The following is a 246673-nucleotide window of genomic DNA, read 5'->3' on the forward strand; positions in this document are numbered from 1 at the left end:
CCAAGAAGTGCCTGCATTTGTCCAGAGGGCATCCACTCTCTGGAGGTCCTTGTGGACAGGGGACATCAAATATGGTCTCTTCCTGTCACCTAGCAACTGCTCCAGGTACAAACTGGCCCAGCAGGGACAGAGGCTGTGTGTGACTGACGGCCAGTGCCGGCTTCCCTGGCTCTTGGCATGGCCTCAAGCCTCACCCATTCACAGCAAAGCCCAAAGTGGCCCCATCGGTGAGACCGGAGGGTGGGGATGTGTGGGTAAGCTGGTGGCCACCAGAGAAGGAGACGGTGACGGAGCCTCATGGGGAAGGAGACAGATGCAGCTTTGCCGTTCAGCCAAGACTGATGCCAGCACCGTGGGGCCTCAGAACCCCCTGCTGACACCACCTTGCCTCCAGAGGGTCTGTCCTACCACCCTGGTGGCCAGGCTTACACCAGGAATCCCAGCTGAGGGGGACACTTGGAGTATATGTGACTATTTTTGCCAAAAGCCACAACACCCAGGTCCAGGAGTGAGGGGAGGGTCCCTTGTGGGGTCTCTGTCCCACCCCAGCACCTTGGAGGCCCACTTTGGTTGGGGCAGGCAGTGGACATGGGCTTTGGGAGGTGCAGTGAAGCCAGCGGGCTCACCCCCCACCCCCACCAGAGCCCCTGACAGCCTCCAGCGAAACCTGTGGTGTCCCTGTGCCCCAGCCCTCTGGCTGAGCGCAGCTAAGGGTGGCCCTGGGAGGATGCTGGAGGGAGGGAAGAGACACTGGGGACTTGATTCCTGGGCTCCTACGCACAGCTCCCACAGGCTGGCCACACCCCTGGGCAGAAGGTCCCTGCTCCTTACCAGGACGCCCAGCCCTGCCTGGACTGGTGAGTACCCTGGGGGCTCCCCTGTGGCTTCCTGGCACCCTGCCTCCATCTCTGTAAACAGTCATCAAATTGTCCTCATCTGGCCCTCCCATGTCTCAAAGCTGGAGCCAAGACAATCTGTGGTGAGAAGACACAGGGCCTGGTGGATGCTACTGTTTTCTTCTGCTGGCCACAGCCTGGGTCGCACAGGTGTGCCCCCATCCCACCCTCCACCATGCTGGGGTACAGGAGTCTTCCCTCATGCAGCCTCAGCTCCCCACTCTGCAGAACAAGTAAGAGAGCAAGAGACCGGCACGCCGCCTCACCAGGGGTGATCCTGGAAAACCCTGGGTAGGCAGGGCTGAGCTGGCTCCCCAGCCTGGCCCAGGGGCTCAACATGCTTCCGGTCCCGGCTTGGGGGTGGTCTAAGTGGGAGTGAGGGGGAAAGCGGCCTCGCTCCAGTTGGGTCCCCAGCAGCCGCCGGGGTTTACCCTTGGAGGCTGCCCCAGAATGTGCCCAGGGCCAAGCCACAGAGCCTGGGCCCGAGACTGACGTGTGCAAAGCCACTTTAAAGGGGGTGTTGGTACCAAGACATAAAAGAAAATAATAAAATATAAAAATATATTGCAAAAGGGGTGATGGGAGGGCAGCGTGGGCGCGGTGCAACCCCAGCTCGCTGACTGCCAGTGGAGGTGCAGCCCAGTGGGGTCAGCACAGGCTCATGGATTTCCAGGGGGTGGGGGCCCTCTTGGCACAGGGACCTCCAGATATGGCACAGGGTTGGAGAAGGGGCCTGGTCGGGCCCAGTAGTCCAGGGCTCGAACTCGATAGGAGCCGGAGACAGCACCTGTATCTGGAGACACGGGGACACGTGTGCCAACCTGAACCTGCCCCTGCCCAAAAGCCTCCTGACCCCAGGCTTCTCAAGGGCCCCACCCAACACTGCCCTGAGGTCGAAGAATGGGGTGGCTGAGACCAGGGCAGCGGGTGGTGGGCGCACCTGGGCTGAACACAAAGAGATTGAAGGTCGATGGCTTCCTGCTGACTGGGGTGTACACCTTACCATCCTGAGAGAACTGGATCTCGTATGTCCACAGGCACCTGGGGAGGTCAGGCCAAGACCAAGGCTAGGGTCAAGACGGTCCTCAAAAGCCGGGGCAGGCAGGGCAGGTGGCCCAGAGCACCATTCCCTCAAGCCCCTCCGCGGCACCTCCCCAGCCCCTGGGCACTCTTCCTGCCCAGACAGGAGAGGGCTGGAGCCTAACTGTCCACTTCATGTCCCATAGGAGAACGCACATCCCACTAGCAGGGCCTGGTGCAGTGGCCCACAGCGTGTGGGGTGAAGGGCAGGGACGCGGGGCTTCGAGGGAAGGAGCTGGTGGGCCATGGCGAGTGGCCCGAGTGACCGCATGGGTGAAGGGGTCGGGACCCAGGGGCGTGCCTAGGACTAGGCAGGGGGAGGGGCGGCCCCACTCACGCACTTGGAGCCCACGTGTTCATCCGACCAGACCAGAACCAGCTGCCCTTGGGTCAAGGGCAGGGCACGGAGCCGCGTGACCTGGGGGAGGGAGGGGCTGTGATGGGGTCGGGGAGGAGGAGTCCGGGCGGGCCACAGCGCGGGTTGGGGGATTGCCACTTGCCTGGCCGGGCGGCTTCTCAGGGCGCGCGCACACGTGCACCAGCAGAAGCGACGGCAGCCGCAGCGCGGGGCGCAGGGTCAGGCGGCCGCTGGCGGGGAAGGGGCGCGGCATCGCGGCCACCGGGTCCTGGGCGCAGTGGCGGGTCCTCAGGGTTCTCCAGGGGGGCTGGGGACGCTCGGCCCGACCTCAGGGCGAACGCCCCCGGCCCACAGCTCTGCCTCCTACCCATACCACCTCGGGGACCCCGCCCCGGGTCCCCACCCCCCGTCCACCCTCCTGGGACCCCGGCCCAGCCCCTCGCCCCTCCGCGGCCCACCCACCTCGGCCGCGCGCATGCGCCGGAACTGCTCAGCAGAGGGGAAGACAGGCCGGCCCAGGCGCCGCCACTCGCCGTCGGGGCTGCAGAGCCGGTTGTCCAGGTAGCGCGTGACGTAGACCAGGCCTGCGGGGCCCGACGCTCAGGCCTCGGCTCCCCGGGCCGCCCCCTCCAGAGCCCTGGCGGGGCCAGAGACCTCCCTGGGACCCCAGCTCACCCGGGCCGGGGGGCACCCCGCGCAGCTGCAGCGTCACCGCGACGCTGCGGTTGGGGTGGGCGCGGGTGTCGTCGCTCGCGTAGATCAGCACGGCGGCACGCCAGGCGTCGGCTGGGCCCTCGGGGCGGTGGACGCTGGCCAGGACGCCCACCGTGTGGTTGCTGTCCAGGACCGTCCCGGCCCGAGACACCTCGGCCCAGAGCTGCTCCTCGTCTGCGGGACGCGGGGACCGTCGCCGCGTGGGGTCGTTGCCCCGCCGCCCCCCGACCCAGGACCGGGCCTCCCACCACTCGCTCCCCTTCCCCTTCATGAAGGAGTCCCCAGGCCCTGCCACGCGGAGGCCGACCCCGGGAAGCGTGCGGCTGGAAGAGGCGTGCTCCCCGCAGCGGGGCCTTCGCAGGAGCCGCTCCTCAGCCGGGAGGGCCCTGGCCGGCCCACCCCAGCGGCCCGGGCTCACCCAGCAGCGCCAGCAGCCCCATGGCTGTGAGCACCGGCTTGCGAACCAGCTGCACGTGCGGCGGGCGGGTGTTGTTGACCTGGAAGCGCGCGGTGAGCGTGCGCTGCGCGAAGGGGTGCGGGTGGTAGCTCAGGAAGGCATTGTCGTTGCTCAGGAGCGCGTAGGGGATGGTGGAACTGGTGTTGGCCAGTAGCAGGTTCTGATGCTGGGCGATGACCTGCGGATGTCCAGGGCGGCTGGGACCGCGAGGCACGGCCACAGCTCGCCTGTCCTGTCCCAGGAGGAAGGTGGCTGGGGGGCGCGCAGGGCGTTGGGCCGACCCACCTTCACCACCATGGCCGCATAGGTCACGTCAGCCCTCCACGGCTGGGGCAGGGACCAGCCCACCAGCGGGTCCGCCTCGTCGTTGTAAATGGGGGTGTCCGCAAACTTGGGGAAGAGCTGCCGGATCTGCTGCGCGACGGCCTTCTCCTGCTCCAGGATGGAGATGGAGCTGCGCGCACCCTGCGGGTGTGGCCGCCTCAGTACCACCAGGGTCAGCGCCTCCCCGGGCACCGCCGCTGAGGGCGCAGAACCCTGGGACGGGCGGAGGAGTAGGGCGCACCTTCCTGTGGAGGGAGATGTAGTCCAGCCGCACGCCCACCTCCCCGGTGAAGAAGTTGGTACCGTCGTGGCAGTGGCGCAGGAGGCCCCAGCTCAGCGGGGATCGCGGTGGGGTGTGGAAGGAGTCGCCAGGGCCTCCCAGCCGCAGGGTCGGGCTGGCCGCGCGCAGACCCTCCGAGCAGGCATCGTAGTAGTTCAGGAAGCCTGGACCGGGGGAGCGCTGCGTCTACACCTGCCCTGGGGACCAGCGGCTTAGCCTCTGCTCCTGCCTTCCTCTGCCCGCTTTCAGCCGGGCAGGATCCCAGGAAGTGGTGCACACCTTGCATGGTCATGGAGACGTTGTCAAAGTCGTGGTGGTCCGGCTCGTTCCACGTCTCGAAGTTCCATTTGGAAACATGCGCCAGTCCGTACCTACCTGCAGTGGAGCCCTGCTGTCCCCCCAGCACAGGTGAATCTCGCCTCAGTGACTCCCACGGAGGGAGGGTGCAAAGTGATGAAGGGCATCTGGCTTAAGATGAACCCCACCTCCACACAGGCCAACCTCCTGCCCCACATCAGGAAGCCCTGGCTCAAAGGGATCTAAGACCTGGGTGGTGGCCTAGGTGACAGGGGTGCAGCCTGCCCAGGAGGACCCCCGAGCCTGGGGCCCAAGGGCCTGCACCGATCAAGGTGCAGGTATCCCTTGTCCCCACCCCATCCCCCCCCACCCCGCTCCCACCAGGGGCCTGTGCTTGCCCACCGATGTATCTCCTGGCCAGGCTGGAGACCAAGTCCTTCCACTCAAACACCTGCTGCTTGTCCTCAAAGTCGGTGAAGTGGCCCGAGGCGCTGCCCATCAGCTCAAACCCTGGAACACAGGAGGGCTGCCCCACTGCCCACCACACACGACACCCATGCTCTGCCAGGTTGTGCTCTGGCACCAAGGCCAGCCCTGAATGGACATCCAAGGACCCGGAGGGGCTGGGTGAGGGAGAGGGTAGGCAGGGCAAGAGGGTGCAGGAGGGCTGGGAGGGCAGAGCCCACAGCTCACCTGGGAGGAGCTGGTTCTCCCTGAGAAGGTCCAGGTACCCATCCAGGTGGGTGAAGTTGTAGCTTGGGCCCCATCCAGTGGACCCCCTGCAGAAGGACGGTCATCGTCAGGACGCAGGGTGCCCACACAGCTCCATGCTCCAGGCTGGAACCGTGGCCACAACAGAGCATGTGAGACCCTGCAAGGTGCCACCCGGGACTCAGATCCCGGCTTCCCGACGGGCCCTTCCCCTTGGAAAATCATCAACCCTATGAAAGCCGAGTGTGAACTACAGTATCTGTACATGGAGACCCCCCAACCTGACACCATCAAGAGATGGAAGACTTCGGGTGGGGGTTCGTAATAGCCCTGAGGCTCAGTGGGACGAGGCAGGCAGGTCCTGAGGGGCAGGGGCCAGGGGTCAGGAGCTAGGCAGGACCTGGTAGGCAACCCAGTCTCGTTCTCTGTACCTCCTGGAGGCCCAGGAGTGCCCCATTTTCCCTCCCACACCCTAAGAGGCAACATGGGCGGGCAGGAAAGGGAGAAGGCGGCTGCCCTGCCACTGCACTTGCAGACAGGGCTGAATTTCCACAGGGCCTATGTTCCAAGGGGACAGGCATCATCGGGGAATGGGAATCTTTGGTGAAGGGGATATGATAGGGAGTGAGGAGCCTGATGGCCAGCGAGGGACCTCTCTGAGGAGACACCTAAGGCTACTACACAATGGGACCGGCCAGCAGGAAGACGTCCAGGCAGCAGATGCCATCGCCAGTGCAAAGGCTCTGGGACAGGAATGTGCACATGATAATCAGGGAGTAGGGAGGCAGCTGGTGGGCCTGGGACAGAATCAGGGTGGATATCACAGGAGATGAGGCTCCACGGCGTCTGGAAGTGACTGCTTTGAGCATGGGACCCTGACCAGGAAAAAAACAGGGATGCCTTTCAGCGTTCTGAGTGAGCAGTGCCAGGGCATTTTTCAAGGATCCCTCTGGCAGCCCACTGGAGTCAGGGTGGGAGCTGAAGACTGGCTGGGGACCATGGTGGTGGCCCAGAGAGGTATGGTGCCCAGACTGGGTGGTGGCTGTGCAGGTTGTGAGCAGAGGCTGGAGCAGATGGACTGATGAGGTTTGAGGTGAGCTAGTGCGGGGGTAGGGGAAGTGGTCCAGGGCAACTGTGGATTTCAGCTTGAGCAGCTGGGCGGGTGGATGAGCTTGCAGTGAGACTGGTCTCGGTTTTGGCCATGTGGAGTTGAACATCTGAGGGTGAACTGGGTGAGGAGGCTGGTGTGCAGGGGTCTGGGGCTGTGGGTGATGCTTCTGGCCTGAGGGAAGGGGGATGGGGTGAATGGAATAGCAGCCAGCCTTGAGCCTGGAGAAGCAGAGACCAGGCTGGCCAGGCTGGCCAGGCTGGCATTCCTGCGGATGCCACACAGAAGGTGAGCACCTCCTATGACAGCTGGGTTTGTGCCCCATCTGCAGTGGTGGGGGACGGGGTTACCACCATGGATTGGAATCTGGCCCTATACAGGTCCCTGTCAATCTCCCCATGCCACAGCACCCCCAGCTCCACAGCAAAGGTCTGGATACCTCAACGCCTCCCTTCTGGTCCTCCCACGGTGTAGAAGATCAACGCAGAGCCTCAGCTGGAGTCTACAGCCTTCAGGTGTGGGCTCCTGCTCTGCCCCGCCTCTGCTGGTCCCCACCTGCTCCTGTACCCAGGGCTGCAGGAGCAGCAGGAGTCCCTGGTGTCCACCCCACCCAGCCCCTACCACCTCCCGTCCCCTCTATCCAAAAGAACACAGTGGTAGCAAAGAAGTGACTTGAGAAGCACTTGGATACAAATTAAATGCCCAAAAGGCGCATTCCAAAGTCCCACGGAGTTGGAGTAGCAGGACAAGGTGACCTGGAGGAAAGTGAAGGCCCAGCTGGGCTTCAGGTTTTCTCTGCAGAACCCCAAGGCGATAGCCCGGCGGCCCCTGACACGGGCTAGCGGGGGGAGCCCCAGCGTCAGAGATGTCCCTAGCCTGACACTCAAGGTGCCCGAGTGTCATCTGGCAGGGCCAGCTTCGCAGCGAGGGGAGCCCGGGACAGGGACCCCCGCCCCCAGGAACCCCGGGGTCGGTCTACAGACCCCAGGCCCCACCCTCCGCCTGGCCCCCACTGGGAAGTACTGGGCGGGCGAGATGGAGCGCGCAGCCCACCCCCAGGGCCGGAGCTCTGCATCAGCTCTGCCAGACCCCGCTCCGGGTGTCGCTGGGGCCGCGGCGGCCGCACAACGCGCTCATTCACCGCGCGGTCGCGGCTGGGCGGCCGCTTGGGGCCCCGCGTCCCCGCCCCTGGGCCTGAGCGCGTGCGCCGGGAGGACCGCGCGGCTGCCGGGCCTGGTGAGTGCGTGGGGCGCGCGTGCTCAGCGGTGGGGGCGCGGGGCGGGGCCGCGCGTGCATGGGGGTTCGCAGGTGGTCGGGGGGGCACACCGCGCGGGGTGGGGAGCAGGGCCCAGCGCTCCTGAGGGTGAAGGAGATTGCGGGTCAGGGGCAGAGGCCGGGATCGCTGGGCTGGGGGCGCAGGGCGGGCACTGGAGAAGTGCCTCTCGGGAGAAGCTGCAGTTGTGGCCAGGACGAAGGGGACTCAGGTGCTAGAGGGTGAGGGCCGGGGCCTCCTCTTCTCCAGACCTCGGAGCACGCCCACCCGCGGGAGGGTCACTGGGAATAAACTTGGGTCCGGTCCCAAAGCCCTGTCAGCCGGGCTTCTTTCCACGGGTGGGAGGCAAGGATACCAAGTCTCCTTTCCCAGTAAATGGACTCCAATGTAAAAGGGCTGATTTAAAGACAAAACTGAGGAAGTAAGCGTGTGGCACAAAACTGGCCACGGGATCAGGCCGGAGGGCGGTTCAGGTAGGTCCCAGTTGCTGGGGCCAAGCAGGGAAGGAAGGTGTCGGCAGCCCTGTGCGCGCACTGGCTTGGGGTAGAATATGCTACCCACTCTCTCTGGATCTCTGGGCACTCAGCCTTTGGGCCTGACCACAGGGCAGCACCAGCCACTGCCTCAGTGCTCAGAGAAACTGAGGCAGACACGTGGGAGAGGGGCCGGTCAGACCCCAAGGATCCTATAATGATGACCTCACCTGCTTTCGACACCCAGCCTAGGTGGGGACTAAAAGGGCCTGAGGCCCAATGCCTACAGAAGACCCCTGAGGCCAGGCCCCTGCGGTGTGGCTGAGGCTGTTCCTGAACTATGCTTGCCTGCCTAAAATCTCACCATGGGTCCCCACAAGCCAACCTCTGGACACCTCCACCACCCTTCCTGAGGGGGAAGGGACACCTCCCACTCGAGGTTTTTCTGTGGCCCCACACTGCCCACCCTACCCTGCATGCAGGCGTCTGCACCAGGCGCCCACCCCTGCTCCAGCACCCAGGTCCTCCCTGGCTCCTTTAGGGAGACATTGAGGGGGCAATCCCAGCCCCCTGGGTCTCCCCAGTTCTCCAACCACCCTTCCGGTGGCTGCACCCAGAGAGGTCCTTATCTGTCCCAGCGAGGGGCCTGAGGCCCTGCGTGACTGCCTTATCCCACCCACTGGCCAACTGCTTCTTAGAGCACAGCTCCCAACTGCTGGGCAAACAGCTGCTTCCCAGGGACCACTGGGGCCCAGGTTAGGCAGGGGTGGGAGCGAGGGCTTAGACTCTGGAGGACAGGGCAGGGGCTCTGAGGAGAAACGAGACTTGGAGAGGGCATCCCAGGTGGAGGCTACGGGGGTACGAGACCCTGGAGCCTGTTCAGCCCTGTCCACATCTCACACTTTCAGTGTCTCCTACTCTGTGGCCACCCCAACTACATTCCACTCCCATTTCACCTCCAAATGGGGGGGACTGCAGCCCGGTCTTCCCTGGGCCGACCCAGGGCTGTGGGGAACTAGCAGGGCTTGGCAGATGGCTTCCACGAGGAGGTACCTTTGGTGGAGTGAGTGTCCAGGGACTCCTCCCTCTGGGGCTCTGCCCCATCAATGTCTGGTCCATGTCCTGGGGGGAATGAAGCCCCAGCACATCAGCTGGTTCTGCGAGACCCTTGGCTTCAATCCCACGCAGACAGGAGAAATAGACCTTGTGACTTCTGTTCCCAGGACCAAGTCAGGCTGCCCAAGGTGCCAGGGCCAGCTTGGCCTTCCAGCTCCACCTGAGGGACCCACCACAGCCTCCTGGCCTCCCTTGGGATGGGAGAGCACTGAGGCCTGCAGCCCCTTGTTACACTCACCCTCTGGCCACAGGTGCCCGGTGCAGGCTCCCAAGCAATACTCACTGTCAAAGTGGCGGGGGGCGGGGGGGGACCTGAGGCTCCCAAGGAATTTTTTTTTTTTCGAGACAGAACCGGCCGGGCATGGTGACTCACACCTGTAATCCCAGCACTTTTGGAGCCCGAGGCGAGTGTATCATGAGGCCAGGAGTTCAAGACTAGCCTGACCAACATAGTGAAACCCTGCCTCTACTAAAAATACAAAAATTATCCGGGCGTGGTGGTGCACGCCTGTAGTCCCAGCTACTCAGGAGGCTGAGGCAGGAGAATCGCTTGAACCTGGGAGGCGGAGGCTGCAGTGAGCCGAGATCGTGCCACTGCACTCTAGCCTGGGCGACAGAGCAAGACTCCGTCTCAAAAAAAAAAAAAAAGAAAAAAGAATAAAAGAAAAAGAAAAACAGACAGACTTTCAGGCTGGAGTGAAGGTAGAATCATACCTCACTGCAGCCTGGACCTCCCGGGCTCAAGCGATCCTCCTACCTTAGCTTCCCAAAGTGCTGGGCCAGTGATACCATTTGTTTTTGAGACAGGTTCTTGCTCTGTGGCCTAGATTAGGGTGTAGTGGCACAATCGTACCTCATGGCAGCCTCAAACCCCTGCACTCAAGTCATGCTCCCACCTCAGTCGCTTGAGTATCTGGGATACAGGCACACACCACTACACCCAGCTAATTCTTTACTTGTGAGTTTTGTAAAGGTTGGAGGGCAGGGGTTGGCCGGGCGCGGTGGCTCATGCCTGTAATCCCAGCACTTTGGGAGGCCAAGGCGGGCGGATCACGAGGTCAGGAGATCGAGACCATCCTGGCTAACACAGTGAAACCCCGTCTCTACTAAAAATACAAAAAAATTAGCTGGGCGTGGTGGCAGGTGCCCACAGTTCCAGCTACTCGGGGGGCTGAGGCAGGAGAATGGTGTGAACCTGGGAGGCGGAGCTTGCAGTGAGCAGAGATCACGCCACTGCACTCCAGCCCGGGCAACAGAGCAAGATTCTGCCTTGAAAAGAAAAGAAAAAAGAAAAGGTGAGGAGCATCTCACTATGTTGACCAGGCTGGTCTTGAACTCCTGGCCTGAAGCAGTCCTCCTGTCTAGGCCTCCCAAAGTGTTGGGATTACAAGAGTGAACCACCGTGCCTGGCCAATAATTCCTTTTTAAAAAGCAGCTCACCCTTATTGTCATGTGTGGGCTTAATTGAAGTTCACTTTCAGAAATCATTTATCTTCACACCAGCCGTATAAAGCAGGCACTGCCGGTCCCAGTCTATGGTAGAGGGGAGGGCAGAGGAGCCGTGAGGGTGACCAGGCACTGCGGGTCGGCGCTGGGTCTGGGCAGACCAGGACTCCTGCCCCTGGCCAGTCATGGCATCTTGACCCCCGGCAGCCCTTGCCGTTGGCAGTGAGCACATACACATCTGCACACACCAGCAGCCTTGTGTTGAGCTGGCTGTCAGCCTCCACCCTGCTCCAGCTTGAACCAGGCTGGCTCCTTGCAGGACCAGGAGGGTGTCCACCAACTGGACACGGAGACCAACCCTCCCTCAGCCCTGCCTGGGTTTGAAGGCTGCTGCAGTCAACCCCAGACCCCAGAGCTGAAGGGTTGCCTGTGCTCAGCCCCTGAGCCCCTGCCTCCCGCTGGTCCCTAAGCCCTCCAGACAGGGCTGCAGAGCCACAGCTGCAGCCGCTCCTGGGAGGCTGGGAGCTCATCAGAGGCCCACACAGCTCTAACTACCACGAGCCTGATTACAGTTCAACTCCCGGATTTGCCGATCAGGTAACATGGCTGGATAAACCCGTGACTCAGCAATCTGTAAGTAAATAATTCAACTGCAGAGCCCAGTGCACAGACCACTGCCTGCAGGTCGGCGCCAGAGCCACCACCTCCACTCTCCCAGCCGCTCACGGGAGCCAGAGGGCCCTGCGGTCCTCAGTGGTCTTGCCAGCCCCTCGCCATCCCAGGGCCCTCTGCACCTGTGAGGACTCCCTCAGGTAAGAACCATCCTGGGCCCAGATCTCAGTCGTAGCAGAGGGGGGCGTGGGAGCCGAGGCCAGAAATGCCCTGGACTCGTGATTTCTTAGGGGCACCCTCAGGCTCAAGGCAGGTGGCCCTACTGTACACACCTGGACCCCAGGGGCTTGGGGTGGGCTTCAGGGCATCCAAGGACCCAGTGTGGTGGGGTCTTCCACGGACGGGGACACAACTCTTGCAATGTTGCCTGAGGTCCAGGACCCCTGCTCTGGGCCCCGGGGATGCAGTGCCCAGCCTGCGTGTGTCAACCTACCAGGCTTGACCCACTCCTCCAACACACCCCCCAGGAGACTGCAGCTCCCACACCCTGGGCCAGCGTGCAAATAGCAGGCTTAGCCCAGGCTGCAGGGTGTCCTGGGCACCTGGTGTCCTGGGAGCAAAGTCTTTGCCTAACATTGCTGAGAAGTTTTTAAAGCGAAAGTACATTGGAGCCGGCAAACAGGACAGACCCAGGGCCTCACATGGGACCGGTCAGGCCTCTAAGCACCACCTCCCTAACGCCACGGTGCTTTCCGAGGGCAAAGGAAAGGTCAGGTGCCCTTCCGGCTCTGCCAGCCCAGGGTGGCTGTGTGCAGCGGGCTAGGTCCTCTCCGTGCTGCCTCGGGACAGTGTATCATGGCCGTTCCACAGTGAGCTGGTGCAGCCTGGGAAGGGGCACCTCACGTCCCAGAACTGTCTGGGCAGGGGAAACATGCCAGTCACCCTCCTCCCCTCCCAGCTGGCCCTTATGGGGCCCCTGTCTAGGCATACTCTCAGATTCTGTTCCAAGGCCAAGCGGATGGGCTGGGCTGGTGTCTGAACGCTGCTCCCCCGGCAGACTTGGGGTCCCAGCACCCACAAGGCTTGGCAGAGACGTAGGAGGCCTCTTCCTGAGACTTCCGCCAGCCCCAGGACCCACAGGGCAGGTTGCGGAGGGGTGGGGAGGGTGTCTCCGAGAGAGGAGGCGATGGTTTGGATGGGGAATGGAGGGTTCTGGTGTGGACATGGGGGGGACAGCAGGACTGTTCGCCGGCCTGGGGAGCGGGAGGTGGACGCAGAGCAGCCGGACTCAGGCTTGCCTGCACCTGTGTCCACTGACTGTGACATTCTGACCCCAGGCACACGTGTGTGCGGTGGCAGCCCAGCCTGTTCCCTCCCCATTGGGCGGGTGAGCTTCAGGAGGCTACAGGGTGGGTTTCAGGCAGGAAATGCAGAGCCAGTGGGCCACAGCTGAGCCTGGACAGGGTCCTGCCACTCCGCCCCTCAGCGCTGCTGGCCTCAGCACAGCCCGTGGTATGGGCTTGGTGTCGTAATCCCATCTCACCCCACGATGGGTTCTGGAGCCGCCAGGGCCTGGCGTCCATCCATACCGGGCAGGGGGCTGGGGCCCGCACTGCCCGGAGAAGGCCCAGCACCAATCCCCAGCCCTGGGTGGGTGAGGGGTCCGCCCCAAGGGGCCCGCTGCTGCCCGGGACCTTGTCGTTTGGCCCTGGATCCAGGGGCTCCTGTGACCATGCCCTCTTCTCGGCTGCAGGTTGGCCACAGGACCTGACGCTGCAGGATGGACGAGTCCCCTGAGCCTCTGCAGCAGGACAGAGGGCCGGTGCTGGTCCGACGGCAGCGCCCAGCACCCCAGGGTCTGTGTGAGATGCTGAAGGCCAGGCTGTGGCGGAGCTGCTCGTGCAGCGTGCTGTGCGCCCGGGCGCTGGTGCAGGACCTGCTCCCCGCCACGCGCTGGTTGCGTCAGTACCGCCCGCGGGAGTACCTGGCAGGTGACGTCATGTCCGGGCTGGTCATCGGCATCATCTTGGTGCCTCAGGCCATCGCCTACTCATTGCTGGCCGGGCTGCAGCCCATCTACAGCCTCTATACGTCCTTCTTCGCCAACCTCATCTACTTCCTCATGGGCACTTCTCGGCACGTCTCCGTGGGCATCTTCAGCCTGCTTTGCCTCATGGTGGGGCAGGTGGTGGACCGGGAGCTCCAGCTGGCCGGCTTCGACCCCTCCCAGGACGGCCTGCAGCCTGGGGCCAACAGCAGCATCCTCAACAGCTCAGCTGTCATGCTGGACTGCGGGCGTGACTGCTACGCCATCCGCATTGCCACCGCCCTCACGCTGATGACCGGGCTTTACCAGGTGAGGAGCTCCGCTTGGGCACAGGGAGGGGCCCAGGGCACCCCCCCTTAGGTGCTGGCCATCCACAAGGGCAAGGCTGGGGGCAAGCACAGAGTTGGCAGAGGAGGTGCTGGCCCAAGACAGCAAGGCTTGGGCAGACCTGAGGCGTGCCGGGGCATCCCAGAGTGAGGCACTGATGCAGAGGGGCTGTGGGTGCAGGAGGGGAGGGGCACAGGGAGCCGGCCTACTGGGCCACGGCCTGGGTGGGGGCCAGCAGGCCAGGTGTGGCTGTGGCTCAGTGGTGCCAGACTGAGGCCATGTGGCCTCCCAGGCCTTCTGTCCTAGGTGGGGTGGGGGATGGCCTCCCCATCCCTGAATGTCTCCTGCCTTGGCCTGTCCACCTTGGCCCCCATTGGCTCCACATCTGCATGGGGGGTAGTGGGCGCCACGTGTGGGAAGCAGGAGGAAGGGGCTACCTTCTGATGCCAGAGATCTTAATTCTGAAATAAAACGGGCTTCTGCACGTGAGAAGGTTACATGTGTCTGTGGCCAACTGCGTGCACGTGTGACGCCCGTGTGGATGTCCCAAGTGTCTGCAGGCATGAGCACGCGTGGAGCCAGAACACAGGCCCGTGTGAGGAGTCTGATTTGGAACATATGGTGCCGCAACAGAATTGTCAGGCCCTGTGCCGTGACCACCACCCCTCGGGCCACGCCAGGTGCTGGTGAGGGGCACGTGGCTCCCGCCAGGCGCCTGCTGGCCTGACTGCACTCCGTCCACAGGTCCTCATGGGCGTCCTCCGGCTGGGCTTCGTGTCTGCCTACCTCTCACAGCCACTGCTCGACGGCTTTGCTATGGGGGCCTCCGTGACCATCCTGACCTCACAGCTCAAGCACCTGCTGGGTGTGCGGATCCCACGGCACCAGGGGCCTGGCATGGTGGTCCTCACATGGCTAAGCCTGCTGCGCAGTGCTGGGCAGGCCAACGTGTGCGACGTGGTCACCAGCACGGTGTGCCTGGTGGTGCTGCTAGCTGCGAAGGAGCTCTCAGACCGCTACCGACGCCGCCTGCGGGTGCCCCTGCCCACGGAGCTGCTGGTCATCGTGGTGGCTACACTCGTGTCCCACTTCGGGCAGCTCCACAGGCGCTTTGGCTCCAGCGTGGCCGGCGACATCCCCACGGGTTTCATGCCCCCTCAGGTCCCGGAGCCCAGGCTGATGCAGCGTGTGGCCCTGGATGCCGTGGCCCTGGCCCTCGTGGGCGCGGCCTTCTCCATCTCGCTGGCGGAGATGTTCGCCCGCAACCATGGCTACTCTGTGTGCGCCAACCAGGAGCTGCTGGCTGTGGGCTGCTGCAACGTGCTACCCGCCTTCCTCCACTGCTTTGCCACCAGCGCCGCTCTGGCCAAGAGTCTGGTGAAGACAGCCACTGGCTGCCGGACACAGCTGTCCAGTGTGGTCAGCGCCACTGTGGTGCTGCTGGTGCTGCTGGCGCTGGCACCGCTGTTCCACGACCTCCAGCGAAGCGTGCTGGCCTGTGTCATCGTGGTCAGCCTGCGGGGGGCCCTGCGCAAGGTGTGGGACCTCCCACGGCTGTGGCAGATGAGCCCGGCCGACGCGCTGGTCTGGGCGGGCACCGCGGCCACCTGCATGCTGGTCAGCACAGAGGCCGGGCTGCTGGCCGGCGTCATCCTCTCGCTGCTCAGCCTGGCCGGCCGCACCCAACGCCCACGCGCCACCCTGCTGGCCCGCATCGGGAACTCAGCCTTCTACGAGGATGCCACAGAGTTCGAGGGCCTCGTCCCCGAGCCCGGCGTGCGGGTGTTCCGCTTCGGGGGGCCGCTGTACTATGCCAACAAGGACTTCTTCCTGCGGTCACTCTACAGCCTCACGGGGCTGGACGCGGGGTGCGTGGCTGCCAGGAGGAAGGAGCGGGGCTCAGAGTGGGAGGTCGGCGATGGAAGCCCTGCCCAGGGCAAGGACCTGGGTGCGGTTAGCAGCAGGGCTGCGCTGGCGCCTGCGGCGGCCGGCTTCCACACAGTGGTCATCGACTGCGCCCCGCTGCTGTTCCTGGACGCAGCCGGCGTGACCACACTGCAGGACCTGCGCCGAGACTACGGGGCCCTGGGCATCAGCCTGCTGCTAGCCTGCTGCAGCCCCACTGTGAGAGATGTTCTGAGCAGAGGAGGCTTCCTCGGGGAGGGCCCTGGGGACGTGGCTGAGGAGGAGCAGCTGTTTCTCAGTGTGCACGATGCTGTGCAGACAGCACGAGCCCGCCACAGGGAGCTGGAGGCCACTGATGCCCACCCATAGCAGGGCCAGGTCTGTCCAGCAGCCTCTGCTCCCTCCAGGGGCGCCCACAGCAGACGTCTGCAAGCCACTGCTGAGACCCTTCCCAGGGAGGAGCCGCCCAAGAGCTGCACTCTTGTGCCACAGCTGCCCTGGGGAAACCGGGGAACCCCGACTGGGGAAGGAGGCCCTCTGATCACACGCAGGACCCAAACACTCAGAAATCAAGAACTTCTGCCTCCAAGACAGGCTGGCCCATAGTGCTGGCTGGGTCTCAATGCTCCACACCCTTGCTGTCCCTCGGCTCAGAAGGGATGGGCCTGGCCTGACGCTCGGGGTTGACATCTTATTTGAACAAGGGCCCCCCAACATTATGCAGCCTCCAAGGTGCCAAGAGGACCCCCTATGCCCTGGCCTGCCTAGTGCCCATCCTGCTGTTAGGAGCCAGCGGCTCCGGCCAAGAGCATGAGGGTCTCTGTGTTTCCAGAAGGCCCCACACACCCAAGTGCCCCTCGCACCTTGTGCTTCCCTGTCACAGGGTGGCCACCTGCACCAGCATCAGGGCCCAGGGTGCTGTGACCAGTTAAGACCTCCCCTCAGTTCTCAGGTGCTGGCCCTGCCCAGCCCAGTCAGCAAACACACACAGGGATGCTCATGGGTGCACGAGGAGACAGGTGCGGCACAGCCCACCCTGAGCTTCCAGGGAGACCTGCAGGAAGCCCACCGTGCCCCATGCAGGGGCTCCCTCCAGCACACAGCCCTCACCCCAGCACAGCCAGCAAGGACACGGTGCTTCGGCGGAAAGTGGGGAACAAGGGGTCTTCTGAGCAGCCCCCAGCCCTGCCCCTACCGTCTGTGCCTCTGTAAGGGGCTCTGGGACACCCAGGCCCCACCCGTAGCCCACCTGGTGGTGACAAGCTCCAGCAGCCAGTGGGTCCGGACCTGCTCGATGCCACGGTGAGGGACGGCGCCCACATAGGCGAGGTTGAGTTGCTGGTCCCAGCTGAGGACGTACTGGTCAGCCTGGCTGTGTGGCAGCGGGGGGCTGGGGACAGCAAAGGGGCGGCTCAGTCCCGAGCCTCAGCATGGCTGGCAGCGCGGCCCACACACATGTTCAAGCCCAGGACTGCCCGGGCGCGGGATTCAGGCGCTGCGCGTGCGCTCAGTGACTAATAAAATGACCCTTAGGACCAACGATGTTGGGAGGTCCCATCTTCCTGCGGAACGGGAGTGGCCGTAAGATGAGGGGCCAACGCCAGCCCTGGCCCCGGCCCTACCAGGCAGGCGGGCCCTCAGCTCTAGGTGGAGGGAATGGGACAGGCAGGCCAGGTCCTGCTGCAGGGGCGTCCCACTCCCGGGAGACTCCTGGTTTACCTCAAAGAGCAGGATCCTGGGCATCGGTCTGGGCTACAGGGGGCGGCCACTGGGCAAGCTCAGGGCCCAGCCCCAGGCTCACGCCCTGGCACCCACTCAGCTGGAGAGCCCACCCCCAAACACGGCGCGGGGCGGGCCCGGGACAGCCAGGGCCCCAGAGGAGGGAGCTCCGGTCTCTGAAGCTCTCACAGTGCGCAGTCAGGGGGGGCCCGAGCTCTCCCCGTGCGACCACAGGGTCCCGGAGGCCGCGGGCGGGCGCGCGGAGCGCTCACCAGAAGCCTGTGCTCCTCCAGAAGCGCCGCAGGGGCCACAGCGCGCGTGCCGCGTCCACTTGCACCAGGTGCGGGGCCTCGGCCGGGACCACCGGGGGAGCGGCCAGGAGCGAGGCCAGGACCGCGAGCAGCGTCGCGCGGGGGCGCAGGGGACGCATGGCCGGGCGCGCTCGGTGACTGTGGGCCTTCGGGCCGCACTGCCGGTTCCGCCTCCGGATAGGAGTCTGGGCGCGCACCCCACGTGACCGCCGCGGCGGGGCGGGGCCTTGGTGGGCGGGGCGATGGCCGGGTGGGCGGGGCTGGGGAGCCTCCGGGAGCCGGGATCCCGGCGGGGTTGGAGTTCCGCTTCCTGGCAGGCCTCAGGGGTTGCTCTGAGGACCGATGACTCCGAAAGCGCTCAGAAGAACGCTTGGTCCATTGGTGCTATGTGAGTTGAGCCATTACTGTCATGTTTTTCTCTGTTTTTGTGTGTTTTTGAGACAAAGTCTTGCTCTGTCGCCCAGGCTGGGGTGCGGTGGCGCGGTCTCGGCCCACTGCAACCTCCATCTCCGGGGCTGCGGCGATCTTCCCGCCCCAGCCTCCCGAGTAAAGCGTGCGCTTTAGCAAGAAGGAGAATTATCCCAGAAGAGCACACTGGGCCCTCCTTACACTTGGCTTCACATCCATGGATTCAACCAAGCAGACTGAAAATACTGTTTTTAAGCTAAAGCAATACAGAGTCTCGCTGTGTGGTCCAGGCTGGAGTGCGGTGGCGCGATCTCGGCTCGCTGCACGCTCCGCCTCCACAGGGTTGATGCCATTCTCCTGCCTCAGCCTCCCGAGTAACTGGGACTACAGGCGCCCGCCGCCACACCCGGGTAATTTTTTTGCATTTTTAGTAGAGACGGGGTTTCACCGTGTTAGCCAGGGTGGTCTCGATCTCCTGACCTCGCGATTCGCCCGCCTCGGCCTCCCAAAGTGCTAGGATTACAGGCGTGAGCCACTGCGGGCGGCCAAAATAATACACATTTTAAAACAATACAGTGTAACAGCTATTTACAGAGCATTTACATTGTTTTAGGGGTCATAAGTAATCTAAAGTACACAGTGGGATGTGCGTAGGTAATGTGCAAATACTACGCCATTTTATATGAAGTACTTGAGCACCTGCAAATTTTGGTATCTTTGAGGGTCCTGGAACCAATACCCCGAGGATACCACAGGACAACCATAGTACAGTATGCCTGTGTGAATCCAAGCAAAGTAACAGGCTGGGTGCGGTGGCTCACACCTGCAACGCCAGCACTTTGGGATTGCAGGCCAACGCGGGAGGATCACTTGAGGCCTGGAACTTGAAATCGGCCTGGGCAACGTACCAAGACACCATCTGTACAAAAAAAAATGTAGCCAGATGTGATGGCATATGCCTGTGAGCCCCAGCTACCCACGAAGTTGAGGTGGGAGATTGCTTGAGCTGAGGAGTTCAAGGCTGAGGCGAGCTGTGATCACACCGCTGCATTCCAGCCTGGTTGACAAAATGAGACCCCATCTCTAAAAAAGTACCAAAAAAAAGAAAGGAAAAAAGAACAGTCTACTAACAAAATGAAAATACTGGACAATAATCCTCTGTAAGTTGGGGGAAGGATCATTAGAGTTACAGTGTTCTGAGTCTTTATTTTGGGGATGGGGTTAAAATATTCTTAACATTAGGACTTCTTATGTTGAAATTGCAAGGTAAAATGTCATGATTAGCCATTTAAAAGAGAAATAGTGTGTATATATTCCAAATTAGCAGGGAGGAAAAATGTAATACAAAAAAAAAGTAATAAAATTCAATGAAAAACTAAAAGGTAAGAAAGGAAGGGAAAGGTGAGAAAAACATGCCAGGACAGAACTGTCTCCAGGAACAGCGGGTAAGACCCTCCGTCCAACAACCCCAGAGAAAACAACTAAAATGGTAGATAAACTGCTTTAAAAACAATTCCTCAAAGCGTCAGAGAACTGAAAAAAACTAAGAAACCACCAGTCCCACACTGTGGCGCTGGACACAGCAATAGAAACTGAATTATTTCAGACCAGCCGCCTCCTGAGAGCAACCATCAGAGCTGGAGAGCGCGGCACGGAACCGTCCAAGGCGCTGGGAGCTCTGAGGCCGAGGAGCTCTGCAGGGCCAAGCCGGGAGGGGGTGGGGCCAGCTTTGAGGCCGCGACCTAACACCCCTACAGCGTATCCCAGCCACACAAGACATGGTGACACACTGATGCGTTCCCCACGCTATGGCCACACGACAAAAGTCGAGGCTCAGGCAGTGGTGCCTGGTAAAGACTTTGGGCTTTTCTTGGGACACCAAAGGGCTATCCCCTAAAAGCAAAGGTGAACCAGAAACAGAATTGTCTTTGCAGGGACTGAAGCCAGCCTTAAATCACCTCAAGCCCTGAGAGAATTAAGGTGAGCCACTCACCTGGACACTTGCGGACAGAAAAGTAAACCTTCCTTGGAGGAAGGTAAAACAAACAAAAACAGAAGTCCTCACTGCATGGTGCTGGAATGGATCCGGGTCAGGAAAAATCATTATAAAGTGCACAATGGGGACATTCACAGTTTGGAATATGCCTTGTATATTGTATAACAAAAGTCTACTGGCCGGGCATGGTGGCTCACGCCTGTAATTCCAGCACTTTGGGAGGCCGAGGCGGGCGGATCACGAGGTGAGGAGATGGAGACCATCCTGGCTAACACGGTGAAACCCCATCTCTACTAAAAATACAAAAAATTAGCCAGGCATGGTGGTGGGCGCCTGTAGTCCCAGCAACTCGGGAGAATCCCTTGAACCCAAGAGGTGAAGGTTGCAGTGAGCCAAGATCACGCCACTGCACTCCAGCCTGAGTGACAGAGCGAGACTCCATCTCAAAAAAAAAAAAAAAGAAAGAAAGAAAAGACGGAAGGAGGGAGGAAAGAAGGAAGGAAGGAAGGAAATATTGGGCCAGGTGCAGTGGCTAATGCCTGTAATCCCAGCACTTTGGGAGGCTGAGGCGGGCAGATCAGGAGATCAAGACCATCCTGGCTAACACGGTGAAACCCCGTCTCTACAAAAATACAAAAAATTAGCTGCGCATGGTCGCACATGCCTGTAGTCCCAGCTACGAGGGAGGCTGAGGCAGGAGAATCGCTTAAACCCAAGAGGTGGAGGTTGCAGTGAGCCGAGATTGCGCCACTGCACTCCAGCCTGAGTGACAGAGCGAGACTCCATCTCAAAAAAAAAAAAAAGAAAGAAAGAAAAGACGGAAGGAGGGAGGAAAGAAGGAAGGAAGGAAGGAAATATTGGGCCAGGCGCAGTGGCTAATGCCTGTAATCCCAGCACTTTGGGAGGCTGAGGCGGGCAGATCAGGAGATCAAGACCATCCTGGCTAACACGGTGAAACCCCGTCTCTACAAAAATACAAAAAATTAGCTGCGCATGGTCGCACATGCCTGTAGTCCCAGCTAGGAGGGAGGCTGAGGCAGGAGAATCGCTTGAACCCAAGAGGTGGAGGTTGCAGTGAGCCGAGATTGCGCCACTGCACTCCAGCCTGGGTGACAGAGTGAGATTCTGTCTAAAAAAAAAAAAAAGAAAAAGAACAAAGAAAGAAAGAAAGAAAATATTGGGCTGGGCGCGGTGGCTCATGCCTGTAATCCCAGCACTTTGGGAGGCCGAGGCAGGTGGATCACCTGAGGTCAGGAGTTTGAGACCAGCCTGACCAACATAGTGAAACCCCATTTCCACAAAACAAAAAATTAGCTGGCTGTGGTGGTGCATCCCTGTAATCCCAGCTACTTGATTGAGAGGCTGAGGCAGGAGAATTGCTTGAACCCTGGAGGCAGAGGCTGCAGTGAGCCGAGATCGCGTCATTGCACTCCAGCCTGCGCAACAGAGCAAGACCCTGTTTCAAAGAGAAAAGACAATATTAAATGGTGTTCTTCAAGTAGAAGGAAGGAAGTCCCAAATCCCAGCTCAGAGGTGCAGGAAGAAGTGAAGAGTGCAGGGGTGATGGGAAAACTTCCCCTCCCTGTCTGAAGTTTCACCAAAAAGGTACACAGATTTCTTGGATTGTAGTTTTATGTGACACAGGAGTTTTCAGAGCAAAGACCTAAAGGCGCAGGGGAAACTGCATTTTTATACTCAGGTTCTGTGAAGTCTGGAAATAGGATTGGACGAAAGGTTAAGACCTGACAGGCTAACAGACTCCTGGGGGGCCCAGTGAGGCCCGTGTGCTTTGGTTCCTGGCAGCCTCTCTCTGCAGCTCTCCTTCTTGCTGGGTGGAGGCACAACCCCCCGGAATAGGGGTCTGACCACCTGCAGTCAAACAAGGCAGGCCAGAGAATTCCTTTATGGCCAGTTTTTACACAGAAAGACAGGAAAGTTATTAGAGTCATACTTTTAGGTTTATGGCTGGCTTTGGGGAAAAGGGGTTCAGGTTTCTACGACCTGCCTCGGAGAATAAGGGGCCAGAGACAGGGGGCAGGAGAAGGCCTGGCTTCCAAGGCCTTCACTCCGGGTGTCATTTCCTGAGCCCCAACAAAAGCAACAGAAAGGGTATATTGTGTACAAACCTAATGACTCGTAACCACATAAAACAATCATGTTACAGGGTTTCACATATTTCTGGGGAATTAGGATTTACAGCAACAGCAGCGCAGGTGCCCTGAGGGAAAAGTGGAGAGGGGAGGAAAGCCTTCAGAAGATGCCCTCCGTCCTGTCCAGGCCTGTGCCTGTCGCCTCACGTGGCGAGCGCCTGCAAGCGTCATTCCTTGAAGTGTCTAAGACGCAGAGATAATCCCGGGTGTCCAGGCGGGCCCTGAGTGTAATCTCGGTGTTCCTGTACAGGGGAGACGCAGGGGGATTTGACACGGGGGAGGCTGTAATGGCCTCAGGAGAGATTGAAAGATTGTTCTAAAATGTGTCCCTAGGATTTGTTTCAGTGAGGTGTGGGGAGACACACAGACCCGGCCATGATGGGCCAGGAGGAAGGCCTTGCTGTGTGTAGAGACGTGTGCGATTCTGATTTAGATTCTGGGGCTCTGTGAGGCAAGAGATTCACACAGGTCTCTGCCCTGCAGGGGACACCTTTTGGGTGATGGTCCAGTGGCTTATAATAAACTTGGGGAGGCCGGGCGTGGTGGTTCACGCCTGTAATCCCAGCACTTTGGGAGGCTGAGACGGGCAGATCACGAGGTCAGGAGAGCGAGACCATCCTGGCTAACACGGTGAAACCCCGTCTCTACTAAAAAATACAAAAAAAAAAACTAGCCGGGTGAGGCGGCAGGCGTCTGTAGTCCCAGCTACTCGGGAGGCTGAGGCAGGAGAATGGCGTAAACCCGGGAGGCAGAGCTTGCAGTGAGCTGAGATCCGGCCACTGCACTCCAGCCTGGGCGACAGAGCGAGACTCCGTCTGAAAAAAAAAATAAAAATAAAAATAAATAAATAAATAAATAAATAAACTTGGGGAAAAGGCCGCTGGTCGGCAGAGTCACTGAGGGCTGAGACCACGCCTGGCACGTTGCTTCCGGGTCCATCTTTCACCCGGGGCATCCGGGCAGGGGTGGAGCAGCAGCCATCGCCGGGCTCCCCAGGCAGCGTGGCCAGCAGCATCGTGCCCTCAGGCATGCGCCCATTTCTCTTTGCTCAGAGAGTCCAACGGGGCTTGCCAGGCAGTCCAGGGGTCTATGGGAGGTGACCTCCTCCCACACTTGGCATCCAGCAAGCCACTGAAGACAGGGGAAGCCGCCCCCTCCCACAGGTGGAAGACAGCAAGGGACAGCTTTGCCTCCATCCTGCCCAGAGAGTCCTCGGCAGCCGAGCTGAGCTTGTGGGGCGCTGGTCCTATGCCCCAGCGCATACGGGCAGCTGGGGATGGGGCCAGAAGCTCAGGGTCTGTGACAGCCTCTGTCCCGGGAGACCCTGGGGTCAGCCAGTCACTTGTGGTTTTAAGAGTGGACGGCACTGGCCCGGCGTGGTGGCTCACGCCTGTAATCCCAGCTCTTTGGGAGGCCGAGGCGGGCGGATCACGAGGTCAGGAGATCGAGACCATCCTGGCTAATGCGGTGAAACCTCATCTCTACTAAAAATACAAAAAACTAGCCGGGCGAGGTGGCGGGCGCCTGTAGTCCCAGCTACTTGGGAGGCTGAGGCAGGAGAATGGCGTGAGCCCGGGAGGCGGAGCTTGCGGTGAGCTGAGATCGTGCCACTGTACTCCAGCCTGGGTGACAGAGCGAGACTCGGTCTCAAAAAAAAAGTGTATGGCACAAGGCCAAGTTTTTGCTGGTTCTTGCATCAGAAGCTGCTGGGCAGCTTATGGCTGTCGGGGTGGCTGAGAAATGCCAGCTGGCCAAGAAGAGGCTGCCAACGCCTCTACAGTAGAGTCTCTGAGGGCACTAACGAGAGTGCCTGCAGATTTTAATTTGTTTTGTTTTTAGACAGGGTCTTGCTCTGTGCCCAGGCTGGAGTATAGTGGCGCAATCACGGCTTACTGCAGCCTTGACCTCCCAGTCTCAAGCAGGCCTCCCACCTCAGTCTCCTGAGTACTTGGGACTGCAGGCATGTGCACGCCTGGCTAATTTTTTTTTTATATATTTTTTGTAGATAGGGTCCCTCTGTGTTGCCCGGGCTGGTTTCGAACTCTTGCGCTCAAGTGATCCTCCCACCTCAGCCTCCCAAAGTGCTGAGACTACAGGCGTGAGCCACCACCCTGGCTGGTTTTTATTTGGACATAAAATTTGGAAATGAGGAATATGTTGCCACCAGAACCCAAAAAGAACTAAAAGATATTGTACTGTGACAGTAGGAGGGCGTTTTCCATGCATGTGGGCCCGCACCTCTGAAGGAGGTCTGGTCTGCGGAGGTCCCGGCGCAGCCTGGAAAAGGTGGGCTGTGTCCTTGGAGGTGGCGGTGAACTGCAGCTTCGGCTTTGAGGTGGCTGAAATGGGCCCTGAGTGGAGCAGAGGCCACGTCTGCGCAATGCATGCTGGCCGGTTGCTGACTGGGGAGTCACTGGTTGAGACCCTGCTGGGTGCAGGGTGTGGGGCCTAAGGGGCGACTGCAGCCTCAAGATTGTGAAAACCCACCATGAGGCACCCGTTATTTTTTCCTGGTGAAAGAACAGGCAAAATTGGGCCTTTGTTTTCTCTGCTTGTATCTAGGTAGTTACTGTTTTTTTCCTTTCTCCCCACCACCATCCCTTCTTTCTGCTTAGGCTTTGATCCACCCTAAACCCTGATTTTTAGTTTCTGTCTCTGGCTGATAAAAGGGAAGGAGGGGAGGGAAGCTGCCCCCCTAGGATGGCCCCTGTCTGCTGCATCTTTTTCCCTCCTTTTTTTCCTCTTAAACAAAAATCTTGGTTTTTGTCTTAAAAATCTGGCTTATATCTCCAGGTACGTAGAATTTTTTTCTCTTTTCTTCCTGTCCATCCTGATCGTATTACCTGCATTTTTTTTTCTTTTGAGACGGAGTTTTGCTCTTGTTGCCCGGGCTGGAGTGCAGTGGCGCAATCCTGGCTTACTGCAGCCTCCGCCTCCCGGGTTCAAGCGATTCTCCTGCCTCAGCCTCCCAAGTAGCTGGGACTACAGGTGCCCGCCAACATACCTGGCTAATTTTTATATTTTTAGTAGAGAGAGGGTTTCACCATGTTGGCCAGGATTGTCTCGATCTCCTGACCTCAGGTGATCTGCCCACCTTGGCCTCCCAAAGTGCTGGGATTCTAGGCGTGAGCCACCGCACCTGGCCTATTTTCTGTATTCTTAATGCACTGGCCTTGGGGGTCTTGATCCTGGAGAGACCACAGCTCCCAGAGCTCACAGGTGCCTCCTTGTCACACTCACACCAAGCCAGTGTCCCTGTCCTCAGTCACCCCAGGGCGAGGTATTGACTGACCAGGGGCTGCCGAGCCCAGGACCCAGGGAAGTCGCTCCAACTCCAACCCTGTCCTGATCTCACCTGGCAACGTCCACCCTGCCTCATTTGCCCTTCCTGTAGCGCCCCCATGAACTGGGGCTCCCCACCACTCCGTGGCCCTGTGTGCTGTGCCCCCTTCTCTTGGGAAATGTAATATATCATCTTTGCAGGAAGTCGTCTCCACATCTGCCACCTTACCGCACCTGATTAAAACTAAGCCCAGGTACAAATTTTAGAACAAAGGTGTGTGGCCTCTGGAAATCAGCTCTGGAAGCTAGAAGGGGCCAGTAGCTTTGCCTTGGGAGGGAGTGTGGTGCTGCCGACATGTGGACCTGCAGCGGGTTTGTGCTGGCCTGGGCCACATCACAGCACCAGCACAGCAGGTCCACACAGTGGGACGGATTGACAGGAAGCTGGGAGATCCCCTTCCAAGGGCAGCACACAGTTTTGTTAAATTTGCTAAGCCAAAATTCCTTAACCACAAGCGCTCCTACCCCGTCTCCGCTTTCCCTCTTGCTGGGCTGACACTGGAGAAGCAGTGGGCACTCTGTGGCCTGGCAGGGGGACGTTCAGTTGTGGAGACATCAGCAGGTCAGCAGCCTCCACCATGCCCTTCCCAGCCACTTCCTTCCAGACGTCCTATGGGAGAAACAGCTTCCAGCAACACCCATGGCAATTAACACAGAGGAGTGACTCACAGGAACTTCTGGAAGAGGAGGAAAGATCTTGCTGATTTAACAGGAAATGCCAACATCAATGAGAAAATGAGGGACCCTCACACTAGCCTCACGAGAACCCGGTGGATACGGCTCATCCCAGAGGGTGCCTTGGATCAGCACCTGGGGAAAAAAAGCAGCACCTGAAACTGGTCAGCCTGCAGAGGAGAGAAGACTGAGCAAGTTTTCTCCAAATTTCACAACAGGCTTTACCATGTGGATGATATAACCAGTCGTCAGTACATTTCTGTAAAGAAATGTACTGGTTTAAGAAAACCAGCCATGCCAGTGGGCCTGAGGATTACCTTTCATTTTCCTCTTTTCTCTCTGGAAAATGATATTGCAAAATTGTAAAAAGAGACAATTAAAAAGTGGATGAAAGGGTATCACAGTGAGCCATTATGAATAAAAAATCTCAGTATTTTCTGGATTTTGTGGTGCTATTAGTCAAGTTTTAAGAAATGCTTAATTTGTGATTTCTTCTTGCATCTAATTTTATTTTATTCTTTTTTTTGAGACGGAGGTGTTGCTCTGTTACCCGGGCTGGAGTTCCGTGGCGCAATCTTAGCTCACTGCATCTTCCGCCTCCTGGGTTCAAGTGATTCTTCTGTCTCAGCCTCCTGAGTAGCTGGACTTACAGGCACATACCACCACGCCCGGCTAATTTTTATATTTTTAGTAGAGACAGGGTTTTACCATGTTGGCCAGGCTGGTCTCAAACTCCTGACCTCAGACAATCCGCCCGCCTTGGCCTCCCAAAGGGTTGGGATTACAGGCGTGAGCCACCGCACCCGGCCTGCATCTAATTTTGTAATAGTTATTTTGCATTTCTTCTTCTTCTTCTTTTTTTTTTTTTGAGACAGAGTCTTGCTCTTGTTGCCCAGGCAAGAGTGCAGTGGCGTGATCTCGGCTCACTGCAACCTCCGCCTCCCGGGTTCAAGCGATTCTCCTGCCTCAGCCTCCCGAGTAGCTGGGATTACAGGCATGTGCCACCACACCCAGCTAATTTTGTATTTTTAGTAGAAATGGGGTTTCTCCATGTTGGTCAGGCGGGTCTCGAACTCCCGACCTCGTGTTCGCCCGCCTCGGCCTTCCAAAGTGCTGGGATTACAGGCGTGAGCCACCATGCCCAGTCTGCATTTCTTAAATAGATCCCCATCAGCAGTTGAGAGCTCTGGCTCTCTAACTGGATGCCTTCCCGCTGCCCACAGGCAGCCCTTCCTGGTCACTCACATTCTTCAGGGTGCTGTCTGTCCCAGAGCACAGCTCCTGGAGGGTGGAGGTCCCCTGAAGCTTTGGCTACATTCCCTTTACCCTGGGGTCCACCCAGGGTCCTGCCCCAGCAGCTCAACCAACAGCTTCTGGACAAACAGAATCCTCCCCGGTTGAGGACGGAGTCTCCCCCCTCAGCATATCAGGGGCCTGCTCCTCCCTCCTCAGACTGGGTCTCCAGCTCACCCTCCACTCCTGGAATCCCCCTGTGGCCTGGGTGCCCCCACCAGCATAGCCCCCAGGGCAGGTCTCCCGGCTCCTTCCCTCCACAGTCCACAGCCCCCAATCCCTTTCTGGCGTCTCCCCGACAGGCCCCCCTCTGCTCTCCCCTCCCCCTGGGACCGCCTGCGGCGATGGCCCTGGAGCCCCGCCCTCTGCAGGTCCCTGCTCGGTGGTCTGGGGTGAGGTCCCTGGCTGCGAAGACTCCTGTCCACAGGCCCACGGGGGCAGGGACCCAGAGTGCTGCCAACGGCGGGGAGGGGTGACCCACGTGGACGCGGCTCTCAAAGGCCACCAACGCCAGCTGAACAAGACCCGCGGCGCGCACCGGGCAGAAGAGCTGGGCGCTCGGCGTGAGGCCCGGGCGCGGGTCGCGAGGCGACAGCCTCGGGCCGCAGGCGGGTTCCCCGTTGCAGTGAGGGCACCAGTCGGGCGCAGGGGGTCCTGGGCCTCGGGCAGGACCAGGTCTGCGCGTGCGAAGACCGCGAAGACCCCACGGACGGAGCCGCCCAAGCACCGCAAACCCCGTTTCCCGGGACCCACTGTGGGAGGCCCGCGGCGCTGCCCTTCGCCTGGGGCGCCCTGCCCGGCCGGGGGCCTAGGACAGCATCTGCATCTCGCTTGGGAGGCGCCTGTCTGTGCAGCCGCGGGCCGCGGCCCCGCAGGTACAACGCCGCGCGTGCGGCGTCCGGAGTCCGCGTGCAGGGAAGTCTGGGCCGGTTGTGGTCAAACCGAGCCCACGCGGACCAGTTCCCCACGGCGGGTTCGCGAGGGGCCCCCATGCGCAGGTCCCGCCCCGCCCCATCACAAGGCCCGCCCCCCAGTACCGCCCATCGACGGGGCACGGCTGCTTTCCGTAGCAGGCCCCGCCCCACCCGCCCCCAGATCCGCCCACCAGCAGCGCACGGCCCCGCCCCGCGGCCCGCGTCTGCGCAGTGGGGCGGGCGCAGTCGGAAGCCGGGCTGCGCGGCGCGGCGGTGGAGCTGGGGCTGTTGGACCCCCAGCGCGGACCAAAAGGGGCTCGGGCCGCTCGGGCCGGGAATGGCGGCGGCGGCCGAGCCCGGGGCCCGTGCCTGGCTGGGCGGCGGCTCCCCGCGCCCCGGCAGCCCGGCCTGCAGCCCCGTGCTGGGCGCAGGAGGCCGCGCGCGCCTGGGGCCGGGACCCGGGCCGGGGCCGGAGCGGGCGGGCGCCAGAGCCCCGGGCTCCGTTGCCGGGCCGGGACACAGCTTCCGGAAGGTGACGCTCACCAAGCCCACCTTCTGCCACCTCTGCTCCGACTTCATCTGGGGGCTGGCCGGCTTCCTGTGCGACGGTGAGCGCCTGGGCCCGATGCCCACCCGGCTGCAGCCCTGCCTCTGCCCCGCGGGCGGAAGCCTGAGCGGAGGTGGCACCGGCGCTTTCGGGGTGGGGGGCGGGGTCCCAGCCCTGTTCTTGGGACCTGCCTTCGTGGGGCGGCCGGGGCCTGTGGGCCATGGGGCCGTTCCAGGCTGCGGGTCTCCGGGCTTCCTCACCTGGGAGGTACGGGCAGTGTCTCCATAGTGCCGCGCGATGGCTGCGACGGGGGCTGTGCCTGATGCGAGCGGGACCTCCGCTGGGGTCCCCATGGCCGGCTTCCTCTCCCACTGGCTGGGGCAGCAGGTGTGGCCGAGCAGTGCTGGCCTGGGCCCCTGGCCCTGGCCCTTCTCATGCTGTGGCCCAGAGTCCCAGCCACCTGGAGACCAGGCCGGGCCCTGCCGCCCGGTGCGCGTGCCCCAGCCCTGCTCCACCCAGCTGCCCAGCCCCGTCTGGGGTGAGGACAGCCCTTCCTTGCTCTGGGCCCGGGTGCTCCCAGGGCTGGCTCTCATCTTCCCCCGCGGCAAGCAGGCGGGCGCTGGGGAGCACAGCCCAGCCTCTGGAGGGAGCGAGGGTCAGGACCGGAGTCGTTTGACACTTACTGTGTCCTGGCCAGGGACGCCGAGGTGGCAGGAGCTAAGGAGCCTCTGCCCTGCTCAGGGATTCAGGCCTTTGCCCTGGGGATAGGGGTCCACTCAGGCCAGGGCCCGCAGAGGAGACTGTCCCCTCACACAGGGATGTTGCCTGTGGTGGAAATGGCATGGTTGTTCCGACCCCCAGGGCGCACAAGTGGCCTGGCCTGCCAGCTTCTTTGTCACATCAGAGCATGGCACAGCCATGCCTGCTGCCTGGGGACGCCAGGGGCTTCCCCCGAGGTGGGGAGTGTGCATGTGTGGCTGAGGCGGCTCCCTGCTTGAGGCCAGACTCCGGGTCCCCTCCCCCTTGGGAGGGGGCACAAGGACCCTCCTGGGCAGCACCCAAGGAAGAGGGGCCAGCAGAGCTATGGGAAGAAGGGCACCCTCCCCCACCCCTGGAGACCCAAGCATGGGGCATGGGGTGAGCAGGCCCTGTCTCCACGGCAGAGGAGGGACACGGGCGCTGCCTGTCTCCCCTCCTTCTCTCGTGGACCCTGGCCTGCTTCCAGAGCCTTTCTGTTAAGCTGCCAGAAGGAACTTCTCCTAGTCCCATCTGGAGACTGGGGTAGCCAGGGCTGCAGCAGGTGAAGGGCGCTGTGTTGTGGCACCAGCTGGGCCTTCTGGAAGAGCTCCCTGTCCCAGCTGGGCAGCCTGGAGCTCCCTGGCACAACCTTCACCCGGGGCTGTCTTGGCAGGTGTGTCCCTGGGTGCCTTGCCCACTCCCAGCCCCCAGCAGCCTTTGCCCCAGCCCAGGGCTCCTGCCCTCCCTTCTGCCCTGGCCCCACCCTCCTGTCTGTTTCACTGCTGGGGTGTGGTGCTTGCTGCTCTTATGTCCTCCCGAGCACCCTGCTGGCTGAGGTGCTCCCTGGGTCCTGTGCACATGGCCAGAGCTCCTTGGGAGGCTCAGGGCTGTCTACTCCCCAGCAGCTCCTGCCTCCCAGAGCCCTCACCTGCCCTGGGTGGCTCTAGGTCTCAGGCATGGTGCACAGCACGTAGCAGGGACAATTAGGGGTGTGCGCAGTTTCGGGGGAGCGAGACACAGGTGTCCCTGGCAAAGCCAATCTGCAGAAGCCCGAGATGCCCCTGTCACTTAGCAAGCCTGGTGAGCCTAGGGCTGGCCCTTGAGAGGCCCAGCTGCAGAGGCAGGAGGAGCGCTGGGCCCATGGGCGAAGGGGAGGGGCTGCTCTCTGGATGAGAGGACATACTCATTGTCCTCCAGGATGGTCAGGACCACCCAGGTTCTTGCTCCTGGGCTGCAGGCTGTCTCCAATGAGTGGGGCTGGGTGGAGGGGGTGCGGGGGGAACTCGGAGAACCACAGGGTGGGTATGGCAGTAGTTGCCCTGGGGCCTCTAACTTCCTGGGTAGGACAGCCATTGGGTGGGACAGGGGCCAACTCACACAGCGCTCATTCCCACAGTCTGCAATTTCATGTCCCACGAGAAGTGCCTGAAGCTCGTGAGGATCCCGTGCACGAGTGTGGCGCCCAGCCTGGTCCGGGTGAGTGTGGGGCTGGGTGTTGCACCTGCAAGAGGCTGGGGGATGTGTCAGCTCTCGTGGGGCTGAGGTACTGAGACCTTTCATGTCAGATGTTAGTGATACCTGCAGTTGAAAGGCAAAGGTCAGACACTGCTCGGGATTAAAAGGCTCAGCACCCTGCATGGATCTGTAGGGAATGATGATGATAAAAGCCGGTCCCAAAGGTCACAGTTAGCAAGATCCTGTCCACAGAACGTGCTCAAAATGACGAAACTAAACATCTACACAGATGTAGAGAGGTCTCCAGGCGGGGAAGTGGGTGTGGCTGTGACATGCAGCGTGAGGGCTCCTGGGGGGATGATTTCCACGTCTGGGGTGTCAGCATCTCAGCTGTGATGTGACCTTAGTTTGCAAGATGACACACTTAGGGGAGCTGACAAAGGCTTCAGGGGGTCTATGCCATTCCTCATAGCTGCGTGTGAACCCACAGGCACCTCAAGGAAGCTTGAATAAAAAGCAAAGGCAGGAAGCCTGGGTGCCTGAGGGTGTCTTGGCCACCAGCCTCCCTCTAAGGGCTCTGAGTGGGGCAGGGAGGTGACTGGCCCAAGGCACTGCAGGGCACTGCAGGAGCCCTGGGCTGGGGCAGAGGTTGCTGGGGGTTGGGAGTGGGCAAGGCACCCAGTGACACACCTGCCAAGACAGCCCCAGGTGAAGGTTGTGCCATGGAGCTGTTCTCTGGTGACAGTGGTGACAGCAGGGACATGTAGGAAGGGCCAGGCTTACTCCTCCCTCAGCTGTCAGCCCTGCTGTCTGCAGACTGAGGCCCCCCATGTCCGCATTCCCTGAAGTGCTCAGGCCGCAGGTGGGGTGCAGGCTGTGAGGCAGGCCCAGGTGTGCAGCAGGACGGGAAGCCAGGCCAGCAGGCGCACCTGCCACTGGTGGGCATCCGGCTGCGCCGTCCCCTCTAATGTCTGATGCCCTGTTCCTAATGATGCAGTTCCCGGGGTGTGAGCAGGAAGCCTGAGGACGCTGGCCCTGGTGGTGGCTGGGATCCTGGGGATGCCACATTGGCTTGGGCAGCCCCTCATGTGGACGGCCTGAGGCTGCAGCTTTTTAAAATTGATTTTAATGTACTTTTTTATGCTTTGCTAAATTGGGAAAATATATGTTTCAACTATATGCATAATAGGAAGTTTAAAAGATATATTTGACAAAATAAAAGTCACCCACTATTCTGGTATGCTCACAGTTGAAATTGTGGAACACGGTCTTTCTGTGTATGCTTTTATCGGGTGTGGTTTAAGTTTGGGGATAAGAGAAAGAGTCGGGAGTGAAGACTTGGTCCTTGTCCTTCCCTTCTCGTGGAAAAGCAGTAGCCCAGCCCTCCCCAACACAGAAACATTGATCCACACTTGTTATGGCCTGAGTGTCTCCCAGAGGGCAGTCCCTGTGTGCTGGGATCTTCCTGGCTCCGAGGAGACAGACGCCAGGCGGTTGACAGAGCCTCGCCTGCCCCAAGGAGGGAAGGGGTGGCGGGGGGCCTCGCTCCCCTGCGCTAGGCAGGGCTGCTGGGGAAGACCACAGCCTGCTCCCTGCTTTTGACCAGCCAGGCTGTCCCCAGAACCGGGGTTGTGGTTGCTCCTGGGGCCTCCAGGTGGCACCAGGAGCGTGAGTTGCAGAGTTGTGCAAATGAAGAGGAGGAGGGGCGGCAGGCAGCCTGTGGCGCTTACCAAGAGCGCTGAGGTGAGGCTGCATCTTCCCTGGCCAGGTTCCCGTGGCCCACTGCTTCGGCCCCCGGGGGCTCCACAAGCGCAAGTTCTGTGCTGTCTGCCGCAAAGTCCTGGAGGCGCCTGCGCTGCACTGCGAAGGTACCTGGAGCCTGCCTGGCTCCCCTTGCCCCACTCAGCGTCCTGGTCTCTGATGCCCAGGGTGGCCCAGCCCACCCCCTGCTGCAGCTTGTCAGGGGTGATCGGGGGAAGCCGAGGACTGGCCGCCAGGCGGGCCACAAGACAGTTAAAGGATGCGGGGTGCTAGGTGGTAGGGATGGGGCCAGACCCAAGCGCCAGCAGAGGCAGGGGTCCTCCGGGCACGGCAGACACCTCTAACCCTGCCTGCCCCCAACCCTGCCTGCCCCGCAGTGTGTGAGCTGCACCTCCACCCAGACTGTGTGCCCTTCGCCTGCAGTGACTGCCGCCAGTGCCACCAGGACGGGCACCAGGATCACGTGAGTGCACCAGCCCCAGGGAGCCCTGGGGGGTGGGGCGGGCCCAGCTGCTGACTGCCCCGCTCTGCAGGACACCCATCACCACCACTGGCGGGAGGGGAACCTGCCCTCAGGAGCGCGCTGCGAGGTCTGCAGGAAGACGTGCGGCTCCTCTGACGTGCTGGCCGGAGTGCGCTGCGAGTGGTGCGGGGTCCAGGTGGGCGCTGGGAGGTGGTGGGGGTGGGGCAGGAGAGGTGCGGGGTCGGGCGGGTGCTGGGAGGCGGAGGAGTTGGGGGAGCGGGGCAGGAGAGGCACGGGGTCCAGGGGGGCGCTGGATGGAGGGGGCGGGGCAGGAAAAGCACGGGGTCCAGGGGGGCGCTGGAGGATGGAGGGGGCGGGGCAGGAAAAGCACGGGGTCCAGGTGGGCGCTCGGGGGCTGCAGGCAGGAAAGACACGGGGTCCAGGCTAGGTCTGCGACATGTGGGGTCTTTCCCTGGACCCAGCGCACCTGGTGCCCCCGTCCCCGGCTCCGAGCCCCCAGCTCAGGCCCTTGTCCCCCCAGGCGCACTCCGTCTGCTCCGCCCTGCTGGCTCCCGAGTGCGGTTTCGGGCGTCTGCGCTCCCTGGTCCTGCCGCCGGCGTGCGTGCGCCTCCTGCCCGGTGGCTTCAGCAAGACGCAGAGCTTCCGCATCGCGGAGGCGGTGGAGCCGGGTGAGGTGCGGGCCGGCCGGGGCGCCCTGGGCTGGGGGCTGCGCACTGAGTGAGGGGTCCGTGTCCTCGACCCGCAGGCGAGGGAGGCGATGGCGCCGACGGGAGCGCTGCCGTGGGTCCAGGCAGAGAGACACCGGCGACTCCGGAGTCCGGTAAGTGCCCTCCTCCTTCCCCACAACTCTCCTGACATCCCCGGGCGCCCTGGACTCATGGAACTTCCCCGGCCCAGGGAAGCAAACGCTGAAAATCTTTGATGGTGACGACGCGGTGAGGAGAAGCCAGTTCCGCCTCATCACGGTGTCCCGCCTGGCCAGTGCCGAGGAGGTGCTGGTAAGGGGGAGCTCGGGGCAGGTGTCTAAGCCCCACCTCCCACTACATGTCCCCGCACCTGGCGCCCCAACCTGGCTCCCCCAACCTGGTGCCCCTCACCCACCTGCCCCCGCCCCGCGACCTGCCCCCCACTGAACCGTGCCTGACCCCCCACAACTTGGCCTCCAACCTGGTGCCCTGCAGGAGGCCGCACTTCGGGTCCACCACATCCCCGAGGACCCTGGCCACCTGGAGCTGTGCCCGCTGCCCCCTTCCTTGAAGGCCTGTGACACCTGGGCTGGGGGCAAGGCTGGGAGTGCTGTGATCTCGGAGGAGGGCAGAAGCCCTGGGTCCGGCGAGGCCACACCAGAGGCCTGGGTCATCCGGGCTCTGCCGCGGGCCCAGGAGGTCCTGAAGATCTACCCTGGCTGGCTCAAGTGAGATTGGGCCCGAGGCTCAGGGTCTGCTGGGCGGGGTGGGGGGAGCTCCAGCTCAGGCTGCGTCCTCACAGGGTGGGCGTGGCCTATGTATCCGTGCGAGTGACCCCGAAGAGCACGGCCCGCTCCGTGGTGCTGGAGGTCCTGCCGCTGCTCGGCCGCCAGGTGTGTACCCTGGGCCTGCTCCCCATCCTGGCCAGACTTGGTTGGGGGTCACTGTCCCAAGGAGGCCAGGTCACCATCCCAGCCCAGGTGTGGCTGTCCCCGTGGGTGTCCTGAGGTGGTGGGGGCCTGCCCAGACCTGATGCCAAGCTCTGCCCCAACAGGCCGAGGGTCCTGAGAGCTTCCAGCTGGTGGAGGTGGCGATGGGCTGCAGGCAGGGTGAGTAGACGGCCCGTGCTGGGTGTGGTGGTCCCTGCACCTTTTGGGTTTGGGCCTGCTGCCCAGGCTCTCCTGCAGGGTGGTGCTGGACATCAAGACCCAGCCCTGTCCTCCTGACCAGTTCCACCCTGCATCCCCATGGGCCCTGGGGGCTCAGGGCAGCTGTTTCCAAGGTGGGCAGGGAGCCTGGTGCTGACGGCCTGTGTTCTCTCACCTCTGCAGTCCAGCGGACAGCGCTGATGGACGAACAGTCGTTGCTGGACCGGCTACAGGACATCCGGCAGGTCAGTGGGTGTGGACGCTGGCCCCCAGGGAACCGGCAGCTCTCAGCCACAGCCTCTGCCCCACAGGGTGGGTGTGCCCCAGACGCCAAGTTTTTCTTGGCTAGGCAGCGGCTGTCCTGGCTGGCAGGGCAGTGCCCTCTGTCATAAGTTACTTGGTCCCTGCAGGGATGTCTTGAGCTGCAGATCTCTCCGAGTTTCTTGAGGGGAATGGACAGGGGTTGTCCACAGCAAGGAAGCCTCTGTGGCCACCTTCCTCGTTTTCATGTTGACTTAGTTCCTGGGAGGGTTCCTGACACCCTGTTTTGCTGTTTCGCGGGCGAGGAGGCAGAGGGCCTGGTGCGGTGGTGCCGTTCTCCCTGGCCCAGCGTCCCCGCCCCTCTCCCTGCAGATGTCCGTGCGACAGGTGAGCCAGACGCGGTTCTACGTGGCAGAGAGCAGGGATGTAGCCCCGCACGTCTCCCTGTTTGTTGGCAGCCTGCCTCCCGGCCTGTCCCCCGAGGAGTACAGCAGCCTGCTGCATGAGGCCGTGGCTACCAAAGGTGTGACCACCGTGGCTGGCCGTGGGCTGCTGGCTGGGGGCAGGGTCCGGCGGCAGGCAGTGGGGCTGCAGTGCTGAGGCCAGCTCCTGCCTCTCCTTGAGCCACCGAGGCCCAAGCTCCGGGTCCAGCCCACGTCCCTTCCTCCAAGAGGCTCTGTAACCTCCCGCCCTCTGTGGCCCTTCCCTGTGGTGCTCAGCCTCTGACTCTCCCTCTCCTTCTGGGGGGCCCTGGACCTCCGGGGAGCTGGGAGTCCTGCTCTTAGAGTGGGGCAGGGGTGCTTCCTGGGGAGGCTGCCCTTGGGGTGAGACGTCACCCCTGAACAGGCGGAGGGGCTGTCCCTGGCCCCCGTGCGGTGCGTCCTTCACCTCCCACCGCCCTGACCACAGCCTGCCTTTGCAGCCACCGTGGTATCTGTGAGTCACGTCTACTCCTCCCAAGGTGAGCCGCCCTGATGGACGTGGTCACATGGGGCCCAGGGGTGTTCCTGGGGTGAAGTGGGACAGCTCTGGCCCTCATGTAGCACCTGACCTTTCCCTTGGGCGGCCCTGGTCTGGGGAAACCCTGGTTTGCTTCCTGCCCTGGCACTGTGGGGGCTATGGGACAGGCTCCCCCTGAGTCCCGGGCCCCTACCACAGGCGCAGTAGTGCTGGATGTCACCTGCTTTTCGGAGGCCGAGCGGCTGTACGTGCTGCTCAAGGACGTGGCTGTGCGGGGCCGACTGCTCACTGCACTGGTGCTCCCCGACCTGCTGGTGAGTGAGCAGTGGAGCTGGCTCTTCACACACCCTAGGGGTGGCGAGAGGGAGGTCCGGGTCTTCAGGTGCACAGGCCCCACAGCCAGACTCGCTCTTTTCATCTGGCATCTCTTCGTCGAATTCACTGGGGGCTCGCAGGTGCCACCTTGTTTGTGCCTCACAACAGCAGGAAGGACGCTGTTGCCCGTTTTACAGCAAAGGGCCTGAGGTCAGAGGGTCAGCGCTCATCCGAGGCTGCCCAGTGGGTGATACCAGCTCCGTGGGGCACCCGTGGGGCCAGGCCCAGCTTCCATGCTGCACCTGAGGCCTCCACCCAGTAGGGAGGCAGCTCCTGGATGCGCTGGGTCCCACTGCGGCTGCCTCACCAAGGGCCAGAGCGTGTTTGTGACCAGCTGTCAGCATCCCAGGCACGGCCCTCCCGGTACAGCCTCAGCCCCACACCCCCTGCCCAGGAGGACGTAGGGCCTCTGCTCTCTGCCTGGAGCTCCCCAGGCCAGTCAGTGCAGCTCCCAAACTTTGGACGCTGTCCTTAAGACCCACAGTGCCCAGAAGAGGGGGCACCTGGCAACAGGGTAGGGCTGGGAGAAAGGGGAATCCAGCCCATGGAGACAGGGCAAGGCCGAGGGAAATGGGGGTCTGGCCCATGGAGACGGGGCAGGGCCGGGGGAAAGGGGGGTCTGGCCCATGGAGAAGGGCAGGGCCGGGGAAATGGGGGTCTGGCCCATGGAGAAGGGCAGGGCTGGGGAAATGGGGGTCTGACCCATGGAGACAGGGCAGGGCCGGGGGAAAGGGGACTCTGGCCCATGGATGGACTCCACGCTGCACACCGTGCCTTCATAGTGGCCTCTCGTTCTCCGCCCATCCAGCCCCCAAAGGGTCCCACGAGGACCCCCCCAGGTGTCTATGGCTGCTCTGCCCCTGAACCCTGACCCTTGACCCTGACCCCAGTCCAGGCGAAGCAGAACTTGATCTGAATGAGTTGTCTGTGGCTGGGACGGGTGATGCCTGTGGGTCCCTCCTATGTCCCTACACCTGGCCTTGCCTGGCTCAGGACAGGGTGGCCATCCCCACGGTCCCGAAGATGCAGCCCCTGCCCCAGCCCCACTCGCTCTGTGGGCAGAGCCAGGTGTGGGGCCGACACGCGCTTTCTCTCTCCCGTCAGCTGCCTGCCCTGGGGTGAGTGGTAAGTGGTGACCGCAGGCGGCTCTGCCTGCCAAGTGGGTCACGAAGCCCCGAGTGTGTCCTTGCCCCCAGCCACGGCTGGCCCCTGTGCCGCCGCCCACCCTGTGTCTGCACCTGGCCTGTGTGTCTCCTGTTGCCCAGCCGTCCCCGCTGTGGGGGCTCCAGCCTCCTGTTATAGGGACCCCAGCCCTGAGCCCGCTGTGTCTAGATCCCTGGGTACTGTTTCTTGGGGTTGTGTGTGGGGAGAGGGGCTCTGTCCTGTGGCTGAAGGACTCTGCGTGCCACCCTGTGAGTTAAGAGCTTTTCTCGGCTGCTGTGTAGGTGGGTGGGGGCCTGGGAGCCGCCATCCTCCAGAGGTGTGCACAGCAGGCCCCCCAGGAGACAAGCCTTGGTCTCGCAGGCAAGGAGTGCCCGGCAGAGTCCCATGTGGATTTCTAGCCTGGACTCACAGGCTGCATGGCCCAGGCGGGTTTGGTCTGTTCACACTCAGCTCAGTGGGCATGTCCGAGGCTTTTGTGCTGGGAGCACCAGGCAGCCAGCCGGCTGGCCTCAGTGCCGCCCTGCTGGCCAGAAGCGAGATGGGGTGACCACGCAGCTGATGTGTGATGCCTCTTATGTGAGGCCAGCTACAGCTGGCCACACCTTCCTGGGGAGGGGGCTGGTCCAGACCAGGTGGGCTCAGGGTTGGGGACTGGAAACTGCCTGGCAGCCCCAGCAGTGGGGACACCCTACCTTGGGTCCCCATCCTAACCCAGCCCCCTGTCTGTCAGCATACGAAGCTGCCCCCAGACAGCTCTCCCCTCCTTGTGTTCGTGAACCCCAAGAGTGGAGGCCTCAAGGGCCGAGACCTGCTCTGCAGCTTCCGGAAGCTACTGAACCCTCACCAGGTCTTCGACCTGACCAACGGGGGTCCCCTTCCTGGGTGAGTCCAGCAGGACCCCTGGTCCAGGGCAGCAGTAGGGGCAGGAGGGGTGGGAGGGGCCCCAGGAGGCTGCCACAGCTGTCTCGGCTGGCAGGAGCTCCACTGGGATCCCGTGCTGGGACCTTGAAGTCCTCTACATGGCCAGGACGGGCATTTGAAAAGGAAGGGGCAGCCTGGGTGGGGGATGGGCTGCGCCCACAGCTGCTGGAGAACACTTCCTGTCTCCTGCTAGGCTCCACCTGTTCTCCCAGGTGCCCTGCTTCCGGGTGCTGGTGTGCGGTGGTGACGGCACTGTGGGCTGGGTGCTCGGCGCCCTGGAGGAGACACGGTACCGACTGGCCTGCCCGGAGCCTTCTGTGGCCATCCTGCCCCTGGGCACAGGTGGGGTCAGCCATGCAGCCCAGGAGGGGCCTCAGGGTCTACCCCTTCCTGCGCAGCTTTTGCTGAGGCCTGGGCTGGCGTCTGTCCCTGTGGTGGGGTCTGCACTTGGCTGATGGGCGGGTGGGTGTGGACAGATGCTCTGTGTCTGCCTGTGTTCCAGGGAATGACCTTGGCCGAGTCCTCCGCTGGGGGGCAGGCTACAGCGGCGAGGACCCGCTCTCCGTGCTGCTGTCCGTGGACGAGGCCGACGCCGTGCTCATGGACCGCTGGACCATCCTGCTGGACGCCCATGATACTGGCGGTGCAGAGAATGGCACCGCAGACGCAGAGCCCCCCAAGGTACAGGGTGGCCCGGTGTGGGGTGCCCTTCAGGCTTCTGCATATGATCTGGTCACACGTCTCACAGTGGGCATCCTCCTCCCAGCCACACTCAGATGTATGCACCCACATCATCCCCTTTGCAAAGTAGGCAGTTGAGGGAGGCACAGAGAGTGGCCGCTGCTGGGAATTGTGCTGAGCCAGCTGGCGACAGAGCCTGGCCAGGACCTGCCCACGCTGCCCTCTCCTGGGTGGTGGGCTTGTTGCCGGGGTGGCCCTTGCTCTTGTCTCTTCCTGCCAGCAGGAGGCAAAAAACTAGACCTGCTGTTGGGGAGCTCAGGGGGCCTGGTGAGGGCGGCCGGGTCCTGAGAGATGAACGCCCTGTCCCCAGATCGTGCAGATGAGTAACTACTGTGGCATTGGCATTGATGCGGAGCTGAGCCTGGACTTCCACCAGGCACGGGAAGAGGAGCCTGGCAAGTTCACAAGCAGGTACCGGAGCCGCAGGGACCGCCACCTGGTGATGGCATACCTTCCTCGGGTCCCCCAGCAGGGATAGGCAGAGGGGCCGCCACCTGGTGATGGCATACCTTCTTTGGGTCCCCCAGCAGGGAGGGGCCGCCACCTGGTGATGGCATACCTTCCTCGGGTCCCCCAGCAGGGAGGGGCCGCCACCTGGTGACGGCATACCCTCCTCGGGTCCCCCAGCAGGGACAGGCAGAGGGGCCGGAATGCGGAGGCTGCCTAAGGCGGGGTAGCGCTCCCCCAGTGATGGGCGGCCCGCCCTGTCCCGCAGGCTGCACAACAAGGGTGTGTACGTGCGGGTGGGGCTGCAGAAGATCAGTCACTCTCGGAGCCTGCACAAGCAGATCCGGCTGCAGGTGGAGCGGCAGGAGGTGGAGCTGCCCAGTATCGAAGGCCTGATCTTCATCAACATTCCCAGGTGCTCACGGGCTCCCCAGAGGCTCTGCCAGGCGGGGCCACCGGCAGGCTCAGCCCTCGTCCCGCCTGCACCTACACCTCTGTGTCCGCTTTCTTATGCCGCAGCTGGGGTTCCGGGGCCGACCTGTGGGGCTCAGACAGCGACGCCAGGTTTGAGAAGCCGCGCATGGATGATGGGCTGCTGGAGGTGGTGGGCGTGACGGGCGTCGTGCACATGGTGAGCCGCTGCCCGGGTGTGTGGGCAAGCCCAGGGTGGTGTCCCTGGTCCCCACTGAGCCCAGCTGGCCTCTCCTGCCCCAGGGCCAGGTCCAGGGTGGGCTGCGCTCCGGGATCCGGATTGCCCAGGGTTCCTACTTCCGGGTCACACTCCTCAAGGCCACCCCGGTGCAGGTGGACGGGGAGCCCTGGGTCCAGGCCCCGGGGCACATGATCATCTCAGCTGCTGGCCCTAAGGTACGTGGGGTGAGGCTGGAGAACCAGGAGAGGTGGGCCAGGCTGGGCCGGTTGTGGGAGTGGCCGGTGGTACCTGGGTGATGCTGGCATGGCCTGCTGCGGCCCTGGTCTTCCTTGACTCTGGGGAGGGTGCCTGCCTCAGAGGAAGGCTGTGCCAGCGGTCAGGCAGGCCACAGGTGGCACAGGGAGCAGCCAGGCAGGTCCCTCCCCTTCCATGAAATGGGCTGAGATGGCGTCAGCTGCCCGGGGCCCAAGGACTTGGGGCTGCCCGTGCACTGTTCTTTCATCGGCCGTGTCACCCTGGCCCTCTGCCCCCTGCCCTGGGACAGGTCCACATGCTGAGGAAGGCCAAGCAGAAGCCGAAGAGAGCCGGGACCACCAGGGATGCCCGGGCGGACGCGCCTGCCCCTGAGGGCGATCCTAGGTAGGGGTGGCTGAGGCAGCCCAGGGGCTTGAGCCATCTCTGCCTCCGCCAGCCTTGTTTTCAGGTGGTCTAGAGGCAGCTCCACATCCACACGGTGGCTGGCCTTGTGGTTGGGCTTGGCTACAGCCCTGACCGCATCATCTTCCTGGGGCCAGAGCAGGACCAGCCCTCATCCCACTGGAGACTGCTGTGTGGGTGGCAGTGTTTCCTCATGTCCCGGGTGGGCACAGGGCTCTGGCTGTGGGGGCCTGGTCCTCTCTTCAGGGGTGGGCACTCATCCCTCCATACCTCTCCCTGCCAAGCCCCTTGAGCTGGAGAGTGCTGGATGCCGGCCGTCCAGGTGGGTCGGACCTCGCTTTGTGTCCCTCAGGCCTTCCCCCTGGCCAGTCTTTCAGAGCAGTAGGCTCCCTGGTGTGTCCTTACCCCCAGCAGACACAGGCTGCCAGCCCCTCCAGCCTCCCCTCCCCGCCCCGGGCAGCAGGTGTAGGCAGTCCCTGGTGGGCAGCGTCGGGCTGCTGGGTGGTTGTGACTGGTGACTTCCTTGTGTTGGGGGAAGAGAGAAGGTACCTTCCCTTGTTTTCTGGCCTTGTTATATACAGATGGCAGCTTGGACCCCAGGTACAGCTGCAGGGGTACAGTGCCCAGCTGGGCCTGGTGGCCCTTTCCTAGTGCCTGTGCTGGGAGAGGAGAACCTCTGTGGTGTGGAGGCCAGGAGGTCTCAGGTGCTGCCCTGGCAGCACCAGAATGTGGGCTGGGCCCAAGTGTCTGCCCCTCGGCCCTCAGGGTGGGGCATTTAGCACCTAGAAGAGACCAAAAGCAGGGCATGGTGGTGCAGAGGAGTTTGTGGAGGCGGAGACAGCTCCACGCATGTGGTGGAGGAGCTGGCTTTCAGCCCCAGACTCCACGCTAGCACTTTCCATGCTGCTTGCTCCCTGCTGACATGCAGTTCCCAGTGTCTGTGTGAGCCGACATCTGCTCAGTCCTATCCCTCGTCAGCATGTGGAGACCCAGCTCCTGCATCGCCCCTGCTCCCACATCCCCCAGACAGCTCGGTGGAGGGTCCTGCATCTGGGCCAGGCTGGGGTGCACCCAGTCAAAAGACAAAGCTGCCTCCACATGCCCAAGGATTCAGACAGTGCACTGGCCCCAGGAGGAGTCTGACCAAAACTGGAGCCAGCCCTGTGGGAAGCCCTGACTCCCCCGACGAGAAACAGGCCCACAGTGCGGATATCCCCCTTCCCCTTGTGGGGCACAGCTGGCCTGGGCCTCCGATTCTGCGGAGCTTTCGGGGTGTGGCCTTGACCTCAGAAGTGGCTCTGGTTTGGCCTCAGGAGTGTATGGCCTGGCCCAGCCTGCTGCAGCCTCCTGGGGGACCCTTGGTGCCACTAATCCTGACCCCCCCGCTTCTGCCAAAACTGCACAGACACATGCATTGTAAGGCCTGCTCACGGCCTCAAGTGTGCACTCTTGTTTACGTCATCGTCAAGACCAGTCCTTCATTTGTGATTAGTTTTGCTTTGCGAGCCCTGGTGTGGACTGTGGTGTGTATGAATCGTGTGTAACTGTGGTGAGGGGTTTGTCCTGTATGTGAATGAGTCTGTACCCAGGTGAGCTCTGTGCCCTGTACAGCAACTGGGCCCCTCTGTATTTATCACTGCCTGAATGCAACAGTAATTTATATCTGGGACAAATACAGTTTGGGCGTCACTGTCCTGCCATCTCTTCCTCATCTTTGTGTCAACAACCTGGCATGGCACCCCCTGCCCCCGCCGCCAGCTCTGTATAGGCCTCGAAGGGGCTGGGAGTGGGCAGTCCCTCGGGTGGGTGGGCTTGGTAACATGTCTTCAGGTTGGAGAGAGTGGATAGGCAAATGCCATAAAGCACATTTCAAGTTCCCGTGAAACTCCTCTCCCCGCAAAAAGTGGAGAACAATTTGAGGACTGAAATAGAGCATATTTCACAATGAAAATAAAACCCGGCCATGCAAGAACCACTGTGGCCTGCCCGCGACTCGGCTTCCCCTCCCGGCGTCCTGTCCTCCCTGGTCCATCTCCGGTGGGGACGGCAGGGAGTGCGCTCTGTGGCCGCTAGCAGGGGGCAGGGAGGAGCTGGGACTGTGGGTCGTCCTGGCCCGCAGGGGCCGGCGGGGGGTGTTCAGGCCGGGCGATGCCGCGCAGGACCCGCAGGCTGGCCAGGGCCAGGCCCACGAGCAGGCGCAGCAACAGGAAGGCGCAGGGCACGGCGATCTGCATGAGGTGGAAGATGCCCACGCTGAACCTGCTCAGCAGGCAGGTGGAGGCGAAGGCCAGCAGGCTGGCGCAGGGGTACAGGGCCAGCTTCGCGAACATGAGCGCGTGCTCCCGGCCGCCAAACCACACCGAGGGCCGCAGCGTCTCCGCCTGGTGCAGCAGCGCCGTGGTCCAGATGGCAAACTGGAAGATGCTGGCTAGGAAGATGATGGCGCAGCTGACGCGCACACGCTCCAGCTCGTCACGGGGCTGCTGGGCGAAGGCCGAGGTCTGCTGGTAGGCCAGCGGGAGGCCACCCACGAAGGCCAGCGAGAGCGTGTTCAGCAGCCCCATGGCCCGCGTGGCCTTGCGCACGTGCAGGAAGAGGGAGTGGTGGGCGAACCACAGCAGCCCCACCGTGGCGAAGGAGCCAAAGTACGCCAGGAAGCGCGGCCCGGTCGCGCTCAGGGCAGCCACGAGGCTGCCGCCGAACCTCTCCTTCACGTCCTTGGGGTCCGGGACGTTGTCTTCGCTGAGAACAGTGAACAGAGGCATTTGTGCCGGCCTCACCGTGGCCCCCACAGGCCCCCGCAGGGTGGGCTGAGCGCCTGTCAGGGCTGCCTGGACCCGGCACATGGTGCAGATGAACCATGTGGACTTCCCAGTGGGCGAAATTTCAGAACGCCGTATTCATGTATATTTGGCACACTGACCATTATGTGCTGTCCATCTGCAATTCCACAGAAACTGGCACCCTTCTGCTCTGTGCTAATGGGAGCCCAGTCCTGCTGGCCCGGAGTGCTGCTGGGGGCCCTGGGCTGCAGCCTTCTCTGGCCGAGGCTCTCCTGCGTCTGCTGTGCAGGACCAGCCTGCCATGGGGCAGCGAGGTCTGTTCCCTCCCAGCTTCCAGCCCTCGGAGCCACCCACACCACACCCTGGCTGAAGATCCGTGGAGAGCTTGCCTCCATGGTTCTCAGATGCACACAGGGTCTCAAGAGGCCGACTCCCAGGCCGGACTCTGCAGCCCCAAGGAGGCTGTGGGAACCACCCCGGTCAGGGCTGCTGCCTTCTGACGGCACCACCCAGAAAGCCGGGAACAGTGTCATCTTTCAACATCAGGACATGGAGGACAGTGGTCCTCAAGCAGCCCTGACCAGACTTCTGTCCTCCAGAACGACAGGCAGAGGTCAAGGGGGTGAGGGACAGGGGGTGGGAAAGGAGACAGACCAGGGGCAGCAAGGGAATGAAGTTGCTGGGAGGGGGCAGCTCCCCTGGCTGTGGCTCCAGGTGGAGGAGAGGTCACTGTCCCAGCCCTACACTGCAGCCTCTCCTTGGCAGGTCCCTCCCAAGGGGGCCTGAGCTGGCCTGGCACAAGCAGGCAGGTCACCCTGCAGTGTCCCTGGCACCTGGGCCTTAGAGATCAGGTGCCAACGAATGCTTCCCATTCTTAAAAATGCACACGACAGCAGAGAAGAGCATCAGGAGGCTTGAACTCAAGAATATCAAGTACAGAATATAAAACCATAGCGTCTGACCCCAAGGAGATCAAAGTGCTGAACTATAACGGGAGAACAAGACACTCCAAAAGAATGTTAAAAAGCAAATTCAAACATTACGATAGCCAGGCGCGATGGCTCACGCCTGTCATCCCAGCACTTTGGGAGGCTGAGATGGGTGGATCACCTGAGGTCAGGAGTTCAAGACCAGCCTGGCCAACATGGTGAAACCCCATCTCTACTAAAAACACAAAAAGTTAACTGGGCGTGGTGGTAGGCGCCTGTAATTCCAGCTACTTGGGAGGCTGAGGCGGGAGAACCGCTTGAAGCTGGGAGGCAGAGGTTGCAGTGAGCTGAGGTTGAGCCACTACCCTCCAGCCTGGGTGACAGAGCAAGACTGTAAAAACAAAAAACAAAACAAAACAAAAAACCCACAAAAAACAACAACGTGACGACTAAGATAAGCACTCTAACAGATGAAGTGGTGGTGAGGCAGTGGAGGACAGACACTGGAAGGAAGCAACAGCAGGCCAAGGGGAGCGGGAGGGGCTGGGAGGCGATGTGGGGGACTGGGAGGCGATGGCGGGGACTGGGAGGGAGCAGGAGGGAATAGGAGGGACTAGGGACCAGGAGGGGCTGGTGCTGGGGCAGGGGTGAGGCCTGGGGTAGGGTGACACCCATGGATATGAGCCCCTCTGGAAAGAGTGAGGAGAGCAGTTGGCGGCTGGTGCTGACCTCGCCCTGGCACCCATCCCCGGCCCGCACTTGGGGTGGGAGCCACTGGGAAGGGAGGGACCACTGTGAGGGTTGTCCTCCCTGAAGTGGGGGCTGCCCTGACCTCACACAAAACTCCAGGCATCCAGGGGAGGGTGAAGCCGAGACCCCTGTGCCTTTCTGGGGTTTCCAGGACTCACACACACTGGCCACCTGATAGCTGGGGCACATGACGCGGGGTCCTCACCAGATGTCCAGGATGAGAAGGGTGGCCACGATGGCATAGACGCCGTCACTGAAGGCTTCCACCCGCTCCTTGCTGAGTGGCTCGTGGAGGTCAAATGTGAAGACTTCCACTGGGTGAGCCGAGGGCTCCCTATGGCCTGTGGACACGCCAGGAGGGGGGAGCTGGCCAAGCCCCCCAAGTGGAGCCAGAGCCCGCATGGCTGTCACTGCCCTCATCTCTGAAGAGGCCTGGAACGTGCAGGCCAGGAGAGGAGACAGGACAGGGATGCTCCGAGAGGCACAGTGTGGGAGCCCCAGCCACCACCACGCACGGGCCTCGGCCCACGGACAGCCCTTGGTGTGGAGCAGCCACACGGAGCAGGGCACACTGTGGGCCTCGCAGGCCCGCCCACCCAGCCATCACCCAGCCACACGGAGGGGGGCGCTGTGGGCCTCGCAGGCCCGCCCACGCAGCCATCACCTACCCAGGAGCCTGTCTCTGCACCAGCCGGTGACCTTGCTGACGTAAGGGAGGAGGATGACAGTCACCATCAGCAGGTAAGACTGCAGGGAGACAAACCACAGGTCAGTGCCCTCCACAGGGGGCCGAGGCCAGGCCTCATCCACACATAGCTGTGCGCCAAAGCAGGGCAGTGCCCTCCACAGGGGGCCGAGGCCAGGCCTCATCCACACATAGCTGTGCGCCAAAGCAGGGCAGTGCCCTCCACAGGGGGCCGAGGCCAGGCCTCATCCACACATAGCTGTGCGCCAAAGCAGGGCAGTGGCAGAAGGCAGGGTCTTTGCAGATCATGTGTCTGATAAGGCCTAGTACCCAATAAGTGTAAAGAATTCTTAAGCCAGCAGGGGCTCATGCCTGGAATCCCAGCACTTTAGGAGGTTGAGGCAGGTGGATCGCTTGAGCTCAATCGATCGAGACCAGCCTGGGCAACACAGTAAGACTGTATCTCTATGAAACATAAAAAATTATCCAGGCGTGACTGTGCGCCTGTTGAACCTGGGAGGTAGGGTTGCAGTGAGTGGTGATCCAGCTCACTGTATTCCAGCCTGGGTAACAGAGCAAGACCGTGTCTTAAAAATTTATCGTCTATCTACCTATCTGAAATTCTCACAACAATAAAAAGATGACCCAATTAAAAATAGGCAAAGGATGAGAACAGACATTTCTCCAAACAAAACATGCAAATGGTCAATCTGTCGCAGATCAAAACCACAATGAGATTCCTTCATATCCACTAGGATGGAGAGAAATGAAAAACAGCAGGTGTTGATGAGGATGTGGAGAAACTGGAAGCGCCGTGTGCTGCTGGTGGGAATGCAAAACGCTGCAGTTACTGCATTTTGTTTGGTGGTTCCTTTGGTGGTTCCTCAAAAAATTAAACTTAAAAAACTAAACAGAGAATCACCAAATGACCCAGAAACTCGCTGCTGGGCACACGCACCAACAGCCTGAGAAGACAGATCTGAAGAGACACGTGTCCAACTCAAAGAGGCATCACTCCATCAGTGCCCACAGTGGCACCACTCATGACAATGCGCACAGCGGCACCACTCACGACAGTGCTCACAGCGGTGTCACAGCAGCTACACGTGTCCCGCAATGGTCACAGCAGCATCACTCACAACAGCTGGAGGTGCACTTGCCCAGATCCCCGTCCACGGATGAGTGGGCCCACATGACGTGGCACGAGACTCACAATGGACTATTTTTGGGCCACAGAGAAGGAACGCGGTTCTGACACGGGTGACAACATGGGTGAATCTTGACAACAGTATGTTAAGTTTAAGAAGCCAGACACAAAAAGGCCGCACACTGTGTGAGTCTCTGCATACGAAGAATCGAGAACACACAAGTTCACGGACACAGAAAGTGCATCTGGCTCCCAGGGACTAGGGTGGGGCAGGGGATGCGGAATGGGGAGCAACGGCTCCTGGGTGCTGGCTTTGCACTGCAGGTGATGACAGGTTCAGAACAGGAGAGAAGGGGTGCCTGCATACAATGCGAATGCACTCCGTGCCCCTCAAGTGAGCACTTCGTATGGTTAGGATGGTAAATGTGTGTATTTTACCAAATGTAATTTAAAAAGGGAGCACAGAGGACCAGACCATGTGAGTGTCCTGGTCCTGAGAGGCCTGTGTCTTTGCACTCAGCCCTGCGGAAGTGCTCAGGCTAGTGCAGCCAACACACGCGTGACAGCCCCAGGCCTTACTCCCACCCTGGGCGTGGCACTTCCACAACTCCTCGCAGGCAGCTCCTGGCCTGGGCCATGCTGTCCGCCCTCCCCATCACATGGCCCCAGTTGGCAAGATGGACCCCTCCAGTTCACCACAAGGGTGAGAACAACACAGACATCAAGGCCAATTCCAGACACATTCATGATCCAGTTTGCAGGCTTCAAGTACCCAACACACGATGAGGGAAGTGCCTCCAGGTGCCAGGTGGGAGTGAGCAGGACGTCCTAGCAGGAGGCAGCCAGCACCCTGGGGTCAGCAGGTCGGGGGAAGTGCTGTGGAAAAGCAGGGAAAGAAACTAGGGAGGAGGTAGCCCATGTTGGGGGTAGGCAGGGGGGTCTGGGGACTTGCAGTGTAGGGTCAGGGAGGGCCTGGGGATGGGGACCATGCAGAGTGCGGGAGGGAAGGTGGAGGCAGCTGCTGCTACAGGATGCAGGGCACGAATGTCAGAGGCCCAGGGCAGAGCCCAGGACCCATGTGGTATGTGCTACAACAGGAGGGCTCAGTGGCCAAGGTCATCCAGGGGAGGTGGGGACGGCATGGCCCATGGCAGTGAGAGGCTGGGCCTGGAGAACAGAGCCCAGCGTCTGAGTGGAGGCTGGGGGGGTGCACAAGGACACCTGCGGGTCTGTCCCAATGACATGTAAGGGTGGAGGGCTGCAGGGCTGCAGCCAGGGAGGCCTGACAGTGTGGACAGAAGGAGGCCAGTGTGGGGTGAAAGCCCCAAGGTGCGGGGGCCGAGCAGAGGGACCAGCAGAGATGGAGGAGCAGATGCAGAGGGGCCTCGCGAAGACCCTGCAGCTGTGGAGGATGAAGCTGGGATGCGGCACCGAAGGCTGAGGATGGACCGTTGCCCTGCCAGTGCCACAGAGAGCAAGGTGGCTGCTGTGGCCTGGTCCCTCCCTCTGGAGTCCTGGAACTGCTGACAGCTTGGGCCTCCCAGCCCCACCCCTGGAACCCTCCTTCCTAGAGTCTGCTGGTTTCCCTTTCGCCTCCCATCCAGGCTTCCCTGGGCCAGCTGCGGGAGGTGAGGGCACGGTCACCGCAGGCTGCTCACCCTCCCCAACACCGCACCTGTTCGTGGGCAGCTGGGCCGGGCTGTCCTGTGCTTCTTACCTCCAGGCCTGGCCCCAGGTCAGCCTCAGGCCCTCAGGCTTGCTGGCCACTCGCCTGCCCTCAGCCCCTCCAGGCCCACGTCTGGGCCCTGTGGCAGGTGTGGCCGCCCTGCCCAATCCCAGCCATGGGTGCTGTGCCTTGGCTGTGTCCTCCACATGATGGCTATCCCCTAGCCTGGGTCCTGATCTCCTCAGCCTGCCTGTCTCCTGTCACTCGGCCACTACCAGAAGCGGCTGTCCCACCTCTGAAACCAGGACTGCCCCAGACCTGCTGCCCCTTACCCTTGCCCACTGTGCTGGCCACCCACCCGCCTGCCTCTGCCCAGGGCTCAGCCCACCTGCCTTCTGCCCAGAGCCCCTGCCCCTGCTCTGACCTCACAGAGGCTGCAGTTGAGGACGCCCGCCTCTCCTGCCGGTGCCTGTGGGTGGCCCACCCTCCCTGAGGAAGTCCCTGGCCTCCAGCCTGCCCCATACGCCGACCCCCACATCTCCCTGACATCTCCTCCTCCCTATTTCACAAGCATCAAACGCATCCAGTCTAAGAGCCAAGCAGTGCAGCAGCCACAGCCCCTGGGACTCACAGGCCACCCCCCAATTCTGGCCCGGTGCTCCCGAGGCCACCCCCCAATTCTGGCCTGGTGCTCCCGCTGGGCTTAGCTATGCCCGGCCTGTGGGCCTCCGACACTCTGGAGCCAGCCCTGCTCAGCTCCCCAGCTCGAGCCCCTCTGGGTGAAGGAGACGGCCTGCCCAGGCCTCTAGTGAGTGAGGCAGCAGCACCAGGCCCTCACTGGACATCTGTTATTTTGTTTCTTTAGAGACCGGGTCTTTGCTGTGTTGCCCAGGCTGGAGTACGGTGGCTATTTGCAGGCACAATCCCTCTATTGATCAGTACGGGAGTTTCGACCTGCTCCACTTCCACCCTGGGCTGGCTCCACACTCCTTGTGCAACCTAGTGGTTCTCTGCTCCCAGAATCACCATACTGGTGCCAAACTTAGTGTGGACATCCGACTGGCATAGCCGAGAACTACAGCCAGAACTCCCCGGTGCCCGCGGTCCCCCTGCGTCAGCCTCCCAAGTAGCTGGGACTATAGGTGCGTCACTGCCATCTGGCTGCCGTTTGTTTTAAACTTGGGATTCTTCTGAAATATTTACTAAACATTTAAAATAACAACCATTCATTTCTCCACAATTCTTATGATGCTTTGAGTTTAAAAATTCAATTTACTTCAAAGGTGCTCAAGCTGGTCCAGCTGTCACAAATAAAAGCTGCTACTGAAAGCAACTCTGAAACGGCTGCCTTTTAGAGTTTTCTCTCTGTTCCTGGATGATGGTGGCATTACTAGAATGATGGTCTTATCCTATTAAAATCAGCCATTGGCTTAAAAAACCCAAGTGAGCAGACCTCAGTCTTTGAGCTAAGAGGCTCCCAGTTGTCTTTTACCTGAGTGAGGGCTGCTAGGAGGCCCTGCTCTCTGCCGGCCCTGCCCCCGCACTGCTGCCCAGATGCACTGGCCCCACAGACCTGGCTCCTGCTGCCAACAGCTGGGTTCTCAGCGCTGTTTTCTCTACTTTCCCAGGCTCCATTCTGGGTTCTGGAACTTCCTTTCGTTGCCTTCTCCCTGGTGGCTCACATTCTCCAAGTACCAACAGCTGACATCTCCATGAGCAGATGCTAGTCTTATCCTCAGGGGCTCCTCCTCCAAACACTGTTAGGTGTTTACTGTCTTGACACAGTTTTGTATAGATTCCTTATCCAAAAGAAAATAGGCTGGGCACACTGGCTCATGCCTGTAATCCCAAGGAGGATGCCTGGGAGGCCGAGGCAGGTGGATCACAAGGTCAGGAGTTCGAAACCAGCCTGGCCAACATGGTGAAACCCTGTGTCTACTAAAAATACAAAACTTAGCCGGGTGTGGTGGCGGGCGCCTGTAATCCCAGCTACTCAGGAGGCTGAGGCAGGAGAATGACTTGAACCTGGGAGGCGAAGGTTGCAATGAGCCGAGATCGCACCACTGCGCTCCAGCCTGGGAGCAAAACTCCGTCTCAAGAAAAAAAAGAAAAAAAGAAAATAAAGGCCAGCATGGTGGCTCACACTGTAATCCAACACTTTGGGAGGCTAAGGTGGGAGGATCACTTCAGTCCAGGCATTCCAGATTAACCTGGGCAACATAGCAAGACCCTGTCTCCACCAAAAATACCAAAATTATCCAGGTGTGCTGGTGCACACCTGTAGTCCCAGCTACCTGGGAGGCTGAGGTGAGAGAATCGCTTGAGCCCGGAAGGTTGAGGCCGCGATGAGCTAAGGTCACACCACTGCCCTCCAGCCTGGGTGACAAAGCGAGATCTTGCCTCAATAAATAGAAAATAAAACAAGAAAATGAGGACATCCCCGGACTCCGGGTGTCTCTGTTTCTCGTCATCGTCGTTGTGAAGCTTCACTGAGGACACTCAGCTGCCCCTTCCTTTGATGAGTATCCGTCTCTGTCCTTGACAGGCTGGGTCTCGGGGCCTCAGATGGAGCAGGACTCCCTCCCTGGTGCCACTCACTGCAGCCCTGGGCCTCACACACAAGACCCTTGGAGGGACCCCTGCCTGCCTACGGCTCTGCCCCCACCCGCATGTTTGTTGCTCAGTGGGGACATCGCTCCTACGGTGGCCCCCGTTCCTGCCCGGGCCCCAGGGGGCTGTCCCAGCACTCACCAAGGGGACAAAGAAGAGGGAGAAGATGGCCGCTGCAAAGCACAGGGCTGGGCCTTGGAGGACGATGCCCAGGACGTGTTGTCGGTACTGAGCCCTGTGGGCGGAGCACTGGATCTGTGGGCTCAGCAGGTGCGGGAAGTGAAATGCGTACCCCACAATCAGTGCCTGTGGAAAAAGCAAGCTGCAGGATGCTGGCCCCGAAAGCAGAGGGCCCCCACACCAGTCAACCCCTGGGCTGCACAGCACGCACACATGCAGGGGTCTCGGGGTGGGGGAGGACCTGGCCGGTAGAGGTGGGCTTGTACCCGGGACACTTCGGGCACAGGGGCTGAGGTGGAGTGAGAACAGGAGCCCCTGCTGGCTCCTGGGGCCGCATGTGGGGGGTCTCAGGGCCCACTCTTCCCAGTCTCTGGTCAGAAAGCAGGGGAGCTCTGGGCATGCCACATCGTATGCGTCTAGGTGGCCCCGGGCACCCTACTTGTGTGACCCAACAGCGATCGATCACACACACACACACACACACACACACACAGCACAGGCCCCCCTGACCCCTACCTGCACGACCCTGATGGCGATCTCACACACACATACACACACACACACACACACACACACACACAGACAGTGCAGGCCCCCCAGGCCCCCTACCTGCACGACCCCGATGGTGATCACACACACACAGAACAAGAAGATGCCCAGGGGCACATCAGGGAAGGTCACCATTAAGGAAAACTGTTAAAATAAAAACAAAACCAACCCCCCCCCCCCAACAAATCCTAGGTTACCAGGCTCCAGGGCCCCAGGGCCTGGAACTGGGCCATGGTGAGCCTCCCCACTCCACGGGAGATGCGACGGGGCCATCACAGGATGCGGCCAGCTGGGTGCTGGGGGAGATGTGTCCAAACTGCCCCCACCCCAACCAACTCCACCAAATGCCTCAGGCCTTTAAAGCCAAAATGTCATCCGATTCATATAGAATTCCGCAAACCCCAGTTCCTTGTGGCACGCAGCCCCGCACACTCGGACCAGCGGCCACACAGCCCCGCACACTCGGACCAGCGGCCACGCAGCCCCGCACGCTCGGACCAGCGGCCACGCAGCCCCGCACGCTCGGACCAGCGGCCACGCAGCCCCGCACGGCAGCGGCCACGCAGCCCCGCACGCTCGGACCAGCGGCCACTGCCAGAATTTGGAGGCACCTTCACAGCCTGAGCAGTACAGGGTGGGTGGCCAGAGGCTGTAGGGGCTGCATGCCAGGGACAGGCCTGAGATGGGCAGGCGGCTGTGGACTCAGGGCCAGGTGGGAGCTGGGAGCGCCAGTGAGTCCCTCATCAGGGCCACTGCCTCCCCTCCCCTCCAGCCTGAAAGAAGCCCCCAGCAGCCCAACAGCTGGCTCTCCCCAGAACCTTCTCTCCCCAGAATGTTCTCGCCCCAGAATTTGCTCTCCCCAGAACCTTCTCTCTTCTCTGCAACTGTGTGGCCTGGGCCCTGAGTCATCCAGCTGGTCTGCTTTTGAGGACAGGTCAAATCCAGTGGTGCCCAGGAAAGCCTCAGGGTGTCAGGGGCCTGGCGGTGCTCACCGTGTAAGGCAGGAAGGTGATGGTCATCATGCAGGCCTGGAGGGAGGGAGGGCATCATGGCCATGATGTGGCCTGGGGAGGAGGGCAGGGGGATGGACACAGCCCACTCCAGGAAGGCGCAGGCCTGCGCCCTCCCCAAGAAGGGTGGGCCAGCGAGTATGAGTCCAGCTCCCAGACCCTGCAGGGCCAGATGGGGGCACTCATCCTCTGTCCCCCACACCTGTGCCCAGCCCAGTGCCCCCTGGTCCCCCACACCCTGGCTCTGTCTGGGAGGAGATACAGGCTGGCGACCCATGGGGAGGGAAAGATCATTCGAGGAGCTCCCAGGTGTGGGCAGATTCCAGGCTTCGAGGCGGCCTGGAGGTCACGAGAGAGGCCGGCTGCTTCCTTCCATTCTTCCCTGAGGGCCAGATTACAAACCAAAGTCACTCCCCAGAAAAGGACAGGAAAATACTCACCAGGTTGAGCAGGGCAAGTGTGTCGTCTGTTTTCCCAACAACTTGGAACAACCTAAACCATTTAAGAAAAAGACAAAAAGACAGTAAAATGCGGTTCCAGTACCATTAAGTGCACACACACTCTCTCCAGCATCTTCTGGTTAAAACATCATTAAGAGATGTCACTTTAACCAAACATAAGCTACTACCTAGTGTACAGAGTTTGGAAAACACGAAGAAGGAAATGAAGTTCCCTAGAAAGCACCCTGCCCCGTCCAGGCGATCGCCACTTCCTCCTGATTCACATCCTGCCCCCATCCACACGATCTCCACCACTTCCTCCTGATTCACACCCTGCCCCGTCCAGGCGATCGCCACTTCCTCCTGATTCACATCCTGCCCCCGTCCACACGATCTCCACCACTTCCTCCTGATTCACACCCTGCCCCCGTCCAGGCGATCTCCACCGCTTCCTCCTGATTCACACCCTGCCCCCGTCCAGGCGATCTCCACCGCTTCCTCCTGATTCACACCCTGCCCCCGTCCAGGCGATCTCCACCGCTTCCTCCTGATTCACACCCTGCCCCCGTCCAGGCGATCTTCACCGCTTCCTCCTGATTCACACCCTGCCCCCGTCCAGGCGATCTTCACCGCTTCCTCCTGATTCACACCCTGCCCCCGTCCAGGCGATATCCACCGCTTCCTCCTGATTCACACCCTGCCCCCGTCCAGGCGATATCCACTGCTTCCTCCTGATTCACACCCTGCTCCCGTCCAGGCGATATCCGCCGCTTCCTCCTGATTCACACCCTGCTGCCGTGCAGGTGATTTCCCCACCACTTCCTCCTGATTCACACCCTGCCCCTGTACAGGTGATCTTCACCACTTCCTCCTGATTCATACCCTGCCCCTGTACAGGCGATCTTCACCGCTTCTTCCTGATTTACACCCTGCCCCTGTACAGGCGATCTCCGCCGCTTCTTCCTGATTCACACCCTGCTACCGTGCAGGCGATCGCCACTTCCTCCTGATTCCCACCCTGCCCCCGTCCAGGCGATCTCCGCCACTTCCTCCTGATTCACAGCCTGCTCTCAACAGTTGGTGTTAGAGAGCACTGCGTGCCCTGGTAGCTTTGGTGGCTTTCTCAGCATTACCTTGGGAGCAGTCCCCCTGCCCCCCACCCCGCTCCCGCCACCGCGGAGCTTGTGGGCTGTGCCTGCTGCCTCTGCATTGTGCAGGCGAGGGGCTGGGGACACAGTAGCTCTTTTTTTTTTTTTTTCTTTTTTGAGACGGAGTCTTGCTCTGTAGCCTGGGCTGGACTGCAGTGGCTGGATCTCAGCTCACTGCAAGCTCCGCCTCCCGGGTTTATGCCATTCTCCTGCCTCAGCCTCCGGAGTAGCTGGGACTACAGGCGCCCGCCACCTTGCCCGGCTAGTTTTTTGTATTTTTAGTAGAGACGGGGTTTCACCGTGTTAGCCAGGATGGTCTCGATCTCCTGACCTCGTGATCCGCCCGTCTCGGCCTCCCAAAGTGCTGGGATTACAGGCTTGAGCCACCGCGCCCGGCCACAGTAGCTCTTTCAGGATCTTCAGGTGCTCAGTTGTCAGGGGAGGCCTCTGGGGCTCCATGGGAGAGGCGTCCTCAAGGGGTTGTGAGCTGCCTGTTCCCAGGCACAGGAAACACCCTCTGTGGAGGTAGAGCTCCTCCTCCCGAGGAATGGGACCCTCAGACCTCATGACCAAAAACCATTCTGAAAAAAGGAAACCCCGTTTTTCCATTCAGGGATTCCATGCTTATTCAGGGATTGCATACACTACACCTGTGGAAACGCCTACGGAACACCCACGCAGTAAGAAACAGAATAAACATGGACCACTGTCTGTCACCAGGTAAATGAGCACAGCCCACACGGTCCCACTCCTGAAGCAGGAAAGGCGCACCTCCATGCCTCATCCACTCTGAAGTTAGGGCCTCTTTCTGGGCTGGGCCTGACTGAGCCGAAGTCCCCCAACCCAGGGCTCTGTGACCCCATCAGGGGCCCAAGGGTGGCCTCAGGCTACTGGACACAGGGGCTCACTCTGGGGCTGCACATTTCACTAAAAAGTAGAAAGGAAAGGACCCCATTTCCCTGGAGACAGCAGCACTGGTGACTGCTGAGCGTCGGGACGCTGCACACAGGCCTACGTGACCCTAGCAGATGCACAGAGCAGATCTGTGAAGCATCCCCCCCAGGCCTCCGGGGGTCCTCCGCCCTGCCCTGCCCATGGATTCCACAGTGGGTGTGGCCTCGGGTGGACGAGGGCAGGCAGGGTTCACACCGCTGAGCTGATGGGGAGCCTGGCACAGTCAGGCTCTGGGTCTCCCAGGCGCTCTATGAGCAAGGAGCTGAAGAGAAAGCCCTCCCCTAAGTAAGAGGACCATCTGTCACCACCAGAGACAGTCACCTTGCTGAAAGCAAGTCTGTCATGTAAAACGTTCAGCCATGCTTTCAAGGCAGGCGCCCATGCACCCGTCGCCCTGCAGCCCCAGCTCCACCTCTGGTGTCCTCCTGCTCCTCTCTGCCTGGGGCAGGTGGTCAGGGGCCCCCACAGCACTGGGCCCTGCTCTCCTTGGATCCCTTTTTTTTTTTCTTCTGAGATAGAGTCTCGCTCTGTCACCTAGGCTGGAGTGCAGTGGTGCGATCTCCACTCTGCAGCCTCCACCTTCTGGGTTCGAGCAATTCTCCTGCCTCTGCCTCCTTAGTAGCTGGGATTATAGGCAGGTGCCACCACACCCGGATAATTTTTGTATTTTTCATACAGACGGGGTGTCACCATGTTGGCCAGGCTGGACTCAAACTCCTGACCTCAGGTGATCCACCCTCCTTGGCCTCCTAAAGTGCTGGGATTATAGGCGTGAGCCACCTTGCCTGGCCTCTCCTTGGATCTTAAGGAACCTTTTCCTCTGGAAGGTGACGCTCCAGCCCTGGAGCACATGTCCCGCAGACACAGCCTCCTTGCCAGGGAGAAGGCAGTGCGGTGAGTCCCCAGGGCACAGAACCAGGAGGACAGGGCTGTGTACCGCCCCAGCCAGTGTTAATGGGGCACATCATATGTGCCTCTCCTGCCTCTCTCCTGCCCGGCTGCAGCCTGGTCTTGAGGCAGCTCTCGCAGGCAGCAGGAAGGTCCCGTGTGGCCAAGAAGCAGTGGCAGCACTGAGTGTCTGTGTGGCCAAGAAGCAGTGGCAGCACTGAGTGAACCATCCACACCTCCACCTACTGAACTGTTCACACCTCCGCCTACTGCACCGTCCACACTTCCGCCTACTGCACCATCCACAACTCTGCCTACACTGTCTCCAACAGCCGCACCTCTGCCTACCGCACCGTCCGCATACCGCACCAGCTGCACTTCCACCTATTGCACCGTCCACACCTCCGCCTACACCATCTCCACCATCCACACCTCCTCCTACCGCACCGTCCGCACCTCCGCCTACCGTACCGTCCACACCTCTGCCTACTGCACCACCCACACCTCTGCTTACACCTTCTCCACCATCCACACCTTCTCCTACGGCACCATCCGCACCTCCTCCTACCGCACCGTCCGCACCTCCGCCTACCGCACCGTCCGCACCTCCGCCTACCGCACCGTCCGCACCTCCGCCTACCGCACCGTCCGCACCTCCGCCTACCGCACCGTCTGCCCCTCCGCCTACCGCACCGTCCGCACCTCTGCTTACACCTTCTCCACCATCCACACCTCTGCCTACGGCACCATCCATACCTCCGCCTACCGCACCGTCCGCACCTCCGCCTACCGCACCGTCCGCACCTCCGCCTACTGCACCGTCCGCACCTCTGCTTACACCTTCTCCACCATCCACATCTCCTCCTACGGCACCATCCACACCTCCGCCTACCGCACCGTCGGCACCTCCGCCTACCGCACCGTCGGCACCTCCGCCTACCGCACCGTCCGCACGTCCGCCTACGGCACCGTCCGCACCTCCGCCTACCGCACCGTCCGCCCCCCGACCTACTGCACCGTCTGCACCATCCGCACCTCCGCCTACTGCACCATCTGCATCATCCACACCTCCGCCTACTGCACCGTCCACACCATCTACACCTATGCCTACTGCACGGTCTGCACCATCCACACCTCCACCTACTGCACCGTCCGCACTGTCCCAGGCCCTGGGGCTAGGGTAAGTAACGCCATCCCCACGCGCATGAGGGTGGGAGGGGCAACCTGCTGTCCCCCACCCCTGGGGACTCGTGCATGATGTGGTGCAGGGTACGGGAACCCTGAGAGCAGCCGTGGACCCGCTGGAAGCTCCCACCTTGTGTGTGCCGCCCAGGCCACCGTCACGATGAGGAAGGTCATCAGGTAGACTGCGATCCGTGTTGCCAGAAGCCTCTGTACACTTCTGTCGAACTGCTGGAATACAAGAGCACTGCTGTCAGAGCCCAGGTGACATGAGTGTCCCTGAATGGCCATCGAGACAGCACCATGCGGGGGGGGGGGGAGCAGGGGGGCTGGCCTTGGCCCAGGGCAGGGCGAGACCCTCAGGTGGGCCGTGTGAGGCACCTTGGAAGGTCCTGGCCTCCCCAGCAGACCCTGGGTGCCCTGTTCTGGGTCCAGCCTCCGTCTCCAGCTGGTCTGTCTCCCCTGGCGCCTGCAGACCCCATCCCCCCCAGCTCCCACCCCTTCTCCAGGGCACTGATCCACGCCCACACCCACAGGTGCACTCCAGAGAGTTCTATGGGCTGTGTTCCCACTGGGGGGTCAGCTCTTAAGGGGCTCGGTGTCTGCTGAGGACCCCGCCATGGGGATGGTGCCCTCTGGGTGTCTGCATGTGGGAAGGGACAGGAGGGCAAAAGCACCAGGTCACAAATGTCATCCATGAGGCTCTGCCATCATAACCGGGTCACCTCCAAAAGGCTCTGCCCCACAACGTCATCCCTGTGTGGTGTCTGGCGTGTGGACTTCGGAGGGACACACAGGTTGACAGCACAGAAGGGTCACACCTGGCACTGCCTAGGTAGCAATTCCAAAGCAGCCACGGGAAAGGGTCTCTGGAAACTGCAAGGGATCCCACAGGTGGCCCGTCCTGGGAGCTGTGGTCAGCATGGAGGCACTGGGGGCTGCGCCGCGCTCGACACAAGGCCCTCACCCTCCAGCCCTGACAAGGTTTTCATGCTCTCCCCACGAATGCTCCAAACAGAACACACAGCGCTTTACTGTTTCCCTTGGCTCTTCACTTGCAGGCAGGTCTCTGGGTCAGTAACTTGGTATTTCAGCCACTTCTTTATTGAGTTCCATCTAGCTTTTCGAATCATGGGTTTTCAAAGTTACAACTGTCTTTTATTTTTCATCAGAGTGAGCACAGCCCTAGGAGCTCCCGTCTCCTCACAAGGAGGGAGGTGTCTGCTTTTCTAGCACCTTCCCCGGGACACATGTCAGGCCTTTCCCTCATCCCATAAATGTGTTCTCTGAATGAGCTTTTGACTCTCCAGGACTTTCTGAGGCTCAGACCCTCCCTGTGATCCGGTTAGGACGACAGAGGAAAGATAGGGCAGTAAACGTCACAGTCCCAGAAAGGTGCCCTGGCTGCAGAGAGGTCAGGGCAGGTTCAGGCTCATGGGTGTTTATTTTCAACCACCTGGGCCCTTCACTGTCATGTGCCCTCGGGCATGGGCATCACAAGTGGGTATGGCTGTACCTCAGCAACCCCATTCTGAAAGGGGCAGCCAAGGCCAGTACCTCACGACTGCATTTGGCCAAGCCCACCCCATGGGCCTTGGTGGGGACACAGCTTTTCTGAGCCGCTGCCCCCTAGGGAGGGCAGGAGCGGCCCCAGGGTCCCAGTGCCTGTGCTGCTTGCTGTCTGCTGGTGCCTGCAGACTGGGCCAGGCTCCACCTGCGTTTCTACTTCTCGTGAAAACCCTATGAAGAGTCTCGTCATCCCCTTCACATGGCTAAGAAAGCCGAACTCTGAGCAGCTCCCATGACTTCCTAGCGTTCCCCAGGCTCAGCTCACGAGTCAGGACTGGAGCCCCAACCTCAGTACTGGCCCAGGAAGGGCTACGTGGTCACTGCTGTGCCTCGCGCACCCATGAGGCTTGGGCCGCACGAGCCTGTCATGAGGACACCGAGCCAGGCAGGTGTGCGCCCCAGATGCCCTCCAGTCATTCCCCTTCTAAGATGCTGTGTTGCTCTTTAGCTCAGAAACAGTCCAGGCAGCTGTAAGCGGAAACTCTGCTTGTAAACCCTTCCTGCTCACCTCCAGGCCTGCAGGAGCAGCCAGGGTGGGAGTGTCCCTGCTGAGGCGGGACATCGGCCCTGTTTACTCATAGCAGCTACGTAAGGGGCCTGCTGGGGCAGCCCGGAACCTTCCTCTTCCAACCTATCCTCTGGCTCACTTCCAGGGCGCTGCCTTTGTCCACTGAGCTCAGAAACAGAGCCCCAGGAGCCCAGTCTCCTGCCCTCCCAGGAAGCCAGGACCTCTGCCGGGGTGGGCACGGGCTGAGCAGGACTTGCTGACCCCCTCCCTTTTTAAGGAGGCCCCTGCCTCCCGCCTCTGCCTCCTAAGCCTCAGAAGCTTCGAGGGGTGCAGGGTCAGCTCCTTGTGCCAGGTCGGGCCTCAGGGACCCTGGGTCTTCTCAGGGCCACACCACGCAGAGCACAGCCTGCCCTGTTACCTGTTCCGGGGAGATCTCCGTGTGGGTCACAGGCAGGATCTGAGGAGGCAGAGAGACAGAAGGAAGCGAGAGACGCTGGTTGGGCTGGGTGTGGCGGTACTGGGGACTCCAAGGCAGCGCTGGGCCCCCCAAGCTGCCCGAGGAGATGGGGGACCCAAGGCTGCTGGCAAGACCTGGACAGGTCTGAGGTGGGCTGGGCAGTGCCTCGAGGGGCTTGGGGTGGGGCAGGCCTGAGCAGGGGCCCCATACAGACCATGACGGTGGCGATGATGGACAGCAGGGCGTCACTGAAGTTGAGCATGCGTTGGGAGCACTGGATCCCCTCCCCAGCGTCCTCGTCTCTTCTGCCCCGTGGGCAGTCCCCCAGCATGTCCAGTGCCTGCTCTGGGGTCTGGGGCTGGGACATGGTGGAGACGCTGCCTGGCGGTCACAGGAGCCTGGGAGGAAAGGCAGGTCTGAGTGTGCCTGTGGGTGCTCCTGGGGATCGGCCATGCAGCCTCAGCCCTGGTGCAGGGACAGGGACTGGTATGGGGGGGCTTGGCCACTGCTGAGCAGGGGAAGGGTCCATGCTACTCTGTCCTCTCCCAGGTGCCCCTCAAATTTCCAGCCTCCAGGCTGAGAGGCCAACAACAGATGCCATGCCCAGCCCTGTTACTGGTGAACACTGATCTGGGTGAACCAGGCCTCAGTTTCTCCTCAGGGAACGGGAGACACAAGGAAAGGCACTGAGATCACCGACCCCATGGCTGACCTAAACGTGGAAGAGGAACACAGCGCCTTGCAGGGCCCTTGCCCGTGCATGCGTGCCTGGGGCTGTTTCCTACAGGGGCCGCGCTCTCCCTTGGTCTCCGCAGCGCTCTCCCTTGGTCTCCGCAGCGCTCTCCCTTGGTCTCCACGCAAGCCGTGCACACGTGCCTGGGACTGTCTGTTTCCCACAGGGGCTGCGCTCTCCCAAGAGCTCTCCCTTGGTCTTGGTGCCCATGCACATGTGCCTGGGGCTGTTTCCTACAGGGGCTGCACTCTCCCTTGGTGACCTTTGGGGAAACCAAGGCCCTTCGTCTGTAGCCATACGAAGCCAAACTTAGCACCAGGGCAGGCACTCCAGTCCGCCTGTGGGAGCCTGGGTTGGGCGCACACTTGGCACATGCCACAGCTGTGGTCCAGCACAGCACTCCCCAGGCATTTTTAACATCAGAGATGCGTCTGGGAAGATGAACGCGATGCCAGGCGGAGAGTGCTCTGGACAGAAGAGATCCCAGCACCTCACGGAGACAGAACTTGAGTTGTGGCTGCAGGCGCCATGGTGCACAGTGCTGGGCAGCCTTGTGCCAACCGGGCACTGTGGATTTCACCCTGCACCCGAGGTGGAGACTGGGCACACTGAGATGAGTTCCCCAAACAGAGGATGGGGCCAGAGGGCTCCATGTTGGCTGAGCCCCACCTGAGGCGCCCCTGGAGCAGGGAAGAGGGCAGAGTGTGCCAAGGACACCAGTCAGAAGGGCTGCTATGACCCGGGAGAGGGGTGACAGAGGTCTGGCATCCCAGGAGACACACAGCGTGTGGGAAAGCAGCTCCTAAGAGTATCGGGGGCTGCGGTGGGGGGTGACGGAGAAGGGAGAGCCCACCCGGTCCTTCCTCTGGTGAAGAAGGTGGGTCAGAGCACATTCCTGAGGAACAGTGAGTGCTTGCTTCAGGCTGGTTTCCCAGGACACAGCAGAGGCACTGAGGCTGTCTCAGGGCAGGGGAGCTCTGGGGATGGAAGGAGTCAGGCTGGAGATGCAGTCTTCACAGGTTCCTCTGATCAAGCAGTGTTAGCAGCAGAAGTAATTTCTGTACTACTTGGAAATGTGGGGGTGGTCCAAGGGAGTGGCACCCGGGAAGGAGGAGAGGAACAGCAGGGGGCAGGACAGGCCTGGCTCTCCACCATTTAAGGGGAGGAGGCCTCTTCAGGAAGGGTGCTGGGGAGAGCCCTTCAGCGCCAGCGGGAGGTGACAAGGCAGGGCCCCCAGGTTTTACTCTGAAGAGGTGCTGTTTACTTGGCAAAGGGCATCAGGGGGCTGAGATGCGTGGTCAGCTAGAGGGTCCTTGGGAAAAGGGATGTGCTGCTTACACCAAGGCGAGATGCACAAAAACAAAGAAGACCCACCCCAGAGAATGGACGGAGGAGGCTCACCGCAGTTTCCAGCCAGGCAAAACAAACACACAAGACAATCCACTTCACCAGCAATCAGGGAGATCCAGGAGGTGCAAATGAAATGGTGAGAGGCCAGGCATGGGGGGTTGGGGGGGGGCGCCGGCAGGAGTGAGGCAATGGGGAGGGCGGGGACCTGGGGAAAACAGAAACCGAGGCTGGAACAAACAGTGGGGAGAGAGAAGGCGGGGACCTGGGGAAATGGAAACCGAGGCAGGACGGTGGGGAGTGAGGAGAGTGAGGAGACAGAGAAGGCGGGGACCTGGGGAAACAGAAACCGAGGCCGGCATGTAAACGGACATGTGTGCTTCAGTGACAGTTTAGCAACGGTTAGTAAGGTGCAGTGCCACGTCCTCCAAGGGTCCATTCCTGGAAGTCTCACTGCCATGAGAGGCTGCCTAGGGTCTGCACTGAGGCAACACGTAGTTTTTCTTTTTTTCTTTTTGAGACAGGGTCTCAGTCTGTTGCCCAGGCTGGAGGGTAGTGGCATAATCAAGGCTCACTACAGCCTCGACCTCCTAGGCTCAAGTGATCCTCCCACCTCAGCCTCCTGTGTTGCTGGGACCACAGGCGTGCACCACCACGCCTGGCTAATTTTTGTATTTTTCGTAGAGACGGGGGTTTCATCATGTTGCCCAGGCTGATCTTGAACTCCTGGGCTCAAGCAATCTCCTTGCCTCAGCCTCCCAAAGTGCTTGGATTACAGGCGAGAGCCACCGAGCCAGCCTGGTGTGTTTTAACAATAAAACTAAAACACATTCTGACTAGTAAGGGAGAAATCATCAAACCATGACATAAACTATCAGAACGTTAAAACAGACCTACAAGTATAAAACTATAAAACAAAATATTAAAACAAAAAAATCAAGTTGCAAAAACATACTATTACACCATTTATGGAAACAATGGACACATACAACAACCATCTATCTTCTTAATTATACACACATACACGGTAAGAAATGAAAACCACAAATAAGAACAATGTTCGCCAACTTCCAGGCAGCACTGCATGGACCCAGGCAGGGAGGCGCAGGGAGCAGGTGGGGGCTTTTGCTCTATGCCCAGGAGATTTCTCACCTAGAACGCACACAGGCACGTAACCACAGCTATCCACAATCCAGCAAACTGTTCTATCCTCAAACAGCATCTTTGTGTTCAAGCTTCCCCAACCCCAAGCCCTGCAATCACTGATCTGCTTTCTGTTACTGTAATTTTGCTTCATTTATTTATTTATTTATTTAATTTTTTTGAAACAGAGTCTCGCTTTGTCGCCCAGGCTGGAGTGCACTGGCACGATTGCAGCTCGCTGCAACCTCCACCTCCTGGGTTCGAGCGATTCCTGTGCCTCAGCCTCCCAAGCAGCTGGGATTACAGGCACCCGCCACCACGCATGGCTAATATTTGCATTCTTAGTACAGACAGGGTTGCACCATGATTCCCAGGCTGGTCTCGAACTCCTGACCTCAAGTGATCCACCGACCTTGGCCTCCCCAAATGCTGGGATTACAGGTGTGAGCCACTGTGCCTGACCAATTTTGCCTTTTTTAGAATGTTGTATAAACAGAATCGCACCCTACAGAGATTTTGAGTCTAGCTTCTTTCGAGACCCCTTTGTGGTGCTGGGAGTATCAGTAACACACTTCTTTGGTTGCTGTGTGGTAATTTCACTGCATGGACACACCTCAGTTTGTGGATCCACTCACCAGCTGAAAAACGTGTATTGTTTCATTTTGCACAATTATGAATAAAGCCACTGTATATAAACATTTGCACACAGGCGTTTGTGTAAACATGTTTTCATGACTTTTGGGTAAATGCCTTGGAGCAGTTTTGCAGGACCACATCATAAGGCCACGTTTACTTCATGAGAAACCGCCAGATGATCTGCCGAGGCGGCTGCACCACCTGCATCCCACCAGCGGGGCATGAGACCTGCACTTGCTCATCTCCTCTGGTACTCGGTTTGGCATGGCTTAGAAAAACAATTCACTGGGCATGGTGGCTCACGCCTATAATCTCGGCACTTTGGGAGGCCGAGGTGGGCAGATCACCTGAGGTCAGGAGTTTGAGATCAGCCTGACCATGATGAAACCCCATCTCTACTAAAAATACAAAAATTAGCCAGGCGCAGTGGATCACGCCTGTAATCCCAGCATTTTGGGAGGCCGAGGCAGGCGGATCACTTGAGGTCAGGAGTTTGAGACCAGCCTGACCAACATGGTGAAACCCCATCTCTACTAATACAAAAATTAGCTGGGCATGGAGGCGAGTGCCTTTAGTCTCAGCTACTCGGGAGGCTGAGGCAGGAGAATTGCTTAAACCCAGGAGGCGGAGGTTGCAGTGAGCTGGGATCGTGCCACTGCACTCCAGCCTGGGCAACAGAGTGAGACTCCACAGATCACAAGGTCAGGAGTTCGAGACCAGCCTGGCCAACATGGTGAAACCTGATCTCTACTAAAAACACACCAAAAAAATAGCCAGGCATGGTGGTGGGCGCTTTTAATCCCAGCTACTTGGGAAGCTGAGGCAGGAGAATTGCTTGATCCCAGAAAGTGGAGGTTGCAGTGAGCTGAGATCGTGCCACTGCACTCCAGCCTGGGCGACAGAGTAAGACTCCATCTAGGAAAAAAAAATAATAGCAGTAAAAATCAATAATTCAATTAATTTATTTTAGTCATTCTAATAACTTGTGTAGGGGTGTCTCATTGTGGTTTTAATTTGCTATTTCTCTACTGACTCTAGAGACTAGTCAGTCTCTACTGACTAATTTCTCTACTAACTTTCATCTGTACAGCTTTCACAGTGAAGTGTCTTAGAATCTTTGCTCGTTTACTGAGTTGTTTGTGATGTCATTGAGTTTTGAGAGTTCTTTATATTCTAGTTAAAAATCCTGTAAGATATATAATTTGGAAATATTTTCTTGCAGTCTGTGGCTTGTCTTTTCACTCTCTTACCAGTCTTTAGGAGAACAGAAGTTCTGAATTTTGGCTGGGTGCAGTGGCTCACACCTGTAATCCCAGCATTTTGGGAGGCAGAGGCAGGTGGATCACCTGAGGTGAGCAGGGTTTGAGACCAGCCTGGCCAAAATGGCAAAACCCCATCTCTACTAAAAATACAAAAATTAGCTGGACGTGGTGGTGTGTGCCTGTAGTCCCAGCAACTCAGGAGGCTGAAGCAAGAGAATCGCTTGAATTTGGGAAGGTTGCGGTGAGCTGAGATCGCACCACTGTACTCCATCCTGGGGGACAGAGTGAGACTCTGTCTCAAAAAGAAAAAAAAAAAAAAAAACCAGAAAATTCAAGGAACCTATAATGGCCAAAATAATCTTGAAAAAGAAAAAAATTGGGAGCACTCACACTTCCTGATTTCAAAACTTAGTACAAAGTTACAGCAGTCAAGACAGCATAAAGACACAGACCAATGGAATATAGTTCAGAAATAAACCCCCACGTTTATGGTTAACGGATTTTGACAAGGATGCCAAGACCACTCAATGGGAAAAGAAAAGTATTTTTCACAAATGGTGTTGGGACAACTGAATATCCACATGCAAATGAATGAATTCGGACTCAACCTAATACACATACAAAAATTAACTTGAAATGGATCAATGACATAAATGTAAGAGTTAAAATTACAAAACTCTTACAAGATAATGCTGGAGAAAATCATTTCATGACATTGAGCTTGACAAAATATTTTTTTTTCCCCCCACTTTTTTATAAAAACGTGGGGTCTATGTGGTCCAGGCTGGGCTCAAGCAATTCTCCTGCCTCGGCCTCCCAAGTAGCTGGGATTATAGACATGAGCCACCACGCCTGGCCAAAATTGACTTTTTCTTTAAGCCATTTTAGGTTTATAGAAAAACTGAGCAGAGGCCAGGCATGGTGGCTCACCTCTGTAATCCCAGTACTTTGGGAGGCCAAGGTGGGCAGATCACCTGATGTCAAGAGTTCAAGGCCAGCCTGGCCAGCATGAAACCCCACCTCTACTAAAAATACAAAACTTAGCTGGGTGTGGTGGTATGCATCTGTAATCCCAGCTACTTGGGAGGTTTGAGGCAGGAGTACTGCTTGAACCAGGGAGGCAGACGCTGCAGTGAGCCAAGATTACACCACTGCACTCCAGCCTGAGTGATAGAGTGAGACTCCGTCTCAAGAAAAAAAAGAAAAATTGAGCAGCAAGTACAGAGTTTCACTCTTGTTGCCCAGGCTGGAGTGCAATGGCACGATCTTGGCTCACTGCAACCTCCGCCTCCTGGGTTCAAATGATTCTCCTGCATCAGCCTCCCGAGTAGCTGGGATTACAGGTGACTGTGCCATAATGCCCAGCTAATTTTTGTATGTTTAGTAGAGATGGGGTTTCACCATGTTGGTCAGGCTGGTCTCTAACTCCTGACCTCGTGATCTGCCCACCTTGGCCTCCCAAAATGCTGGGATTACAGGTGTGAGCCACTGTCACCAGCCTCCCTTTCTCCTATTATTAACATCTTACATTACTGTGGCACATTCGACACAATTGACAAGCGAATATTCACACATTACAATTAACCTAAGTCCATAGTTTACATTAGGCTTCACTCTGTGCTGTATTCTATGGGTTTTGACAAATGGAAAATGACTTGTTTTCACCAAAACAGTATCACACAGAATAGTTTAAACACCCTAAAAATCTCTGGTGCTCCACCCTCCCTCTTTCTTCCTGAACCCCTAGCAACTATTTTTTTTTTTTTTTTTTGGGATCGAGTTTCACTCTTGTTGCCCAGGCTGGAGTGCAATGGTGTGATCTCGGCTCACTGCAACCTCCACCTCCCAGGTTCAAGTGATTCTCCTGTCTCAGCCTCCTGAGTAGCTGGGATTACAGGCATGTGCCACCATGCCCGGCTAATTTTGTATTTTTAGTAAAGGTGGGGCTTCAACATGTTGGCCAGGCTGGTCTCGAACTCCAGACCTCAGTTGATCCGTCTGCCTTGGCCTCTGAAAGTGCTGGGATTACAGGTGTGAGCCACTGCGCCCGGCCTACTGCTCTTTTTACTGTCATCACAATTTCGCCTTTTCCAGAATGTTCTATAGTTAGAATCATACAGTATGGAACCTTTTCAGATTGGCTTCTTTCATTGAGCAATATGCATTTAAGTTTCCTTCAAGTCTTGTTGTTGCTTGATAGCTTATCTTTTTATTATTGAATGACAGCCTATATTATGGATTTATCAGTTTATTTATTCACTGATTGCTCGCATGGACCATTTTCAACAGTGTATTATATAGTTCTTCATGTTGATGAAATCCAGTTTATCTGTTTCCTTTATGGATCATGCTTTTGGGGTCATGGCTAAAAATCTCACAGAACATTTCATAGATTTTCTTCCGTAAGCTTTACAGTTGTAGATCTCACATTTAGATTTACGATTTTGAGTTAACTTTTATGTATAATGCTAGGTATGGATTAAGTTTCCTTTTTTTTTTTTTTTTTTTGAGGTGGAGTCTCATTCTACTGCTCAGGCTGGAGTGCAGTGACACCATCCCAGCTCACTGCAACCTCCGCCTCCTGGGTTTAAGCAATTCTGCTGCCTCAGCCTCCTGAGTAGCTGGGATTACAGGCACTCACCCCCACGCCCAGCTAATTTTTGTATTTTTAGTAGAGATGGGGTTTCAGCATGTTAGTCAGGCTGGTCTTGAACTCCTGACCTCAAATGACCTGCCCATCTCGGCCTCCCAAAGTGCTAGGATTACAGGCGTGAGCCACTGCACCTGGCCCAAGGTTTCTTTTTCTCAACACATGAATATCCAATTTTTCTACCATAATTTGTTGAAACAATTATTCTTTCTCCAATGAATTACTTTTGCACCTTTATAAAAAATCAATTCACCACAGACACCTGTGGGCCAATTTCTGGACTCTTCTATTTACCTACTTAGCTATCTTTATATCAACTCCACACTGTTACCCAGGCTAGATTCAAACTCCCAGGCTCAAGGGTCCTCCCGCCTCAACCTACTGAGTTGCTGCGACTACAGGCACATACCTCTACACCCAGCCACCACAGTTTTGATTACTGTGGCTTCAAGGGTTTAAATTAGGTAATGCAAATCATACAATTTTGTCTTGTCCTTGTTCAAACTTGTATTGGCTATTCTAGCTCCTTTGCAGACAGCCAAGTAAATTTTAGAATCTATGTGTCAAATTCTCATAGTCTGCTGGGAATTTGACTGGTTTACATTGAATCTACAGGTCAATTCGAGAACTGCACTGTTGAATCTCCCAGTTTATGAATATGGCATATCTCTCCATTGATTATGGGCTTTAATTTCTCTCAGCAATTTTTTGTAGTTTTCAGCATATAAGTCTTGCACATATTTTTTCACATTTATCCCAAGTATTTCACAGTTTTTGATGCTATTGTAAATGTTTCTAATTTCAACTTCCAATATTTATTGCTAGTATGTAGAAATACAGTTGATTTTTGTATATTTATCTTGTATCCTGCAACCCTGCTAAACTCACGAGTGGCTCTTTTTATAGATTCTATCTGATTTTTTTTTTTTTTTTTTTTTGGAGACCGAGTCTCACTCTGTTGTCTAGGATGGAGTGCAGTGGCACGATCTCAGCTCACTGCAACCTCCACCTCCAAGGTTCAAGTGATTCTCCTGCCTCAGCCTCCAGAGTAGCTGGGATTACAGGCATGTGCCACCACGCCCAGCTAATTTTTGTATTTTTAGTAGAGACAGGGTTTCACCGTGTTGGCCAAGCTGATCTCAAACTCCTGACCTCAGGTGACCCACCTGCCTCGGCCTCCCAAAGTGCTAGGATTATAGATGTGAGCCACTGTGCCTGGCCCCGGCCCTCTTTTTCTTGCCTCATCACACTGGCTAGAATTTCTAGTACAATGTTGAACAGAAGTGGTGAGATCAGACAGCCAGCCTTGGCTTGTTCCTGGTCTTAGGGGGAAAACATTCAGTCTTTTATTATTTTGTATGATGCTAGCTACAGGTTTGTCACAGACGCCCTTACTGTGTTGAGGAATTTTCATTTTACTCCCAGTTTGCTGAGTTTTGATTTTTTTTTTAATCAGTAATGGATGTTGGGTTCTGTCAAATGCTTCTCTGTATCTATTGAGATGATCCATGATCCATTTTATTTTTTCATTCTCAGAGTGTGAATTACATTGATACACTTTCAAATGCTAAGCCAACTTTGCCCTCTTGGGATATCCCACTTGGTCATGGTATATTATCCTTTCTGTATATAGTGTTGGATTCAATTTGCTAATCAACATTTTAAATGCATCTTCGTGTCTATGTTCACAAGAGATATTATCCTGTAGCTTTCTAGTAATGTCTTTGTGGAGTTCTGGTATCAGAATAATGCTGTTAGGAAACATGAGTTGGGAAATAATTCCTTCCTTCAACTTTCTGAGTTTGTATAGAACTGGTATTATTTTTTCCTTCAGTGTTCAGTAGAATTCCCAGTAAAGCTCTCTAAGTCTGGAGTCTTTTTTTGAGATCGAGTTTTGCTCTTGTTGTCCAGGTTGGAATGCAATGGCACAGTCTCTGCTTACTGCAACCTCTACGTCCTGGGTCCAAGTGGTTCTCCTCACTCAGCCTCCCAAGTAGTGGGAATTACAGGCACCTACCACCATGCCGGGTAATTTTTGTATTTTTAGTAGAAATGAGGTTTCACCATGTTGGCCAGGCTGGTCTTGAACTCCTGACCTCAGGTGATCCACCTGCCTCGGCCTCCCAAAGTGCTGGGATTACAGGCATGAGCTACTGTGCCCAGCCAAATCTGGAGTCTTCTTTAAGGGAAGATTTGTCAACTATAAATTCAATACTTTAATAGACATACAGCTATTTAGGTTGTCTATTTCCTTCTTTTTAAAAAGCATTTAAATTTTTAATTTTTGTAAGTATACAGTAGGTGTATATATTCATGGGGTACATGTTCGGATACAAGCACGCAATGTGTAATAATCACATCATGAAGAATGGGGTACTCATCCCCTCAAAAAAAAAAAATAAAGATGGTTAGATACCACAAAGTATGTTGCAATGCCTTAACTGTATGCATGTCAGGGCCTCTTTTATCCTTTCATATAATACGTTTTCTTTTGAGACAAAGTCCCACTCTGTCGCCAGATTGGAGTGTAGTGGCTCAATCTCGGCCCACTGCAACCTCCGACTCCCTGGTTCAAGTGATTCTCCTGCCTCAGCCTCCCAAGTAGTTGGAATTTCAGGCAGATGCCACCATGCATAGCTAATTTTTGTGTGTTTTTTTTTTAGTAGAGACGGGGTTTCACCATCTTGGCCAGGATGGTCTCAATCTCCTGACCTTGTGATCCACCTGCCTTGGCCTCCCAAAGTGCTGGGATTACAGGTATGAGCCACTGTGCCTGGCCCAACACAATTTCTTCTTAAATGAGCTTAAGTGGTTTATGCTTTCCAGGAATTTGTTCGTTTAGTGTAAGCTGCTGAATTTGTTGGCCTAAAGTTCTTAATAATAGTCCCTGATTATCCTTTCAGTAGTGATGTCATCTCTCATTCCTCATATTGGTAATTTGTGTCTTGTCTTTTTCTTGTTCAATCTGGCCAAATATTTTTCAATTTTACTAATCTCAAAGAATCAGCTTTTGGTTTCCCTGATTTTCTTTATTGCTTTTGTTATCTATTTTTTTGAATTCCACTCTGATACTTATTATCTGCCTTCTTATATTCACTTTGGGTTTCACTTCGTCTTACTTTTCTATTTTGTGTGTGTGTGTGTGACAGAGTCTCAGCTTGCTGCAATCTCAACCTCCCGGGTTCAAGTGATTCTCCTGCCTCAGGCTTCCAAGTAACCGGAACTACAGGCGTGCACTGCCACACCCAGCTAATTTTTGTATTTTTAGTACAGATGGGGTTTCACCATGTTGGCCAGGCTGGTCTCAGACTTCCGACCTCAAGTGATCGGCCCGTCTTGGCCTGCCAAAGTGAGCCACCATGCCCGGCCTACTTTTCTAGTTTCTTAGGTGACTGCTGAGGTCACTGATTTGAGATCTATCTTTTAATACTGTTTTAGCTGCATCCCACCAGTTTTAAATGCTGCATTTTCATTTTCATCCTGTTCAAAATACTTTCTAATTTCCTTTTTGATTTCTTCTTTGAACCATGAGTTATTTATTTATCTATTTATTTATTTTTATTTATCTTTTTTTTTTCTGAGACGGAGTCTCGCTCTGTCGCCCAGGCTGGGGTGCAGTGGCAGGATCTCAGCTCACTGCAAGCTCCGCCTCCCGGGTTTACGCCATTCTCCTGCCTCAGCCTCCCGAGTAGCTGGGACTACAGGCGACCGCCACCTCGCCCGGCTAGTTTTTTTTTGTATTTTTTTTAGTAGAGACGGGGTTTCACTGTGTTAGCCAGGATGGTCTCGACCTCCTGACCTCATGATCCAGCAGTCTCGGCCTCCCAAAGTGCTGGGATTACAGGCTTGCGCCACCGCGCCCGGCCTATTTATTTATTTGAGACAGAGTCTCGCTCTGTCGCCCAGGCTGGAGTGCAGTAGGGCGATCTCAGCTCACTACAAGCTCCGCCTCCAGGGTTCACGCCATTCTCCTGCCTCAGCCTCCCAAGTAGCTGGGACTACAGGCGCCCACCGCCACGCCAGGCTAATTTTTTGCATTTTTAGTAGAGATGGGGTTTCACCGTGTTAGCCAGGATGGTCTCGATCTCCTGACCTTGTGATCCACCTGCCTCGGCCTCCCAAAGTGCTGGGATTATAGGCGTGAGCCACCGCGCCCGGCTACCATGAGTTATTTAAAAATGAGTTTAAAAAATATATAAAAAACAAAAGTGAGTTATTCAGTTTCCAAATATTGAAAGGATTTTCCAATCCGTTACTAATTTCTACTTTAATATTCAATATCATTCTGGTCAGCTAACATACTTGTTTCATAGACCAGAATATGATCAGGCTCAGTTAATGTTTTTTTTTTTTTTTTTTTTTTTTTTGAGACGGAGTCTCGCTCTGTCGCCCAGGCTGGAGTGCAGTGGCCAGATCTCGGCTCACTGCAAGCTCCGCCTCCCGGGTTTACGCCATTCTCCTGCCTCAGCCTCCCGAGTAGCTGGGACTACAAATGCTCGCCACCTCGCCCGGCTATTTTTTTGTATTTTTTACTAGAGATGGGGTTTCACCGGGTTAGCCAGGATGGTCTTGATCTCCTGACCTCGTGATCCGCCCGTCTCGGCCTCCCAAAGCGCTGGGATTACAGGCTTGAGCCACCGCGCCCGGCCAGGCTCAGTTAATGTTTTAATGCACTTGAAAAATTGTGTATTCTGCTGTTATTGTGGGGATAGTTCCATAAACATTCATTAGGTCAAGTTGACTGACAGTCATGTTCAAGTGTCCTATATCCTTAGTGATTTTCTGGGTATCTATCCATTTATTCTCTATTTATTGAGAAAGAATATTCTCCAACTACAATTGTGATATTTCTCTCTCCTTGGAGCTATTAGTTTATGCTTTGTGTATTTTAGAGCTTTGTTATTAGGTGCATAAATGTTTAAGATCATCAAGTCTTTTTGATGAATTCATCCCTTCATCATTATAAAATGATCCTCTTAATCTCTTGTAATCCTCTTTGCTATGAAATTTTGGAAATCAGGTATGGGGATTAAGACTATAAATTCAGTTTTGGATATATACATGTTTATATACGTTAGCGGTATCTCAGAACAAACATCCGAGAGTTCACATGAGATACGGAGATAGATATTCGGGTTAAAATGGTATTACTACAGCATCTACTTCAACGCCGATAAATAAAGGTGCTCCAGAAATATTTGTAAGATAAGGAGTCCGACTCTGGTTTCCAAAGTGATGACAAGGTTTAGAAATGTCCAGCCAATCCCAGGTCATGCCCGTGTAAGTTCATGGCCTCCAAATGAGTGCTTGAACGCTATCATGCTTTCCAGTTATTTGCTAGGTTTTTCATAATAGCTATTTTAGATCTTTTTGACACTGCTTAAATCTTGGGATTCCTACTTCCCCTCTCACTTTCAGTTGAAGCTTTTCTTTCCTCATTCCCAATGAAAACAGAAGCCATTAGAGAATTCCTTCACCTTCACTCCAATAAATATATAAGGTCACCTGAAACTGCAGCCCATTTTTCTTCCTAAGTGTTTTTCCTATGTCCAAAGCAAGTATCTCTACCTATGTTTTGGATGTCATTCCCCTCCTATGTTGTAAGAGATAGAAGATATCTCATTAAGATAGAATTATCTTATTATTTCTCTTTTTTCTGTACCAGCAAACCTTCTCTCCCTTCCATCAGCTTTAGGCTGCTCAAGAATCTCTCCTCTTAAAACATCTCATCATCCTTCTAGCTCTCTAAGCTAAGGATGCTGAATTTGTTGGCCTAAAGTTGTTCATATTCTCCTCCACAGACAAATGTCTTATCTCCACTTGCCATCTCTACCTCATCATCTCTTCATTCCTCTACTCTGGTGATATGTAGCTGCCACCTCATTACTCCAGTGAAGCTATTCTTGGTGAGATCACCAGTGATCCGTTGTGAATAAATCAACATGTATCTTCCATTTCTTTTTCTACTTGACTTTTAAGCAGCATTTGACACTTAGCTGCATTCTCTGCCCTGCACATCCTCGTTCCTTGGCTCTGTGACAACACTCTCTTGGTTTTCTTCCTCCTTCACTGGCTGCCCTTTCTCCACAAGCTGTCTATTCTCCGAAGATTCTAACCTCTTTGTGTCTAGTACACCATCTCTGTTGGTCCTCTCTTCAGCTCCTACAGCCAACTGCCACCTCTATGCTGAGGATACCCAGATGTCTGTCTCCAGCAGGGATTCTTTCCTGATCTCTGTCCTTCTATTCCACAGTCCACCAGACAAATGCACTGGCTGGAAAAGCCAGAACTTGTATTGAATTTTAACCGTATCACTTGTTGACCCTGGCCAAGTAATGGCATTGTTGAGCATATTTTCTCATCCCAAAAATAAAGGGGGTTAATGATACTGCGCTTTCTTCACAAAGATGTTTTAGGACCACTACAATGAACCGTTACAGAAAAGGATGTTGCAAGCAATGAATCAGTGCATAAGCTAAGCTATTGCTACTGTTATTTTTGTTATATGTATTTTTAAAGATCTCATTTGGCTACATGTAACACTTCATTCCATAAAATAGGTAAGTGTTCCAGTGAGCTCAGTCTATTATCTTTTAATGATAAAGATAATAGATGTTAGCTTCTGGGACGGCTAAGAGGCTGATTTGAGTTTTAGAATCCATTTTTGAGTTTGAGAACAAATAACTCTATGGAAAGGGTTGCAACCTCAAATGACTACAGGAACCAGGCAGGTAACATACATGAGCCAATCTGGTCAGGTAAATGACTGTGTCTTACCTGAAGGGACCACTCTAGGTAATTGGTAACACACATCATTTGGGGTCCAATATTGACAGGTTTGATTTTTCCACAGAAGCTGGAAAACTAGGTTTTTAACGTTCAGGCCTTTCAATGATTATTATTATTATTATTTATTTTTTGAGGTGGAGTCTCAGGCTGGAGTGCAGTGGCACCGGCCTCCCGGGTTCAAGCGATTCTCCTGCCTCAGTCTCCCCAGTAGCTGGGATTACAGGCATCCGCCACCACGCTCAGCTAATTTTTGTATTTTTAGTAGAGACGGGCTTTCACCATGTTGACCAGGCTGGTCTGAAACTCCTGACCTCAGGTGATCCGCCGGCCTCGGCCTCCCAAAGTACCGGGATTACAGGCGTGAGCCACAGCGCCTGGCACCAGTCTTTAAATGACAGAAACTAATTCACCTCCTGCTACCCACTCCCAACCCCCAAATACTGTGTAGGCCAAAAACTAAAAATGCACTGTCTGTGAGCCATTTCCTCATTATCCTAGAAGGAACGGCACCTTTTCATCTCCAAATGGTTGGGCATTATGAACCCTTCCAAGTGGTTCATGAGGACTTGCTTTTGCCTTGGAAAATGTCAGGGTGCGAACGAACCTTGAGGGTCACAGGGCAGTCTCTGCAGTGTTGTGGTTGCCCAGGACGAAGGTTTTCTAGCCCACAGCTCCCACTATTGGTCACTCCCCCGCCCAGACCCTGGCCCTCTGCTCAGAAGACAAGGCATTGCAGCAGCGTTTCCCTTGCAAACTGCCTGCCTGGCTGCTGGGAGGGGGCTGCCAAGCTTAGTCGCTAAGCGTCACAGGAAACTCCGACCTCCATGAGACAAAAAGCAAGTATTTATTGATAGCTTAACGCACGCTAACTCCTTGCTCCTTAGCCAACTGAGAGAAAAATTCGCGAACCCATTCGCAAACGCGGCGCTAACAGCAAACGGGAGGCTGACTCCACCCAGAGGTAGGCGAAGCGGTTAAATCGAAGACACCTGAGAAGGAGCCTCCCACAAAACAGACCATGTGGGGAACGGTACCGGGAGTTGGGCTGGGGCGCTGAACTACCTGGGCGGGAATCGCCGCGGCGACCGCTCCGCGCGCCTTCGCTGGAGTCAGCCCGGCCGGGAGCCTGATAACCGGAAGTTCGTCACAAGCCCGGCGACGCCGCGCACGCGCTGTCTCCGTCAGACCTCCGCGCCGGAGCGCGCAGTCAGGAAGCGAGGCCGCGGCGAAGGGGACGGGGCTGGGCCCCGACGCCGCCTGACGCGACGCGTCCTCACGCGCGAGTACGTCACGGCGTCGGGGCGGAAGATGGTGCAGCTCGGGGCCGGCGGTTACTGAGCTGACCCGGACGGCGAGGGAGCGGGAGCCCGATCCCGACCACTCCGGCTGCCGCGGGGTGCGGCGCAGCCACCGCCATGTCGCTGCTGCAGTCGGCGCTCGACTTCTTGGCGGGTCCAGGCTCCCTGGGCGGTGCTTCCGGCCGCGACCAGAGTGATTTCGTGGGGCAGACGGTGGAACTGGGCGAGCTGCGGCTGCGGGTGCGGCGGGTCCTGGCCGAAGGTGAGGCCCCGGGTCGGCAGCGCGGGCGCGGGCGCAGCCGCGGAGTGTTGTCTCCGGGACGCTGGGGGCAGCGTCAGCTTGGAGTGGAAGGGCGTGGGTTAGGGGTCCCAGCGTGGGTTGTGGGTCAGGGTCGGCCAGGGGAGGGTCTCTGCCGAGGGCATGGGTCAGGGCCAGGCGAGGGTCACAGTGGGGGGCCCCGTAGGTCAGTGCCTGCTGGCGGTGATTGCGGAGGGCGAGGCTGGGGCCGGGGTACTTTCTTGTGATAGGAGTAGGGTCAAGTTGGAGCAAGGCCTGGGGCTTGGGGAACCCCCCAGGGTGGGTGGGCGAAGATGTTAGGGTGAGGTGGGGGATGGTGGCAGGCAGGGAGCTTGGGTGGGAGCCTACAGCGGAGGCTGAGGGAGGGTGCTGGAAGGCCGACAGCTGGAGTCAGGAGGTGAGCGGTGCAGGAGGGAGTTTAAGCCTTGGTCTTTTGCCGGACATCTAGGGTTATTGAGCAGGCAGGGACAGGACTGGACTTTGGAGGTTAGGGCTGATTCTTCTACAGTCCAGGGAAGTTGACAGTAGGTGGATGCACACGTGTTGCAGGTAGTTGCGGTCGTAGCCTGGGGGGTGGGGGGTTGGCTGAGGGTAGACAGGGCTCTGTCTAGTGATCCCCGTTCCTCTTCTTAACAGCTCAGTGTTTCTCTTCCCGGTGAACATCTACTCGTGTGATTCTGTGTGTGGTACAGGAAACAGAGCCAGTAGTTGCGACCTATATAGAATTTGCAGAGTGGACAGGTCATTTGGCTTAAGTTCTCTTGAGTCAGTCTTGTCTCTGCCAGCCATTTCTAGCTGCCTGAACGTCCTCTCCGTTCACACAGAATCGATCTCCAGTGTCAGTGAGTCCCCTTCTCTCGTGGATTTTCCTTCCATTTTTTGTCCAGTGGTGCCTGGAGGTGTGTCACGTTTCACTGGCTGTGAAGTTTGTTGGCTAAACATGGTTGACTTCAGTGCCGAAGCGTGACTATTCTGCTGTATTGGCACAGGGCAAGGGAGTGAAGTGACACAAAAGCCCTCACCCTCACCAGCTCCGTGGTACCTCTCAGGGCTGGAGGGTTAGCCTGTCCAGGTGCCTGCCCTGTGACCAGATGGGAAACTATCCCAGACTTCTGATTATCACAGAAGGTCTGCGGAGACATTTTGACTGCAGCGTTGTCACACACTTTGTGTCCGTTGTGGTCAAAACCAAACAGATTTTGGGTACAATTTGGTCAGCTCCAAGCTCTTCTTTCAGAGGTGGGGGCTGAAGTGTGATACTCTTTCACATCTTCTGTTAGAAACAGATTTCTCTCAGATCAGCTCATTTATTCTGAAAATACTAGGTGGTTATCTTCATTCTTTAAGAAATTCATAGTGGACAGGACTTGGTTTCTGGAACCTCAGACCAGTGCTCAAGCGGTGGGGAGACAGAGGCAGCATAGGAACAGATCCTTGGCGGTGGGATCCTTGGGGTGGTACACACAGTATGAGCTCTGGGAAGGAGTCAAGCAGAAGATGGCACGGATCAGGGTTTGAGGGATGGAGAATGCACCCTCACTGGAGCCCAGAGAGGAAGATTCGTGTAAAGAAAGAAGCCTGTGGGTCACTTAGCACCCAGGAAGAAGAACAAGGAAATGTGGGCGGCCGCTGAGGTTGTGCAAAGGAACTTGTTTCCCTTTGCTATCTAGGCGAGTCAGGAGATAAAAATAACCAATGCAATTAGGAGCTGTAGATTTCCTCCTTGTGAGCTTAATAGGTGGCCTGTAGCCTCCTAAGTTCTTTGAAGTCTCTTTGAAGTGAAACAGGGTGTGAAAGCTGAATTAAGTCTTTTGTATAAATATACTTAAATAAGTTTTGTCTGGACAGCAACCTTAGAACATAGGCTTTGGGAGTTCAGGCTGTCTTGTGTAAACATGGTGATGGCCCGTGATCCGAACCCTTGAGTACAGATGTTTATGATTCCAGAATTTTTCAGGTTTCAGAATGATCATTGCGGCATATAACCTGTATATCATGGGATATTCCCAGAGAACTTGGGAAAGTATTCTGTAATTGAATACATTAATGTTTCTGTAATTAAATGACTAAATATTCTCACTGTGCGATAAAGTCTGCGATTAGCTCCGTATCAGTTCATGTCAGGTTTTGTCCCAAATGAGGTTATGATAGACTAGGATTTGCTGTCAAGTGAGTTAGGAAAAAACGGTTTTCTTAGCTTTTTGGAATTTGGACTTGTGGTGTGAATGGGTTTTTAGGTAGAACTGTGGAACCAGATAGCTTTCAAATTTCTTCAAATTTGTTCTGTCATCTTCCTTTTTTTTTTTTAAGAGACGAGGTCTTGCTATTACTCAGGATGGATTTGAACTGGGCTCTGGATCTTCCTGCCTCGGCCTCCCGAGTGGCTGGGATTACAGGCATGTGCCGTTTCCCACCTGGCTAGTCTTCACTTTTTTAAAAGGCAGATTATCAGGAGCACCAACCGTGTCAGAGATGCCCAGGGCAGGTGTATGCTGTGTGCTCTTTGTTTTGGGTTCTGCGTGCCGTTGCTTTTGAAATGGAGCCTGCCGTGCCCTAACTGCAGGGAAATCCACCTTCCCTGTGTGGCTGGCTTGAACTCAGTGTTACTGCTAGTGAGGTAAACTGAGGCAGAAAACGAAAACGCTGCTGCACAGCTATCATGTGGTTTAAGCGTGACTCGCCTCGTGCGTTTGGTTGGGTGTTGCATGTAATTTCTGCCAGCCAGCAGCCCTTGTGTGCCATGCTTAGTATTAGCTGAGTGGCTGGGCCCGCTCAGGAGCCTTGGGGGTCCAGCTCTGGCCTAAGGAATGGGGAGGGCACAGCCTACTCGCACCCCCAGGGCCACTTGTTTGTGATCCTGGCTTTCCACCCTTCTTCCTCTTTGACATGGCTTTTGGAGGCTTCCTCCCTTCACTTACGTAGAATTCTGGACTGGGTGAGGGCACTGGGAATATTTAGTACTGACAGTTGCAGAATTGTGTGGTACAGGCAAGACTCTTGGCCGCAAGTTTCAGAAACCCTCCCAGGTGGGCTCAGTGGCAGGGAGTCCCCATGTTTCCAAGGTGGGCTCGGTGGTTGGGGGAGGCCACATGCTGGCCCTGCGTGTCCTCTGCAGGGTACACTTGAGATCATTTTCTTTTATTGGAAAGAGTCTGGCTCTGTTGCCCAGGCTGAGTGCAGTGGGACGATCACGACTCACTGCGGCCTTGAACTCCTGGGCCCACGTGATCCCCCGGCCTTGGCCTCCCAGAGTGCTGGTATGACAGGCGTGAGCTAATGTGTCCAGTCTTAGACAGATCTTAAAAGTAGATAGACCCGGCCGGGCACAATGGCTCATGCCTGTAATCCCAGCACTTTGGAGGCAGAGGTGGGCAGATCACCTGAAGTCAGGAGTTCGAAACCAGCCTGGCCAACATTCCAAAACCCCATATCTACTAAAAATACAAAAATTAACTGGGCGTGGTGGCGTGTGCCTATAGTCCTGCTACTCAAGAGGCTGAAGCAGGAGAATCACTTGAACCCGGGAGGCGGAGGCTGCAGTGAGCCGAGATCGCGCCATTGGACTCCAAGCCTGGGCGACAGAGCGAGACTCTATTTCAAAAAAAAAATAGACCCTTAGGTTGCTGTGGCGAGCCAGCCTTGTAGCACACCCTCTTCTCACATAGGACTTGGAACTGAGGGCACCAGCCTCTGAAGCTCTGTGCTGTTCTCTTGGCCACCAAGGTTCTGTCATCCTTGCTTCTTTGTACCTCTGCTGGACCCAGAGCCTGAAGTGCGGGGGCTGCACTCACCCAGGCAACCAGGGACGGGTGCGGGGCAGTGCAGAGCGCAGGTAACCAGGGAGGGGTGCGGGGCAGTGCAGAGCGCAGGCAACCAGGGACGGTTGCGGGAGGGTGCAGAGCACAGGTAACTAGGGAGGGGTGCGGGGCGGTGCAGAGTTCAGGTAACCAGGGATGGGTGTGGGGCAGTGCAGAGCGCAGGTGAGCAGGGAGGGGTGCGGGGCAGTGCGGAGCGCAGGTAACCAGGGTCTCTGGGGCTTGGGTAGTTGGTTCTAGGTCATCAGGCCTGTGAGGCTTATATTCTGCCACGTGAGTAGCTGCCCTCTCATGGCCCTCCCCATCACAGAGTGGCTGCCCTCTCATGGCTCTCCTCATACCCCCTTCACTTCCAGGTTGACGGCTTGATCATGAACCTTTGTCCACTTTGACTAATTCCCAGTGTGAAATAGTAATGGTCAGAACCACCATGGCAACATTTAGGGGCTGTTAGTATTTGCCGAGCTCAGTCTGTAGTGCTTTTTGTGGATTTTGTGTGCGGAGACCAGCTCTGTCGGGGAGACCCTAACCCAGCGGTGCTAGAGGAATTAAAGACACACACACAGAAATATAGAGGTGTGAAGTGGGAAATCAGGGGTCTCACAGCCTTCAGAGCTGAGAGCCCCGAACAGAGATTTACCCAAGAGATTTATTAACAGCAAGCCAGTCATTAGCATTGTTTCTATAGATACTACATTAATTAAAAGTATCCCTTATGGGAAATGAAGGGATGGGCTGAATTAAAGGAATAGGTTGGGCTAGTGAACTCCAGCAGGAGCATGTCCTTAAGGCACAGATTGATCATGGTATTGTTTGTGGCTTAAGAATGTCTTTAAACGGTTTTCCGTCCTGGGTGGGCCAGGTGTTCCTTGACCTCATTCTGGTAAACCCACAACCTTCCAGCGTGGGCGTCATGTCTATCATGAACATGTCACAGTGCTGCAAGAGATTTTGTTTATGGCCAGTTTTGGGGCCAGTTTGTGGCCAGATTTTGGGGGGCTTGTTCCCAACAATATGGTCCATACAGTAGCCCTGGAAAGTGGGTACTGTAATTACTCCCATCTCTCAGAAGAGAAAAGTGAGATTACTTTTCTCTTTTGCAAAAAGTGAGATTAGCAAGTGACTAATTTGTGGAGATTAGTCACTTGCCAGAGGTGGAGTTGTGAAGTGGGGGCTTGGAGCCCGAGGGAGGTGTCCTTAGGGCCCTGCCCGCCCCCCTCTGGTCTGCGCTTTGTGCCCTGCAGGAGATGTCTGAGCAGCCAAGGTAGCAGAGGCTGCTGGGGCGGAGTGTGACAGGCTGCGGCCAACCTAACCCTTGGCAGGAACAAGCCTGTGTTACTTCCGTGGTTTCTGTCTGTGACATACGGGGACATCACTGTCTGGGGAGGACACCCTCAGCTGAATTAGCCGTTCTGGGAGGTCACTGTCTGGGAGGACCCCATGGGGTGAGTTAGCCGTTCCGGGAGGTCACTGGGAGGGGGAACCCCTGGGGTGAATTCGCCCTTTGGGGAGGTCACTGTCAGGGAGGACCCCCTGGTAATTCAGTCACCTCCTGAGTTAACCATTCAGGGAGGTCACTGTCGGGGGGGGTGGGTGGGGAGGAACCCCTGGGGTGAATTAGCTGTTCGGGGAGGACCCCGTCCGGGAGGACCCCCTGGGGTGAATTCGCCCTTTGGGGAGGTCACTGTCGGGGAGGACCCCCTGAGATGAGTTAGACGTTCAGGGAGATCACTGTTGGGGAGGACCCCCTGGGATGAGTTAGCCGTTCAGTGAGGTCACTGTGGGGAGAAGACCCCCTGGGGTGAATTCGCCCTTTGGGGAGGTCACTGTTGGGGAGGACCCCCGAGATGAGTTAGCCGTTCAGGGAGGTCACTGTTGGGGAGGACCCCCTGGGGTGAGTTAGCCGTTCAGGGAGGTCACTATCGGAAAGGACCCCCTGGGGTGGGCTCACCACCGGGGGAGGTGATGTGGGCTGGGCCGCTCCCCATTCCTCCTGCTGCGCTCTGTGGACTCCTGGTGAATCGCTCGTGGTTGTGTCTGCGTGGGCGCGGATCCCTGTGTCCCAGTCCATCCATGCTCCTGTAACAGTATCGTACGCTGGGGGCCTGTGAACCACAGACGTCGATTCCTCACGGCTCTGCAGGCTGGAAGTCCAGGTGCAAGGCGCCGGCAGATCTGGCGTCTGGTGAGGGTCCAGCACCTTCTTGCTGTGTCCTCACAGGGCGAAAGCGGTGAGGGAGTGCTCTCTGGGGCTTCCTTTGTTAGGGCAGTAATCCCAGTCCTGAGGGCTCCACCTTCATGGCCTAATCACCCCCAAGGAGGCCCCGCCTCCTAACACCATCACGTTGGGCATTAGGATTTCACACAGGAATTTTGGAGGGACACAGATTCACTCTGTAGTGTGGTGAATTATGTGTGTATTGAAAGTGTTGGTGTATCGTATTTTATGTTAGAAAAGTGTCTTTCTTAAAAGCAGCCAAGTTGATTAAAAAAGATACTCAGATCTGCCTGTAGTGGTCGTGTGCTGACCTCACTGTCCCCCGGCACTCTGTACTGTCCCCAGCGTGCCTCGTGCATCCTACACCCATCCTGGTGAGAGGTGTCCTCAGCCCCTTGCATGGACACTGGTGGCTGTGTGGGGCAAGGTTGCCCAGCTCTGCTCATGGGGCCTGCAGGCGGCTCAGGGGCAGCAGACTCTAGTGTCCCGAGTCCTTGGAGTGTCCCCTGGGTGATGGTTTTATTTGGAAATTTTGATGGGATTAGAAAGTATCAAGCTTTGATTTGTGCCTTTCTGAGTAGTGAGTTTGATAACGCTTATTTGCTGCTCAACCTCCCCTTCTGGCTTTGCACATTCATATCCTGTGCCTGTTATTTTTTTATTTTTATTTTTTTTGACATGGAGTCTTGCTCTGTTGCCCAGGCTGGAGTGCAGTGGTGTAATCTCAGCTCACAGCAACCTCCTCCTCCTAGGTTCAAGAGATTCTTGTGTCTTAACCTCCCAAGTAGCTGGGATTATAGGCGCGTGTCACTACACCAGGCTAATTTTTTTTTTTTTTTTTTTTTTTTTGAGACGAAGTCTCGCTCTGTCGCCCAGGCTGGAGTGCAGTGGCGCGATCTCGGCTCACTGCAAGCTCCGCCTCCCAGGTTCACGCCATTCTCCTGCCTCAGCCTCCTGTAATTTTTGTATTTTTAGTAGAGACAGGGTTTCGCCATACTGGCCAGGCTGGCCTCGAACTCCTGACTTCAGGTGATCTGCCTACCTTGGCCCCCCAAAGTGCTGGGATTGCAGGCAGGAGCCACTGCCCCCGGCCTGTTTTTCTTTCAGTTAAAGAAATTTAAATTATTATGGACATAACACTAAAATATGTTGAATTTAAGTGCTTTGACAAGTGCTTTTCCCTGTGTAGCTAAAACACCTGTTGCAATGGAGGACAGTCAAGTTACTCCAGAAACTTCTTGTGCCCCGTTCCAGTCATCCTTCCCTCGCCTGGCCAGGTGAGCCTTTGCTCCTGGCTTCGGCTCACCATGACTGGTTTTGCTGTCATGACCGTTGTGAATGTCGAATCCTACCCTGTGTGCTTTTCTGGCTGGCTGCTTTTCTTGACGTTTGTAGTTTTGAAGTTTCCTTGTGATGTTTGTATCAGAAATGTGTTCCGTTTATTGCTGAGTTGGATTCAGTTTGTGTGGATGTACCACAGCTTTTAAATCCACTCACTTGTTGATAGATGTTTGGGTTGTTTCCATTTTGGGCTATTGTGATAGTCCGTTCTCACACTGCATAAAGAAATACCTGAGATTGGGTGATTTGTGAGGAAAAGAGGTGTAATTGGGTCACTGTTCCTCAGGCTGTACGGGAAGCATGGCTGGGGAGGCCTCAGGAGACTCTCAGTCCTGGTGGAAGGCAAAGGGGAGTCAGGGAAGAGAGTGAGGGGGAGGTGCTGCACTTTCAGGCAACCAGATCTCACAGGAGAGCACCCACTATCCTGAGAGCAGCCCCCGGGGTGGGGGGGGAACGCCACCCACATGACCCAGTCAGATCTCACTATCCCGAGGCAGCCCCCCCTCAACTCCGTCCTCATGACCCAGTCAGATCTCACTATCCCGAGGCAGCCCCCCACAACTCCGTCCTCATGACCCAGTCAGATCTCACTATCCCGAGGCAGCCCCCCCCAACTCCGTCCTCATGACCCAATCAGATCTCACTATCCCGAGGCAGCCCCCCCCAACTCCGTCCTCATGACCCAGTCAGATCTCACTATCCCGAGGCAGCCCCCCCCCAACTCCGTCCTCATGACCCAATCAGATCTCACTATCCCGAGGCAGCCCCCCCCAACTCCGTCCTCATGACCCAGTCAGATCTCACTATCCCGAGGCAGCCCCCCCTCAACTCCGTCCTCATGACCCAATCAGATCTCACTATCCCGAGGCAGCCCCCCCCAACTCCGCCCTCATGACCCAATCAGATCTCACTATCCCGAGGCAGCCCCCCCAAACTCCGCCCTCATGACCCAATCAGATCTCACTATCCCGAGGCAGCCCCCCCCAAACTCCGCCCTCATGACCCAGTCAGATCTCACTATCCCAAGGCAGCCCCCCCCAACTCCGTCCTCATGACCCAACCAGATCTCACTATCCTGAGAGCAGCCCCCCGGGGGGTGTTGGGGGAGGACTCCCTCCCCAGTGTCTAACCAGATCTCATAGGAGAGCACTCACTATCCTGAGAGCAGCCCCCCGGGTGGAACTCCGTCCCCATGATCCAGTCACCTCCCACCAGGCCTCTCCTCCAACATTGGGGGTCACAAGTAAACGTGAGATTTGCGTGGAGACACAGATCCAAACCGTATCTGCTGTTACGAATAAAGATCCAAATCATATCCGCTGTTACGAATAAAGTCGCTGAGAACATTTTTTTCCAAGTCTTTTTGTGCACATGTGTTTTCCTTTGCCTTGGGTAAAAAACACCAAGGAGTGGGATTGCCGATTTAGAGACTGGATTTAGGTTGAACTTCACATGAAACAACCAAATCTCTTTCCACAGCAGCAGCACCATTTTGCATTTCCATCAGCTGCGCTGGAGAGTTCCTGGCGCTCCACTTCCTCACCAGTGTTTCTTGTGGTCTTTCAGTTTGATGGCATCCATTCTTGTGGATGTGCAGTGGTGTCGATCTCATTGTGATTTCATTGGAATTTCCCTGATGATAATGATGTTCAGCAATGGTTTTTTTTCTTTTTTGAGACGGAGTCTTGCCCAGGCTGGAGTGCAGTGGTGCCATCTTGGCTCACTGCAAGCTCCACCTCCCAGGTTCAAGCAATTCTCCTGCCTCAGCCTCCCAGCTAGCTGGGATTACAGGCGTGCACCACCAGGTGTGTGTTTTGTGTATTGTAGTAGAGATGGGGTTTCACTGTGTTGGTCAGGCTGGTCTCAAACTCCTGCCTTGGCCTCCCAGAATGCTGGGATTACTGGCATGAGCCACCGCGCCTGACCTTTTTGTCCGTTTTTTATTGGGCAGGAGTTGGGAGAGTCTCTGCTTATTTTGGATACAGGTCTTATGTTTACATATTTATATAATCTATGTGAGAAAGAGAAAGCAAGCCTTAGCTGTGGTCACTCTGCTCTCTCAGGCCAGGCTGCCTCAGGGAACCTGGGCCTTGAGATCTGGCCTGGCCTGAGCATTTGATGTCTTTGTGCCTCCACTCCCCACCCCTCCACTCCCTGTGCTTGAGCTGAGGTCTTGCTCTGTTGCCCAGGCTGGAGTGCAGTGGCACGATCATGGCTCACTGCAGTCTTGAACTCCTGGGCTCAAGCAGTCCTCCCACCTCAGCCTCCCAGGTAGCTGGGACTACAGGCACTCACCACCATGCCTGGCTAATTTTTAATTTATTTCTGGTAGAGATGGAGTCTTGTTAGGCTGCCTGTAGGCTGTTCTCAGAACTCCTGGGCTCAAGTGATTCTCCCACCTCAGCCTCCCAAAGTGCTGGGATTGCAGGTGTGAGCCACTGTGCCTGGCCTGTGCCTGTTTCTTAATTGGCAGAGTATGTGCAGTAAAAGGTGTACGACAGGGTCTTGGAGGTGCCTGGCGTGCCCTTCTTTAATGTTTTATACATTACTGTTTTTTAAAATAAACTGTATTGTTTTGAGTTCATTGTCGGTTCCCACGCAGCTGTGAGAAAAGATGGAGATCTTTTATATTTCAGACCCGTGCCCGGTTTCCCCATTGGTGACGGTTGGGATGCCGACTCTGGTGCAGGTGAAGCTGTGGAAGGCTCCATCCCTGCAGGGAGCCCTCGTGCCACCTCTCACAGCCTCGCCATTTCCTTAGCCCCTGGAAACCTCTAGTCTTTGCTCTGTGTGTGATTTTGTCATCCGAAGGATGCTGTGTAAGGGGAAGTGCAGAATTCTTCAGGCGGTTGTGTGTGTCATTAGCTCGTTTCCTGTGGCGAGACTCCTCTGTGTGAATGTGCTCGGCTTGCCCAGCCAGCCACCCGTGGAAGCACATCTGGCTGTTTCCGGTTTTGGCTATTACAAATAAAGCTGCTGTGACACTCGCATATGAGTTTTTGTGTGAATATACATTTTCATTTCTGGGATAAATGTCTAAGAGTGCAGTTGCTGGTTCATGTGTGGTAATTATGTGTTTAGTTTGTTAGAAAACTGCCAGATTGTTTCTTGAGTACCCATACATTCCCACCAGCAATGTAGGAGCGTATCAGCCTGGTGAGACTGCCGTAACAAAATACTCCAGACTGAGTGGGGGAGCAGTAGAAATTCAGTCTCGCAGTTCTGGAGGCTCGAAGGCCAAGAGCAAGATGCTGTCAGTGCTGATTCCTGGAGAGGCCTCTCTTGCTGGTTTGCAGATGCTGCCTTTTTTTGTTGTTGTTCTTTGAGATGGAGTCTCGCTCTGTCACCCAGGCTGGAGTGCAGTGGCGCGATCTCGGCTCACTGCAACCTCCACCTCCCGGGTTCAAGCAGTTCTCTGCCTCAGCCTCCCGAGCAGCTGGGATTGCAGGCGCCTGCCACCATGCTCTGCTGATTTTTGTGTTTTTAGTAGAGACAGGGTTTCACCATGTTGCTCAGGTTGGTCTCAAACTCCTGACCTCAAGTGATCCACCCGCCTTGGCCTCCGAAAGTGCTGGGATTACAGGCCTGAGCCACCGCGCACGGCCAGTGCTGCCTTTTTGCTGAGGGGATGCTGACATCTCTGGTGTGTCTTCATCTTACAAGAATGGCAGTCCTATTGGATTAGGGCCCCACTCATAGGACCTTATTTATCTTTAATGACTTCAGGTCCGTCTCCACGTAGGATCATCTGGGGCTTCCGCAGACACATTTTGGGGGCACACAGTTCAGTCCGTAACAGTGAGTTTCTCTTTATACTCCCCAGCATTTGGCGTCGTCATTTTTATTGTGATCCTCGTGATACATGTGTAGTGATACCTCCTTGTGGCTTTGATTTGCATTTTCCCAATAGCTTGGGAGTGCTTCTTTGCCATCTGCGTATCTTCAGTGGTGAAATGTCGGTTCATGTCTTTTGCGCACTTTCTAATTATGTTTTTTTGACCAAGTTTTCAGTGTTCTTTATTGTAGATACAAGTCCTTTGTAGACACAGGGTTTTCAAGTATCTTTTCCTAGTCTGCAGCTTGTCTCTTCATCCCCTAAACAGGGTCTTTTTGGACGCAAACTCAGACCAGTTAATTAAAAACCAAAACTGGGTCTTTTGCAGATCCAAAGTTTTTCATTGTGAAGTCTGATTTATTGTTTTTTCCTTTTATGAATCACGCCTTGTCACAGCTAAGGATTCTTAGCTCTTTATCTTAAAGATTTGTCTCCTTTGTTTTTCTGAAAGTTTTAAACCTTCACAGTTGTGCATTTATGTCTGTGTTTATTTTGATGAATTACTGTATGTGGCTGATATTTACATGAAGCTCATTGTCCGGCACCATTTGTGGATCTTCCCTGGGGTTGCTTCTGTGCCTCTGTCAGAAATCATCTGGATGGGCCCGGCGTGGTGGCTCAAGCCTGTAATCCCAGCACTTCGGGAGGCCAAGGCACCTGAAGCCAGGAGTTCGAGACCAACCTGGGCAACACGGTGAAACCCCATCTCTACTAAAAATACAAAAATTAGCTGGGTGTAGTGACGCATGTCTGCAGTCCCAGCTACTGGGGAGGCTGAGGCAAGAGGATCGCTTGAGCCTGGGAGGCGGAGACTGCAGTCAACTGAGATTGTGCCACTGCACTCCAGCCTGGGTGACAGAGTGAGACTCCGTCTCAAAAAAACAAAAAACAAAAACAACAACAGGCCGGGCGTGGTGGCTCACACCTATAATCCCAGCACTTTGGGCGGCCAAGGCAGGTGGGTCATTTGAGGTCAGGAGATCAAGACCAGCCTGACCAACATGGAGAAACCCCGTGTCTACTAAAAATACAAAAAATTAGCCAGGTGTGCTGGTGGGCATCTGTAATCTCAGCTACTCGGGAGGCTGAGACAGGAGAATCGCTTGAACTTGGGAGGCAGAGGTTGCAGTGAGCTGAGATCACACCACTGCACTCCAGTGTGGGTGGCAGAGCAAGACTCTGTCTGAAAAAAAAAAAGACAAAAAACCAACAACAAAAAAGCACAGCATCACTGATGTTACTTTTAACATCTCTAATGCAGTATCACTCATAGTGCAGGGAAAGCGTAAGGAAGATGAGCAGGAAGGACGTGCTTCATGTGGTGGATTGGAACCAAGCAGCGGGTGTGGCTGGAGAGGAGGAGGCTGGCGAGGCACCCAGACCTGTGGCCCTGCTAAGGCCGTGCGGTGCTGAGGCCTCCTTCTGCCCTGCTAAGGCCGTATGCGGTGCTGAGGCCTCCTTCTGCCCTGCTAAGGTCATGTGGTGCTGAGGCCTCCTTCTGTCCTGCTAAGGCCGTGCGGTGCCGAGGCCTCCTTCTGCCCTGCTAAGGTCATGCGGTGCCGAGGCCTCCTTCTGCCCTGCTAAGGCCATGCGGTGCCGAGGCCTCCTCCTGCCCTGCTAAGGCCATGCGGTGCCGAGGCCTCCTTCTGCCCTGCTAAGGTCATGCAGCACTGAGGCCTTTTGAGCCTTCTGCCTTTCCAGTCATGGCATCCGAAAATGAGGGGAGTTTTAGTTCCTCCTTTTTTTTCATGTTTAATCTGTTTTTTAATTGACAGATAAAATTGATGTCTTTGTCATGTACACGACGATGTTTTGAAGTATATCTGCATCGTGGAATGACCACATCTAGCTAGTTAACACATGTACTGCGTCATAGTCATCAGTTTGGGGGCATTTTTCAAGAACGTAATCTCTCATTACTAACTGTATAGTCACCATGTCGTACAGTGGTCTCGAGCTTATTCTTCCTAGCTAACTGAAGTTTTGTATCTTTTATTAGTTTTTCCTTTTTGATCTTTATGCCTTTTATTAATTTTTCTAGTTTTCTTGCGTTAACTAGGATTTCCAGTAAATTGTTGTCTGCCAGTGCTGAGAGCAGACATCTTGCCTTGTTCCTGGTCTTAGCAAGGAAGCACGATTAAGTCTTACGTTAGATGTCAGTTTTTTGTAGTTGTCATTTCTCAATTTTGTTGGTGATCCAGTGTTCCCCATTCTGCTAATGTCGTTTACTACAGTGATTTATTTTTTTAATGTTACACCAACCTTGCATTCCTGGGATGAATCCCACCTGGTCATGACGTATTATCCTTATTATGTTTTGCCAGAATCAATTCGTTAGTATTTTCTTGAGGATTTTTTGTATCTGTGCTCATGAGTGATCTCTTTCCTTAATTTGATCTTTATACCCTTCTTTGGTTAGTGTTACGCTAACCTCAAGAAATGGGCTGGGAACTCTTCTCCTCTCTCTAATGAAAGACTGTTTATAAGCTTGTTGTGATTTCTTCCTTAAGTGTTTGATGTAATTTAGCAGCGGAGCCATCTGTTTTCTATTTTCTATTTCATGGATTTCCGTTTACTTCCTTTCATCTGTGTTTTTCCTCACAGATTGATTTATTATTTAAATATTTTAACAGTTGCATTGAGATAAAAATGAGATATACAGGCTGCATACTTTGAATGTTTCGGCTTGTGTCATGCAGGTTTGTGTGTGTCACACACTGTGTCTGCCGTGCTCATCAAGGCAGCGGGCATGCACGTCGGCGCCGTGTCTCCCTCCTCCCCGTGGTGACCCTTCGCCCTGCTTTCCTGTTTCCATCCCAGGAAACCACTGATTGACTTTCTGTTACTATAGGTTTGTCTGCATTTTCTAGACTTTTCTGTACACAAAGCTGTAGGTATGTACTCTTTTTGGCCTGGCTTCTTTTACTCGGCATACTGCATTTTAGTGTGTCATTCATGTTGTTGCGTGTAACAGCAGTTTCATCCTTTTTATTGCCAGGTAGTGTTACAGCTGTGAATAATTTGTTCACTCACCTGTTGATGGACATTTGGGTTGTTTCCGTTTTTAGGCTGTTGCGCATAAAGCTGCTGGGTACAAGTCTTTGTACACACGTGTGCTCTCGTTTTTCTTGGGTAAATACACAACAGCGTAATGTCAGGGCTGGATTGTTGGTTTATGTTAACCTTTTTAAGAAATTGCCAATGATCATGAGGTCCGGAGATCGAGACCATCTTGGCTAACACAGTGAAACCCCGTCTCTACTAAAAAATACAAAAAAAAATTAGCCAGACGTGGTGGCCGGTTCCTGTAGTCCCAGCTACTTGGGAGGCAGAGGCAGGAGAATGGCGTGAACCCGGGAGGCGGAGCTTGCAGTGAGCTGAGATGGCGCCACCGCACTCCAGCCTGGGCGACAGAGTGAGACTCCGTCTCAAAAAAAAAAAAAAAAAAAAAGAAAAGAAATCGCCAGAATGTTTTCCAGAATGATTGTACCATTTTTCATTTCCAAAAGCTGTGCGTACGCATTCCAGTCGCTCCACATCCTCAGCAGCACTTGATCTGGGCGGTTTTTAAATGTTGGATGTTCTGTTAGGTGTGGAGTCCTATCTTAGCGGCTTCAGTTTGCATGTCTCTCATGGGCAGCGGTGCGACACGTTGTGTGCTTGTCACAAGTATGTCTTTGGTGATGTGTCTGTTCATATCTTTTGCACATTAAAAATTCTGTTGTTTTCTGGACGTGGCGGCTCACACCTGTAGTCCCAGCACTTCGGGAGGCTTCAGCCCTGGAGTTTAAGACCCACCTGGGCAACTTGGCAAGACCTCGTCTCTACAAAAAATAAAGCAATTATCCGGATGTGGTGGCACATGCCCGTAGCCCAGCTTCTGGGGAGACTGAGGTGGGAGGGTCACTTGAGCCCAGAGGTCGAGGCACTTGGGAGACTGAGGTGGGAGGGTCACTTGAGCCCAGAGGTCGAGGCAGTGGGTTGTGAGAGCTCCTCTACCGTCCATCCCAGTGACAGAGTAGGGCCCGTCTCAGAAGAAAAAAACTGTTGTTGTTACTTGGATTTTTAAAGTATTTTCTCGATAGAAGTCCTTTATTAGGTATATGATTTGCAAAACCTAGTAGTGATTTACCTTTTCATTCTCTGACAGTGTATTTCAGAAAGCAGAAATTCCTGAAGTCCATTTGTGATTATTTTTCTTTTATGGGTCATGCTTTTGTGCTCTATCTAAAAAAATCTCTGCCTAACCGCTGGCATGTGAAAGCGCAGGTGGTTTTTGTACCTTGCTCTTACATCCGACAACCCGACAACCGTCCGGAATGCGTTTATTAGTTACAGTTTGTAGATTTCACCAGATTTTCTTTTTTTTTTTTTTTTTTTTTTTTTTTTTTTTTTTTTTTTTTTTGCGACGGAGTCTCTCGCTCTGTTGCCCAGGCTGGAGTGCAGTGGCCGGATCTCAGCTCACTGCAAGCTCCACCTCCCAGGTTCACACTATTCTCCTGCCTCAGCCTCCCGAGTAGCTGGGACTACAGGCGCCCACCACCTCGCCCGGCTAGTTTTTTGTACTTTTTTAGTAGAGACGGGGTTTCACCGTGTTAGCCAGGATGGTCTCAATCTCCTGACCTCGTGATCCACCCATCACGGCCTCCCAAAGTGCTGGGATTACAGGCGTGAGCCACCGCGCCCGGCCTGATTTCACCAGATTTTCTACAGATAAAAATATTTTTACTTCTTTCTTCATCTGGATGCCTTTTATTTCTTTTTCTTGACTGATGGCGCTGGCGAGAACTTCCTCACAGTGTTGACCCTCAGTGGTGAGAACGTGGATCCCTGCCTTCTTCCTGATCTTCGAGGGGAGGATCTGACTTTGCACCATCAAATGCAGCGTTCCTGTTGGTCTCTCACGATGCCGTCTATCAGGCTGCGGAGGTTTCTTTCTGTTCCTCGTTTGCTGAGAGTTTTAAATTTCATGGTGTGGTTTTTCCACTGTGGAAAGCTAAAAGAAAGCTAAGCAAATCAGACCCCAAAACAATAGAATTAAATTGATTTTCAAATTTTAAACCGGCCGGGCGCGGTGGCTCAAGCCTGTAATCCCAGCACTTTGGGAGGCCGAGACGGCCGGATCACGAGGTCAGGAGATCGAGACCATCCTGGCTAACACGGTGAAACCCCGTCTCTACTAAAAAATACAAAAAACTAGCCGGGCGAGGTGGTGGGCGCCTGTAGTCCCAGCTACTCGGGAGGCTGAGGCAGGAGAATGGCGTGAACCCGGGAGGCGGAGCTTGCAGTGAGCCTAGATCCGGCCACTGCACTCCAGCCTGGGCTACAGAGCGAGACTCCGTCTCAAAAAAAAAAAATAAATAAATAAATAAAAAAAATAAAAAATGTTAAATCAAGTCTGCTCTTGATGTCTTGTTGGGCTTGGTTTGCTGTTTTATGAAGAATTCTTGGGTCCACGTTTGTGAATGATGTTGGTGCGTATTCTTTTTTATATCTTTTCCTCTTTTGGGCGTCGGAGAAGGAGGTCCCCTCTCTTGTTCTGGGTATTGGTGATCTGTCCTCTCTCTCTCTCTCTCTCTCTCTCTGGATCAGTCTGTCTAGAATTTATCAGTTTCCTTTGTCTTTGGAGAACTGCTTGTGGTTTTGTTTTTCCCTTCTGTTGACCTGTGTTCTTAGGTTACTCGTTTCTGTCTCTGGAGTAGAGCAAGTGAAAGGCAGTGGTGTATGCACTGGGGCCGTGCATGCTGGGGCTGTGTGTGTGGGGCTGTGCACGCTGGAGCCGTGTACGCTGGGGGGCTGTGTGTGTGGGGCCGTGTACGCTGGGGCTATGCGTGTGGGGCCATGCACGCTGGGGTTGTGTATGTGGGGCTGTGCACGCTGGGGTTGTGTGTGTGGGGCTGTGTGTGTGGGGCTGTGTGTGTGGGGCTGTGTGTGTGGGGCTGTGTTTGCTGGGGTTGTGTGTGTGTGGGGCTGTGCATGCTGGGGTTGTGTGTGTGGGGCTGTGCACGCTGGGGCTGTGTGTGTGAGGCTGTGTGTGTGGAGCCGTGTACACTGGGGTTGTGTGTGTGGAGCCGTGTATGCTGGGGTTGTGTGTGTGGAGCTGTGTACGCTGGGGTTGTGTGTGTGGGGCTGTGCACGCTGGGGCTGTGTGTGTGAGGCTGTGTGTGTGGAGCCGTGTACACTGGGGTTGTGTGTGTGGAGCCGTGTATGCTGGGGTTGTGTGTGTGGAGCTGTGTACGCTGGGGTTGTGTGTGTGGGGCTGTGCACGCTGGGGCTGTGTGTGTGAGGCTGTGTGTGTGGAGCCGTGTACACTGGGGTTGTGTGTGTGGAGCCGTGTATGCTGGGGTTGTGTGTGTGGAGCTGTGTACGCTGGGGTTGTGTGTGTGGGGCTGTGCACGCTGGGGCTGTGTGTGTGAGGCTGTGTGTGTGGAGCCGTGTACGCTGGGGTTGTGTGTGTGGAGCCGTGTATGCTGGGGTTGTGTGTGTGGAGCTGTGTACGCTGGGGTTGTGTGTGTGGGGCTGTGCACGCTGGGGCTGTGTGTGTGAGGCTGTGTGTGTGGAGCCGTGTACGCTGGGGTTGTGTGTGTGGAGCCGTGTATGCTGGGGTTGTGTGTGTGGAGCTGTGTACGCTGGGGTTGTGTGTGTGGGGCTGTGCACGCTGGGGCTGTGTGTGTGAGGCTGTGTGTGTGGAGCCGTGTACGCTGGGGTTGTGTGTGTGGAGCCGTGTATGCTGGGGTTGTGTGTGTGGAGCTGTGTACGCTGGGGTTGTGTGTGTGGGGCTGTGCACGCTGGGGCTGTGTGTGTGAAGCTGTGTGTGTGGAGCCGTGTACGCTGGGGTTGTGTGTGTGGAGCCGTGTATGCTGGGGTTGTGTGTGTGGAGCTGTGCACGCTGGGGCTGTGTGTGTGGGGCTGTGCACGCTGGGGCTGTGTGTGTGAGGCTGTGTGTGTGGAGCCGTGTACGCTGGGGTTGTGTGTGTGGGGCTGTGCATGCTGGGGCTGTGTGTGTGAGGCTGTGTGTGTGGAGCCGTGTACGCTGGGGTTGTGTGTGTGGAGCCGTGTACGCTGGGGTTGTGTGTGTGGAGCTGTGTACGCTGGGGTTGTGTGTGTGGGGCTGTGCACGCTGGGGCTGTGTGTGTGAAGCTGTGTGTGTGGAGCCGTGTACGCTGGGGTTGTGTGTGTGGAGCCGTGTATGCTGGGGTTGTGTGTGTGGAGCTGTGCACGCTGGGGCTGTGTGTGTGGGGCTGTGCACGCTGGGGCTGTGTGTGTGAGGCTGTGTGTGTGGAGCCGTGTACGCTGGGGTTGTGTGTGTGGGGCTGTGCATGCTGGGGCTGTGTGTGTGAGGCTGTGTGTGTGGAGCCGTGTACGCTGGGGTTGTGTGTGTGGAGCCGTGTACGCTGGGGTTGTGTGTGTGGAGCCGTGTACGCTGGGGTTGTGTGTGTGGAGCTGTGCACGCTGGGGCTGTGTGTGTGAGGCTGTGTGTGTGGAGCCGTGTACGCTGGGGTTGTGTGTGTGGAGCTGTGCACGCTGGGGCTGTATATGTCAGGGGTGTGTATGTTGGGGCCGTGTTGAGGAGGGCGTGTATGCTGTATTTTTTAAGCCTAGTATGTTAAATAAAATCCTAGCGTTAAACTGACAAGTCTTTTTAATTTTCAGGAGGGTTTGCATTTGTGTATGAAGCTCAAGATGTGGGGAGTGGCAGAGAGTACGCATTAAAGGTAATGGACCATTTAACACCTTCTCTGGATGTCTGGCGTATGTAAGGGAACTCTCTGGTGACAGTGTTTTCAAGGATGTGTCCCTGTTACTTACTTTGTTTCCTTTCACAGCCCGGACATACTTGTCCCTTTTACTTCTGCTGCAGCTCAGCAGTCTTGGGTGCTACAGGAGCCTTGGTCTCCGGCTTTGGGTTTCGCACTCCTGTGGGCCCTGCCTGCCCTGTGGAGGGGGCTGTGCTGGGGGTGACCTCACGGTGAGGTCTGGGCCTCCATGTGCCAAAATAAGGGCTCTATGAATACAAGGAGTTTAAAAGCTGCTTGTAAGAAATATGTGTTGACAGCATGTCTGTAAATAGGGGTCACTGTGGGAGGGTCTGTACCGTGTGGTTTTGGCCTGAGAGGTAAGAAGGTCCCATGTGCTGTCACCATGCTGGGCACCAGGGTGGCCCCCCCTTTGAGAGTGGGCACAAGTGGGCCTGTTCTGGTGGTCTGCACGCGTGCCGCCCCCATGTCTGCAGCGTCTCCGCTCTGCCTTCTTGTCTGTCTCATTTTACTCCGGCCTGTTTGGAGGAAAGGCTCCTGTTTTTGCCTTTTCTTGTGTCCTTGGATCACAAAGATCTTTCGAGGGTCTTGATCCCCTATCACGTTTTTACTTGGGTCAAAGGTGGAAATGCATGAAACAGGGGGAGCTGTATTGGACACATTGCATTGCTCTCTCGCCTGCTTATGTCTGAGATGACGCATCGGGTGAAGTGGGAAGGTAACTTTCTTTCATCTTTTGTGTGTGCTGTTTCCTGATACAGAGGCTATTATCCAATGAAGAGGAAAAGAACAGAGCCATCATTCAAGAAGTTTGCTTCATGGTATCCTTTTCCTGGAACCAGGAGCCAGCACAGTGGCTTTGGCAGGCACAGGCCTGTGTCAAGCTGTGGCCGCCAGTGACCAAGAGGCTACTCTGTGACATTGTCTTTCATGTGTTAAAATTGGCTTTTTGCTTTTACCAAACTTATCTGTAGGCGACTTCTAGTAAGAAGCAGTTTTTTTCTGTTTCTTACTGCCAGGGTAGTAGTCAAAAGTTTCAGAAGTGTTGGGAATGGAGTTGTTCCTACCCAAGAGGTCTCCCTGCCCAGGGATGGGCCGGTCACTGCAGGGGATGGGCCGGTCACCGTAGGGGAGGGGCCGGTCACCGCAGGGGGGCGGCCGGTGACTGCCCTCAGACTGCTTGTGTTTCCGCTCCTGGCTCTGTTCACTCAGAGAGCCCGCTGACTGCCTGAGTGTGGGTTCAGGTGGACACGGCCACTCCACAGCCTCCCTGCGCACAGCCCCTGAAGGCCCTGCCTCCTCCTGTCGGGCGTGGGATGGGCTTTGGTGTCGCTGTGGTCAGGTGTGTGTGGCTGGCGTGCCTGCCTTTGTCCCTGCCCTCTCCTGCGGCTTCTCCTGTCTCCATCTGCCTTTCTTGTGCTTGTTCTTATGCTTGATGACCTTTCTTGGTCATCCACTGCTCTCTCCCTCGTCTTCCGCCCTGACGTCTAAAATTGTAAGGGGGTTCGATTCAACTATTCTGACTTCAGTGTCTTAATATTGTATACATTTATTTTTAAGCACACGGAACTGTGTACATGGTTCTGCACATTCTCCTTTAACAAGACAACTGCAGAAAAAGCTTTCCGGCCACCCGAACATCGTACAGTTTTGTTCTGCAGCATCCATAGGAAAAGAGGAGTCGGACACAGGGCAGGCTGAGTTCCTCCTGCTCACAGAGCTCTGTAAAGGTAACGTCCTGTGAAGGCTGCCTTGGTGCTTCTAACCCAGCGGAGGCCGGCCTGGTGCCTCCTGACCCAGCCACACGGCTGTGAGACATGCCCAGCACCTTCTCTCAAGTTGTGTTGGTCTTAGCGGGAAGCGCGGGCAGCTGTCTGACAGGAGTTCTGTGAGAGGCCCACGCTGACGCCCTGTGAGCTCCCACCATCTGGGTGGGCCCCCTGTGTTGTCTCCTCGCAGAGCTGCTGGCAGCCAGAGAACCGGGCTCCCATCCTGCCCGTCTCCAGTGGCAGCACGGGGTGGAGCTTGGTGGCCTTCTGTGAGCAGCGTTGAGCAGGGTGGAGGAGTGCTGCTGTCTGTCCTCGTCAGGGGCTCTGGGGTCCTGGAGAGGAGAGGAGAGGAGAGGCTGCAGAGGTGGACAACTCCATGTCCCTCTGTGGGTGCCCGACCTCATGAGGGTTGAGCCCAGGAAGATGGCAGAACGACTTCGTGGTCCGTTGGGCAGGACAGGAAGAGGGGCCAGCGAACTGGGGTGGTGCTTTTGGAGAGTTCTAGGGGCAGAATGGGCTGTGTGAGTGACTGCGGGGGATGTTGTGTTGGTGTCACTGGAGCCCACGCTGACTGGCCTGAGACCCGGCCTAGCCTTGCTGAGCTTCAGGCTGTGTCTGCAAAGGGGAATCAAGACCTGTGCCTGGGAGGGCGGCTCCACCCCCAACCCCTGCCTTGTGCCGGTGCCCTCCAGAGCTCCTGGGCCAGATGGCGAGGGGAAGTTGGGCACTCTGGGAGGCCTCAGAGCTGCGGCCTGGCCGCTGAGGGGTAGTAACACCAGTGGCTCCCCTGCGTCTGTCACCCAGGCAGGGAGAGTGGGGACAGGAGAGGCCGGGAGCAGCAGGAGAGAGAGAGGCAGGGAACCCCACAGAAGGAAGCCTGTGGAGAGGGCACCTGTAGTCGCCTGAGAGCTGTTGTCCAAAGCCAGCCCCTGCTCAGCCGCCAGGAGGCGCTGTTCCTGCATGCTGACTGGCGCAGGCCTGAGGGGACAGGTAGGGATGAGGCAGCAGGTTAGCGGAGGGGGCGGCAGGAGGGGCGTGTGTCCAGAAATGGAGGGCGAGCAGGGGGGTTCTGAGCTGAGGGGGGACCCCCGCACTGAGCAGGGCCCTGAGCTTCATGGAAGGGGCCCTGTGCTTAGTGGAGGGGGGACTGCACTTAGTGGGGTGGGGGGACCCTTTGTGGGGAGCTTGCATTTAGTCAGGGGGCCCTGAGCTTAATGGAGGGGGGACTGCGCTTAGCGGGGTGGGGGACCCTTGCTTTGTGGGGGTCCTGCATTTAGTTGGGGGGCCCTGAGCTTGAGAGAGGACTGCGCGTAGCCGGGGGGGCTCTGTACTGCCGAGGGAAGGTGTCCCCGTGCTGCATTGGGAGAGCCCTGCGCTGAGTGAGGGAGGGTGGACTGTGGGGTGTGAGCTGCTCCCTGCGCTGAGTGAGGGAGGGTGGACTGTGGGGTGTGAGCTGCTTGGACGTATCGACTGCACCTGTGAGTGCCCTGTCGGGCAGGGTCTCCTCTCTGCAGCTGTGCCTGGGCGGAGCTGGGTGAGACCTGACTGCCTGGGGGCCCCTGGCTCTGCCCATGCTCCTCTGCCTGGGGGCCCCACCTGGCCTTGCCTTGGTGCCACGCCTGGCAGCTGGCCCAGGCCCCTCTGTGGCCCTCCAGCGCCCGTTGCCAGGATTGTCCTGATGTGGGTGGCGGATGGGTGCTTGACGTGGCCGAGAAGTCCTGGGGGTGGGGGGCGGTCAGAGCCGCCTGAGGGCTGAGGAGATGCTGCCAGGTAGCCTCAGTTCCTCAGCTGACACTGTGGGGCTGTGCCGCTCATGTTTCTCAACATTGTGTTCTGCAACGTCAAACCTGGGGAAAACTTGAAGGCAGCACAGGGGGCATCCACTGTCCATTTCCTGCTCGTGGGGTTCCCCAGACTTGAGCGTGTCCCACAGTGGCTTTCCCTCTCTCCATTCTAACCATTTAAAAAAAAGTCCCAGACATCAAGACCAGAAAGTCTCATAACCCTATACAGCCTGAGAGAAATTCCATGACAGCCACCGCTGTTTGTGCCCCTGAGAAGATCCTCGCGATGTGGTGAGGCTGTGCTGTGTTGTCTGTGCTGGGTCCTTCCCATCCCTGTTTCCCCCATCCCTGTCTCCCTGGTCCCTGACACGCCACTCCCAGCCCCTCCAGTGCATCCAGGCAGTCCATGCTGGGCTGTGTCCCCCGTCCCTGACACGTTGCTCCCAGCCCGTCCCGTGCGTCCATGCAGTCTGTGCTGGGCTATCTCCCCCGTCCCTGACACGCCGCTCCCAGCCCTTCCTGTGTGCACACCAAGGCCTCGTCAAGGCTCCTGTGTGTGGTCGGTTGAGGTGTCTGTCTGTCAGTCTCTGTTGTCCATGGCACTTTTTTCTCTGGATGTCCCTGGGCTTGGACACCAGCTCCTGGGCTGCGCTTCCAGGGCCTCCCACAGAGCTGGGAGGTGCTGAAACCGGCGGGATGCAGATTCCTCCAGCGCACGCGTCACACCATAGGGCCTCCCGCTTGTGGTGTTACTCGTTGTCAGTTTTCATTATAAAAGAATACATGCTGACTGACAAAATACAAATAACACAGAATTAGGCCGGGCGTGGTGGCTCACGCCTGTAATCCCAGCACTTTGGGAGGCCGCGGTGGGTGGATCACTTGAGGTCAGGAGTTCGAGACCAGCCTGACCAGCATGGCGAAACCCTGTCTCTTTTGTATTGTAAAAATACAAAAATTAGCCAGGCATGGTAGTGGGTGCCTATAATCCCAGCTACTCAGGAGGCTGAGGCAGGAGAGTCGCTTGAACCCGGGAGGCAGAGGTTGCAGTGAGCCAATATCATGGCACTGCACTCCAGCCTGAGTGACAGAGCAAGACTCCATCTCAAAAAAAAAAAAAACCCAACAACAACCCAGAGTTGTATGGGTGCTTATAAAAATGGGATTTTACTTTATATAATTTTCCTTTTTAAAAATTTACCATTATCAGGCATGTTTTTTTTGGAGACAGGGTCTTGCTCTGTTGCCCAAGCTGGAGTGCAATGGTTCATAGCTCTCTGTAGCTTCAAACTCCTGGGCTCAAGCGATCCTCCCGCCTTAGCCTCTGGAGTAGCTGGCACTATAGGCATGCACCACCATGCCCAGCTAATTTTAAAGAGTAAATTTTTCTTAGAAACAGAGTCTCACCATGTTGCCAGGCTGGTCTTGAGCATGTGAGCTCAAGCAATCCGCCCATCTTGACCTCCTGTAGCACTGGGATTACAGGTGTTGGCCACTGTGCCTGGCTAAGTTTTGTATTTTCGTAGAGATGATGTCTCACTGTGTTGCCCAGGCTGGTCTTGAACTCCTGGGCTCAAGTGATCCTCCCGCTGAGGCCTCGTGAGGTGCTAAGATTGCTGGCGAGAGCGCCCTGCTCAGGTGTCTCTCCACACAGCGCAGTCTCTTCGTGCCATCCAGAAGGCTGCTTGGTTTTCCTGGTGTGGATGCATCACTGCGTCTTCTGTTCAAGGCCCGTGGGCTTCTTCCTGGGGCTGCAGCCTGCCTGCTGTATGAGCCTTGCCCCACCCTCTGCCCAGCACACTTGGGGCAACTTGAATAAAGGCCAGTTGGGGCTTCCTGTTGGTCTAGTGATGGATGTTTGCTGTTTATATCCCTTGCTCATCATTTGGGAGATCAGAAAGCCTTTGCAAGGGGTAAATATTGGCTGTAGACATCCGGCTTTGGAAAGCTTGAGCAGGACATGTGTGAGAACTGAAGCTGCTTGGTATCCAGTGTGTTCCCAGGATAGTGTGCATAAGGGAGTGGCGGGGGTGGGGCCGGAGCCAGCGGCTCAGCGCTGCATCTGCATGGGGTAGTGTGGGAAGGAGGGGTCGGGCCCAGCCCCCTCGAGTCATAAATACATGAGGCAAACTAACACCTGCGCACTCTGCCGGCACACTCCCAAGGACTGCCTGTCTGGAGCAGCGTGTGCGGCTGGAGAGCTGAGCCGCAGGGCTCTGTGGATGGCACAGCTGTGCCAGGGGAGAGCCGCGGCATATCTGAGAAGCGGGAGGGACGTGGGCTCCCCCGTGCAGCTGCAGGTACAGGGCTCGCTGGAGGCCTGGAGGTCGGACTCCGGGGATGTGCCCGGCCCCTCCCATGAGGCAACCCCTCCAACACCCTCTTTGGGAAGAGCCACGTAGCCGTTCCCCACTCGGCCACGTACAGAATTTTTAGTTTTGAAAACCCCATTTATTCTCACTGAGAATGAGGCACTGAACAGGGAGGCCAGTTACCGCGGACACAGACTCGCCCATCCATGGTGTTGGAGTCAGCGTAGAGGGCAACCCACCCCGTTCTGACTCCCCGGCCTGGCCTCGCCTCTCCCGGGTCTGTTCCTCTCTTTCTAAGCAGCCTGTTCCTCCTGTGAGTGCCCCTCATTTTTCCTGAGAGCCCCCCCGTTTCTCTGAGTGTCGGCACAAAGGGCTGGGAGGGCTTTCACCTGGGGTTGAGGGCCGGGGCTAGCAGAGCTGGGGGAGTGGGAGGGCCCTTCAGCTGGGTGCCTGGAGACTCCGCGGCAGGCGGGGGCAGTGCTGGGCTGTGCTTTGGGCACGCAGGCGGGTCCGGTGTGTGAGTCGATTCCAGCGTGGCCTAGCCCGAGCTGTGGCGGGTCCCAGCCGGCTCTCATGCCATGTCTTTGTTGTCAGTGGGATTGAGTCAGCTGTATGCTCTGCTGTGTGCAGGCACCAGGGGCTCAGTGACTTGCCAGACACAGCTGATCCATGCCTACGCCAGATCGCTGGGTGGCTCAAAGAGCCAGGGGGAGAATGAGACCCAGGAGAAGGGTGCACGTTTCGGTGGTTTGGGCAGAGTTGGTTCCCTGGGAGGTGAGTAGAAGGGGCTGTCTGGGAGGCATCCTGGCCGCAGAAGCAGCGTGCGAGGGGTCCTGAGGCTGGGAGGAAGGGAGGCCGGTGTGGCTGGGGACACAAGCTCTGGCAGCGTCGGGGAGACCCTGGGTGCGGGTTCCGTGGGTGGTGGTGCTGGCCTTGGCTCTGGGGCTGCGTGGGTGGTGGCCTTCGGGGCGTGGAGTGGGATGAGCAGAGGGTAGAGAGCAGAGGCAGGAGCTTGGGGCTGAAGAGATGGAGCACAGGATGCAGAGGTTCCAGGGTGATGCCACACGTGGGCTGTGGCCAACTGAAATGGGCAAGACCCAGGGTAAGATCGGGGAGGAGCAGGATGGTTTGGGTGTGTGCGTCTGTGGGGGCCACGTGGGGTGCTGGGGTGACTGGTAGTGTGAATGCTTTGGTCCCCAGCAGGTCCTCAGCCCTGCATGCGTCCCGGCTCCACACCCCTGGTTTGCTGGTTGGGCCAGGGCAGGGGTACCTGGAAGGTGCCAGCCACGGTAGGACAGGCTCCCTGGGGTGTGGGCCACGTGCAGGCATTGAGACTGTGTGAATGTGAGAATGGTCATTTGTCATCTGAGGACACTGAGTGTTCACTTAGAGGTTTGAGCACTTGTGTATTTGTACTCCTCTCTCTCTGTGTCCATGTTAATGACACGCCTGGCTCGGTTGCCAGGACGCAGATGTAGTTCTCATGTTAACGGCTCACAGACTCGGCTGCCGGGACACCCATGTGGTTCTCACGTTCACGGCTCGCGGACTCGGCTGCCGGGACGCCCATGTGGTTCTCACGTTCACGGCTCGCAGGCTCAGCTGCTGGGACGCCGATGTGGTTCTCACGTTCACGGCTCGAAGACTCGGCTGCTGGGACGCCAATGTGGTTGTTGCTTCGGTGGTGCTTGGGCGTCTTGCCCCCTGGCCTCTGCTCTGTGACTTGACTGTGGGGCTGCTCCGGGCCCACCCCTGCTGCTGGGTGGTGGTCCCACACGGGGCTGTGGTGGGCATCCTCATACCCGCAGCCCTTTCTACAGCAGCTGAAGGAAAGGTGGGAGCGGCACTCAGGGCGAGCTCGACTGGGGCTGTGGCTGGAAAAGGCTATGTGGCCCAGCGTGGCGCAGTCTGTAACATGGCCCAGCGTGGCAGTCTCTAATGTGGCCTGGGGTGTGGCGGAGCCTGAAGCGTAGCCCGGCATGGCACAGTCCGCAACGTGGGCTGGGGGGTGGCAGAGTCTGTAACGTGACCTGGGGGTGGTGGAGTCCGTAGCATGGCCTGGGGCATGGTGGAGTCTAGTGTGGCCCAGCATGGCAGAGTCCGTAGCGTAGCGTGGCCTGGCGTGGCGGAGTCCGTAGCGTGGCCTGGGGCCAGGGAGGGCAGAGCACTGATAGCTCCATGGTGATGTTAACAGGAGAGGGTGGTGACTGCAAGTTGTCCAGGTTTTTGGCGTTTTTAACAAATTGGGCAAAACGTCCAGCCAAACAAAGAATGAAGCAACAAAAGAATGGAAGCAGGGATTTATTGAAAATGAAAGTACACTCAACAGCGTGGGGGTGGCCCGGGCAGCGGCTCAAGGGCCTAGATGCAGAATTTTCTCGGGTCCAAATACCCCCCGAGGTTTCCCACTGGCCACTTCGTGCTCACCTCATGTAAAGGAAGCGGTGACCTGCCATCAGCCTGATTGCTGCAGAGAGCAGCCAACCAGAAGGTCACACTCCTGTGCAAACATCTGATTGATTAGGAATCAGATTGGAGGCAAGGTTGAAGTTACAGAGTTGCAAACAAAGACGAGACCTGCAGTCAGGCAATTTCCCATCTGCCAGGCAGAAAAGGTCAAAGGGAGTCACCTCTGGTCCTTTTGTTACTCAGGCGTGAAAAGTTAAGAGTTTTCCTTTCCATTTAGTTTTGGGAAGTCCAAGTGAAACAGCGTTAGGTTCCCTGCTTCCAGACCCTGTTCTCCTGCCTCCATGTGAGTTTCATTCTCTTTTAGGGCAGCTGGTGGAATTTTTGAAGAAAATGGAGTCTCGAGGTCCCCTGTCGTGCGACACGGTTCTGAAGATCTTCTACCAGACGTGCCGTGCCGTGCAGCACATGCACCGGCAGAAGCCGCCCATCATCCACAGGGACCTCAAGGTAACGACTCCCTCCACACGCGGCTCACAGACTCTGCGGGGGGTCCCGCTTGGTTAGGATGCGAGGGTGAGAGCAGGTGAGGCTGCACCATCTCACCTAGAAGATGTGCGTGAGCCTCTCAATGGTGGAAGCGGATCTTCCAGAAACGTCGCCTTTCCAGCCCTGAAGAAAATTACCATCTGTCTCACAGGCCTTTGCCAACAGAGGGGATGGCCCCACCTCTGTGCTGGGGGCCTTCACTCGCAGCCGGGGGTGCTCACAGCCTGTAGCTTCTGTATGGAATTCCAGGTCCCCATGCTGGGCGCTTGCTCACTCCGTTCTCCGTGGGGAGCTGCGGACAAGGGTGCTCGCCAGTGGTGTCTGTCAGTTCAGGCCTCCCATTCCTGCTCACCCCACGCTCCTTCCTCAGCCCCCTGGAGGTATTGGCCCAGGCCTCCAACTCCTGCTCACCCCGTGCGCCTTCCTTGGCCCCTGGGCAGTCCTGCAGTCCGCAGTCCCTCCCTGGTTTGGCCTCTTGGAGCCAGGAGGAAGCCCAGCGCTCCTCTGTTTGGCCCTGTCACAGGCGCTGGGATGGGGGGCTGGACCCCTTACCTGCTCAGCTTGAGGGGAGCTCTCTGCATTTCCTGACTCCCCCCACTGCACCTCCCATTCCGTTCATGGGCAGACTCCCCTGCCCATCTCTGCTGTCATCACAGGTTTCTCTGAGGCGTGGCATTGGGGGGTTGCTGTGATGTGGCGTCTTCTTGTTTGTGACCCAGTTTTCACTCCCGCAGTGTTTTCTAAAAAACGCAGGACTTTGTGAGGCTTCTCCCGTATCCATGAAGCTTGTGTGCGGCCTGCCCGTGGTGGCGCTCGTCTTCCTTGCTGAAGCAGTTGCTTTTGCTGAACAGGTCGTTTGGGGTATTTTTTTTTTGAGTCAGAGTCTGGCTCTACAGCCCAGGCTGGAGTGCAGCGGCACTGACAGGGCTCACTGTTGCCTTGACTGGCTGGGCCCGGGTGATCTCCCACCTCAGCCTCCTGAGTAGCTGGGACCACAGGCGCACACCACGCCTGCCTAGTTTTTGTATTTTCAGTAGAGATGGCGTTTCGCCATGTTGTCCAAGCTGGTCTGGAACTCCTGAGCTCAAGTGATCCACCTGCCTCAGCCTCTGAAAGTGCTGGGATTCCAGGCGTGAGCCACTGCGCCCAGCCTGCTAAAGAGTTTTAAAGCTTCATCACTCCCAGATGCTTTTGTCCATGTCTCTGGGGACGTGAGGACATTTCTGTTTTGTTTTTTTAGGCGGAGTCTTGCTCTGTCGCCCAGGCTGGTGTGCAGTGGCACGATCTCGGTTCACTGCAGCCTCTGCCTCCCGGGTTCCAGCGATTCTCCTACCTCAGCCTCCTGGGTAGCTGGGATTACAGGCACCTGCCACCATGCCTGGCTAATTTTGTATTTTTAGTAAAGACAGGGTTTCACTATGTTTCCCAGGCTGGTATTGAACTCCTGACTTCAGATGATCCTCCCGTGGTGCTGGGATTACAGGCGTGAGCCGCTGCACCCGGCCAGGACATTTTCTATGTGGTTTCGACACCATTATCTGCAGTGAGGTGGGAGGAACCGAGCCTTGTTTCTTGCCCTCCTATTCTCAGCCTTCCCTGGTTTTCCCAAAGTGTGGCTTCTCTCAGACCTCCCTAATCTGGAGCGGTGCCTCTGGCCATGGCTTGTGGAGGACGCCCTTGCTGACCCTGGCTCCCCACCACTGCTCCGGCCGAGGGGACGGGGAGGCCAGTGAGGCCCCAGCCCCGTGGCGTCTCTTGTGGGGCACGGTGCTGTTTCAGGTCCTGCTCCCAGCACCCACCCCAGCTGCTCCTCCAGGGGCTAAAATCCACCTGGCATGTGTCTGGAGGTTTCGTCCACCTGGAATTGACCTTGTGTGACCTGAGGTGAGAGCTGTGTCCTTGTGTCTACCTGGCCCTGCACCCAGTGCATTGGCTCGTGTCTGCCCATGCGGCCACCTGGGCCCACCTCCTCTCCAGCATCTGCTCGTGGGTACCTAGGAGGCCCTGGAGCCCACCAGCTTTCCCCGTGTGCCCTGGGCGGGAGGCCCAAGCCGCAGCTCTCCGTGTGCCCTGGGTGGGGGTGCCCAAGCTGCGGGCACCCAGACCGAGCTGTTCTTCCTACACAGGCTCATTCTGCCTCAGCCCACCTGGGGCCAAGGCTGTGGCAGGCAGCTTCCCTCTGCATTTCTCTGGTTAGGGCCGCCTTTTCTCTACTTGGCTGTACGCCCATACCTTGTAACACAGGTATCTTCACATAGATTTTGAATATGGGTAAGGGTGGCCTTTGTCGTTTATCCCCTGAACTCAGAGGGCCTAGAATGCCAGGATGTAAGGTGGCCGGCTGGGCAGATGCCTGTGGGCGCTGCCGTGGAGCCTTCTCCTGAGCCCCAGGCCCTTTTGCTCCTGCTCCTTCCTTTCCTTCCTCCCTCTCTTCCTTCTGTTTCGTCTTTCCTTGTATTTTCCTTTTCTGGAAGTACATTCTGCCCAGCACACAGGGTTGCTTTCCAGGGAAGCTTCTTCAAGGTTGCAAGCAAGACCCCTGGTTTCCAGAAACCCGTGTGCCTGAGGCCCCGTTGTGACGGACCGGGCTGCAGGGCTCCAGGAGGGGCCGGTCCTGCCCGTGGAAGGTGCCGTTCGCTGTCTGGTTCTTCCTGAGGAGGCTCTGAGTGGCGGGTTTTCTCACGGCACCGAGACCCTCCTGGTTTGCGTTGTTGAAGTGCAGTGGGTCGTATAGCAGGGCTTGAGTATGTATTCTAAGGAAAACAGTAACAGAAGGGTTGAAGTTTGTGAAGAATCAGGGCTTGTGAGCCAGGCCTGCACTTCACAGCCCTGGTCTTTGCCGCTGCTCCACGGTGACGTGGCAGGAGCCCAGGCCAGCACTGCAGCCCGCGGGTGTGCACCTGTGGACTCCGCTGCAGGAGTCTGGACGGCTGTTCGCGGAGGGGCAGGCAGCACGTGCGGCCCCACTCGCCTGACCCGTGCCTTGTCCTGCTGTGCACACAACTTCTTCTCTGTTGGCTGTAGAATGGGAACGGGCACACGCGAGGGGTGGGGCGCTCCTGGGCCTTCAGTGGCCGCGTGCCGGCGCGTCTCCCCGCTGTCAGCATCCGAGCCAGGGTCACTGATCTTTTCTCCTCTGGACGTCCTGTGAGTGGTGCCTGGCCCCACGCTCTGCATCGGGTTCTCTTGCTCAGCCCTGTGCTTCAGAGGCCTCTGTCCAAGTGTGGCCCGCACCTCCTCGAGGACCAGTGGTGGCCTTCGGCTTCGCTGGGTTTCTCTGGTCGGCCATGGGTGGCGTGCCTGTCCGTTTCTTTCCCTTGTTTATGATGAACCATCCTGTCTGCACCGTGTGGACAGCCTGTCCAGCTTGCTGGTCCGCAGAGCAGGCGTCCTCTCTAGGACTGGGGTCTGCAGGCCACTGTGGTCAGAGAACGTCAGCATCTAACCCTGGGTGTCCCCTTGCACTCTTGGATGCCACGGCTCTGCCCTTTGCCAGCTCAAGGCATGGTGGGTGCTGCTCCCTCAGTCTGTCCTGGGTGCCCGTGACCTTGGTTTGCATTTTTCTCCTGTCGACGAGGCTGGCTTGTCAGAACTTGGGCTTCCTCTGGGGAGGTGCCTACCTTTTCCCTGACTTGCCTTCTCCTTGATGCCTGTGGGAGCCCGGACTGGCCGCGTGCGTGCCGAGCACCTTCCGTCTGTGGCTGGCACGCTGCCCTCCCGGAGCTCTGTGCTGGCATTGTTCTTACCCTCCAGAGGGGATGCCCGTACTGGCCGTGCCGCCACGTCTGTGCTGTCTGTCTTGTTGAAGAAGCCGCCCGTTCCCTGTCTCAGAAGGAGCTCTTTTGGGCTGTCTCCAGAAAGATCTGTGGTTTGCCCTGATGTTGGGGCTGAGGCTTCTTTGGTTATGTGAGCTGTGGGATGAGGCTTTCTCCTCTTGTTCTACGTGGGTGCCTGGTGCTGGCAGCTGTTTGCCATGGCTGTGCCGTGAAGACGGGTGTGTGCCGTGTGGGGCTGAGTCACTGCATTGCCGCCTTGTTGCACGTGCAGCTTCTGGCGTCCGTGGCTTCTCAGTGGCACTCGCTGGACTCCCTGTTGGGCCCGAGCTCCTGGGCCCTGTTATCAGAGCCGCACCAGGAGGTGTAATGTGGCTTCACAACTGTGTGGCCCTTTCTGGTTCTGTGTGTCTCTGTATACTTTTTTTTGAGATGGAGTCTCGTTCTGTCGCCCAGGCTGGAGTGCAGTGGCGCGATCTTGGTTCACTGCAGCCTCTGCCTCCCAGGTTCAAGCGATTCTCCTGCCTCAGCCTCCCAAGTAGCTGGGACTACAGGCGGCCACCACCACGCCTGGCTAATTTTTGTATTTTTAATAGAGACAGGGTTTCATCATGTTAGCCAGGCTGGTCTTGAACTCCTGACCTCAGGTGATCCGCCTGCCTCAGCCTCCCAAAGTGCTGGGATTACAGGCGTGAGCCCCTGCACCCAGCCCTCGTTTATTAATACATTATTAATTGAGTTATCTTTCTTTGATTTATGGGTCGTTCTTAATTTTCTGCTTTTTATTTTTCTGAATTACACATATTACATTTGATCAGAAGTTATTTAAGACATCTTTGAGGAAGGCTTCTTTGCTGACCTCTGTGAAATCCCTCAACCCCTCGGGGCCTGCTTCTCAGGCCGGACACCCCGCCAGAGCCCCTCTGCCTAGGCCTGAAGCAGCCCCTGCACCCTGTGCTGGCCGGTGCGGAGCTGGCTGTGTCCGCAGGTGTGAGGTGCTGCAGCCGCGGCCCTGGGCGAGCGCTGTCTGCAAAGGGCCCTGGCTGTGTCTCATACCCGTGCATTTTCCCTGAAGTCCCGTCTCTGTCTACGCCAAGTTCATGGGGCTGTCTTCTGGAATTTTACAGGTTGAGAACTTGTTGCTTAGTAATCAAGGGACCATTAAGCTGTGTGACTTTGGCAGTGCCACGACCATCTCGCACTACCCCGACTACAGCTGGAGCGCCCAGAGGCGAGCCCTGGTGGAGGAAGAGGTGAGCTGAGCGCGGCCTATGCTGGGGGAAGCTGGCCCTTCCCGCGTTCCGCGCCCTGAGTGCTGAGTGCTGTTTCCCGCCGGGGTGCTTTGAGTGCGGACGTGCAGCCGTCCTGGAGCCAGAACCTGAGCAGCATCACCCAGGCCGGCCTCCGTGGCCGGGTCAGCGGCCGCGCCCTCGAGATGTGGAATGTGGCACTTCCCCTCCGTCGTCCTCCCAGTCCTGCCCCGAGTGTTGTAGGGCTGTTTTTTTCTTGGATTTTTGGTCACGGTAAGATGTGCGTAACAGTACTTTGTCATTGTGGCCACTGTAAGTGGGCGGCTCGGCGGCCGAAACCCCTGCAGAGTTGTTCCAGCATCCATCGCCAGAACTCTGTTACCCTTTAAAACACAAATGCCTAATTTAAAAAAATCACTTAGAAATACATGTGCCTGGGAGACTGGACGGCTCCATCCCCGAGACCCCTGCGGGGGAGTGAGTGGCGCGTCCTCTGAGTGTGAGCAGCTGGCATCCTGTGGCAGTCTGGGTGGGTCCACATGCCCCTGAGGGAGACTCAGACCGAAAAGAGATGGGAACCCGCAGAGCTGCCCTCGGCATTGGTGACTGGGAAGGGGTGTCCTGGGATGGGCAGAGGGCAGGGACCGCAGGGGCACAGGCTCTGGGACCAGGATGCTGGTGGGGCCCCTGGGGCATCCATTCCAAAGGCTCCCCAAGCTGCTCATTTGCAGTTTCTGCATTTTCCTACAGCTAGCTTACTCTGCATAAAAAGTGTATGTAATGTGTACAAACAACACAGAACAGAAAATAGGAATGGTGGGGGCAGGGAACATCTGAGCATGGCGGCCAGGCAGCCCCCCAGGCCCTCTGAGCTCACGTGCCATGCACAGTACACGTGGGTGCTCACGCCCCACACGGACACACCCGTCTCCATGGCAGAGCCACTGGCACCTGCAGCTCTAGCATGTCCATGGGGCCACGGTTCCTCCTCAGTGAGGGCCTGGCCGGCATCTGCACAGCCCACAGTCTCAGGGCGACCTTCCCTGGCACCGAGGAAGCAGACCCTGCAAGGCCCAGGGCTTGCTATAGCCCTTCCCTCCGCACTTGCAGTTGAGACCCAGGATGGGTTGTTGAGGGCTCCCCGTAGAAGTGCTGGGGTGCATTTCCTCCTCCGGAGTGGTTCTGTCAACTCACTTGAAATGCGTTTGGGCTTATCTGCCTATTTGTATGAACAGACTTTTTTTTTTTACTTTTTAATTTTTTTTGAGATGGAGTCTCACTCTGTCGCCAAGCTGGAGTGCAGTGGCACAATCTCCGCTCACTGCAACCTCCGCCTCCCGGGTTCAAGTGATTCCCCTGCCTCTGCCTCCGGAGTAGCTGGGACTACAGGCACCTGCCACCATGCCTGGCTAATTTTTTGTATTTTTAGTAGAGATGGGGTTTCACCGTGTTGGCCATGGCTGGTCTCAAACTCCTGACCTCGCGATCCACCCGCCTCGGCCTCCCAAAGTGCTGGAGTTACAGGCGTGAGCCACTGTGCCCGGCCTGAACAGACTTTATTTTTTAGAGCAGTTGAAGGTAACAAAAAGTGGAGCTGAAAACACAGGGTGCCTTCTCACAGCCCCTCCTTCCTCTAAGCCCCTCACATCCTTGGCTCTCCTCCCAAGCTGCTTTTTCTAGAGATGGGCAGATAGATGCCGTCTCCTGCCACGCGTAGCCTGCTCTCGCCCTGTGTCTTGGAACTGTAGGAGTTATTTGCGCTTTCTGGACTCGGGCCTTCTTGCTCTTGTGTCTTGCATTTGTAGCTGACTGTTCGGCCTGAGGGAGGTCATTCCTGAAAAGCAGGTCTTCCAGTGGAGGGCGCTTTATCCTGCTTTCCATCAGCTCTCATTTTCCCGTTCCCTTTAAGAAACTGTGGCCTGCCCAAGGCCATGGGCTGTCCTGCTGTATAACTGCAGAGCCCACTTGCCCACTGCTCTCCTGCGAATCTGCAGCTGAGGGTGGAGTTTGTGTGTCTGCCGTGCACAGAGATTCATTCTCTCCTCACAGCTCTGCGGCCCAGCCTCTGCCTCTCACAAGTGCCTCCGTATGTTTGTGAGGCTCTCCCTTGTTAACCTTGAACCAGTGGGGTGAACTTGGTGGGCAGCTTCCTCCTTCCACAGCCTTTCGTGTACCCTGGGGCTCTGGGCGTCACAGAAGCTGCTCTGGGTGCAGCCACTCTGGAGCGGGACCCTTGTGCCAGGTGAGACACCCTTCTCAGCAAGCGGATTCGGTGCGCAACAGGTCAGTGCATTGGTTCCGACGTGCCGTGAAGCACGGGAGGCCGTAGGAGATTGCAGGAGGTGAATGACTCAGTCCTCATCGTAAGGAGCGCGCTGAGGCTGAAGATGACAGAGGAGCTGGTACATGGGGCTGACTGGCCTGCGGTCATCCCGGAGCACAGTGTGCGGGGCAGGCTGCTCCTCAGTCTGCTGTGCATTTGGAAAGCTGCACGAAAGTGATGCAACAGAAAAAATACTGTTTGTGGGGTGCAACTTTTCCTTTGAAATGTTTGTGTTTTTTCAGATCACGAGGAATACGACACCAATGTATAGAACGCCAGAAATCATAGACTTGTATTCCAACTTCCCGATCGGCGAGAAGCAGGATATCTGGGTGAGGTCCGGCGCCTCTCAGTGGCAGTGCCTGACTCTGTGCGCCCTACTCAACCCCAGGCAGCATGGGCTGGGCACCTGCCACTCCGAACCGGCCTGCCTCCTCAGCCCTCTCTTCTCCTCCACTCCCCTTTTCTTTTTCCTTTCCTTAAGGATCACCATGACTACTACTATTTTTGTTTTTGGAGACGGTCTTTCTCTGTCGCCCAGGCTGGAGTGCGGTGGTGCGACCTCTGCTCAGGCTCACTGCAACCTCCGGCCCCTGGGCTCAAGGGATCCTCCCACCTTAGCCTCCTGAGTAGCTGGGACCACAGGTGCACACCATGCCCGGCTATTATTTCGTGGTTTTGGTAGAAGGTGTGGTCTCACCATGTTGCCCAGGCTGGTCTCGAACTCCTGAGCTCAAGCAATCCACCTGCCTCAGCCTCCCAAAGTGCTGGGATTACAGGCGTGAGCCATCGCGACCGGCCCAACCTTGACTTCTTCTAATGGGGATGAATCGAGTAGCAGTCGGGGGCGTCCTGTGCAGCTGGGTTGGCCCAGAGCCTGCGTGGCTGGGTCCGCCTGAGGCTTCCCTCAGCCCCATTTGTGCGTCTGGTCCTGAGTGCCTTGACCCAGGAGCATCCCTGCCACACCCCAGCCTTGGTGTGCTCAGCTCCCCTGCTCAGAACCAGGCCAGAGTGAGGGCTGAGCCTGAAGGCTGTGGTGTCTCCTGCGTGTCTCCTGTGGTGTCTCCTTCCTCTTCCCTGCACCTCTCCAAGGCCATGTCCCCGTTGACTGAGGGTGACCGTGTGTGGAAGGCGTCCTGCCTTGTGGTTCCTTTGACATCCCCTCACCCTGTCATTCAGCCGCCAGATGCGGCAGTTGGCCCTCCATGGTGTATCTGCCTAAGGACCGGGACAGCCATGCCATCAGCCGCAGCACATGGGCTGCACACAGACAGCCCGTGGGGCCGCAGACTGAGTCCCTATGTCCCTTGAGGAGTGTGGAAGGATGGGGCTGTGTACGTGGTCCTTGCCTGTGTTCTCGGCCCGCCCCAGTGACTGGCCGTCTGCACATCCCGCACGAGGACACTCCTGGCTGGCTCTTGCCCAGCCTGGGGACTCGGTGTGAGCTCTTATTCTTGACTGGATAAGATCCTGATGCCGAAGTCATCCCCAATCCCTCCTCTGGGCTCACATAACTGGGTGACTGATGAGAAGTCGCAGATTATTCGAGGCCAGTTCTGGGAAAATCCTGAGCGGACTGAGGAGGCTGCTTCCTGCAGCTTCTGCCCTGTGCCTTACACTCTGTGTGGGGTCAGATCTGAAAAGTGGGGCTCTGCTGTTGCCAAGGACAGGACAGGCACCTGCCCCTCGCGTAGCACACAGCAGGGTCTGTGCTGGTCCCACCAGCCCATAGATCCTCAGGGAGTGTGGGAACCCCTGAATTTTGAAAGGAACCTTTTTGTTGGTTTGTTTGTTTGAGACAGAGTCTCGTTCTGTTGCTAGGCTGGAGTGCAGTGGCACAATCTTGGCTCACTGCAACCTCCGCCTCCCGGGTTCAAACGATTCTCTGCCTTAGCCTCCTGAGTAGCTGGGATTACAGGCACCCACCACCACGGCTGGCTAATTTTGTATTTTTAGTAAAGACAGGATTTCACCATGTTGGCCAGGCTGGTCTTTAACTCCTGACCTTGTCATCCACCCGCCTCGGCCTCCCAAAGTGCTGGGATTACAGGCGTGAGCCACTGCGCCCAGCCTGAACGGAACCTTTTAATCTTGAAAACCTGGAGTCCGTTTAACACTGCCACCTGGACGGTTCTTTGTGCTGAATAAAGGTGGAGCATCCAGGCCTCCCCATGCCGTGGGAAGCGCTGCCAGCTCCACACAGTCACGTGATGTTTGTGTCGCCATGGACTATACTCCCAGGATCCCAAGGAAGGGGCCACCCTCAGCCAGTCTCCATGGCTGCGGTGCTCTTCCCACACCCTTGTCCCCGTGGGCCCGGGCGTCACCCCTGCTCTCCCCGCAGACCCAGGCATCAGCCGGCACTCCCCACGGCCCCGACGTCACCCCTGCGTTCCCCGCCGGCCCCAGTGTCACCCCTGCAACTCCCCAAGTTCCCAGGCATCACCCCTGCACTCCCCATGGGCCCCGGTGTCACCCCTGTACTCCCCAAGTTCCCAGGCATTAGCCCTGTGCTCCCTGTGGACCCCAGTGTCACCCCTGCACTCCCTGAGTTCCCGGGCGTCACCCCTGCTCTCCCCATGGGCCCAGGCGTCACCCCTGCACTCCCTGAGTTCCCAGGTGTCACCCGTGCTCTCCCCATGGCCCCAACGTCACCCCTGCACTCCCCGAGTTCCCAGGTGTCACCCCTGCTCTCCCCATGGCCCCAACGTCCCCCCTGCACTCCCTGCAGGCCCAGGTGTCACCCCTGCGCTCCCTATAGCCCCAATGTCACCCTTGCGTTCCCTGCGGGCCCAGGCATCACCCCTGCACTCCCCACAGGCCCAGGTGTCACCGCTGCACTCCCCATGGGCGTGGGCGTCACCCCTGCACTCCCCTCAGGCCGGGGCGTCACCCCTGCACTTCCCACAGGCCCGGGCGTCACCCGTGCTCTCCCCACAGGCCCTGGGCTGCATCTTGTACCTGCTGTGCTTCCGGCAGCACCCTTTTGAGGATGGAGCGAAACTTCGAATAGTCAATGGGAAGTACTCGATTCCCCCGCAGGACACGCAGTACACGGTCTTCCACAGCCTCATCCGTAAGTCCCGCTGGGGTGCGTGCGTGGGGCGGGACCCTGGAGCACAGACCCCGCGTGCTTCTGGAGACCCCGCGCAGCCTGGGGCACTGCTCCCCCAGCCCCACTCCCGCCCGTCACCGTGGTTTTGACAATGTCCCTGCGGGTGGTTTCCCCACAGCTCCCCTGCCGCCCACCCCACTGGTGAAATTGCGGTGCTCTGAGTGGTGGTTTTTGATCATTTTGTTTGGTTTTTGCTCTTCCCTTTGCCGCTCCCTCCTTGCTTCTGATGTCCCTGATGTGTATAGAGGGAGTGGCCTCTGGTGGTCTGTGACCTCTGCCAGGGCAGGGGGTGCCGACCCGTCTGGGGAACCGTGGGGCCGAGCGCGCTGTGCTTCTGCCGCAGGCGCCATGCTGCAGGTGAACCCGGAGGAGCGGCTGTCCATCGCCGAGGTGGTGCACCAGCTGCAGGAGATCGCGGCCGCCCGCAACGTGAACCCCAAGTCTCCCATCACAGAGGTGAGGGAGGCAAACGTGAGCCCCAAATCCCCCGCAGAGGGGAGGGAGGCACACGTGAGCCCCAAATCCCCCGCAGAGGGGAGGGAGGCACACGTGAGTCCCAAATCCCCCCACAGGGGAGGGAGGCACACGTGAACCCCAAATCCCCCACAGAGGGGAGGGAGGCACACGTGAGCCCCAAATCCCCCACAGAGGGGAGGGAGGCACACGTGAGTCCCAAATCCCCCCACAGATGGGAGGGAGGCACACGTGAACCCCAAGTCTCCTATCACAGAGGGGAGGGAGGCACACCTGAGCCCCCAATCCCCCTACAGAAGGGAGGGAGGCACACGTGAACCCCAAGTCTCCTATCACAGAGGGGAGGGTGGCACGTGGCTATGCTGCTTCATCCAGACCCTGCATCCTGGGGGTCCCTGCCCTCCTCAGTGTGGAGCCACAGGCTCTTGAGGGCCCTCCTGCATGGGCAGGGGCACCACCTTAGTCCAGGGCCGAGACCCTGGGGGCACGCTGGGGCCATTGCCAAGGTCTTCACACTCTGCACATGCTCTTCTGGCCTCCTTGAGTTCTGTGGGCGCCTTTCTGGATTCTTCCCCTGACAGGGTGGCATGAATTGCTCCTGTGTCTCTGTTTCTCGGGTTTAGTGTCTAGGCCAGCTCAGCTGGCCCTCAGCTCTGGGCGTCCTGGAGTGGCGTGAGTTGCTCCTGCGTCTGTGTCTCTGGCCCTCAGCTCTGGGCGTCCTGGAGTGGCGTGAGTTGCTCCTGCATCTATGTTTCTGGCCCTCAGCTCAGCTCTGGGCGTCCTGGTTGCAGTGGTGTCAAGGCTGTGCCTGGCCAGGGACCGCTCCCAGGTACCGGTGGCTGCCGGCAGCATCAGGGCCTGGGGGCTGGGAGACTGAGGCCCACGGGGCTGCGTGCTTTGTGGAAGTGTGAGGCCTGGGAGGCAGCAGCACGTGTTAGCTGGAAGATGCTTTCATGAAAGTCTTTTTTGACCCAGCCATGGACAGGGTGTACCATCTCCATCACCAGATCCTTGAGGCAGAGCAGACACGCGGCCCGGCCCCCATGCACGGGGAGCAGGCAGGCCACTGGGTATCCCAGCTCAGGGTCCAGTCAGGACACGCAGGGACCCTCGGCGGCCCTTGCAGGGGTCCGCGTCCAAGGACCTAGCACTATTGGCTCCTGCTTTTTGTCCCCTTTTCAGCCCTTGGGTCGTTTCCACTCCCTGGTAGCTGGAGCCAGAACCTCCAAGGCCACTGCGGTGGAGCTGACCTCGGCGGTGGGTGTGGAGCGTGGGGAGGGAAGGTCAGAGCTGCTGCCTGGAGTCTCTGGCTGAGGACAGGACCCTGTGGGAGGAGGAAGATTTGGGCTGAGTGGAGGGTTTGCAGTTCCTTGGGGGCCACTTGGGTATGGAGACCTGGGAGCAGGGGAGTGCTGGGAAGCCCAGTGCAGACGGGGAGGCTGTGGTCCCCTCCCTGGCGGCCACTGTGGTGGGCGCACCGGCGGAGGGAGCCCTGATGTCGGGTGCGGGAAGCGTTTTGAGGTGTGGGGCACTCTGAGGCGGGAGAGTTGATGTCACTGGTGGCCTCTCAGCAAGCTTCCCTGGGGGTGTCAGAGAGCAGCGGGAAGGGATCACTCTTGGGGGTCCCGCTCTTCAGCAGCCTGGGCCTCTCATCCCCTGGCTCGGTGGCTCTTCCCAGAAAACACCTGGCCACGCCCCCGGAGGTCACAGAGGACAGTGGCTCACAGGGAGGTGTGGCCTCTTGCACCCTCGAGTGCGCTGGAGGGATTCCTGAGGGGGCGGGAGGAGGTGCCGCTGGGCAGATGGGTAGACTCGGGCCGCTAGTGATGGGGCGGGGCCCTCAGTGCTTCTGATCTGAGTGCTTCTAGGACGGGACCCCACGGGGACAAATGTTAGACCCCTGCTTAGGCCAACCGACTACCCCAGAAAACACAGTCCACGATGGAGCTGAGCTCACAGTGAGATAAAATACTGCCCCCAAGAGGTAGTGAGCCTCACGGGGTGGCCCCCAGAACCCAGGACCTGAAGCGATAGAACGTTTGGGCATGGGAGGCGGAGGCTGCAGTGAGCCGAGATCATACCACTGCACTCCAACCTGGGTGACAGAGTGAGACTCCGTTTCAAAAAAAAAAAAAAGCTTGGTGCGGTGGCTCACCCCTGTAATCCTAGCACTTTGGGAAGCCAAGGCAGGCAGATTGCCTGAGCTCAGGAGTTCGAGACCAGCCTGGGCAACATGGTGAAACCCCATGTCTACTAAAATACAAAACAAATTAGCTGGGCGTGGTTGTGCATGCCGGTAGTCTCAGCTACTCGGGAGAATGAGGCAGGAGAATTGCTTGAACTCATGAAGTGGAGGTTGCAGTGAGCCGAGATAGCGCCCACAGCTCTCCAGCCTGGGTCACAGAGCGAGACTCCGTCTCTACCAAAAAAAAAAAGATGGTTGAACAGACTGAGAAGAGAGAGAAAAGGAAAAGGAACAGAATCTGCAGCCCAAGAGTCTGAAAAGCTGGGCTAGAGCGCTGAGCACCCAAGACAGGCCGCGGGGTGAGGGGATGAGGGCTGCATGCGTGGTTTTGTTTGTTGAGTTCCAGCTGATGCTTTAGCCTGTGGGAAGTTCCTCCCTTGCACTGTGTCGTAGATCAGGGAGCAGAAGGATGAGCTCTGAGGGCACCCGTGCCATGCCTCTCCCCGACGTGGGAGTTCAGAGAACTGACCTCTGCACTTTCATCGTCACAGCTTCTGGAGCAGAATGGAGGTTATGGGAGCACCGTGCTGTCCCGAGGGCCACCCCCTCTTGTGGGCCCCGCTGGCAGTGGCTACAGTGGAGGTGAGTGTCCCGTCCTGCGCCCACCACCCATCCCTCGCTCCTGCTGTGCCCCAGGCACCCACGGCACATTGGGACGGAGTCTGGGGTCCTTCTCTCCCGGGCCTCTCCTCCCACCGGAGACAACTGTGAGGTCGGGGTCCCTCAGCGCGCCCTCGGGTTCGGCAGTTCGCTGGGGCTCACAGGGCTCAGCAGAGCTGGTGTCTTGGTGCAGTTCAGAAGGGGGACGGGATTCAGACTAAAGCCAACCAAGGGAAGAGGCTCCAGGGCAGAGCCCAGGAGACGGGGCCCAAGCTTCCAGGCGGCCTCGCTCAGGGGTTCTGTGGGAGGCAGCCTACACATGGCCAAGACCCCAGCATAGATCACGTTGTAGTGTCTGGCACAGCCCAAGGCCCCAAGGAAACAGACACCCCTTTTGGGGATGGAGGGGGCATCCCTGGTTCCTTCCCAGGCACTGGGGATGAAGGGCCAGGCCTGCTGTGGGCAAGGTGAACCCTTCACTGCAGCAGCGACCCTGAGGCTGGAGTGCAGGGGCAGACATTGGACGGCGGAGGGCGGTGGGGAGATAGTTCTGCCACTAATGTGAGGTGGTCCCTTCTGCCACGTGAGGAGTGGGCACCTGTGATGGGCCTGGGTGTCCCTGGAGGGCCCTCAGCTGGTGAGGAGAGGAGAGGGCCCTGGAGACAGATGGTGCATGCTCTTGGGACTCTGTGCTGTGAGCACTCCGGAAGGTTCTGGGCCATTGAGGACGTGGCCCTGACAGGCAGCAGCTGGTTATGCAGCTCTGCTTGGCCCTGACCCCTTCCGACCTTGCCCCCCATCCCCACTGGGGTGTGGGAGGTTTCGCCTGGGTCCTTCAGCTCTGCTTCCTAGGGAGGAGCTCAGCTCCATGTCTGGGGCACCCCGGTCCATGCAGTGTGGGTCCTACACATGCAGGTGTGGTGGCCGGCTATGTCTCTGCTGGCCAGAGGAAGGGTGAGTCCTCGAGCTACTGGGTTCTGCAGTGCCCCGTCTGCTCAGTGCTGCCAGGGTCCACCACTCTACCTTCATGTCTAGGGTTATGGTGGCCTGAAGCTGTGGCCGTGAGGCTGGCCTATCCCTGCAGACAGAGTCCCAGCCCCAGCTGTGCTCAGGCGGCCGCATAGCCCTTCCACACCCAGATTGGCCACTTTCTGGGTCTCTGGAAAGGCTGAGGACAGGGTCAGACCTGCCAGTGCTGAGGCCTGGCTTGCTGCTGGGTACGTGTGGGTTGGGGGCCTGGCCATACCACCTGCTCCCTGCTCCCGCTGCCTGGGCCCAGCCAGCAACCCGCGCCTGGGGAGGTGGGACCGAGCGCCTGTGGGCTGCTGAGACTGTGTCTCCCTGCAGGCCTGGCCCTGGCGGAGTACGACCAGCCCTACAGCGGCTTCCTGGACATTCTGCGGGGTGGGACGGAGCGGCTCTTCACCAACCTCAAGGACACCTCCTCCAAGGTCATACAGTCCGTCGCTAAGTGAGTGTGAGGCTCCAGAGCCCTGGACCAGCCGTGTGCTCGTTCCAGGCTGCAGCCCCGGCGCTTGCTCCCTGGCCGCGGTGGAACAGCTGGTCATCAGGCCCCACAGGCGCCCCTGAGGCAGTGGGACAGCGTCACCCGCTTCTCCCAGGGAGTCGGAATGAGCCCAGCACCCCACAGAGCCGGGCAGATCCCTTTCTATTGACTGCCCGGGGGGCAAGGCCCTGCTGGGGAGACGCCTGTGCCCGCCCCTCCCTTGCTGTGATGACGCCCCTCACTCTGGGGCCTTCCTGGGTTGTTCCCGGGACTCTTTGGTGTAAACTGGATGAAACAGCTGTGGTGGCGCCTCACTGAGCCAGTCCCCTGAGTTAAAGCCCTAGTTACTCAGACTTAGGCCAGGTGGGTCCCAGCCTGTGGTGGGAGAAAGTCTCCCTCTGGGTGGGCTGTCCAAGGGCGCGTCTGTGCGGGAGTGGCCCCTGACATCGTCCCACAGGCCCGGCAGCCTCTGCTCACAGAGCACTGGGAATGTTCCAGAGTGCGGCCCCTCTGCGTTGCGGGGTCCACGTGCTGGCTCTTCTGGAGGAGCTGGGTGCCCGGGAGCATGCTGCACTGCTCATCTGGCCCGGTGGTCGCACCAGCTCAAAGGCATCATGAGTGTGTGTGAGCCACCTGTACGTGTACGCATGTGTGCGAGTGCCTGTGAGTGTGTGAGCTGCGTGCACGTGTACGCATGTGTGCGAGTGCCTGTGTGAGCCGCCTGCACGTGTACGCATGTGCGCGAGTGCCTGTGAGTGTGTGAGCCGCCTGCACGTGTACGCATGTGTGCGAGTGCCTGTGAGTGTGTGAGCCACCTGCATGTGTACGCATGTGTGCGAGTGCCTGTGTGAGCCGCGTGCACGTGTACGCATGTGTGCAAGTGCCTGTGAGTGTGTGAGCCGCGTGCACGTGTACGCATGTGCGCGAGTGCCTGTGTGAGCCGCCTGCACGTGTACGCATATGCGCGAGTGCCTGTGAGTGTGTGAGCCGCCTGCACGTGTACGCATGTGTGCGAGTGCCTGTGAGTGTGTGAGCCACCTGCATGTGTACGCATGTGTGCGAGTGCCTGTGTGAGCCGCGTGCACGTGTACGCATGTGTGCGAGTGCCTGTGAGTGTGTGAGCCGCGTGCACGTGTACGCATGTGCGCGAGTGCCTGTGTGAGCCGCCTGCACGTGTACGCATATGCGCGAGTGCCTGTGAGTGTGTGAGCCGCCTGCACGTGTACGCATGTGTGCGAGTGCCTGTGTGAGCCGCCTGCACGTGTACGCATGTGTGCGAGTGCCTGTGTGAGCCGCGTGCACGTGTACGCATGTGCGCGAGTGCCTGTGAGCGCGTGAGCCGCCTGCACGTGTACGCATGTGTGCGAGTGCCTGTGAGTGTGTGAGCCACCTGCATGTGTACGCATGTGTGCGAGTGCCTGTGTGAGCCGCGTGCACGTGTACGCATGTGTGCGAGTGCCTGTGAGTGTGTGAGCCGCGTGCACGTGTACGCATGTGCGCGAGTGCCTGTGTGAGCCGCCTGCACGTGTACGCATATGCGCGAGTGCCTGTGAGTGTGTGAGCCGCCTGCACGTGTACGCATGTGTGCGAGTGCCTGTGTGAGCCGCCTGCACGTGTACGCATGTGTGCGAGTGCCTGTGTGAGCCGCGTGCACGTGTACGCATGTGCGCGAGTGCCTGTGAGCGCGTGAGCCGCCTGCACGTGTACGCATGTGCGCGAGTGCCTGTGAGTGTGTGAGCCACCTGCACGTGTACGCATGTGCGCGAGTGCCTGTGAGTGAGCCACCTGCACGTGTACGCATGTGCACGAGTGCCTGTGAGTGAGCCGCGTGCACGTGTATGCATGTGCGCGAGTGCCTGTGAGTGAGCCGCGTGCACGTGTACGCATGTGCGCGAGTGCCTGTGAGCGCGTGAGCCGCGTGCACGTGTACACATGTGCGCGAGTGCCTGTGAGCGCGTGAGCCGCGTGCACGTGTACGCATGTGCGCGAGTGCCTGTGAGCGCGAGCCGCCTGCACGTGTACGCATGTGCGCGAGTGCCTGTGAGCGCGCGAGCCGCCTGCACGTGTACGCATGTGCGCGAGTGCCTGTGAGCGCGTGAGCCGCCTGCACGTGTACGCATGTGCGCGAGTGCCTGTGAGCGCGTGAGCCGCCTGCACGTGTACGCATGTGCGCGAGTGCCTGTGAGCGCGTGAGCCGCCTGCACGTGTACGCATGTGCGCGAGTGCCTGTGAGCGCGTGAGCCGCCTGCACGTGTACGCATGTGCGCGAGTGCCTGTGAGCGCGTGAGCCGCCTGCACGTGTACGCATGTGCGCGAGTGCCTGTGAGCGCGTGAGCCGCCTGCACGTGTACGCATGTGCGCGAGTGCCTGTGAGCGCGTGAGCCGCCTGCACGTGTACGCATGTGTGCGAGTGCCTGTGAGCGCGAGCCGCCTGCACGTGTACGCATGTGTGCGAGTGCCTGTGTGAGCCACCTGCACGTGTACGAATGTGTGCGAGTGCCTGTGAGCGCGTGAGCCACCTGCACGTGTACGCATGTGCGCGAGTGCCTGTGTGAGCCACCTGCACGTGTACGCATGTGTGCGAGTGCCTGTGAGCGCGTGAGCCACCTGCACGTGTACGCATGTGTGCGAGTGCCTGTGAACGCGTGAGCCACCTGCACGTGTACGCATGTGTGCGAGTGCCTGTGAGTGTGTGAGCCACCTGCACGTGTACGCATGTGTGCGAGTGCCTGTGTGAGCCACCTGCACGTGTACGCATGTGTGTGAGTGCCTGTGAGTGAGCCACCTGCACGTGTACGCATGTGTGCGAGTGCCTGTGTGTGAGCCACCTGCACGTGTACGCATGTGTGCGAGTGCCTGTGAGCGTGTGAGCCACGTGCACGTGTACGCATGTGTGCGAGTGCCTGTGAGCGTGTGAGCCGCGTGCACGTGTACGCATGTGTGCGAGTGCCTGTGATTGAGCCACCTGCACGTGTACGCATGTGTGCGAGTGCCTGTGAGCGCGTGAGCCACCTGCACGTGTACGCATGTGTGCGAGTGCCTGTGTGAGCCACCTGCACGTGTACGCATGTGCGCGAGTGCCTGTGAGTGAGCCACCTGCACGTGTACGCATGTGTGCGAGTGCCTGTGAGCACGTGAGCCACCTGCACATGTACGCATGTGTGCGAGTGCCTGTGTGAGCCACCTGCACGTGTACGCATGTGTGCGAGTGCCTGTTTGAGCCACCTGCACGTGTACGCATGTGCGCGAGTGCCTGTGAGTGAGCCACCTGCACGTGTACGCATGTGTGAGTGCCTGTGAGCGCGTGAGCCACCTGCACGTGTACGCATGTGTGCGAGTGCCTGTGTGAGCCACCTGCACGTGTACGCATGTGCGCGAGTGCCTGTGAGTGAGCCACCTGCACGTGTACGCATGTGTGCGAGTGCCTGTGAGCGCGTGAGCCACCTGCACGTGTACGCATGTGTGCGAGTGCCTGTGTGAGCCACCTGCACGTGTACGCATGTGCGCGAGTGCCTGTGAGTGAGCCACCTGCACGTGTACACATGTGTGCGAGTGCCTGTGAGCCGCCTGCACGTGTACGCATGTGTGCGAGTACCTGTGTGAGCCGCATGCACGTGTACGCATGTGTGCGAGTGCCTGTGAGTGAGCCGCCTGCACGTGTACGCATGTGTGCGAGTACCTGTGTGAGCCGCATGCACGTGTACGCATGTGCGCGAGTGCCTGTGAGTGAGCCACCTGCACGTGTACGCATGTGTGCGAGTGCCTGTGAGTGAGCCGCCTACACGTGTACGCATGTGTGCGAGTACCTGTGTGAGCCGCATGCACATGTACGCATGTGTGCGAGTGCCTGTGAGTGAGCCGCCTGCACGTGTAAGCATGTGCGCGAGTGCCTGTGAGTGAGCCGCCTGCACGTGTACGCATGTGCGCGAGTGCCTGTGAGTGAGCCGCCTGCACGTGTACGCATGTGCACGAGTGCCTGTGTGTGAGCCGCCTGCACGTGTAAGCATGTGCGCGAGTGCCTGTGAGTGAGCCGCCTGCATGTGTACGCATGTGCGCGAGTGCCTGTGAGTGAGCCGCCTGCACGTGTACGCATGTGTGCGAGTGCCTGTGAGTGAGCCGCCTGCACGTGTACGCATGTGTGCGAGTACCTGTGTGAGCCGCATGCACGTGTACGCATGTGTGCGAGTGCCTGTGAGTGAGCCGCCTGCACGTGTACGCATGTGCGCGAGTGCCTGTGAGTGAGCCGCCTGCACGTGTAAGCATGTGCGCGAGTGCCTGTGTGAGCCGCATGCACGTGTACGCGTGTGCGCGAGTGCCTGTGAGTGTGTGAGCCGCCTGCACGTGTATGCATGTGTGCGAGTACCTGTGTGAGCCGCATGCACGTGTATGCATGTGCGCGAGTACCTGTGTGAGCCACATGCACGTGTACGCATGTGTGCGAGTACCTGTGTGATCCGCCTGCACGTGTACGCATGTGCGCGAGTGCCTGTGAGTGAGCCGCCTGCACGTGTATGCATGTGTGCGAGTACCTGTGTGAGCCGCATGCACATGTATGCATGTGTGCGAGTACCTGTGTGAGCCGCATGCACGTGTATGCATGTGTGCGAGTACCTGTGTGAGCCGCATGCACGTGTACGCATGTGTGCGAGTACCTGTGTGAGCCGCATGCACGTGTATGCATGTGCGCGAGTGCCTGTGAGCTACATGCATGTGTACACGTGTGTGCAGGTGCCTGTGTGAGCTGCGTGCATGTGTAAGCATGTGTAGGAGTGCTGTGTGAGGGCCTGTGTGTGTGAGCTGTGTGCCTCTGTGTGTGCTGCATGTTTGGGTGTGTGGTTCCATTACCTGTGTGCCTTGTCCCTGTGCAGCTTTTTACGGAGAGAAACTTGTTCTTAGTGGGCCGTCCCCAGAGCAGGGCATGAGCTCGCTCACACCTCTGGGCGCCTCCTCTGTGACGTCTCCTGCCTGAGTTGTGACTGATGGAAGATCAGAGGCAGCTCTGTCTGGTCCCAGCGCACTGCCCACTGGGCCCAGGACTGTGGCTCCTGCAGGGTCCTGACGGGTGGCACTGCGTGTGGAGTGCCCGCGGGGCCAGCCACGGACCCACGGGGATGAGCGATTCTCCAGCATCATCTTGGTGATAGTGATGTTGGGATCAGAGTGGAAACGGACAGAGAGGATGTAGCAGCAAAGCCATATGCGAAAGTCACCAGGAACATTCACTTTCAGTGTCAGTAGAAAGGGATGGATGTCGGGCCCCAAAGCACCCCAGACTGGCTGGTTCCCCAGAAGACTCATGGTCTCCTTGGCCACAGTGCATTGTGGGGACAGGCAGAGCGGAGTCAGCAGAGGGAGGAAGCATGTGGGGTGTCCAGGGCACCGGGCACAGCTCCAGGGTCCTCCTTGGGGGACTCCAGGCCACGCTCCCTCCCCAGCAGCTGTGGGGATGGTGGGAGCTGCTGTCTGCCAGAAGCCTAAGGCTGCAGGGGCTGGTCCTAGACATGGCTCTGCTGGGACCCGTGGGTTCCAGGCCCTAGGAGGACGCAGTTTGGCTTGAGTGGGTGCTGCTTTCACGGCACTCAGGCACAGCCAGCTGCTGCTTATTAGGGGATGGTGGGAACTCTCCCCACACCCCCAGGTGCTAGCTGAGGGCAGCTCTGCTGTTTTGATCTGCCTTCTGTTCACGCCACGTGCTTGAGGCAGATGAAGCTGCATAAACTTGTGTTTGTAAAGTTGACTTAGAAGCCACAGTGTGTTCTGGCTGGGCCTGGAGGCTCAAAAGATGGCTTGGCACGGTGGCCCATGTAATCCCAGCACTTTGGGAGGCCGAGGAGGGAGGATCACTTGAAGATAGGAGTTTGAGACCAGCCTGGACAACATAGCAAGACCCTGTCTCTACAAAAATAAAAAAACTAGCTGGGCAAGGTGGCGTGCCACTGTGGTCCCACCTACACTGCGGGCTGAGGTGGGAGGATGGCTTGAGCCCAGGAGGTTGAGGCTGCAGTGAGCTGTGGTTGTGCCAGTGCACTCCAGCCTGGAGTGAGCAAGACCCTGCCTCAATTTAAAAAAAAAAAAAAAAAAAAAAAGGACAGTGAGTTAATTTGTGTGTCTGGCTCTCCCCAAGGAGAAGCCCGGGAGTCAGGACCTGGATGGCCGCGAACCCCTGGCTGCCCTAGTGCTTGGTGTGCTGGAAGCTGGGGCGTCGGGGCCTGGGCCCTGGTTTCTGTCCTGTTTCTGTCCTGTCAGCGTCCAGGGGAGCCCTAACACACACACACCCCGGTACACATGCCTGAGGCCAACACAGCCAGGTGCATGGGCCCCCCGCAGGGCTGCTGGGGTGGGTGAGATGTGCGTGGATCCTGTGGCACTGAATGCCCACCTTTGCTTAAGGCGTGTCAGCTCGCTCTGGTTGCCGCTGCCACCCGTGGTACAGGATCTGTGCGGATTTCACCATGTTGGCCAGGCTAGTCTCAAACTCCCGACAGGTGATCTCCCCGCTTCGGCCTCCCGAAGTGTTGGGATTACAGGCGTGAGCCACCGCACCTGGCCCTTATTTTTGTTTTCCTGCTGGTGATTAGATTATGGGTCTAGTAGCCATGCTTCGTGTGGCCTGTTTGTCTCTTGCCCAGTGTCCTGTGCTGCAAAAGTGGCCGAGCGTCAGGCTCACCGTGCCTCCCGGTCTTCCCGTGTTGCTTTGGAAGACCCACATCCTAAGTCAGCACCTGCTTTGTGGGTTTAGACAGCTTTTAAAATGTTTGAATGCATGGAAGACCCACGTCCTAAGTCAGGCCCTGCTCTGTGGGTTTGGACAGTTTTTAAAATATTTGAATGCACAGTCACTTTCAGGTAATGGTTTGGTCGTGTGTATTTGGGTCATTCATCTCTCTGGACCTTTTTCCAAGCTTTCCTCTGATGAGGACGGCCCCTCTGCGGTGTGCCTAGCTGAGGTTGCTCCTAGCCCAGCCTTTCTGGTCCCCGCAGCTTCCGACCCACTCTGCCCTGGGAGGGAGGCTGCCTTCTGCTCCTTCCCTCACAGGATTGGCTTGGCTGTTCTTGCACAGCTGCTTCTTCCAGTGAATTGTGGGATAAACCTGTCAGGGTCCTTACAGAGTTATTGAGGGTTTTGATCTCTGTGTTACCGGTTCCATGGACCTAGTGTGGGGGACAGTTGGTCTGTAGAGAGTTGCCTGTGGCCACAGCAGGGGGCTTCTAGGCACTCAGGGTAGGGGGGCCTCTCTGCCTCCAGTAGCGTCTGTTGGCGTCCCACTGCTGCAACCACCAGGCCTGGGCAGTGCCTAGAGCCTGGCATGACCCGTGACCATCGTGCAAGGGACCCCTGCTCTCCGTCCTTCACCTTCTACTGGTGTTGCCATCCCTCCCTGGAGAGCGCAGGGGAAGGGGCAGTTAGACAGCGGACGTCTCTCCTGGCTCGTCCACACCTCCACCACCTGCAGGCTGTCGTTTCCATCCTCTTCTGATGTAGGGGTCAGCTCCACGGCTCACACACACCCGGGAACCTGCCCGCATGCCTGTGCACACGCACGTTCCTCATGGGATGCAGCCTCCACAGTGAGAGCCCCATCGCTTCTTCAGGCCTCGGGCTCTGGCTTCAGCCCTGTGACTTAACTGTGGAGTGTTTCTTGTCATAATCAAGTTTTCTTTTTAATTCCAGTTATGCAAAGGGTGACCTGGACATATCTTACATCACGTCCAGAATTGCAGGTACGTGTGCACGTGAGGCTGTGGGACGCGCCCTGTGTGCCCAGTGAGTCCCTGCTGTGTGTCAGGGCACAGGTGCCTCTGCTCCAGCACAGGGACGGCCTGTGCCCAGCGCCTCCAGGCGCAGCAGTGGACAGGGTCAGCCCCAGCCTGGTGCCTCCTATGGCTCCCTGAGGTCATGCTAGGAACAACATAAGGCCGTGTCCATGGAAAACCAGGGCCTCTGTGCACCAGGCACCCCAGTCACTCATCCCAGCTCCTGGAGACCGGGCACGTGTCAGAAAGCTGTCTCAGGAAGTCCCAGCCACCGGCTGGCGGGCGTGTGGCTGGGTCCGTGCTCCTGGGTCCACCCAGGCCGGGAGTCTGCGGAGGGTGAGGGGGCCAGGTGTGTGGGCAGTGGCTGGTGGAACTGCTGGAGGCTGTGCTTGCCTGGGAGCGTGAGGAGCAGTGAGGCCTCAGCGGCAGCCTGGCCACAAGGTGCACGTCTCCCGGGGATGGCGGCTGACGCAGGCCTGCTTGTTTCAGTGATGTCGTTCCCGGCAGAAGGTGTGGAGTCAGCACTCAAAAACAACATCGAAGACGTGCGGTTGTTCCTGGACTCCAAGCACCCGGGGCACTATGCCGTCTACAACCTGTCCCCCAGGACCTACCGGCCTTCCAGGTTCCACAACCGGGTGTGTGGCCACAGGCTTTGTCTTGGTGCCGCTGTGGCAGCTTCCTCCTGTTCCAGTGCAGGGGCGTAGCTGAGGGCTTTGGCCAGGGTGCGGCCGTGATGGGGGCAGCCGGAGGTCTCCTGAGGGACTGCAGAGTGTGGAGCAGGAGGAAGCAAGGTGGGGTCTCTGTTGCTCTGAGGACGCCGCTTGACGGGAATCCTGGAGGCCCCAGCTCCTCACTGCTTCCCGCCTGCCAGAGGGCGCTCGAGGCCGCAGCATTCCTTCCAGACATGACCCCTGTCAGTATGCAAGGGGACCCAAAGCCAGGAACAGCTGACCAAGCTCCGCCTGCAAGGCCAGTGGCAGCCCTGGTGCTCAGGTGCCGCAGAGGCGCTCGTGCAGATGGATGCCTGTTTTATGACGCCAGCTGGCGGAGGCCCCTGCGCTGCAGGCAGGCTGTCCCTCCGATCCGACCAAGGCTGGGGCGGGGCTCCTCTGCCGTCCGTGCCACCGTGCCCTGTCCCCACAGGTCTCCGAGTGTGGCTGGGCAGCGCGGCGGGCCCCGCACCTGCACACCCTGTACAACATCTGCAGGAACATGCACGCCTGGCTGCGGCAGGACCACAAGAACGTCTGCGTCGTGCACTGCATGGTGAGCTCCGGGGCCACGCCCTGGCGCCGTCTTTTATCAAAGTTCATTATTTCACGCATAGTTCAACGGCATCTGAGCGCCAGTCATGAGCTGGGGCCTGTTCTTCACCCTGGGACACGGAAGAAAGTCCCTGTGCTTTGGTGTCTTTGGGTGTGGAGGGGACAGATGCCAGATGGCCCTGCCCTGCCCTCCCCTCCCCATGTGGCCCTGCCTGGCCTTGGCCTGCACGCCTGTGTGGAGGCCACTCCGCCGTGTAGGGAGCCCGCCTCCCCTCCTGCACAGTGGCCACCTAAGAGTCACCTCCAGTTTCCCCATCTGCAGTGCAAAGCTTAGTGGTGCTTGAGCCTCCCAGGGTGTGGCAGCTGCCACTATGGTTGATGGAGTTGAGGTTTCCATGAGGGGTCTCTCGCGGGGGTACCGGGCACCAGCAGAGCCTGTCAGAGCGGCCCCAGCCCTGCTCTTTGTTAGGGAACCTTGGGTCTTTGTTGGGCTCCTTTCTCGCCTTGGCAGGCATGTTATGTGGCTTCCTAAACGTGTCCCAGCCTCAGAGAGGAACAACCCTGCGTCCCTGTGGCCATGGGGCAGGTAGAATGGCTGAGGACCCTGCCAGCCATTGTCCTGCGTGAGTGCGAGGCATGTGCGAGACGTGTCTGTCTGTCCTAGGACGGGAGAGCCGCGTCTGCTGTGGCTGTCTGCTCCTTCCTGTGCTTCTGCCGTCTCTTCAGCACCGCGGAGGCCGCCGTGTACATGTTCAGCATGAAGCGCTGCCCACCAGGCATCTGGCCGTCCCACAAAAGGTGCTGCGTGGCCCCCCGGGGACAGGGGACAGCTCTGTGGGCCCGTGTGGCACAGCCGCCATTGCTGCGGTGTCTCCTGGAGGGCCAGTCGGTGCCGCTGCAGGCGCTGGTGGGAAAGGCAGGCCCGGCCTCGCTGAGCCACGGCTGGGCCCCGGGTTTATGCCCACCCACAGAGGGTGGGCCCTCAGCCGCGGTGGTCCTGACTGCTGTGGGGCAGCACCTGCCTAGTTTCTGGGTGGACGCGAGGTTCTCTGGCAAATGCCACATGTAGCCTGGTGGGGCCCATGCTCGCTGGGCTGGGCTGGGCAGGGGCGGCTCCTCTCGGGACCCAGCTCTGTCCCTCCTGCGGGAGTCCTCTGTGGTGGGCTCTGGTGGATAATGCATGTGAAAATGCCGTGTGGACCACCTGAGACAGGTGCTGTGTGGAGCACCTGACGCTGCTCAGACCCGAGTGAGGCTGCGGCATGTTTAGGGCCCTGCCAAATGCAGGCTTCCGTGCCAGTCCGCCTCAGCACGCAGCAGACTCTCCCTGGCCGCGTGGAGGAGACTGTCTCTCAAACGGGAGTGCGGCCACAGCGTGTTTAGGGCTCTGTTTTTCGAGGCTGCAGGTGTCTACGCCAAGGAGTCCTCCCCAGCATAAAGCCTCCCTTGGCCTTGGTCTCACTGAGGACCTGGTGAGGCTGGAGCAGCCTCCCAGCCTCTGAAAGAGCAGGCCTTGACCTGGACCACAGAGGCCCCAAGAGTAGACGGCCCAGGAGCAAAGGCCGGCCCCGTGGCCCCACCATGGCGGGAGGGAAGGAGATACCCAAGCTTCGAGGGACTCCCCATTCTTCATCCCGTCTGGACGGAGCGCACAGCCTATGGACGGGGCGAGGGTCGGGAGGCCGATCCTGCTGCTGTGGATCCCCAGGAGGGCCCCACCTCGTTTGCTCACAGCCTTGTGGGGAGGAGATCGTGGCTGCCCCATCCAGCTGTGTCTTCTCTGTGACCCCAGCAAAGTCGGGAACCCCTCCACACATTGAGCTGAAAGCTGTTGGCACCCCCAGGCCAGGTGCGGTGGGGCCTGCTCAGCAGGGGGCATCTGAGAACCAGGGGGTCTCTTTCCCTGTGAAGTGTGGCTGGGCTTCCGTGACCCCACCAAATCCCGCAGCTCCTTCCTTGGAGGAGCAGGAGCAGTGCCACTCCCACCGGGCAGGTGGCCGGACCAGCGTCAAGTTCATGGCCTTTCCACATCTCTGGCCCAGAATCTAAGGAGAGGTGTGTGTGTACACTGTCTGGGGTGGACGTAACTAGACCCCAGAAGAGAAGGAGGCCAGAAAGAGTACAACCGGTGGAGGCCAAGTGTCTCAGTGGGCGAGTGAAGCCTCCAGGGTTACAGGACTGGAAGGATCCTTGCCCTCTGGAAGGCACAGTCTCCATGGGCACCCACAGGACAGATGGGAGAGTGAGGGCTGGGCAAGGGGACACAGCTACTGTGAGGGAGGCTCAGACCTGGCCGAGACCCTTTTTTCTGCCTTCAGATGGAGGAGATGAAAGAGCTGCACCCTGTGACTCTTGGGGAAATTGAAGTAACTGTGATGTGCTGAGGACCCTCATGCAGGGTGCGCGGGCCAGTGGGCCACTCGTCAGAGTCATGGAAAGAGGGCCCTCATGCAGGGTGCACAGGCCAGTGGATCACTCATCAGAGCCGTGGAAAGAGGACCTTCATGCAGGGTGCGCGGGCCAGTGTACCACTCATCACAGCTGTGGAAAGAGGACACTCATGCAGGGTGCGTGGATCCAGTGGACCACTCATCACAGCTGTGGAAAGAGGACCCTCATGCAGGGTGCGTGGATCCAGTGGATCACTCTTCAGAGCCGTGGAAAGAGGACCCTCATGCAGGGTGCGTGGTCCGGTGTATCACTCGTCACAGCTGTGGAAAGAGGACCCTCACGCAGGGTGTGCGGGCCAGTGGATCACTCATCAGAGCCGTGGAAAGAGGACCCTCATGCAGAAGGCAGGCAGGTGCATGGTCCAGTGGGCCACTCATCAGAGCCATGGAAAAACCAGGAAATAAACAAATGGAAATCCCTGAAATGAGAACGCCTTCGACATCGCCAAGGCTGAGTCAGTGGCCTTTGGAGCCAGGGCAAGAGACACTGAAACTGAATCACAGAGAGAAAGCAGGGGTGGGGGTAGAACAAGCATCCAAGAGCTGCCTCCACCTCAGGCAGGGCCACACACACGTGGAGTCCAGAAAGGGAAGAGGGAAGCGGGAACAGTGAAGAAATCATGGCTGGGAATTTCCCAGAATGAGTAACAGATACCAGTCCCCAGGTTCAAGAAGCTCAGAGGTGACCAAGCAGGATGAAAGCAAGACAAACACATAAAAACTCACTCAGGTACATCCCGGTCAGAACTCCTACAAACCGAGCACAGAGGAAGTGTTGGAGGCGGCCAGAAGAAGATGCGTCAGGTACAAAAAGAAAGATGTCAGCCACAAGGTTCTTGTCAGAAAGCCTGGAACAACCAGTAAGGGCTTTTCTTGGGTGTTGTATTTAAGAAGTCAACAAGAAGTAAAACGAAGACATAAACCTTGCCAAGAGAAGGCAAAAAGAAGAAGAAAAAAAATGAGAACAGATCAAACAAATAGGAAACAGCCAGCAAGATGGTAGATTTTAATCCAGCCACATCAGTGTTCAGGCTGAACGTGAGTGGTTTTGTTTAAAAGACAGGCTTGTCACATGGGACAGAAATGCACGGCTCAGCCATACACTGCAGGGGGTCCCCTTTCAACACGGAGGCAGAGGTGAGTTCAGAACAGGATGGTGGGGGAAGAGCATACTAGTCATTGCTACATGACCCGCCACAACACACTCGGGCTTAGAACCACACACGTCCGTTCTCTCATGGTCTCCCTGGACCTTGAGGCTTAGCTGGGACCTCTCCTCCGGTCAGGGTGTTGGCTGCATTGACTCTGAGAAAGCCGATTTCTCTTTCATTGCTGAATCTGCTTCCTTGGCCACTCGGGCTATTAGCAGGATTTATTTGTTGTGGCTGAAGGACCGGCTGTCCTGGCTCCGTGCTGACTGAGCTGGACCACAGTGGCCTATGGCTGGGAAGATGGGGTCTGCACCGTCACCACAGAAGTGACGTCACCTGCCTGCCACGCACAAGCTCCAGGAGAGGGCCTGCTGCAGGGCATGGGTGCCACGAGGTGGGAGGCAGACACCGGGGGACGTGTGCACCACAGAGGCACCAGGGGAACGCCAGCCGTGGGAAAGCCAGAGCTATGCCACCAAGCTCAGAGAAAACAGATTCCATTCAACATCCATAAGGCAAAAACTGATCAAATTGAAAGGAGAACTAGACAACTCAGTTGTAGGGTAGACCTCAACATTTTCCTCTCAGTAATCCGCAGAACAAGTAGACAGACCACCAGCAGGGGTGTAGAAGAACTGAACAGCCATGAAGGCTGACACAGCTGTAGAGCGTTCTAGGACACTCCACCCAACAACAGAAAAACACACATTTCTTTCTAATCCACGTGGAATATGCAAGAAGAAAGATCAGATTTTGGGCTATAAAGACACCTCAACAAATTTTTAAAATTTGAAATCAGACAAACTATGCTCTCAGGCCACGGTGGAATAAAACTAGAAATCAGTACCAGAAGGATATCTGGAAGACTCTAAATCTCCACCACCCAGGTTCAAGCAATTCTCCTGCCTTAGGCCTCCTGAGTAGCTGGGATTATAGGTGCACACCACCATGCCCGGATAATTTTTGTATTTTTATTAGAAATGGGGTTTCACCATGTTGCCCAGGCTAGTCTCAAACTCCTGACCTCAGGCAACCCACCTGCCTTGTCCTCCCAAAGTGCTAGGATTACAGGCATGAGCCACCGCGCCCGGCCTCAAAATTAAACAACTTCTAAATAACCCATGAATATCAAACTGGGAGTATCATGAGAAATTTAAAAACATTAAGACGCTGTCTTAAAAATACATGTATGTATACACACACATGTAATTAAATGAAAATTATAACATCAGATTTATTAGGAGCAAGTAAAACATTGCTGCAAGGGAAATTTCTAGCATGAAAGACTCCTAAAGACACAATCAGCTGTGTGGTCCTCTCAGGCCACACCACATGGTGACGCGGCACATCTACCCCCAGGTACATCGAGTACATGTGCGACATGGTGGCAGAGGAGCCCATCACGCCCCACAGCAAGCCCATCCTGGTGAGGGCCGTGGTCATGACGCCCGTTCCGCTGTTCAGCAAGCAGAGGAGCGGCTGCAGGCCCTTCTGCGAGGTCTACGTGGGGGATGAGCGCGTGGCCAGCACCTCCCAGGAGTACGACAAGATGCGGTGAGTGCAGCTGTGGCCCCGTGCCGTGCTCCCTTACCCTCACCCCTCTGGAACACCATTAAAGAGGAACCTTGGCCTTGCCGGGGACAAACGCTTGCTGAGGCGGACATGTTTGGAGCTGTAGTGTCTGTGGCGGGTAACTTGGGGTCCTGGTCAGCATCAGGAGATCACAATCTAAGTGTCTGGGAGACTTCAGAATTTCTGTGGGGCTCTTTGTGGGCGTCATTCTTTATTGGGTATTACACGTTTTACCTAAGCGACAATTTCTCATTCTGTTTTTTGTTGTTGTTTTTGTTTGGTTGGTTTTGGGGGTCTTTCTGTTTAATTTTTCTCTTGTCATTCTGTCCTTAGGGATTTTAAGATTGAGGATGGTAAAGCCGTCATTCCCCTGGGCGTCACGGTGCAAGGAGATGTGCTCATCGTCATCTATCACGCCCGGTCCACCCTGGGCGGCCGGCTGCAGGCCAAGGTGAGAGAGCCTGTGGCTTGCCCGGTGCTCCCCACTCACCCCCAGGCTCTTGGGAGGGCTGGGGGCCACTGTGCACTCACTTCTCGCGGAAGGTCGGGGTGCTCGCTGTTTGGTGAGTGCTGTGGGCTCTCACGTGGCGACTGCCCCCCAGTGCCCCCTGCTGGCCCGGTGCACTCGACGTGGCGGGATCTCAGCCTGAAAAGCCTGGCGTTTCCATCTTGAGTTTGAGGGTCCAGGGGCAGCCCCCACGGCAGTCCCTTGAAGCAGCTTGTGGGCCCGTGCGTTCTCCTTGGGGCTACCTGCCACACACAGACCCTCTCCCACTTCCCCCGCAACATGTGGCATGGGGGCACGGTCCACGGCTCCAGCTCCGTGAGTGGCTCTCAGAGCTCGCCCATTGGGAAGAATTCACCTGTAGCCCCAGGATCTGGACTCACCCTCGGCGCGGGGTGTCATGTTTGCTCTCTCTGCAGATGGCATCCATGAAGATGTTCCAGATTCAGTTCCACACGGGGTTTGTGCCTCGGAACGCCACCACTGTGAAATTTGCCAAGTATGTTGGTGCGGCGTGGGCTCGGTGGGGAGGGACAGGTGCCCCGCGCTGCCACAGCACCTGCATGTGGGCTGGCCGTGGGAGCCCCCAGGGAGTGGCGGGCTGTGTGACTGACGCTTGGTGGCGCTGGGCCTATTCCTAGACCATCCTGGAGCTGCATGTGTGCAGGCTGCTGGGGTGGACCTGGTGGCTGCTGCTCTGGCCCCCGATGGTGTGTGTGTCTGTTAGACTTTAGCCCTCACACCCAGGCGTGGCGTGGGCAGGTGAGCAGGTGGCGGCTGCATCTTCGCAGACGTTCCTGAGCCTGCCGTGTGCAGAGGGCCCTGCTGGGCGGAGGTTGGAGGAGATGTGGGGCAGTCATGTCTGGAAGCTCACGCTCCGGTGTTAGCTCCCTCTGTAAACAAGCTCAACCACAGGATGTCCCCCGCCCCCATCGTGCCCAGAACCTGTTAGCTCCCTGTCCTCTTGACGTCGGCGTCCAACAGCGCATAGCCTGCCCTCTGCAGGCTCAGGTGCAGATGCGGTGAGCAGCAGAGCAGGCTCTGACGCCAGGCGTTCTGATTCTGACTGGAGGTTTTTTGTTTTTTTTGTTTTTTGTTTTTTTGTTTTTGAGACAGAGTCTTGCTCTAATGCCCAGGTGGGAGTGCAATGGCACAGTCTCGGCTCACTGCAACTCCACCCACCAGGCTCAAGTGATTCTCTCGCCTTAGCCTCCTGAGTAGCTGGGATTACAGACCTGCACCACCATGCACGGCTAATTTTTGTATTTTTAGTAGAGATGGGTTTCACTCTGTTGGCCAGGCTGGTCTTGAACTCCTAACCTCAAGTGATCCGCCTGTCTCGGCCTCCCATTTAACTGGAGATCTTAATCCATTTAACTGGAGATCTCAATCACAGACAGGCTTATCTGCCAAGACACAGTGGAACAAACATTGTTTCAGGAGCCAGAGGGGGCACCCACGGGGGCTCCCGAGACAGAGGCTGTGGCTGCAGAGCCTGCTGTGTTCCAGGCCCCGTCCTCTACCCAGTAAACAAAGGGAAGCCTTGGGGCCAGCCCCGCGGGGATGCTGGGGGACTCTGCACCTCGGGAGGGGTGCTGGCCTGGCCTGGGCGAGCCCAGGAAGAGCTGGTGCCTGCTGCTGTCGTGGAAGGCCTGCACTGGGAGGCCGGGGGGTCTTCTTGTGTTTTTCTGTCTCTGTGATTCTTTTTTAACATTTCTTTTTTTACATCTCTTGTCTTTGTTGTGTCTTACGCTTTTCTTTTTTTAACTCACATATTCACAACTTCAACAATTTCGTTTCTTTTTTCCTCCTTTGGAGGAAGAAAAACACCCAGAGCTCGGGAGGCGGTGCTTAAAATAGTTTTTTTAAAGACCAAGGTACTGATGATGAAGAGGAAAATGTCGGTGACGGACCTGTCGGGGATTCAGATGATGGAGGCAGGAGGCAGAGACTTTGGTAACTGATTATTCACCAAAGTCGGGGGAATGATGGGAATTTCACGAGAGATCTGGAACATAAAAAGGAGACAGATGTGAATTCTAGAACTGAAAAATATTATAGCCGAAATGAAGGCTTCAGTACACGCTTAACAGTGGAATAGGCACAGCAGAACAGACGGTGAATTGGTGGAAAAGATCTTCCAATGGCAGCACAGAGAAGAAACGACGGAAGAAGACACGTATAGAGGGGGTCACGAGAGAGACTGTGGCACCGCAGGGGCCTGGTGTGCTTTTACTTGAAGTTCTAGGAGAAGAGAGAGAATGGAACAGAAATAATGCTTGAGAAATCATTGGCCAAAAATTTTCCTAAACTGATGGAGGACGTCAAAACCATGGAATGAGAAGCTTTGCAGACACCAAAGAGAATACTTTTTTTTTTTTTTTTAACAAAAAGAAGAAAAGAGGTTCAGTACCTCAGAGCATCCTGGTTGAATTGCTGGAACCCAAAGAGAACAATCTCCAGCCCCTGGGGACGGGACAAGTGGGAATGCAGGACCTGCCGAGTGACACCCAAAGGCAACGTGGCATGCTCTCTCTAAAGTGCTGGGAGAAAAATACGGGAATTCTATATCCGGTGAAATTATCCTTGAAATATGAAAGCCAGTTAAAGATGTCTTCAGCCGACCATCCTGGCTAACCTGGTGAAACCCCGTCTCTACTAAAAAAATACAAAAAACTAGCTGGGCGAGGTGGCGGGCGTCTGTAGTCCCAGCTGCTCGGGAGGCTGAGGCAGGAGAATGGTGTAAACCCGGGAGGCGGAGCTTGCAGTGAGCTGAGATCCGGCCACTGCACTCCAGCCTGGGCGACAGCGAGACTCCGTCTCACAAAAAAAAAAGAAAAGGAAAAGATGTCGGCCGGGCGCGGTGGCTCAAGCCTGTAATCCCAGCACTTTGGGAGGCCGAGATGGGTGGATCACGAGGTCAGGAGATCGAGACCATCCTGGCTAACACGGTGAAACCCCGTCTCTAGTGAAAAATACAAAAAATTAGCCGGGCGAAGTGGCGGGTGCCTGTAGTCCCAGCTACTCGGGAGGCTGAGGCAGGAGAATGGCGTGAACCCGGGAGGCGGAGCTTGCAGTGAGCTGAGATCCGGCCACTGCACTCCAGCCTGGGCGACAGCGAGACTCCGTCTCACAAAAAAAAAAAAAAAAAGAAAAGGAAAAGATGTCTTCAGCCAAGCAAAGGATGAGAGAGCTGATTGTTGGCAGAACTGCTCCATTTCAGCAAATATCCAAGGGCAAGCCTGCAAAGCCTGCAGCCTAGAGAAGTAAGGGCAGGGAGGCTGGAACGCATGACTATGGTGAAATGACACTAGCACCAGCTGCTTAAAACACCAGTACGTCCTGTGGGTTTTAAAACCTGTGTGGTAGTAACATATCTGACAGCAGGAGCACCAGCATGCATGCACACACACATCCCCGGAAACACCAGTGCGTATGTGCGTGCGCGCGCACACACCCCCAGGAGCACCAGCGTGCATGTACACACATCCCCGGGAGCACCAGTGCGTATGTGTGCACGCGTACACACCCCCAGGAGCACCAGCGTGCATGTACACACATCCCCGGGAGCACCAGTGCGTATGTGTGCACGCGTACACACCCCCAGGAGCACCAGCGTGCATGTACACACATCCCCGGGAGCACCAGTGCGTATGTGTGCACGCGTACACACCCCCAGGAGCACCAGCGTGCATGCACACACACATCCCCGGAAACACCAGTGCGTATGTGCGTGCGCGCGCACACACCCCCAGGAGCACCAGCGTGCATGTACACACATCCCCGGGAGCACCAGTGCGTATGTGTGCACGCGTACACACCCCCAGGAGCACCAGCGTGCATGTACACACACATCCCCGGGAGCACCAGTGCGTATGTGTGCACGCGTACACACCCCCAGGAGCACCAGCGTGCATGTACACACATCCCCGGGAGCACCAGTGCGTATGTGTGCACGCGTACACACCCCCAGGAGCACCAGCGTGCATGTACACACACATCCCCGGGAGCACCAGTGCGTATGTGTGCACGCGTACACACCCCCAGGAGCACCAGCGTGCATGTACACACACATCCCCGGGAGCACCAGTGCGTATGTGTGCACGCGCGCACACACCCCCAGGAGCACCAGCGTGCATGTACACACACATCCCCAGGAGCACCAGTGCGTATGTGTGCACGCGTACACACCCCCAGGAGCACCAGCGTGCATGTACACACATCCCCGGGAGCACCAGTGCGTATGTGTGCACGCGCGCACACACCCCCAGGAGCACCAGCGTGCATGTACACACACATCCCCGGGAGCACCAGTGCGTATGTGTGCACGCACACACACATCCCCGGGAGCACCAGCATGCTTGTACACACATCCCCGGGAGCACCAGCAGGCGCGTGCACACATCCCCAGGAGCACCAGTGTGCACACACACACAGCCAAGGAGGGGATTAACTGAGTGAATGTGTTTCAGGAGCCCTGTCACCCGGAAGCAGGGAATGTACCAATTCCTAGGGCAGATTAAAGATACAATCAAGAAGAAAAATGGAACAAAAGCTATGTGATTAATTCGCAAGAACAACGTAGAGATAAAGAAACAAACCCAGATAGGATATAGATAGAAGACAACCAGCTGGTAGACCTATGCCCCGCTGTGCCTGTCAGTCATCCCATGGAAGGTGAGGAGAAGACACACTCCAGTTAATCGGGCTGGATTAAAAACCAAGCACACACAAAGCTCAAGTCTATACTGCTTACAGGAGCCATACTTCAAAACCCATGCACACGAAGACCCAGCAAGTCTGAAGTGGAATAATTGGAAATTGCTTACCATGCAGACCGTAACAGGAAGAGGGCTGGGGTCACAGTGTCAGTGTCAGGTGGGACAGACCAAGGCAGGAGGTGAAGGGCGACATCGCGGGGCGAGGGCGATGACATGGCTTCAGTACAGGCAGCACAAAGGGGCAGAACGAGGGGTGAAGTGGACAGGCCCACGCTGATGGCTGTCTCTCTCCCCAGGCAGCGGAACAGGTAGACACAAACATCAGGATATAGATTTTTTTACAAGGTTTAACCAACCTGACCTGAGTTTTGCAAACTTCAGCAAATACTTGAAGAAATGGCATCTGTTCAAGTGGGTGTTTGTCAAAGTCTCACGACATCTCAACAGTGGATGAAGGTGGAAGTCAGTGACAGGAAACCCCCAAGACTGTGTGCTCGTGAGTAATCCACGCGCCAAAAAGGAAATCACCAGTGGAATGAGAAAATATTTTAAACACGGTGATAATCAAAATACCCCTTATCAGATGTTTTGGGATGCATCTACAGCAGGCTTTAGAGGAAATTTGTAACTTGAAACACATACATTTAAAGGAAGAAAGGTTGGCTGGGCACAGCGGCTCACAGCTGCAATTCCAGCACTTTGGGAGGCTGGAGCATTGCTTGAGCCTGGGAGATCAAGGCTGCAAGGGTGCAGTGAGCTGTGAGCAAAACCCTGTCTCGGGGAAAAAAAGAAAGAAATGTTGGAAGTCGGTGACCTAAACTCGTATCTCAGGGAGTTAGAGACAGAACAGCAAATTAAACTCAAAAAAGTAGGTGGGAAAAAATCAAGGGTAGAAACAGAATTCAGTTAAAAACAAGCATACTGTCCAGGCATGGTGGCTCATGCCTGTAATCCCAGCACTTTGGGACCCCGAGGCAGGTGGATCACCTGAGGTCAGGAGTTCAAGACCAGCATGGCCAACGTGGTGATACTCCATCTCTACTAAAAATACAAAATTAAATGGGTATGGTGGCAGATGCCTGTAGTCCCAGCTACTTGGGAGGCTGAGGCAGGAGAATCTCTTGAACCCGGGAGGTGGAGGTTGGAGTGAGCAGAGATCACATCATCACGCTCTAGCCTGAGCAACAGGCGAAACTCCATTTCAAAAAAAAAAAAGCAAGCGTACTATAGGAAAAGTCAGTAAAGCCAAAAGGTGTTTCTTTTGATTATCTGAAAATATTGATTGCTTAACAAGTCTAGTCAAGAAAGGGAGACAGAACACGGGAACACGGGCTCCCAGGGTGGGAAACCAAAGGAGACAGGTCCCGTAGACATTCAGACGGCATGTGCGGTGCTGGGAGGAACGCCATTCTCAGTGGAATGGGCAAATTATCTGAAAAACGCCTCTCAAAATACACCTATGAAGAAATACGGCGTTGGAGTGTCTGTTAAAGAAATATATTCTGTAATTTAAAATCTTCCTACAGGCCGGGCAGTGCAGCTCACGCCTGTAATCCCAGCCCTTTGGGAGGCTGAGATGGGAGGATTGCTTGAGCCAGAAGTTCGAGACCAGCCTAATTAACGTAGTGAGACTCCGTCTCTACGAAAAAAAATTTTTTAAATCAGCCGAATGTGGTGGCACATGCCTGTGGTGCCAGCTAGTCAGGAGGCTGAGATGGGAGGATTGCTTGAGCCAGAAGTTTGAGACCAGCCTAGTTAACGTAGTGAGACTCCGTCTCTACGAAAAAAAACTTTTTAAATCAGCCGAATGTGGTGGCACATGCCTGTGGTGCCAGCTAGTCAGGAGGCTGAGGTGGGAGAATAGCTTGAGCCTGGGACGCCTAAGCTGTGGTGAGCCATGATTGCACACACACACATAAGAACCTCGTAGGAAAGGAAAATTGCAAGCCAGATCTCATGAATATAGATAGAAAAATTCTAAACAAAATATTAGCTGAAAGAACCCAGTGTTATGTAACAAGGATAACATGTCTTGACATCTGGTTTATTTCAGGAATGTGAAGTGGTTTTAACATTTGAAAATTGGTGAGCCACCATACTTCACCACGTTAGCCGAGCAAAGGCGAAAACCAGGCGAAGTTTCCGTAGATAAAGCATGATAAGAATGAGCGCTCCTTTCTCATCACAATGCTCCGCAAAGAGCAGAAGGAACCTTTCTGAGGCTGATAAAGAGCAGCCACAGAACCCTGAAGCACCACAGCTAATCATGATGTACCCTCCTGAGTTTGCAGACAGAGCAGGGGTTTCACTCTCACTATCCAGGATTTTATGGTCAGTCTTGCCAGTGCAGTAAGGCAAGAAAAAGAAAGGGCAGAAGAAATGGAAGTTTCAGCTGTTGCTTTTCACAGGTAGCATGATTGCTTTCAGCAAGAAACCTAAGGAACCTGTATACCATCAGAATGAGCAAGTAGATTTCATGAAATGGCTGAATGTGAAGTTAGACACGGGGCAGCAGGAGAGGAGCACGTGGAGTGTGCGTGGGCTCTGCACGGGTGAGCCTGCGCTGTGCCTGGGGGAGAGGCGTGTTCCCTGCGCGCGGGCCTGCGCTGTGCCTGGGGGAGAGGCGTGTTCCCTGGCCGCGGGCCTGCACTATGCCTGGGGGAGAGGGACACAGGATTGCAGCCGTGGCACAAGTGTAACAGCCGAGCCTGTCGGGAGCCCCTTCTGCCCTGTTGGAGCTGGTCTGGCGGGAGCCTGCGGGCCGTGTCCTCTGCAGTCCAGGGCTCTTGGGAGTGGCCAGCCCTGCTCACAGACCTCATTGTGCCCTCAGCGCCAGGCTGGGTGAGAGCCGGGCCTGCAGACCCAGTGCCCAGGGGTGTCTCAAGGGGCAGCTGGGGCAGGGAGGCTGGGCATGAGCGGCGCTCCCTCTGGGGCTGCCCAAGTTTGGTCTGCCCCAGGACCCGAGCCTGCCTAACCGACCTGGCTCCCTGCGCACATCATCCCTCCGTGCCCCTCCCGCTGTGCCCCTCCAGCCTCGGCGGTGGCCGGTCTGAGCCTCCGCTGCGGTGGCCGTTGGATTTTCTGCTGGTGCCTGCTGGCTGCTCTGCAGACGTTGCTGCCTTCGCATCTCCATGCCAGCTGTGCCACCGCTTTGCAGTCGCTGCTGCCCCCGACAACGGATAGCGGCACCTAAGAGGCTCGGGCGCAGAGGGAAGCTCGTGTTGGCCCCGGCTGGAGTGCACGTCAGTCCTGGCTTCGGCCGTGGCCACCTTCACCCAGAGCCCTGAGAGGGCATCCAGGGGGTGCTGCTCCGCGTGAGGTTGGCCACCCGTCAGGGCAGGCACGGGGTGCTCTCCCCTCACGCAGCAAGAGGATGTTTTAGGGGGTGAGCAGGAAGGGATAAACTAGAGGCCGTCACACATCCCAGGCATGTGTGGAGCTCAGAGAAGTGACAGTTGAAACCAGCCGTGGCTCTGACCCACACAGGCTGCCAGGCCCGTCTCCCTGCTCCCTCGGCGTGTCCCACTCTGCTCTGGGCGTTCCTGGCCCTGCAGACACTGGCACCCTGGGTTTCCCAGGAACTGGCCACCACTTTCTTGTGTTTCTGCTTTATTTTTTTAGATGTATAAAATTTAACATGTAGAGATTTTAGGTGGCTTAAAATAAGACAGGCATGGAAGGCCTGCTGCCTGCTGGAGATCCCGGGCTTATCAGTGCAGTTTATGACAGTGGGATCAGAGATGATCATAGGAAATGCGTGAAATAGCCTGGAATTCCTTAGGGAATTTCTGAGGGGCCAGGAAGTGGTCACAGTATCAGGTCACACAGCTGTCTCCCCGTGCGGCCAGCACCCCAAGGCGGGCCCCACTGACCCTAGCCCCTGCTCCCCACAGCCCGGCCAGTGCTGCCTCCCCAGCCCCACGGTGGACACGGCTTTGTTTCTGCTGGAATCATGTTCCTAATTCCCTGGCAACCGGATTCTAGAGGTCTTGGTTTTATGGGCATCTGTTGACAGTTGTGGGTTTTTGTCAGGGTGGATGTCATTTTTACGGAAAACACAATTAGTATCCCAGAGTGTGTGCTCTGAGCTGCCAGGTGGCCACAGTCTGTGTGTGCTGGGGAGTGAGGGCCAGCACCTGCCCTGGAACCCTGGGGTCCCACCTCAGAGCTGCCTGCCTGGGTGCCGGAGTCGCCGGCTGTGGGATGTTGTCCCGTCTGTTCTGAGCACGCGGCCTCCCCTGGACTTGCGGGAAACGTGGCGGCCCCGCCCAGTGCCCCTCTGCCTGGAACGCAGTTGCGGGCATCCCCACTGTGACGTCCGAAGAGCAAGTGAAAAGATGCTCTTCTGGGCCCTGACCGGGGGTGCTGGTGCCCTGTGGGTTCCTGGGACAGCGCTGGGTCCGCTCACACGGCTCCAGCTTCGGCAGGCGGGGGTGACCGGCTGCCCTTTTGTTCTCGCACCGCTGCCTGCAGCTGCAGTCTGTTTCCGTGCACATTTCTTTAGTGAATGTCCGAGGGACTTACAGACTACTTGGGGGACCTTCCTAAGTGGCATCTACTCGTAACACTGCAGGTATGACCTGGACGCCTGTGACATTCAAGAGAAATACCCGGATTTATTTCAAGTGAACCTAGAAGTGGAGGTGGAGCCCAGGGACAGGCTGAGCCGGGAAGCCCCACCGTGGGAGAACTCGAGCATGAGGGGGCTGAACCCCAAAATCCTGTTTTCCAGCCGGGAGGAGCAGCAAGACATTCTGTCTAAGTTTGGTAAGATCCCGCAGGTGAATTGAGGGAATCCTGTTCTGGTGAGTGTCTCTGTGGAGGGAGACCTCTTCGGCTGAGCTCTGGCAGGGCTGGGCCACTGCGCCTGCTGCTGCATCCAGGCCCTGAGCAGCTTGGGCTGCAGGAGGTTTTGGAAATTCTGTCTTGGATGCTGGGACCACCACCAGCTACACCAGAGAAGGAGGACTCGCAGGCTGCAATTTTGGAGGCCCGTGGGCAGGGACGGAGGCAGAGGGAGGAAAGCCCCAGCTGCTGGGGCGAAGCGGGGTTTTGTCCCGGGCGTGTGTCTGGGTCAGATTTTTGTCACGTGTGCGGGACACACATCCACTCTCACTGTGACCCTCGGGCCTGCTCAGCAGCACATGGACAACACAGCAGAGCCCTCGCTCCTGTTGCTCTTCTCACTTCCGAGCAGCTTCGAAAAGGCAGCCCAGGAAGCGCTGGCAGGTGGGCCCAGGGCCACCCACTGCCCATGCCACGCTTGTCCTGGGCTCTTGATTTGCGGTGTTTGCATTTTCTTTCTGAGCATCTTCAGCGTCCCTGAAAGAGGCTGCATGTGTGGCATGTGTGTGGTGTGTGTGTGTCCGTGGGTGGCGTGTGCCCATGTGTGCCGTGTATGTGTGCACGACTTTACTGTGCATCTGTGTGTGTGCTGTGTGCACATGAGTGTACTGTGCCTGTGTGTGTGCTGTGTGTGCATTCGTATGTACCATGCACCTGTGTGTGTGCTGTGTGTGCATTCATGTGTACCATGCACCTGTGTGTGTGCTGTGTGTGCATTCGTATGTACCATGCACCTGTGTGTGTGCTGTGTGTGCATTCATGTGTACCATGCACCTGTGTGTGTGCTGTGTGCGCATTCATGGTACCCTGCATCTGTGTGTATGCTGTGTGTGCATTCATGTGCACTGTGCATTTGTGTGTGTGCTGTGTGCATTCGTGTGTACCATGCATCTGTGTGTGCTATGTGTGCCATGCATCTGTGTGTGGTCTGTGTGCATTCGTGTGTACCGTGCATCTGTGTGTGTGCTGTGTGTGCATTTGTGTGTACCGTGCATGTGTGTGTGTGCTGTGTGTGCATTCATGTGTACCGTGCATCTGTGTGTGTGCTGTGTGTGCATTCATGGTACCCTGCATCTGTGTGTGTGCTGTATGTGCATTCATGTGTACCGTGCATCTGTGTGTGTGCTCTGTGTGTACTCGTGTGTACCGTGCATGTGTGTGTGCTGTGTATGCATTGTGTACCGTGCATCTGTGTGTGCGCATTCATGTGTACTGTGCATCTGTGTGTGTGCTGTGTGTGCATTCGTGTGTACCATGCATCTGTGTGTGTATTCATGTGTAATGTGCATCTGTGTGTGTGCTGTGTGTGCATTCATGCCTACTGTGCATCTGTGTGTGTGCTGTGTGTGCATTCATGCCTACCGTGCATCTGTGTGTGTGCTGTGTGTGCATTCATGCGTACCGTGCATCTGTGTGTGTGCTGTGTGCGTATTCGTGTGTACCATGCCTCTATGTGCTGTGTGCATTCATGTGTACTCTGCATCTCTGTGTGTGCTGTGTGTGCATTCATGTGTACTGTGCATCTGTGTGTGTGCATTCGTGTGTACCGTGCATCTGTGTGCTGTGTGTGCATTCATGTGTACCATGCATCTGTGTGTGTGCTGTGTGCATTCGTGTGTGTCATACATCTGTGTGTGTGCTGTGTGTGCATTCGTGTGTACCATGCATCTGTGTGTGTATTCATGTGTACTGTGCATCTGTGTGTGTGCTGTGTGTGCATTCATGTGTACCGTGTATCTGTGTGTGTGCTGTGTGCATTCATGTGTACTGTGCATCTGTGCGTGTTGTGTGCATTCATGTGTACCGTGCATCTGTGTGCTGTGTGCATTCGTGTGTACTGTGCATCTGTGTGTGTGTGCTGTGTGTGCATTTGTGTACCGTACATCTGTGCGTGTGCTGTCTGTGCATTCGTGTGTACCGTGCATCTGTGTGCTGTGTTTGCATTCATGCGTACCATGCATCTGTGTATGTGCTGTGTGTGTATTTGTGTGTACCATGCCTCTGTGTGCTGTGTGCATTCATGTGTACTCTGCATCTGTGTGTGTGCTGTGTGTGCATTCATGTGTACCGTGCATCTGTGTGTGTGCTGTGTGTGCATTCATGTGTACCGTGCATCTGTGTGTGCATTCGTGTGTACTGTGCATCTATGTGTGTGCTGTGTGTGCATTCATGTGTACTGTGCATCTGTGTGTGTGCTGTGTGCATTCGTGTATATCGTGCATCTGTGTGTGTGCTGTGTGCACAGTCATGCGTACCGTGCATCTGTGTGTGCTTTCATGTGTACCCTGCGTCTTTGTGGCATTTGATGCCTCAGTGGTGTATTCCTTGTGCATGTTCATATGTGCGTGTGTTGTGCCCCAGTGCACACCCATGGCCCAGAGCGGCATCCAAGTGGATAGCAGGCATCTGTTCACAGAGATCCCCTCCCGTCATGTCACTGGCCTGCTTTACCGACAGCCTGGCCTGCCACTGTGGTGGCGCCCGACTGGCTGCACTTCCCAGCTCTGGGGTCAGTGCTGCCCTGAGGCTGCTGGCCAGTGCCGGTGCCCTGACGCCCTCCCTCTCCTGGCAGGGAAGCCGGAGCTCCCCCGGCAGCCCGGCTCCACGGCTCAGTATGATGCTGGGGCAGGTTCCCCGGAAGCCGAGCCCACGGACTCCGACTCACCGCCAAGTAGCAGCGCGGACGCCAGCCGCTTCCTGCACACACTGGACTGGCAGGGTAGGCAGCGTCCCTGGACCCGGCCTCTTGCAGAGGGCAGGCCCCTGGTCTGAAAGTGCCCCTGGGGCAGGGCAAGCGTCTTGGGAGACGGGCCTTGGGCAGAGCTGGGCTGCATCACAGTGGGCTGTGCGCCCGGCACGTCAGCCTGTTCTTTAACGGCTCACGAGCTAAGAATGATTTCATGTTTTTTTAAAGGTGAATAAAAACAGAACGTGTCCACAAAGTCTGAAATACCGACCCTAGCTCTTCATCCCAGTCTGTGGGCCTGGGGAGACTGGCAGCACGGGCCATGCTGGCAGGGCCCCTGGGTACAGGGAAAGGGCTTGGGAAGAGGGACAGTCTGTCCCCACCCGGGGATCCCACACCTCTCTGCCCAAACCCCCCAGTGGGCTCCTAGCCCCTCCCCAGGCTTTTCAGGAAAACGCCGGGCGCCGTCCCTGGACCTTGCCCCAGACACACCGCAAGGGATGCCCCTGCCACTTCCTGTCCCAGCACCCTTGGCCGTCCCAGCAGGGTCGTCCCTTCTGCTGCCTGTTCCCAGAGCACCTCGATTGGTGTTCCTCCCCCCCAGTGCTGCCGTGTGGTCCCCACTTGACTCAGCCTTAGGCACCACAGAGGCCCAGGTGGAGAGAGCTGCAGGCAGAGCCTTGAGGCAGAGGCTGGAGGTGGGTGCGCTGGAGACGCCTCAGGAAACCCCCCCAGAAACTTCTGCAGCACACACCAAGGCCCTGGGCCGAGGAGGCGCTGAGGGGCCACGCTGTGGGGACCCTGGTGCTTCTGCAGCACTCGCCAAGGCCCTGGGCCGAGGAGGTGCTGAGGGGCCACGTGTGGGGAGCCTGGTGCTGGCCATGTAGGCTCACCAGCCTGTGGTTTTGTTTCCTTTTGACAGAAGAGAAGGAGGCAGAGACTGGTGCAGCAAATGCCTCTCCCAAGGAGAGCGAGTCTGCCCTGATGGAGGACAGAGACGAGAGCGAGGTGTCGGACGAAGGGGGTTCCCCGATCTCCAGCGAGGGCCAGGAGCCCCGGGCCGATCCGGAGCCCCCCGGCCTGGCAGCAGGGCTGGTGCAGCAGGACGTGGTTTTTGAGGTGGGGACGCCAGCTGTGCTCCCGGAGTCTGTGCCACAGGAAGATGGGGTTGACCTCCTCGGCCTGCACTCGGAGGTGGGCGCAGGGCCAGCTGTAGCCCCGCAGGCCCTCAAGGCCCCCTCCAGCAACACCGACCTGCTCAGCTGCCTCCTTGGGCCCCCAGAGGCCACCTCCCAGGGGCCCCCGGAGGATCTGCTCGGCGAGGCCCCCCTGCTCCTGGCAAACCCGGCCCCTCCCCTGAACGTGCAGAGCACCCCAAGAGGAGGGCCCCCTGCTGCTGGTACGTGTTTCTGTTCGATGGCAAAGGGCTTCACGGTGGATGAGAGATGAGGTTGAGTCATTCTCACTGCATGGGCATGTCTCGAAGGCAGCCGTAGGAAGGGAACGTGCCCTCCCCCCGCCTCCCCCAGGAGCAACCTCAGGGTCAGGGCAGGGGGCTGGTTCTGCGCTGCCCACCTGAGCTCATGGGCCGGGAGCTGCCAGCTCCTCCGTCTCAGTGGTGTTGCTGCGTCCATGGGAAGGTCACCCTGAGGCGTGCGGCACGGGGAGCCCCTGGCTGACTGCCTCCGTGTCCCTGGGAGGGGCCTCCGTGTCCCGAGAGGGGCCTCCGTGTCCCGAGAGGGGCCTCCGTGTCCCGAGAGGGGTCTGGACTGCCCAGTGGGAGTGGCCTCTTGGGTGGGCCTGACTCTAGAGCTGGGCTCTGTCCTCAGGCAGCCAGGCTGAGTCCTCCCCGTGCCCGCCTGTCCCCGCAGCTGACCCCTTTGGCCCACTCCTGCCGTCTGCAGACAGCGACTCCCAGCCCTGCTCCCATCCTGATCTCTTCAGCGAATTTCTCAATTCGGACTCCGCGGCCATCCCACCATCCTTCCCGTCTGCCCACAGTGCTCCGCCCCCGTCCTGCAGCGCGGACTTCCTGCACCTGGGTAAGTGCCTCTCGCCTGGCAGCCAGCTCCCCGCGGCCGCCTCCCTCAGGACCACAGCCTATAGTCGGAAGCAGAGCTGCGGGTCTTAGGCAGTGGTGGGGCTGGACTGTGTGACCTCCGGGGGCCCTTCCTGGTGGTCCCAGGGTCCTGCAGGATATCCCTGTGGTCAGGACGGACTGCTCCCTGTTCTGTCTCCCCAAACCATCCCCAAACCCGGAACAGGTTGTGCGTCCTTGCAGTGCCTTGGTCATCTGTGCCTGGCAACAGGTGTTTTTCGAGGCCTCCTCAGGCCCAGGGAGTGTGCTCTGGGGTGATGATGGTGACCATTGCAGGATGGCTTGTGGGTGGATGTGTGCAGCACAGCCTTGCAGCCTGGGGTGGGTGCCGCCAGAGCTAGGGCAGACAGGACCTGCTGGGCCCTCTGTCTCCCGAAGGCAGCTCAGCCAGGTGGAGCCACCGCAGGCTTGGGTGGGTTTTAGGAGAGGCAGGAACACAGGCCGTGGGGATGGCTACAGAAAGTGGGGTCCTGGCAAACCCTTTGGATGGGACTGCGCAGATGCTGTTCTCAGCCTCGCCCGCGAGCTGCTCTGTCTGCTGGCGCCCCTGCATCCACTCGCTCGGTTCTGTGTGATGTGGTGACTCCTCAGGGCCCATCAGGAAGAGGGAGGCCGTCAGCCCAGCCTCCGCTCAGCCTGGGCACGAGAGGTGCTGGCTGCTGGGGCCCTGAGCACAGCCTGGCGCTCCGCCACATTGCCTACTGCTGAGACACCAAATGTGCTCTCTTCCGGTTCCTTCTTCCCAGGGGATCTGCCAGGAGAGCCCAGCAAGATGACGGCCTCGTCCAGCAACCCAGACCTGCTGGGAGGATGGGCTGCCTGGACCGAGACGGCAGCGTCGGCAGTGGCCCCCACGCCGGCCACGGAAGGTATGACCACCACCCACCGAGGACAGGGCTCGCGGGACATGCAGCTGCTGTGGCCCGTCTCTGTTTCACACATACCCGTAACGGTGCCCTTTGCGCAGGGAAGGACGGAAGGGCTGGGGCGTGCTCGGTGGTGCCGGCTCCACACCCAAAGCTGTGGTATGGCTGCAGCGGCCTCACTCACCCGGTGTGACTGGGGTACGTGGGGACACAGACTCGGCCTCCCAGAGCTGCAGCAGGTCCTGAGCAGCAGCAGCGCCCCCGAGGCATCCTTTTCCCACCAGCAGGGCGTCTGCGTTTGTGATGCGATCTCATGCCCCGCGCTCTGTGGACCACCTGGTTTTTCTGCCTGTAGTGCCCCGTGGCTGTTCCCTCCTGAAGGGGTTTGTGAGTGAGGCTGACCCCACAGGTCTTGTTTCGGTGTTGCGGCCGACATCCCGTGCCCTGTCAGGAAGGGGGTCACGTACGGCAGTCCGTGTTTGTGAGCGTCTGTCCTTCCCGTCACCCTGGAGCCTGCCCTCCCGCGACGTCTCTGGTAGCACGGATGCTTATGTTGCAGCTGCGTCTCGGGCCAGCCTCAGCAATGTTGCGGGTTTGCTTCCAGACCACAAAGCCAGTACCCCTGGAAAGCCAGTCAGATTTTGTTTTCCCAGTAAACATGAAAGTTACGGATTTTTTGTGTGTGGGGTTTTTTTTGTTTTGTTTTGTTTTTAAGACAGGGTCTTGCTCTGTCACCCAGACTGGAGCATAGTGGCACGATCTCCACTGACTTCAGCGTTGACCTCCTGGGCTCAAGCGATCCTCCCACCCCAGCCTCCTCAGTAACCTTGGCTACAAGCATGAGCCACCAGGCCCAGAAGTTGTAGATTTTTTTTGTAGAGACAAAAGTTTTGCCACGTTGCTCAGGCTGGTCTAGAACTCCCAGGCTTAGGCGATCCACCCACCTCAGCCTCTCAGGGTGCTGGGATTACAGGCATGAGCCACTGCACCCAGCTAACAGTTCTGTTTACATTATACTGTAGTCTGGTTTTTTGTTTGTTTTTGATTTTAGGGGAGATAGAGTCTTGCTGTGTTGCCCAGGCTGGAGTGCAGTGGCGCGATCTCAGCTCACTGCAACCTCCGCCTCCTGGGTTCAAGCGATTCTCCTGCCTCAGCCTCCTGAGTAGCTGGAATTACAGGCGCCTGCCAACAAGCCTGCCTAATTTTTGTATTTTTAGTAGAGACGGGGTTTCACTATGTTGCTCAGGCTGGTCTTGAAGTCTTGACCTTATAATCCACCCCCCTCGGCTTCCCAAAGTGCTGGGATTACAGGCATGAGCCACCATGCCTGGCCGTAGTCTGTTAAGTGTGCAATAGCATTATGTCTAAAAAATAAATATAGTTACCTTGATTTAGAAATACTTCATTGCTAAAAATGCTCATGATCCTAATCTTGCTGGTGGGGGTCTTGCCTCAGTGTGGACAGCTGCTGACTGCTCAGGGCGTTGATTCCTGAAGGCTGGGGTGGCTCTGGCAGTTTCTGAAAATAAGACGATGAAGTTTGACGTGGGATTGTCTCTCCCTTTCACAAAAGGTTCCCTGTGGTGTGCAGTGCTCTTGGGTAGTGTTTTAACCACATGGAGCTTTTCCTGTCGTCTCAAAGCTGCCACTGCTGTATCAATAAGTTTATGAATATTCTAAACCCTTGGTTTCATTTCAGTGTTCACAGCATCTTCACCAGGACTAGATTCCATCTCAGTAACCTGCTTTCTTTGCTCATCCATAAGAAGCAACCTCTCATCTGTTCAGCTTTCATCCTGAGATTGCAGTGATTCGGTCCCATCTGCAGGCCCCACTTCTGATTCTAGTTCTCTTGCTGTTTCCACCACATCTGCAGTGACTTCCTCCACTGAAGTCTTCAGCTCCTCACAGTCATCCTTGAGGGTTGAGATCAGCTTCTCCCAAACTCCTGTTCATGTTGCTGTTGTAACCTCCTCCCATAAATCGTGAATGTTCTTAATGGCATCTAGAATGGTGAATCCTTTCCAGAAGGTTGTCAGTGAACTTTACCCAGATCCATCAGAGGAATCTGTGGCCACTGTAGCCTTAGAAATGTGTTTCTTAAATAGTGAGATTTGGAAGTCGACACGACTCCTTGGTCCAAGGGCTGCAGAACGGGTGTTGTGTTAGCAGGCACGAAGGCAGCGTGACTGTCCGCGTACTCCTCTGTCAGAGCTTTCGGGTGACCAGCTGCATTGTCGGGATTGTCAGCAAACAGTCGTATTTTGAAAGGAATCTTTTTTCTGAGCTGCAGATCTCAACAGTGGACTTAAAATATTCCACAAACCGTGCTGTACACAGATGGCTGCCATCCAGGCTTTGCTGTGCCGTTTCTGTGGCGCAAGCCGAGTCAATTTAGAGTCATTTTTAAGGGCATTGGGTTTTTTGAATGAATGAGCACTGTTCGTTTAAAGCCACCATCTGCATTAGCCCTTCACAAGAGAAGCAGCCTGTCCTGTGAGGCCTTAAAGCCAGGCATTGACTTCTCTGGCTATGAAAGTCACAGATGGCGTCTTCTTCCCATACAAGGCCGTCTCGTCTGCGTGGAGAGTCTGGCGGGCGCAGCCCCTTCAGTCAGTGATCTCAGCCGGATCTTAGCGGGTGACTTAGGCCGTCTCGTCTGCGTGGAGTCTGGCAGCTGCTTCCTCAGTGGTCTCAGCGGATCTTAGCGGATGACTTGCTGCATGCAGCTTCCCTGTCAGCGCGTGCTGCTTCACGTTGCATTTGTATGTTGCAGAGACGGCGTCTTTCCTTCAGCCTCAGCCCCTGCTGGCTTCACTTTTCTTCTGCAGCGTCCTCACCTCTTTCCGCCTTCGTAGAATTGAAAGAGTTGAGACCTTGCTCTGGATTAGGCTTTGGCTCAGGGGGATGTTGTGGCTGGTTTGACCTTTTCTCCAGATCACTCGAACTTCCTCTGTATCAGCAATGGGGCTGTTTTGTTTTCTTATCATTTGTGTGTTCACTGGAGTGGCGTAATTTCCTTCAGGAACTTTTCCTTTGCATTCACAACTTGGCTTGCTGGTGCAAGAGGCCCAGCTTTTAGCTTATCTCAACTTTCTTTTTTTTTTTTTTAAGAGACATGGTCTTGCTCTTTCTCTGACTGGAGGGCAGTGGCACAGTCATGGCTCACTGCAGCCTCAACCTCCTGGGCTCAAGGGATCTTCCCACCTCAGCCTCCCGGGCAGCTGGGACTACAGGCGCTTACCACCATGTCCAACTAATTTTTTAAATTTATTTTTTGTAGAGATAAGGTCTTGCCGTGTTGTCCAGTCTGGCCTTGAACTCCTAGGCTCAAGCACTCTCCTGCCTCAGCCTCCCACCGTGCCGAGAACACAGGCATGAGCCACTGTGCCCAGCCTCCTCTGCTTTTGACGTGCCTCCCTCACTAAGCTCAGTCGTTCCTAGCTTTTGATTTCAAGTGAGACACTTGCAACTCTTACGTTCACTTGAATGCTTACAGGCCATTGTAGGTTCTGAATTGGCCTAAGTTCAGTATGGTTGTGTCTCGGGGAACAGGGAGGCTTGAGGAGGAGCGAGACGGGGAGCGGCTGGTCTGTGGAGTGGCCACAGCACACTGTCAGTTCAGCTCACTGTCTTCTATGGGCACAGTTCATGGCACCCGAAAACAATTAGAGCAGCATCCTCCGCTCATGGAACACAGATCACCAAAGCAGATACAATCATCAAGAAGTTTGAAATATCATTAGAATTCCCAAAATGGGGCACAGGGACACAGAGTACGCATGGTGTGGGGAAAATGGTGCCAATGGACTTGCTGGGCGGAGTTGCCACAGCCCTCAGCGGGTGGAACACACACTGTCCACAGAGCCCCGGGAGGCACAGTGCACGGCGCACCAGGGCCTGGGTGCCTGTCCCCTCGAGTGTGCTTCCGAACGTCTTTGCCCGGGGGCAGCTCCCGTCTCCAGTTTGTCTCCTGGTTGGATGATCACTGTGAAGGTGTCTCGCTGGTTTGATTTCTTTCTTATGAATGAGGTTGACTCTTAGTTTGCGTGGTTTTGGTTATGTGTATTTCTTTTGAGAATCATTTCATGTTCTTTCCTCATTTTTGGCCTCAGGAATTCATCTTTTTCCTCAAGTAGATCCACGAGGGCTGTTTATACATGAAGAGCCTGGTTTTAATGACTGCATGGCACTCTATCAAGGAGCTCTACAACTGCTGTTTTTTTGTTTTTTTGTTTTTTTTGGAGACAGAGTCTCAGTCTGTCACTGGGGCTGAGTGCGGTGGCATCACTCGGTTCCCTGTAGCCATCAACCCCTGGGCTCAAGCGATCCGCCCACTGCAGCCCCCCGGGTAGCTGGGACCACACGCATGTGCCACCATGCCTGGTTGATTTTTTTATTTTTTGTAGAGATGGTCTTTCTATGTTGCCCAGCCTGTATTTTATGATTTTATACTTAGGATATTCTCAAACTTTTGTTATTATAAAGAATATCATGAAGAACATTCCTAATTTTAGATGGATTCCAAGAAGTGGCACTGCAGAATAACAGTCATAATGATATGAACGTGGTTTGGTTCTGGGTGTGCGTTGTGAAGCTGTTTTCCCCGAGGAGCAGTGTGGGGCATGGAGGCAGCGTCCACCACATGTGCCTCTGTCCTGGCTGGTCTCCTGCACACAGGCCGTGCAGGTGCCAGCTCTCAGGCAGGAGTGAGGCTGTCACGTCGTAAGGAGGAGCGATCGGAGGTCCCAGGAGGGTGTGTTTCGCTTCAGGTGGTGCTTGTTCTAATGCCCTGTGCCCCTTTTCCAGGCCCCCTCTTCTCTCCTGGAGGTCAACCGGCCCCTTGTGGCTCTCAGGCCAGCTGGACCAAGTCTCAGAACCCGGACCCATTTGCTGACCTTGGCGACCTCAGCTCCGGCCTCCAAGGTAACGTGGAGGGTACATTGCGGGTGTGGAAGCAGTTTCCTTGTAGGAGGTTTATTCTTGTCTGTCTGACTCTGAGCTGCCCAAAGTGAAGTCTTTGCCTCTGTTCACCAAGACCCCCAGCCCAGAGCACAGTGACCCCAAGGGGACAGCGTGTCTGCACCTGTTCTAGGCGACTGCCAGCTGGCAGGCTACAACCAGGTGTTGCTGACACTGGCACTGCTGCCAGCCCCCACCCGCATTGTGGTGCCTGATCCATCCTGCCCTCAGGGCTGTGGGGGCCATCTGGGAAGCGGGGTCTCCACATGGTAGTGGGGTGTAGCTGGGCTCTGCTCAGTCCCTGAGGCTGTGCTCAGAGCATGCTGGCCGTCGGCCACAAGAACCGAGCCCACCCTCTCCGGTCCCATGTCTGCCTCAGGCCTGGCCTGGGCACTGTGGTCTGAGTCTCTGGTCCCGTGTCTGCCTCAGGCCCTGCCCGGGCGCTGTGGCTTCGAGTCTCCTTGGGCTGACCTGACGCCCCTGAGTCTCTGGGTTCATTTCCAGGATGTGTCTCCCTGGGGTCCCTGTGGCTTCGCAGAAGCAACATCAGCGGCGGGCGGGGACGATCATCTGAAGGGGCCTCCTATGCACTCGCCTGGCTGTCAGGTGGAATCCTGGCCAGGAAGTGGCTCCACCTTAGGATGCTTATTGGTGCCGGTGACCCCCGGACTCTCCAGCATGCAGCCCCCAGGCAATGGCGTCTGCTCCTGCCAGAGCCTGGCGGACTGTGCTGGGGCTCCCTCCAGCCGCAGGCTGGGCACCTTACCTGCTCAGCTCCAGGAGCATTTCCCATCTCTTCCTCATTTCTCCTGTCCGTCCCTGAGTGCCTCAGATTCCTCTGAGCAGATGTTGGTGTCGGATCTCTAGGGCTGGCCTCGAGTCCTCACTCTGCCCTCCCGGGCTGGCCTCGAGTCCTCATACTTCCCGGGCTGGCCTCGAGTCCTCACTCTGCCCTCCCAGGCTGGCCTCGAGTCCTCACTCTGCCCTCCCAGGCTGGCCTCGAGTCCTCACTCTGCCCTCCTGGGCTGGCCTCGAGTCCTCACACTTCCCGGGCTGGCCTCGAGTCCTCACACCTGCCGGGCTGGCCTCGAGTCCTCACACCTCCCGGGCTGGCTTCGAGTCCTCACACCTCCCGGGCTGTCCTTGAGTCCTCACACCTGCCGGGCTGGCCTCGAGTCCTCACACCTGCCGGGCTGGCCTCGAGTCCTCATACCTCCTGGACTGGCCTCGAGTCCTCTGCTCTCACAAGCTTGCATCTGAAGTGCCTTCTATTCTGTCATGAAGTCCCAAGAGTTTTTTCATCTTTAAGTGTTCTTTTTATGTTTGGGATAGTTTGGGGGATTTATTGTGACTTTTGAGGACGTCTGTGAGTGTTACTGTCGGTGTTGTTTTGTATATTCTTTCCCTTTGTGGCCTCTGTCTTGGGTTGTCTGAGAGCACGGTGGGGTTACGGGGGCCGTGCCCTCGGGAGGAGACCTGTGTGTGCCTTGACTGCCCTGGGTGGCCAGCACTGGGGCAGAAGGAGTGGACTCCTAGGGAGCCCTCTTGTCTGTGTCCTAGACACAGCCCCAGCCCTCTGACTGCTGGCTTGGTGGGCAGCCTGAGACCATCCTGCCTTCTGGGAAGACAGCAGTTCTGACAAAGCAAAGCTGATACAACTGAAGGAAAAAATGGACAAACCCAAATCATAGCTGGTGACGTCAGCACTGCTGTCCCCACACATGACAGAACAGCTGTCCCAAAGGCTGCGAGGATGCAGAGGGCGGAGGCACCAGCCAGGGCCCACTAGCTGCAGGCACGGACCTTTCCACGCACCGTGGGAGCCTCCTCCACACAGGCCCTGTCCTCAGAGAACCTAGGATTCTGCAGTGTGCTCTCTGACCACAGTAAAATAGAACGGAAGAATCTTCACACTTGGGAACAAAACGGCACACTTTAAAATGACACCTGGGCCGGAGAGGAGGTCTCGAGGGAAACGATGCGTGGAGCTGAGTGAAGATGCAGGTGCAGCCTGGGAAAGCCCAGGGCCCCGCCAGGCAGTGCGGAGACACCCCCAGCCGTGGGTGCTTGCTGTGGAAAAGAGCTGTGGAATACCTGAGCTCTCCACACAAGACGTTTGGAGGAAGAAAAGTAGGGGGGAGGGGAGCAAAATAAGCCTACAGCAAGCAGAAGGAAAGAAGGAGGAGCCACAGGCAGTGCAGTGGAACACAGAGACAGGCCAGTTCCAAAGCCCACAGACCTCTCCTGGGACTGGCAGGAAGAGTGACCCAGGTCATTGATACAGGGGATGGTGTAGGAGGCACCGCTGCAGACCCCATAGGCTCTACCAGGGTCATGGGTGCAGGCGCAGCTGTGCAGTATGCTTCACAACTTACGTGAAATTGACAAATTCCTCAAAACCAGTTACTGCCACAACTTACCCAGTATCAAGTAGCTCCTTTGAAAAATTCTATCAATACAAAGAAAATAAATTCATAATTAAAAACTTCCCAAAAAGGAAACCTGCGGACCCACCCGGGCCATTGGAGAATTTCACCGAATGTTGAGAGAACGCCAGTTCCACCCTCTTGCAGGAAGCAGGAGAGAGGGAGCTCTTTCTAATTGATTTTACGAAGCTCACGCTATCACCCGGAAACCAAAATCAGACAGAAACAGTACTGAAAAGGGAAACTGGGCCCATATTCCACATGAATATACACACAGATCCTCAACCAAACTTTAGCAAATAGACTTTATCAGTATATAAAGAGAATTCTACACCAAGATCAAGTAGGATTTATTCCAGGAATACAAGACTGACATTTCAGAATTGGTTAACAAAATCTATTTAGGTTGCTGCAAAAGTAATTGTGGTTTTGCTATTGAAAGTGATAGCAAAAGCCGCAATTACTTTTGCACCAACCCAATACCATATTAGCCAACTGAAGAGTCATGTGATCACATCAACAATGCAGAAAAGGCATTTAACAAAATTCAGTACCTTTTTATGATAATGCTGTCGGTGAACCAGTAATGAGCAGAACGTCATCAACTTGGTAACAAGCATGTATAGAAACCCACAGCCAGGCCAGGCACAGTGGCTCACACCTGTAACCCCAGTGCTTTGGGAGGCCAATGTGGAGGATTTCCTCAACCCGGGGGTTTGAAGTCAGCCTGGTCAATATAGTGAGACCCCTGTAAGAATGAGCCAGGTGTGGTGGTGAGCACCTGTGGTCCCAGCTACTCAGCCAGCTGAGGTGGGAGGATCACTGGGATCGCTTGAGGTCAAGGCTGGACTGGGCTTACTGCATCACTGCACTCCAGTCTGGGTGGCAGAGCAAGACTATGTCTCAAAAACAAGAAACCTGCAGCCAACAACCTTTTTTTTTTTTTTTTTTTTTTTTTTTTGAGACAAGAGTCTTGCTCTGTTGCCCTGGCTGGAGTGCAGTGGCATAATCTTGGCTCAGTGCAACTTCCGCCTCCCAGTTTCAAGCAATTCTCCCACCTCAGCCTCCCGAGTAGCTGAGATTACAGGCACACGCCACCACACCCAGCTCATTTTTGTATTTTTAGTAGAGACGGGGTTTCACCATGTTAGCCAGGCTGGTCTCAAACTCCTGACCTGAAGTGATCCGCCCACCTCAGCCTCCCAAAGTGCTGGAATTACAGGTGTGAGCCACCACGCCTGGCCAAGCCAATATCATTTTTAACCGTCCTCCTAAAATCAGGAACAGGGCGGGAGCGTCTTTTCTCTACTTCTACTTGTCGGAAGTCACAGCTGCTGCCATTTGGCAAGAAAAGGAGGTCAAAGTGACACGCACTACAAAGGGAAAAATAAAATTGCTCCTGTCTGCAGATGACATGATTGTCTGTGCAGGAACTCTCAAGGAATCTACAAAGATCTTTTAGAACTATGAGTTCAGTAAGGTCACAGGATACGAGATCGACACACAAAAATCTGTCGTATTTCTGTTTACTTGTAATTATACAAGGAAGGCAACATTTAAAACAGAACCATTTACAATCACCTTTTTGTTTTAAGAAAAAAATAAACATTTGGTATAAATCTGACCAGACATGTCTAGGGCTTGTATCGGGTGGGACTGTAAAACCAACTGTGGCAAAAAAGACCAGAGGAGATGCGAGTGAAGGGATGAACGCTGCCCTCACGGCCTGAGGCTCCCGAGTAAGGTGTCCGTTCTCCTGTGCGCATCTGTAGCCTAACACAGTTCCTGCCAATGCCTCAGCAGGGATTTTCCTAGATACAAATGAGCTTATCGTATAGTATATTTGAAAGACAGACGGACTAGATGCCTGGAATTTTTTTTTTTTTTTGAGATGGAGTCTCTCTCGCTCTGTTGCCCAGGCTGGAATACAGGGGCGATCTTAGCTCACTGCAAGCTCCGCCTCCCGGGTTCACACCATTCTCCTGCCTCAGCCTCCCAAGTAGCTGGGACTACAGGCGCCCGCCGCCACGCCTGGCTAATTTTTTGTATTTTTAGTAAAGATGGAGTTTCACCGTGTTAGCCAGGATGGTTTTGATCTCCTGACCTCATGATCCACCCGCCTCGGCCTCCCACAGTGCTGGGATGACAGGCGTGAGCCGCCGCGCCTGGCCTCCCACAGTGCTGGGATGACAGGCGTGACCTGCCGCGCCTGGCCTCCCACAGTGCTGGGATGACAGGCGTGAGCCACCACGCCCGGCCATGCCTGGAATATTTTTGTAATGGAAAAATGACATGGGAGAAGTCATTCTTCCTGGCTCTGAGGCTTACTCTGAAGCCACAGAAATCAACATTGCGGTGATGGCAAAGAGAGAGACACGTCTGTGGAGAGAAGAGAAGACTCAGAAATAGGCCACACAAGAGAGACCAGCGGAGCTTTGACAGAGGCAGGAAACCCATTCATCAGATGGTGCTGGCAGCCGTAGGCAAGTCCTTAGCCCACATTGTACAAAACAGCTCATCAGAATCAGCCAGAGATCGAAACGTAAAACCGCAGGGCCTTTATAAAGGAGAAAACCTTTGTGGCCTGGGGCTGGGCAGCGTTCGTAGACTCACCACCTGAATCACACCCATAAGAGGACAGATGGACACAACTTCAGAGCTCTGGGCATCTGAGCTACGGACTGGGAGAAGATATTTCCAAACCGCCTATTTGACAAAGGACTCATATACAGAATATAAAAATACAGTCAAAAACAAACCCGAAAGCAATCCAGTTAGAAAATGGGCAAGAGAAGGCCAGGCACAGTGGCTCATGCCTGTAATCCTAGCACTTTGGGGGCCCGAGGTGGGCGGATCACAAGGTCAAGAGATCGAGACCAGCCTGGCCAACATGGTGAAACCCCGTCTCTACTAAAAATACAAAAATTAGCCGGGCGTGGTGGCGATGCCTGTAATCCCAGCTACTCGGGAGGTTGAGGCAGGAGAAACTCTGGAACCCAGGAGGCAGAGGTTGCGGTGAGCCAAGATTGTACCACTGCACTCTAGCCTGGGTGACAGAGCAAGACTCTGTCTCCAAAAAAAAAAAAAAACATGGGCAAGAGACACGAAGACACTTCCAGCACATCGACATCCGATGGGCGGGAAGCACAGGCCAAGACACCCGGCATCACTGAATGCCGGCGCGGGGGAGGATGGGGCGCGGGGGAGGACGGACCGCGTCTCTCGCATTGCCGGGGGACGAGCTGTGTGTCTCTCGCGTTGCCGGGGGATGAGTCGCGTCTCACGTGTTGCTGGGAACCAACTGCGTGTCTCCCGCGTTGCCGGGGGACTAGCCGCTGAAGCGGCAGGGTCACTCTGTAGAACAGGTGGTCGTTTTTCTCCTAAGCTAAACACAGCTACTGAGCTACGGTGGGACATAGGCATTTATCCCAGAGAAATGGAAACTCATTCACACGAAAGTCCATAACAGGCGTTCAAAGATGTGTTTGTTGTAGCCAAGCAGCGGAATCAGCCCGGGTGTCCTACAGGTGAACGGTTGAGTAGGTGGTTCCCACACCAACAGATGGCCCTCGGCAGGGAGGGGGAGTGGCGGGTGCCCCGGGCCCGAATGACCTGTCCTGAGTGAAGAGGTGCCAAGCTAGAGGCTGTGGCTCTCAGTTCCATTCTAGAGCATAACTAAGAAGACAGCCTGGGCGTGGCGGCTCACACCTACCATCCCAGCCCTGTGGGAGGTGAGTCCAGTGGGTCTCTGAGCCTAGGAGTTTGAGACCAGCCATAGTGAGACCTTGTCTCCAAAAAAAAAATGATGACAGAAACGTAGTGAAGCATCCAGGTCATGATTGCTGTGGTGCTGAGAGGAATCTGTGTGCGATCAGTGGTGTGGCCCTGCACACACGTAACACAAGTCCAGCTGGCCACGTCTGATGGCCTCTAGGTGGTGTGGCTGCCTGGGCTCAGTGCTTCTCTGAGGTTGTGAGAGACGCCCTCCCTGGGGGATGCTGGGCGCAGGTTCTCAGGGTTTTTACTGCTTCCTGCTATTTTAATTATTCCAAAATAAAAAGTTAAAGGATCAGGCGAGGCACGGTGGCTCACGCCTGTAATCCCAGCACTTTGGGAGGCTGAGGCAGGCAGATGACAAGGTCAGGAGATCGAGACCATCCTGGCTAACATGGTGAAATCCTGTCTCTACTAAAAATACAAAAAAAATTAGCCAGGGGTGGTGGCGGGCACCTATAGTCCCAGCTAATCAGGAGGCTGAGGTGGGAGAATGGCTTGAACCTGGGAGGTGGAGCTTGCAGTGAGCCCAGATCCCACCACTGCACTCCAGCCTGGGCGACACAGCGAGACTCCATTGCAAAAAAAAAAAAAAAAAAATTAAAGGTTCAGCCCTGATTTGATGATCTCCGAGAGGCAGTGACCGCGGGACAGATGGCAGTGGCCCTCTAGGACGCTCCCGTGGACAAGTCCCGGGTCTGCCTTGGTTCATGGGGGTAGGGGTGCTGCCTCCACAGCTGCCCTGTCCTGGCGTCTGCCCTCCACCCAGAATGTTCCTGTTGCCCCAGTACCTGGCCTGTGCGGCCAGTCCCTGGAGACCTTCACACATGTAGGTGGAGCCGGCACCTCTGTCTGGACGGCCTTGGTGATCAATGTTCTGTTCTGCAAACCTGTGTTTTCCAATAAACGTGGTGCTCTGAGTTCTAGAAACAGTGGTTGCCCCGCATGGACAACCAGATGCCGAGTTTCTGACCTCCGTCTCCACAGGCTCACCAGCTGGATTCCCTCCTGGTGGCTTCATTCCCAAAACGGCCACCACGGCCAAAGGCAGTGGCTCCTGGCAGACAAGTCGGCCGCCAGCCCAGGGCGCCTCATGGCCCCCTCAGGCCAAGCCGCCCCTCAAAGCCTGCACACAGCCAAGGCCTAACTATGCTGCAAACTTCAGTGTGATCGGGGCACGAGAGGAGCGGGGGGTCCGCGCACCCAGCTTTGGTGAGTCCCCCACTCTCTGTTGCTGTGGAGTTTGCAGAGACCGCCCTGAACTGGCTAAAGGTAGAACCTGTGTTTTCTTCAACTCGGAGCCCAGTCCTGGGACAGGCATGGCCGAGCCACTCAGAGAAGGACACAGTTTCTGATGTGTGTCCGCTGGTCTCTCTCCGGGTCAGGCCTCTGGGTCCCTCTTGTTCTAGTGACACCCGCTTGACCTGTTTTTAACAAATGGCCTTTGCAACTCTGTCTTGTCTTCCCTCTTCTTTTCTGTGGAGGCATTAGGGTGGTAGCCCTATCCCCGGGGGCAGCGGGTGGAATTGGGCCTGTGTGTCTCTGCAGAAAGTTTCTGTTCTTAGCTGGGCTTCGTGGCTCATGCCTGTAATCCCAGCACTTTGGGAGGCTGAGGTGGGCAGATCGCTTGAGCCCAGGAGTTCAAGACCAGTCTGGGCAACAGTGAGACCTCCTCTCTATAAAAATTGTGAAAATTAGCCGGGCGTGGTGGCGCGTGCCTGTGGTCCCAGGTATTTAGGAGGCTGAGACAAAAGGATCACTTGAGGACTCAGCGATCCTCCCTTGGCCTTAGGAGGCCAAGGCTGCAGAGAGCTGAGATCGTGCCATTGCACTCTGGCCTGGGCGACAGAGTGGAGACCCTGTCTCAAACAAAAAAAAGTTTCTGTTCTTTTCTAGCTCAAAAGCCAAAAGTCTCTGAGAACGACTTTGAAGATCTGTTGTCCAATCAAGGCTTCTCCTCCAGGTCTGACAAGAAGGGGCCAAAGACCATTGCGGAGATGAGGAAGCAGGACCTGGCTAAAGACACAGACCCGCTCAAGCTGAAGGTGGGTGGGTGGGCAGCTCTTACTGGGAGCCCAGAGGCCTCAACCCAGGGCCCCTGGAGAATCTGCTGTGCCACACGGAGCCAGCGTCTCCAGCCAGGGACCTGTCACTGCCAATGGGCCTGGCAGCCCTCGAGGACAGGGCGGCCTGAGGCCTGGTGGGCAGGGCAGAGTCAGGCCCCAGGCCGTGCTGCTCCCCGTGTGCCCAGATGACTCAGCGCTGATGGGGGCGGGCATTACAGGAGTCAGTGCCCCCGGCTGTCTGCAGAGACTGTTGAGGGCAGGCATCTCCTGGGGGCTGCTCTGGGCGCTGAGCCTCCCAACCTAGGGCGCTCACTGGGGGGTGAGGGTGCAGCAGTCAGGGTGTCCCTGCGCCGGCCATCAGACATGCCCTGCTGTGTGGCTTGGCCGATGGCCAGCTCTACAGGCCACATGCGCCTGTGACCTTGGGGTCCTTTCACAGGCACCAGGGACCTTCCCCTTCTCCCTCTGAGTCTGGGGCCTGGGATAGGCCAAGGGGTTGCACCACCAGAACCAGCGTTTGTGTCCCCAGTGAACATCTGGCTGAGACATGGGTGCCTCTGTCCCAGCCTCTGGCCCCAGGCCCTGGAACACGAAGGCCACCTGGCCCTGTGTCGTCTGGAGTCGGCTCTGTATAGTTGAGGGCAGGGCATACAGTGGGACTTTGTGAGCTGGGCTGAGCCCACCCCACGTGACCAGGCACTTCCTCGGCATCATGCCTCAGTTTCCCCAGTGCAGAGGAGGCGGGCAGGCAAGCGCCCAGGGCTCAGCAAGCTCCGTGTCTCCCGCAGCTCCTGGATTGGATTGAGGGCAAGGAGCGGAACATCCGGGCCCTGCTGTCCACGCTGCACACAGTGCTGTGGGATGGGGAGAGCCGCTGGACGCCCGTGGGCATGGCCGACCTGGTGGCCCCGGAGCAGGTGAAGAAGCACTACCGCCGCGCGGTGCTGGCCGTGCACCCCGACAAGGTGAGCAGAGCTGTCGGGTGGCTGCTGGAGGCCTTCGGGGGTGGGTCGCAGGGAGATCCTGTCCTGGCCGCCCGCGCATGCTTGTAAGAGGCGCTTACACCGCCTGTCACCCACAGGCCGCGGGGCAGCCGTATGAGCAGCACGCCAAGATGATCTTCATGGAGCTGAACGACGCCTGGTCGGAGTTTGAGAACCAGGGCTCCCGGCCCCTCTTCTGAGGCCGCAGTGGTGGTGGCTGCGCACACATCTCCACAGCTTGGGAGCTGTCGTGGGACCTGGGTCCCCACCGTGAGGGCCCCATGGGCGACGGCAGATGTGGCCAGAGTGGGGCTCCGAGCCCCGGGTCACCGCCTGCCCAGCATTCCAGGCACAGGAAGAGAAAGCATTCCAAAGCCTCTGATTGTTGTTTCCTTTTTCTCCTCCCGAAGGAACAGCTGATTCATGCTCCTCCCACAGTTGTCACATCTGTGATTTATTTGGTGTTTCCGGCGTGGCCTCTGGAGCACCAGCACATGGTGGGCCACGCGGCTGGTGCTCATGGGCCCTGGTGTTTGCACCGCACTTTGTAATCAGTCCCGTGGTTGTCTGTACAGAATTAAACTATTTTCCGATGACTGCTGTCTCCAGTGTGGATCCGCTCGTCCAGGAGCCGTTCACCAGCTGGGGCGCAGGACTGTGCTTCCTCAGCAACCTTGCTGTGGCTGGATTGTTGCAGGGCCTGAGTGGAGAGGAGAAGAGGGTCCCGGGGCTGCAGGGGCTCTGGGCAGCTCTAGGGGACCATGGAGCCCAGCCAGGGCAAGGCCAATGGTGGGGGCCCCTGCAGTCCCCAGACCCCACCTCCTCCACTCGGTCCCCACCCCTCGGCCCCAGGACTCCTCTCTCCTCTCCACTTGGCCCCTGTCCCTGGGCCCTGGACCTGGGAGCAAAGGTGGGCTCCACACTGCCCCTGTGCTAACCCCACAGGGCCAAGGCAGCATCCGGGCTTTCGGGCTGCTGGAGGACCAGGGGCCCGTGGAAGGAGAAGGTGACCGTGGTCAGCTCCCACCCTACAGCAGACTCGAGGAGGCCCTGAATCACACAGCACTGAACTCACCGCCAGGCTCTTCCTGTTTTCAGAGAATAATGACTACATTTGCTATGCACCCGCCACTATTTTTAGCTCTTTTAAAAAATAATGAGAACCTAAATAGGTGCTGAGATTTTCACATCAAAGTTGTCTGGATTCCGGCTCTGGGTCTGGCCACCCCGACTCAGACGCTCCTGCTCTGGGGGCAGCTCAGGCCACGCTCCCTCTGGGCTCTCCAGCCTCAGCCCTGTGCTGTGCGGCCCCCTCCTCTCCTGCTGCCGCCCACGTCACACCCGAGCTCCAAACTAATCCCCCAGCCCCTGCCCCTCCCTCGCCCCAGACCCTTAACTCTGAAAGCTCGGGTCCCTTCTCCCCACCAACTTCCCATGGCCTGTGGCAAACCCAGCCACCCTGCCTGGACAAGTGAGTGCACCTCCCTCTGGCTGGCCCCACAGCCTTCCTGTCAGGGGCCTGAGCCTCCGGTTGTGTGTGGAGGGCAGCGGGTGGCCGGTCTAGGCTGGGCCGAGATTGCGGAGGATGGAGGAGGGTGTGGAGGGCAGCAGGTCACCGGTCCGGGATAGGCCAAGATGGAGTGCATGGAACAGAGGCCAGGACGGTGGAGTCTGGGTTGCAGGACAGGAAAACCCCCATCCAGGCTGACCCAGCTCAGAAGGGAGCCTGCGGCCCACACCTGGCCACGCAACTGCCAGAATTTCTCCTCTTCCAACCGCTCAGCTCAGCATGGAGACACGCAGGTGCACAGGCATGTACAAGCCGCGCGCACACACAGACATGGCTGCACAAGGTCACACACGGTGCTACCCAGACACCCACACATGAAAAGCCCAGGATGCACCATCTTCCCAGCCGGCCACTGGCCTGAGTCCTGCCCACAGTCACCAAGGCTCCGTCCCACGCGCAGGAGCCCTGTCTGCCATCACCAAGCCTGTGGCTATGCTCTGTCCTGCACGTGGACACAAGGTCATCTTTGCAGGGTCATAATGCATGGACCATCTGAAGCTCTAAGAGAGGCTGCACCTGTGTGACACCGCCTTGTGTGACAGCATCTTCTCGGTGACTTCGTGGAGATACAAATACCAGCAGCCAAGCATCAATGCTCACATCACTGGCCCTGGGGGAAATGCAGGTTGGAGCCACAGCAAGATGCTGCCACACCCATTAGGGCAGCCAGTCAAGAAGACCCACCAAGCCAAGTGTCCCCACGAATGTGGAGAAGCCCATGCCCTACTCAGTCTGGGTGGGAGCTTAAAATGGCACAACCACTTTGGAAAACTGCTTGGCAGTTTCTTCAAAAGCAAAATAGAGGCCAGGTGCAGTGGCTCACGCCTGTAATCCTAACACTTTGGGAGGTCGAGGTGGGTGGATCACCTGAGGTCGGGAGTTGGAGAGCAACCTGACCAACATGGAGAAACCCTGTCTCTACTAAAAATACAAAATTAGCCGGTCGTAGTGGTGCACGCCTGTAGACCCAGCTACTCGGGAGGCTGAGGCAGGAGAATTGCTTGAACCTGGGAGGTGGAGGTTGCAGTGAGCTGAGATCATGCCATTACACTCCAGCCTGGGCAACAAGAGCAAAACTCCGTCTCCAAAAAAAAAAAACAAAATAGAAATTTCGTATGAAATTTAGCAATCCGCTCCTAGGTGTTGACCCAAGAGAAAAGAAAGGGCAAGGCTACGCAGACATGTTCAGGAACAACCCATGATCCACGCACAGGTGGGCATGTGAAGGAGCTGTGTGCATCCACGCATGGGTCCTGCTCAGCACGGAGAGGGGTGAGCTGCTGGTGTGATGGCAGCACAGGGCATCCCCGAGTGTGTTCGTCCATTCTCACACTGCCATAAACACATATCTGAGACTGGGTGATTTATAAAGAAAAGAGGATTAATGGACTCACAGTTCCACATAGCTGGGGAGGCCTCGGGAAAGTTACAATCATGATAGAAGGCGAAGGGGAAGCAGGCACGTCTTAGCTGGTGGGAGGAGGGAGAGCGAGCGAGTAAAAGGGGAAGGTGCTGCACGCTTCCAAACAAGCAGATCTTGTGAGAACTCACTATCCTCAGAACAGCAAGGGGAAGTCCGCCCAGGATCCAGTCACCCCCCAGCAGGCCCCTCCCCTGACGTGGGGATTACAGTTTGGCAGGAGATCTGGGTGGGGACACAGTTCCAAACCATACCGTCAGAGAAGCAGCGAGCTCAGTAAATGGGGCCAGATCAAAAGGAGGGAGGTAGTGAACAATTGCATTCGTGTGAAATTCCAGCAAATGTGAAGTCCTCAACAGGCCAGCAGCAGATCCGTGGCTGTCAGGGGTGGGCGGAGGAGGATGTGCTGGCTTCAGGCAAGCACGCGTCAAATGCCTCAAACCGTGCTCCTCAAATGTGTGCAGATTGCATTTCTGTCCTGCGGGGGCTCAGACCCTCAATAGTAAGCTCCAGTGGGTGAAGCAGGCTGCTTTCCAGGTGGCCTGTGACATCCCCCAGCCCCTAGATGTCCAGCTGCCCTCAGGCCACCTCCCTGGGCTCCCATGGGCCTCTTCTCCCTGTGCCCCTCGGGGACCTCCAGGGCTCTGAGGAAGGCCAACTCCAGAGATGTGGGCATCTGCCCCAAGATGGAGGCCCCCGCCGACTCTGTGGACCTCCAAGTGGGAGGACTTGGCTGCAACGAGATGAGGAGGGCACTGAGTCATGCAGGAGGCCAGTGTGCCTGGAACGAGGTTCAGATCTGGGGGAGGGGCTGATTTTGTCCCTGAGCTGCTTTTAGCAGAAAAGCTGAGTGCTGAGGTCACCTGAGGCTGAAGTCCTGCTTATGCCTTCATCTCCAGGAGCTCATCCCCACTCCTGCACTGTGGCTGTAGCTCCAGGCAGCCGCACACTGACCCCACCCCACAGGCCTGGCTGGAACTGAAGGTCCAAGCCCCATGGCAGACCCTCATCCAGGCAGCAACCCCTGGGCACAGGAGGCATGGCAGGGACACCAATTTCCTCCTCCTCCTGTCAGTTCGGGCAAAGATTCCAGGGCCACAGACCACCATCTGGCTGCCCCAAACTGCTTTCTCCAAAAGGGCGTGCTCCAAAGCTTTGCCCACCGAGTCCTGTGGCTGCTCAGTGTCCTGCCGGGCCTCACCTTAGGTAACAAACAGCAGTAGCCTCAGCAGCAGCTGGCTGTTCTTACCTTCACTACCTCCAGGAGCTTTGAGCAAAATTACAGCAACCCAAGGGCAGGGGGAGGCTGTGCTGCCAGCGGAGGGTGGCCCCTGTGCGCATACCAGCACTCAGAGCCCCTTCAGATGGGGTGGGAACCTGCCCCCAGCCCCGGGTGTGCCGGGCAGTCACACGCAAGCTGAGGATGCTGGTCTCAGGTCTGGGGCACCTGCTTTGTGGAAGAGGTTGCAGATCCTGTAGATGTCATGGGCCTTAGATTAGAATAGAGGGGGCTTCTGGCTGGTCTAATGACTGGAGAAGGGCACAGAAGAGGCAGGTCTGTGTGGCACAGCCCCCACATTCTGGCCTTGGCACTTCCCCAAGATCAAACTCCAAGTCCCTGCTGCCAGCCCCCTCAGCTGCTGATATGGTTGCCTCTGTGTCCCCACCCAAATCTCATCTCTAATTGTAATCCTCACATGTTGAGGGAGAGAGGTGATTGGATCCTGAGGGCGGTTTCCCCATGTTGAGTGAGTGCTCACAAGATCTGGCTGTTTGATAAGTGTGAGGCTCTTTCCTCTTTGTGCACTCTCTCCTGCCGCCTTGTGAAGAAGTGCCTGCTTCGCCTTCCACCATGATTGTAAGTTTCCTGAGACTTCCCTAGCCACGGGGAACTGTGAGTCAATTAAATCTCCTTCCTTTATAAATCACCCAGTCTTGGGTTGTTTCTTTTTTTCTTCTTCTTCTTTTTTTTTTTTTTTTTTTTTTGAGATAGAGTCTCACTCCGTCCCCCAGGCTGGAGTGCAGTGGCGCAATCTCGGCTCACTGCAAGCTCCACCCCCCAGGTTCACGCTATTCTCCTGCCTCAGCCTCCTGAGTAGCTGGGACTACAGGCGCCCGCCACCACGCCAGGCTAATTTTTTGTATTTTTAGTAGAGATGGGTTTCACCGTGTTAGCCAGGATGGTCTTGATCTCCTGACCTCGTGATCCGCCCACCTTGGCCTCTCAAAGTGCTGGGATTGCAGGACTACAGGTGTGAGCCACTGTGCCTGGCCTTTTTTTTTTTTTTTTTTTGGATGTAGTGTTGCTCTGTTGCTCAGGCTGGAGTCAGTGGCGCAATCTCGTCTCACTGCAACCTCCACCTCCTGGGTTAAAGCAATTCTCCTGCCTGAGCCTCCCGAGTAGCTGGGATTACAGGCACACGCCACCATGCCCAGCTAATTTTTGTATTTTTTTTTTTGAGACGGAGTCTGGCTCAGTGGCCCAGGCTGGAGTGCAGTGGCCGGATCTCAGCTCACTGCAAGCTCCGCCTCCCGGGTTTACGCCATTCTCCTGCCTCAGCCTCCTGAGTAGCTGGGGACTACGGGCGCCCACCATCTCGCCCGGCTAGTTTTTTGTATTTTTTTAGTAGAGACGAGGTTTCACTGGGTTAGCCAGGATGGTCTCGATCTCCTGACCTCGTGATCCACCCGTCTCGGCCTCCCAAAGTGCTGGGATTACAGGCTTGAGCCACCGTGCCAGGCCTAATTTTTGTATTTTTAGTAGAGATGGGGTTTCACCATGTTGGCTAGGGTGGTCTTGAACTCCTGACTTTGTGATCCACTCACCTCGGCCTCCCAAAGTGCTGGTATTACAGGCGTGAGCCACTGCACCGGTCCCCGGGTATTTCTTTATAGCAGTGTGAGAACAGACTGTTAGAGCTGCATAGCTAGAGACCCTGGCTATGCCCAGACTCCTCTTTCCTGGGTCAAGCAGAGTGGTTGCTGTGGTTCCTGCCATGGCTCTGCCAACCCCCAGCCCAGGAAACCACACCTCAGGCCAGACGTCCTGGAAACTGAGGTGGGTGGATCACTTGAGATCAGGAGTTAAAGACCAGCCTGGCCAACATGGTGAAGTAAGTCTGGCCTTACTTCAGACTTTGCTCTGGGAAGGCGCCTGGGGACCCGGCACCACCACCTGCTCTCAGCACTCAAACACTAGGATCATCCATGAGGCGTGAATGGCAGTCCCCATGGGGCCCTCACATCACAGCCAAGTGGACATTGTCCATGCTTACTGGGTGTGTTGTAAAAGCAAAGCCACAGTCGAGACTTCACTCCCACCTCGATGGAGTGACAGGAACCAGACTAAAAAACTAAACAAAATGTACAAAGCCATTTGTTTTTGTTGTTGGTTTTGAGATGGAGTCTTGCTCTGTCCCCCAGGCTGGAGTGCAGTGACCCAATCTCAGCTCACTGCAACCTCTGCCTCCTGGGCTCAAGTGATTCTCCTGCCTCAGCCTCCCCAGTAGCTGGGATTACAGGCGTGTGCCACCACACCCAGCTAATTTTTGTATATTTAGTAGAGACGAGAGTTCCACCATGTTGGCCAGGCTGGTCTTTAACTCCTGATCTCAAGTGATCCACCCACCTCAGTTTCCCGAAGTGCTGGGATTAGAGGCCTGAGTCACCACGTCCAGCCAAAACAATTGTTTTTGGACATTGAGGAGCATGCAGCATAGAACAGGGGCCCTGAGAAGAGGGAGCCACACATTCCTGGCTCACTGCTAGGGCCACTGTGGCATGGGACAGTGGCCCTGAGGGAAGCAGAAGGAGGTCAGAGTTCAGGGTTCCTGAGGCAGAGCCCAGCCAGCAGGGATCTCTGGGGAGAAGGAGCCCTGAAAATCTTCCTTGGCCTCCCCTATGTTGCTAAGTACTGGGATACAGGATGTAAAACCGTACAAAGTCAGGCAGGAAGACTGGGAGCTGGGAGCTGAACAGTCCACAGGAAATGAAAATGACACCAGATGGGAATGCCATCTACGTGAGGGACCCAGAGTAATGAAAGTGTGAATATGTTGGTAAATAAGACCCTTTACTCCTTTTAACATTTATTTTAATAATTGTGCCCCACTGTAATCCCAACACTTTGGGAGATTGAGGCAGGAGGATCTCTTGAGCCCAGGAGTTTGAGACCAGCCTGGGCAACATAGCAAGACCCCATCTCTATTAAATAATAATAATTAGGCATGGTGATGGCACCTGTAGTCCCAGCCACTGGGGAGGCTGAGGCGGGAGAATCGCTTGAGCCTGGAAGGTTGAAGCTGCAGTGAGTCATGACTGCACCACGGTAGTCCAACTCGAGTGACAGAGCAAGACTCCATCTCAAAAAATAAAAATAATTTTAAAAATAATAAAAATAATTGTTAAAGCTAAAACAATAACAATGCATGGTGGGGCTTATGGCATACATAGAAGTAAATTATCGTGAGCTTCTTAATTGACAGAGGTGTGTGTCACTCATCTCACCAGAGGCTGGTGGAGATTAGGTACGCTGCATGTCACAAACTCTGGAGGAACCTGTGAAAGTGAAGCAGAAAGATGGTGCCAGTAACACAACAGAGGACAAAAACATGGACTCCTTAAAGAAATCAGGGAAAGAAAAAAACAAGGAACAAAGAATAAATGAAAAAAATACAAAATAAATAGCAAGGTGGTATACATAAATTAAAATATAAAAATTCCAAATAAAAGGTAAATATTTTCAGACTGAATAAAGGGCAATATTCAGCTATATACGGTGTATATAAATCCACTTTATATATAAAGACACATATAGGTTAAATGTGACAAGATGGAAATAATACAACATACAAACACTAATTATAATTAAGCTGATGTGGCCATATTAACATCAGACAAAGCAGACTTCAGAACAAGGAATATTAACAGAGAAAAAGAGAAGCAGCCCATAACGATACAGGGTTCTATGTATTAAGAAAATATAGGCCTGGCGCAGTGGTTCATGCCTGTAATCCCAGCACTTTGGGAGGCCGAGGCAGGCAGATCATGAGATCAGGAGATTGAGACCATCCTGGCTGACACAGTGAAACCCATCTCTACTAAAAATACAAAAAATTAGCCGGGCGTGGTGGCAGGTGCCTGTAGTCCAGCTACTCCGGAGGCTGAGACGGGAGAATGGTGTGAACCCAGGAGGCAGAGTTTGCAGTGAGCCAAGATCGCACCACTGTACTCCAGCCTGAGCAACAGAGCGAGACTCAGTCTCAAAAAAAAAAAAAAAAAAAAAAATTAATGTTCCCAAATACGTATGCACACAATAACAGAACTTGGAAATATATAAAGCAAAAACGGACAAAAGGAGAAAGAAGTAAATTCACAACTATAACTGGCTACCTCAACACTCCTCTTTCAGTAATTGATAGAACAAGTAGACATAAAATCAGTAAAGATATAAAAGATTGAAAAACAAACTTTATCTAATATATATTTATAGCATATTCCATGAAAACACTGAAGAAATCATTATTTTAAGTACATATAAAACATTCATAAAGATAGACCATTATGAATCATAAAAAACTCAATAAATTTAAAAAGACTGAAATAATACAAAGTATGTTCTCTGACCTGAATAGAATTAAATTAGAATTCAATTACAGAAAAAAAAAATCTGAACCACTCCCACCCCAAGCTATTTGAAAATTAAATAACACACTTCGAAAATAACCCATGGGTCAAAGAAGAAATCACAAAGTAAATTAGAAATACTTGATTAAAATGAACATCAATGTGTCAAAATTTGTGAGACACAGAGTGATGCTTAGAGGGAAAAAGTATAGGTTTAATTGCTTACATTAGAAGAGAAAAAAGACCAAAAAGTAAGAGTAAATTAAACCCAAAGAAAGCTGAAGAAAGAAAATACAGAGGAGAGCATAAATCAATAGAATAAAAAATAGAGAAAAATCAATGAACTCAAAAGTTTGTTTTTTGAAAAGATAAATAAAATAGGTAGACTTCTAAGTAGACTACTCAAGAAAAAATTACCAGTATCAAGAATAAAAGGGGAGCTATTACAACAGCACTTATAGGCATTAAAAGGATAATAAGGAATATTATGAACAACTTTATGCCAAAAAATTTTAATAATTTACATAAAATGGACAAATTCTTTGAAAGGCATAAATTACCAAAACTGACTTATACAGACATTTTGAAACATCAGAATAGGACTATATCAAATCAATTGAACTTGTAATTAAAAACCTTCTCAAAACAACAACAACAACAAAGATTTAAAAACTCCAGACAGGTTTACTTTGAAATCTATCAAACTTTCAAGGAAATAGTAATACCAAATCTATACAAACTCATTCAGAGAATAGAAGAGGAAGACACATTTCCCAACTTAGTCTATGAAGTCAGCATTCTACTGATATCAAAACCAAAGACATTACAAAGAAAGAAACCTATAGGCCAGTCCAGTGTCTCTCAAGAATGAACACAGATGTAAAAATGTTTAACAAAATGCAATCAAATTGGATTCAACAATATATAGGTGTGAGGGGGTGGGGGGCGTATCCAGGAATGTAGCATTCCCTTAACATTCAAAATGAGTCAATGGAAAATAGTGTTTTATCTGGAAACTGCAAAATTAATAACAAAATAAAATACATAAACACTGAATAAAATGAGTCAATGTAATTTACCACATTAATAGAATAAAGGAGAAAACTCATAAGGTCATCCCAATATATACAGATAAAGCATTTTACAAAACTGAACTATTTGCGGTGAAAACTGCTGTAGTTTGGATGTGGTTTGTGCTCACCAAAATTCATGTTGAAATTTGATTCCCAATGTGGTAGTGTCAGGAGGTGGAGCCTAGTGGGAGGTGTTTGGGTCATGGGGGCAGATCCCTCATGAATAGATTACTTTCTTCCCAAGGGGTTGTTAAAAGAGTTTTAAAGAGTCTTCCCCACCCCATCTCTCTCTCTCTCTCTCTCTCTCTCTCTCTCTCTCTCCACTCTTGTCATGTGATCTCTGCACATGCCGGCTCCCCTTCTGCTTCTGCTTTCGGCCATGAGTGGACTAGATGAAGTTGCCCAATCTTGAACTTCCCAGCTGCCAAAATTGTGAGCCAAATTAACCTCTTTTCTTTACAAATTACCCAGCTTCTAGTCTTCTGTTATAGCAACAGAAAACAAAGACCAAAACTCATAGCAGGCCAAGCGCAGTGGCTCTTGCCTTTCAGAGGCTGAGGTGGGTGGTCACCTGAGGTCAGGAGTTCGAGACCATTCTGGCCAATGTGGTGAAACCCCGTCTCTACTAAAACTACAAAAAATTAGCTGGGTGTGGTGGCGGGTGCCTGTAATTCCAGCTACTCTGGAGGCTGAGGCAGAAGAATTGCTTAAACCTAGGAGGCAGAGGTTGCAGATCGCACTACTGCTCTCCAGCGTGGGCAAGAAGAGCAAAATTTCATCTCAGAATAACAAACTAACAAACAAACAAACTCATAGCAAACTAAGGGTGGAAGGGAATTTCCTTAATCCAAGGAAGGGCACTTGTGAAAAACCTACAGCTACTATCATACTTAATGGTAAAAGACTGAATGCTTTCCTTGAGAAAAAGGCAAGGATGTCTATCTTAGCATCTCTTTAGCCTTGTACCAGAGGGTTGATCCCAGCCAATAATAGGGGAAAGGCATAGAGAATGGAAAGGAAAAGGAAAACTGTTTTAGACACGTACACCATGACTAGGCTTGTAGAAAATCCTGAGGAACCTACAAAATATGTAACTAGAACTAATAAGCAAGCATAGCAATGTTGCAGGATACAACAGCAATATCAAAAATCAATTTTGTGAAAAACAAGGTAAATAAAATGAAGTCAATAAGAAAACAGAAAAAATCATTTTTGTGCCTATAAAGTAGTAGTGAAAAGTTGGAAATAGAAATAAAAAATATGACTTACAATAACATCACAACCATGAAACACTTTCAGATAATTTTCACAAATATCTGCAGAACCTATTTACTCATAAAATTATTACTGCTAAAAATAAAAATAAAAATAAAAATCCTGCAATTTTTTTTTTTTTTTTTTTTTGAGACTGAGTCTTGCTCTGTCCCAGGCTGGAGTGCTGTGGTGAGATCTCAGCTCAGTGCAACCTCCCCCTCCCAGGTTCAGACAATTCTCCTGCCTCAGCCTCCTGAGTAGCTGGGATTACAGGTGCGTGCCACCTTGCCTGGCTAATTTTTGTATTTTTAGTACAGACGGGATTTCATCATGTTGGCCAGGCTGGTCTCAAACTCCTGGCCTTAGGTGATTTCCCCTCCTCGGCCTCCCAAAGTGCTGGGATTACAGGCTTGAACCACAAAGCCCGGCCAATTTTGTTGAAATTTAAATAGAACTAAATAAATGAAGGGGCATACCTTGTTCATGGATTAGAAGACTCATAGTAAGATGTCAATTCTCCCCAAACCAATCTATGCATTCAGTGTAATCCCAAGTTCCATCAGACCTTTCCATAGAAACCAGCCAGCTGATTCTAAAATGTATATGGAAATGCAGCAAACCTAGAAAAGCAGAAAGTATTTTGAAAAAGGACGAAGTTGAAGTACTTAACTACCTGCTTCCAGGACTGGCTGTAAAGCTACAGCAGTGAAGATGTGGTGCTGTTGCATAAGGATAATACACAGATCAATGGGACAAAACAGAGTCTAGAAATAGACCCACATAACCACGGTCCATTGATTTTTGACAGAAGTCCCAAAGAAGCCAATGGGGGAAAGAAAAGCTTTTTCTACAAAGAGTACTGGAATTGGGCTCCCACAGAAAGAAAGGAAAAGCCCTTATCTCATAGTATACAATCCCCACCCATTGGTTTCCGTCCCCATCGGACCGTCCTCTCAGCCTCAGAGTGGGCCCCACCCAGCCATCCTAGTCATCCTGCCTCCATCCCAATTTCACCCTTCTCTTATCCCCGCAGCAGAGGGTCAGGTGGGGAGGAGGTGGTCAGGGGAGGCTTCCTGGAGGAGGATGAGAAGGACCTGGATGAAGGAAGGAGCAGCATGCTCAGGGCAAAGGCATAGAGGAGAGATTCTGGATGAGGGTCACTTCTGAATCCAGCCCAGACACTCCTTTCTGGGGTTCAGTGTGGGCAGGCAACTGCATTCCCAGGTCCACAGGGTGCAGTGGTGGCTGGAGGAGGGGGAGTTTGCAATAGTGGGCCATAGGGCTCTAGTCCCATGCTCTCCTCCCTGACGAGGACAGAGATGGCATTTGTCAGTCTGTAGGTAACTGTGAGCTGGGAATGTAGCCAAAATAGTTGGTGGCAGAACTACAGCTAGTTCGTGACACAATAGCTGCAGGGGTCACACGCCACCCTGAGCTGGCAGGTTTTCATGGGATCACAGTCATTGCTGTTCTCTGCCCTCTGCCTGTCCCCTTCAGGTGGCTGGGCCTTCCTGGTCCCCTGCCTGGCTGTGGTGGAGGCCAAGGACAGCCAGGACCCGGGGAAGATGCAGTTCTGTGATGGCCAGGCCTGTGGGCACCAGGAGTAGAGGGAAGGAAGGATGGCTGGGGCTGGGGGCTGGGAGCAGAGGGATGCTCAGCCACCTGCTGTGGTGGACGGCTGATGAGCTGTGCCAGAGACGCTGGGGTGGGCAGAGGACTGGGGAAACTGCAGTCTCCCAAGGAGGTCGGGAGCTGGCCTGGCCCAGGGAGGCCCCTCTGCTGGGGAACGAGGCCAAGGCCCGAGAGTGACGCAGCCTCCCAAGGCCACGCCGCCAGTGAGGGGCCAAGCCTGTCCTTCCCGAGTGCAGCACCACTTCCGGGACACACACGTGGTTCTCAGTGCTGGGGGCCGGAGCAGCCCCCGCCGGTCTGGCCAGGACTCAGTGCAGGAAGGGGCTGCCCCAGGCAGGGCCCTGTGAGGGACCTGGTGCCCTCACAGCTCTGGCAGCTGCCATCCAGTTTTGAGCCACCCCAGTTTTGTTTTGTTTTTTTCTTTTAATGCTTAAAGAATGCAGCTGTATTCACGTCCATTGGGACAGCTCAAAATGTAGTTGATAAATCTATTCAAATTTATTTTCCTAGTAGAAGCCCTGAAGGGGTTGTTTCCTGTTTGTTGAAATGAAATCCACGTAGCATAAAGCGGGCTGTTTCAAAGTGTGCGATTCAGCGGCAGTTAAGTGAACTCACACTGCTGTACAGCCACCGCCCACTCTCTCTGGCTCCAGAGCGTTTCTGTCACCTCACAAGGGGACCCTATCCCACTCCCCCGCGTGCTCCCCAGCCTCAGCACTGCAGTCGCGTTTCTGTCTCTGCGAATTTGCCTGTCCGGACGTTCCCTATAAACAGAAGCCTACGCCTCGAGGCCTTTGTGTCCGGCTTCTCTCACTGGCATGCCATCTTCAAGACTCATGCATGCTGCAGCCTGTTCCAGAGCCTCATTCCTCTTGAAGCTGAATCACGGTTCATGTGTGGCGGGACCACAGTTTGCGTGTCCGTGCTCTGCTGATGGCACTGGGCGGCCTCCCCCGTGGCTGCCGTGGCTTGTGCTGTGATGGACGCTGTGTGCACAGCTTTGTTCTAGTTTGGGATGCACCGGGCATGGGAGGCGGGGCCCTGCGGGAGTCAGTCCAGCTTACGAGGAGGCAGGTGCCCTGCACGGCGCCTGTGCCTCCACGCTGGACACAGACACGGGCCGGCAGGTTCGGACGAGCTTTTGCTACGTGTGCTCGTTCTTGCTGCAGGCCTGGCTGACACAAAGTGCAGGACACATCAAGGGAAGCGATGGCAGCCTTTCCACGGGGAGCTCCACTCCTGAGGACGCAGTCTGGGTGTCTGAGCCCAGAGGCCCCTGGGAGAGGCGTGGGAGCTGCCAAAGCTGTCTTGGCCCCTGAATGTCCTGAGGGGCCCCCGGTGATGTGAGCTGGGGATTCTGAGCCCAAGGATGCCGTGTGCAGCCTGAGGGGCTCCTCGAGGCACCCTGCAGCCTGGCCTTGTCTACCTCTGGCCTCTCAGCGACTTCCTGGAGGTGGCACAGCCGGGGCTGGGGAGTCATTTGCTGTTGAGACCCGGCCCATGAACAGCAGGAGGGCTGCCGAGCTCTCGCACAGGCTTGGAATTCTCTCACCAGCCGGCCTGGTTGGGCTGCGGCCAGAAGTCGGGTGGCTGCGGCACTTCTGAGCCTTTTCCTTGTGCCCTCCAGACCCTGCTGTACCCGCTAGGCGCCGGCCACACCTGCCCTCAGCACCTGCGAGGTACCTGCTGGCTCTGCAGCTGTGGGGGCCCTCTCTGCATGCTCTGTCCCCCTCGGCTTCCTGCCTCAAACACCATCTTCTCAGAAACAGATCACACCCGACCGCCACTGCAGCAGGACAACCTGAGCCGGGGGCTGAGGACTCAACGTCCCCCCAGAAGCCCCAGGCGGCAGCAGACCCCGACTCTCCAACCACAGGCGAGCTGTCAGAGCTGTCCTGGGCAGGAGTCAATGGGAGAGAAAGTTGGGGTGTGGCTGGACTGCTCTGGACAGTGGCTATGGCTGCCAGAGCCCAGGGGCAGGGATGGGGTGTCCAGACCCACAGCCCGGCCTGCACAGGCGTCAGGGCAGGGACGTGGGCAGGGCCCTTCCTGCCTCCTTGGGACCTCAAGAGAGGGGAACCCACCCCACTCCAGGGAACCACAAGAAGCCACTCTGGGGTCTCTGGTCCACAACCCGGGGCCTCTCCTGGGCTGTGTCCAGGGCACTGCAGACCTCACCGCTGGTCTTTCCGCCCCTGGCTCTGCCTGCCTCCCGCTTGCTCTGCAGAGCCGCCAGGGGCCCCTTTGCACCTTCAGCCTCAGCTCCAGCACTTTCTACCCAAGACCCTGGTCTCTCTGTGTCCCATCTGTCCCCCCACTCACAGCGGGCTGCACGGGAGTGTTCCTCAGTCCCGCCATCTCTAGCCCCTGGTGGACATTCTGATCTCCCGGACACAGGCCCCAAAGCCATCCCAGCCCCGCAGCCACAAGCCCAGGGGATGCTTCCGTGACCTTCCCCTGTTCTAGGGAAGGAGTGGAGGGGTAGCAAGGGGATACCCACCCAGGCCTCACCCGGGGGCCGCGTCCGTGCCGTGCCCAGGCAGGTACCGCCCTGTGACCACTCCTGCCCCTGGGCTGTCTCGTGCTGGCATGTCCAGTGTGCATGGCTCGGCTGACCAGGGCTGACCATCGGGACCAGACCGGCAGCCACCCCCCAGCCAAGCAGAGCTGGCCCCGTGTGTTCCGCCCGGTCAGTGGCAGATGTTTGCTGGAACCAGACACCCCGTGCCTGACCCGCACCTCCCTGTGTTGGTTTGTTTTTTGCCACCTCAACGTCCGGCAGAAAATCTGAATGGCCAAGCTTTGCGGCCTTCATCATCTGCTCTCGGCCACAGCAGAATCCAACTGACAGCTGCACCCCAGGACCACGGCCGCCCGGCCGTCCCAGGAGGGAGCAAGTCCAGGCTTTCCTCAGTGTTACAGCATCATGGAGGCCGGTTTTCAGCCTGTCCTCTCCCTTGCCTGATTTTCTAACAAGCAGCAATCTGATTCAAAACCATGTTCTGCCCAGGCTGGCGGAAGGGCCGACTCAGCTCACAGAGACGCCCAGCCGCGCAGCCAGCTGAGAGCCGGAGGCCATCCCTGGTTTAGCGCCACATCTCCACGCGTCACCCAGCATGTCAGAGGAAGCAGTGGAGAGGATGCTGGGCAGTATTTGGGAGCCCCGGGTACTAAGCGCCTGGCTGGCCTGGCTCGGGGGCCTCGTCCGGCTTCTGGGCCGGGCTCTGTCCTGACATCAGCTGGTCCAGGCACGTGGGTTTGACTCCCTCACCTTGGGGACACCAATCTCAGGGCTCTGTGTACAGCACCTGCCTGGCCAGGCCACAGTGGCCAACTCCACAGGGGAACAGTGTTAGCCACCTGGCCAGAGGTGACTGAGCCTTCCCTCCTGGCCCAAAACACTTGGCTGGCAGACAGTGGGGCTGAGGGCAGGCTTGGTTCCTGGGCCAGGGTGGTCTCTTCTCCGACCTGAAGTTTTGTCCCTCTTCTGCCTTCCATTTTCCCCCTCTTCCTTCCTCCTTCCTCCCCGCCTTCCCCCTTCTCCCTTCTGTCTTCGCCCTTCCTCTTCCCCCTTCCTCCTTCCTCCTTTCTCTTTCCTTCCTTCCTTCTTCCCCCTTCCTCCTTCCTACTTTCTCTTTCCTTCCTTCCTTCCTTCTTCCCCCTTCCTCCTTCCTACTTTCTCTTTCCTTCCTTCCTTCCTTCTTCCCCCTTCCTCCTTCCACCTTCCTCCTTCCTCCTCTCTCCTTCCTTCCTTCCTTCCTTCTTCCCCCTTCCTCCTTCCTCTTTCTTCCGCCTCCCGCCTTCTGTCTTCTGCCACATGAGGCTGCAGCAAGGGGGCCTCCATCCATCCCACACATTGACCACATCGTGCCAGGCCTGGGCAGTGGTGAGCCTCAGTCTCGGTCCTTATAAATCTCCCAGCCTGAGCTGCCTTCACAGCAGGACACGTGGAACTAGCTCTGCCCCCACCTCTCACGGCTCACACTTGCCCCCGGCCCCAGGACGTGACCCCTTCCCTTGGGAGTGACACTTTAGGCCCAGAGAGCCCCCGTCACACTCCATACGCCAATCTGGGGAAAGGCCTCACTTCAACCCGTAACCTTGCTAACCCGGGAGAGGTCGTCCCTTCCCAGCCCCCAGAGAGACCCCGGGATCCACAGAGATCAGGGGACCAACACGGAGTGTCCAGACCCTGAGAAGGAAGAGGCTCCAGAACTCAGTTCAGAGAGAAGCAGGCTTGGGCCGAGGGCACAGCCACATCCACAGTCAGCACCAACCTGTAACTCCCAAGCAGCCCTGAGGGCCCGAGGGCTGGAGCCTGCGACCCCCAGGGGTCCTTGCTGGGCACCTGTGGGTGAGGGGAGCTCTTCGACCCTCCCACTCTTCCGAGGGGCTGGCACAGAAAGGAGCCCTGAGTGAGGCCAGGAGCTCTGGAAACAGGGATGTGGTCCAAGAGGCTGAGTCCAGCCAGGGCAGCTGACTTGAGTCCCCATCTTGCCATGGCTGGCAAGGTGCTGGGGTGGCCCAGATCGAGGCAGCTCCCTCAATGCCTGCTCCCTGGGGTCCCGGCTGGAGTGGCCCCCAAGCCCCCTGCCCACACCCCGGGTCCTGGTGTGTTCTCTCCCAGTGCCCTTCCTGGCCCCACCTGGGAAGTCACCACCTGGGACTGGACTGCCCCAGGGTGCCTGCAAGTTAACTATTTTCAGTAAATGCCCTGTTTCCTTTTTGGGGCTGACTCTGCTCAAACATTGTTGGTTTAGGGCCAGTGGTGTGAGACTGGGCTAAGGGCTCACCTCTCTGGGCCACACCAGCCTCACCATTAGCACAGGTTGGGAATCACACCTTCCAGATGTTTCTGTAGCACCTGTGGGGTCACAGGTACCACTTTGCCACTGTGTGCTGGGACTGTGGGGTGCACAGCCTGGAGCAGCCTCCCCCACGCTGGACTCAGGGCTCCTTTCTGTGCCGGCCCCAGGCCTCAGCCCATGCTGTGGGCACTCCTTGGGTTTCCTGTGATGGGTATGGGTGACATCCAGTCATTCAGGGCTGGCTTGACCCCCAACGGCTGTGCTCCCGTCACCTGTGACTGGTGTGGGTGACATCCGGTCATTCAGGGCTGGTTTGACTCCCCACTGGCCGTGCTCCCTCTACTCTGTCTCAAGCTCCTGCAGGGTTCTTACTGCCATCTCCTAGGCAGCTGTCCACCGTCTCCTACCAGCACACGACCTGTGAGGACAAAGGCCTGCCTGCCCTACTCAGGACAAGTGCCCAGCTCCTAGCAGTGTCTGGAAACACCTGTGTGCTGGTGAGTGGCTGAGCTACTGAGGGCTAAACCAGTGCCTAAGCAAAAGAGCAGGGCGGGTGGATGGGGCCAGGGGCCGTGGGATGCACACACCCTATGCAGCTGCTTCTCCTGTATCACCTCGTGGGAGCCTCTGAAGCTTCCTGAAGCTTCCTGCAGGCAGCCCAGAGAGGGGCCATACGGGGCCAGGTTGCCCACTCCATAGGGACACACGTCCCTGGCCCAGCAGGAGCCCTTGAGCAGGGGGAGCCGAGACACAGGAAGCCTTGGTTTGTAGTGCACAACTTCTGTGCTGTGAATGCCCCTGTCTGCCGGCCTCCAGCTGCCCAGGCACCTTCCCTGGAGCTGGGCACTCTCCCTCTGCTGGGTGCTGCTACGCTGTCTGCACCGCTGGGGTGACCGCCCTGTCCTGCGGCACTGCCTTGGCGCCCACTGCCCTGCGAGATGGCGCTGTCCTCCTGCACCTTCCCTGGCCCACCCTACCCTAAGACGCCCCTGCTCTGCCCTCCAGGGACAATCCCAGGGACTCACTTCCACTGCTGTGCCCCCACCACACCCATGGACACAAAGTCCGACGGCCAGGAGGTCAAGCCCTAGGGGACACAGAGGAAGGCCACAGCCCGGCTGAGCCTCCACGCCCTTTCCCTAAGTGAGCACCAGGGCTGCCAGAGGGGTCCCGTGCTCCTGGGAAGCCAAAATAGCTCCTCCTCCTGCTTCCTGGGCATGAAATGCTCCCAAAAATACCCACCATGTGATGTGGCCTCACTCCGGGTGTCACTGGAGGAGAGGGAGGGAGGGGAGGGGCACTCGCGTCTCAGCCAGGCTTTAATCCAGCTCTCCCAGCTCTCCCTGCCTCCTGCCCCCCCGCCCCCCGGCTACCCCTTCCGGCCTGTCACATGGCACTCAAGACCCTGAGGAACGCCGGGGCTCTGGGCCCCAGGAGTGCAGGTGTTCGGCCCAGGATCCTCCGGGAACACTTCTCCTCCCCACAACTGGCAGCTCCTGGGATCTCTTGGCCATCTCCAAATTCCAGTGCCACCCACTGTGCTCACCACCCAGCCAGCCACACCCCTGGGCCAGCCCTGCATCTCCCGGACTCCCTGTCTCTCACCCTGTCCTCTGCGAAGGCCCCTGAAGCCCCTCCTTCCTGCCCTGCAGTGTTGAGGCTGGGAGGGCGGAGTCCCTGGAGCAGCTGTGGCCCACAGCAAGGACCCCTTCCTCCACAGCCTCGGCTTCCGGGTTTCTCCACCCCAAGCCCACTCCCCATGGGCCACTCTTTTGTTGCCCTGGTGGATCAGGGTCCCCGGCTGAAGGAGGCCAGATCCACACCCCACACTCAGTGCAGGGCTGGAGCCCGGAGCCCTGGCCTGGTGGGTGGGCGGCCCGGGACCTGGCCCTGCCCAGCCCAGGAGGCTCTCTCCAGCTGGGGGGACTGCTGCTGACCTGGCTACCTGGTGTTGTTGACTGCATGGTTGCGACCATGCTGGGCCGCAGGAGATCAGCTCAGAGTGGGCCCCATGAGTGCCCTGGGGCACCATGAGACCTGGGCACCGTGTGACCTGGCAGCGTGGATCCCAGGACCCCAGGACAGGGCCTGGGGTACGAGCATTTGCTCAGCTGCAGCAGTATCTCTGCTCTGCTCCCAGGGCGCACTAGGCTGAGCTCCCAGGCGCTGGCCTCCCCCAGCTAGATGATGGACTTCTCTCTCTCACCCAGTGGAGGAGAGGAACGGGCTCAGGGAGCTTCCCAGGAGAGGACACCCTCCACCCAGCACAGGTCCTGCCCCAGCTCTGGCGAACGGTGAGGGTTTACACCTTGCTTTGCTCATGCTTTTCATGCGTTGTTACTTTTGGAATAATATCGAAATCAGCAGGGGCTGGGCGCGGTGGCTCAAGCCTGTAATCCCAGCACTTTGGGAGGCCGAGACGGGTGGATCACGAGGTCAGGAGATCGAGACCATCCTGGCTAACACGGTGAAACCCCATCTCTACTGAAAAAATAATAATAATACAAAAAAACTAGCCGGGCGTGGTGGCGGGCGCCTGTAGTCCCAGCTACTCGGGAGGCTGAGGTAGGAGAATGGCGTAAACCCTGGAGGCGGAGCTTGCAGTGAGCTGAGATCCGGCCATTGCACTCCAGCCTGCGTGACAGAGCGAGACTCCATCTCAAAAAAAAAAAAAAAAAAAATCAAAATCAGCAGGAAAATGACAGCATGGATGATGTCAGCACTCAGACTGAATCACTCAGCGCATTAAACTATTAAGTTTGTGTCTGAAGTTTCTGGGTGGGTGCTGTGGGCCAGATCAACATATGTGGTGTGGCAGAGCCCTGCCTAGGACGGAAGGCCAAGTCCAGGAAACCCTGACAGTGCCTCCGGAACTCTTCCCTGGCCCAGGGCAGGGAGGGTGCCTGGCACCCAGGAGGGCTATGGGCAGACAGGACCCAGAAGGTGGGAGCGGGGTGGGGGTGGGGGCCTTGGCAGGGGCTTTCAGAGAGGCTGGAGTGGGAGATTGCAGCTGGGCAGCTGCCTCCTTTCCCTACTGTCTGGAGTGACCCGTGCGGGGTCTCAAACTCAATGCCCCGTGGTCCTCACACAGCCCTGCTTTGTGCTCCTGGGGTCCCTGGCCTCAGCAGGGCTGCTGTCTGGGGATGGAGCATCTGAGGAGCAGTGGGCTGGCTGAGCTGGGGGCACCATTCATGTCCAACTGGCTGGCACGGGCCCCACAGCCAGTGCTTGGCCTAGCCAAGCACTCACGCTTCTCAAGCTGACTTCCGGGGGAGCCCTTGCTGGAGCTCCATCCTGCTCCTCCCGACTTGATCCACACCCCACTTCCTCCTCATCCCAACATCCGCCTGGACAGGGTGGCCTCCGAGTCTTCCCGGCCTGCAAAATGTTTTCCCTGCCTGGATCTTCAACCTGCTGGCCCCTTTCTCGCTCAGCTCCTGCCCCTTTCCAGCTGGATGGCGGTCTGGGGGCTTCTTCTCCAGGGCTCAAGGCCTCCTCTAGGCACTCGAAGGGCCAACTGCACCTGCCCTGGTATGGCCAATTGGCCCATGGAGGTTGGCTAGGCAGAGACCATTTTCTGCATCACCTCCCTCTGCTGCTGGAGTGGAACCTGGGTGGCTCCTGGTCAGCAGCCTGTGACCCTCACCCCAGCTGGGCAGCCCTGGCCAGGTTCACATACCCTGAGTGGGCACCGCCCTCAAGCCCTCCAGCAGAAGCCCCTTTCCCTTCCCCAGGGCACCTGTCACTCTGACCTAGGGCAGTCACCAACCTTGTCTGTTTCCCCCAAGCTGTGGCTGGGCCCCCCCACTCCCAGGTTAGGACCTAGACAAGTGTGAGAGCTGAGAAGGGTCACTTCGTGCATGGCTGGATGTAACAGAAGTAACAACGGGGGCAGGCAGAGACAGAGACAGAAAGACACAGAGACAGAGACAGAAAGATAGAAACAGGGCAGGGTGCGGTAGCTCACGCCTGTAATCCCAGCACTTTGGGAGGCCGAGGTGGGTGGATCACGAGGTCAGGAAATTGAGACCATCCTGGCTAACACAGTGAAACCCCGTCTCTACTGAAAATACAAAAAATTAGCCGGGCGTGGTGGTGGGCCCCTGTAGTCCCAGTTACTCGGGAGGCTGAGGCAGGAGAATGGCATGAACCCGGGAAGTGGAACTTGCAGTGAGCCGAGAACACGCCACTGCACTCCAGCCTGGGTGACAGAGCAAGACTCCATCTCAAAAGAAGAGAAAAGAAAAGAGAAAAGAAAAGAAAGAGAAAGAGAGAAAGAGAGAAAGAGAGAAAGAGAGAAAGAAAGAAAGAAAGAAAGAAAGAAAGAAAGAAAGAAAGAAAGAAAGAAAGAAAGAAAAGAAAGAAAGAAAAAGAAAAGAAAGAGAAAGAAAGAAAAGAAAGAAAGAAAGAGAGAAAGAAAGAGAGAGAGAAAGAAACAGAGAGACAGGCAGAAAGACTCAGTGACAGAGATACAGCGACAGAGAAAGAAGAGACAGAGACACAGAGACAGAGATAGAGACAGAAACAGGCAAAAAGACACAGAGACAGATACAGTGACAGGGAAAGACAGAGACAGAGACAGAAAGATAGACAGAGAGCCAGGCAGAAAGACACAGAGACAGAGAGATACAGTGACAGAGAAAGAGACAGAGAGAGAGAGGCAGAGGAAGACGGGGCGGAACATAAGGCTGACAGAGGGTCTCTGTCCTCCGTGCCCCAGGCCCCAGCTTCTGGTGTGCTTGGAGCGCAGCCTGGCCTGGGTTACAGAACTGGAGAGGAGTCAGCCTAGGAGTCCAGTGCCGAAGCCCAGACCCCCGGACCCTTCTGCTGGGAGGAGCCTGCACTCCTGTGCAGACTGTCCCAAAGGCACCAGCATCTCCCCTGCATGCAGCTTGTGCAGGTGGCAGGGTCAGTCGTGAGCCTGGCTCTGGGCCCTTCCTCTCTGGGGTCACTGTCAGGGTTAGCTGTTGGGTTACCCACCCAGTTAGGGACGGACGGAGAAAGTGCCAGGGCCGAGAAGCGACCTCTTTCCGGGACCCAAACATCTCACCCTTGCTGTCCCCTCCCAGGTCCTGAGGAGGCAGACTGAGCAGACCAGGCTGGGGCTCAGGTCAGGCCTCCAGGCATAGGGAAACAGAGAGTCCACTCCATAGGTATCCAGCTGGAGGTGCGTGAGGACTGAGGCCTCGGACAAGGGGAGGTGGAGATGACCTGAAGGGCCACTGGGGGTCCAGGGGTCGCTGACAGGAAGGGGCCTGGGTGTACATCCTGCCTCCTGTCCCTGGGCCCAACTTTCTGAGTCCACTTGGCCCAGATCCAAGGAGAGAGGAAGGGAGGGTGCTGGGGGTGCCCACGCCAGGGAGGCTGGAGAGACCCCAGTTCTAGGGCACAGGTCCCCCTCCAGGAGGTTGCCTGTGAACCCCCAGGCCCATGCCCCTTCTCACTGCCTCAGGGAGCCCCCGTGCCATCACCCTTCCCTCTCCCCCAGCGCTCCCTTCCTCTGCGGAGGATCCCCTGCCAGGTCAGCAGAGGAGTGGGGACCGGGGCAGAGGCGCTGGGGCCAAGGCTGGGGGGTCCAGTCTTCTGAGTCCTCCTGAGCTCAGGCTAAACACGGGGCACCGGAGGGGATGGGGCTGAGGGCAGGGGAGAGACGATCCTCCCAGCGCCAGCGGACTCCCTGGGACTCAGCCGGGAGGGGACACTGACAAGTTAATGTGGCGGCCACCGGCAGCGGCCCCCACTCTCCACCCACCCCCACTCACCACCAGGAACACAGGGCAGCTCTAGGGTCCCGGTGCGCCCCATCCCTCCCGCCACCCGGCGCCCGACATTGCACAGCAGGGACCGAGAGCCGACCTTGCGGCGACCCTGCTCTCCCGCAGTGCCGCGTCGCCGCAGAGGAAATCCCGGGGACCAGGGGAGGGGGCGGTGGGGTCTCCGGCCTTCGTCCCGCTAAAGGAAACAGCGACTCTGTTACACTGAAAGTCAGCCCAGGCCGACCTGCGGATCTCCCGCTGCGAGGGGCTTGGTGGGTTTTCAGGGGTCTGGGGGCCCCCTTCTCCCGCCCTGCGATGCGGGGAGATCCCGGCAGAGGGCTGGGGCGGCGGGCGGCGCTCGGGGGCACGGTCCCCGGAGTATGAGGGGGCAGCGACTCCCCCTAACCCCTGACCCCTCCGCCCGGGAGGCAGCGACTTCCCTGCCTGAGGGTTTCGTACCCATCGGCCTGGTGCGGACCCTGTAGGGAGCAGGCCCGCATGGTCGCCCGCATGGTCGGGCTAGGGGCGCGGGGGCAGGGCCGGGGGCGCCCAGATCAGGGGCGGGCAGGGGTCGCAGGCCCAGGCCGGGGAAGGTCGCACCCGGGCGGGGTTGGAAGGAGACGGGGGCGCTTCACTCGGATCCGCCCCCGCTCCCGCCCCGCCCCCGCCCCCGCCCGGCGCCCGCGGCCCCGCCCCTCGGCGCTCCCCTCCCCCTGCTCGTCACGCTCGGACGCGGGCGGGGGGCGGGGAGCGCCTCCGAGTGACGCGCCCTCCTCGCTGTGCCCTTCAGCCGCCGCCGCAGCTCACCGGGCGCCACATGGACCCAGCCGGCCCGAGCGCGCCCCGCCGCTGACCGCCTGCGCCCCGGGAAGGTAACCGCGCCCCGAGCGCAGCGCCCGCCCGGTCTCCCCTCCCCGGGTCTCCCCCCGGCGCCGGTTTCTCCTCCCCGGCCCCGGCTTCTCCCCGCTTTTTCCCCCGGCCCCGGTTTCTCTTCCCCGGCCCGGCTTCTCCCCTCTTCTCCCCCGGCCCCGGGTTCTTTTCCCCGGCCCCCCTTTCTCCCCCCGGCCCCGGCTTCTCCTCCCCGACCACTGCTTCTCCCCGCGGCCCCGGCTTCGCCCCGCGTCTCCCCCCGGCCTCCGCTCCCCGGGTCTCTCCTCCACGGCCCCGGCTTCTCCCCCTTGCCCCGGCCTCTTCCCCCGGTCCCCGTTTCTCCCCCCGTCCCCGGCTTCTCCCCGCGGCCCCCGCTTTTCTCCCGGGCTCCGCGCGCGCGGGGTCCGGGGCGGGCGCTGTCCACTGCCGCGGTGCTGAAGCGGCCCCCGCGGTCCCGGCCCGTGGCCGGCCTCCTCCTCGCTTCTTCCTGTCTCCGAGGCTCCCCCTCTCCTCCCTCGCCCTCTTTCTTTCCTCTCCTGGCGCGCTCCCGCCTGAGGGCCGCTCGCCCGCCCGCAAAGCCGAAGGGTGCGGGTGCGGCGGGGCTGGAGCCCTGCCGGTGTGCGGGGCCCGGCGGTGCCCTTCTTCCCCGCGCCGCGGGAGCCAGGGGAGAAGTTTGGAGGAGAATCGGCGCTGCGGCAAAGGCTCCGAGGGGCGCTCCCCACCCGCCGCCCTCCCAGTCCCCGCGCGAGTCTCCTTCCTCTGCAGAGGGCGGGGGGTGAACCGTCTAACAGTGTCTCTCCAGGGACCTGGGTTTCCCTGAAAGGAGAGACCCCACAAACGCGGGGGGCGCACTGCGGCTGCTGTGATTTCAGAAAGCGGCTTCCCAAGAGGGGACCAGAGCGCCCCACCCCACCCCATGCACATCTCGGGAGGCGGGAGTGCTCGGTCTCCGTTCCCATGTGTTCCCCGAAGGCTGATCCCCCTGAAGTTTCTCCCCAACCCCGATCTCTTCTACGTGGGTCATGTGGGGGGCACAGTGACTGCAGTGCCATCAGGGGTAGGGTGACCCAAGCCTGCCTGGTCAGAAGCCACAGGAGCCCACCCTGAAGGGCAGCCGCTCAAAGACCCACCCCCAACCCTTCTCCACTGCCCTGGGCTCTGGACCACCAAGGAGGCGCTGCTCCAGACACGGAGCTGCAGAGCAGAGCAGTCACCTTCAAACGCCCCCTGGGCCCCGCCCCTGCTTCCGCAGCCTGGCGCCAGGCGCCTCTGAGCGTTACCCCCTAAGCTGTCAGCAGCCCTCCCTGCAGGGGCTTCAGACACCCCAGGAGCTAGGGAGACCACTTTCAGGTCCTCTGGGGTCCTGGTTTGGGTGTGGGGACAGAAAACCCTCACGAACGGACTTCCCAAGCAGCTGCTCCTGGTGGGGGAGGGTCCAGCCCACAAGGTATTAGGGGGAAACGAATGATGGTCTCTGGGGAAGGCCAGGCAGAGGTCTGCTCAGGGTGACCCGTGACCACTTCACTCTCCCCCAGGAAGAACACTCACTCCTGGCCACACTCGCATGTGAGTTCTGACCCTTGGAGGAGCCGCTGTGGAATCAGAGCAATCGCCATGGAGTTCGTGATGAAGCAGGCCCTGGGAGGTAGGAAGCAGGAGGTGGGGTGGGGAGGGGCTGAGGGGCCGGGCCACTGGGACAGGCAGACATGGAGAGACCACCACACCAGCTGCTCCTCAAGCGGCCCACCGCAGCAGCGCCCCTGCAGCCACACAGCCACCAACTGTGTGGAGGAGCCTGGGGCCTGGGGCAGAGGAGCAAGGACCGTGCCCAGCAGCACCTGGGGCAGAGGAGCAAGGACCGTGCCCAGCAGCGCCCCCAGCCCAGCCCTTTTTGTGTCCCTGAGACAGAACTGGTGTCCCTGGTGGGATAGGGGCTGCCCTGTAAGCTCACTCTGCCCCGCTGCTGTGGTTGGGGCAGAGCCCATGGACCACGCTGATGCAGGTCCTAGGGGAGGGTGGACACCCTGGTGTAGGCTTTGCAGGGCCAATTCTAAGTGGCCAGTCTGGGCAGCCCCCAAGGGGGCTTCCTTCCCGGTGAGGAGGGCCCAGTGGTGGGAGAGCAGGATGCAGGGGCGGCCTCAGGGACAGGTGTGGGGACAGAGCTGGCCTGTGCATTTGGCGAGGATTCTGTGGGTTTCACTTGGGTGAGGCAGTGCCGTCCTCAGGGAGCCAGGGCTTGCTGGTTACAGGAGCAAAGGAAAAGGCCCAGAACAACTTGTGTGTCTCGACTGCCTCCCAGGCAGGACGTGCAGCCTTTTTTGTGTGTACTGGGGTGGGGGCAGGCCCCCTTCCAACCTGCTGTCTGCTATTTGAAAGGAACCTCGTCCCCACTTCATTGTGGCCAGAGACCATGCCAAGGGCAGCAGCTAAGTCCCTAGTCCAGGAAGTGGGCAGGGCCTGGGCCATGCTGGTACAGACGTGTCCCAGCAGAGCTGATGGGGTCAACTTAGGCCTCAGGGCTGTCCTGGCGAGTCTCAGTTTTGCTCAGAGCCATCCATCTTATGTTCCCCCAGCTCCTTGGTGCAGCACCAGTGCCCAGAACTCCTGTGAGGGGAACCTGTGGCCGGTGCCCGATTCTACCACTGGAGACGCCTTACTTGGGTGGCCTCCACAGGGGAGTATCCTGACCTGATGCCGTTCACACCTTGGTGTGAGTCAGGCCGCCTGGGAGCATTTCTGCAGTGGGGGAGCCAGCCGGGTTCGAGGGGCCAGGGACAAGGGTGGACAGAGGGCAGGTGCCGCTTCCCCCAGGACAGGAGCTGCCTGCCTGGCTGTCTCCTGGTGGGTGACTGTGCTTCCACTCAGCACAAATTAAATGAAAAGATGTTGAGCCTGGCCTGGGGCCACATCCTGGAGATTTCGTGGTCAAGGGTAAGCTGCAGGTTGAATCTAATTATAATGATTGCGTCACCGGGCCGTGATTCAGGGACTAGCCTGCATCTGCGTTGGGAGGGACGCACGTTCCACCCCGGGAGTCCCAGACTGTTACAGATAATTAATTAGGTGGCTAATTCAGGCCCTGAGGTGGGCTTGTAAGAAAACTGAAATATCTTATTTGGCTGTCTACATGACTGAAATTAGCTGGGTAATTACCAGCCCGAATTCCCTTTTTGTTTCATGGCAGCCCAAAGTTTCTCTTGCAGCAGCAACGGGGCAGGCATCACTCAGCGTGGTAGAGCTGAGAGGGGGCAGCCGGCGGACCCCAGGGGGCTCCACGCTGAGTGCTGCCCAGAGCACCCCACATTGGCTTTGCAGAGCACGTGAGGCTCGGAGCCAGCACTGCTGAGGGTGGGAGCTGGTGGGGGGCTTCCAGGCGAGACCTTGTTTTCTGCCTCTGCGCCTCTGTCCCTTACCCGGCGAGCCTCATCGTTGCTGTCTCAGGATGCGTGTGAGTGAGACAGAGTGAGACAGAGATGGAAAATGGGGGGACCTCCAGACAGCACAACAGAACTTGGCAGAGACCCCAAGAGAAGTATTGAGAAATAGACCAAGCCCCGGACACAAAGAAACTGGCAGGTGAGGGAGCAGGAGGCACCCGGGAAGCCGTTCAGAGAGAGGCGAACCCAGAAACAGGGTCAGGGAGGGGGGAGCTGGAGAAAGAAAATGACAGCCCAGAAACAGAGACAGAGAAAAAGACACAAATGTGTTATTCAGCCCGCACAGGGACAGACAGGTGAAAACAGAAGGCACGTCAGAGACAGAGGCAGAGCGGGAGACAGAGCAGAGGAGGAGACAGAGGCAGAGGGAGACAGAGAGACAGAGACAGGGAGAAACAGAGACAGGAGAGATGGGAGCAGAGGGAGAGACAGAGGGACCCAGAGAGAGAGACAAAGGAAGAGGGCAAAGAGAGGGAGAGGTGGAGGCAGACAGAGAGACAGAAAGACAGAGACAGAGTTAGAGAGATAGAGATGGAATCAGAGACAGGGAGAGACAGAGATGGGAAGAGACGGAGAATCAGAGACAGAAGGAGTGAGAGTGGTGAGAGGGAGAGACAGAGACAGAGGGAGAGACAGAGACAGAGGGAGAGACAGTGGGGAGAGACAGTGGTGAGAGGGAGAGACAGAGAGAGGGAGAGACAAAGACAGAGGGAGAGACAGAGACAGAGGGAGAGACAGTGGGGAGAGACAGTGGTGAGAGGGAGAGACAGAGAGAGGGAGAGACAAAGACAGAGGGAGAGACAGAGACAGAGGGAGAGACAGTGGGGAGAGACAGTGGTGAGAGGGAGAGACAGAGAGAGGGAGAGACAAAGACAGAGGGAGAGACAGAGACAGAGGGAGAGACACTGGTGAGAGGGAGAGACAGAGACAGAGGGAGAGACAGAGACAGAGGGAGAGACACTGGTGAGAGGGAGAGACAGAGACAGAGGGAGAGACAGTGGGGAGAGACAGAGACAGAGGGAGAGACAGAGACAGAGGGAGAGACAGTGGGGAGAGACAGAGACAGAGGGAGAGACAGAGACAGAGGGAGAGACAGAGACAGAGGGAGAGACGGGGGGCGAGAGATGCATGAGAAATGAACTGCTAAGAGGAGTCAGGGCCGGGAGTGCAGGCAGCAGGGCAGACGCACACGTGCACGCCCGTCAGAGGGCGCAGCAGAGAGGAGGAAGAGGTGAGGACCTGCTGGGGGCTCTGGGCAGGGAGATGGGCCTCACTGAGAGGTGGCCTAGTTAAATCATGGCTGCTCGGGGGCTTCCACGGCAGGCTGGGCTGCAGGTGTGAGTCCTGCCAAGGAGTGAGTGGCCCAGGGCCTGCTCCTCTGACCCAACCCTGGGTCTCAAGGAGGGGCCCCTATTGGGGCCACCGAGGGAAGGAAGCACGGTGGCTGCTGGGGTGACCGCTCACAGGGGAGCAGGAGGCTCCTCTGCAGCAAAAGTGACCTTGAACTGGGGCCGGGCCTCCCACCACAACATGTGGGTCCGGATCCAGGGTCCTCATGGGAGTAATTTAAAGAAACTGGTTTCCTCAGGCCAGAAAGTCGGCCTGGGAGAAACACGGCCTGGGAGCTCTGTGCACAGCGTGGAGGAACGTGGCACGTGTGGGTGCTGTGATCACTACAGACCCTTACAGGGCTAAATTCGGCAGAAGTGACAGTCACCCACTCTCCCGTCCTTCCGCCTTGATGTGACACACACCCTGTTTAAACACGCTCAGGTCCTCGGGAGTGTGTGAGGCAGGCGGGCAGGGGCTTCAGGTGGGAGAAGGCCTGCAGGATGCATATGTGGAGAGGGTGGGGTGCAGAGTGGGGCGGGGGCGGGGTTGTGGGAGGCAGCGGGACACACTCAGGAGAGCCTCTGACAGCCCCAGCAACGGAGCCCAAAGCAGGACGTACCCATGCTCGGCTCTGCCACGTGTTGGGAGGGCTAGTGGGCAGGTCCAGTGACTCCGGTGGTTCAGTCACGGTGGGCAGTGTCCTGCAGTGAGTGCCCCTCACCCATCCGGGCCCAACCCGGGGGGCGCAGCCTGGCCTGGGCTTGGTGGAGAAGCTGTCCTTGTCCCCAGAGAGTGGCGTGGTGTTGGGTTCTGTGTCCAGTCCTACATGGGGAAGGAAGGAGTTGAACGTCTGGGGAGAACCCACCTCAGGGGCATGGTCCTGGGTTTGGTGTGAGGAGGAGGATTGTGGTCACCCAGGCCGGGGTGGACGAGAAGCGTCTCGTGGACGGCCCAAGCAGGAAGTGCAGGGCTCTGCCCTGTGGGAGAGCCTCGAGGACCATCCACGGTCGGAGAGCCCCTCCTCACCCCTGTAGGGATGGGCTGTGAGTTCTCAGCAGGAACAACCCAAGGGGCTTGTGGGGGCCACCAGTGTCCACACTGGGGGTTCACGCAAGGCTGGTGAGGGGTGTCCACCTTGGGGGTTCATGCAGGGCTGGCGAGGGGTGTCCACCTTGGGGGTTCACATGAGACTGGTGAGGGGTGTCCACCTTGGGGGCTCACGCAAGGCTGGCGAGGGGTGTCCACCTTGGGGGTTCACGTGAGACTAGTGAGGGGTGCAGTTGGGAAAGAATCTCCCTCTGTGAACGGAGACCACCAGAGCCAGGAGTCCAGGCCATGGATGCCTCAGCCACACTGCAGCCAACACCAGCATCTCCCCCAGCCCTCCACGGGGATGGAGGGGGCACCTCCTTCCTCCTTCCTGGCACCAAAGTGGGGCTCAGCACTCACCATCTGGGACCTCAGGCAGGGCCATGGAGGCAGCTGGGATCTGGGTAGTCCTGCCCTGATTCCCAGTGTCCACCCCCAAGACTTACACCATGGACAAGGCTGGGTGTCCGTCCTGTCCCAGACAGAGGTCCCTCTGGCTCTCCTGCCTCTCTTCTTGCCCAGTTTAGAGCTTAGCCTTCTCTGTTTATTGGGGACCCCACAGGCTGCCGATGGTTGAGGCAATGGGGAATTCTGCCAATTCCTGCCCCACTGGGCCACTGACCAGGCTCTCTGGACCTGGGAGGACGGTGAAGCTGCAGGCTGGGCTGAGCTGGACCTGGGAGGACGGTGGAACTGCAGGCTGGGCTGAGCTGGGTCTAGGATGGTGGTGGAGCTGCAGGCTGGGCTGAGCTGGACCTGGGAGGACGGTGGAACTGCAGGCTGGGCTGAGCTGGGTCTAGGATGGTGGTGGAGCTGCAGGCTGGGCTGAGCTGGACCTGGGAGGACGGTGGAGCTGCAGGCTGGGCTGAGCTGGACCTGGGAGGACGGTGGAACTGCAGGCTGGGCTGAGCTGGGTCTGGGAGGACGGTGGAGCTGCAGGCTGAGCTGAGCTGGACCTGGGAGGACGGTGGAGCTGCAGGCTGGGCTGAGCTGGACCTGGGAGGACGGTGGAGCTGCAGGCTGGGCTGAGCTGGACCTGGGAGGACGGTGGAGCTGCAGGCTGGGCTGAGCTGCAGGGACAGCAGCAGATCCAGAGGAGAAGCTCTTGAATTCCACATGGGGAAGATGCTTTTGGCTACAAGTAACCATCAGAGTGAGAGGAGCTTGAATTGGGGGGATGATGCGTCAGGAGGTGGCCCAGCTGCTCAGCGATGCCACTGGGGACCTGGTGCCATCAGGTGCCACCTTCATCCTCAGTGGATCTTTCATGCTGAACCGCCCCTCACAGTCTCAAAGTGGCTGCTGCTGCTCCAGCGTTGCGTCCATAGTCAGGGAAGGAAAGAGAGGAGCTAAGGGGCAACCCCTTCATCTGTTTAGTGGTGGTCTTTATGGACTCTCACGGACGGTTTCCATTTACTTGCCACAGCTAGAAGAGAAAGGTGGGGGCCAAGGTGGGCCCATCCTCCTCCAAACAAGGGCCGGGTGTTGGGCAGGCCTCCCACAGTACCTGATTCACACCCAACTCGGGGAGACTTGGCTTCGAGGTGCAGAAGCCCTAGACGGTGATCCCCCAGCAGCGTGTCCTTCCCAGCCTCACACCTTGGAACAAGGCACGTGCTTGAAAGGCAGTTTGCAAACACTTGACAGTAAAATACCAACACTCGTTCAGAACAGACTTCACAAACGCCATGTGGTCAGGAGAGCGCTCATTCACGTTGCTGGGTTCAGCAGAGATGCCTCTTACCCCAGATTTCTGGGAGGCTGGAAGGACACTTCAGAGAAACTGCCTTTCCTCCTGAAACCATGAAGGGCAGTCCTTTCATCCAGAGAGGACACTCTTGGTTGATTAAGCTGCAACTCAATTATAAATACTTCAGCCCCAACTTGGGAATAAAATGGATATTATGCACTTCAACGGACAACATTATTTGTGTTTTTGCCTCGTTGGTTGGCAAGATGTTCCTGTTGGGGTTAGAGCGTTTGTTTCAACAGCTCCTGACAGGACTACTTCAGCCACGCTTTGCTGCCATCAGACGCTGCTGGACTCACGCGGGGAGCGCAGAGTGTTTAATGCTGGGATGTCAGACAGAACAAGGAACTGATGAAAGCTTCAGAATGAACATTGAGGCCAGGCAAATCTAATGCTGCCAAACTTCAGAGAACCTGGGTCTCCTGGTCCACACAGAGATCAGACGAGGGGGACACTGAGTGCCCGGCGGCCCCTCCCCTAGGCGGTCCCCCAGGATGAGGCAAGGCCCCACCCTCCAGCTCCACCATCCAGTCCAGCACTGTCCTTGCGACAGTGGGGCTCCTGCTGTAGGTGGGCAAAGATCCGGAGTACAGGGTCCCTGCTGCCGGCTGGGGACTGCCCAGCGGACCCTCATCCTGCCCGAGGGACAGAGGAACCCCTTTCTGGCCCAGAGTCTCCCCAGCCCCCTGACCTGCCTGTGCTGCTGTTCCCCAGCATGGTCCCCACCCAGCAGCTGGGGGCCTCGGGGACACTGGGTCTCCAGGCTGTGCTTCCCTCTACGGATCAGGGTGAACATTGCCTCTCTGTCCCTGCAGCGACTGAGGCCTCTGGCTTGCTTTTCGCAGCATGGCCAGCCCAGCAGGGTGGGGAGAGAGCCCCCATTTTGCCCACCGGGTCCCCTTTGTTCTCAAGGCAGGAGGGGTTGGCTCCAAGCCTGGGCTTTCCCTCGGGGCCGAGGGTGCCTTGTGCAGACTGAGGCCAGGAGGGTGAAGGCTGTGGGGTCACGCCCTGGAGCAGCTGGTGTGATGGGGCTAGAGGCCAGGCCGGCACCTCTCAGTTCTGCAGGAACGGGGCCTGTTGGCACAGCTGGTTGCTCCTTGGCCTGCACCTGCCCTGATGTTTCTGAGGGAGCCTGGCAGCCTTGCCCTGGTGGGAATGCCCGACCCTTGCGTGCAGGCTGGACAGGCACGTGAAGACCCTCATCGGGCCCCTCCTCAGGACTCACAACACCCGGAGTCATCGTCCTTGGCCCTGATCCACCTCAGCAAAAGAGGTAGCCAGGGCAGCCCGAGGCCAGGGCTCCCCGTCCGCACTGTTGAGGCCAGGAAACCCACACCATGTGAGTGACCGGAAGAGGCCGAATGAGGGATGAGGATTACAACTGTCCTGGAAACCAACAGCTGGGCCATCTGCCACTGATCTTGGCTCTGCTTGGGTCACTCAGTGGCACGTCCACCTCGCCTCTGTCTCCACGTGTCCCCTCCTAAAAGCCAGGACCAGGTGCTCTCTCAGAGAGCCTGGCACTCAGCTCCGCAGGCAAGGACAGCAGTGCCCGCAGCCATGGTTGCAGGACCCTGGCCCCAGCACAGGCCAGTGTCTGATCCAGGTGAGCTAATGAAGATCTGCAAAGCCACCAGAGTTGCTGAGGAGAGAAGAGGTGTTTGTGGCACATCAACGTGGGTGCGAAACGGAGGAAGCACTGCAGGAAATCAGGACGTGTATCGGACACGGGGCCCGGGGACCTGTGAGGCCACCGCATCAGCCTCTCTGAGACGGTGGCAGTTGAGGTATGTGGCAGGGCTGGGGCTGGTCCACAGTCAGCTTGGCAAGGCAAGGTGGTGGCGGCCAGTCAGGCCCAGGACCCCCGGGTGTCAGCAGGTGAGCAGGTCAGGCGGGCATGGCCCGGCACCACAACACCTCTCCAGTGCCTCGGTGCCTCCCCTCCCTGAGGGCTGGGGCACGCCGGGCTTGGCTTGGACTTGTGCTCAGATGCACTGGGGCCTCTCGAGCACCTGGCCGGGCACCCAGCTCTCAGGAGGGGTGTGGGCTTGTCTGCAATGCAAGAACAGGAGCCGAAAGCCAACTTTCTTTTATACCAAATTCACTGTGGTCATTCTTCTGACCTTGCCCAATGCGCTCAGGGATGACAGGTGGACGGTGAGCCAGCCCCGAGGGCGGCGGCGCCTCCAGTGTCCCATGTGGGACTTGGCTTCTCAGATGCTGGTTTATTCCTTGACACCGGTTGGGGAAAATACTGAGTTACCATGTCCAGGGTGCCCAGGACCTCCCCTCACGGCTGGGGGGTGCCTGGGTGCCCACAGGACCTCCCCTCACGGCTGGTGGTATCAATGCATCCTCCAGCGGGCACCCAGGTGCCCACAGGACCTCCCCTCACGGCTGGTGGGAACAATGCATCCTCCAGCGGGCACCCGGGTGCCCACAGGACCTCCCCTCACGGCTGGTGGGAACAATGCATCCTCCAGCGGGCACCCGGGTGCCCACAGGACCTCCCCTCACGGCTGGTGGGTGCCTGGGTGCCCACAGGACCTCCCCTCACGGCTGGTGGGATCTGCATCCTCCAATGGGCACCCGGGTGCCCACAGGACCTCCCCTCACGGCTGGTGGTATCAATGCATCCTCCAGCGGGCACCCGGGGAGGGTCCTGGCCAGCAGCATCTCCAGATGGAAGTGGAGGGGAAGGGAGCCCCAGGGCCTGGAGGGGGATCCTCATGGCCAAGGGAGCGCGAGGGAGCGAGCCTGTCACTGCAGATCATCTGCTCCCACGCGGGGATCAGTGTGTAGGGATTCCTGACGCTTCATCCGTACTTAAAATTTTTCTCTTAATTAATATTAAACTATCCTGATTATGCTGGGTCTTGTTTTAATTTTTGCCTAGGAGTCTCCTTGGACTGATTTTTTTTTTCTTTTTTTCTTTTTTCCTTTATTTTTCTTTTTTTGAGATGGAGTCTCACTCTGTTGCCCAGGCTGGAGTGCAGTGGCGCCATCTCGGCTCAGCTCATGTAACCTCTGCCTCCCGGGTTCGAGTGATTCTCCTGCCTCAGCCTCCTGAGTAGCTGGGACTACAGATGCCCACCACCATACCTGGCTAATTTTTTTTTTTTTTTTTTTTTTTTTTTTTTTTTGTATTTTAGTAGAGACAGGGTTTCACTGTGTTGCCCAGCCTGGTCTCAAATTCCTGAACTCAGGCAATCCACCTGCCTTGGCCTCCCAAGGTGCTGGGATTACAGGTGTGAGCCACCACGCCCGGCCTGATTTTTTTTTTTTTTTTTTTTTTTGTACGTTCACCCAGTATGCACCTGCTGAGCCTTTAACATTTCTGTCGCTTTATGTGGTTGCCATTCAGAAATACATGGAGCTGGATTTCATTTTTTATCTCATTGGAGCCTTAATGCATCTGTTTAATGTGCACTGTTTCGACCAACGTATGTGATCTAACCTCTGTCATCTTCATTGTTGCCTTTTTAAATGCTTTCTTGCTGTTTCATTTATTTTAACTTAACTTAGGGACCACGTTTTCTCTTTAAAACCTCTGCAGTGCTTTGGAATGTGCCTGCTCTTTGAAAACATGACGTAAGCTCTAATTGTCAGAGTGGAAGATGATGCAGTGTATTTCCAGTCCTTGCCAGCACACTTTCGACAGTTCTGTGCACTTTATACTCATCCTACTCCTCTCCCATCTTTTGGTCTTTGCAATTTTTGAGATGGGGTCTCGCTCTGTCGTCCGGGCTGGAGTGCAGTGGAGCGATCACAGCTCACTGCAGCCGCAACTTCCCGGGCTCTTTTTTTTCTTTTTTTTTTTTTTTGAGACGGAGTCTGGCTCAGTCGCCCAGGCTGGAGTGCAGTGGCGCGATCTCGGCTCACTGCAAGCTCCGCCTCCCGGGTTCACGCCATTCTCCTGCCTCAGCCTCCCGGGTAGCCGGGACTACAGGCGCCCGCCACCTCGCCCGGCTAATTTTTTGCATTTTTAGTAGAGACGGGGTTTCACCGTGTTAGCCAGGATGGTCTCGATCTCCTGACCTCGTGATCCGCCCGTCTCGGCCTCCCAAAGTGCTGGGATTACAGGCGTGAGCCACCGCGCCCGGCCAACTTCCCGGGCTCAAGTGAGCCTTCTACCTTAGCCTCTTCAGTAACTGGGACTATCCATGTGCATCACCACACTTGCTTAATTTTTTTTTTTTTTAAGACAGGGTCCCACCATGTTTTCCAGGCTAGGAAGATAATTCAAATAATACAGAAAAGTATAAAAAAATGATATGAGAAAATCATTGGGAAAATTGAGATACTGCATTGTTTTGAAATCACTCATCACTTCATTTAAGAATATTTTTGGCCGGGCGCAGTGACTCACGCCTGTAATCCCAGCACTTTGGGAGGCCAAGGCAGGTGGGTCACGAGGTCAGAAGTTCAAGACCAGCCTGGCCAACGTGGTGAAACACCATCTCTACTAAAAATACAAAAGTTAGCTGGGCCTGGTGGCAGGCGCCTGTAATCCCAGCTACTTGGGAGGTTGAGGCAGGAGAATTGCTTGAAACTGAGAGGCAGAGGTTGCAGTGAGCGGAGACTGCACCACTGCACTCCAGACTGGGTGACAGAGCGAGACTCCATCTTAAAAAAATAAAAAAAGAATATTTTCATGGAGAATGCCTTCAGATCCACTTCTGAATTTAGGAGACACTGCAAAGTTGCTAGTGCTGTTGATTTATTAGGACTTGTGAGTGCAGTCAGTGAGCTGACGTCTCAGGTTGGTGAGAAGAACCAGCATCCAAGATGAATATAACTTAAATAGCGCAACAATAAACATGTAACAAATATAATTTCCCTTCACAGGCATTTATTTATATTCTCAAGGATCTTTGAATGGGTGGATATTTCAGGGAAGTCTTTGTTTATTTTGTAGACATTTAGACAGAAAGTCACCTTTTTGGTGATGGGATCTGGAATAAGTAGAGACCTAAGTCCAAGTTATGGAAGTGGTGTGTAAGGTTTGCAACTTCCCCACCCGTTGTAACAAGAGCCTGGGCAGCAGCAAACACTTGGATCGGCAGCCTCTCAAGGGGCTTCTCCAAGTGCCGCAGAGATTTATGGCCTGTGAAACCTGTCACAATTGCAGCTGAGACTGAACAAGATACTGGGGAACTTACAGTGACTGACTCTCAAGCTGCCCCACTGAGGTGTGTCTTATGTTTCAGAGGTATGTCTTATGTTTCATATCAGATGCCACGTGTTAACCTCCCGTAATGCTCCCATGCCCCTCTGTGGCTGTATGTAAATACTGCTCAGCGACGAGCCCTGCAGTGCACTGCAATTACACCTCCTATAAAGCCTTTTGTTTGTTCTGTAGTTCTTTTTTTTTTTTTTTTTTTTGAGAGGAGTCTCACTCTGTTCCCCAGGCTGGAGTGCAGTGGCTCGATCTCGGCTCACTGCAAGCTCTGCCTCCCAGGTTCAAGTGATTCTCCTGCCTCAGCCTCCCAAGTAGCTGGGACTGCAGGCACCCGCCACCACACCTGGCTGATTTTTGTATTTTTAGTAGAGACGGGGTTTTACCGTGTGGGCCAGGCTGGTCTTGAACTCCTGACCCCAGATGATCCGCCCACTTCAGCCTCCCAAAATGCTGGGATGACAGGCGTGAGCCACCACGCCTGACCCTTTGTTTTTATCTTCTAATTTTTCAACCAAATTTTTAATTTCTGCATTTGTATTTTAATTTCCAAGAGCTCTTTTCTGTTTTCTAAATTGTTGTTCTCTTTACAAGTCTTCCTCTGTTCTCTGTGTTGTCTCTCTGAGCTCTGTTTTGGGAGCCCCTAGATAAACTGGGGTTCCAGTGTGTGGGAGCTGGTAGCCCTGCCCTAATGGAAAATGAATGGGGCCAGACCCGGTGCCTTTCACGGAATACTTCTTTCGCCTGGTGGATGGCTTGAACCGTAGTTACCCAACCCATGGCCGGGGGCCCCTCACACAGGACACTTGTTCATACTGGCAGATGCCCCGTGGCTTGTGTCTGCCCCAAGTACAGGCTATGCCTGCCTGGCCATCACTCTGGCACAGGGACCCCAACCTTGTGTTTCTCCCGGACTCCTGGGGAAAACCTGGCCTGGGGGAGCCCCTGGTTCTTCAGATTTAAGGCACAGATTCAATCCACCACTGCAATAGGAAACAAGTTCAGAGATTTTTGCTACAGATCTTGGCAGAGAGGATGCTGTGAGTCGCGGGGGCCATCCTCCATCTCCAGGTCACTGAGGCAGGGATGAAGAGTCAGGCAAAGGGCCAGGTGCGGTGGCTCACGCTTGTAATCCCAACACTGTGGGAGGCCGAGGCAGGTGGATCACCTGAGGTCAGGAGTTCAAGACCAGCCTGGCCAACATGGTGAAACCACATCTCCACTAAAAGTACAAAAATTAGCTGGGTGTGGTGCCGGGCACCTGTAGTCCAAGCTGCTCAAGAGGGTGAGGCAGGAGAATTGCTTGAACCTGGGAGGTGGAGGTTGCAGTGAGCTGAGATCGCACCACTGCCCTCCAGCCTGGCAACAGAGCGAGACTCTATCTTTAAAAAAAAAAAAAAATCAGAGTGGGGACAGCTAGCATGATTATAAGAGGAAGTGGAGTGTGGGTCCCTTATATTTGCAGGCAGATACCTGTACGGTCCTTTCAGAGCAAGTGGCGGGAAAAGCAGGGGTTCCACCTGCTGGACAGGAGAGAGGCCTCTAAGTTCACAGGTCTGGCCACCGGTTTGGGTCGCCCAGGTGTGGCTCTGCCTCTGATGCCCAGGCAGTGGCCTTTGCTGTGTCGTTTTGTTACAAGCTCCTTTTCTGTCCATTTAGCTTGCAGCTTTCTTTGTATCGGAGACTTTCCCTGGATGCACATTTATGTTTCAGTGAGTCAGGAAAAGCTGTGGGAGTCTTCTGTGCATGTGTGGGAATTCTGGGCTTACCTGTGGGGTGAACGGGGTGAGCTGGCTTTTATGCTCAGGAATCGCACAGGTCAGGCCCTTTAGGTATTTTGGAGAGTGTGGCTCCATCTCCCCAGAAATGGATTCTGTGTGGCTGGACGATGGATCTGTGAGCAGGGCAGTGGGCTGGGCTTGAGTGAGGGCTCTGTAGGCTGCAGACATTCCCTGAACTCTCTGTTTTCAAGGAATCACTGCTGCCTTTTAGGATTGGTGCCTGAAGATTGGTCTGAGCCTGGGGGTCTCTGGTTCAGTTTCTCCAAGGAAGTGATTTCTTGATATCTCATTGCCACGTGGGTGGTGGGCCCAGTGCCCTTTATACAGATCTTTCACCATCCCTCGTGTCTGCGCCACTCCCCTGACAGCAGGGCCTCCAGTCCCAGAGTCTTCCTGGGGTTCCACCTGGCTGGTCAGCTTCCCAGCAGCATCTCCTTCTGCAGAGCCCATCCGTGCACCTGCTTTCCATCAATGCCAATCTGACACCGTGCACCTGCTTTCCATCGTTGCCAATCTGACACTGTGCACCTGCTTTCCATCGTCCCCAATCTGATACTGTGCACCTGCTTTCCATCATCGCCAATCTGATACCACATTTACCCAGGCTCTCTACTCTTGTTGTGTTATTCTTGTGAAACTATACTATTCAGTTTCTCTTTTTTTTTTTTTTTTTTTTTTTGAGACAGAGTCTCGCTCAGCCACCCAGGCTGGAGTGTGGTGGCACAATCTCGGCTCACTGCAACCTCCAACTCCCAGGTTCAAGCGATTCTCCTGCCTCAGCCTCCTGAGTAGCTGGGACTACAGGCGTCCGGCACCACACCCAGCTAATTTTTGTATTTTTAGTAGAGACGGGTTTCACCATGTTGGTCAGGATGATCTCAATCTCTTGACCTCATGATCCGCCCGCCTCGGCCTCCTAAAGTGCTGGGATTACAGGTGTGAGCCACACCCCCAACCTATTCAGTTTCTTTACTCCCATCTTAGTGGGGTTGTGGAAGGGCGTGTCAATAAGCATATATGTTCAATCCATCATGTTTAAACAAAACTCAGTACACTATCATTTGTAAGGGTGCCTGGCATTAGGACAGCCAGCATTAGGACATTAGGATAACCAGCGTTAGGACAGCCAGCATTAAAGTAGGCAGCATTAGGACACCAGGCGTCAGCCTTAGGATGCCCAGCATTAGGACACCCAGTGTTAGGATGCCCAGCGTTAGGACACCCAGCGTTAGGACATTAGGATAGCCAGTGTTAGGACAGCCAGCATTAGAGCAGGCAGCGTTAGGACACCAGGCATTAGCCTTAGGATGCCCAGCGTTAGGACACCCAGCATTAGAACACCCAGCATTAGGAACATGCTGGGATTACAGGCGAGAGCCACCGTGCCTGGCCCCTAAGTATGTTCTTGAGTTTTATTCTGGATGTGGTCAAGTTACTTAGAAACAGTTTGGTCTCTTCCTCTCTTGTTTTGGAGTTTTGCTAGGTGGGATTCGAGCAGTATTCTGTCTGAAGGTAATTTCCCCACCCTTAAGCCTATACCTTTCTTAGTACTGTGATGGATGCCCTGTGATTTATGACTTTTTCTTCTCTCTCTGTTGGGAACACTCTCATTAAAAGGCAGAATTGTCAGATTGGATAAAAAATCAAGACGCAGTTCTGTGCTACATACAAGAAACCCACTTTAAATATAAAAAGACTGCTGGGCGCGGTGGCTCACGCCTGTAATCCCAGTACTTTGGGAGGCTGAGGCAACTGGATCACCTGAGGTCAGGAGATCGAGACCATCCTGGCCAACATGGTGATACACCCATCTCTAGTAAAAATACAAAAAACTAGCCGGGCGTGGTGGTGGGCGCCTGTAGTCCCAGCTACTTGGGAGGATGAGGCAGGAGAATCACTTGAACCTGGGAGGCAGAGGTTGCAGTGAGCCAAGATCGTGCCACTGCACTCCAGCCTGGGTGACGGAGCAAGACTATGTCTCAAATAAATAAATATATAAAAACTCTAGTCAGGTAAAAGTGAAAAGATAGGGACAAATAAGAAGAAAACTTGAGTGACTATATTAATATAAGACCAAGGAGATTTCAGTGCAAGAAATATTGCCAGGGATGAAGGAAGTCATTTTCTGGTGATGAAGAGATCAGTTAATCAAGAGGACATCATGGTCTCAATTGCTTCTGCACCCAATAGCTGAGCTCCAACCTATGTCAGCAAAGACAGAAGGAGATCAGAGGAGAAACACACAAATCCACAGTGTTAGCTGGAGATATTCAACTCAAAAACTGGTACCCAAAGGACAGAGAAGCCGGAAGGATAGACAGGACTTGAGCAACACGGGCAGCCAGGCTGTCCTGCGTGATGGCCACAGACGCTCTGAGCAACGACAGCAGAGTAGGTCTTCTTCTTTTCAAGCACACAGGGAGCATTTGCCAAGACAGACAATATCCAGGCCCCGAGACAAGTCTCAGCGCACGTGAAAGGGTTCAAGTCATGCAAAATATATTCTCCAGCTACGATGAAATGCAATGAGAAATAAAGAAAGAAAGGTATCTGGAAAATCCTCCAAATAGTTGGAAACTAAACAACACACTTCTAAATAGCCCACGAGCCAAGGAAGAAATCAAAGTGGAAATTAGAGGCCGGGTACAGTGGCTCATGTCTGTAATCCCAACACTTTGGGAGGCTGAGGAGGAAGGATTGCCTGAGGCCAGGAGTCCCAGGCCAGCTTGGACAACATAGCAAGATCCCATCTCTATGAAAAATTTTTAAAAAGTAGCTGGGCGTAGTGGTATGCACCTGTAGCACTAGCTGATTGGAGGCCAAAGTGGGAAGATCACTTGAGCCCAGGAGTTTGAGGCCAGCCCGGACTACCTGGGCAATGTAGTGAGATCCCATCTCTATAAAAAATTTTAAAATTAGCTGGGTACGGTAGTGTTCCTTCGTGGTCTGAAATACTTGGGAGGCAGAGGTGGGAATATCACTTAAGCCAAGGAGTTCAAGCCTGCAGTGAGCCATGATCTCACCACTGCATTCCAGCCTGGGTGACAGAGCAAGGTCCCACTTCTTATTTTAAAAAAAGGAAATTAGAGGCTGGGCCCGGTGGCTCATGCCTATAATCCCAGTACTTTGGGAGGCTGAGGCAGGTGGATCACCTGAGTTCAGGAGTTCGAGACCAGCCTGGCCAACATGGTGAAAACCCGTCTCTACTAAGAATACAAAAAGTAGCCAGGTGTGGTGGTGGGCACCTGTAATCCCAGCTACTTGGGAGGCTGGGGCAGGAGAATCGCTTGAACCCAGGAGGTGGAGGTTGCGGTGAGCCAAGACCACGCCACTGCACTCCAGCCTGGGCGACAAGAGTGAAACTCCATCTCAAAAAAAAAAAAGAAAGAGAATGTGCAAAAGATTTGAATAGATATTCCCCCAAAGAAGATATGGGAATTAAAGGAATGACTATTAAGGATATATGAAGATGTTTGGCAGCACTAGTCACAGGGACACACCACAGCGAGATGCCGCCACACCCACTAGGGCGACTGGAGTCAACAGAGCCACTCACGTGTGTGGAGACACCCACGCCCTCACACACTCCTGTGGGAGCTTACAATGGCACAACCACACTGGAAAACAGCTTGGCTGTTTCTTAAAAAGCAAAATAGAAATTTAATACACAACTGAGCAATTCTGCTCCTAGACGTTGACCCAAGAGAAATGAAAGCACAGATCGACACGGACATGTGCAGGAACAACCCATGGTTCACGCACAGGTGGGCGGGGGAAGGAGCCGTGGGCATCCACGCTGTGGGGTCCTGCTCAGCATGGAGAGGGGCGAACTGCTGGTGTGATGGGGCATCTTGGAAAGCAGCGAGCTCAGTAAACAGGGCCAGTCCCCCCTCTGCTGCAGATACCACATATTGTGTGCATTCCTTTATATAAAGTTCTAGAGAAAGCCCATAATCCATAGTGACAAGAGCTGGTCAGCGGCTGGAGTGGTGGGTGGGAGGGGCCACACGGGCCACCACAAAACCTGAGGGCTGGACGTGACCACTGTCTTGATTGTGGTGATGGCTTCACACACGTATACATGTGTCAACACAGACTTAGAGTATGTCAATTATGCCTCCATAAAGCTGTTTAAAAGTTGGGTTCTGAGAGTTACGGAGGACACCTACCTTTGTGACGGTCATGAAGTGGTCACACATGTGGACCCCATGGCCTGAGGTCCCCCCTACCCCCTCAGGCCATGTGTCCATGTTCAAGGCTGAGTGAGAGAGGGAGGCAGGGCAGAGGCTCAGCGGCCACAGGGCCCATTCCTGGGGGAGAATGAGCTTTGGCCAGGCCCTACCCCGTGCTCCTGCCCTACCCAGGGCTGAAGGGGCCTTGGGGAGTCATCCCTGTTCCACTGTCTGTGGGCGAGGACGTGGGGGGCCGAGAGCCACCGCCGGCCCTGAGAATAGCACCCGCGAGATACGGCTCAGAGTGTGAGGAGCATAATTGTGTGTGAATATTGAACCATCCTCACTTTGCTAAAAGGAGCCCCACTGAGTACTCATTGTGTTTCCCGTGGAATTCAGTAAGGAACGCCAGACTCTCCCGCTCTGGCCCAGCGCTCAGCACTGACATTCTCGCTGGAGCCCGGCCTGCCGCCCGCGCACTCGCGCTCCCTCTATCTCTATCGCTATCTCTCCACCAATTTTTGGCATTGCTCTTATGTTAATTTCACAAAAATAACCCAGAGGATTTCCTTCTTTTTCTCCGTTCCAAGAACATTCTAAATATCATTGGAATTATCTGTTTCTTGAATGTTTGAAAGAATCCATCTGTGAATTCTTAGACATCGTTCTCGGATTTTTACAACGGGTTTTAAAGACAATCCATTTCATTCAAGTTTTTAAGTGTATTAGGAAAGCGTGTGTAAACTATTATTTGACCATCTTATTTCCCATCTGAGTGTGGCTAGTTCCCAGTCGTTTCTCCTAATTTTGTGTGTCCCAGGCTTCTTTCTGTCTTTTCACTCTGAGCAGCTGTCCGATGCCTGTTTCATGGGAGGTTCAAGAGCCACCTCCTGAGCTGCTGATTCTTTTGACATTTGTCTTTCTTGATGGATTAATCTTGCCGTTAGCTTTGCAAATTCCTTTCCTCTGCCTGCCTTGGTTTGTTTGGTTGCTTTTTCTCTGGCGGTTGCAGTGAGGTGTGTTTTGCTGTGTGTGGCTGGGCTTGCCGGGAACGTGAGTGTTTCAGGAAATTGACAGCATGGGTCAACCCCTAGATGCCGCTAGATTGAGGCCTCAATACATCCAGTTCCTGGAGATGTGGTAACTGTGGTTTTAATATTTTCCAACTCATTTGTTGTTAAAGAGATGTTACATTTACAAGGGACCAGGAGGAGGATTTTTTTTTTTTTAATTGTATTTATTTATTTATTTTTGAGCCAGGGTATTGGCTCACTGCAACCTCCACCTCCCAGACTCAAGAGATTCTCCCACCTCAGCCTCCCAGGTAGCTGAGACAACAGGTGCACGCCACCAGGCCTGGCTAATTTTTCATAATTTTTTTTTGTAGAGATAGGGTTTTGCCATGTTACTCAGGCTAGTCTTGAGTCCTGGGCTCAAGCAATCCGGCCACCTCACCCGCCCAAAGTGCTGGGATGACAGGTGTGACCCCCGCACCTGGACGAGGGTTTTTTATTCTTGGTTGTGCTGCACCTGTGCCATGACTCTGAGCCAAAGCATGGAGCTTTATTTCTGCTCTGGAAAACATATTGAGATTAATACATCAAGAAAGACAAATGTCAACAGAGGTAGTCTAACATTTTTTTGACAGGTGGGATTATAAATCATTTAAACTTTATGCTTCTCTGTTTTAAAAATTTTTTTAAGGTCGAGCAAGGTGGCTCATGCCTGTAATTTCAGCACTTTGGGAGGCCAAGGAGGGCAGATCACCTGAGGTCAGGAGTTTGAGACCAGCCTAACCAACATGGTGAAAACCCCGTCTCTACTAAAAATTAAAAAAAATAAAAAATTGGCCAGGCATGGTGGCATCTGCCCGTAATCTCAGCTACTTGGGAGGCTGAGGCAGGAGAATCTCTTGAACCCGGGAGGCAGAGGTTTCAGTGAGCCAGGATTGCGCTGCTGCACTCCAGCCTGGGCAACAAAGAGTGAAACTCCATCTCAAAAAAAAAAAAAAAAGAAAGAAAATTTAAGTTCCGGGATACATGTGCAGGATGTGCAGGTTTGTAACACAGGTAGTAAACGTGTACCACAATAGTTTGCTGCACCTGCCCGCCTATCACCTAGGTATTAAGCCCAGCATGCATTAGCTATTTTTCTTGATGCTCTCTCTTCCCCTGCTCCACAGGCCCCAGTATGTGTTGTTCCCCTCCCTGTGTCCATGTGTTCTCAATATTCAACTCCCACTTATGAGTGAGAACTTACGGTGTTTGGTTTTCTGTCCCTGTGTTAGTTTGCTGAGGATAATGGCTTCCAGCCCCATTCCTATCCCTGCAAAGGACATGACCTCATTCTTTTTTTTTTTTTGAGATGGAGTCTTGCTCTGTCGTCCAGGCTGGAGTGCAGTGGCCGGATCTCAGCTCACTGCAAGCTCCACCTCCCAGGTTCATGCCATTCTCCTGCCTCAGCCTCCCAAGTAACTGGCACTACAGGCGCCCACCACCTCGCCCGGCTAGCTTTTTGTATTTTTTAGTAGAGACGGAGTTTCACTGTGTTAGCCAGGATGGTCTCGATCTCCTGACCTCGTGATCCGCCCATCTCGGCCTCCCAAAGTGCTGGGATTACAGGCTTGAGCCACCACGCCTAGCTGACTTCATTCTTTTTTTATGGCTGCATAGTATTCCATGGCATATATGTACCACATTTTCTTTATCCAGTCTATCATCAATGGGCATTTGGGTTGATTCCATATCTTTGCTATTGTGAATAGTGCTGCAATGAACATACACGTGCATGTATCTTTATAATAGAATGATTTATATTCCTTTGGGTATATACCCAGTAATGGGATTGCTGAGTCAAATGGTATTTCTGGTTCTAGGTCTCTGAGGAATTGCCACAGTCTTCCACGGTGGTTGAACTAATTTACACTCCCATCAACAGTGTAAAAGTATTTCTATTTCTCTGCAACCTTCCCAGCATCTGTTGTTTCCTGACTTTTTAATAATCACCATACTGACTGGTGTGAGATGGTATCTCATTGTAGTTTTGATTTGCATTTCTCTAGTGATCAGTGATGTTGAGCTTTTTTTTCACAGGTTTGTTGGCCGCATAAATGTCTTTTGTTTGGGTTCCTTGTAGATTCTGGATATTAGACCTTTGTCAGATGGAAAGATTGAAACATGTTTCTCCCATTCTGTAGGTTGTCTGCTCACTCTGATGATAAGTTTCTTTTGCCGTGCAGAAGCTCTTTAATTTAATTAGCTCCCACTTGTCAATTTTTTCTTCATTACAATTGCTTTTGATGTTTTCATCATGATATTCTCGCCCATGCCTATGTCCTGAATGGTATTGCCTAGATTTTCTTCTATGGTTCTTATACTTTTGGGTTTTACATTTAAGTCTTTAATCCACCTTGAGTTAATTTTTGCATAAGGTATAAGGAAAGGGTCCAGTTTCCATTTTCTTCATATGGCTAGCCAGTTCTCCCAGCACCATTTATTAAATAGGGAATCCTTTCCTCATTGTTTGTTTTTGTCAGTTTTGTTGAAAATCAGATGATTGTAGGTGGGCAGTCTTATTTCTGAGTTCTCTATTCTGTTTCATTGGTCTGTATGTCTGTTTTTGTACCAGTACCATGCTGTTTTGGTTACTGTAGTCTTGTATTATAGTTTGAAGTCAGGTATATGCTTCTCTTTTTTTGTGGTAAAATATATAGGATAAAATTTACCATTTAAATTATTTTAAGTGCACAATTTAGTGGCATTAAGTACATCACGCCGGGCGCGGTGGCTCAAGCCTATAATCCCAGCACTTTGGGAGGCCGAGACAGGCGGATCACGAGGTCAGGAGATCGAGACCATCCTGGCTAACACAGTGAAACCCCGTCTCTACTAAAAAATACAAAAAACTAGCTGGGCGCGGTGGCAGGCGCCTGTAGTCCCAGCTACTCGGGAGGCTGAGGCAGGAGAATGGCGTAAACCCGGGAGGCGGAGCTTGCAGTGAGCCGAGATCTGGCCACTGCACTCCAGCCTGGACGACAGAGCGAGACTCCGCCTCAAAAAAAAAAATAAATAAATAAGTACATCACAATAGGCTGGACGCGGTGGCTCAAGCCTGTAATCCCAGCACTTTGGGAGGCCAAGACGGGCGGATCACGAGGTCAGGAGATCGAGACCATCTTGGCTAACACGGTGAAACCCTGTCTCTACTAAAAAATACAAAAAACTAGCCGGGCGAGGTGGTGGGTGCCTGTAGTCCCAGCTACTCGGGAGGCTGAGGCAGGAGAATGGAATAAACCTGGGAGGCGGAGCTTGCAGTGAGCTGAGATCCGGCCACTGCACTCCAGTCTGGGCAACAGAGCAAGACTCCGTCTCAAAAAAAAAAAAAAAAAAAATCACAATGTTGTGCAGCTAACACTCTATTTCCAGAACTTTTCATCATTTCCAACTGAAACTCTGTCTACATTAAACACTCACTCCCCACGCTCCTTCCCCCAGCCCCTGGCACCCACCACTTTACTTCCTGTCTCAATGAATTTGGCTACTTTAGGGACCTCATGTAAGTGGAATCTTACAGTATTTGTCCTTTTGTGTCTGGCTTATTTCACTTGGCACAGTATCCTCAAGGTTTATCCATGTTGCAGTTTGCGTTAGAACTTAATCCCTTTTTAAGGCTGCATAATATTCCATTCTGTCTACACCACATTGTGCTTGTCCATTCATCTGCTGATGGATACCCTGGGTTGTTTATCCCTCTTGGTTATTGTGGTTAATGCTGCTATGAACAAGGGTGTGGAGGTATCTGTGAGAGTCTCTGCTTTCAGTTCTTGTGGGTCTATAACCAGAAATGGAATCGCTAGATCATATGGCAATTCTATGTTTAATTTTTTGAGGAACTGCCAGACTGTTTCCACAGCAGCTGCGCTGTTTCTCATTCCCAGCAACAAGGCACAGGACTCCAGTTTCTTCACGTTGTTGCCAGCACTTGTGATTTCCCGGTTTTTGATAATAGCCGTCTGGGTGGGTGTGAGTGGGTATCTCATTGTGGTGCAGACTGACACTTGGCCCTTGTAAGCATTCCATGAGAGCTTGAAAGGAACACCTGTTATGTTTTTCAGGGTTTGGGTTCCCTGTGAACCTGGTATGTAACCCTCCAATCCTCCTTCTATCTTTAGATAATCATAACAACATGGGTATATTCATACATGACTGTTTTTCCTTTTTGCCTTCCAAACACGGGCTCTGCGACGTGCTTGTCTGCCTGTGGCTCTCAGGCGGCAGCGCCCACAGCAGCCCCTGCTCCCTCTCCAGGCCTCAGGGGCTTCCCTGCCGTGGACGGGCGGTGGCCTGTGGCCACACGCCCAAGACACCAGCTTGTCTCCAGCCACACGCCAGGGCCGCTGCCGAGACAGACGGCGCGCGAGCATGTGTGGGCACGTTTGCCACAGAGGAGCCCGGCCCAGCAGGCCGCCGCCCGGGAGTGGGACGCGGGTGCACTCCCTGCGCGTGTTCGTGCTCCTTCCGAAATGGCTGTGGCCGCCCACCTTTCCCGTAGGGGCTGAGTGTGCAGCTCCCCACGCTTGCCAGCCTCAGGAGCCGTCTCTGTGACACTGCAGGCACATCCCGAGCCTCCGCAAGGTGCATTTTCACTTCTTTGTGACGCTTGGGTTGAGTCTCCTCTGACATCGATTCTGCCATATGAACCTTAATTTTATCCAAAGCCCCACAGAGAACAAAAGCGTTGGAGCTTAAGCTGCAGGTGCGATCCGGATTACATACAATTACACATTAATGTGGATGCAGCTGACATCATTATGATATTAAGCCTGCCCACCAAGAATCCGGCACCATACAATCTAAATCGATGATTTTTTTTCTGAGATAGGTTCTACAGATGTCCTTGTTAAATTTATTTCTAAGTAGGTTATATTTTCTTACTTATTGTATGTTTTCCTCATTATTGTAAGTGGAACGTCATTCCTGTTCCTGTTTCTAGCTTGTTCTTGACAGTGCGGGGGAAAACTATTAATTCTGAGGTATGGATATTGTATTTAGCCATGCTACCACATTCCATGATGCGTTCTGGGAGGTTTTTACTGCACTGTCTTGAGTTTCTTAGATATAGGATCGTGTCTTCAAGAAGAGAGGTGGGAGAGACGGAGACAGAGAGAACTGGCTGTCTTCTTTTATGATATAACTTATTACCATCCTGTGTTGACGGGAACACGTTCGTGACTGTGGGACTGTCATGGAATCTCCCCTCACAAGCCTAGATGATGCAGCCTCCTACACACCTAGGCCATGTGGCACAGCCATTGCTCAGGGGCTGCAAACCTGCACAGCAGACACCACACTGAACACCACAGCAGTGGCAGCACTAGGGTGAGGCTGTGCATCTAAGCATAGAAAAGGCACCGTGAGGCCAGGTGTGGTGATCCCAACACTTTGGGAGGCCAAGGTGGGTGGATCATTTGAGGTCAGGAGTTTGAGACCAGCTTGGCCAACATGGTGAAACCCCATCTCTGCTAAAAATGCAAAAATTAGCCAGGCATGGTGGCACACGCTTGTAATCCCAGCTACTTGGGAGGCTGAGGCATGAGAACGGCTTGAACCCAGGAGTGGAAGTTGCAATGAGCCAAGATCACGCCATTGCACTCCATTCTGGGAAACAGGTCTCAAAAAAAAAAAAAAAAAAAAAAAAGAAAGAAAGAAAGAAAGAAAAAGAAAAGAAAAGAAAGAAAACAGAAAAGAAAAGAAAAGAAAATGCAACGTGAGAATTTGGTGCTGTCGCCTTCCAGGGCACTGTCGTACATGCGGCCTGCTGTTGACCTAAACGGCCTTATATGGCACATGACTTATATGACCTTATATGGCACATGTCTTATTTTCTCATGCACCTCACAAGAACCTCCGAAACAGTGCAGAATTGTAGCAGCAGCTGTGTGTCATGCCCTTGGTGTTAGTGTAGGCAGATTTACTGTTCACCATTGTCCATTTTCTGCTTTTCTCTTCATTATTTATCTCTTCCTGTCTTATTTGGGGTTATTTTGTTTTGTTTCTTTTAAATTTTTTAAGATGGCAATGAAGTTCCTATACTTTCTGCTCTTCTTTAAAATGAAAGACTATGAATTTCCTCCCAAAAATGTTCTAGTCATGGACCCTAAGTTTAGACACTCAGTGTTTATCTTTCATGCTTTCTGGAATTTTTTTTTTTTTTTTTTTTTTTTTTTTGAGACAGAGTCTCACTGTGTTGCTCAGGCTGGAGTACAGTGGCATGATCTCCACTCACTACAACATCCACCTCCCGAGTTCAAGCAATTCTCCTGCCTCAGCCTCCTGAGTAGCTGGAATTACAGACACGTGCCACCATGCCCGGCTAATTTTTGTATCTTTTTTTAGTAGAGACGAAGTTTCACCATGTTGACCAGGCTGGTCTCAAACTCCTGACCTTGTGATCCTCCCGCCTTGGCCTCCCGAAGTGCTGGGATTACAGGTGTGAGCAACCATGCCCGGCTGCTTTCTGGCATTTTTACAGTTTCAGTTTTTACGTCCTCTTCAATTGAAGGGTTACTTACGCCCTTGTTTCTAATATTTGGGCTTCTATAGTTATGGGTTTGGTCATGTTTTTAGCGTTTGTAACTTGATTAGATTATGATCAGGGAAAATGACCTGTGATAGCGTTAGCTTTTAATTTGTTAGGGCTTTGGATCATTTCGATAGTGATGCAATTTATTTTCAAAAACCATTGCCCTCCTGAGGGTATACTCCACTGAGTTTCACCATCACTGTGGTTAAGTCTGCCTGGCCCCAGGCAATCTCTGTTTTCTTTAACTCACTATAGATTAGTTTGTACCCAATGTACATAAATGAAATTAAATAATTTGTATCTGGCCTTTTATACTCAGCATAAAGACTTTGAGATTCCCCCGTGTTGTTGGGTGTATCAGCAATTCGTCTGTCTCTGTTGCTAAGTGGTGCTCCCTGTGTGGACATACCATGGTTTGTCTATTCACCTGTTGATGGACATTTGAGTTGCTTTCTGGTTTTGGCTGTTACAAATGAAACTACCGTGAACATTCCTGTTCCTGCTGTTGTGTGAACTTAGGTGTTTGTTTATCTTGGGTAAACACCTAGGAGTGGAATTTCTGGGTCATTTGGTGGGTGAGTTCAATTGTACAGGAAAATGCTAAACTGTGGGCAAAGTGGTTGCAGCATTTACCTTCCCACAGGTATGCATGAGCATTCCAGTTCCTCCACCAGGTTCCTCACCAACACTTAGCACAGTCAGTCTTTTTAATTTCAGATATTTGAGTAGGAATGTGGTGGTATCTCTGTGTGACTTAAGTTTGAATTCCCTTATGACTGACATGTTGATCAGCTTTATTTGTAACAGCCATGTGTGTCTTTTCATGCAGTCATGTGTCATGTAACAAAGGGGACGAGTTCTGAGGACTGTGTCATTAGGTGACTTTGTTGCTGTGCAAACATCAAAGAGTGCACTGTTGCACACCCAGATGGAGCAACCCTGCACACCCAGGCTGTTGGGGGTAGCCTGGTGCTCCTGGGCACAACCCTGCACAGCACGTGACTGCCTGAATGCCACGGCAGTTGTAACACAGTGGCATTTGCGTACCTAAGCACATCTAAACATAGAGAAGGTACCACGTGGTGCTACACCTTACAACGGCTGTGACATCATGTTGTGTTACATGGTCCATGACTGTACTTGGTTGCCATCTGTTTCTCTTCTTTGGTTAAATGTCTTTTGTCCACTTTAAAAATCAGGTTGTCTGTGTTCCTGTTACTGAGTTGTAAGAGGTTTTTCTTGTGTATTCTGAATATAAGTCTTTTTTTTTTTTGGAGACAGAGTCTCACTCTGTCACCCAGGCTGGAGTGCAGTGGCCTGATTTCAGCTCACTGCAACCTCTACCTCCCACGTTCAAGCAATTCTCCTGCCTCAGGCTCCCGAGTAGCTGGGACTACAGGCATGTGCCACCATGCCCGGATAATTTTTACTTTTTTTTTTTTTTTTTTTTTTTTTAGTAGAGATGGGGTTTCACCATGTTAGCTAGGCTGTTCTCAATCTCCTGACCTTGTGATCTACCTGCCTTGGTCTCCCAAAGTGCTGGGATTACAAGTGTGAGCCACCGTGTCCAGCCAACTTTTTGTTTTTTTGAAACAGAGTCTTGTCCTGTCACCCAGGCTAGAACCTCCGCCTCCAGGGTTCAAATAATTCTCCTGCCTCAGCCTCTCAAGTAGCTGGGATTATGGGCGCCCGCCACCATGCCTGGCTAATATATATACATACATACATATATATACACACACACACACACATATATATATATATATATATATTTTTTTTTTTTTTTTAAGTAGAGATGGGGTTTCCCCATGTTGTCCAGGTTGGTCTCGAACTCCTGACCTCAAGTCATCTGCCCGCCTCAGCCTCCCAAAATGCTGGGATTACAGGCACTTGAATATAAGATCTTTATCAGATGTATGGTCTGCAAATAATATTCTCTCAGCCTGTGGTGTACCTTTTCATTTTTTAAGATAGTGTCTTTTGAAGATGTTAAGAAAAACTCAAACTGTTTTTCCCGCTGCCCTCACTCCACAAGGACAATCAACACAGAAGACGTCTGTGACCAAATGTGTGAGGGTTTTCCCACCCACCAAGCAAGCAATCAGTCCTGCAGTGGACAACAGCAAGGCGTCCTCCAATTCAATTCGATTCTGACCTGTCTACCTGGAGACAGTGTCAGAAACCCCGCGTTGAGGGCTTAGTCCCACAAGGCTGCCCCCTCCATCCCACCAGTCACAAGTCCAGGACCCTAGAACATCTGAACAACTGGCTTCATGTTGGGGTTCATACGACCCCCTCTTGTCTTGGGTTTAACTGCTAGAGCAGCTCACAGAATTCAGGAAAACACGTGCTTATGGTTTATTACAGAGGATCTTTTTATTTCTCATTTTTTGAGATGGAGTCTCACTCTGTCACCCAGGCTAAAATACAATGGCGCGATCTCGGCTCACTGCAACCTCCGCCTCCCGGGTTCAAGCAATTCTCGTGCCTCAGCCTCCTGAGTAGCTAGGATTATAGGCACTCGCTACCACAGCCGGATAATTTTTGTATTTTTAGTAGAGATGTTGGCCAGGCTGGTCTCGAACTCCAGACCTCAGGTGATCCACCCGTCTTGGCCTCCCAAAGTGCTGGGATTACAGGTGTGAGCTGAGGATATTTTCAAGGATACACAGAGCCAGATGAAGAGACACATAGCCAGCCTAAAGGGTCCCAAGCACAGGAGCTTCCACCCTGTGGAGTCGGCGTGCCACCCTCCTGGCACTTGGATGAGTTCTTCGACTTCCTTCTAGCCTCTATGTGCCCAGCTCTCTGGAAGCTCCTGAACCCCAGCCTCTTGAGGAGACTCCCTCGGATCAGCATGGTGGAAGACGCATGGACGTCCCCGGAGAAAGTGACCAATGAAAAGGGTGTGATCTAAACCCAGCAAGGCCTGTCCAGATTCTTGGCCTATCTCTGCAGCGTTCTTTCCTCCAGGGCGTGGGGCAGGGCCCCTTCTGAAATGAGGGCTTATGACTCACCATCAGCAAGTCAGGGGAAGATCTGAGTCCTACCCTGCACAGGGGAAAGGAAGGCAGAAGGTCAGAGAATGGGGTTCTGGTTCCTGATTCTAAAGGGCCCCAACATTATAGCAAGGGCCATGGGAGTGTGAGGCAGGAGCCATAGATGAAAACATATGTATACATCTCATAATATCACAGAAGAGCAAAAATGTTTAATGGTGATGAAGTTCAATTTATCAATTTTTCTTTTTAAGATTTATGCTTTTGTCACTTATACAATAAATCTTTGCTTAAGCCAACGTCCCAGAGATTTTCTTATGTTTTCTTCTAGAAGTTGTATAATTTCAGCTTTGACATTTAGATCTATGATTGATTGTGAGTTCATTTTTATATAAAGCGTCAGGTAAAGGAAAACATTTACATATGTGTTTATTTTGCACATGAATTGAGCCGGTGCCCTTCTGAAAGCACTATGTGGCCGGGCGCGGTGGCTCACGCCTGCAATCCCAGCACTTTGGGAGGCTGAGGCAGGCAGATCACTTGAGCCCAGGAGTTCGAGACCAGCCTGGGCAACATAGTGAGACTCTGTCTCTACAAAAAATGTTTTTAAAAAATTAGCTGCATGGTGGCACATGGGAAGCTGACGTGGGAGGATCAGTTGAGCCCAGGAAGTTGAGACTGCAGTGAGCTATGATTGAGCCTCTGCATTGCAGCCTGGGCAACAGAGCAAGACCCTGTCTAAGAAAAGAAAAAAGAAGTAAGGACTATCCTCACCCTCACTGAATTCCCTCTGCAGCTCTGTCAAAAATCGATTGACGACATAATCCTCATCCTCATTGAATTCCCTCTGCAGCTCTGTCAAAAATCGATTGACGACATAATCCTCATCCTCATTGAATTCCCTCTGCAGCTCTGTCAAAAATCAATTGACGATACATGTATGGGTCTATTTCTGTACTTTCTATACTGTTCCATTGATCTATATGCCTGTTCTTTTTTTTTTTTTTTTTTTTTTTTTTTTGAGACAGAGTCTCACTGTCACCCAGGCTGGAGTTCAGTGGTGCCATCTTAGCTCACTGCAAAGTCCGCCTCTTGGGTTCAAGTGATTCTCCTGCCTCAGCCTTCCAAATAACTGGAATTACAGGCGTGCACCACCACACCCAGCTAATTTTTGCATTTTTAATAGAAACGGGGTTTCACCCTGTCCATCAGGCTTGTCTCGAATTCCTGAGCTCAGGTGATCCGCCCACCTTGGCCTCCCAAAGTGTTGGAATTACAGGCGTGAGCCACTGCGCCTGGCCTATATGTCTGTTCTTTTGTTTATACCATACTACCTTGATTATAGTTAAGTCTTAAAGTCAGGTTGTGGCCAGGCTTGGTGGCTCATGCTTCTAATCCCAGCACTTTGGGAGGCCAAGGCAGGTAGATCACGAGGTCAAGAGTTCGAGAACAGCCTGGCCAACATGGTGAAACTCCGTCTCTACTAAAAATACAAAAATTAGTTAAGTGTGGTGGCAGACGCCTGTAGTCCCAGCTACTTGGGAGGCTGAGGCAGGAGAATCACTTGAATCCGTGAGGTGGAGGTTGCAGGGAGCCGAGATCCTACCACTGCACTCTAGCCTGGGTGACAGAGCTAGACTCTGTCTCGGAAGAAAAAAAAGTCAGGTTGTATAAGTCCTCTAAAAGTTTTCTCCTTTAGCAAAATTGTTTTGTCTATTCTAGGTCTTTTGTCATATTCATATACATTTTAGAATCAGGTGGTAAATTTTTCCCAAAAAGTCAATTTGCATTTTGCTTGGGATTGCATTGAATCTGTAGGTCAATCGAGGGAAAACTGATGTAACAGTATTAAGTTCATGAACATGGTCTGTCTCTGTGTTCACTTAGGTTTTATTTAATTTCTCTCAGCAGTTCTGTAGTTTTTGGTGAAGTGGTCTTGCACATTAATTTAAAAATACAGCAATAGGTTGTTTTATGGTTTGGCAGCATTATTAGTGGAATTGTTTTTAAATTTCACTTTCCAATTGTTTGCTGCTAGTATATAAAAATCTTTTTTTTTTTTTTTTTTTTGAGACGGAGTCTTGCTCTGTCACCCGTGCTGGAGTGCAGTGGTGCGATCTCAGCTCACTGCAAGCTCCGCCTCCCGGGTTCACACCATTCTTCTGCTTCGGCATCCTGAGTAGCTGGGACTACAGGCACCCACCACCATGCCCGGCTAATTTTTTGTATTTTTAGTAGAGATGGGGTTTCACCGTGTTAGCCAGGATGTTCTCAAACTCCTGACCTCGTGATCCACCCTCCTCAGCCTCCCAAAGTGCTGGGATTACAGGCGTGAGCCACTGCACCTGGCCAAAAGTCTTTTTATTTGCTGTTACTAATCTTGTATCTTACGACCTTGCTAAATTCACTTGTTTCTTGTAGTACTTTTGTGGATTCCTTAGAATTTTCTACATAGATGATTATGTCATTACTTCTTCCTTATCAACCTTCATGCCTTTTGTTTTCCTTGCCTTAGTGCGATGGCGAAGTCCTTTGGTACAAAGGTGAGCAGGAGCAATGAGCGTGAGCATCTTCATGTCACTCAGCCTAAGGGGAAAGTGTTCTGTTTCACTATCATGAACTTTCATGTCAGCTGTGGGTTTCTTAAGGTTTTGGTTGTGGCTGAGTACATTACAAATACTGCTTGCATTTAAAAAATGTATTATCAACTGGCCAGTCACGGTGGCTCACACCTGTAATCCCAGCACTTTCGGAGGCCAAGGCGGATGGATCACCTGAGATCAGCCTGGCCAACATGGCGAAACCCCGTCTCTACTAAAAACACAAAAATTAGCCGGGCGTGGTGGCAGGAGCCTGTAGTCCCAGCTACTCAGGAGACTGAGGCAGGAGAATCGCTTGAGCCCGGGAGACGGACGTTGCAGTGAGCCAAGATCACGCCACTGCACTCCATCCAGCCTGGGGGACAAGAGCGAGACTTTGTCTCAAAAAAAAAAAAAAAAATTATTATTGACTTTTTGCTGAGCACCTGCTGAGTGGCAGGCTCTGCTCTCGGTGCCAGGGATGCAGCTCTGAGCTGACTGGCATGCCTGCTCCCACAGGGCTTTCTGTTAGCAGACTGGCAATCAGAAGCCAAACACACAACAGACGGCACCAGTTCAGGAAACAGCACAACTACAAAGGGAAATACAGCTGGTGACGGGCCAGAGGGTGGCAGGGACTGTGTTTTTCTTTGCCTGCATGTATTTGGGATTCATATTTAGATCTACAATCAACAAGAATGTGTCTGTGTGTTGTGCAGGAGTCCAGTTTTATTCCTTCCCATCAAGTATCCTGTCCCATCTGGGAATACTGCACTCCTTCTCCAAGGTCCTGAGGCTCCACCTCTGTCTCTGCTCCCACGTGTGGGTCCTGTGTCCATGGGGGTCTGGGGATGGGCTCCCCACTCTGGACCCATTATCTGTCTTCCTCCCGCTGCACCATCATCATTCTGTCTTGGTATCTGGTGGGCCTCACTCTCCTCTTTTTCCTTCAGGTGTCTGTTCTGGCAGATGGGCCTTTTTCAGGTCTGTATGCAACACTCAGCTTGTCAGATTTCACAGAATTTTCTTCATAACTCTTTGGAGTTTGGAGAGGATGGATGTCTTTACGTGTGGAGTTACCCAGCCGAGAAAAATAACAAGTGTCTTTCTTTATTTAGGTATTATTTAATTTTTCATTCAATTCTATAGTTTTCTCCATAGTTTTGTTTCAAGTTAGAAAGAATTTTTACTTTCTTAAAAATTAACATTAGGCTGGGTGCAGTGGCTCAGGCCTGCACTTTGGGAGGCCAAGGCAGGCGGATCAGGAGGTCAGGAGTTCGAGACCACCCTGGCCAATATGGTGAAACCCGTCTCTACTAAAAATACAAAAATTAGCCAGGCATGGTGGCAGGCATCTGTAGTCCCAGGTACTCAGGAGGCTGAGGCAAGAGAATCGCTTGAGCCTGGGAGGCGGATCTGGAAAAGTGGTGACTCCAAAGGAAGTCTTCAGTGGGGTGATCGCCAGCACCATGTCCAGGTCTCAGCTTTGACGAACACTCGGTGGATGCAATGGCAGTGTTTAGGGAGGCCCAGGCACCACATACAAGAACCCTCTTATACAATCTTTGTGACTGTTCTGTAAATCTACAATCATTTCAAAATGAAGTTTTAAAAATGACTTTAATGGATGTAGTGCGTACATATACATAATTTATGTATAGTGCACACTAAGTTGAATGCAGCCATTGTCATTGTACTGACACTGTAAGGAAACCCTGAGCAGGGTTTTGACCTCAGGGGCGGCTGCTCGACAGAAGCAGTTCCCCCCCCCCCCCCAGAAACTGTCTGGGTGTCTTGGGAATGTGGGTGCCACTCCAGCAAAGGTCTGGAAGGTGGGTTCCCGGGAAGAGCCTCAGGGGTGGGAACGTGGCGGCCCTGACCCCACCCTCTCCTATGTCTGCAGAGGAAACGACTCAGCTTCTGCCCCTTCTGCTTCCACGAGGCGGGGTGGGTGATGGAGTCCCAGCAGGGCCAGAGTGCAGGGAGGCCCCGGGATCTGCACCCCCAGGTATGGGGCGAGCCCCTCCCCCTGGGACTGAGCTCCCTCCCCAGGGGATTTATCCGCCTGTGCCGCTGTGGGGGGCGTTGCCAGCCCCGTCACTGCCTGCGGCGTCGTGTCCGGTGCGCCTCCATCTCTCACGGGGGAAGCTGAGGCTCAGAGAAGAACGAGGGAGGGGTGGGGCCGGCCCCTGTGCGGCGAGGCCAGTAGCGGACCCCAGCCAGACTGCGGGACCCCCAGCCTCGGATCCGACCCCCCTGCAATCAGCGTCGGAGTGTCCCAGCCTCGGGCACCACTTGGGACCGCCCCGCGCCGCAGCGCCCTCCTCTGGAAACCGGGGGTGTGGCAGCGCCGCCCTCCTGCGGACGCGGGGTGCAGCTCCTGCTTCCAGGGGCCGGCGGGGTCGCGGGGTGTCGAGGTCGAGGCTGGTGGGGTCGCAGCAGCGCTCGGGGCCACCCCTTCTGCACCTGTCCCGCCGTTCTGGCGTCTGTGCCAGGAGAGCAAATGGCACTTTGGGTTTCTGTGCCAGGAACAAGCTTCCCGCAGTTTCTGTTGGGCTCCTAGCTGCGCCCAATTCCCAGCTTTTGGAAGCGGTTCTGGAGGCGGCTCTGCGCAGTAGCCGGGCCAAAAGGCCGGGTGGTGGGCGGTGTCTGTGACGCTCCCCAGGTTCACAGGGGGTCCCTCTGAGCCTAGTGGCTTTGCAGCCTGTGGGGAGCACGAATCCTCGGCTCAGTCCCCCTTCTTAGGGGTGGGCCTTCCAGAAGCCTTTGGCACCTGGACTAGCCCAGGGCTCAAGTGGGGCCTCTACACTCACAGAGCGGGAGGGTCCCCACAGCCACCCCTGGAGCAGAGGGCAGCACACCTAGTGCTCTATAAATGCCTGCTCCCGTGACTAGACCCACAGCCTATGTGATGAGCTGGAGGGGAGGGAGGGAAGGGACCAGCCCACCGAGCTGTGGAAGCTCTGCAGCCCCCACCCCAGCCAGGAACCCCTTCAGTCAGGAGAGCAATGTGGGGAGAGGCCAGGCTAACTCACCTCCTTATAGACACCAGTCCTTTCCAGGAGGGAGAAAGAGCTACGGGTCACTCACTTTAGGGTGAATTAGCTTTTCTCACGGGGGGTAAGATTTGCACAAAGGCAGTTAGGGCTGTGGGGGCTGTCCTTGTTCCCCCACACACCTGCCAGAGACAGCCACACCGCAGGAGGCAGAAGATTCCGGCCCAATGACTGGGGACTGTTAGAAGAACCTAGGAGCAATTCTACTGTGACCCAGTTTCCCTTGAGTCATGGGCCTAAAATCTGCTTTGCAAAACATTGCAGATGTGGCTGAAAACTGACCACAAGGCTCTTAGTTTTCTGTTGAGGAGTCCAGATCTGTGCCATCAGCCAAGTGCCTGGCATAGGCTGCCTGCCTGTCCCCACAGCGACGAGGGCAGTAAGATGGGCTCATTCTCCCCACACCCTGCTGCCTGTGATAGCTTCAGACAGCCAGGACATGGGGGGCAGGAAAACAGGTGCAGTCAGAGGTGCCGGCAGGATGCAGGCTGGCCCTGTTTGAGTGACACCTTCAGCCCAGAGCACTCAAGCAACAAGCTGTTCTCCTCCCACCAACAGCTGGGGGCCTTCCAAATGACAGCTCCTGCCCACCTTTGACAGGGAGCTCACTCCTGAATGACTGGCAGAGGCAGCACTGGCACAGATAGCTACAGGCGAGGGCGTTCTCCCAGACTCCGTATAGCATGGAGCTTCCCAGTATCAGAGTAGTAATGGGGGGGCACCCAGAGCGCCAGGGACACGGAACTGCTGAATTCACAGAAACAAGGTGGGGGGCACATCTGGACCCAGGTGGAAAGTGGCTGGGTGGTATTAGCCCAACCCAGAATTCCACCTGACATTTATACGCGAGGCATTGGCTCAGCTGGCTGGGGGCAGTCCTTAGGAGGTCTGGCATCCAGTGGGCAGAGCCCAGAGGCAAGACCTTCAAGGAGGGGCACAGCCAGTGCCTGAGCACTGAGGAGCACCTCGAGGGGGCCGAGTGGCCGCCAGGGGAGAGCGGCATTTGCAGAGGCAACCTGTGGCCGGAGTCCCCTCACACACACGAGGCTGGTCCAAGAGCACCCCTGCAATGCTGAGGGCTATGAGTGGCCGTGGGGGAGCCTGGGCGCTTTGCCAGGTCACCTCCCTCAGTGACAACTGTGTGCTGGGTCCAGCCAGCTTGCTGTGCTCCCTGGAGCTGCCGAGGGCCAGGGCTCCCCGCAGTTCCTGCTATATTCAGAGGCTGTAATTACGCATCTCTGTCCTGTGGGCCGAGTCGCAGAGCTGTTTAGGGAGGTGTTTGTGGGGCCTGTGAATCAGGAGCTCACGAGAAAAGTGGTGGCTGGCACCGCAGAGCAATAAGGGCCTAGGTGCCAGCAACAAGCAGTCCCCTGCAGCCCCAGCAGGGCCCCTGCCAGCCCGCATGCCAGCTTCTGCCCCCGGGGTCAGACTCAGTGACCTTGCCTCTGACAGCCAGCCCTGCTCCTCAACCCACTTACTGCCCGCATAAACAGCTGAACTGCACCACTTCCAGGAGGCCAGGCCTCTGCTGGATACAGGACCAGAAAAGACCCATCAACCCCTGGGAGCTCACACACAACTGCACACACAACCACAAGACCACAAGCCTGATCACAGCCACATGCAGTAAACCACACACATGCACAACCACACACAACCACACAGCCAGGCATGCATATTACACAAACACACACAGAACCACATACAGACATACAACCACATGTGGAGCACACACAAACAATCACAACAGCCACACGTATGCATAAGCACGCAGTCACACACAGGTGCATACAGACGCGCAACCACAGCGCCACTCTCCGCCCCCCACGGAGTTGCCTGCGTCCCTTGAGGAAGAGAAAGCAAAGCAGGAGACCCCAGCACGCTAGATGGAGGGTCCGGGCAGGAGGGTCAGGGCCAGATGGAGGTGGGAAGAGCGACTGGAGGGTGTTGGGGGCTGCCTGAGGGTCGAGTGGATGGAGGGTTGGGGGAGTAGGCCAGAGGGCATGGGGGTGTGGCTGAGACACTAGCCCGGCCTTGGCCATCTGAATGGGGCGGTCTGAATCACCAACTTCTGTCCCAGGGGCCACCAAGGACATGGGGAAGATGCTCGGGGGTGACGAGGAGAAGGACCCAGACGCCGCCAAGAAGGAGGAGGAGCGGCAGGAGGCGCTGCGCCAGGCGGAGGAGGAGCGCAAGGCCAAGTACGCCAAGATGGAGGCGGAGCGCGAGGCCATGCGCCAGGGCATCCGAGACAAGGTGCGCGCCGGGCCAGGCCCCGCCTGCGGGGAAATCGGCCCTGAGTCCAGCGGGGGCCCAGACCCCTTCTGGGTGGAAGGGGCTGCCCGGAGGAGGGGCGGGCGTCCCCCTGGGTCTCCTCCCCTTTGGGGGCTTCAGGGTAGTGGAGGGGGTTGGGGCTCGGATTGGGTTCCCTCTGTGGGGCCCAGCCCGTCCTGCCCCTGACCACAGGGCCGGCCCTGACGGGCTTCCTGGGCCCGCATTCCGATGCGCAGCCCTGCGGGAGAAGGTGGAGCCTGGCTGGCTGCCCGGGGCCCTGGGCCGACGGGTCATGGGGCGACCACCTGGCATGGGAGGGCGCTCTGAGGTGAGCCCGGCCTGGAGTGAGGATGCAGGGAGGGGGGCACCCGCTGGGATTCAGGAGGTGGCCCAGAGTGGCTGCCGGCACAGGGACAGCCACGCGCCGTCACTCCCACTCAGCCGGGTCCCCGCAGCGGCCAGGTCCGAGGGCCACAAGTTACAGGGAGCAACCTGGGTCCGGAGAACCGCTCCGGCTTCCTCGGTGGCTCCAGCACGGCCCTGGCTGGAAGCCGGGTGGGCACAGACAGCAGCCTGGAGGAGCCTCCAGCCAGGGGTGAGGGGGCACGTGGGAGATGTTTACATTCCACATAGGAGGGGCCTGGGGTGCTGCCTGGAGCCGAGTGCTCACCCCATGCGCTGGTCCCAAGGGTAGGGGCCGCAGCAGGCCAGGTAGGCCGGAAGCTGTGTTTCCCAGAGGGTCGCCTTAGTCGCCTGCCCTGGATGGGCCAAGATGGCCTGGCTTCAGGGTGGGAAGGTTCAGACTCCCGGGACCCCTCCCTGCTGCCAGGGGCACCCAGAGCAGGTGCAGAAGCTGTTTCCTGGCCTTGTGTCAGCCGCACCCAGGGAAGGGTGGGCTCCACGGGGTCTTGTGGGGAGGCTGGAGCTCCGGAAGTGGACAGAGGTCGACATGGGAAGGCGGGAGCGGGGCAGGTAGGGCACATGCAGCCCCCATACCCGAAAGGCCAGTCCAGCAGTGCTGCCCCGCCCCACCCACGGATTCTTCCCACACCCTCCGGTCCCTTGCAGCAACCCCCCGCCACCGCCATGCACCCTGGAGGGTGCAGAGCAGCCACTGATGGGGTGTGGGGGCTGAGTGCCCTGGCATCCCACCCAGGGTCACTGGACATTTCCAGGGGTCTCCTGTTGATCGACTTTGCTGTGCTGGCTCACGCCCTCCAGCTCCCCTAGCTGACCCAGGGCTTCAGGAGGAAGTCAGGGGAATATGCACCATCTGAGCCAGGCAGCCAGAGCCCATTCAGATGTGCTCAGGAGACTGTGGGTATCAGGAGCGGGGGACGGGGACAGGAGGAGAAGGGAGGAGGAGTCAGAGAACAGAGAGAGACAGAGACACAGAGATAAAGAGACATACAGAGAGACAGAGGGAGAGACAGAGACACAGAGAGGGAGAGACAGAGAAAGAAGGAGAGACAGAGACAGGGAGAGACAGAGACAGAGAGGGAGAGACAGAGAAAAAGACAAAGAGAGGGAGAGAGACACAGAGAGAGAGAGACAGAGAGACACAGAGAGGAGAGAGATAGACAAAGAGAGGAGAGACAGGCACAGAGAGAGGGAGAGACAGCAACACAGGCAGGGAACAGAGAGGAGAGAGCCAAGACCCCAAGACCCCGAGAGCCCCCGGCAGAGCTGAGAGAGCTGACGCTCAGTAGAAGTGGAGGTGGCGGTGGGTAGCAGCTGAAGGAGGGACACAAAGTGATGGTGGGCTGGGGTCTGAGAGAGCTGTGTCTGGGTCCGTGTCCAAGCAGGTGCCTCCAGAGTGGGTCAGGTCCCCCCGGCTCCGACCTCTGCTGGCATGATCTTACACTGGCTGTTCCGGGCCGTGTCATTCCTCAGGGTCCCCAGAGGCAGGACAGGGCAGGCTCAGGGGACCATGTCCAGGCCCCAAGGGCAGTGGGGACAGGGCCAGCAGTGTCAGTGACTGAGTGGCCCGGACAGGATGCAGCAGCTGCACCCTCCAGAGACTGGGAGACACCAGGGAGAGTGAGGCCCAGGAAAGGGGGAAGCGTAAGCACCTGCTCAGTTTCCGTGTGGGGCCCACAGCTGGCAGCTGGGGTGCAGGGCTCTCTGGTCAGGCCTATGGGGAGCTGGCCTGACCTTGCTGCCAGGCACCAACCTGCGCTTCTGTCTTGGTCTAAGCCCCTCAGAGAACACAGGTGGCAGGGATAGAGGCCACAGACCTGCCCACAAGAACAGCCCCCTCCACAGTCCACTGGCCCCTCAGGCCTTGGAAGCACCAGCCTCTCTGCTCTGGAGGCCCCACCACACTGGATCCCCCCCAGACCCCACATCCACACCTTCCCCACAGAGCCCTCCTCCACGGAGCCTTTTGGGGTTGGGGGAACCCCGCCCTCAGGTGTGGCCACCTGATCAGAACACCTGCTGCCTCCAGCCTCCCCTGGGCCGTGGCACCCCCAGGCATCTTGGGGGTTGGTTAGAGAAGAGGTGCTGAGCTGCCCTGTCCAAGGCCTCTTTGTGTATGGGGACTGGATCCTTTCGGAGTATCCAGCCCCTCAGGCAGTTCCCAGAGGAGCACCGCACCTGCACCTCCAGTCAGGCAGCCATCTGGACAGGCCCAGGCCCAGGGATCGAGAGCGAGACTGGCCCCTCTGTGCTCCTTGCACTGACTGACCCGCCCTTGGCTTGCACAAGCTTCCAGCCACCCATGTCGGGCAGCTCACGCCTGGGCCTTCCTGCATGGGCCTTCTGAGGGCCCACTAGGCTGCCCAAGTACACTGCATCCCCCCACCCCCAACAGCTCACACGGCGGCTAGCAGGTGTCCACCTGGTTGCCGAATGCTGGGTGTTTGGTCCTATCATTCCTATTGTTGGTTCTCAGTATTGATTAGCACCCACTGCCCTTTTCTTCTCAGGAACACAGTGTTTTCAGGGTTCAGGGTCTCACCTCAGACGTGTCAGGGCCTCCTAGGCTCCCCCAGCAGCCACTCCCATCCTCAGGTGTTACTTCCTAGAGAGCAGCTGACCAGCATCACCGCGGGCCTAGGGTTGGGTGTGCCTGGGCATTTGTTTCTGGAGCAGACGCCTCAGAACCGGGTCTCAGGCTCCGGCGTGCAGCCCAGCCCCAGAGCCCGTGTTCCCAGCGGAGTGACCCTGGCCCTCGGGCCGAGTCCAGCATGACCTCAGCCTCAGAATGCCCTGGAGCCTCAGTGCAGCAACTGGCACTTCAAGCCAAGCTCTGAGTGTCCTACAGCCTGGTGGCAGGGCCTGGAGTCTCCTTCCTGGGCCCAGAGGGAAGGACCCCACACCATTTGCAGACAGGGTCCCCCAAGCCCCAAGGGTCACTCCCCTGACCCAGGAGGTTCCTTTGCTCACACAACTTATGTTCCCGCTGTTACATGCCTGCTCCTCTGAGCACACCCGTGTTCCTGAGTGCCTTTGCTGTGGGCAGCACGGCCTCCTGGGCTGGGCACACGTGTGGCCGCCGCATGCACAGACCCCCGTACCCCTGGCTGGAAGGAGGCTCTCTCTGGCCAGACCTAGCTTCCAGTGGCATCGCTCTCCCCAGCGCACTCCTGGCCCCACAGGACGAGGAGCACGTGCCCCCTCCACTTCGGTACCTGGAGCTGCTGCCCCTCCTGCTGTGGATGGCTAGGACCAGAACCAGTCTGCTCTTGCTGCCCCGCGGGGTCAGGGCTTTGTTCTGGGCTTGCAGGGCTCTCTGGGTGACGCCCCTGTCCCTGTGGAGGACGTTCCTACCCTGCACTCTTCGCTTCACTGAGGAGATCCCTGGAGTCCCAGCTCTGTCAAGAGTGTGCAGGGGCTGCTGAGGACCAGGGCGAGCCCACAGCCCCTCTCTCCTCAGTGGCCAGGTGGTGCTCTGGCCGCAGGCCGCTGGGAGCATGGCGCCCTCCTTTCCATCTCACTGAAGGTGGCCCTGGCCCCCCACACCCAGAGCCACCTGCAGCACCAGGGGAGGGGAGAGATGCCGAGACTGCCCTCAGTGGGGTTGGGGGGCACACAGGTAGCCCCCATTTGGGAGGAGGGAGGGGCCTCCTTGGAGAGCCAGGGGGTGCCCAGCACCAGGAGCAGAACCAACCGCTTCTATGGGAAGGGGCTGCTGAGACAGGAGCAGGAGATGGCAGGGGAGGGGCTCCTCCTGGGCAGAAAGGCTCCTCCCTGTGGCTGGCGATCCCATGGTGTTATCCTTGGTCCTGTAAAGTGCTGGTGCCCACTCCCTTTCTAAGTTTTCTCCTGGACACAGCTGCTGACGCCTTTACTGCTCTAGAGCATCCTTAATCTCAGACCCAGGACCTTGGACCCGGCTCTGGGGTCCTGCCCAGGGGATGGACAACCGGCTCCTGTATGACACCAGGCCCCCAATCCTTCCAGGCCAGCCCAACCCCACTGGTTCCCACCTTCCTGGGCAGCAAGAGGCTGTTCTGTAGTTCCATGGCCTCACCATGACTACAAGCTTCCTGGGCTGGTGGCTCACAGGAGGGCTGGAGGAATGTGGGGTGGGGAGGTGTATTGATCTAAGAACCAAAACCCTGCTGCCTGGCATCAGAAACTTAGAGGCCTGGAGGGCAGAAGGCCAAAATCCCACGCTCCCTCTGGAGGCTCTGGGGGAGGGCCCTTCCCTGCCCCTTCCTGCGTCTGGTGGCCCTGCAACCCCTGGTGTTTCTTGGCTTGTGGCCTCGCCACTTGCGACTTCCTCCGCTTTCATATGCCCGCCCCCGTCCGGGTGTCTGTCCTTTCTGTCTCTTATAAGGACACTCTTACTGGACTTGAGGCCCCTCGAATCCAGGATGGCCTCATCCCCATCCTTACCATAATCATGTTGACAAAGACCTATCTCCAAACGAGATCACATTTGAAGCTCCAGCCAACATGAGTTTGAGGGGGACAGTATTCAGCCACTACAGAGGGCAGACACACTCACAGGAGATGAGAAACGGGGGTGGGCAGGGGCTCGGTGAGACCCAGGCGTGCCGGCTGAGGTCACGACTAGGCAGGATTCCAGGACACCCAGTGCCTGGAAGTAACCGCCGCCCAGGCCCCTCTGCCAGCTGCCCACGGAGCTGAAGTGGCCTGCCAGGGAGTGGCCCTGCTGAGGCTGTGGCTGCATGCAGGCAGCCTTGGCCAGGCCCAGGAGTGACTGCAGGTCATGGACCAGGCACTGGGCAGGAGGGTCAGCTGCAGGGTGACAGGTGGGGACTGTGGCCCCACCTCTGCCACACAGCATCCTGCCCACCCTTCCCTGCCCCAAGCTGGAGGCTTCCTGGAAGGCAGGATGCCAGGGGCTGGGCTGGGTTTGGAGCCAGAGGTGGGGCCACAGCCCCCTGTCCTCTCAAGGAAGATGGGAGTTTCCCCATCCCCTGCTCCCCCCTTCTCAGTTGCTGGCCCCCATTCTCCGTGGGGGCTTCCCACTCCTCCAGGGACCCCCCGGCGCGGGGTCTTTTCTCCCTCTGGGGTCCTCGTGTGCCTGGTGGGCCAGGGGGCCGTGCACACGCCTCCTGGGGTTCCTGGGCCAGTCCCTGGCCCCCGGAGGCTGCGGCCTGCCTAGGAGCCGCCGGGACCCCCGCGCTGACCCCCGCCTCCCTCGCAGTACGGCATCAAGAAGAAGGAGGAGCGCGAGGCCGAGGCGCAGGCCGCCATGGAGGCCAACTCCGAGGGGAGCCTGACGCGGCCCAAGAAGGCCATCCCGCCGGGTTGTGGGGACGAGGTCGAGGAGGAGGACGAGAGCATCCTGGACACCGTCATCAAGTACCTGCCCGGGCCGCTGCAGGACATGCTCAAGAAGTAGCCCCGCGCAGGACAGCGGCCCCGCGGAGCCCCGCCCCTCCCCCCTGCAGACCCTCCGCGGAGGCCCCCAAGGGACGAGCAGAGTGCAGCCCCTACGCCGATATAAGCCATAGCCCCAGGCCCGCCCTGCCTGCGCCCGCCGCCTCTCTCACCCGAGGGGCGCGCGCCCCCAGGACCCCCCAGTCCGCCCGGTGCTCCTCTGCCCGCGGGTGGCTGGAGCCCCATCGCCTGGGACGCCCCTTCCTCTTGCCGTTTACCGCCCACCCAGCAGCGCCCGAGGCCAGGGCCGCCGGAAGGGCAGCCCCGCGACCACCCCTGTGCACTCATTAGCGGCGGTGGGCGCCTGTCGGGCCCGCACTCAGGAGCACAGCCATAGCAGATGGGGGGTTGCGGGCGGGGCGGGGGCGGCAAGGCCTGGGCCCCCCTCCCGCGCGCGGATTCCGGGGTTCGGATCGCGCCGCCGTGAGTGTTCGCGCCCGCACGTGGCCGCTCTCCGCCCCCCAGGCTGCCCCCCTCGCGCCCCTGTCCGTCAGTCTCTGTCCCCGTCCTTTCCTCTCCTTTCTGGAAGGTTTCGCTTCTTACGAACGCCACGGCCGTGTTCACTACTAAACTAAAGGAAACAAAGCAATAGGTTTGGGGGACGCTAAGACCCCCACCCCCGTCACCCCGCTCTTCCCGAGTCCTCGCCCCTCGCCCCCCACCCGGCCTCCTGGCCTCTCCGCCGACGCGGCTGCTGCTTCTCCCTGGGGTGGACCCCTGCCCTCGCCCATTGAACTCTGCACCCTCCACAGGAGCCGCAGAGGCCCGAGGCACCCAGGGGGTCTCCGGACGCTGGAGACCCTGCGCCCCTGCCCAGCGCCTCCTCCGTGGGCAGCTCCTCGGGTGGGGCCTGCGGGGTTCCCTGCGCGCAGCCGGCGCCAGTGTGGCCGAATCCACCTGGTGGCCCTGCGGGGCGGCCTCCGAGTCCCTGTTTCTCCTCCATTCATGTTTAATTTGCATCACAATTTGTTGAATCTCAGGTAAATGAGGTCTTTGCATTTAATGAGTTTTATCTTGACAGGCGTTGCCTCGCCCCCCAGGCCCTTTCCGTCCACATCACAAATGCATCAAGTCTACACGTGTTTCGGGCCAGGGTTGGCTTGGCATTGACCTTCATGACCTTACATAGCTTTAGAGAAGCCATAACGTTAGACTGCAATACTAACGACCTACGCCCTTCCCGGCAGAGACCACCGCGCCCCTCTGCGCCCCAGCGACGCGGCCCGCGGGGACGTCGCTGTCCGTCCTGCTCGCCCTGTGCCCTCTCGCTGACTTCTCCCGGGTCGTGTCTTATAAAAACTCCTGTTTTCACACCTTTCAAAGCCAGCTCTGAGCAGACAGGGCGTCCTCTCTTAGAACCTGCGCACCCCGTTCCCAGCGCATGGCGCCCGGGGCCGCGAGCTTAGCTTAGACCGTGGTGTCCTCTGTCCGTTTGTCCTGCGCCTGCGCCTCCTCCTGCATGTCGGGGCCCCTGCGTGTGTTCTCTCCGGATGGAATCACAGCCAATAAACACCAGTGATTTCACACCGTGTGGCCATTCCTTCCAGAAGTCCATTCCGCCAGCCGGTGGGAGGACCGGGCCTTCCCTCGCCCATGTTCTTTCCACCGGCAGCTGCAGGGCATCCCACCATTCTCACCCTGCTCCGTCCACTCAGACTCATTTTCCCCAGGCCCTCCAGCCAGAGCAACCTCCATGTAAACCGCAGACCTGCGCCTTCAGGGACCCGAGCCCAGGTTGGGTCTTCCACCCTCAAAGCCTCTGCCCTCTGCTCTCCCTCCCACCTAGATCCCCGACCACCGGCCTGTGCCTCTTCCCAGCTCCACCGGCCGGGGGCCCCAGGTCACCCTGACCCTGTGCTGCCCTTGCCTCTGCCCAACCAGGAATTCCTGCCCCGACAAGCATCCCCATGGGACTGTCCCTCCTCCTGAGTCCCAGACCGGGATCCCTGAAGGGAAATGTCTGCCAACTTGGGTTAAGGCCAGAGGAGGTTCCTCACCCCAGCCCAGAGAACAGGCCCTCTGCCTGGTTGCTGGGGGTCCCGCCCACACTCAATCCGCTGGATGCTCAGCCCACCCCTAGCTGCTGCCCGCCACTTGCTTCCCCAGAACGTCCTTGTTTGACCTCCATGTTTGGAAGCTGTTAAAAGATGATTCCGGCCAGGTGCGGTGACTCGGGCCAGGTGCGGTGGCTCAGGACAGGCACTGTGGCTCACACGTGTAATCCCAGCACTTTGGGAGGCCAAGGTGGGCAGATCACGAGGTCAGGAGATGGAGACCATCCTGGCTAACATGGTGAAACCCTGTCTCTACTAAAAATACAAAAAAAAGAAAAAAGAAAAAAATAGCCGGGCATGGTGGCATGCAACTGTAGTCCCAGCTACTCGGGAGGCTGAGGCAGGAGAATCACTTGAACCTGGGAGTTGGAGGTTGCAGTAAGCTGAGATTGCACCACTGCACTCCAGCCTGGGCGACAGAGCGAGACTCCATCTCAAAAAAAAAAAAAAAAAAAAAAAAAGCAAAGATGATTCCATGACATTTGTTAAAGCTTGGTGAGGAAGGCTTTGCTCAGGACCAGTGCCATAGGTACAGGGACCATGCAACAGGGCTTGCAATGGGTGTGTTGCCAAGGAGCAGAGTGGGCTCAGTGGACAGAAAATGACTGAGGAACATCAAGGGTTGGGGGATTCTGGCTAACCCCGTCTAACTGGATTCTAGCTGGAGACAGGCAGGGTAATCAGACAGACCCGTCGGGCGGTGGAGGATGAGGACCCCAATTAAATCTCCAGGATGAGGGTTTGTTGCTAAACTGACCTAGCCAGATTCTTTGCTAAAACAGAATTTTACAAGGAAGTGGGTCAATGGGCCTACCAGAAGATTCAGGAAGTTAATTAAAGTTTGACCACACAAAAAGCTTTGTCAGGAGCCCTCTCTAGGGAGCAGCATGTCTGGGTCTCCTGTAACCTTCCTGATGCTTCTGGCTGGGAATGCCCCAGGGAGCTGCCCAGTCCCAGGGCAGGAGAACCTCATGTGCCCTGCCCCCAGGCCGGGCCCTCCTGGATGCCAGGTGGGATCTGGGAGGGAATGTGCTCTCCTCCAAGCCCATGGAGGGGTGTATCCTGGTCTTCCTCCTGCTGCCTCTGGGGAAGTGTGGACCCCAGGCACCACCAAACTGCCCAGGGTGACGTCTCCCCTGCCGAGTAGGCAGCAGCTGGCCCCTCTTCCTCCCTGGAACTGAAACTCAGTGTCTTTGCACCCACCCCTGTGCCTGTGGCTGCTCCCCAGCAGGGCTGCTCTTAGAAGGCCACCCCAACATCCAGCCACTGCTCAGCCTCCATCCTCCCCTAGCCTCCCATTTCCCACCCATAACCTGGTCTGGACCCCCTTGCAAGCCTGAGCAGCAACTTGAACATCCCAGGCAATGACCCAGGCAGCTTTCCCTCAGAGTCTTTTTTTTTTTTTTTGAGACAGAGTCTCGCTCTGTCGCCCAGGCTGGAGTGCAGTGGCGAGATCTCGGCTCACTACAAGCTCCACCTCCCGGGTTCACGCCATTCTCCTGCCTCAGCCTCCAGAGTAGCTGGGACTACAGGCGCCCACCACCATGCCCAGCTAATTTTTTTTTGTATTTTTTTAGTAGAGACGGGGTTTCACCATGTTAGCCAGGATGGTCTGGATCTCCTGACCCTGTGATCCGCCCACCTCAGCCTCCCAAAGTGCTGGGATTACAGGTGTGAGCCACTGCGCCCGGCTCCCTCGGAGTCTAGACCAGCCCTTCCTACAGCTGGGTCAGACCTGAGCTTCTCCTGGATCCAGCTCTCACCTCAGGTGATGGGGTCCGAGGCCTCCTGGGAAAGGCACTCCTCCCCAGATGTTTACTGTGCCCCTGTGATTTGTGGCGCTCTGTTCTAGGGGCTGGGAATACTAGTCCCTCCTTCCTGGAACTGGTTTTCCTAGTGATGAAAGGCAGATGATAAACATGTAAGTGGAGAGAGCAATGGTGAGGGTTACTATTTCATGAGTGGTCAGGGGGCCTCTCTGTCAGAGTGATGTGCACAGACCCGGAGGAAGGCGGGTGTCCCGTGGGAGAGCATTCTGGGCAAAGGAACAGGCATTCAAGAGCCAGGAGACAGCGCTGCCTGGGTGCCACCAACGTGGCCCTGACCCCAGGCACTGGCTGGGCACCACTCTGCCCCCGGAGTCTCCTCCTTCTGAACGTTTAACTGTATCTTGAACACAGCTAGGCTGGTTTTCAAGCTCCAGACACGGCCTCCTCCTCAGGCCAGGAAGCCATCTCTCCTCTGACCGCCTTCTCCCCCAGGGCCCCTCCTCTCCAGCGCCCTGCACTTGGGGCAGTAGCGGCTTCTGAATCAGAAGCCACCTGACTATGAGCTTTCAGGACAAATTCTAAGAGGCCTGGCAATTAAAGGCCATTTTCCTGGCACCGGAAGTCCGCAGCCAGTCCAACCCTGCCGCCCACCGCCGGCCAGTGGGGCCACTGCGCCCAGGCGACTCGGAAGCGGCTCTGCTGCTGTTGCAGGCAGCTGCCCCTCAGGTGACGCAGGGAACGGTGTGTGGGGAGGAGCACAAGCCAGTAAGGAGTCCTGGGAACAGCTTGAGATACCCACACACCTGGCTGTGTGTATGGAAAGGGCCTCAGGGAAGGCGCCCAGGTGAGACTTCCGGGGACACGGCCCCCAGCACACCCGCCCCCTCCAGCACATCCACCCCACCCAGCACATCCACCCTGCAGGGGATCTGCCCCACCTCCCCGTCACACAGATCCGCCCCTCCAGAAAATCCGCCCCCCAGTAGATCCACCCACCAAGATCCACTCCCCTGGAGATCCGTCCCTCCAGCAGATCCGCCTCCCGCAGAAGATCCACCTCCTCATCAGATCCTCCCCCAAAGACCCACCCCCAGCACATCCGCACCCCCAGAAGATCCACCCCCCGCAGCAGATCCGGCCCCCTCAGCAGATCTGCCCCTCCAGAAGATCCGCCCCTCACGGCAGATCCGGCCTTCCCAGCAGATACGCCCCTACGCCCCCTCCCCGAGTAGATCCTCCCCTCCAGAATATCCACCTCCCCCGCAGATCGGGCGTCTCCCTCAGAACGGCCCCCAGCAGAACCGCCCCCAGCAAAGCCGCTCGGGCTGGGCCTCAGGGCCTGGGGAAGGGAGCCGGGACCAGGCCTTGGAGGGACCGGGCCCGCCCCTGGCCAGCCCGAGCCAATCAGCGCATGCTAGGCGGGCTGTCATGATTGGCTTCCAGAGGCTCACGTGTGGAGGCCTGACCAATCAGAGCCCGAGAGACACCATTGCAAGACTCTGAGGAGAGCTGGAGCTGGGTAAGTCCGCAGCTCGCAGGGCGGCCGCAGCTGCCCGCCTACCTAGGCCAGTACGCGCGGGTCTCGGGCCTGGCAGAACCTTCTCCGGCCCCCTGCCCTCGCCTGGCCTCGCCCCGTCGGTTGCGTGCTTGTCTCGTCCTGCCCCCAGGCCCTGCCGGTCCCCACCCTTAGGCCGGCGTCCCTGCCCGGCCCTGTTGGGGGCTGGCGCCAGCTCAGGAAGACGCCCCGAAGCCGAGGCCTCGGAAGCAGGTTTCTCCCGGACCTTCTCCTGCCCCGCGTTCCCCGCTAGGCTGGCGGTAGGGACCAGACCCCCCCCGCAAGCCCATAACCGGCCTTCGCGCTCCCGGTGGCCCTGGCTGGCCCTGGGCGCCGCCGAGGCCTCAGCCTGGAACCCCGCTCCTGCCGTCGGGGACCTTTGCGGCTGCCCACACGCGACCCCAGGCAAGGGGTGGGGGCGCGGGACCCTCCATGACAGGGCGGCGGGGCGCTCTCCCTTCTTCGAAACCAGCGTAAACTGGACCCGCCTCACCTCCCAGACCTTGGGGGAGTCCCGGGAAAGGCTGTGGCCTGGGGGTCTGCAGGGCGTTGGCAGTAGAGGTGGGGAGAGACCCTAGCTCTTTTCTGCCCCAGCCCCCTCAGCCGTGCCTTCCTGCCCGTGAGCCGGGGACAGTGGAGGGGAGTCAGGGAGGCTTCTCCAGAAGGACTTTCTTATGACTCATCCTTTAAAGCCCCTCGGGCATAGCCACCCTCCCCAGGACCCACGTACTCTCCCGGACTGTGCTGGAAGCTCAGAGCCAGAATGACTTTTCCACTGAGGCTGGCTGGCCCAGTGGGCGGCAGGGACGGGGGCTGTGAAGAGAAAACTCACCCGCCAGGGTCAGGAGCTGGTTGCCCACTGAGTAAAGCAGAGGGGTCCCTGCCGCTTGCCTCAGGATCAAAGCCAGTTGGTGAGGCACTGAGTAAAGCAGAGGGGTCCCTGCCGCTTGCCTCAGGATCAAAGCCAGTTGGTGAGGCACTGCCTTGCAGTTGTAGGAGAGGAATAACGGCCCCCGTGGGTGCTTGGTTGGAACGATTAAAGGAGACTAGCAGTTTAGCACGATTATTTCACACAGTTCAAACCAGCTTATGTGGTGTCTTCAACAAAAAGTAATTGTTTAGAGAAGTAACAAGATGAAGGAGAACTCTGAGTCCGAGTCTCCCTCCTCAAGTCCCTGTGTGAACAGAGGTAAATAATCGAAACTCACCAACCAGGAGAAATTCACCTAGGACTGGGGCAGAAGGTATACACCATGAGCCTGGAAATGATTAAAAAAACAATGAACACAGGCTGGGCATGGTGGCTTACACCTGTAGTCCCAGCACTTTGGGAGACTGAGGCGGGCAAATCACTTGAGGTCACGAGTTCGAGCCCAGCCTGACCAATATGGAGAAACCCTGTCTCTACTAAAAATACAAAATTAGCCGGGCATGGTGGTGCATGCCTGTAATCCCAGCTCCTGGGGAAGCTGAGGCAGGAGAATCGCTTGAACCTGAGAGACAGAGGTTGGGGTGAGCTAAGATCACACAATTGCAATCCAGCCAGGGCAGCAAGAGTGAAACTCTGTCTCAAAAAAAAAAAAAAAAAAAAAAAAACCCACAACGGTGAGCCAAAGGGACACAGCGGCAAGGGGTCCCAGTGGCCGAGGCTGGAATGACTTGAATAGCAGAATAAAGTAGCGTTGAATTATAATGCACAGTGCTAAAGAAATATTGATGATTCTTTGCTGATGTAATAAGTGACTGAATGAGCCAGGCAAAGTGGGACCTGTAGTTCAGCTACTCAGAGGCTGAAGTGGGAGCATCAGTTGAGCTCGGGAGTCGAGGCCAGCCTGGGCAACATAGCAATATGCCATTTCAAAAAACAAAGGACTGAATAAATAAATAGATGGGAGAGAGGAGACAATTGACCATGCAAGAGGAGTCCAAATATTTTTTCTTTGAGACAGGATTTTACTCTGTCATTCAGAAGGCTGGAGTGCAATGGCACACTGTTGCCTTACTGCAGCGTGGACCTCCTGGACTCAGGCAGTTGTCCCACCTCAGCGTCGCAAGTAGCTGGAACCACAAGCATGCACATCCAGCCGAGTCCGAATAGTGTATGCAGATATGACCTCACAGAGGTGACCTGAACTTCCTGAGTTGTGAGTGAGCCTCACCTGGGACCTCCTTTTAGGTAGCAGGGAAAAGGAGGAGGGTGAGCCACATGTGGGCACCTCCTTCCAGAGAGCATGTGCCTCAGCCTCCAGAGTAGTGGGGATTATAGACATGCACCACCAGCCCGACTAATTTTTGTATTTTTAGTCAAGATAGGGTCTCACTATGTTGCCCAGGCTGCTCTTGAACTCCTGGGTTCAGGTGATCTTCCCACTTTAGCCTCCCAAAGTACTGGGATTACAGGTGAGATATAAAACTTCCTTATTCACAGACTACATGATTGTCTATATAGAGAACACTCATCTAAAGCAACAGCAGTGATTGCAGCAAAGACCCTTGTAGAGCCAGTAAGTGAGTTTGGCATGTTCACCAGTAACACATACAAATTAATCTTAGTGCTGCGTGCAGTGGCTCATGCCTGTAATTCTAGTACTTTGGGAGGCTGAGGCTGGTGGATGGCCTAAGGTCAGGAGTTCGAGACCAGCCTGACCAACATGGTGAAACCCCCTGTCTACTAAAAATAGAAACACTAGCCGGGCATGGTGGCATGCACCTATAATCCCAGCTACTCAGGAGGCTGAGGCAGGAGAATCGCTTGAACCCAGGAAGCAGAGGTTGCAGTGAGCCGAGATCACACCATTGTGCTCCAGCCTGAGCACCAAGAGTGGAACTCTGTCTCAAAAAAAAAAAAAAAAAAAAAAAAAAAGGCCCGGTGTGGTGGCTCATGCCTGTAATCCCAACACTTTGAGAGGCCAAGGCAGGTGGATCACAAGGTCAGGAGTTGGAGACCAGCCTGACTAACATGGTGAAACCCCGTCTCTACTAAAAATACAAAATTTAGCCGGGTGTGGTTGCATGCGCCTGTAATCCCAGCTACTCAGGAGGCTGAGATGGGAGAATTGCTTGAACCTGGGAGGCAGAGGTTGCAGTGAGCTGAGATCATGCCACACTTGAACCCGAGAAGCAGAGGCTGCAGTGAGCTGAGATTGCGTCACTGCACTCCAGCCTAGGCAACAGAGCCAGACTCTGTCTAAAAAAAAAAATCTTATTACTATAGACAAGCAATAAGACGTTGGAAACAAGTTAAAAACACAGTAGCTCCTGAGAGAGAGAGAGGTATAAATTTAACAAGACAAAACAGGGTCTGTATGCTAAAAAACTACAAAATGCCAATTAAAGAAGACCTACATATGTGGAGAGACGGCACATGGCACGCTTATGGACTGGAAGACTGAACATAGTCAAGATGCCAATCTCAGAAGGATCTGTGAAGTTAACAAAATTCCAAAACATTTCAGTAGGACTTCTTTTTAGATTTAGAGATGATTTTAAAATGTATACGGAATGGTGAAGGAGCTAGCTAAAACAGTAAAAAGGATAGATAAAACAGTGTTTTAAAAAAGAGCAAAAAAGTTAGATGAATCACATTACAAAGGTTCAACACATGCTTTAAAGCCACAAAAATCAAGACTGTGGTATTGGCAAAGAACAGACAGATGGGTCACTAGAAGCAGACCCACATAAATATGGCCATTTGATCTTTGACAGCAGTGCAAACAAAAGCAACCCTGTGGAGAAAGGATCGTCAGTTCAACAGATGGCAGTGGGGCAGTTGGTCATCCATATGGAAAAATTGGAACCTTGACCTAAACCTTACATTGTACCTAATTAACTCAAAATGAATCATATATAAATGAAAAACAAAACTATAAAATGTTTGGAAGAAAACAAAAATACCTTTGTACCTGACATTTGGTAGAGTTCTTAGACATGATACCAAAGGCATAATCTATAGAAGAATCCATAAAAGAAAAATTTGTAAATTGGACTTTATCAAAATTAAAAGTTTATTTTTTTGAGACAGAGTCATGCTCTTTTGTCCAGGTTTGAGTGTGGTGGTACAGTCATAGCTCACTGCAGCCTTGACCTCTTGGGCTCAAGCCATCCTCCTTCCTCGGCCTCCTGAGTAGCTGGGACTAGAGATGCGTGCCACCACGCCTGGCTAATTTTAAAATTTTTTTCCTGAGTCTGGGTTTTGTTATGTTGTCCAGGCTGTGTTGCCCAGGCTCAAATTCCTGGCTTTAAGTGACCTCCCACCTTTGGCCCCAAAGTAGTAGATATTACAGGTGTGAGCCACCGTGCCTGACCTAAAAACATTTGATCTACCAAAGACAATGTGAAAAGAATGAAAAGATGAGGAGAAAATATTCACAAATCATCTGTCCAACTAAGGACCTGTATTTAGAATACACAGAGAGCTCTTAAGACTTAACAGTAAGAAAATAGTCCAACTAAGAAGTGGAAGAGACCTGACCAGACATGCACCAGCGATGACACAAGGTTGACTACTGGGCACAGGAGAAGAGGCTTGACACCACAGGCCACCAGGAAATGCAGATTCAGCCACCATGCAGGCCACAAGGCACCTGCACCACAGCCGCAGTGCAGGAGAATGCTGGTGGCGCCCCAAGCTGCCGGGGTGTGGACCTGCTGGAAATGGAAGACAGCCTGGTGGTTTCCTATAAAGTTCAAAGTACACAGCCATATGACCCAGCAATCCCACTCTTGGGTATTTAGAGAAAGAAAAACATGTCCACATAGAAACCATATGTAAATGTTTATTGATGCTTTATTCATAATCATTAAAAGCTGAAATTCAAATGCCTTTCACTGGGTGAACTGGTAAACTGTGGTGTATCTATGCAGTGAAATACTACTTTGCAGTGACGACGGGGAGATATTGACACATTCGGCACCATGGGGGTGGGAAGAGGTGAAGGAAGGTTGGGGAAAGGCACCGTGGTAAGGTGTGGCACTAAGGAGATTTGGGGGATGGAACCATTGTGTGTGTGGACTGTGGTGGTGGTCACATGACTCTGTACATGTGTTAAAACTTCAAACTGAAACAAGTTAAAACTTTTAATTTAAAATATTAAAACATTTTTTTAAACTGACATGTATTCCTGACTTTTTTTTTTTTTTTTTGAGACGGAGTTTTGCTCTTGTTGCCCAGGCTGGAGTGTAATGGTGCCATCTCGGCTCACCACAACCTCGGCTTCCTGGTTCAAGCGATTCTCCTGCCTCAGCCTCCCGAGTAGCTGGGATTACAGGCATGTGCCACCACGCCCGGCTAATTTTGTATTTTTTAAATAGAGGCAGGGTTTCTCCATATTGGTCAGGCTGGTCTCGAACTCCTGACCTCAGGTGATCTGCCTGCCTTGGCCTCCCAAAGTGTTGGGATTACAGGTATGAGCCACTGCCCCCAGCATTCCTGATTTTTAAGAAACTGTAACAGAAGAAAAATTACTTGGTAAATGGTATGTATCGAAACCTTCCAACAGTCATGCTTAAGTCAAGATATTTAAAGTATTCCCATTAAAGTCATAAAAACACAGTTCTCTTTGCTATCGCTGTCAGTGTTTCTCCAGACATCCCAGCAGGGTGAGAGAACCGAAAAAGAGGGAAGGAGATGAATATCAGAGACAGGGTTTAGTAGTTTGTTGATGATACAATCATCTGCGTGTAAATCAAGGAAATCCCCTGAAGAACCCTGAGGACCAGCTGAAGAGTTCAGTCCGTGCCGGATCCAGTGGGTTTCTCTACTCCACAATAACCCATCGGAGCGTGAGCCACAAGCCTCCGCCTCCCTATGAAAGAATCACAAAACAAGCTGGAAGAGAAGTGTGTAAGGACCGCCTGAGGAAGATGCTAAAAGAGGGTGAGTCGGCAAATATGCCACATCGTGGATGAAGGATGTCAGCTACCCCACAAAGTAAACTGTACATTCATTTAAATCCCAATTAAATTCTGATGAGACTAAATGACACAGGATAAGCTGCCTCTGGAGCTGATCTAACAGAAGAAAAGCCAACATTAAAAGAAAAAAAAAAAAAAAAGACGGGTGAGGTGGCTCATGTGTGTAATCCCAACACTTAGGGAGGCTGAAGCAGGCAAATCATTTGTGGTCAGGAGTGTCATGTGTGGTCAGCCTGGCCAATATGATGAAACCCAGTCTCTACTAAAAATACAAAAATTAGCTGAGTATGGTGGCGGGCACCTGTAATCCCAGCTACTCGGGAAGCTGAGGCAGGAGAATTCCTTGGGCCTGGGAGGTGGGGGTTGGTGGTAAGCCGAGATTGCGCTGCTGCATTCCAGCTTGGGTGACAGAATGGTACCCTGCCACACACACACACACACATAAAAAAAATAAATAAATAAATAAAAGAAAGAAAAAGGACGGGCATGGAGGCTCCTGCCATAATCCCAGCACTTTGGGAAACTGAGGTGGGCAGGCAGATTGCTTGAGCTCAGTTTGAGACTAACCTGGGCAACATGGCAAAACCCCATCTCTACAAAAATAAAAAATTATCTGGGTGTGGTGGTGCCTGTAGTCCCAGCTACTCTGGAGGCTGAGGTGGGAGTATGGCTTGAGCCCAGGAGCCTGAGGTTACAGTGAGCTGTGATTGCACCACTGCACTCCAGCCTGGGTGACAGAGCGAGACCCTGTCTCGAAAAAAAGAAAAAACCACACCATAAAGGGGGTCCTACCAGACCTGAGCAGAGCCATGGGCAACACGGTACGGGAATTAAGCAGGTGAGACGACCAGAGTCCTCACTGGTACCAGAAGATGGCAGCCCAGGAGAAAGCTACCAGTCAGAGGGAGGCCTGCTGGAGATAGCCACATCTCCTCTCAGAGAAGGGGGGTGATGAGGCCCTGCAGGCCAGTCTGCCCTGCGCTGTGGGGTAGAGGAAGCTGTGGGACTGGACAACTACAATATTCACAGTTGTGGCACCAGCTGTAGGTGAGAAATGTAAGGGGGGCCCTATCCCCTCAACCTCTGAGGGGCCCTGGGCGACCAGGGGCTGTCCCCACCTGAGGGGTCCCAGCCTTCCTATAAGGCAGTGTGCATGGTGATGACTGAAGTCTCAGGGTGATCTCCCAGCAAGAGGTCAGGTCTTGGTTGTGTGTCCCAGGATCTCAGTGAAATCGGCTACTCCCCTGACCCAAGGCTCCCATGCCTCTTCATAGCAGGCCTACTGTTACCAAGGCCAGACCCTTTCATCTTTCAAAAGACTGACTAAAAATGCTTTAAAGAAGCAACCTTCGGCCGGGCATGCTGGCTGACACCTGTAATCCCAGCACTTTGGGAGGCCGAGGCGGGCGGATCACCAGAGGTCAGGAGTTAGAAACCAGCCCAGCCAACATGGTGAAACCCCGTCTCTACTAAAAATAAAAATTAGCCTGGTGTGGTGGCAGGTGCCTGTAATCCCAGCTACCTGGGAGGCTGAAGCAGGAGAATGGCTTGAACCCAGGAGGCAGAGGTTGCCGTGAGCCAAGATCACACCACTGCCCTCCAGCCTGGGCGACACAGTGAGAGTCTGTCTCCCAAAAAGAAAAGAAAAGAAAAGAAAAAACATAGGAATAAATGTAGTGGTCAAATGATTGTCCAACTGCGACAGGAGTGTCATCCCTTGAGCAGTCCACACTCTCCCCAGGAATTGGTGCCGGCAGACACTCTGGGGTGGGCGGGGTGGGCCCAGGGCAGCATCTCCTTCCTCACAATTGGAGCATAAGCCTCTGAAAAAACAAATGTGCTTTGTGAACTTTCCTTGACTGAGGAGTAACGTGGGTAAGAGAAAGGACTCTGCTTATTTATGTATTTAGGACTCTGTGCTGATTTATGTAAGCATAGTTGCATCTCTGTGTAAGCGGAAGACAGCAATATAATTCTTTCTATTAAAGGGGACATTCAGTGCAGCTACTGCAGAGCACGGTCAGGACACAGGCCTCCCCACCAACGCAGGCCCGGGCCTCCACAGCCCCTCAGGAGGGACTCAGTACATCTCAAGGAGTTTTATCCTTAAAAACCAGAAGCCACATGGACATCTACCTTGGGTGGATTTGGTGGGCCTCGGGGCTTCTAGCAGCAGCAGGCCTTGGCTTCCTGAACACAGATGGTGCGGGTCTCATCACAGCGAACCCCCTTGTTTTTCTGTTCCTCTGCTGCATTTCAGGGGACACTGTTCAGCCTTCACCCAGTCACAGGTGTACTAACACACATGACTAACAGGATTTTTGCCTTAGGCATACAGAACTGCATGGCAGAAACAAAACCACCAGCTAGCAGAGAGGCTGAGGCCTGGCTCTGCTGTGAGATTGCCGAGGTCCCTGCAGCCCCGAGCTGCTGCAGAACCCACAGGAACTGACTTCCAGAGCTTTTTTCTGGGGTCCTGGTGCAGGGCCCCACCCACAGTTCTCAGGTGGAGCTTGAAGCTCTCAGACCCTAGGCTCCCGTGGCTACCATCACCGGGCTTTGTGGCCAAGTCCCCAAAGTGGGTGGACCCAATTTTGAGGACTTGTGTTTCCCCTACTCCCTGTAGTTGACGCTGACATCGGTGTCTGCTTGTGGTTTCAGTCAATATCTTGACATTTCTAAGAGGGACTTGCCGAAAATAAGTAAAATACACTTTGAGTCAGTGAAGTCTTTTTTGTTTTTTTTTTTTTTTTTGAGATGGAGTCTCGCTCTGTTGCCCAGGCTGGAGTGCAGTAGTGCGATCTCAGCTCACTCCAACCTCCACCTCCCGGGTTCAAGTGATTCTCCTTCCTCAGCCTCCTGAGTAGCTGGGACTACAGGTGCGTGCCATCAGGCCCGGCTAATTTTTGTATTTTTTTTTTGGAGTGCAGTGGCCGGATCTCAGCTCACTGTAAGCTCTGCCTCCCGGGTTTACGCCATTCTCCTGCCTCAGCCTCCTGAGTAGCTGGGGCTACAGGCCCCCGCCACCTCGCTTGGCTAGTTTTTTTTTTTTTTTTTTTTTTTGTATTTTTTAGTAGAGACAGGGTTTCACTGGGTTAACCAGGATGGTCTCGATCTCCTGACCTTGTGATCCGCCCGTCTCGGCCTCCCAAAGTGCTGGGATTACAGGCTTGAGCCACCGCACCTGGCCAATTTTTGTATTTTTAGTAGAGACGGACAGGGTTTCACCATGCTGGCCAGGATGGTCTCAATTTCTTGACCTTGTGATCCACCCACTTCAGCCTCCAAAGTGCTGGGATTATAGGCATGAGCCACCACACCCAGCCAAGTCTTTTTTTTTTTTTTTTTTTTTTTTTGAGATGGAGTCTGGCTTTGTCACCCAGGCTGGAGGGCAGTGGCCGGATCTCAGCTCACTGCAAGCTCTGCCTCCCAGGTTTATGCCATTCTCCTGCCTCAGCCTCCCGAGTAGCTGGGACTACAGGCGCCCACCACCTCGCCCGGTTAGTTTTTTGTGTTTTTTAGTAGAAACGGGGTTTCACCGTGTTAGCCAGGATGGTCTCGCTCTCCTGACCTCGTGATCCGCCCGTCTCGGCCTCACAAAGTGCTGGGATTATAGGCTTGAGCCACTGCGCCTGGCCTTTTTTTTTTTTTTTTTTTTTAAATGAGATGGAGTCTTGCTCTGTAGTTCATGCTGGAGTGCAGTGGGGTGATCTTGGCTCACTGCAACCTCTGCCTCCTGTGTTCCAGTGATTCTCCTGCCTCAGCCTCCTGAGTAGCTAGGGACTACAGGCTCCTGCCACCACGCCTAATTTTTACTTTTAGTAGAGATGGGGTTTCACCATGTCAGCCAGGCTGGTTTCGAACTCCTGACCTCAGGTGATCAGACTGCCTTGGCCTCCCACAGTGCTGGGATTACAGGTGTGAGCCACTATGCCCAGCCTAAGTCAGTTAAGTCAGACTGAACCTATTCTTAAAGTTTACTGCTTTAGGTTGTGAGAATGTAATTTTGGCCATATTCTCCTTTCCTTCCATTTCTAGTTTTCTCAGAGTTTCAAAATTGTTGTATATTTCTTAACTTTTAAAAACTGAAGTTTTGGCCATAGTGCTTTTTTTGGGGACGGGCGGCAAATTGTCATAGGGAGACGGAACATTCATTTGTTAGTTGACACACCTATGGGAATCAGTAAGTTCTTTTTTAGCTGTATTTTCCTTGGCATAATCAGCTCCAAACTGCAGCAACCTTTC

General features: G+C 56.2%; 7 protein-coding genes and 1 long non-coding RNA gene across 14 annotated transcripts; 5 read left to right on the forward strand and 3 right to left on the reverse strand.

Moving 5' to 3' along the window:
* Positions 1 to 1443: 1443 nt before the first annotated feature.
* On the reverse strand, positions 1444 to 17662 carry IDUA (alpha-L-iduronidase). 2 transcript variants are annotated; one of them, XR_005239628.2, is made up of 14 exons: positions 17416 to 17662; positions 16674 to 16814; positions 5100 to 5185; positions 4809 to 4916; positions 4389 to 4484; positions 4071 to 4273; positions 3791 to 3970; positions 3467 to 3683; positions 3010 to 3222; positions 2797 to 2918; positions 2477 to 2602; positions 2314 to 2394; positions 1837 to 1937; positions 1444 to 1689 (listed from the first exon to the last, which is right to left on the reverse strand). XR_005239628.2 is itself a non-coding variant. In XM_008018185.3 (14 exons), the coding sequence occupies exons 1-14, from the start codon at positions 17571 to 17573 to the stop codon at positions 1556 to 1558; spliced, it is 1962 nt and encodes a 653-aa protein (XP_008016376.2). In that variant the 5' UTR covers positions 17574 to 17643; the 3' UTR covers positions 1444 to 1555. The 2 variants fall into 2 exon arrangements, 1 of the variants encoding a protein (XP_008016376.2); XM_008018185.3 differs by having other exon boundaries at positions 2318 to 2394; positions 17416 to 17643.
* On the forward strand, positions 7642 to 26467 carry SLC26A1 (solute carrier family 26 member 1). 3 transcript variants are annotated; one of them, XM_037995967.2, is made up of 3 exons: positions 7642 to 11345; positions 12899 to 13501; positions 14264 to 16674. In XM_037995967.2, exons 2-3 carry the CDS (start codon positions 12926 to 12928, stop codon positions 15791 to 15793), a joined length of 2106 nt encoding a protein of 701 aa, XP_037851895.1. In that variant the 5' UTR covers positions 7642 to 11345; positions 12899 to 12925; the 3' UTR covers positions 15794 to 16674. The 3 variants fall into 3 exon arrangements, with proteins under 3 accessions (XP_037851895.1, XP_037851896.1, XP_072868699.1); XM_037995968.2 differs by having other exon boundaries at positions 7642 to 13501; XM_073012598.1 differs by lacking the exons at positions 7642 to 11345; positions 14264 to 16674 and adding an exon at positions 25956 to 26467 and having other exon boundaries at positions 12369 to 13501.
* LOC140710578 (uncharacterized) lies at positions 25815 to 29274 on the reverse strand. Its single transcript, XR_012091652.1, has 2 exons — positions 29040 to 29274; positions 25815 to 26027 (listed from the first exon to the last, which is right to left on the reverse strand). It is a non-coding gene; the product is annotated as an uncharacterized lncRNA (long non-coding RNA).
* DGKQ (diacylglycerol kinase theta) lies at positions 28475 to 42923 on the forward strand. The gene is made up of 23 exons (XM_037995971.2): positions 28475 to 28840; positions 30914 to 30993; positions 32741 to 32840; positions 33111 to 33196; positions 33267 to 33392; positions 33738 to 33885; positions 33963 to 34037; positions 34115 to 34215; positions 34399 to 34631; positions 34706 to 34796; positions 34958 to 35012; positions 35235 to 35296; positions 35685 to 35835; positions 36235 to 36273; positions 36471 to 36586; positions 38542 to 38693; positions 38926 to 39074; positions 39235 to 39413; positions 39784 to 39884; positions 40189 to 40335; positions 40440 to 40551; positions 40635 to 40787; positions 41117 to 42923. The coding sequence occupies exons 1-23, from the start codon at positions 28570 to 28572 to the stop codon at positions 41213 to 41215; spliced, it is 2826 nt and encodes a 941-aa protein (XP_037851899.1). The 5' UTR covers positions 28475 to 28569; the 3' UTR covers positions 41216 to 42923.
* A 220-nt stretch (positions 42924 to 43143) lies between these two features.
* Positions 43144 to 76425, reverse strand: TMEM175 (transmembrane protein 175). 2 transcript variants are annotated; one of them, XM_073012599.1, is made up of 11 exons: positions 76307 to 76424; positions 60899 to 61082; positions 60646 to 60684; positions 58284 to 58381; positions 53979 to 54030; positions 53521 to 53556; positions 52589 to 52672; positions 51941 to 52105; positions 46360 to 46438; positions 45897 to 46032; positions 43144 to 43971 (listed from the first exon to the last, which is right to left on the reverse strand). In XM_073012599.1, the coding sequence occupies exons 2-11, from the start codon at positions 61049 to 61051 to the stop codon at positions 43299 to 43301; spliced, it is 1515 nt and encodes a 504-aa protein (XP_072868700.1). In that variant the 5' UTR covers positions 61052 to 61082; positions 76307 to 76424; the 3' UTR covers positions 43144 to 43298. The 2 variants fall into 2 exon arrangements, with proteins under 2 accessions (XP_072868700.1, XP_072868701.1); XM_073012600.1 differs by lacking the exon at positions 52589 to 52672 and having other exon boundaries at positions 76307 to 76425.
* Positions 76426 to 76460: 35 nt separating this feature from the next.
* GAK (cyclin G associated kinase) lies at positions 76461 to 164637 on the forward strand. Of its 3 annotated transcripts, XM_008018174.3 has the most exons (28): positions 76461 to 76804; positions 95703 to 95764; positions 96568 to 96627; positions 97422 to 97536; positions 104445 to 104587; positions 109527 to 109652; positions 112215 to 112304; positions 114913 to 115048; positions 115431 to 115543; positions 118298 to 118388; positions 119754 to 119877; positions 127586 to 127635; positions 128158 to 128306; positions 128815 to 128937; positions 129601 to 129734; positions 133897 to 134091; positions 134443 to 134560; positions 135034 to 135113; positions 143909 to 144102; positions 146753 to 146899; positions 147789 to 148265; positions 148738 to 148908; positions 149711 to 149833; positions 154640 to 154756; positions 161980 to 162204; positions 162889 to 163037; positions 163847 to 164023; positions 164140 to 164637. In XM_008018174.3, exons 1-28 carry the CDS (start codon positions 76660 to 76662, stop codon positions 164239 to 164241), a joined length of 3936 nt encoding a protein of 1311 aa, XP_008016365.3. In that variant the 5' UTR covers positions 76461 to 76659; the 3' UTR covers positions 164242 to 164637. The 3 variants fall into 3 exon arrangements, with proteins under 3 accessions (XP_008016365.3, XP_008016366.3, XP_008016368.3); XM_008018175.3 differs by lacking the exon at positions 146753 to 146899; XM_008018177.3 differs by lacking the exons at positions 95703 to 95764; positions 96568 to 96627; positions 97422 to 97536.
* Positions 164638 to 187924: 23287 nt separating this feature from the next.
* CPLX1 (complexin 1) lies at positions 187925 to 232661 on the forward strand. Its single transcript, XM_008018193.3, has 4 exons — positions 187925 to 188051; positions 189585 to 189694; positions 225085 to 225260; positions 230902 to 232661. Exons 2-4 carry the CDS (start codon positions 189664 to 189666, stop codon positions 231097 to 231099), a joined length of 405 nt encoding a protein of 134 aa, XP_008016384.1. The 5' UTR covers positions 187925 to 188051; positions 189585 to 189663; the 3' UTR covers positions 231100 to 232661.
* Positions 232662 to 237170: 4509 nt separating this feature from the next.
* Positions 237171 to 238150, forward strand: LOC119618782 (uncharacterized). Its single transcript, XM_037983240.2, has one exon. It carries the CDS (start codon positions 237279 to 237281, stop codon positions 237627 to 237629), a length of 351 nt encoding a protein of 116 aa, XP_037839168.1. The 5' UTR covers positions 237171 to 237278; the 3' UTR covers positions 237630 to 238150.
* Positions 238151 to 246673: the final 8523 nt, after the last annotated feature.

This window comes from Chlorocebus sabaeus, chromosome 27 (genome assembly GCF_047675955.1).
Source record: "Chlorocebus sabaeus isolate Y175 chromosome 27, mChlSab1.0.hap1, whole genome shotgun sequence".
In the NCBI taxonomy this organism is placed as follows: Eukaryota; Metazoa; Chordata; class Mammalia; order Primates; family Cercopithecidae; genus Chlorocebus; species Chlorocebus sabaeus.

What these genes read in the sequence shown, in the direction of transcription:
- SLC26A1 (XM_037995968.2), top strand. Translation starts at nt 12,926, where the DNA reads ATGGACGAGTCCCCTGAGCCTCTGCAGCAGGACAGAGGGCCGGTGCTG. An exon ending in TGATGACCGGGCTTTACCAG is followed by an intron (nt 13,502 to 14,263) that starts GTGAGGAGCTCC and finishes CTCCGTCCACAG; the next exon opens with GTCCTCATGGGCGTCCTCCG.
- TMEM175 (XM_073012599.1), bottom strand. Translation starts at nt 61,051, where the DNA reads ATGTCCCAGCCCCAGACCCCAGAGCAGGCACTGGACATGCTGGGGGAC. An exon ending in CGGAGATCTCCCCGGAACAG is followed by an intron (nt 58,382 to 60,645) that starts GTAACAGGGCAG and finishes CTTGTATTCCAG; the next exon opens with CAGTTCGACAGAAGTGTACA. An exon ending in CTTCTCATCCTGGACATCTG is followed by an intron (nt 43,972 to 45,896) that starts GTGAGGACCCCG and finishes CACTGTTCTCAG; the next exon opens with CGAAGACAACGTCCCGGACC.
- GAK (XM_008018174.3), top strand. Translation starts at nt 76,660, where the DNA reads ATGTCGCTGCTGCAGTCGGCGCTCGACTTCTTGGCGGGTCCAGGCTCC. An exon ending in TTCAAGAAGTTTGCTTCATG is followed by an intron (nt 96,628 to 97,421) that starts GTATCCTTTTCC and finishes AGACAACTGCAG; the next exon opens with AAAAAGCTTTCCGGCCACCC. An exon ending in CTTCCAGGTTCCACAACCGG is followed by an intron (nt 128,307 to 128,814) that starts GTGTGTGGCCAC and finishes CTGTCCCCACAG; the next exon opens with GTCTCCGAGTGTGGCTGGGC.
- DGKQ (XM_037995971.2), top strand. Translation starts at nt 28,570, where the DNA reads ATGGCGGCGGCGGCCGAGCCCGGGGCCCGTGCCTGGCTGGGCGGCGGC. An exon ending in GCCTGCGCTGCACTGCGAAG is followed by an intron (nt 32,841 to 33,110) that starts GTACCTGGAGCC and finishes CCTGCCCCGCAG; the next exon opens with TGTGTGAGCTGCACCTCCAC. An exon ending in ATCTACCCTGGCTGGCTCAA is followed by an intron (nt 34,632 to 34,705) that starts GTGAGATTGGGC and finishes GCGTCCTCACAG; the next exon opens with GGTGGGCGTGGCCTATGTAT.
- LOC119618782 (XM_037983240.2), top strand. Translation starts at nt 237,279, where the DNA reads ATGACTTTTCCACTGAGGCTGGCTGGCCCAGTGGGCGGCAGGGACGGG.
- CPLX1 (XM_008018193.3), top strand. Translation starts at nt 189,664, where the DNA reads ATGGAGTTCGTGATGAAGCAGGCCCTGGGAG. An exon ending in GATGAAGCAGGCCCTGGGAG is followed by an intron (nt 189,695 to 225,084) that starts GTAGGAAGCAGG and finishes CTTCTGTCCCAG; the next exon opens with GGGCCACCAAGGACATGGGG. An exon ending in GCCAGGGCATCCGAGACAAG is followed by an intron (nt 225,261 to 230,901) that starts GTGCGCGCCGGG and finishes CCTCCCTCGCAG; the next exon opens with TACGGCATCAAGAAGAAGGA.
- IDUA (XM_008018185.3), bottom strand. Translation starts at nt 17,573, where the DNA reads ATGCGTCCCCTGCGCCCCCGCGCGACGCTGCTCGCGGTCCTGGCCTCG. An exon ending in CTGAGAAGCCGCCCGGCCAG is followed by an intron (nt 2,395 to 2,476) that starts GCAAGTGGCAAT and finishes TCCCTCCCCCAG; the next exon opens with GTCACGCGGCTCCGTGCCCT. An exon ending in TCTCTTTGTGTTCAGCCCAG is followed by an intron (nt 1,690 to 1,836) that starts GTGCGCCCACCA and finishes CCGTGTCTCCAG; the next exon opens with ATACAGGTGCTGTCTCCGGC.